Below are 220077 nucleotides of genomic sequence, written 5' to 3' on the forward strand. Positions count from 1 at the left end.
TGTACATAATTATGAACTAACGCTATGATATGATCAGTTAATGTTACATGTCGTTAATGATATCACAAAGAATTAACTTTATCGCATTGATTTAAAAACCACATCACATTCTGTACCCTTAGATAGAAAATGGTGTAAATTTTGAAATGAAAACTGTTGAACTTGTGATTCCTGCTAGTCAAGCTCCCTTTTCAGTATGTTTACAGAATGTTAATGTGTTGCAGTGAGCAACTGAATTTTGAAATAATAAATTGCATTCTGTGGCAGATTATATTGAAGCTACCACTGCACTCCATGGGTGGGATGCTATTACTAGAGGCTGTGATATGGCACAAAAGGTGTTTAGCTATTAGGAGAACTTTTTATGGGAACAGACTTAAGAATCCAAGGGTGGAATGTTATGCCAGTTATGCCCCAGCATATTACTGATAATTTTGTTTATGTATTCTCAAGTCTGCTGACCCAGCATATTACTGATAAGTTTGTTTACTAATATGTATTCTCAAATCTGCTGACCTGAACTCCTGACCCCCAAGACCAGATGGTCTCTACAATAACATTGCTTATTGTAGATCCTAACCTCTTTGATCTGACTTCTTTGATCACACCAAAAGGACAAACACCTTCTTGATAGCATCAAAGAGACAGTGCAACACCTATCCTGACTTCCTTTATTTGAATGACAACTGGATAGCATCAAAGAGACAAACTACAACACCTCCTTGCCGCTCAAATAACCTCAGTAAAGACAGATGGGAAACTACATCAAAAAGAAAGGGACAGTAAACATCCTAACCTCCTTGATCTTCAAAGGGACAGTGAAACCAGTCTCATGGGAAAACAATTTCTGCAAACACCTCCTTCTGACATCCTGACCTGGGTGTTGTCAAAACACAGAACCAAAGAGCAGGACTAATTGTAACAGCAGGACCAGCTGTTTATGCTTTTACTATGAACTCCGCAGTGTGCATCCTATATAAGACCGGGATTCTGACCCTGACAGTAGAATCCATGACGGTTGGCCACGTCTCACGGGACAGTCCTTTGGTCTTTCCATCCATCTATTGTAGGGGTTCACAATAGTGAGGATGGGGTCTGGGGTCAAGGTGAGGATAATTTATATTTAATTCTTATATGTGTATAATAAAGTGTTATTGTTTATGCTTTATATTGTCTGGGTGCTTTCCTGAGTGTTACTGATCATTCCACCTGTCAGAAATTAGTGGCATAACAGTCGCAAACTTCAAGCATTTCAAACACACACTTGTTCCAAACATACGCTGGCTTTTACAAAGCTGCGGAAGAGGTTTCTATGCGGGCCAGTGAGGTAAATGCTCCAACGCTCATAGAATTCTGATGAACATCGAAGCATTTACTTCATCGGCCCTCTGTCGAAACCTCTACCATGGCCTTAGTAAAAGGAGCCCTTAGTCTTTCTTAGCCAAAAATGTCTTTTGTCTGAATTCAACTATCTGACAATGGTGCAGAAACAGTGGCAGTCTTTTTAAAGTCTTCTTCCGGTGTCATCTGTCTAATTAACAAAGGTTTCTGTTTCAGTAGTCTCTCTTTGATCGAGTAGACTGCCATAATCTCGTGCTCACTGACACACTGTGCTCACATTGTTCCATGCCAACAATTAACCAATCACGCATTTTCACCATATAATTTATAGGGATTTTTGCTTCCGTGTTCATAAGGTCATGCATTTATTTAACACCATTTCAATAATCTCGCTATCACTGAAGGAATGCACAATGCACAACAGATGAATCTGTACCAATATTTGGCACTTCATTAATATCAGCTGCCTCTAACTTATTAACATTTTTAGATGATAAACTTCTGGCATAATCAATGAGACTTGATATCATCAGCATTTGATCACTGACTTAGAAACCTTCAAAGTCTTCCTTGACAGGTTCATTTTCATCAAACACTTTTGATGGCCAAAGTTTATGCCAAGCATTTTGTAATGCTGATAAAGTTACATCTTTCCAGGCATTGGCAAGTGCATATATGGCATCCTTAAGACTGAACTCCTTGAAAAAGTCTTGACTTTTTATGCCTCTGTTAATTGTATTAAGCATGCAATTTAGAAAACAGTCTTTATACTTGGTTTTCATAGAATTCCTTGGTTATAAGACTGTAGTAAGAATGTTACATTAGGTGGCATGTAAATAGCATAAACATTATTTTTCATGAGGTTCTTGAGATGGATGTGCAAAGCAGTTGTTTATAACCAGTAAATCTTCACAGTTCTCTTCCAGTTCAGCTTCTCTACAATGAGCTCCTCCTACATTTTTCACAGTTGGGTGAGCCAGCTAAGCCTGCCTTAAATAAACGTTTGCTGGTAAAATAAGCGTGATGAAGGACATGGAATTGGCATTCCCGCAACACTGCACTCACTGATAAGGTAGGAATGTGTTCAATAAGACAACCGATGTCTAAAACCTCCTGAGATATGCCAAGTTCCAGATCCCACTTGTCACACAACTTCTCCCAAGATGTCTCAGTCGAACGAGTATGCAGTTCTCTATAGATCCAAGATACAGAAAGACCCATCTTTTCTGATTGCTCAAAGAAAGAATATAGTTTCACTCCAGCCTGCAAACTAAGGGCTAGATTCACTAAGGCCACAGATCCGATCCGAACCATGAGGGATCTAATATGATCCGTGTCTGGGGGCTGATTCACGAAGCACCCTCATGCAAATGAGGGCAATTGGAATCAAGCCCCCAACCAACTGCACGGATCGCTCTCTAGGGGTCCTGATGCATGCATAGACCATCTTCTTTGCCTGTAGATGGTCTGCGCATGCACTGGCCCTCCATGCCCAGCAGAGCTGGAAACATTTTGTTAAAAAATGTTTTAATACTTCGAAAGCTCTTGGTTTTAACCCGCTTTAAATCCACGGGTTAAAACCAGCAGGCTCACACTGCGGGGAAGAGCAGGAGAGTCGGGGCTAGTCTCAGTTAGGGCACTGGTCTTTGACCTAAGGGCCACCATGGGAGCATACTGCTAGGCATGATGGACCACTGACTGACCAAGCAGTGGCAATTCTTATGTTCTTATTGAACCAGTTACTAAATGTTTCTCTGGTTATCCATGCTTTCTTATTAGCATAATAGTCCACAGGTAGATGTCATACACCCTTAAAACATCGTGGATGTTGGCTTTTTCCAATCACTGCCAACTTTAATTTGTGTGTGCCTGCAGCATTGGTGCATGCAAGAACAGTTACCCTGTCATTTGTGTCCTTAAAACCAGATGGTGCTCGTTCATCAGCTGTTGTCAGTGTTTTTCTAGGAACATAGATCCAGTAGAGAACTGTTTCATCAGCACTGTAAATTTATTCAGGAATAAGATTTCCAACAGATATCCTCTTAGCAAATTCATCAATGTAACTTTCAGCTGCATCATAATTAGCAGAAGCTTTATCACCACAGATTTTGAGATATTTAACACCACGGTACTTGTTAAAGTTCTGCAGCCAATCTTCTGAATATTCATACTCACCATCAATGTTCAGCTCTTGATGGGGTATTTTTTTGGCTTGCTTCATTACCATCAAACCAGTCAATGGCATGCATTCACACCCTCTTTGCTGAATCCACTCAATCAGCATATGATCTATATCTTTGTTTTTTGCCCTATGCAATATTTCCTGGTTTTCATTCATTTCTGGTCATCACTCTCACTGTAAAACTTCAACAACTTATCTTTCTGTTTTTTTAAGTCATGTATGTTTATTGGTCCTACACCATATTCTTCAGTCTGCCTTCATCAAGCTTCTTCAGTACTTCAATTGTCTGTGCTTTTATGTCTTAGGGCACAGAAGCAGAAACTGAGTAATTCTCTCCCGTGCTCTGAATACTCTATTACAAAAGGTCTTGTGCCACTTCTTTCAAAGACCCAGTTTCATGGTGTCCTATTGCAGATTATAGTGGGATCAGGGTGATATGATCCGTTATAACTTTCCGAGAGAGTCTGATATCTAAGAGGTTGAATAAAGTAGTGAAGTTTTTATGTCATTTCCTTTATGGACAACTAGGCTTGCAGGGGAGGTGGATACTTCTATATGGCTTTTTTCAACAATAAAGCCTTTTTGTATACTGTAAGGGGCTCTTATAAACATGTGACTGTATACATACATAAACATGTACCACTGTTTCCTTCTCCAGTGCCCCATCCCCTCTCAGAATGGGATGATTCAGCATGGCCGCGATGAATCGTTCCATTCTGTCTGCTTCTCACTGTCATCCTGGAATCTGCAGCTCTCCAGTCACTTTCAAGCCACTTTCCAGCCCCTGACCTAAATTGCACAGGCAAAGATTTCAAGAGGTATGGGGAGAGGGCATGAGTGTGGCGGGGGGCGGAGAGGAGAGTGCAGATGGGGGGGGCACTATCCTAGGCGCCTCCTACCCTTGTTACGCCATTGCATCACATAAGCTTCAGAAGGAAGCTCTCTTTGGCACAATGCAAGTACTATGCTGAGCATTTGCAGTAAGTTTGAAAGACAAATCATACTCCACATACCCTGGCTTGGGAGTAAGGTTTATTCCTGTCACGGTATGTGCAAAATTAACCCATTTGGAGAAATTCCTTGTTAACAAGGAAGAAGAAGAGAGGGGATAGAAGATCAACTCCCAAAAATTGCTTGCTCTCCTATAGTGTTGTAACTGTCCTCTGGGCAGTGGGCACTCATGTTGCTCTGTTTGCCACATTTTCCTTCGCCCTTTACTGCATGTAGTTGCTACCCTGTTCAGTCTGGAGCAGTGGTCTCAAGCTCATGCCCGGGGGCCCCGTTTGGCCCACCAGGTACTATTTTGAGGCCCTCGGTATGTATATCATAATCATAAAAGTAAAATAAAACAGTTTCTTAATCACATGGCTCTTTAACTCTAAATGACAATATTATTATTAAGACTTAGCCAAAAGGAAAGATTTATAAACTATAAAGAATTTTACCTCATGCAAAATTGTCACTTCTTTAATAAGACATTAGCTGTTTTTTTCCTGAGGCCCTCCAAGTACCTACAAATCCAAAATGTGGCTCTGCAAAGGATTTGAGTTTGAGACCACTGGTCAGGAGGAACCCTGAATCTGAGGTCAGAATGCATTACTTCTATGCCAGAGGTGGGCTGCCACCTCTTCTTTGCCATGCTGCAGATATGGATGGCATGGTGGCGTGAGCAAAAAGAGAGAAGGGCTGTGAAAATGGTTCAGAAGGTGAAAGCACTGCCCCCCTCCTCCCCCCCCACCCCCCCCCCCCCCCGATAATGGTCTCTGCCTTCCGCTCCCTAAACATCTCACCCTAGGAGTACATGAATTAATGAAAACCCTGCAATACTCTACTCCCTGCTCTGCTGTCCTTAATGGCTTCCAGATTAATTCCTATATACTCTTGTCTTAAGCACGCAATATGTTTTGCTTTCTGTGTCTGTACCATCTGCCTTCTGTGGCTGGGTGCAGCAGCAGCTGCTCTGGGGGAGGTGGAGGTGGGTATGGGGGAGGGGGAGGAATATGCAGATGAGGACAGAGCCCATATTTCAGGCACAATCCTTGATTGGAGACAGGGAAGGCAATGACTTCATGCCGCCTACTCGTTGCAGCTACTAGTTAATCAGAAAGATTTATTCTGCTATCTTCTCATCTTTACTGTTAGAAAGAAAGGTTTCTTGCTGCCAGGTGTCTACCCACATCTGAGGGGATGCTAAAATTAGCAATGCATTATAGACCAAATTTGCCACTGAGGTTTGTTGTGCATCTTTGCGGCTACAAAATCCTTTATTGTGGCTGTGGAAATAGATGGTGATGATAGTACATGAACTTCCAAGACCTTAATACAAGAGATTTTGTTGTGTTCATTTGTGACTGGACAATGGAGGTTGCGTTTTAGATTAAGCCTTTGCATTTTGCAGGTTTCTGTGTGAGTAGCTGTAAATTTAGGCTTCAGTAGGTATTCTCCTGTCTTCCCTTCTCATGGTGGTTGAAAGAATAAATCTGATTACTATGCAGAGGTTCCCAAGTTAGAGCAAAAAACTCCCCAATCTTCCCATTTGTCCTGTCTGTCTGTCCGAATTAGATTGTAAGCTCTTCTGAAAAGGGGCTGTCTATTACATTTACTTGTACAGTGCTGTGTATGCCTTTCAGCACTATGGAAATGATACACAATAGTAGAGCCTTTGGGCCATGTGGAGCTCAGTTTTTGGGACTGACCCAGTCATTCTTTTGGATTTAGTGGTAACCAGAGACGTGGTTCATGACTGGGATATAGTTATACCGGGCTAATCTGTTCAGGGTAGAAAGAAAAGGAAGGGAAGTGGCGTTATATGTTAAAGATCATATTAAAGCCGCACAATTACAGAATCTAATCTAATCTAAGGCTTGGCTTTATATACCGAGACATCAATCCAAGAAAGCTCGACTCGGTTTACAATAGTTAACTTAACAAATAAAAAACATAAAGCATAAGACTAAGATTCGGAAGATTAATTTTCAAAGTGTTTAGCAAATAAAGTGGTTTTTAAAGATTTATGAAAAAATTGAAATGAGCCAGAACTTCTTAAAAGAAATGGAAGATCATTCCAAAGTTGAGAGAACTTAAAAATCAAAGATTGACTAAAAACCTTGACTCCTTTAATCTCTTTTTTGGAAGGAAGAGATAATTTAAATTGTTGATTACCTCTTGCAAAGGAGAATCTGTAAAAGTTCCGAGATAAAGGAAGGAGAGGAGTAAAGATACCATATAAGATTTTAAAAACAACACAAGCACAGGGTAAGGATCTGCAGAGTAAGGAAGAGTCACTGTGGGTCAATCTGGAATGAGGGAATGGAAAATGTATTTACATTGGTGTGATATACAGGCCTCCTTATAGTGACTTTGGATGTTTTACCGTAAGCCGCCTAGGTTTTAGGCGGTTAATAAATATTTTAAATAAATAAATAAGTGGACAGAGATTTAGTAGTAGACATTCAGAGTATAGTTGTAAAAGGGAAAATTTTACTAACAGGTGATTTTAACATGCCAGATGTTAATTGGGGTAACACTATTGTGGGGTATTCTAGAAGTAGGGAGATCTTGGATTCTCTACAAGGAGAACTATTCCAGTAGTTGGTAATGAAACCCACACAGGATGCAGCCATACTGGCCTTAGTGCTTACAAATAGGGAACGTGTTTCAGATGTTACAGTTGGTTATCATTTGGCATCCAGTGATCACCGCATGTATGATTTAGTATTAAGACATGTGTAGAGAGGGCTCATTCACAAGAATAGGTTCTAGACTTGAGGGATTACGTCATGGAATTGTTGTCTGGATGGTAATATCTGGAAGAAGTAGGAAAGCAGTGGGCAAAACTGAAAGCTATTGTAAGGGCAAAATACTGGGGGGGGGTGTTAAAAGGAAAGTAAGTAAAAGTAAGAGGAAAAGAAGGCCGCTTTGGTTCTCAAAAGTAGTAGCTGAGAAGGTAAGGAAAAAGAGGTTAGCTTTCATATATTACAAAAGATTGCAGAAAGAGAAAGATAGGCAAAAATATCTGGAAAAGTTAAGAGAGGCAGGTCGAGTAGTCAGGAAAGCAAAGATGCAAATGGAAGAAAAATTAGCTGACATGGTAAAATGGGAGGACAAGACTTTTTTATATATATACTGTATATTAGTGATAGGAAGAAGTGCAAAAGTGGCATCGTAAGACTCAAAGGTGAAGGGGAGAAATATGTAGAAGCTGATAAAGATAAGGCTAACTTGCTTAACAAATATTTCTCTTCTGTGTTCAGAACTGAAGCACTGGGAGTGGGAGCGCAGAAGACAAATGCAAATAGGGATGGAGTTGTAGTAGACCCTGATCAATTTTCAGAGGATTGTGTTCGTGAGGAGCTAGCTAAACTAAAGCAATGTGGCTGGATGGTGTACATCAGAGGGTACTAAAGGAATTTAGGGAAGTTCTGGTGGCTCTGCTGGCTGACGTTTTCAATATTCAATGGACGGGACTGGAGTAAAATGGGATGGAGCTGCAGTGGAACAGGGCAGGGTGTCCCAGAGAAAAATATGGTAACCCTTAACATTCAGTTCTTGGGCCTGTTCTTTTTAAACTTTTTTTGCAAGCAATATTGCTGAAGAACTGTCAGGAAAGATTTACCTCTTTGCAGATGATACCAAAATCTGCAGTAGAATAGACACCCCTGATGATGTGAATAACATGAGGAAGGAACTAGGCAAAGCTTGAAGAATGGTCTGAAATTTGGCAGCTAAGATTTAATGCTAAGAAATGCAAAGTCGTGCATTTGGGCTGCAAAAACCTGAGGGAACAGTGAAGTTTAGGGGTGAAGAACTTTTGTGCAAGAAAGAGGAGCTGGATTTGGGTGTGATAGTATGTGATGATCTTAAGGTGGCGATGGCGAAAGCTAGATAATGATAATGCTATATAATGATAAATAATGCATTTCCATTGAACAATACATTTCAAGTGATGAAATGGTTTTAAAGAAGACGGACCATCAATATTTTAAAGATTCAAAGCTCCAGAGAAGTCTTTTGAGTATGGGCCCGTTTGGGATGTGCATTGTTTCTTATTCCAGTTCAGAACATATTACTCATAAGGAGAACATGTGCTAAATCGACTTTAAGTGCATAATGTCTCTATATTACTGGGCATAAAGGTGATTCATATGTAGTAAAAGTTTTTTTATATGCACTTACTAATCTTTGCTTACATTAATTTCTGAAACAAACTCCTAAAAGGATGCTAGGGTGCATAGGGAGACGTATGGCCAGTAGGATGCCCCTGTATAAGACTCTGGAGACTCTGGAGACTTCATTTAGAATATTGTGTACAATTCTGGAGACTACTCCTTCAAAATGATATAAACAGGATGGAGTCGGTCCAGAGGAAGGCTACTAACATGGTAGGTAGTCCCCAGCCCCTCTCTCTCCCTCCATACTGTTTCTCCAGCCTCCCTCCCTCTCTCCCTCCATGCTGTTTCTCCAGCCTCCCTCCCTCTCTCCCTCCATGCTGTTTCTCCAGCCTCCCTCCCTCTCTCCCTCCATGCTGTTTCTCCAGTATCTTACCCTCTCTCCTCCGACTTCCAGTACTGCTTCCCCTCACAATCTATCTCCCCATTCCCTCTCTTACCCAGGGCAGGATTAACCAATAAGCCAAGTAGGCATGTGCCCAGGGCCCGAAATGGTCAGGGGGGCCTGATGAAGAAGGGCATCAACATTATTTTTTCCAAACGGCAATGGGCCCCTCCAGCATCGATCAGCAATGCGGGCCCCCCCCCGATCGGCAACGCGGGCCCCACCCTGATCGGCAATGTGCCCCACCCCCCACCATCGATGGAAAGTAAGACAAGCAATCAACGTGGGTAAGAAAGGCAATGGGAACTGTAATTGTGCAAGCGGTACTGCTTGCCCAAAGTTTTCTTCTGACGCAGCTTCCTGTTTCAGCCTGGACGCATGGTGGGGTGGGGCGGGGTAGGGGGCCCAGTGTACTTGTGTGCCTAGGGGCCCTCGATGAATTAATCCTGCCCTGCTCTTACCTACTCCCTGGCTGGCTGCTGTAATTTAATCTTTGGACAATAGCAGCAACGAGGTGAGCCTGCTACCGCTGACCTGCCCCGGAAGTGCATCTCTGCAAGTCTTGCCTATGCGAGAACAGTAAGTCACTGCAAAGAGGTGGGTTCCAGGGCAGGCAAGCAGTAGCAGGCTCACATCGTTTCTGCTACCACTGACTGATCGAAGATTATATTACAGCAGCCGGGAAGGGAGGAGGTAGAAGAGGGAATCGGGAGACAAAGAGATCATGAGAAGAAGCATCAGAAGAGGGAGGGAGTGGGGGCTTTAGAAACAGGTTGGGGGAGTGTCAGGAGAGCTGGCTAAACCCAGACAAACTCCCCCATTTTTTCAAAAAACATCCAGGCACTTGGACAGTCCTCGAAGCCTACTATACACCCTTCTAGCAGTACTACCATACATTTCCAGGCCATTGGGAACAACCCACAAAAGCTTAGAGAGAAATTATCATTGGCTCAGTTTAGAAAATGTTTAAAAGCTCATTTTTTTCAGCAAACATTTGGAGTGTTCGTAGAAGGATAGGACAGCAGAGAAGGAATATTCTGTGGAGTACAGAAAATGTGTTAAAATCTGATTATTTTAATAATAATTGGGGTACTTTTACTGTTATGTTTCTGGGGGATGGCTTTTGAAGAGATATTTTTCTATTGATAATGGAGTTCTTTTCTCTCTTTTATGCTTTGATTGATTGTGCATGGCTGGCTTTGCCTTTTTATCAATAATAATAAAACCCTAAGCGTGCATGCGCACTCCTACCTCCGTGATCCCTGCCTCCATGATCCGTAGCTGCGGTGCAGAGTAGGCAGAAACATGATAGTAGTGGCGCGTGTGCATGCACAAGTGGCGGTTTTCAACTCGTGCGCGGTGCTAATAAAACCCTAGCTGCGCATGCGCACTTGAAACTCCATGCCTCTGCATGCGCAGTAGAATAGAACCGCCGAGCAGGGAGGAACCGCCGAGCAAGGGAAGCATCTCAACGCAGTGGCAGCAGGAACCGCCGAGCAGGGAAGCGTCTCAGCGCAGTGGAACTGCCAAGCAGCAAAGAACCGCTGAGTAGGGAAGCATTTCAGGGCAGTGGCAGCAGTCCTGACCTGCCAACCCCCCCATTCCTTACCCAAAGCAGCAGTGGCAGCGCTGTAAACAGGCTGTTCGCGGCAAGCCCTGGCAGGGCCTTTCCTCTGCCACATCACTTCTGATGTGGTAGAGGAAAGGCCCTGTCGGGGCTTGCCGCGAACAGCCTGTTTACAGTGCTGCCACTGAAGAAAGAAAGACTTACAGACAGACAGGGGGCAGGGAGACAGAAAGAAAGACGGGGCAGGGAGAGAGACAGAAAGAAAGAAATTCTACACATCTATTCAAGTTTCAAGTTTATTTAACATTTCTTATACCGCCCAATCAAACCTTTTAGGTGGTGTACAAAAACGCCAAAGCAATGTGCCAAATAAAATACATTTTAAATAGAAACAAACCAGGGATAATTCTAGCACCCATTAATGTAACGGGCTTAAATACTAGTTAAGTTTAATAAATCTGTAAGCCAAATAAATCTTACTGTTGCCTCTCAAAGATTTTAAAGGAGTAAGAGGATTTTGGATTTAGCTTACACCTTTTCAGTGGTAGCTCAAGGTGAGTTCATTCTCATACAGTAGTATTTTCCCATTCCCAGAGGGCTTACAATCTGAGTTTGTACGTGACATAAAGGAGTCTCAGTGGAATTTGAACTGGGCTTCCCTAGTTCTCATCTAGCTGCTTTTATCATTAGGTTCCACCTACACACTCAGTTGAGACACACAGTGATAATATCCTGTTGTCACAAAGGAACGGCATTACACAACGAATGCCAACGGCCTTGAACACTTCTGTGTAACTATATGCTGCTCTCTGGTGGCTAAAGGGTGTTATTACAGCCGCACTGAATACACTTCAGAGCTACAATATGAAAAAGGGTGTGGTGGTCGTGTTAGTCCACTCTTGAAGGTAATATGTAGAAATAAAACATAAAGGGAAAAAATAATACCTTTTTTACTGGACTAACTTAATGTAGTTTATGATTAGTTTTCAAAGTAAACCTCAAATCAGACGGGAACCGGCAGCTGGAGGTCAGGAACCAACAAACACCATGGGAGTGGGACCTAGCGTAGGGTCTGAAAATGCAGATGATGGTACCCAACAGGACCTGGCGGAAGGACCAGCGGAGATCCAGCAGAGCCCGGAGGACACGGACCTGAGACCAGAGAGACATCTGAGGAAGGGGAAATCTGCTGTTGTAGTAGGAGACTCAATCCTGCGAGAAGTGGACAGTCACATTGCCGGAGGAAGGGAGGACCGACTAGTGACATGTCTCCCGGGGGCAAGAACAACGGACGTCATCAGCAGAATTGATAGAATCCTGGAGGGAGCCGAGACAGAGGAGACGGCAGTTGTAATCCACATTGGAACCAACGACGTCAGCAGGAAAAATTTCAACCGGACTACACTGACTGAGCAGTTCAGGATCCTGGGGCAGAAACTGAAGCCGAGATCAAATAGGATAGCCTTCTCGGAGATCCTACCAGTACCGAGAGCAGACACAAGAAGACAGAGCGAACTACAAGTAATGAACGGATGGCTGAGGAGATGGTGCGAGGAGGAGGGATTCCACTTTGTTCGAAACTGGACGACCTTCTTGGGGAAGAACAAGCTCTACAAGAGAGATGGACTGCACCTGAGCACAGCTGGGACGAGGCAGCTGGCAAGAAACATCCAAAACGCCATAGACCTAGCTTTAAACTGAAGAGAAGGGGAAAGCCGGAAGTCGATCTGGCCTCGACACACCGGACATTGGTATCAAAAAATGATACCGAACAAGGACATTGCAAAAGAGAGCTTGGGACCGAGTGGGATCCTTTGGACAAAGGGACTGAGAGAAAATTCTTGGGCAAAGGGACTATGAGAGGCTTCTTGGATAAAGGGACTGAGGGGACACTTTTGGGCAAAGGGACCGAGTGGGAACTCTTGGACAAAGGGGCTGAGAGGGACTTTTTGTACAAAGGGACTGAGGAGACACTTTTGGGCAAAGGGACCGAGTGGGAACTCTTAGACAAAGGGGCTGAGAGGGACTTTTTGGACAAAGGGACTGGGAGGGAACTTTTAAACAAAAGGGTTGAGTGGAAATCTTCAGAAAAAAGGCCCACAGATGCAATGCAGGGGCCCAGTGCACAAACGAGCCTAACAGGCATGGTTGAAAGAGAACAATGGGAGCAAGAGGACCATCCAAAAAAGGAGATACTGGATGGGGGCAAAACGGACACGCCACGGGAGGTGGATGACCGAGTAAAGGCAAGCCAGGTGGGAGCGCCGAGCCATGGAAAGAAAACAGCAGGGCGGGCGACAAATCAGGACCTATATTGCCTCTACACAAATGCGAGGAGCCTCAGGGCCAAAATGGGAGAGCTGGAAATTATAGCCAGTCAAAAAGCCCTGGACATAATTGGAATCACAGAAACGTGGTGGGCTGATGATAATAAATGGGATGTGGTCATACCAGGGTACAAACTTTACAGGAGAGACAGGACACACAAGAAGGGCGGAGGAATAGCGCTATACATAAAAGACTCCATACCCTCAACCAAAATGGAAACAGCAGTAAGGTCGGAAGGCTTGGAATCAATATGGGTTAAGCTACCAGGAGGATCTGGAGCAGACATCAAATTGGGTCTATACTATCGTCCGCCTGGCCAATCGGAAGAAATCGACCGGGACCTGGAGACGGAACTGCGGCAGGTATGCAAGAATGGAAGTGTGGTGGTGATGGGAGACTTCAACTACCCTGGGATAGACTGGAGTATCGGGCACTCAAGTTGCGAGAGAGAGACCAAATTCCTGGAAGCCACGAGGGACTGCTTCCTGGAACAGCTGGTCATGGAACCTACACGAGGAGAAGCTACTCTTGATCTAATCTTCAGTGGACTGGGGGGACCTGCAAAGGAAGTAGCGGTATTAGACCCACTGGGAAACAGCGATCACAACATGATCCAGTGCAGACTAGAACTGGGATCATCCAGGGTGAAAAGAACCACAACAACAGCGCTCAACTTCAGAAAAGGGAATTATGATGCAATGAGGAAAATGGTGGGGAAGAAACTCAACGGCAGCACAAGGAAGGTAGAGTCCGTAGAAAGCGCCTGGACCCTGCTCAAGCGTACGGTGCACGAAGCACAGAACCTGTACGTCCCCAGGTTCAGAAAAGAGTGCAAGAAAAATCGAATAAAGAACCCAGCATGGATAACGGCAGTTGTAAAAAAGGCGATCAGTAACAAGAAAGCATCGTTCAAAAAATGGAAACAGGATCAAACGCAGGCCAACCAAAAGGAACACAAGGAAAGCCAGAAGGAGTGCCACCGAGTGGTTAGGAGAGCAAAGAGGGAATATGAAGAGAGACTAGCGGGAGAGGCAAAAAATTTCAAATCATTCTTCAGGTACGTAAAGGGGAAGCAACCAGCGAGGGAGGAAGTGGGGCCCTTGGATGATGGGGATAGAAAGGGAGTAGTGAGGGAGGAAAAAGAAATAGCTGACAAGTTAAATGACTTCTTTACGTCGGTCTTCACGAGGGAGGACACATCCAACATTCCGGAACCAGAGGAAATAGAAAATGGAGATCAAGATAACAAGCTGGTCAAATTAGAGGTGAGCCAGGAGGATGTCCTCAGGCAGATAGACAAGCTAAAGAGCGACAAGTCGCCAGGTCCGGATAGCATTCACCCAAGGGTGCTCAAGGAATTAAGGAATGAAATAGCAGAGACACTTCAGCAAATATGCAACCTATCCCTAAAAACTGGAGAGATCCCGGAGGACTGGAAAATAGCTAATGTCACGCCCATCTTCAAGAAGGGTTCGAGGGGCGACCCGGGAAACTATAGGCCGGTAAGCCTCACATCGGTCCCGGGAAAGATGATGGAGGCACTGATTAAGGACAGCATCTGTGACCATATCGAAAAAAAATGGACAGCTAAGGTCGAGCCAGCATGGGTTCTGCAAGGGTAGGTCGTGCCTCACAAACTTGTTGTACTTCTTTGAGGGGGTAAACAACCAGGTGGACAAAGGAGAACCCATAGACATAATTTACCTAGACTTCCAGAAAGCCTTCGATAAGGTACCACATGAGCGGTTGCTCAGGAAGCTATGGAACCATGGGGTGCACGGGGAGGTCCACCGATGGATCAAAAACTGGCTGGCAGACAGGAAGCAGAGGGTTGGTGTAAAGGGCCATTACTCGGACTGGCAAGGGGTCACGAGCGGGGTTCCTCAAGGATCGGTGCTGGGACCGCTCCTGTTTAACATATTCATTGACGACCTGGAGGCGGGAACAAAATGCGAGGTCATCAAATTTGCAGATGACACCAAACTATTCAGCAAGGTTGAAACCACGGTTGACTGCGAGAATCTCCAAAGGGATCTTACGACATTGGAAGAATGGGCGAAAAAGTGGCAAATGAGCTTCAATGTAGGGAAATGCAAGGTCATGCATATAGGGAGAAGGAACCCGATGTTCACTTACAAAATGGGGGGATCAATGCTAGGGGTCAGTAATCTGGAAAGAGACTTGGGAGTGATGGTAGACACGACATTGAAGGCGTCGGCACAATGCGCCACAGCCTCGAGGAAAGCAAACCAAATGTTAGGTATCATTAAGAAGGGTATCTCGACCAGAACGAAGGAAGTCATCCTGCCACTGTACCGGGCTATGGTGCGCCCGCATCTGGAATACTGTGTACAGTACTGGTCACCGTACCTCAAAAAGGACATGGCAATGCTTGAGGGAGTCCAGAGAAGAGCAACTAAACTGATTAAGGGTATGGAAAACCTTACATACACTGACAGACTGAAGAAGCTGGGGCTGTTCTCCCTGGAAAAGCGGAGACTCAGAGGAGATATGATAGAGACCTTCAAGATCCTGAGGGGCATCGAAAAGGTTGACAAAGACAGATTTTTCAATTTGAAAGAAACCACAAGAACAAGGGGTCACTCGATGAAATTGAAGGGGGACAGGTTTAAAACAAACGCAAGGAAGTACTTTTTCACACAGAGGGTGGTGGACACATGGAACACCCTTCCGGAGGCCGTGATAAGAAATAGCACAGTACAGGGTTTCAAGGATGACCTGGATAGGTTCCTGGAAGACAAAGGGATTGAGGGGTACAGATAAGAGCAGTGGAAGGTTTAGAGATAACTGTAGAGGTAGGCAATAAAATTAGTCAGGGACCGCTGACCAGGCAATATGCCTGATGGGCCGCCGCGTGAGCGGACCGCTGGGCTGGATGGACCTCTGGTCTGCCCCGGCGGAGGCGACTACTTATGTACTTATGTACTTATGTACATTAAAGCCCCCTTTTATCAAGCCCTGTAAGGATTTTTTATTGCCAGCCACTGTGATAAAAGCTCTGACACTCATAGAATTTCTGTGAGCATCAGAGCTTTTACTGCAGTGGCCGACAATAAAAAAAAAAAAACCCTAATGTGGCTTGATAAAAGGGGGCCTAAGTTAGTCCAAACATAATTATGCCCTCATTTATTTTACCAAACAAAAATAGTGATTGTCTCAATTATTTAACATCCAGGCTCAGAAAGTACTTGTATATAGATATATATCACATAGGTATACATAAGTATACTATTGTATGGACCTTCAGATCACAGGGTACAAACCCCAGGCTGTAATATTCTTCGTCAGTCCAACTTTATTTAATCATACTTTATTTATTTTTATTTTTATATATTTATATTTAGAGTCATATTAAAACCAACAAAACATCACTTAGCTCTAAGCTTATAGTGATGCTCTTCAATCTTCCCTCCTGACATGCATGTTTCACACGGAGAAACTTTCTTCAGGGTCGAGGGAGAAAAGACTTTTCTACGTCGTGAAGTAGCTCCTGTTATTTGTATCCCTCGACCCTGAAGAAAGTTTCTCCATGTGAAACATGCATGTCAGGAGGGAAGATTGAAGAGCATCACTATAAGCTAGAGCAGTGGTCTCAAACTCAAACCCTTTGCAGGGCCGCATTTTGGATTTGTAGGTACTTGGAGGGCCTCAGAAAAAAATAGTTAATGTCTTATTAAAGAAATGACAATTTTGCATGAGATAAAACTCTTTATAGTTTAGAAATCTTTCCTTTTGGCTAAGTCTTAATAATAATTTATAGCTAAAGAGACATATGATCAAGAAACTATTTTATTTTACTTTTCTGATTATGATAAACATACTGAGGGCCTCAAAGTGATGTTTCGTTGGTTTTTATATGACTTTAAATATAAATATATAAAAATAAAAATAAATAAAGTATGATTAAATAAAGTTGGACTGACGAAGAATATTACAGCCTTTTGGTTTGTACCCTGTTGGTGATCTGAAGGTCCATACAATAGTATACCTATGTGATTTATATCTATATACAAGTACTTTCTGAGCCTGGATGTTAAATAATTGAGATAATCACTATTTTTGTTTGATGACATTGAAGGTACAACTGAGGCACTATTTTTTGGACGTACTCATTTATTTTAAATATATATATATATGTTGAGGAATGCAGATAATAAAAACAATTTTATTAACATTTCTTTTTGAGCAATGACATAGGATCATTTGCAAATAATAAAAAGTTCCTTACACTTTATTAATGTCATTAGTGAAAAGTTGGTGTTAGATGTTTTATAATGTAGATTTTCACTTATTATTTCAGACTAATTGCTCAGGTTTACTCACACGTAGTGCATTCGCTGCTCAATAGATTTGATTCATTCAATATTTCATATTCTCTCACTTTCAAACTCACACATTTCATTAAATTGTTTAACACGCATTGGTTTCAATATATTCTTTAACACAGATTGGCTGCATATTCATCAATCAACTTCAATTTCAGTGTTTTAGATTTTATTATAACTAATTGAAATTCTGGATTTTTCACACTATCTTGTTTTACTTTTTATTTATATTTTCTTTTTTTTTTTTTTTGAAAATCGTTTTTATTGAGAAGGGAACAACAAGGTATCAAATACAACAAGTGCGCCTGAGGCGCAAACACCAAAAGTACCAAGGCAAAAGGCAAGTACAAAGAACAAGGCAAAAATCCAAAACTGCGGGGGTCTTCACCAAAATCATATTTGTCTTTTCCATCCAATTGTATCACAGTTCATTTACAAAGTGTGTATGGAGCACCCATCTCACCATTGTATGTCACATATATTTTCATTATATTACCTTACATTATTCGTGACTTCTATTCCACTTACACCTTGCAGTTCTAGGCGGATTACAGAAGAAGATAGCTGGACATTTCCAGGAAGGTTACAGGAAACGGTGCTAATTACATGGTTGATAGAGTGCTTGGAAAATTACAGGATTGGGACCAATAAGGAGAAGTTTTAGTTTTTCTTAATAAATTTTGTGAATAGCTGGGTTTTGATTTCCCTTTGAAATATTTTCTAGTCAGACGTAGTTGTCAGTATGTTTGAGAGGTGGTGGTCTATTTTCGCTGCTTGCGTTGCTAGTAGGCTGTCGTACATCTTCTTGCGCTGTGTTCCTTTGATTGGGGGATGAATAATCTAATCTAATCTAATCTAGTATTTGTGAGTCGTGCTTACCTAAACAAGTTCTAGGCGACTTGAGGGAAGGAAGGGGAACAGGTTAGAGGGAAGGAGTGGAGGGGGACAGGAAGCATAAAACTTAGGCAAATTTAAAGTTTCAAGTTTATTAGGATTTTATATACCGCCTATCAAGGTTATCTAAGCGGTTTTTACAATCAGGTACTCAAGCATTTTCCCTCTCGGTCCCGGTGGGCTCATAATCTATCTAACGTACCTGAAGGCCAGGTGCTTGGGATGGTCTTAGAAGAATTAACTGTCAGAGTGAAGTTTTCAGTTTCTTTCGGAATCGGGTATGGTTGGTTTTTGCTCTTATAGTCTCTGTGAGATCATTCCAAATTTTGACTCCAAGGAAGGTGAACATGGACTGGAAGATTCTTCTGTATTTGAAATTTTATGTCGAAGGGAGGTTCATTTGGATCCTGTTGAGAATTCTGTGTGAGCTGGACCATGCATCAGTTAAAAGTTGCCGTAGATGATTCGATGCATGATACTGGCTGTTTCAAATTTTATACGAACTGTGGTGGGTAGCCAGTGGAGTTGTTTGGGTTGAGATGGAGTCGTATTTTTTTCAGACCGAAGATGAGTCTCACTGCAGTGTTTTGAATAAGTTGCATTTTGTGGGTGAGGGTGGTATTGATTCCCAGATAGGTGGAGTTGTAGTAATCCATTTGGGATAGAATCATCATCTGGACAATGGTGGCAAAGTGCTGCTGGTGGAAGTATGGTCTGATGAGTCTTAGTTGCTTCATGGTGAAGAGGGTTTTCTTTCGAAGATGGGATACTTGAGGTTCCATGGATAATGTGGAGTCTAGTAAACAGCCTAGAATTTTAGAGGATTTTTCTACAGTGAGTATGCTACCCAATTGGAGTGTGATATTTGTTGGCGCTGTTTGTTGGGCATTGTGGAAATAGAGGACCTTGGTTTTGGCTGCGTTTAGTTTTGGATTTACTTGGTGGTGTTAGGTTGATTTACTTCCACTGGTATGAAGAGTAAGATGTCATCCGCGTATGACATTATGCTCTCGTCTTCAAGTTGGATGTCTCCGAGTGAACTCATGAACAGGTTGAAAAGAATAAGTGAGAGCGGTGATCCCTGCAAAACTCCACAGAAGGCCCTCCAGTTGTTGGAGTAAACGCTGCCTTTTTTGACGGTGTATTCTCTGTTCATGAGGAAATCTGTGAACCAGTGCAGTACCGTTTCTGTTGCACCTATCTCTGAGAGTTATGTGAGGAGTAATTGATGATCAACTGAGTCAAATGCAGCGGATATGTCGAATTGAAGGAATATGGCTTGATGGTCTGTACTTAGTAGTTGTTTGATTTTGGTCAGTAAGGTCAGTATGAGGAGTACCGTGCTGTGCTGTTGTCTGAAACCAAATTGTGGGTTTCAAGAAGTGTGGTGAGAATGAGAATGCCAGCGATGGGCCTGTAATTTGAGGGAGTGGTGAGATCAGTGTTAGATGATTTAGGAATAGGAGTTAAAGCTATTTTTCCCATTTCATCCTGAAGGCACCCTTGGTTTAGGGAATTGTTCAGGAGGGAGTTGATCCATATGATAATTTCCTTGGGCGCTGATGTGAGGAGTTGGGGGGGGCAGTTGTCTAAGGGGCTGCATCGGGTAAACAGTTTGCCTAATAGTTTTTGTGTGTCAGAGATGGACAGGGTAGTGAAGGTGGACCAGATGAGGTTTCTGAAAATTGTTCAGGAGCCAGTCTGGGATGTGTTTGTGCAGGTGGCTTGCTGGCTACTTCTGTTCTGAGTCTGAGTTCTCCTAGGACTGGTTGTTTTGTTTCAGGGTACGTCAAGGGCAGGAGGGCCTGGGATCCCTCCTGCCTGTATTTAGTGGGGAGAGGGATAGAGGGTTCATCTGGGCAGGAGGGGTTGTGCTCCCTCCTGCCCGATCTTGTAGGGGGTGGGATCGCGTGGCCAGGAGGGCTTGGGCTCCCTCCTGGCCTGATCGTTATTGGCGGGGGACGGGTTAGAGGATCACCGGGGCAAGAGGGCTTGGGCTCCCTCTTGCCATGATCGTAGTAGGCGGGGCCAGGAGGGCTTGGGCTCTCTCCTGGCCTGATCGGATTGGGGGGAGGGGTGGATCGCTGCAGGAGAGATGGGTCATTTCTCCTGCCGCTTTAGCGATCCCAAATGCTGCGTTTGGTGACACTTGGTAGTATCGCTATTGTGGCAGGGGAGATGAGGCATATCTCCTGCCCCGATGGTTGCGGTGGGGGGTGGGTAGGTTGCTGGGCCGCTGAGCTGATCGCGCCAGCCGCCTTCAGCTCAGCGGCCCCTTTTTCAGCACTTATACTTGTTTTGACTTGGTCTAAGTCAAAACATATAATTAGGCAACCTGTCAAAACGTTTGGTTATACCTGTTGTACACCTAGGTCTAGGTTGGCCCACCTCCCGCCTACTGCATGCCCTTTCCCCTCCTCTAAAAATGCCTCTTTTCGCTCTATGCATTTAGAGGCAAGGGAAAGGCCTAAGCTGGTTTTAGATACATCTAAAACCAGCTTTGATTATGGGTAGTTGGACGATCATGCTTTTTGATCGTCCAAGTACCAATTTAGGCCACTTTTTAGACTTTTTTTTTAATTATTATTAGCCCCTTAGTCGTACTGCATGTATAAACCGAACGTTTTACAACACAGCATAGACGAAACTTGGACATTGTGGCTTAGACCATTTACTTCGCTTAAAGTTCCTCAGAATGCCACACGATTTTAACATATGGTAGCTGTCCTCATAGGAACCTTTATATTATGCGGTTTTTCATTCAATATATTAATTTATAGTTTTCTTTTTAAGTTATAAAGTGCTTGTGCTTAATACTATAATAGTAGCGAATGTAGCTTTTACTTAGCTTTTCTTAATAAACTGGGTCTGGCTCAATCCCCACCGACGCGTTTCATTTTTTCATCAGGGTCGGGGAAGGAGAACGCTGTAAAGAGCAAAATATCGTATTAGCTTAAAGTTTAAGAACCCAGCAGTGTTAAAAATTTAAAAACGCCACAAAGCTTACCAGAGCCGTATACTATCTTAGCTGAATGCTAAATCCATAGTTTGTGAGCCGGATGTGAGAACACACCGGCAGAATGGGAGCTAATAATCTAAACTCCTGGATCATGTGACTCAAAACTGGCCAATACACATCGCACCCACAGCACTTTATAACTTAAAAAGAAAACTATAAATTAATATATTGAATGAAAAACCGCATAATATAAAGGTTCCTATGAGGACAGCTACCATACGTTAAAATCGTGTGGCATTCTGAGGAACTTTAAGCGAAGAAAATGGTGGCTAACCTAAGTTAAGTTTTGTTTCTTTGACACGATATTTTGTGCATTTTTTTGTTTAGACCATTTACAAAATGGTCTAAGTCACAAATCCCACCCATCCCTGCCTCTCCATCCCCACCCGTCCCCACCAGGATCCTCTCCATCCCCACCCGTCCCTGTCAGGATCCTCTCCGTCCCCACCCGTCCCCGCAAGGAATTACCTCCATTCCCACCTGTACCCATTAAAAGAAGCAATTACTTCTGACAGGATCATCAATTCCACAGTTTCTTTTGTGTTTGCGCTGCTGTTTTCCTTGTGGAATCTCTTTGGTGGAACCCTTTTTTTTGTTTTCTGTTCAGGTAATTAACTTATAAACCCCCTACTTTTACTAAGGCTGACGTGTCCATTATATTATATGGACATACCCTGCTTCCAAAGCTTTCCATTCCCGTGGGAGTCCCGTTGGCTAGAGGGGGGTCCCCGTGGGAGTCCCATGGGTTAGGGGGGATTCTCGTGAGACCCCCACGGGACCCGCGGGATTCCCGCGATCCCGTGCAGACCTCTAACCTAAAGTGACCAGATAAACACTGCAAACACATAGTACAGACCCCCACACACTAACCCAGTGATCATCGCCACCCCCCCTCCACCCCCATAAAAATCATAATCACAACTTTTAAATTCTGCCTCCAGAACATCAGCACCTGGCAGCCTGGCATAGGAAACCCTAGTCACACTACACAGAGGCGTCTTAAGTGGTCTTGGGGGTGGGTTAGGGACCCATGGAGAGGAGGACCCATGCCCATAAGCCACTGTAATGATGGTGAAACATGTGTACTCCTCTAAAAAAAAACAAAAACCCTTTTGTACTGCCCTATAAGTGGCTCATGCAGCCATAAGGGCTATTGGGGTGGTAGATAAGTGGGTCTAGGAGATTCTGGAGGTGGTTTGGGGGGCTCACCATTATCTAGAAAGGAGCTGTAGTTAGATGATTACGTGGCACCCTTTTTGTGAAGTTCACAGCAATGCCCTGTAAGGTAGCCCACTCTTTAGGTGCCCTGTGTGGGTGTCCTGTCCATCACTTTGCAGACCCATCCCACATCCAAAAGGTCTGTTTCTAGGTGTTTTGGACTTGGACGAAAAGTTGGACGAAAATGTGGTATAAAGATGGACGATTTAGCGATCTGGACGATCAGGCGACTGGACATATAGAAAGACGATTTTCAAAAGCAAATATTTTTTGGCCGCATTTTTTGAAAATGTGTCCTACTTTGGACGACTTGTGACTTAGACGAAAACAGACTTAGATGTTCCTTTCGATTAAGCCCCTCCACATGTTCTTTTGAGAACTGAGAGTTAGATGCACTAAACAGGGTCAGCAAGACTGCGTGGGTCTGCTGCGGTCCGAATTTGGCCGATTCCAAAAGAGCAATTGATGCTCAAACAAATTTACATACAAATTATTTGAGTGGAAGTTCCGCATAATCCTCATAATTCTGCATAGACTCTCACATATGCGCAGAGTCGACAGGGGAAGCCCAAACAGCTGAGCGGCAGGGGAAGCCCCAAAGCAGCCTCCTGTCATTCAGCTGTTCGGAACAAGAAACCTTTTTTTTTTTTTTTTATTTAATGTACACAGATATGTGTGTGTGTTACCCATGCACAATATCTGCCCCATAAAAAAAGTCATGCTGGCCCCCCTCCCAATCACAGCCATCGCACTCCCCCTGATGACATCCACTGGTCCCCAAACCCCCTGATGATGACCTGCCCTGCAACAGTGATGTACCCAGAGAAACAGGAGGAATACTCACTCCCTTCTGCATAAGCAACCCAGTTGTGCATCCGGACCGCCTAGATCACCCTTGAAACTCCCCCCAACTCTTCCCCAAGCACTCCCCCACACTCCTCCCAAACCCCCCCCCCCCAACCTACATGAATATCCTCCCTCTCACCACCCCATCAACCAGACCCCAAAAGACAGCCCTCGTGTTCTGGTGGTCTGGGTAGTTCAGCTCAGAACCTCTCCAGCTCAAGCAACCCCCCAAACCCTCCTCCATACCTCATTGTAGAAGCCGGCAAGAGAGATGCCCACTACCTCTTGCCAGCAGGCCTGCCTGTTCAAAATGGTTGAGTCTTTCCCTTCCTGGTGCATCCCGGGATGCACCAGGGAAGGGTCCAAGGCCATGATTGGCCTGGATACCTTAAGCCCCTTCTATAGATATCTGGGTCAATCAGGGCCTTGGGCATTTTGCTGACCTACATTGTACGTGTCTCCTGCTGGCCTAGAATCTGGGCCTCAGAGTCCAAAGTGCTAACACAAGAAAAGAAAGGAAGGGGAAAAGAATCTTTTGATTATAATACCCAAAATTGTTTTCCTAATACAGTCAAACCTTGGTTTGCGAATAACACGGTTTGCGAGTGTTTTGCAAGACGAGCAAAACACTCACGCAAATCATACCTCGCAAAATGAACGCTGTCCCGATAAATGAGCTCTCAGCTCCCGAATTAAGCCATCCGCTGTCCCGATAAAGGATCGCGTATGCATGCGTCATGTGTAAGAATGCACAACAGTGATGAGCGCTGTGCTTTGGATTAAGAGCTTGCTTCTGGAACAAATTATGCTCGTAAACCAAGGTACCACTGTATATTTTAATTTTTTTTTCCTATACTCCCTTTATGACTCAGCAAGAAACATATATTATTCTTAAGATTTTCTCACTATTCATTCCCAGTGTTGTTTTTCTGGCTTTTCACTTGGCTGTATCCTTATATCAGTTTTCTATATAAAATTTACCAGTTTCCCAGGGAAGCACTAAACTATCCACATGCTCTGTGCTCCCTATCTATCAAACTTATATTCTCACTAGTATACCGCTTAGGTCAGTAAAATGCTGGAGCGGTATATCAAATCTTAAATAAACATAAACATATATCCAGAGCAATAAGAAAACAGATGGCTGTATACAGAAAAATCTACATCCAACTGGGTTTCTTTTTATGCTTGCATATATCAAACAATTACCTCTTATACTGTCCAGCTTAGGAAGGTCTGCCACATCCTTATTTATTTGAGTCAGAGGGCCACATCCTCAGTAGGCATCAGCTCTGTTGGTGCTGTGAGTTCCCGAGCACCCCCAATAATTTTGGGACCTCATGTGACCAGGGCCAGCTTGCAGTCCGGGCATCTCTTCCCCTTCTATCCATCTCCTTCCCTTCCCCTCACCTTCCCGGAATCCTTTTAAAAATAATTCTTATTTTTCAAGGGGGTCCCGGCACGGTAACTATTCTCAAAGGCTGCTGGTGCTGCTTCAAAGATTTCCCTCTGCCGCGATCCACCTCCTTCTGATGTAACTTCCTGTTTCCGCTTGAGCAGAAGGAAACACAGATGGGAGTAGGGGTTGGGGAAGGAAGGAGAGAGAGATGCCAGACAATGGGAGAGGAGAGAGATACCAGACCATGGGAAGGGGGGGGGGAAGGGAAGGAGACAGATGTTGGACCATGGGAAGGGGTAGGGAAGGAGAGAGAGATGCCAGACCATGGAAGAGGAGAGAGTTGCCAGACTTTGGGAAGGAGAGGAGAGAGATACCAGACTTTGGGTAGGAGAGGAGAGAGATGCCAAACTGCAGGAAGGAGAGAAGAGAGATACCAGACCGTGAGAAGGGGGAAAGGAAGGAGACAGATGTTGGACCATGGGAAGGGGGGAGGGAAGGAAAGAGAGATGCCAGACCATGGAAGAGGAGAAAGATGCCAGACTTTAAGAAGGAGAGGAGAGAGATGTCAGACTCTGGGAAGGGAGGAAGAGGAGGAGAAAGATGTTGGGCCATGGGATGGAGGAGGGAACGAGAGAGATGACAGGCTGTGGGAAGGAGAAAGATGCCAGAACATAGGAGGGGGAGACAGATATCAAATCATGGGAGAGGGAGGGAGGAGATGGTGCACAGCAATGGAGGGGAAGTGTATAGAGAGGGAAGATATGGTGAATGTTTCTGTATTGATACGCTGTCGAATGTTGTGAAATATGGCTTATATGAAGGACCAGTTGTTATTTGTATAATATCTGTTGTATGTCTTTTATTTTATATAATTGTTTTTTGTAAAACTGCCTAGTTAAAGGCGGTTAAGAAATCTTTTAAATAAATAAATGGTGCACAGCAATGGAGGGAAAGAGGAGAGAGATGGAGAGGATGGTGCACAGCAATAGGTGTTCAGTGAAGAGAGATAGAAGAAATGCTTCTTATGGATAGATGGGAATAGGGAATAAGAAAGAGGGAGGAGAGATAGAAGAAATGCTTCTTATGGATAGATGGGAATGGAGGACAAGAAAGAGGGAGGAGATGGTACACATGGATAGATGGGAAAAGAAGGTAAGACATGACAAACTAGATAGATTTTGAGAAGAAAACAGAAAAATGAAAGAAAGTTGAATGTTAAAAGTTAAAGCCAAAGATGGATGTAGCCCATGCATCAAAGAGCCCTCAAAGACAAAAACAATCTTCACATATTGTTCAAGTGCATTCCTTAAATTTATATTGATTCTGGTGTGCTCATAAACTTATTGTTCACAATAGCAACCATGAAGTAAAGTCACCTTTACCAGTGGTGCAACTAGCAATTTAATCACATCACATAAGCTTTGCATGAAAAACTCTATTAGTGCAATATATTTGAATTGAATAAAATACTTCAAATACTTATCTTATTGCAGGTAAACTCTGGATGTTAATGAGGCCGTTTCCTATTCCCTTCCAAAGCTCAGAGAACAGCGCATAAAACAAAGCCGCCCTTTTTTGGCTTTGAAAGATGGATGTAGGGCAGAAAGTGAAGAAGGAGAGAAAAACAGCAAATGGATAAGAAGGCCCTGAAAACACAATTAAGAGTACAGTGCAGCCAGAGACTGGGAAAAGATGATTAGAAAAATAAAATCACCAGACAACAAAGGTAAGGAAAATGATTTTATTTTCAATTTAATGATTGAAATGTATACATTTTGAGAATTTATATCTGCTGTTTATATTTTGCACTGTTCAGGAAGAAATTGGTTTCTTTCTATCTCTCTTGTGTACTACGTGTAGAATCTGGTATCTTAGAGTTTCATTTGTATATATTAGTACTTTTAGTTTGTGGTCCTGTATTTGCATAGGGGCTATCCGTGTTCTGCATGTATGACCAAAGTCAGGTGTTCTAGTAGGAATGAATGTTAAGAAGCATACAGTGTAGTTTAATTTTGTGGTTAACCATTATGTATTGTTAATAAGATTATACTGGGTGTATATATGAAAAATGAATGGAAAAAGTGGCATTATAATCAGTATTATTATTACGGGGGGGTGGGGTCAGAGGTGGAGCATGGGTGGGGTCTGGGGCACCCCCAATCATTTTGAAAAGTTGGCTCCTATGACCGCAGCCTGCAGAAAGTAACTGGTTGTAGGGTCAGTTTAACCTCTGGCCAGGTGATGCTCTAGCCCAAGGCACCAACACTAAAGGACATCAAGCACCTGGGGCCATGAAGTCACCAGTTCATAAGTTAACCTACATACACTCATTAGGTGGTATAACAAATTTTTAAATGAACTTGAAACTTGAGTGGCATAGTAAGGAGGGGTGGGCACCATCTTGATAGGGATGCCGACACCCATCCTCCTCTCTTCCTCCCCTGCTCCTTCCACGCCGTTCTCTCCCCCCCCCCTCACTACTGCACAGGTGCACCTCTTCCCTTTCCCCATACTTCTTTGACATTTGGGGTGCGAGCAGCAACGCCAACCTGCTGCTCCCTCCAACATCAGCTCTTCCTCTGACATCACTTCCTGGACCTGCGCCTAGGAAGTGACATCAGAGGAAGAGCCGATGCTGGTGCGATCAGCGGGCTGAGATTGCTGCTCGTGCCCTGAAGAGGTACGGGAGAAGGGAATAGTTGGGGGGCCGTGTAGCAGGAGGTGGCAGGAAAGGAGTGAATGGGGGTGGGAGGATGGAGAAGAGGGCAAGGGAGGGATGACACCACCTGGGCGCCTCTCACCCTTGCTACGCCACTGCCTACACTTCCCCCTCCTCCCTCTTCAAAATATGCTGCCCAGACCCAGCAGGGAATCTATATAACCTATTTGCTCTATTCACTGCCAATAGGATAATAATGATGAAAAATAGCAGTGCTATAAGATTTTGTTATAAATTCACTCAATAATGTCTGTCTAATTTGATAGGTTTGTTTAAAGTCTTAAGATTATGCCGACCTCCAACCAGCCATATTGTTCATTGGTTGGAATGTATACCGCCGGCCCATTGATCCTCATCAGACTTGTTTGCTTCAAACCATTTCTATTTTGTTTGTTGTTTATCTAAAACGTGATTCTAAAGTGCTTTCCAAGACCGAGCAGGGTGCATCTTCATAGGTCAGCTGTTGTGAAGGGAGGAGGGCCAGCATCAACTTCAGAGGAGGGTAGTGCAGTACTTCCCTTCTCTGACATCAGTGCTGGCCCTCCCTCCTTGCAGCAAATGCCAGTAGCTAAAAGCCCACTTTTTTGAGGTTGCTTTTAACTCCTAACTCCCACTCACTTGGAAAGTACCTATGTTTGTTTCATCTTTCTCTCTCTGAGAAATTCCCTAACCTCTATTTGTCCTGTTTGTTTTACTTAGATTTTAAGCTCTATTGAGCAGGGACTGACTCATACATGTTTACTTTTCAGCACTGCGTACATCTAGCAGTGCTGTAGAAATGGTAGTAGTAGCAGAAGAGGGAGGAGTGAACTGGACGGGGAGTAGGGCATTGACTGGAGCACCATAATCTCTTGAGACAGCCCTACTGGGTTGCCTTCTGCAGGCTGAATATCAAGGCCAAATTTTCAAATGTTTGTTTTTCCCCTGAGAATCTTATATTTAAGCATAGAAAACAGGTGCCAGATATCTCTCACTATCAGCACTTAGGAGTTTGCACAGGCTTCCTTCTGTTTCCAAATTAAATAAAACCCAGCAGATTTTAAAGAACAGAATTGTGGGAAAACCTCTCTTCAATCAGCTTAATGCCAGCTATGGGCTGGCGTTAGGTATTCAAGGCCGCTAAAAGTGGCTTTGTTTTGTTTGCTGTTTTCTGAGCATTGGAAGGCAATAGGAAATGACCTCATTAATATCCGTTTGAATATATTTGCACGTTATGTGCTGCAATGTTTGGCATGCACATTGTCTCCCATACTAGAGCCCTCTGAGCATTCTGTGTTCACTAATACCAGCTAGTCCGGCGCTAATCACCTCTAGTGCTGGAGCTAGGTTTTGAGCATTAGCCCATTAGTATTCTTTTCATCTGTGCTGAATAGCTTAACCCTGGAAGGCCTAGAAATTTTTGCAACCATTGAGTCCCACTGGAGTCATTTTGACCCCACATGCTATGTACATACTTTATTAGCGGGTTTGTTATTAATATGACTTAAGAACATAAGAGCATAAGATTTGCTGCTGCTGTGTTAGACCAGTGGTCCATCAGTGCCCTATTTGAGTCTAGCCTTACTTGCGTATGTTCTGGTTCAGCAGGAACTTATCTAACCTTTGTTTGAATCCCCGAACGGTGCTTTCCCCTATAACAGCTTCCGGAAGAGCGTTCCAGATTTCTACCACTCTCTGGGTGAAGAAGAACTTCCTTACGTTTGCACGGAATCTTATCCCTTCTAACTTTAGCGAGTGCCCGCTCGTTCTCATCACCTTGGAGAGGGTGAACAATCTCTCTCTCTCTACTAAGTCGATTCTTGAATGTTTCAATCATGTCCCCTCTCAGTCCCCTCTTTTCAAGGGAGAAGAGGTCCAGTTTCTCTAGCCTCTCATTGTACGGCAACTCCTCCAGTCCCTTAACCATTTTTACCGCTCTTCTCTGGACCCTTTCGAGTAGCACTATGTCCTTTTTCATGTACAGTGACCAGTGTTAGACACAGTATTTCAGGTGGGGGCGTACCATGGCCCGGTACAGCGGCATGATAACTTTCTCAGATCTGTTTGTGATCCCTTTCTTAATCATTTCTAGCATTCTGTTTGCCATTTTCATCGCCGCGCATTGCACAGACGGTTTCATTGACTTGTCTACAAGTACTCCCAAGTCTCATTCCTGGGAGCTCTCTCCGAGTATAGCAGCGGATATTCTGTTTTCGTGCATATGATTATTTTTACCGACATGCATCACCTTGCACTTATCTACGTTGAACCTCATTTGCCATTTCGCAGCTCATTCCTTGAGTGTGTTTATTGTCTCGTTGTAAGTCTTCGCAATCCTGTGTCTTCACTACTCTGAATAACTTTGTATTATCCGCAAATTTAGGAAACACGAGTCAAAATTAATTTAAGCCCTGCTTTAATTTGATATAAGTAAGCAGAAATGCAAACATTATTTTAAAAAATTTGTTGATTTTCATTATCTGTAAGTGCTGTTATTAAATATGTTCAAGTATCGTAGTCATTCAAAGTCCCAAGAAACTGCGGAGCTCCTCTTCATCAATACCTTTCCAAGCATCTTTGTAAATACATTGTCCTTATTTATTTGTCCATTTCAAGGTCTCTGTGATAACAGAACTTCTGAAAAATAATTTGAATGCCGTCAACAGACTATCTACATTTCCCAGTGCATATCTGGTTGGCCCTCTCATGGTATGCATAATGTTCTTGACGTTTTTCCTACCAGATGCTGGCTTCACTGGTTGCTGTTGCCACAGTGTTCCATCTTTGCCTCTCCACGCCACAAGCAGTCGATCTGATGAAGGAATGAATGGTTAGACTTCTCGTTGATGAAGTTGAGTAAGGACCTAATGCAACCAGGGTTAAAAGTTTAAAAGTTACTTGAATTTGAAAAACAGGGTTTAAAGAAGATTTTGAAGGGTTTTTAAAGCAAAGAAAATCTGGAATGTAAGAACTGTGTTTTTTTCCTATTTTGAGAGGTTTGGTTAGTGTGTCTTTTGCAGGGCAGCCATCAGAAATTTCTGGCCCCTTACTGAGCAATCCTATTGGGCCCCCCACGCACCCCATCCCCCCTCCGACCCCCCCTTCTTCCATGGGCCGAATACACACATACTTTTCTCTGTCACCACACTCTTTGACCAAAAGATTTGTAAGCCTGCAACCACGTCAAGGTAGACTCTTTCAGCAGGGCCCTAACCTAACCTAAACTAAACTAATCTATACCTATCTATTCTAAACTAACATATGTCTAATACTGAACTAATAACAAACTAACAAACATCTGCATAATAAATAACTAATAAATAATAGTGCTAGTAGCTATAATTCACTTTTGAATGTAAAATCTCAGTTAAGGATTTCTTTTGACCTTTGTAGGCCAGAAGTAGATCACAATTGCACAATATTTTTTGTAACAAGTATTAAATGTGTTTTTATAAATACTGTAAGCTTAATAAATATATCAGAAAAAACTACACATCTGAGCGCATATCTGAACATACACAGCTGTATGGTCCCATCCTCCTCAGCTTGCCTATAGCTGCATCATGCATGTTAAAAATGTACGATATGTTGATATGTGCACCTTCCTTCCTTCCCATTCATCCTCCTCGGTGTCAGGTCAAAAGCGCACCGGGACAAAGACGCGAGCAGACAATTGAGCGCAGCGCAGAGGCACGCGCTGAAGAAAATTACTGTTTTTAGGGCTCCGATGGGGGGGCGTTGGGGGGAACCCCCCACTTTACTTAATACAAATCGCGCCACGTTGTTGGGGCGTTGTGGGTGGTTTGGGGGGTTGTAACCCCCAAAATTTTACTGAAAACTTCACTTTTTCCCTGTTTTTAGGGAAAAAGTTTACAGTAAAATGTGGGGGGTTACAACCCCCCACAACGCAGGCGCGATTTGTAGTAAGTAAACTGGGGGTGCTCCCCAACAAAACCCCCCCGTTGGAGCCCCTAAAACCAGCAATTTTCTTTGGCACGCACCTCCGTCTTGCGCTCAGTTGTCGGCGCACGCCTTTGTCTTCCGCGTTGTTGTCTATGAACCATCCTCCTCAGCCTGTCCTTACACATCCACAGCTGCATGTTAATGATGATGTATATGTTATGATGATAAATAAGTGCATATGAGCACATCATTAACATGCAGCTATGGATGAATATAAAAAAGAAACAATATTCTGTACAATTGTCAATTTATAAATCAGCGTCTTCTCCCCACTCTTTCTTCCCCATTTCCCTTCAGCGTCCTCAGCCCACTCTCTCTCCACTTTCCTTCAGCGCACGCACATAAAAACAAGCAAGTAATTTATATCATTTTCATTCTATTCATTCATAGAAATTAGAGTCTAAATAATGCCAGTCACATAACAAAACATGATTTTACAAAAATAATTCCCTGCACAGTCAAGCCTGCAAGGATTACTAGATGTCTTTCAGCAGCTCCCCTCCCTCCCCCTTACCTTTGTGGCCAAGTCAAAATGATCTACCAACAATAAAATTTTAAAAACACAAAGCATGCTGTACGCAGAGAAAATGTTAATTATCATTTATATTCCGAGGGTTTTCAAAGAGGTCAAGGCAGATGACTTTATGCAATGTCACCTCAGTAGCAACTATACAAAAATAGACAAATATTCCCCCTCCCTTTTTACTAAAATGCGATAGCGGTTTTTAGCGCAGGGAGCTGCGCTGAATGCCCCACACTGCTCTCATAGGTTCCTTGCGCTAAATAACGCTATTGCGGTTTAGTAAAAGGGGGCCGTAGTGCAAAATATAGACAGCATATATAAATTCTCAAAGCAGACACATTTTGATCACTAAATTGAAAATAAAATCATTTTTCCTACCTTTGGTAATTTCATCAGTCTCTGGTTGCACTTTATTCTTCTGACTGTGCATCCAATATTTCTTCCTTTCTTTCAGCCTCCTGTATGCTTCCTCTCCTCCAGACCTCATTCCCTCCCCAAACTTTTTCTTTGTTTCACCCTGACCCTTCTTTCTTTTTCTCTCTCTCCATACCCCCTTTCTTTCTGTATGTCTGTTTTTCTCTCTCTCTCTCTCTCACCCTGCCCCCTTCTTTCTTTCTCTCTCCACACCCTCTTTCATTCTGTATGTCTGTCTTTTTCTCTCTCTCCGTGTCCCATTTTTCTTTGTTTCACCCTGCCCCCTTTCTTTCTTTCTGGCTTCCTGTTCCCCCCTTTCTTTCTTTCTCCCTGCCCTCCCCTATGCTACCACCATTGGGAAAATGCTGCTACCACCACTGGGGAATAGGCTGCCACTGCCGCCATCAGGAACAGGAACAGGAACAGTTCGCCCTGCTTCTCTTCCCCGTGGGACCGACCAACTCTCGCCACCTGACGTCAATTCTAATGTCGGAAAGGACGTTCTAGGCCAGCCAGGCAGCGATTGGCTGGCCCAGAACGTCCTCTCCAACATCAGAATTGACGCAAGTGGCGAGAGTTGGTTGGCCTCACAGGGAAAAGCAGGGAGAACTTGGCGCCGGCCTGTTCCCAATGGCGGCGGTGGCACTCAAGTGGCTAAAGAGCCGCAGTTTGCCGGCCTAGGGAGAACACTGGAGGATGGCCAGCTGTGCACCCCCTTGGGATGTAAACCTGGGGCGGGGTGGGGCGGGGTGGGGTGGGGTGGGGCGGACCGCCCCCCCCTCCCCCACCTTGGTATGCCACTATCTGTACCTCACTCCCTCCCTATGACCAAAAATTTTCCTTTCTTTTATTCCCCGTGTACACAACCATCTCTTTCCCTCCCTTCCTCTCTCCCAAGTCCATGCATTCCCAAGTCCAAAAACACATTCCCTCCCTCCCTTCCTCTCTCCCAAGTCCATGCCTTCTGTGTCCAAAAACCCATTCCCTCCCCCACCTCAGCATCTCTTACCCTCCCTTCCTCTATCCCAAGTCCATGCCTTCTGTGTCCAAAATCCCATTCCCTCTCCCACCTCAGCATCTCTTTCCCTCCCTTCCTCTCTCCCAAGTCCATGCCTTCTGTGTCCAAAAACCCATTCCCTCCCCCACCTCAGCATCTCTTTCCCTCCCTTCCTCTCTCCCAAGTCCATGCCTTCTGTGTCCAAAAACCCATTCCCTCCCCCACCTCAGCATCTCTTTCCCTCCCTTCCTCTCTCTCAAGTCCATGCCTTCTGTGTCCAAAAACCCATTCCCTCCCCACCTCAGCATCTCTTTCCCTCCCTTCCTCTCTCCCAAGTCCATGCCTTCTGTGTCCAAAAACGCACTCCCTCCCCCTTTTGTGTTCCGCGTTTGCCTCCCAGCCCATCTTTGCAACTTTCTCAGCAAAATGGAGCTCGAGCCAAGAGGCTTGTCTCCTGTTTCCTGCCTGCCCTGCCAAGCACAAATAGCCGACCGTAAGTATTCTCCGACGTCAGCGCTGACGTTTGCTTAAGCCCTTCCTCCGAAGTCAGCGCTGACATCGGGGAATACTTCCGATCAGCTATATGTGAGCAGCAGAGCAGATAGGAGCTGAAGACGAGCCTCGTGGCTCGAGATGTATTTAACTCCACGGGTCCCCCGTCCAGCTCTCTCCTGTGCACCTGGGACGGATCTCCCCCCCCCCCCCCCCCCCCTAGGTACGCCACTTTGACCGGCACCGGTCCGCGGACCGGCGGTTGAAGAACTGTGGCCTAGGACCCTGGGGGAACCCGGGCCCCCTGTCAGCTCCGGGCCCCTGAATGCAGGACTGGTAGTACTGCCCTGATGGCGGCCCTGGTTTTTTGTATTGGTACAGTTTTAGTATTATGTTGCTGATTTCCTGCACAGGTTTGCTGTCCTAGTGCAGAGATCAGCATCAGCTGCTTGAACATTCTAACTGTCAGAATTGACAGTTGGGAGGGTGACTTTTGGTTCTGTATGGAGGTGTTTTGGCTTGGGAGACTTTTGAGAAGGTAATTATAGCTGATTTTATTGAATTTTGAATAGGAATTGGAGGTTTTGGTTGAAGTTGAAGTTGAAGTTGGATTTATAGATTCTGGTATTTATCCAAGGTAGAAAACATTTCTTTCTGGCTGATGTGAATAATTGTTTTATCTGTGAAACTATTTGATGCTAGAAATATCTGTGAGAATCTTCTGGGAAGTGTTTTGAGAGATTCTCTGAGTGACAAATCTGTGGTGCTGATTTTTGGAGAAGATTTTATGATAGGTCCTGTGTGAGATTCCTGTGTAATGTTGTGAGAGAAATATTGGTGAAGCAAAGTTGTGAAACTACTTTTGAAACCTGATTTCTGGAGAAATTTTCAATCTCTGTGTAATAAGTCTGTGGTGCTGATTTCTGGAGAAGTTAATGAGATGTTCTGTGACATGTTCTGAGAGACTATTAGTGAAGCAAAGTTGTGAAACTGCCTTGGAAACCTTTTTCTGGGAATATATGCTGTAAAGTTTATTGACAATTTGAAGTTTTTTGTGATTTGAGATATAGGAAATTCTGGGGACGGAAATAGTATAGGGAACATCAATTATCTGGTTTTTTTCTAGCTTAGAAAGTATGTTAGGTATCCGTGGGGTTTCTAGATGTAGGATAGGGTTTTCCTTATTGATTTGTTTTAGTTAGAGTAGTAGGTTGGTTTCAGGAAGAGAAAGTCTGCTAGCAACAGCGCACCAAAGTGGTACCCCTACACAGAAAGGCCTCAAATACCCTAATTTGGAAATAAAGAAGAACTGTACAGAGGGGAAGTAGAATTTCATTGTCTAGATTTGATATACAGCATTTGTTTATTAAATTTTATTTCTATTTCAAATTTTGAATCCTTAGTGCTTCTTTATATCTATTTTGTTTATGGTTTATTTAACATTTTTATTTCCAGGTTACATTACATTTTATTATTATATTATGTGACAGGGAAGCCCCTGTCACAAGTAAAAAGACTGTGGGTCCAGTCAGAAATACTGCCCTTAAGGCTGTAGGCTCTAAAATAAAGCCTATTTCTCCTGGTAAAAGCAGCAGGGTAGCACAACCAAATAACATGGCGGAAAAGCAGGAGTGGAGTCAGCCCAGGATTCTGGAAGGGAGGGCACTGAAACCACAGGCCAGTCCCTATTACTCCTTTCCCCAGGTTAGAGGAATCCAGGTAGAAGGGGGTGGAGCTGGTCACCGAGCCCTGCAACCAAGCAAACCTCAAATAGGCAGAAGGCAGAGTAATCAGGGAGGAGGAGGAGGAGGCTCACCTGTTCCTGATTGTAGGAGCCCAGCAGCAAACCAAGATAGCTGCTATCTCCCTTCTTCCACCAGCCAGCCAAGAAAGCTTTCAGGACACCAGCCCACCAGGGGAGAGAGATTATCTCCAGAGAAGTACCATAACTTTCCTAGCACGTTTTGGGGTGAGGAGCTAGAGGGTGTTCCTGAAGGGGAAAATGATTTGAGAGGCTGGTAGGTATTCAGAGAGGGGGATGGGAAGAACCAGCAGAAGTGCAGGACTTCATAGAGAGCCCTAATCCCCTGGAGCCAGCCTGGGAAATGCTCAGTGAGGAAGGCTCTGGAGAATACATGTTTGAGGAAGACATGGACATGGAGTCTTGAGCTAAAAAAGGCATGGCAGCAGTGCCTAATTAAGTAATGCCAAAATAATTCCTTGAACCTCAGTTCTCTTAAGTGCCCTTTGAATTAAAATTCTGGATGTTAGAGGCATGTTCGGGTGGGCGATTAAGACCTTTAGCATAAGGGAGGTTTGCCCGCACAACCTGGGTTCAGGTTGTGAACGTCCTTCAAAGGGAGGGACTAGGAGAGAAAGAGGAAAATAATAAAAGCCAAAAACGTTTTTTTTTCTACTGAAAGTATAGTGGAAAGCTTGCTGATACCTGTTGTGCTCAGCTGTAAAGTAACAAGCCAACTCTGGCTAGGAGAAGCCCTTAACCCTAAGAGGGGACAACTCAGAAGCAGTGAAGAAACTGCAGAAGCATTTTTGGTTTGTTTTTATGATACCAATGTGTTGACAAAGCTTGTCATTCTTGGGCAGAGGCACACCCAGCGTGCCCTGGACTTGTGTACAATATACGGCCAGATTAAGGACTAAGCCTGAGACAAGTATTCATTTCAGGGAAGTTTTGATTACTTTAATAAACCCGGTGAAGTTTGGTGAAAAGTCCAGTGTCCGGGTTTTCCTTTGACCAACCATATAAAAGGCGCTCCTAAAAATCTTACCTGTGATCCGAGCCGGGGTTTCCCACCTACTTGGGGTCTGGCCCGGCCACAATATTATTATTTTTTATGTAATTCACTCCTTCTCCTGGCGAAAGGTATCAATTTAACCCTCGGTGTTCACGACTACAAACAAACTTATTTCAAGAGGGATACTTTTTACCTCAGTCTGAGAAGGAGGGGGTTATACTAAACTTCCTCGAACTCTTGATCACCTAATCTTCCCTCGACCCCGACAGATAACAACACCATTTTCCACCAACACCATTTTCCAGAGAGGTAAGTCTGATCAGCTTCTTCTTCGCTAGTTGACAATTCAAACTGCCAACTGGACCTGGAAGAGTCACCAGTATGGCAAAAGAAATCACTAAATTTGTCACCTGAACAATTGTCTTCTTCCAATGCTGAACTACTTGAATCATCACCTTCAACTTCAACATCTTCCAAAAGAATCCTTCTTACTTCCTCAGCCGAATATTTTACAGTGTCTATAACTACTTACACGATATCCCAATCTATTACATAACAATATGTGAAACTATTGGAAGAGGGTGTGAAACCCTGAAACTGCCTACTATTGGTATTCCATGTTGCAAATAGTGATGTGTTATTGCACCCAGTGTGAATTTGTGTTGGGTATGTTTAAATGTTTGAAATCTTGGCTATTCTGTTATAATAGAAGGGAATCATGAGTAGATCGGAGAAAGTCATAATGCCACTTTATAGAGCGATGGTCAGACCACACTTGGAATACTGCGTCCAGCATTGGTCTCCATACCTAAAGAAGGATATCATACTGCTAGAGAGGGTGCAGAGATGAGCAACAAAGCTGGTGAAAGGTATGGAGAACCTGGATTATGAGGAAAGACTTAAGAGACTGGGGTTGTTCTCCCTTGAGAAAAGGAGACTACGAGGGGATATGATCAAGACATTCAAAATACTGAAAGGAATCGACAAAATAGAGCAGGAAAAAATGTTATTTATAATGTCCAATGTGGCACGGACAAGAGGACATGGGCTGAAGCTAAGGGGGGACAAGTTCAAGACAAATATCAGGAAGTTCTGCTTCACGCAACGAGTGGTGGACACCTAGAATGCTCTCCCAGAAGAGGTAATTGCGGAATCCACCATTCTAGGATTTAAGGGTAAGTTAGATGTACATCTCCTTATGAGTGGCATGAAGTGACATGGGTAGGGGTAGGCTAGATGCACTTCTCTTTATGAGAAGCGTGGAGCGATATGGGGACCAAAACTATGCCAGGGTACACCTGGCGGGGCCTCCACGTATGCGGATCGCCGGACTTGATGGACCTAGGGTCTGTTCCGGAGATGGCGCTTCTTATGTTAACAATGTTGCTTTTGTAAGTACTTATTAATAGTTATTGTATTGGGGTCAAATTGACCCCAATGGACCTCAGTGACAAACTTGCCACTCAGCTCCACCTGGTGATGATAGAGAAAAAACTTTTTGCAGTATTTAACTTGTAACAATAACACATGAAAAGTTGTAAAATATTAAAAGATAACTTTGAGCCATTGCTGCACAGCAGACTCAAAAATGAACGCTGGGGTCATTTTGATTCCATTGGGCATTCCAGCGTTAAAGCTGACTTACAAATGCATTTACCCTTTACCCCCCAACATCTCACTTCATTTATCTCTCCCTATACTCCCCCTCCCCCATGAACTCCATTCATCGGGTAAGTCCCTCTTATTTGTACCCTTCTCCTCCACTGCCAACTCCAGACTCTATCCCTTCTTTCTTGCCAGGCCATTTGCCTGGAACAGGCTGCCTGAATCAATACAACATGCTCCTTCTCTAACAGTATTCAAATCTAAGCTAAAAGCCCACTTTTTTTGAAACTGCGTTCAACTCTTAACTCCCATTCACTGCTGTCAGATACCTATACCCATTGTATCATTTCCTCTACCAGAATCTCCCCAACCCTGAGGTGTACCCCCATGGCTTCCAGTATCACCTCTATGCTGCCGACTTCCAGATCTACCTCTGTGTCAAATATTAGAGAATGACACGGGAAAAAAATCTGTCCCTGTCACTGCACCGTCCCCAGCCCTCTGTCCCCTTCACTGTCCCATCACTGCCATCCTATTCACCACCCCGTCACCGTCACCGCAGCATCCATACTAGCCTCAGTACTGCAATATTTAGCTTATTTCTTCCTTATAAATCAAAGTTCTGGCTGCTGAACTGGAGAAAGAGATGTTCAGCTGGCAGGGCTGTGTTTATAAATTTTTATCAATATAACTAATACTAAACTACACTAAACTAAACCTTAAGTTTATATACTGCATCCCAGGGCCGCCATCAGAAATTTCTGGGCCCCTTACTGAGCAATCCTATTGGGCCCCCCACGCACCCCTTCTGCCCCCCCCCCTTCTTCCATGGGCCGAATACACACATACTTTTCTCTGTCGCCACACTCTTTGACTAAAAGATTTGTAAGTCTGCAACCACGTCAAGGTAGACTCTTTCAGCAGCTCCCCTCCCTCCCCCTTATCTTTGTGGCCAAGTCAAAATGATCTAACAATAAAATTTTAAAACACAAAGCACGCTGTACGCAGAGAAAATGTTAATTATCATTAATATTCCGCGGGTTTTCAAAGAGGTCAAGGCAGATGACTTTATGCAATGTCACCTCAGTAACAACTATACAAAAATAGACAAATATTCCCCCTCCCTTTTTACTAAACCGCGATAGCGGTTTTTAGTGCAGGGACCTGCGCTGAATGCCCCACGCTGCTCTTGAAGCTCATAGGCTCCCTGCGCTAAAAAACGCTATTGCGGTTTAGTAAAAGGGGGCCATAGGGCAAAATATAGACAGCATATATAAATTCTCAAAACGGAGACATTTTGATCACTAAATTGAAAATAAAATCATTTTCCTACCTTTGATAATTTCATCAGTCTCTGGTTGCACTTTATTCTTCTGACTGTGCATCCAATATTTCTTCCCTTCTTTCAGCCTCCTGTATGCTTCCTCTCCTCCAGACCTCATTCCCTCCCCAAACTTTTTCTTTGTTTCACCCTGCCCCCTTCTTTCTTTTTCTCTCTCTCCATACCCCCTTTCATTCTGTATGTCTGTTTTTCTCTCTCTCTCTGTGCCCCATTTTTCTTTGTTTCACCATCCCCCTTTCTTTTCTGGCTCCCTGTCCCCCCCCCCCCTTTCTTTCTCCTTGCCCTCCCCTATGCCACCACCATTGGGAAAATGCTGCCACTGCCACTGGGGAATAGGCTGCCACTGCCGCTATCGGGAACAGGCCGGCGCCGAGTTCGCCCTTCTTCTCTTCCCTGTGGGGCCGACCAACTCTCGCCACTCGACGTCAATTCTAACATTGGAGAGGACGTCCTGGGCCAGCCAGGCAGCGATTGGCTGGCTCAGAACGTCCTCTCCGATGTCAGAATTGACGCAGGTGGCGAGAGTTGCTCGGCCCCACAGGGAAAAGCAGGGAGAACTTGGCACCGGCCTGTTCCCAATGGCGGTGGTGGCACTCAAGTGGCTAAAGAGACGCAGTTTGCCAGCCTAGGGAGAACACTGGAGGGTGGCCAGCTGTGCACCCCCTTGGGGCGTAAACCCGGGGCAGACCGCTCCCACCCCCACCTTGGTATGCCACTGTCTGTACCTCACTCCCTCCCTATGACCAAAAATTCTCCTTTCTTCTATTTCCCGTGTACACAACCATCTCTTTCCCTCCCTTCCTCTCTCCCAAGTCCTTGCCTTCTGTGTCCAAAAACACATTCCCTCCCCCACCTCAGCATCTTTCCCTCTCTTCCTCTCTCCCAAGTCCATGCCTTCTGTGTCCAAAAATACATTCCTTCCCCCACCTCAGCATCTCTTTCCCTCCCTTCCTCTCGCCCAAGTCCATGCCTTCTGTGTCTAAAAATGCATTCCCTCCCCCACCTCAGCATCTCTTTCCCTCCCTTCCTCTCTCCCAAGTTCATGCCTTGTGTCCAAAACGCACTCCCTCCCTCTTTTGTGTTCCCCGTTTGCCTCCCAGCCCATCTTAGTTTATAGTTTATAGTTTATTCAGTTTTTGATTAAACGCTTTTTCGAATCTACAAAGCGTTGTACAAAGTAAAAACATTAACATTAAAACAAAAATAACAATTGAACATACTTTCCTATAAAAATTACAGGTCTACCAACCGTACAAACTGGGTAAATATTGACCCATAGGTCTTAGATACATGTGGGAAGGGGGGGAGAAATACAATTGTAATAGAAAAAGTAAGAAACATTTAAGGGAAAAACACTTAGGAACAGGGGAACAGTATAAAATTAATAGCTAAAATATAATAGTTCAATTAAAAGCATCTTAGCAACTTTCTCAGCAAAATGTAGCTCGAGCCGCGAAGGCTTGTCTTCTATTTCCTGCCTATCCCGCCGCACGCACATAGCCGACCAGAAGTCTTCCTCGACTTCAGCGCTGACGTCGGAGGGCGGGCTTTGCTTAAGCTCTCCCTCCGACATCAGCGCTGACGTCGGGGAAGACTTCCGATCGGCTGTGTGAGCGGCAGGGCAGTCGGAGTAGAAGACGAGCCTCGCGGCTCGAGTTATATTTAACCCCGCGGGTCCCCCATCGTCCCCGTTCAGCTCTCTCTCCTGAATGCAGGACTGGTAGTACTGCCCTAATGGCAGCCCTGCTGCATCCTCTCCATGAATATAGAGGTCGGCACAGTTTACAAGAGCTTAATAAAGGAAAAGAATAACACATTGAGTTTGGTGGATTGAGTATAGGGAGGAAGGAAAGTGTTACGTTTTTGTGAAAAGACTAGTTCTCAGGTGCTTACGGAATAGTTGGAAGGAGACCTGATTCCGCAGAGAGGTAGTAAGGTTATTCCACAGCCCTGTGATTCTGAAAAAGAGAGATTTTCCTAATTTTCCTGCGTAGAGGATACCTTTTAATGAGGGGAAGAATAGTTTAAGTTTTTGGGTGGGACTGGGGGAGTTCCAAGATAGAGGGATTAGAGGAGGGATTTTAAAAGCTAGACAGGAACATTTTAAATGAACCCTGGCGATTATTGGGAGCCAGTAGAGTTTGGACAAAAGTGGGGAAACATGGTCAAATTTACGTTTTGCGAAGATCAACTTGGCCGCAGTGTTCTGAATTAGTTGAAGTCTATGAAGATTCTTTTTGGTTAGAATTAGGTAGATGGAATTATAGTAATCTAGTTTGAAAAGGATGATGGATTGAACAAGGATGGCAAAATGTTGTTGGCGGAAGCAGGATCTCACTTTCCTCAGCATGTGGAGGCTAAAAAAGCATGATTTTGCCAGGGAGTTGAGGTGGTCATTGAAGGAAAGAGAAGAGTCGATGATGATGCCTAGAACTTTGCTTGAGAACTCAAGTTGCAGCGTGGTGCCAAAGGGCAGTGCGAAGAGGGTGGGCAACTGTTCTAGTTTTGGATCGAGCCAGAGAAGTTTTGTTTTGGACTCGTTCAGTTTCATTTGAACAGAGAGGGACCAGGATTGGAGTTTCATTATGCAGGCTGTTATGTTCTCAGAGAGGTTGGTAAGGTTCGAGTCTGTCTCAAGAAGGAAAAGGATGTCGTCGGCATAAATATAGATTGTTTCAAGGGAAGATTGATGGAAGATTTTCAGGGAAGACATGTAGATATTGAAGAGGATAGGGGATAGGGGTGATCCCTGTGGGACTCCACAAGTCGGTTTCCAAGAAGCAGACATGGTGCCGTTTGTGTTGACAGTGTAGGAGCGGGAACGTAAGAAGTTCGAGAAACACTTTAAGACTGTAGAGTCGATACCTATCTCAGAAAGTTGATAAATTAGAATATCGTGGTGGACGTCAAAAGCTGCAAAGAGATTGAATTGTAATAGGACAGCAAACTTATTGCGAGAGTGTAGTTGTTGCACCTTTGAAATTAATGAGACCAGGAGGGATTCGGTGCTGAAGTTGGGTCTGAAGCCATATTGGTAAGGTAAGAGAATGGAGAATCTCTCTAGGTAGGATGAGAGCTGGGTGGAAATGATAACCTCTAGCATTTTAGTCAGGAGAGGGATGTTTGCTATGGGACGGTAGTTAGAAGGGGAGGAAGGGTCAAGATCAGCTTTTTTCAGTAATGGGGATAGGGAAATATGTCCCATTTCTGCGGAGAATAGGCCCGATGTTAAAGCAGAGTTTATAAGTCCAGTAAGGGATGAGATGGCCTGTGCTGGAATATTCTCGTACAAGTAGGAAGTGGATGGATCCAGGGTACATTTGCAGGATTTCAGTTTGAGGCAGAGATTGGTGATCTGGAGTTCAGATACGAGTTTGAAAGAAGTCCAGGATCTGTCTGCTGGGATAGGGTTAGAGTCGTTGGGGGCCAGAGAGTTGTAGGGGACTGATGGGGGGAAGGAGCTCCTTATGGTAGTGATCTTTTCGTTAAAGAATTTTGCTAGGTCGTTTGCTGATGGGGAGGAGGGGGGAATGGTGGAGTCATTTTTGGAAGTTAAGGAGCGCCAGATGTTAAACAGGTTGTTGGATCTGGAAATTTTATCATCCTAGTAGTTCTTCCTAGCTTTTTTTTAGTGCTGAGTTATAAAACTTGATATTTTCCCTCCAGGATTGTCTGTCTGAGGGGGATTTGGATTTTTTCCATTTGCGCTTCAGTTCTTGACATTTCTGCTTCAGTTCTCTGTGGTACGGAAGATACCAAGGGGCTTTACGGGAGTAGGAGATAGATTTGGTAGATAAAGGGGCAAGAGCGCAATAGGTAGTCTTGGAGAGGTTTATCCAGTTGCGCCAGTTGGATTCTGGGTCGTCAGGCTTAGAACGAGAGGAAAGATGATTGAGAAATTGGGACCAGAAGAGTTCGCTCGTGATTTTTTTGCGGAAGGTGATGGGATTTGTGGCACGGGGTGGAGATTCAAGATGGGACATGAAGATGGGAAGGCAGAAAGATCCTAGAAAGTGATCGGACCAAGGGACATGTTCCCAACAAGCATCTTCGGCAGAGGTTTTGTGTTCGGTCAGGTCGAGGAAGCTGATGTCTAGTGTGTGCCCCTTTTCAAAGGTTGAGGAGGATGCAGGAAAAGGGAAACCTAGAGAAGTGAGGAAATTGTTGAATTTGATTGCATCCTTGTTGGTGTTGTCATCTAGGTGGTGATTAATATCGCCAATGATCAAAAGTCTCTGAAATTTTAGGAAGGCGCTTGTTATGGTCTTGAGGACGAGTTCGGAGGATTTATTCCAGGGGGTTGGTGGCCGGTATAGTAACAGGATACCTAATGGGTAGGGGTGGAGTTCATCCTTAACTGAAGCAAGCATATATTCTAGTGAAGTGTGGCTGCCTTTTTTGAGGAGCTGAACGTCGAGAAATGATTTGTAGAGGAGTGCCAGGCCTCCTCCTTTCCGGTTTATTCTGGGAGAGAAGAGGCCATGGTAACCATAGGAGCAGAGTTCGTTTTGCGGGCAAAGATCGTCTTTTTCGATCCATGTTTCTGTGATGCACAGGAATCCAGGATCTGAGTCCACAAGTTGGTCCTTTAATATTTGGGTCTTGTTGCAAGCAGATACTACTTTATCCTGAAGAAAAAAAAAAAAAAAAAAAAATTTCTACCTTTGTTGTCTGGTTTCTGCTTTCCTCATCTTCTCATTCAATTTCTTCCATCCACTGTATCTCTTCTCTTTGCGTCTTCCATTTGCTCTGTTACTGTGCCTCTACCTTTGCCTCCCCTTCCAAATTGGTCTGGCACTCATCTTTTTCCCTCCACTCCCCCCATAGTCTGGCATCTCTGTCTTCTTCCCTGCCAGCATCTTCTCCCCACTCTCTTTTCCCCATTTCCCTTCAGTGTCTTCTCCAACTCTGTCTTCTCCATGTCCTTTCAGCATCCTTCTCTCCACTCTGTCTTCCCCGTGTGCTTTCAGCGTCCTTCTCCCCCCTCTGTCTTCCCCATGTGCTTTCAGCGTCCTTCTCCCCCCTCTGTCTTCCCCATGTGCTTTCAGCGTCCTTCCTCCCCCTCTGTCTTCCCCATGTCCTTTCAGCATCCTTCTTTCCCCCTCTGTCTTCCCCATGTCCTTTCAGCACCCTTCTCCCCATTCTGTCTTCCCCATCTCCTTTCAGCGTCCTTCTCCCTATTCTGTGTTCCCCATGTGCTTTCAGTGTCCTTCTCCCCAATCTGTTTTATCCATGTCCCTTCAGCGTCTTTTCCGCTCCACCCCACATTTCCTCCTCCCTGCCCCTTACCTTCATGGCGCTTTCACCGCCCCCTCCCCCCCCCCTCCGGACAACAGGCCCAGTCCAACAAACCTCCCTGCCCTTTACCTGTGGCAGGCGATGTCTAAACTGCCTTCTTACAGCAGCCGGAGCGTTGTAGTTGCATATGGCTGCCGTAAAGGTTGTCTCTGATGCTTCAACGCTTCGGCTGCTGTAAGAAGGCAATTTAGACTTCCGGCCACGAAGGTAAGGGGCAGGGAGGGAGAAAGGGAGCTGTTTCAACTCGGCAATGACAGTAAGGAGGGAGGGAGCGCGATAGGTGACAGCACACGTTCCCTCCCTTAACTGTGGGGACAAGGCCATTCACTGCTCCATGGGGCGGTGAATGGCCTTGTCCCCATAGCCATGATGAACACAGGTTTTTCCTCACCGTTTTAGTGGGTTACCCACGGCTAGCCACGGGTAACAGCCACCATGCCATTCTCTATCAAATATCTCTATTGAAACCTAGATCAGAGTCTCAAATTGCCTGTCCAACATTGCCAACTAGATGTCTCACTGCCATCTAAAATTGAATATGGCTAAAACAGAGCTACTCATCTTCCCGCCTAAACCCACTTCTCTGCTTCCCTCGTTCTCCGGCTCTGTGGACAACACTCTTATCCTTCCTGTTTTGTCTGCTTGTAATCTTGGGGTCATCTTTGACTCCTCTCTCTCCTTCACCGCCCAGATACAACATATTGCTAAAACCAGCAGCTTCTTCCTCTATAATATTATCAAAATCTGACCCTTCCTCTCTGAGCACATTAGCAAAACACTTATCCGTGCCCTCATCACCTTGTACTTATACTGCAACTTGCTACTCTTAGGCCTTACGCTTGTCATCTCGCTCCCCTCCAATCCATCCAGAATTCGGCTGTACAATTTATATTCTGGAAGAGCTGCTATACTCATGTTACCCCTCTCCTAAAGTCACTTCATTGGCTTCCCATCCATTTCCGAATACAATTAAAACTCTTACTGACCTATAAATACACTCACTCAGCTGCCCCTTACTATCTCTCTTTACTTATCTCCCCCTGTGATTTCCCCCCCCCGTGACTTCCAGTCAGCTGGTAAGTCCCTCCTATCTGTGCACTTCTCTTCAACTGCCAACTCCAGACTCCGTCTCTTCGGCCATGATGCACTATATTCTTGGAAAAAGCTGCCCAAATCCCTATGGCAGGCTCCGTCTCAGGCAGTGTTAAGAACATAAGAACATAAGAATAGCCTTACTGGGTCAGACCAATGATCCATGAAGCCAAGTAGCCCGTTCTCACAGTGGCCAATCCAGGCCCCTAGTACCTGGCCAAAATTCAAGGAGTAGCAACATTCCATGCTATCTACCAGGGCAAGTCAAACAAGATATACAGGGGCAACTCTTACAAGTTAAGGTAACTGTTGAGTGACTAAAGAAATTGATAGAACAAAATAAAGTCACCACACTCATCAATATGCTTAGTAAGCTTGTTTTCAGCTTAGAACTCTGCTCAGAGACATGAAGGCTGATTACTCGGCCTCACCTACCAATCATTGCAGTGTTCGGAAAAGTTTTTTGATTTTAAATTTTCATGCGCTAGCTTGAACGCTATGCTTAAGATATTAATGTTCTCATGAATTTTTATGAACTATACAAAATGACTTAACTTTGACGCAGCAACGAAACGTGCAAAGGAACCAGTCACTATTCAAAGTTAAGTCATTTTGTATAGTTCATAAAAATTCATGAGAACATTAATATCTTAAGCATAGCGTTCAAGCTAGCGCATGAAAATTTAAAATAAAAAAACTTTTCCGAACACTGCAATGATTGGTAGGTGAGGCCGAGTAATCAGCCTTCATGTCTCTGAGCAGAGTTCTAAGCTGAAAACAAGCTTACTAAGCATATTGATGAGTGTGGTGACTTTATTTTGTTCTATCTATCCAGGGCAAGCAGTGGCTTCCCGCATGTCTTTCTCAATAACAGACTATGAACCTTTCCTCCAGGAAATTGTCCAAACCTTTCTTAAAACCAGCTATGCTATTCGGTCTTACCACAACCTTTGGCAATGTTTTCCAGAGCTTAACTATTCTCTGAGTAAAAAAATTTATTCCTATTGATTTTAAAAGTATTTCCCTGATCAACTTATACCTGTTCTACTCCACTCAGGATTTTGTAGACTTCAATCATATCTCCCCTCAGCCATCTCTTTTCCAAGCTGAAGAGCCCTAACCTTTTTAGTCTTTCCTCATATGAGAGGAGTTCCATCTCCTTTTTTATTTTGTTGCTCTTCTTTGAACTTTTTCTAGTGCCGCTATAGCTTTCTTGAGATAAGGAGACCAGAATTGAACATAATACTCCAGATGAGGTCGCACAACGGAGCGATACAGAGGCATTATAACATTCTTAGTGCTCCTTTTACTAAGCCACTTTAGGGCATTAACGCGCGGAATAGTGCGCGCTAAATTGCCGTGCACGGTAGACGCTAACACCGGCATTGAGCTGGCGTTAGTTGTAGCCACATAGCGTGGGGTTAGTGCGCGCTAATCTGCTGCGTGCTCTAAAAACACTAATGCAGCTTAGTAAAAGGAGCCCTTAGTCTTGTTAACCATCCCTTTTTTAATAATTCCTAGCATCTTGTTTGCTTTTTTGGCCGCCACCACACATTGAGTGGAAGGTTTCATCATATTGTCTACAATGACACCCAGATTAGAGAATGACACGGTGGCGGTTTACCCGCGGCCACCGCATTTTAGCCGCGGGTCACCGCCGAAAACGGGGAAGAAAACTATCAGTCGCTGCGGCGACGGGGACAAGGCCATTCACCGCCCGCGGGGCGGTGAATGGGTCTTGTCCCCGCAGTGAGGCATGAAGGATCGCGCGGTCCCTGCAGCTCACACCCGCCTGCCCAATCGATTCTAGTGTTTAGCCAGCTCTCTCCCTTCTCCTCACCTTAGTTTGTAGATTTTCTTTTTCGGCGACCCGCACGCTATCAGAGAGCCGCGCACGCGCGGCTGCTCAGTGTTCAATCTTCTGCTCTGACGCAACCGGAAACAGGAAGTTGCAGCAGAGCAGAAGATTGAACACTGATCAGCCGCGCGTGCGCGGCTCTCTGATAGTGTGCGGGTCGCCGAAAAAGAAAACCTATAAACTAAGGTGAGGAGAAGGGAGAGAGCTGGCTAAACACTAGGATCGATTGGGCAGGCAGGTAGTGGCTGCGGGGACCGTGCGATCGCTAGTGTTCCCGGCTCAAATTGGAAGGAGGGAGTGAAAGGGAAAAGGATTCTGGGCCAAGGGGATGAAAACGGAAGAAAAATCCACAGCAGGAAAGAAAGGGAAGGACAGGCAGGTGAGCCAGATGCTAGAAGCAGGGGGGGGGGGAAGAAAGAGGGAAAAAAGCTAGATGGGGTTGAAAAGAAGAGACACACTGGTATGGAAGAGGAAGATAGGGGAAATCTGGACACAGGAAGGTAACAGAAAGAGGGGAAATTATGTGCATGGGGCATAGGGACAGAGACATAAAGGGGACATGCCATGGGAATGGTATATGGACGCGGGGGGGGGGGGACAATGGCAGATACATAGGGGAGATATTAGAAAAGTATATAAAATCGTACCCGTTTGAGGCTTTTATGTATGCAGCGGTGACGCTATCAGAGAGCCGCGCACCCGCTGCTGCTCAGTTTCGATCTTCTGCTCTGACGCAACCGGAAACAGGAAGTTGCAGCAGAGCAGAAGATTGAACACTGAGCAGCCGCGCGTGTGCGGCTCTTTGGGAAAGCGTGCAGGTCGCTGAAAAAGAAAGCCTGCAAATTAAGGTGAGGAGAAGGGAGAGAGCTGGCTAAACACTAGGATCGATTGGGCAGGCGGGTGGGGGCTGCGAGGACCGTGCGATCGCTAGTGTTCCCGGCTCAGACTGTAAGGATTCTGGGCCAAGGTGATGAAAACGGAAAGAAAAACCCACAGCAGGAAAGAAAGGGAAGGACAGGCAGGTGAGCCAGATGCTAGAAGCAGGGGGGGGAAGAAAGAGGGAAAAAAAGCTAGATGGGGTTGAAAAGAAGAGACACACTGGTATGGAAGAGGAAGATAGGGGAAATCTGGACACAGGAAGGTAACAGAAAGAGGGGAAATTATGTGCATGGGGCATAGGGACAGAGACAAAAAGGGGACATGCCATGGGGATGGAATATGGACACAGGGGGGGGCAATGGCAGATACATAGGGGAGATATTAGAAAAGTATATAAAATCGTACCCGTTTGAGGCTTTTATGTATGCAGCGGTGACGGTGACGGGGCGGTGAATGGGGTTGCAGTGGCGGTGACGGGGCGGTGAATGGGGTGGCAGTGGCGGTGACGGGGCGGTGAAGGGAATGGCGGTGACGGGGCGGTGCAGAGGATGGTGAGACGGGGACGGGGCGGTGACGGGGACCAATTTTTTCACCGTGTCATTCTCTAACCCAGATCCTTTTCCTGGGCGCTAACCCCCAAGGTGGACCCTAACATCTAGTAACTGTGATTTGGGTTATTCTTCCCAATGTGCATCACTTTGCACTTGTCCACATTAAATTTCATCTGCCACTTTGACGCCCAGTCTTTCAATTTCCTAAGGTCTGCCTGCAATTTTTCACAATCCGCAAGTGTTTTAACAACTTTGAACAGTTTAGTGTCATCTGCAGATTTAATCACCTCACTCGTCATTCCAATTTCCAGATAAATAAGTTAAATAACAATGGTCCCTTTACAGACCCCTGTGGCACTCCACTGTTTCCTCTCCTCCATTGAGAAAACTGACCATTTAACCCTACCCTCTGTTTTCTATCTGATAACCAATTCCTAATCCACAACTGAACTTTACCACCTATCCCATGACACTAATTTTCTCAGGAGCCTCTCATGAGGAACTTTATCAAAAGCTTTCTGAAAATCTAGATACATTACATGAATTGGCTCACCTTTATCCATGTGTTTATTCACACCTTCAAAAAAGTCAAGCAAATTGGTGAGGCAAGATCTCCATCGGCTGAACCTATGCTGATTCTGTCTCATTAAATCATGTTTGTCTATGAGTTCCACAATCTTATATTTTATAATTGTTTCCACCATTTTGACTAGGACTGAAGTCAGGCTTATCGGTCTGTAATTTCCCAGATCTCCCCTGGAACCCTTTTTAAAAATCGGCGTAACATTGGCCACTCTCCAATCTTCAGGTACTACAGACGATTTTAGCGACAGGCTACAGATCACTATTTCATTTTTGAGTTCTTGTAGTACCCTGGGATGTATACCATCCGGTCCAGGTGATTTATCACTTTTTAACTTATCAATTTGGCTTAGTACATCTTGCAGATTCACCGAGATTTCTTTCAGTTACTCCGCATCATCACCCTTGAAAACCATTTCAGGCTCAGGTAGATATCTTACATCTTCTTCCATAAAGACCGAAGCAAAGAATTCATTCAGTCTCTCCACAAGGCCAAGTTAAAAGCCCGCCTCTTTGAGAGTGCTTTTGACTCCTCTCACTTTGGGTTCTGCATCCACAACCTATATGTCATGTTTGTCTGTCCAAGTTAGACAGTGCTGCGTATGCCTTTCAGCGCTATAGAAATGATAAATAATAGTAGTAATAGTAATAATTCATACATGTCTTGATTATACTGTGAGAATGCAGGAGTAATGGAGAGACTGTGTTGCTGCCGCACAATGCTGTTGTACATAATTTGTTTATGCCCACAGAATTACATGCTAACATTAAGCTAACTGGTATGCAAAGACTAACATATTTTATTGCATCAGCCACAATGTTTTGTCTTTGCAACACTTGATGTGCTCGAATTTGATTGTAGATGAATTTTGACTTCCTTATAGGAAGGATTTGATAGTTTACCCTTAAACGAAGAATTCGTTTTTATCCAAGACTTATCATTTCTGGGAAAGAGCAGCTTTATAGAAAACCTCACTTACAATTAATTCTTAATCCCATTAATCCTTTTGTGAATTTAGTTGAAGGTAAATATCTGAGCCCCATAAAGCTTTCCTGTTCAGTGAAGCAGAGAAAGACGTGAAGAGAGATTGCACAAAATAAATAAAGTCTGAGGCTCAGGCAGGCGGGGGAGAGTTGACTTCATTTCTGAACAAGTTGGTTTTGTTTCAAAAGGACTTGGGAATTTTTCACAGGTGGTAATCATGCCATTCAATGACTTTGCGTCTTGTGTTTATATAAGACCTGCCTCTTCATAGTCAGGGGCCAGTCTGAAGAGACAGACGGACAGACTGCGGGATTGTTACTGCTGTATTTTTGTCTTGTAGATTTTGATTAGTCACCTTTGCAATTCAGGTTTTGTTCTGGTTCAGTATGAGGGTTATCCTTGTCTTAGTGATTTCGGTCATCACTGTCTCTCTCTGTCATGAGGAGAAAGGTAAGAGACACTATTCATTGGTACTAACTAAATTATGAGATCATTCAACCCTTCTTGTGCTGTGAGAGTCCCCTTTTACCTGAATGGTACAAGCCACCTCTATACCTGACTGTTGAGAATTCCCCATTCTTGCACTGTGTGAGACTTATGTATGTGAGATATAAAGGCCTACAAAATTTGAGTTGCCTAACCTTGAGCTCTGTGTTTTCTCTTATATGAGGTATGAGTTCTCCTCGATACTAAGCAGGAAGTCTCTACATTTGAATTGTAAAAATTCCAGTCATAACTGAATTGAGAGATCTTTTTATGATAAATCATGTGTTGTGTTGTATTATTCTAAATTATATTAGGAACCATGACAGATAGAAGTATTAAATGTATAATGATTAATCCATTGGGCATATTGAAGTGTCAAGATAAAAAGATGAAAGAAAAAATTCCACAGATAAAATTCAGGCAATAAGAAGCATAACTAACCAGAAAGAGGTGAGGGAAACACAACAGTTTATTTATGGGGCGACCCAACACAGTTGTGTGTTCACATGGTCTACATCAGAGATCCAGTATCTATTAAGAGTTTTTAAATGTAATTTTCTACTCCCTAATGTGACAAGGTCAGCTAGATTTCAATTGACTAATAGTGCCAGCAGCATATCCTACAGGCCATTTATGCCATAATGTGGCTGTGTTGGGTCACCCCATGAATATACTGCTATGGTTCTCTCACCTTTCTGGTTAGTTATGCTTTTTGTTTTCTAGATGTTGAAATATTGCCAATGATTCTTCTTGAATACACATTTTCAAGTTCTCCAAGGGGGGGATTCTTTGCTGTCATTCATTAACAGAAAAAATGTTGCTTCTCACAACAGATTCCCAAAGGCAGAAGCATCGGCTAGCAAGAAGGCCTTTAAAGGTCTCAAGCACACATGGGCAACTTGAAATTGGTGAGTTCATGAATGAATAGTCATTCTACTTCTTCTTCCTCTTCTGGTGTCCTTGTCACACTTGATGGCCTTGGTGACTGCTTCATTAATGTCCTCTTTTATATAGGCCTCCCTATACTTTTCTGCACTTGCTGTGCTCTGGCTAAGAGAGTGGTCCCATGACTATGTGAATCTTTCTCATTGTGAAAGTGAGAGAGCCAATGGCGTACCTAGCATATTTGATACTTGGGGTGATTATTTTTTAACATTCCCCCTATAAAAAAATATTATTTATAGTAATAATTGACAAGTCATACAACAAGGATGCACCTAGGAAAAGGCAGCATTTTAAACGCTGCAGTGAGCACTAGAACATCAATATATCCATACCCATTGTAAAATTAAATAAGCTAGATTAGTACAGATCAATCCCGCATAATCAATGCTAACAGAAAACCATGTTTTTTTCATACATATAGAACACAGATATACCCTCACCCAGTATGGAATAACTAATCACAAACTAAAATTAAGAAATATGTAGACAAAAGTTAAATTGAACCACCAAGAAGTCAGACTCTGCATACAGGGCAACACCACAGAAACAGAAATAGTGATGTATGTCCCCTAATACTATGCAGAATAATAATGTGGAAACGAAGTTCTTGGTGTAAAAATTTTATACAATTCTTCACAGGTGAAAACAAGGTAATGCAATAAAAACAGTACATAGTACACACAACAAAGATTGTGGTTTGGACCCAACATGGTCCGTGTTTCACTTTTGGTCACCTTCTTCTAGGGTCCAAATATCAGATGCCACAAGATTAAGTTATGCGAAAAGCATCCAGTAATGTGTATATGTGAATGTTGGGTATCATTAAGAAGGGTATCACGACCAGGACAAAGGAAGTCATCCTGCCACTGTATCGTGCTATGGTGCGCCCGCACCTGGAATACTGTGTTCAGTTCTGGTCGCCGTACCTCAAGAAGGACATGGAGGTACTTGAGAGGGTCCAGAGAAGAGCAACTAAGCTAATAAAGGGCATGGAGGACCTCTCATATACTGACAGACTGAAAAAGCTAGGGCTTTTCTCCCTGGAAAAGCGGAGACTTAGAGGAGACATGATAGAAACCTTCAAGATCATGAAGGGCATAGAAAAAATAGACAGGGACAGATTTTTCAAATTAAGGGGATCAATAAGTACAAGGGGGCACTCAGAGAAATTGAAAGGGGAGAGGTTTAGAACAAACGCCAGGAAGTTCTTTTTCACACAGAGAGTGGTGGATACATGGAACGCGCTACCAGAGGATGTGATAAACAGGAGCACGCTACAGGGGTTCAAAGAAGCTTTGGATAGGTACTTGGAAGACAAAGGGATTGAGGGGTACAGATAAGAGTAGAGGGATGGGATTAGAGGTAAGTTACAAAATTAATCAGGGACCACTGTTCAGGCACTAGGCCTGATGGGCCGCCGTGAGAGCGGACCGCTGAGCAAGATGGACCTCTGGTCTGACTCAGCGGGGGCAACTTCTTATGTTCTTATGTTCTTATAAAAATGCCAGAAACTGACTTGTGCTCACTGCACATAAATCCTCTTCTGGTATTCGATATTTGGACCCCAGAAGAAGGTGGCCAAAACCGAAACATGGACCGTGTTGGGTCCAAACCACAATCTTTGTTGTGTGTATTATGTACTGTTTTTATTGCATTGCCTTGTTTTCACATGTGAAGAATTGTTGTTATTACATTTTTACATCAAGAAATTTGTTTCCACAATACTGTTCTGTTTTGTTGTTGGTTTTCCCTTGTTGTTCTGTGGAATTTGTTGGAGTTCTTGTTCTGGTGGACCTTAATACTATGCAAAATATAAATATAAAGATAGCAGACACAAATTTGAAAAAAAAATGACAAATAATCACTACTTTACAAATTAACAAATAGAAATACAATAAAAGATTGAAAATAAGAAAATACCATTTTATTGGACTAATACATTTTTCAGTTAGCTATCAGAGACCAAAACCTCCTTCCTTAGGTTAGTACAGTGTACAGCTTTTATAGTATCCTGTCCTGACACGAGGAAGGGGATTTGGGTCTCCAAATGTTAGCAAGAAAATGTATTAAAATTAATCCAATAAAAAGATTACCTTTTTTTTCAATTTTCTATTTATAAACATTTAACAATACAGCTATAATACTACTTTATTCTAATGAAACAAAACATTTTTTTGACCTTTTGTCCTCTCTGATTTCTGCTTTCCTCATCTTCTACTCACTCTCTTCTTTCCATCCAGTGTCTGCCTTCTCTCTCCTTTTCATCCAGTATCTACCCTCTTTCTCTGCTCCTTCCATCCACAGTCCACCCTCTTTTTCTGCCCCTTCCATACATTGTCTACCCTTTTTCTGCTCCTTACATCGACGTCTGCCTTCTTTTTATACCCCTTCCATAAACTGTCTACTCTCTCCCCCTTCCATCCAACCTGTGCCACTTCTCTCCATTATATATGATTTATTTCAGCTTCACCCTCTCTCCATTTTTCTCTCTCCTCTTTGTCTCCACCCTTCCCCCATGCTCTGGCATCTCTCTCTTCTCCTTTCCTTCCTTCTACCCCACCTATCCCACCCCATGGTCTAGCATCTCTGTCTCCTTCTTTTTCCCCATGCCCTGGCATCTCTCCCTCTCCCTCCATGATCTGGTATCTCTGTCTCCTTCCCTTCCCTCCCCCCATGCCCTGGCATATCTCCTTCTTCCTTCATAGTCTGGCATCTACTTTATTTTCTTTCCTTTTCATCCCTCTCTCCATTCCTTCCTTCTGCCCTCCTTTCTGCATGGTCTGGTATCTCTCTCTCCTCTCCCTTTCCTGGTCTTCCTTTTCTCTCTCCCTCTCTCCTCCCTCCCACACCCAAAATCAGGTGCATCATTTCTCTTCTCCCTTCCTCCCTCCATCCTCCCAATGGGTATCTACTTCCCTCTCTCTCTGTTACCCCCTCTTGAAAACTTGCCTTTTATTATTGGCAGCGCAGCCTTCACAACTCACTACTCTGGCTGACTTCAGGCCATCATCTACCGCCTATTTCTTCTTCTGTGAAGGCAGGACCTAGCAGAGAGGAAGGCCCAGCGTCGGCCAGAGCTGCGAGTTGTGAAGGCTGCCGCTGCTGCTGCAAGAAGGGGAAAAAGTTCCCAGACAATGGGGGCCCCCTGGAGCTGTAGAGAACCCCCTTATGATCTGCATCCGGGAGTGGATTGCCCTCCCGCCCCCCTCACCACCTTGGTATGCCAGTGAAGGGATCAATGACTGGAGAGCTTGTGGGCAATGAAACACTATTGAACTCACTAATGGGTTTATCACACAGCAAGAATACAGAAGTGATATTGATAAAATGCACAGGGAATTAGAGGTTGGTGGATTCATGTGTGTGTATCAGTCTTCAGAGTATAGGAAGAAAACACACAGGCAACCTGACTGCAGAATGTCTGTACAGGCTTGTCGAACTGTGAGAGTGTAGGAGTGATAGGGAAAGAATTTTTTTAAAAAAAATCTTTATTGATTTTCCAAACTTCCCAATGTGCAAACAAACAAATTGAAGATACATAACAATACAAGAAAAGCACATTAAACTTATAGACAATAATGAACAAATATTTCCCCCCTCCCCCCACCCCCCACCAAATAATCAGAAAAAAGGATGCCTACAAGAAACTACCCATATGTTCCCTGAATTAAACGCCAGTGCAAACCCCTCCCCCTCCCACCCACCCACCCTGGATGTGTATGCTGAAAGGTTAACAAAATAAAATAAATTATCATTCCTTACAATACTTAGCCAATGGTTCCCAAACATAACAGGGAAAGAATTAGAATGAAGAATATGTATGTGGCTTGGACATATGGAATAAAAACAAAGAAATACTGTGGAAGGAGATGTTGGTGATTCAGGTATTTATTTGGTCAACAAATGATGCAGGCAACAGTTCCAAGCAAATTACCTTTTTTAAACCCAGATACAATAACCACTGTTACCACATCCTCTGGCAATGAGTTCCAGAGTTTAACTTCGTTTTGTGAAAAAAGCTTTCCTCCTATTTGTTTTAGAAGTAGTTCCATATAACTTCATTAAGTATCCCCTGGCCATTGTGGTTTTTGAAAGAGTAAAAAAAATCAATTCCTGGAAGTACAGGAATGATGAGAACAGCATGAACTGAAAATAAAAGAATGAGGAAGTTATGCTTGGTTTGGTCATATTATAAGCGTACAAGAGGGATAGGAGTGAGTTCCCCAAAAGTAACCTATAGTATAGGTGAATTCATGCATGGGTGTAATATGAAATTGCTGGAGATAAAATACACTAGACTTGGGGCTCCTTTTACGAAGGTACACTAGTGGAAAATCTATCACCTGCTCAAAAGGGAGTGGTAGCGGCTAGTGTGTGCGGCAATTCAGCACGCGCTATTCTGCGTGTTAAGGCCCTAGCACGCCTTTGTAAAAGGAGCCCTTGGAGAAAATCACTGGTTATTCATGGAAGTCAGTAGCATGGAATCTTGGTACTTTTGGGGATTCTGCTAGATATGACCTGGTTTGGTCACTGTTGGAAGCAAGATACCAGTGGGCTATATCAGTACTTCTCAGCCTTCTCCTGGAGGCACATCTAGCTGTCAAGTTGTCAGGATGGCCACAATGAATATGTATGAGGGTTCTTCAAAACATTTCTGCACTTTAATATTTTGACGGGAAATGGGCGGGGTGGGAGAAGTGGTAAGAGGACATGTTAGGACGCTGGAAAATGTATCGCAAAACAGGGTGATTATGTGAAGAAGTGATGTAATTTGCCTTTCAGAAATTTAATAGATAGCGTTTAAAAAAATTAAAGTGTGGAAACTTTTTGAAGATCCCTCGTATGAGTCAAATTTGCATATTGTAGAGACCTATTACAGTGGTACCTTGGTTTAAGAGCATAATTCGTTCCAGAAGCATGCTCTTAAACCAAAACACTCATATATCAAAGCAACTTTCCCCATAGAAGATAATGGAAACTTGAACAATTAGTTCCACCACCCATCTCCCCCCCCCGAGGCTACCGGCGCTGCTCCATCACCCCCTCCCCCCGCTCTAACCGGCATCGCACCCCCCTGAACCGGCATCGCAAACACCCCCCCCCCAGCGAATGCCCCCCCGCGTGACCCGCAAAGCACCCCATGCTGAAAGTGGCATCCGCCCGCCCTTCCTCCCAAGCACGGTCCTTACCCCTTCTGCTCGTTGTAAGGGTGAATGTGAGCTCCCGCCTCTTGCCTGGGCTGGGCCTTGAGCATCTGCGCATGCTCAAGGCCTTCTGGCTCTCGTTCTCTCGGAGATCTCGTTCTCTCCGCTAGAACGAGAGCCAAAAGGCCTTGAGCATGCGCAGATGCTCAAGGCCCAGCCCAAGCAAGAGGCGGGAGCTCACATTCACCCTTACAATGAGTAGAAGGGGTAAGGACCGTGCTTGGGAGGAAGGGCGGGCGGATGCCGCTTTCAGCACGGGGATGCTTTGCGGTTCTTGCAGGGGGGCATTCGCGCGGGGGGGGGTTGCGATGCCGGTTCAGGGGGGTGCGATGCCGGTTAGAGCGGAGGGGAGGTGCTCGTACACCAGAACATGCTCAGTTTGCGAGGCAAAAGTTTGCTGAGTGTTTTGCTCTTCTTGCAAAACACTCGCAAACCGGGTTACTCGCAAACCGAGGTTCCACTGTATATGCAAATCTATCTCATGCACATTCATTGAGGCGATCCTGAAAATCTGACTGGCAAGGTGCCTCTAGGAGAGGGTAGAAAATCACTAGACTAGATGAACCTTTGGTCTGATCCATTATAGTAGTTTTATGTCTTATCCCAGGGGTAGGCAATTCCGGTCCTCGAGAGCCGGACACAAATTTAGACCAGGTCGACGCTAAGCATGATTCTATACAGTGCGTCTAACATTTATAGAATCGCGTTTGGCCCTGTACTAGTCGGCGCTGATTTTCTAGGCACCATGCATAGAATCAGGGCCTAACTTCTTACCTGGATTGATAAGCAGAACTGGGAATAGCAGCTCAGAGCTCTGTTGGGCTCCCATTTGGAAAGATAACATAACATAAGAACATAAGAATTGCCGCTGCTGGGTCAGGCCAGTAGTCCATCGTGCCCAGCAGTCCGCTCATGTGGCAGCCTACAGGTCAAAGACCAGTGCTCTAAATGAGTCCAGTCTCACCTGTGTACGTTCCAGTTTAGCAGGAACTCGTCCAACTTTGTCTTGAATCCCTGGAGGTTGTTTCCCCTATGACAGACTCCGTAAGAGCGTTCCAGTTTCTACCACTCTCTGGGTGAAGAAGAACTTCCTTATGTTTGTATGGAATATGTCCCCTTTCAACTTTAGATAATGCTCTCTCGTTCTCCCTACCTTGGAGAGGGTGAACAACCTGTCTTTATCTACTAAGTCTATTCCCTTCAGTATTTTTAATGTTTCGATCATGTCCCCTCTCAGTCTCCTCTTTTCAAGGGAGAAGAGGCCCAGTTTCTCCAATCTCTCACTGTATGGCAACTCCTCCAGCCCCTTAACCATTTTAGTTGCTCTTCTCTGGACCCTTTCGAGAAGTACCATGTCCTTCTTCATGTATGGCGACCAGTGCTCCAGGTGAGGGCGCACCATGGCCCGGTACAGCGGCATAGTAACCTTCTCCGATCTGTTCGTGATCCCCTTCTTTATCATTCATAGCATTTTGCTCGCTCTTTTTGCCACCGCCGCACATTGCGCGGATGGCTTCATCGACTAGATCATAACTCTCAAGTCTCTTTCCTGGGAGGTCTCTCCAAGTACCACTTCTCCCGCCCCGACTATTTATTGGTAAGATCTTCCTCAACAGAAAAGAGAGAGTGTGGGCAGTGGCGTAGTGAAGGGTGAGAGGCACCCCTCCCCCACCCTCATCTCTGCCACCCCCATGCTCCTTCCCCATTCCCCCCGCCACACGCACCCCCTTCCATTCCCCCGTACCTCTAGTTGAAGTTGTTGCTCACAGCGGTCAACCACATTCTCCTCGCGAGCCCGTCAACTCTCCCTCTGATGTCACTTTCGATGCGCGGCACCCAGAAGTGGCGTCAGCGGGACAGCTGATGGGGACGCGAGGAGCACAATGTTGAACACTGCAAGCAACAACTTCAACTAGAGGTACAGGGAAGGGGGCATACGTGTGGCGAGGGGAGGAGTGGAAAGAGGCAGGGGTGGAGAGAAGGAGGGGTGCTGGTCAGTGGCGTATCAAGGGCGGGGTGGGGCGGGGTGGGGAGGGCAGATCGCCCTGGTTGCATGCCCTAGGGGGGTGCACAGCCGGCCCGGTCCGGAACCTCATGGGACCTGCACTTCAGCATGGCTGCCGGTCCACCCCCGCGGCAAAGAAAAAGGCTAAGAAGCTGGCGGGAGCAGCGAAAGCGTCCTTTAAGGAACATCCTCCCGATCTGGCTCTATCCCGCCTCCTTCGAGTCGCTTCTGGAGAATGTTCTCACGAAGGGGGCGGCATAGAGCCAGATCAGGAGGGTATTCCTTAATGGACGCTTTTGCTGCTCCCGCTGGCTTCTTAGGCTTTTTTGAACCATAGCAGTGGCATACCAAGGGTGAGAGTGTGTGTCAAAAAAATGATGGGCCAGGGGGTGTGTGTGTAAAAAATGATGGGTCCCGGGTATCACATACCCTAGGTACATCACTGGTGCTGGTGCACCCATTAGCATGGTGCCCGGGGCAGACCACCCCCTTCAGTGTCGTAGTAAGGGGGGGGGGCCCTTACTACGCCACTGAGTATGGGAGCTGTTGTAACTCCTGAGATGATCTGTCAGCAATTAGGTCTTTTTGCTCTTAGAATTATTTATTCTAGGGTTTGAGGAGAATCTGTTGGGTGCAGTGGAGGGGGGAAGCGTGCCCCTTTGAGGAGCTGAAGAGTCGCTGTGCCCAATGAACTTTTTAAATTCCTAGCTCTGCCATTTCTCCCTCTTTACAGCTCTGCATCTTCTGTAACAACCAGTGGCATGTGTCTTTTCAGATTCACTGGGAGCTGGGAACCAGATGAGAAATGAATTGAGTCACCAAAAGAGACAGAGAGGCATCCACTGCAACTGTCAGAAGATGACAAAACAGTCTAGAAGTAAGAAGCCATCCTGATGGAGCAACCCAAGGGGTGATCCTACCACTGTATAGCAGGGGAAACTCTAGTACTAGGGGAGAGAGCCCCTAGCCAGTGGTGTAATGACAGAGAGGGAGGGAGGGAACCATGACCCCAGGTCACCCTATGCAGAATCTGACCTTAAGTCCACTGTTTACACTTTTCAATGGAAGCTTGTCATTTTTTAGTGCCATCACCTCTTCAGGAGCCAATAGCATAGCGAAGGTGAGTGGCGCCCAAGATGGGGACCCCCCTCCCCTGCCCTATTCCCTGATTCCCCCCGCCGCACACGCCCCTGTCCAATACCTTTTTAACTTCAGAGCGAGCAGCTACCAACTTACTGCCTGCGTCAGCTTGGGCACTCTCTCTGACGTCACGTCCTAGTTGCGGGTCCTGAAAATGACATCAGAGAGAGTGCCGAAGCTGGCGTGGGCAGCAAGTTGGTGGCTGCTCGCCCTGAAGTTAAAAATGTACTGGGGGAAGGGACGTGCGTACACACACACACACACACACTCTTCCGGCAGTGGGAGAGATGTCCAATTTCTCCTGCTGCTAACAGACACACCTCACCAGCAGGAGGGGCCTTAAAAATCTGGGCCAATCAGCCTCAGACCCCTCTCCAGATGCATCTGGGGAGGGGCCTAAGGCTCTGATTGGCCCAGATGCATAAGGCCCCACCCATAAGAGGTCAGTCAGAGCCTCAGGCATCTCCCCGGTGCATCCCAAGATGAACTGGGGAGGGGAAGGCCTGCCATTTTGAAGAGGTGGATTTGCTGGTGGGAGAGAATAGGCATCCTTCTGGCCAGCCATCTGAAAATAAGGTAAAGGGGAGAGGGTGGGGTCATCGTAGGCATGGGGGAAGGGTGTTGCATGGTTGTGGGAGAGCATGGGCAACTCTCATGCTGCCAAGGGGGGGTTAGAAAAGAGTGTTGGTTGGCGGCAGGAGACATCGGGCATCTCTCCTGCTGCTGGGGAGGGTGTTGGTTGGCAGGAGGAAAGACTGGGCATCTCTCCCGTTGCCAAAGGTGGCTATAATACACGTGCTCAAGAAACATGCTTTTACTATTCTCACCAATAATAAAATAGATGACAATTTATGATTCTTCATGTAATTTATTTTTTTTTCATAAGCCACAGTCAAAACACACACCACAAGATGCACTTTTAGCAGTGCTGACACTATACCAGCATCCCCGGATCAGTCACTGATTTTTGTTGCCAGAAGCTGATGCCACTCTTGGAGAATGGCTCGGCAATTTTTAAGAATCCACCGGAGTGCTCATTTCAATACTGAAGAGCCCAGTTGCATGGCAGTGTCGGAGACTGCTAGAAAGCTCATTAAAGACCGAGATACGCCATTTTGATAATCCGCCACTAAAATGCATGCAGGCTAAACTGTCTGGAAACAGTTTAGTGACTGCATTAAAGTTTTGAGAATCTGGGTCAATAGGCGCATCTAGCCGAAATAGCTTAATTTTTTAATTGGTTCAATAGACCATGTTAATTGAACAGCGCTATTAAGAACCAATTTAAAAAAAATAATAATTTTGGGCTAGGCACCTAACATGGTAGGTGCCATGTAGATGTCCTATGGTGTAGCTAGGGTAGGAGGCTCCCAGGGTGGTGGTGCCCCTGAGCCCTCCTCTCTGCCCCCTGCTCCTTCCGTGTCTCCACCATCACACTCACACCCTCCATTCCCACCCCTAAAGTTCTTCAAATCTTCATCAGCACAAGCAACTTCTCTGGCCTGCTTCTTGTGCTGGCTTTCCCTCTGGTGTCACTTCCTGGCCCCACGATCCGGAAGTAATTTCAGAGGGAGCCAAATTGGCATGAGCTACAAGCTAGAGTAGTTGCTCATGCTAGTGAAGATTTTAAAGAGGTACCAGGGAGGGGCAGGGAAGGGAGGGTGCAAGCGTGGCCTGGGGGGACGGAGAGGTGCTGACATCCCCACCAAGACTGTGCCCAGGGTGGTCCACCCCCCGCCCTCTTAATATGCCACTGTAGGTATCTACACCAAGGCGCCTACAAGCATGGATTGTGTTAGGTACTGGTATTTTAGGTCATGAAAGCGTCTGTACCGTCTCTGATTCCTATTGGCACCTAATCTGAGTTAGGCACCGTTAGGCGCAATTCTATAAATAGCGGCTAATTTTGAATGACTTGCAGTAGGTGCCATTTCCTTAGGTGTCTATTGATTTAGGTGCTGTTTGTAGAAACAGGGCCTTAGCTCTTAACTTCTCTTCCCCACCCTACATCCATTCCTGGTTACTACCTACTTTTTATACTCTTAAATTTAGTTGAATTTTCAGTAAAAATGAATGCGCTCATTCCTAGCAAATATTCATATTTAGAGTTCTTTTCCTTACTGACTTATGTATTGATTGTAAAACGCTTTGATTTTTTCTTGTGAGCCTAAAGTAAGCATATGCATAAATTTGTTGAGTCCAATTTTTAAGCATAACTCTCAGACTTAGCATAAATCTTATCAGACCCATGGTATTTACTGCACTGTTTTTTTTAGCATACAGTAGCTGTTAGCACAGCTGTGCTATAATGGTTAACACTCACTAAAATCTATGCTATTTAGCACACTTTAGTAAAAAGGTTCCAAAGGTTCAGCTCTATCCATAAATCTAAACCCAGATCTACACCTAATTATATACACCAATCCAAGCCAAGGTCTGTCCATAAGCCCCATATTCCAGGCCTAGATCTGTCTATAGATCCCTAAACCTCACTCCCAGGTCTATCTAGATTGTCCAGGTCTATCCTTAAGGTGAAATCTAAAAATGAGGCTCCTCTGTTAGGGTCTGGAGAGATGAAGTACTGCCAGGGAAGAAGAATCTAACCCTTTTTTTTCTGTGTGTCTCAGGATCAAGGAGGCATGGAAGAGTAGCGCCGAAGTACAGGCATATGATGTGCATCAAGAGCTGCCAGGCACATTTGCCCAACAATTTGAACTGGAATGGTCCTATAATCCCCCTCTGAAAGGTCATTCTCATGATTCCCCTCTGAAAGGTCGATCTCCCTGTACTAAGAGGATTTTCTTGAAACTCTAGGATCCCCTTCTGCTTGGTGAATTTCCCACTGATCCTGCCAGTGGCGTAGTGAAGTTGAGAGGCGCCCAGGATGGTGGCACTCCTCCCCCACCCTCTTCTCTGCCCCCACCTCCACACGCTCCTTCCCTGCCCCTCCTGCCGCATGTGCCCTGCTTCCCTTCCCCCGTACCTCTGTAATGTTCCTGGCATGAGCAGCAACTCCCAACCTACTGTCACGCCAACAATAACTCTTCCTCTGACATCACATCCTAGGTGAGGGTCCAGGAAGATGAAGAACCAACACTGGCGTGACAACAGTTTTGGGTTGCTGCTTGTGCCAGTAATGTTACAAAGGTATGGGGGAAGGGAAGTGTTGCCTGCGTGGCAGTGGGGGAGGAGGGAGGAAGGAGTAGGGGGGGGCAGGGAGGTGGATGGGTGCCTGCGCCCTCACCAAGTCAGCGCACGGGGAGGACCGCCCTCCCTTTACTACGCTACTGGATCCTGCTGTCTACTATGTCAGTTATGAATCTATGTGCAGTACAATTTCAGCCTACAGTAAGCGCTGCTGAATTAGTATCTGTGCCTTTGTAATAAATGCCTAGGATCTATTGCTCTATAATGAGCAGAAAAATTCTGCTCCAAGGATCTGTGAGTGAGTTTAGCTGCAGAGAACCAAAGCATGCATGAGCTATGAGTAAGAGATATGTAATGAGAACGTGTACAGTTATGTGTTATCCACATAAGAACATAAGAACATAAGAAATGCCTTCACCGGATCAGACCGAAGTCCATCCTGTCCGGCGATCCGCGCACGCGGTGGCCCATTTAAGTACACCTTTTGGGAGACCCAGATTTCCCGTATCCCTCAATATGGTTTTCAAGAAGATGTGCATCCAACTTGCGCTTGAAACCCAGAACAGTAGTCTCCGCCACAACCTCCTCCGGGAGAGCATTCCAAGCTCCAACCACTCGCTGTGAGAAACAGAACTTCCTGACGTTTGTCCTGAACCTGCTGCCACTCAGTTTCAGGCTATGACCCCGTGTCCGTGTGACTTCCGAAAATGTTAACAATGCTTCTTCATGGTCTATTTTATCAAATCCTTTTAATATTTTAAAAGTCTCTATCAAATCCCCTCGCATAAGAACATAAGAAATAGCTTAACACATATGAAATGTATTTATATATCAAGGGCACTGGTAATACGTGAACAGCAAATATTTGATGTACAAATAAACATTAATGTTGTAATAAGGGCATTTATCATTCTGTCAGAGAAAGCCCTAGAGTTGACAGATTTGTGTCTCTGTACCAGTTTTCTAAGCTATCCAGCCCTAGAGTAAGATTGACAACTGTTTCCAGATTTGCTCTACAGTGTTGATCCAATTCTAGGTTTACCTCATTGCTTGCGGAGACTTGTAGTTCTGCTTTCCTTAGGGAATACAATGGGGAAATCAGAACTACAAGTCCCTTCATGCAATGGGGTAAACCCAAGCCTGGATCAACTCTATCAGGTGAATCTAGATCCAATTGACAATAGTATCCTACAGGTTACAGGTTGTATATCCCTATGCCATGCAATTCTAGAGGTGAAAGATTTTCAGTTTCCGTAACATTCTTTTGAGTCCTGCATCCTACATTCACTTCCCTAGCACCTCTCTTTCACCTGGGCTACTCTTACGCAATTTGTTCTTCATACCTAAATTTTTGCTACTGCCAATCACCTGATACCGTATGGGGAACTTCAAGTCATAAACAAAGAAAAGATTTTGAAAGAGGGGAACTTCCAGCCATTAAACAAGGAAAAGATTTTGAAAGAGAGTTACTGTGTCAAGATAGTCTCTGTTCCAGCTTTCAAACCTGAAAAAGGAAGAGAATAGAAAGTTCAGTCTTGGGTTAGGAGATGATGCAAGAAGACGGAAAAGCATGAAAATAATAGCAACATTATGTAAAGACCTATAGGGCTCTACAATGGTACTTTTTATACAAACATATCTGCATGTTTGAATAAGGAGCTTTCCAGGCATGTGATGTAAGAGAGGAAGGTGTTAAAGGTCCAAAAAACTGCATCAGGACTGCTAAGATATGAATCCCACCTACAGTAATAGATATAAGGGCATACATACAGTTAAAAATAAATACATTTAAAACTGAATTAATCATTTCATAAGTACTATTCTGGTCGATAGTCAAAATGATTCAACCGGCCAGAAACGGCTGCTGGCTGGTTAAATTACTTGTTTGGGGCTATCTGCTAATTTCTTAGCGCCAACAGCAGATAAATCCAGAGACTAGTGGGTTGTATCCATCTACCGGCAAGTGGAGATACAGAGTACTGAATTGCACTCTGTCCTATTGAATGGGATGTCTCCTGTAATTCAGTACGCTCTATCTCCAGCAGGCAGATGGACATATTCCTTGGGTTGCCATATTTTGAGTGGTAAACCAAGTTTCCAAGTTTATTAAGTATTTGATTAATCGCTTATTCCGCATTCTCTGGACACATGGCTGCCTCCAGTTCTGCCCCAGCCTTGCCCAGTTCTGCCTCCAGCCCCACCCCTACAAAGCCTCCTATCATCTTCCCTGCATCTGGAGAACCTGGAGCATGCGTGGATGTGTGTGACATCCTCCGCACATGCTCAGAGGCCCTCCACATGCAACTGGAGCTTGTCAGGGATTTCCAAAACCCAGACAAACTGTCCAGTTTTAGAAAGTCATCTAAAAAGATGACATGTCTGGGTTTTCCCAGACGTCTGGTAACCTTACATATTCCTACCAGCTCCTGATTTGTCAGTTTCATAGCTTCTGTTCTAGTTTTTTAATTCAGTAGAGCTGTGAGGTGTCCTAGCTGAGTGGTGCCAGTTTTGGGGCTACTCCTGGTCACACCAGGTCCCTGCCCCCCAAAAGTGCCTGGCTCTGTGTACTTCTCTCTTTTTCCACACCATAAAAAAAGGATTAGGGACAGATTGAAGCACAAGTACCTGAGACTGGGCTGGCAGTTCAGGTCAATTGCAGGAAGGAATCTTCTGTAAGACTCTACTGTAATTTGTCTTCATGCCAGCATTTGGTGAGTGGCTCCTTTAAATTCTTTAATTGAGTCAAGCCTCTTGTGGCATTCTGTTCTCACGGTGTGAATGACGGCAGAAACAATTAAACACTGCTCGCACTGTGGAAAGCTGTGAGTAGTGTCGGGAGTGTATGCACTGCAGCCTCACCAAAAATCATATACATGAATAAGAAAGAAACAATCAAATTCCAACTCCAATACCTTTCTCAAATTTGTTTAAGAACTCTTAAAGTTGACACAAACTCATTGAAAAACATCTTCCTGCTTTAAAGTACCTGGTGCAGGAAGATGCTTTTCAATGAGTTTCTGTCAACTTTAAGGGTTCTTAAACAAATTTGAGAAAGGTATTGGAGTTGGTGTGTGCAGCCTTCTCAGACACTTTCACGGCGGACAGCCAATGGGTTTTCCATGCAGGGGAGGATAGGCTGCAATCTCCTCACTCTCCTGTGGCCATCTTTGTGCAACATGAGGTGGCTTCTATGGCGGCTCCAGCAGGGTCCTCTTCTTCAGCTCCCTCTTTTTTGGGATCCTCTCAGCTAACACAGCAGGTCTCATCTACCCCTACAGGGGTTCAACATGATTCCCCCTCCCCCCTAGTTTATTTTATTGTTCCCCAGAGCTTACCTCTTATAAGGCTCTGGAGTTGCAGAGACCGCTGAGTCTCGACCCTGGGGTATCCTGGGACTTCTGCTGACCCACCTCCTCTCACTATGTCCCGGCAAATGGACATGGAGGTGAAACGGAGGCATGTGTCCTCAGTTTTGGGAATGGAATCCTTATCACCCCCATCCCCCACACTTTCACAGGCAGATGGGGTAGCATCTTCCTCGTATATCTTTCTGGAAGTCCTGGAGGAAGAGCTTAGGAGTAATGAAGAAGATGATCCCATAGCTGTGTGGGTTTTTCACCAGGAGGAGTTATCATCTTTCATTTGTAAAGCTTTACAAGCACTTAATATTTGGCACTGGAGTCCCTGAGCCCTTCTGCTTCTAATCCTAAGATGGCAAGTGCCAAAAAGCCATCAAAGGTGTTTCCCGTGCATGAGATGATTCAGGAATTAATTATGAGCTCAGTGGTCTACCCCAGATACCAGTTTAAGAGTGACTAAGGCCATGTCATACCTTTATCCTATAGTTTGGGAGGAGTGGGATAAATTAAATTAAAGCTCCCTAGAGTGGATTTATTAGTGGTGGTGGTAATGAAGAAAACTACTCTACCGGTGGAAAGTGTGGTGGCTTTAAAGACATTCAGGACAGGAAGCTAAAATCATCCTTGAAAATGTCATAAGAAATTTCTGCACTCACATTTCAGGTGGCTATCTGCAGTTCCAATGTTGCCCGAGCTTGCCTTTCCTGAATCCAGCAAGTAGAGGACTCCTTAGTGGAATCGGACACAGCTCTGGCCCTGGAGTTTCCGGACATGGAGACGGGCCCAGCTTATGTGATGGACACTTTGTTTGACCCAGAGGCGTACCTAGGGTATGTGACACCCGGGGCCCATTGTTTTTTTACACCCCCTGCCATCATTTTTAACACCCCTCCCCAATGTAAAAAAATATTTTTAGTAATGTTTCCCCCAGGTGCCAGCCATGAGGGGGTGTTCCCGACCTAGGCTCCCCTTCCTGCTTTCCGTGTCTGCCTCTGCAATCCACCTGGGCGGAAACAGGAAGTTGCATCATTGGCAGACACGGAAAGCAGGAAGGGGAGCCGCGGGCAACGTAACTGAATCACTGCCGAGGCCGGCAGTTTTTCAGCTTCACGGAAGGTAAAGGGAGAGAAAGCTGGGAACATGCTGGGCCACGGGGACTATCCAGAGCCTTGGCACAGGCTGTGAGAAGGGAAGTTCCTGGACCATGACTCCCAGGCCGGGAACACCCTCCTCATGGCTGGCACACTGGGCAGGTTTCCCCCCCCCCCTTTGGTACACCACTGGTATGACCTCATCAGGGTGTCAGCAAAGCAAATGTCTTTGGCAGTGATAGTGCGGTGCTTTCTTTGGTTCCGGCATTGGGCACCTGATGCCACTTCTAAGCAGCATCTAGTCAAGCTGTCTTTTAAGGGTAAGCTTTTGTTTGGTGAGGATCTGGAGAAATTAGTCAAAGACTTTGGGGACTCTAAAACCTAGAGGTTGCCTCAGGACAAGCCTAAGGCATCCTTTAAAACATCTCAAGTCCACTTGTGTTTCTGTGATAGCAAATACTATAGGCCAGGGAAGGCCCCATTTGCTCCTAAGCCTAGATTTTCTCAGAAGCAGCTCTTGACAAATGTTCTCTTGCTCAGCTCCCAAGGCTTGCAGCCACTTGTCCTTTTCAATGTTGGGCTCTCAGTTCACTCTGCCAGTGACATTGGGGGATGGTTTTACACAGAGTGAGCCAAAATTACATCAGACCAGAGGTATTGGACAGTATTTGAGATGGTTAGAAACTAGAGTTCTGTTTTCCCATCACATATTTTTCTTGGAGTCCCCATACATAGCTTGTTCCATTGATGGAAGTAAAACCTGTATGTCTCAATCCGTACTCCTTTTCTGGAGCCCTATGGTAACCCTATTGATACTCCATTAATTTTGTTGTTGCAAAGAAGTGAGGATCTTTCTGACTGGTTCTCAATCTCAAGAAGGTCAACAAGTTTCTCAGGGAACGCTGTTTTCATAAGGAGACTGTTTGTTCAGTCATTGCTGCGTTCCAGCCAGGAGAAATTCTAATGGCATTGGATTTGTTCTCCTCATCCGCAATTTCTTCGCTTTGCAGTTCTGGGGCACAACTGTGTCAAAGGCTTGTTTTATTTATTAAAATGTATTCATTACCTTTTTGAAAGAATCCACTCAAGGCGATGTACAGTAGGAATAAGTCAAACATAAGCAATAGACAATTACAGCAGTAGAAATATTCAAATTACAAAGTCCGACGTAGATTTGCGAAAAATCTATCTTTGTACATCACATGTAACACTCTCCCTTGATCCATCTCTTTGGTTACCCAGTCAAAGAAGTTGATCAGATATGTCTGACATGATCTGCCTCTAGTGAAACAATGCTGCTTTGGGTCCTGCAATCCATTGGATTCCAGTGACCTCAGTATTCTTGGGGGTTTTTTTTTAGAAGTATTTCCATTAATTTCCATAGCATAGAAATCAGACTAACCAGCCTGTAGTCCTTAATCTCCTCCATAACACAGTAGATAATAGCATACTACATCTGCCGTTCTCTACTCCTCTGGTAAGAATGATCTGATGATGGGCATAATATACGGCTTCAAAAATTGGAAAATAAGACACTTATCTTAAAGTTTGCTGGGGTGGAGGCAATTCAGTGACTATGTGATTGTGAATTCCATTCGAGCCGGCCCCATGATGGTCCCGACTGTGACCCTTTCTGTGTTTTATTACACTTGCACTGGGTTTAGGGGTGGCAAGTCAAATGTGCGTGGACAATTGCGCACAGACAAGTGAGCGCAAGACAATTCAGCGCACAAGTAGGCGGAGCAGGCCACAAATATTAACAACACAATCACACGCACGTTCACGTAAAGATGTCATCATCATACATGACGGTGTTTTGCAAGTGCATTTTTATCAGTATGGTTACCTGATGTCTTGCGCTCACTTGTCTTCGCGCATTTGACTATGAACCGGGTTTGGGTCTGAGCATTCGCATATCACATTTTAAATATTTTGTGCATTTGGTTATGAACATTTGACCTGTGATTAGTTGGATATTCGAATTAAGTCTCACAGATTTATATTTGTTGCTCATTATTTATAGTGTGCATAATATAGAGCTGACACTGTATGGGACTTCCCTTTATCTGACCCAGAGTTGTTATCTCCTTCTGCACTGACAGTGTATATGATCGCCTGTCTCGCTAGGTGGCAGCAAAATCCCTACAATGCTCCTCATCATACACAATAATGATACTCAGTCCAGGAAATTCTACAAGGACCCAACAGTGGAAGTGCTAGAGCTGGCTATTGGCAGATAATCTGAGAGGCACTATTCTCTCTCATTTTCTCTTCCTCCCACTCCATCTCGATCTCCAACTGGCACTCCTTTCTCTCCTTCTTCCGTGTTTGTGCCCTCCCTCCCTGGATTCCTGCTCTTTTCCTCCAAAATTCCTTGCTGTCAGTTTTCAGTTTTTCTTTTTCCTTCTTTGGTCTTAATTTTTGGCAATGTCACTCCTTCTTTCTATGTACACGAGCTGCTATTGCCCTTGACACTATTGCTGCCTGATAGAACACATCCTGAGCCTTCAGATTAGGGTTGCCTAGGGTAACCAGGTGTCTGGATTTCCCCGGACATATCTGGGGATCCAGACAGCTTTTCAAAACTTGGCACTTTGTCTATGTTTTGAAAAACTTCCTGACAAAATTGCTTTGGGATGAGGCATCCGCGCATGTGTGGACACAACGTGGTGACATGACGTACACGTGGGTGTGACATCATTGCATCACGTCCACGCATGCGCAGATGCCATCTGGGGGCTGGGCTGGGGGTGGAATGGGGCATGACACAGGCAGAACAGGGCGGAACTGGGCAGGTCTAGTGGCGTGACCATGGGTCTAGATTTTCCTTCAGGAAAATCTGGTATCCCTAAGGTCACCAGATGTATGGATTTACCCGATCATGTCTTATTTTTAGAGGACTGTCCAGATGTCCAGATGGTTTCCTGGACTGGAAGGAATTTGTTTGGGTTTTGGACTCACTCTTTCCAGTCCAGCCCCCTCCCTGGAGTTGGGAGTCTCCCCTGTCCCCAGTGCCTCCTCTGACAATGCAATTCCACAAAACTTTGGGCAGCTGGCAGCAGTAGGATCCTGCTGCTGTCAGCCTGCTCTGGAAGTCTTCACTCTGCAGCATCCTGTCTATGCGGGAACAGGAAGTGTTGCAGAGCGAAGGCTTCTGGAGCAGGCCGATGACCAGGATCCTGTTGCTAACACTGCTAGCTGCTTGAAATTTTGAAATTGCAGCACTGGAGAAGGTACTTGGGACAGGAGAGACTCAGACAGTCATACCTAAGGTGACCATACGTCCCGTTTTGAACGGGACAGTCCCGTTTTCGGATCCCCTGTCCCATTGTCCCCACACACAGCTTCGGGACGCCAAAATGTCCCGTTTTCAGGGACAGTGTCTGGAAGCTGTGCGTGGGGACAACGGGACAGGCGATCGCTTCCTGTCCCTTCCCTGTCACACCAAAAAAAAAAGCCTCCCTCCAGGCCCGATTTAAACTTCTCTCCTGGTCCACTGCCGCTGCTCCTCTGCTGCCACTACTTGCACCCGGAAGCCTTCTTCCCGACTTCAATTCTGACGTCAGGGAGGACGTTCTGGGCCAGCCAATCGCTGCCTGGCTGGCCCAGAACGTCCTCTCTGATGTCAGAATTGACGTCGGGAAGAAGGCTTCCGGGTGCGAGTAGTGGTAGCAGATGAGCAGCGGCGGTGGACCGGGGAGGAAGTTTAAATCAGGCCTGGAGGGAGGCTTTTGTTTTCCGGGAGGGGGGGGAAAGGAGGTAGGCGGGCAGGCAGGCTGGCTGGCTCTGGGGGAGGGAGGTAGGTAGGCAGGCTTTGGGGGAGGCAGGCAGGCAAGCTCTGGGGGAGGTAGGCAGGCAAGCAGGCTGCCTGGCTGGCTCTGGGGGAGGTAGGCAGGCAGACTGGCTGACTTTGGGGGAGGCAGGCAGGCAGGCTCTGGGGGAGGTAGGTAGGTAAATTTTATGGTTACCATTATGAAATAATAAGATATTGTGTGTACATGAAAAATGAATGGAAGAAATTGGGGCGGGGCTAGGGCAGGATTGGGGTGGGGCTAGAGCGGTATTGGGGGCGGGACTGAATATTAATAGATGTCCCGTTTTGATGAAAAAAATAAATGGTCATGTTAGCCATATCTGACTTCAGGGTGACCCGGGTGGGGGGAGGGTACTGGAGAGAGCGAGAGGCTGAGCTGGGGGGTGGGGCAATTTAGGAGTGAGATTAATGGGAAGCAGGAGACAGGAGCAGGATAGGGCACTATGGATGGGGGTGGGGTCAGGTCTATTTTTTTTATTTAACAAATGCGGTAACCTTACTCCAGATAAAGAGTGCTATGCAACCAGAGAATTGTGCAAAGCCATGAGTCAGGAATCACATAGGAGGAAAGCATGCAAAGCTTCACCTTCTCATCTCACTCTGCAGGAAGAATGGAAAGGCGAGAACTTTGGGACACCTTTCCATTAGTTAGACAAACCAGTTTTTGCAGATTCAGGAGAGGCTAATGAATCTTCGAGATATTTGTTATAATGTCTGCCAGTATAAGTGGACCTGCGCACATCTAACACAAATTAAAAAGGACATGAATTAGAAAGTGGACTTCAAGTTATATAGGACTTAGGTTGAATAAACATAAATGATTGCAAACAGCAAATAGATCTGTCAGATTGGTGGATCATTGGTTGGACAAAGATTGGAGTATTACAACGGAGGATTCCTGGCAACATATGAGAAGACTCTCCTTGAAACAATTTCCACCATCGTTAGAATTATAGAGAACAGCTCTAGATCTGTAGGCTGAATTCTCTACAACCTAATGGTTTGAATTCTCAACTTAAATAGTTGTCCCTGGTCTTATTGATGTATTTGAAACCAGATGATGAGATTTTTTTTTTTTTTTTGCTACTGGTGATTATAGGTCATATGACTTGTTGTGTAAGATGTTGCCACTGTATTTACAGAAAAATAACAGAGAAGTTCAGAATTTTGAGTTCCCCAATTCATGTTCACTGAAACACAATATCATGTTGAAACTTGGATTCCGATTATGGACACAAGATAAATGAATACGATTTTATGTTGAAATACTTTTTTAAAAAAATTTATTTATTTATAATTTCAAATAATTACATACACAATTGTACAAGAAATACTGAATACATCTTTTTCAATTCATCATAAAACAAATGAATATGAAACCAAAGATAAAGAAGAAAATCTCTTAATGTAGTCCACCTGTTGAGGGAGAAAAAAAGCTTTAAGGATTGTGGGAATCAAGGATTTAAACTAAATATAATAATAAAGAGGAAAAATAACTCGAGCATAAATCATTCCTAACATTCCATGACCACATTATACTGTTTCAGTCTGGACTACGGTACAAAAAGAAACCCAATTGGGCCGGTTCAAAAAAAATATACTTATTCCCTTGACAGGAAACAAAACACTTACAAGGAAATCTTAATTGAAAGCTTGCCCCTAAAGAAATCACTCTTGTACGGTATGTAAGAAATTCTTTCCTGCGAGATTGAGTCCATTTAGATACATCTGGAAATATATTCACCTTTTTGCCTAAATAGGAGACCTGTTTCATTTTAAAGTATAACTTCAGTAACATTTCTTTATCTTGTAGAAACACAAGCGTAACTACCAATGTAGCCCGACCTTGCACCTCTATCTCAGATGTTTCCAAAAGTACAGAGACATCTAACTCAGTCTTTTCCCCTTGAGTGTCCTCTGTAATCTCTGTAATCTTTTTTAAGTAGTAAATTTTTTGTACAGGGGGTAAGTTAGAGTCTGGAACTTTCAACACCGTTACCAAAATTTTTTTAAACAGTTCTAGAGGAGTCAGATATTTAACAATAGGAAAATTTAAAAGTCTTAAGTTTAAATTTCTTTGCTGGTTTTCCAAATTTTCAATTTTCCTCATTAATAGTATTTTATCAGTCGATTGTTTAACAAGCATAGTCTTCGTTTCCTTTGTTGTTTTCTCCAGTTTAGATAACTCTTCCTTCTGAAGTTGAGCAGAAGTCTCCAAATGGGTTATCTTAGCAGATAAATTTAAAGTGTTTATGATAAAGTTAGTACATACCGCATGTAGGTTTTCTATCGCGGTCCAAATTGAATCCAGAGTCACCGCTGACGGCTTCACGAGTGGCTTGAGGGGGGAAAAGATCAGCCTGTTGGACTATGGCTCCTTCCGTACGGCTTAGCCCACGGGTTCCCTCACTCTCACCACCACTCGTTCTCAGCGGGAAAAAACTCCCAACCTGCATCGGCTCCAAGACGTGAGTCGATGACAACGTGCTGACATCCGGGTTAGCTGGACGTTCTAAATGCTCCTCACCAGACTGTGAGTCCTCCAAACCCGTCTGTCCCATCTCAGTATCTCCGGGCATTGGGGGAGTATGTGGCCCATGCGGGCTCAGAGAAAGATCGCTGCCTAAGCTATGCACTTCCACTGGCATAGCAGCAGGAGCACCCGCAGAGGTTTGATGGACTGTGAACGCTGTAATCACAGTCTGTCGCAGCGTTGAGGTTTCCGGAGCAGTTGGAGGATTGCCCCTCAGTCTTCCCCGTCTTTTGGGCATTCCGCAGGTAATTAAAACCTATAAGACAGCCGGACTAATCCAGTTAGAAGAAAACTTTCCAAAACGACGGGAGCTCTCTCAACTCGCGTCCTGCTCAAGCGCCATCTTGCTTTTATGTTGAAATACTTTTTATTAAAGGACCAACAGTAAAAACATCACCAAGCCAGTCAGTAGAAAACAGGATCAGACATCTGTCCAGTACATGAAAATTAGAATACAAAATCAAATCTAGCACATGAAAAACACTTGGTGGTGAGTCCACTACAGAACAATATAATTTATTTTGAACTTCCCTTTCCCCATCCCTTCCCACAGTAGTACAATACATTTGCTAAGCAGAGACAAAACAGAGCATATCATAACATAGCATAGGAGCCAAGTTTTCAAAATGATTGGGGGTGCTCAACTTGGCACAAATGACCAAGACCATATAAAGGAAATTAAAGCATGGTGGGTTGTGAACACAACTGGTGGTGCACATTCAGTATAGGTAGGACTTGTTTGGTGAGGATCTGGAGAAATTAGTCTAAGACTTTGGGGACTCCAAAACCTAAAGGTTGCCTGAGGACAAGCCTAAGGCATCCTTTAAAACATCTCAAGCGCACTTGCATTTCTGTGATAGCAAATGTAGCACTGTAAGTCCCATCACCAGAGTTCACCATCCTTCTTCCAGCCCATCTACACCACATTCACAGGACTACAACAAGGTCTCTATACAGCACTGCATGTTCACAGAATGCCACATCTTGTTACTCATTTGTTGAGTGTTTGTGTTTTGAGTGTGTGATCAAGGGACCTCAGTTCAATAATAAAAACATTAAAGGCAAAAAAACTGAACAGGAAACCTTAAAATGTCAGACTCTACATGTACAACAATATTAGAGAAATAGAGACTGAAATACAAAATATCAGAAATAGAATATTTCAGCTTTTGGAAATGCATAACTATTAAATTCAAAATAAAAATTTTTTTCTACCTTTGTTGTATGAACATTTTATTTCTCTATTCTCTTTGGTCCTAGTGTCTTTTCTGTTCTGTTTTTTCGTGTCTTTTGCAGGGTCTCCTATTTGACATTTCTTCTCTCTCTCTGTCCACCATCCATCTTTTCTCTTTGTCCATATCAATCCAGTACAGCGTGTCCCCTCTGTGTCCCTTTCCCTATCATCCCTGCCCTGTATTTTCACCCTGTGTCAGCATTACCCTGTGGGTCTCTGTCCTGTCAACACCCAGCATGGCCCCCCATGTATCCCTATCCACATTCCCATGTTCCCTCTCTACCCAAAATCTGTCTCCTTGTCCCTCCCATCTCTCTCTCTCTTTTCTTCCTCCCTCGCTTGCACCCACATTGAGGTCAATATCTCTCCCTTTCTCTTCCCACCTTGCATCACAGTTTATTATCTCCCCTACCCCTTTCCCCTTTCTCAGTCCAGTTTCTCTTTCCTTCTCCTTCCCCACTGGTCCAGCATCTATCCCTCTTCCTTTCCCTCCAAGATGGTTACCAAGAAAAAACATAAATAATAATAAAAACAATCAAAATAATATTTTCTCTATCCATTTCCTCTATCTCAGTGTCTCCTTAGTCTCTGTCAATGCCTTTCTTAATTTTCCTTATTTACTAATAATTAACTGTTTTGGCAGTGTCTCTATGAGACCTATAAACAATAAGGGACAATTATGATCAAGCTCACAGAGTCAACTATTAGAAGACCTAAGCCCTGAATTAGTACATGCTTTGCATTGACTTAGTGTGTCACCATGTCTGATGGTCTTGCATGGGACAGACTATCAGAGATGATTAATGCTGGAATTTGACAATTTTGGATGTGTCACTGTCATTGATCTTTAGAGAATTTGTAACTCAGTTTCACCAGGACAGTTTTTATGATAGTTTTTCTCAGTATTTCCTTATTGCAAAAACTCATTTCTGATGCAGTGTGTCTTCTCTTGGATATTCCCTTCCTGTGTGCGTGAGAAGCCAGTTGTGACCCATAAATGAGATAAGGGACAGGAATCTTTTTTTACAGCCACTGTTATCTCTGCAACCTTTGTCTGGGATTTATTAAGAGCATGTGAATTCCTACTTCTCCTCTTTGGTTTCCATAGTTACTGTGCAAGTACCAGTAATAAATTAAAGGATCTATATTGACTCTTTTTCTACTGAGATGCTATGAGATGGTGCAAACAGAATATGTATGTAACATGCCCTATGTGACATAGTCAAGAGATCTTCAGTGGTTCATCAATAACAAAATCAAAATGAAGGAAAAAAGGAACATTTAAAAAAAACCCTCCTTCATTTTACTATTGTTAACAAAATTGTAAGTATTTGGTGAGGCATTGATAAAGATGGCTGAATGAAAGGGAAGCTCCCAATAAGGCTTATAAGAATCAATAACTCCCAGAACAATAGGCTCAGCAGCATCAATATTTACTATCAGGTTCCTTATACTAAGCTGCATTAGGCATGCATAGTGCCTAATGCAGCAAAAATGGCTGAACAGAACGCATTAGAAATGGTTCCACATTAGGTTTGCCATCTGCATGTGTTATGGGAGTGGTATTTTTTGGGGCGGCGCTGTGTCGAAGGTGGAGAACGGGCATGGATGCGCAAATCAGCTAATATGCCGATATTATCACTGCCCTAATTGGGTAGCATGTCCCAGCCCTTAGCACTTCCTAAACAGAAAGTGGTAAACCCTTTTTGACGGCAGCACTAAAAATAGGCCTAGTGTACATGAAAGTCCTGCTTAGAGCAGCTTAACTAAAGAGCCCCTAAGTCAGGGCTGCCCAAGTCCGGTCCTCAAGATCTACTGGCAGGCCAGGTTTTCAGGATATCCAGAATGAATATGCATGAGAGAGATTTTCCTGCACTGCCTTTTTGGTATGCAAATCTCTCTCATGCAGGTTCATTGTGGATATCCTGAAAACCTGGCCTGCCAGTAGCTCTTGAGGACCGGACTTGGGCAGCCCTGCCCTAAGTCTTCAAAATCTCAAACCAGAAGAACAAAGCTCCGCAAAGCACATCAATAAACAGAACAACAGTGGAGATGACAACAAGCCAATGAATGAATGGTACTTTGAATTCTTTATTGGGATCTTCTCTGACTTGACACAGGCCGTGTTTCAGCTACAGTGCCTGCATCAAGAGTTTGATGGTGTACCGTCCGGATAATCTGGAAGTAACATATAATCACCATCTGCCAAGGAAAACAATCCTACATAAGCAACCTACACTCCACAATCTACAGTACTAGAACATATACTGCTGTTATAAACTAGGCAATCCTACACAATGAGCAACCATTCTCCACTTCACAAAAACAATTGTTCTCCACTTCAGGACAAAAAAATAAAATAAAATTGAAGATCCTGATGAATTGCAGAAATATCTGGACTCTGTGGTTAATTTGTGTGGCCCGAAGAATGGCTTGGACTAAGGATAGGACCTAATTTGAGCTAAGTAGTTGCCGTTTGAGAGCTCATATTTCATTGAGTGACTTAGTAGTGGATGGCTGTGTGATTAAAGCTGATTTGTGAAATCCTGAAGTTTGTGAGTTGAGTGGGTTATGAAGAGGTGTGTTGTAGGAGTTAAATGTGGGATTTGATTATAATGGGTTTCTGTAATATGGGCTAAAGCACTATTTATAGGGTTACGCAAGATCCCGCCCCATTCCACCCAACCCCGGCCCCAAACTAACCTCAGTTCTTCAGGGCCATGTCCGGAAGGCATCTGCACATGCGCGGAAGCGACACGATGAACTCACATGCATGCGTGCATATATGTGATGTCATGCCACATCCATGCATGTGCAGATGCCCTCCAGATTATATAATGACAAATTTTTCCCCATCCCTGCAGGAACTCAATTTCCCCATCCCATCCCTGCAAGTTTTGCCGCTGTCCTTGTAATGTAATGTAATGTAATTTATTTCTTATATACCGCTACATCCGTTAGGTTCTAAGCGGTTTGAAGAAACCCCTGCCCCATTCCGGTAAGCTCTGCCTTAAGTGCACAAGCCTCGAACACTTATGATTTTAAAGTGCTTGAGGCTTGTGCAGATGAGGATGGAGCTTGCAGAAATTGGGCAGGGACAGTAAAAAAAACCTCACAGGGAAGGGACAGGAAAATGAATTCCAGCAGGGACAGGGAAAAATTTGTCCCTGTGCCATTCTCTACTCCAGATGCAGCCCCAAATTCAATGCTTTTCAAAACAGACAAACTGCCGAGTTTTGAAAAGCTGTCCAGACACCTGGACAGTCCTCTAAAAAGAGGACCTATCTGGGTAAAATCCAGACATCTAGTAACCCTAATTTTGGAGCCTTTTTACTAAATCTTAGTGCATGCTAACAAACATTACCTGTGCTAAATGCAACATGGCCAATAGGTACAAAATACTGTAGATACACAGTATTTAGCATGTGCTAATGCTCATTAGCACACACTAAGTTTTAGTAACAGGGCCTAGAGCCCCTATGCATCATTAATGCAGAATTGCTTACCTGAAAAGGAGGTTTATCGTAAATAGTAATGAAATATAGCTACAATGGATAATTATGTCATCCTGAAGACTCCATGATACTGAAGCTCTCCCCCAGCTCAAAAGAAGCTTTTTGAATTCTCCTGAGCAAGTAGGCATTCCTGCACTTGGTCAGGTCTCTCCTTCCACTGGTGAACATCTTAGTTGCTGTAAGGTGCAGGAGCATAGCTACCATTGAGCCAGCCTGACAAAAAGCCTAGGGCCATCCACTGGTAGGGGCTGCCTGCTGCTATGCCTATAAAGTCACCTCTTCCCTTCTTCTCTCCCTGGTACTGCTCCCCCCATTAAGTGCCCTCACACCCATGATTTGGCATCTCCTTTTTCTCTCAAGCTTCAAATTTGTCTTTATGCTGAATGTTGCTGGCAGCTGACGGGTTTCACACTTGCTGCCTGTGGTCTGCCCCTGAGTGTTCCTTCTGATGCAGCTTCCTGTTTCCATGGGGTGGGACTTGTTAAGGTAAAGACTCCAAGGCAGGCTGCAGGCAGAAGGCATAAAGCCCTGCTACTGCCAGAAACCTTCAGTGTAAAGACAAATTTGAAGGTAGACATATGGGGGAATGAGGGAGTTGAGTGAAAGGAAGAAATGTTGAATCACAAGCAGGGTAGCGGTGAGTGGAGGAAGAGATGCCATTTCATGGGCAGTGTGGAGTGATGGGATTTAAGAGAAAGGGAGAAATGCTAGACTTTAGGTATGTGTGGTGAGGGAGAGTGAAGGGAGAGATTCTGGACTTTGGGCAAGGGGGAGAGAAGGGAGAAATGCCACACCCAGGAACAGAGAGGAGGAGGAGAAGCAGGACAAGGGAAGGAGGGAAAAGAGACAGAAAGAGGAAGAAGTGTTGGACCCAGAGGTGGACAGAAGGGAATGGGAAGGAAGAGAGAGGGAAATATGCTTGACCACTTGTGGAGGGAATAGGGGGCAGAGGAAAGGGAAAAGGAGGAGAGAGAAATGCTGCACAATGGAAGGGACAGGGAGAAGGGAGTTGCAATATTGTTTCCTTCTATGACCAATAGGCCCCTCCCGGTATATCTCCAGGCTGGACTACACTGGACAAGGTGCCACCATTTTTCAACATAGTGTCACAGGAGATAGAAGCAAATGGGCATTGCTCCTGCCTCTCTTGTTGAACATGATAGGTAGGTTCAGGTGGACTGGGGGAGGGGTTAGGGGTAGGAGGATGCCACTAGACACCAGGGATTTAATTTTTTTGTATTTGAGGAAAAGGTCTCTAGACTGCCAGTGAGATGCAAGTGGGTGTGAGTGGGTGGTATATCTAGCTCTCCTATTGCCAAAGCGTTGGTATTTTTTAACCTGTTTTTTTGTTCTCATAATGAGAAAAAGAAAAATGTAAGTTTGTACACTTCTGTCAGAATGTTAATTAGTCTCAAAGCCTTCCATTTGTTTTTTTTTAATGGTGCTGTGAACGGACAACGAGGGAATGTAGCTGCAGCCAGAAGCAGAAGTTTCTCACAAATCTCTCCCTTCCAATGGTTGGGAGTGAAGCAGCACACAGGGGAATGTAATAGCATACAAATCCTTCTTATAAATATTCATTGTGAATATCCTGAAAATCTGACTGGCTGGGAGTTCTTCCAGGACAGGTTTGGGAACTACAGATGCAAATGGTATCTGGATCTTGGAGATTTTCCCTTATTGATGTCTTTTAGTGATTCCATTTACTGAGGACTTGATAGAGAACATTTGTATTTATAACCACCCATTATTCTCATTCCAATGAAGCTATCTTCTTCTACTTCCCTATTGTGTAAGGATCTTTGTTTTTATAATTCTTCTCAACTCCACCCAAGACTAACCATGTGAGGACAGTCCTGCTATAGCTCTTCTGGTAGGAGCCTCCAACAAACCAGAATCAGGGCAGGATTAACCAATAGGCCAAGTAGGCACGTGCCTAGGACCCGAAATGGTCAGGGGGGTCCGATGAAGGAGGGCATCAACATTGGTTTTTCCAAATGGCGATGGGCCACTCCAGCATCGATTGGCAATGCAGGCCCCCCCGATCGGCAATGCGGGCCCCCCCCCCCCCATCGACGGAAAGTAAGACAAGCAAGCAACGCAGGTAAGAAAGGCAACGGGAACTGTAATTGTGCAAGCGGTGCTGCTTGCCCAAAGCTTCCCTCTGACGCAGCTTCCTGTTTCTGCCTGGGCGCATGGTGGAGTGGGGCAGGGCAGGGGGCCCAGTGTACTTGTGTGCCTAGGGGCCCTCGACGAATTAATCCTGCCCTGACCAGAAAAAGAAAATATTCACCTCCTTTTATACAATTCCCCTATCACTCCTAAAAACACGTCTTTTATAGTTTAAACTTGTGTCTTTCCCTTCCCCCTTCTAAATTTTGTGATCATTCATTGTGTAAGTTTCCCTTTTATCAAGGCGCATTAGGGAGGAAAAAAGAATGTGACATACTGACTTAAAGGAGATTATCAAATAATTGAGGAATTATTGCTCTTCTAGGGGCAGAGGTTGAGTTGATTGACCCTGGTACAAACACAGGATCTAGGCACACAGAAGGTCAGATACAACTTTGCATAGTTGGCCTTCTCCTTAAAACAGAGAAGATTGATCTAGTTAGCTGGTTAGTTCATAAATTAATTATATTCCCTTTGATTATTGTGAGAGAATGAGAAAAGATCTCCTCAAAGCAAAGACTGCACAGGAGTGAATTATTGTACCTACCTGCCCTTATTTCTCTATAGAGGGGTTTTCTGTAAATGAAAAATATTTTATTAAATTAGATAATTCCTCCATTAACATTCACAGGAGAAGTTTGCCACTTTCTCACTGGCGCTAATGTTTTCTTTACTCAAAATTTATAGTTATGGTTTCAGCCAATATCAGATAAACTGTTCATTTCTCCATTGCTATGATCAGAATCATCACCAGTGCTAGCACAATCAATAACAATGCCTTTCTTACTATTAATGTATTTGCCATATCATTATCATTAATAGCTTCATCATCACAATTGGTCACCCTAATCACCATCACAAGCATCATCTCCAGAATAACCATCAATAACTACAGTAAATCATCATAATTAATGTCACCCCAATCACATAAATAATGTCATTATCATGACAGGCCTTTTAATCAATAGCCATCAATATACAGTAGTAACATGTTGTGTTATGGTATGGTATGTTAATCAGGTTTTCTATTCCGCCTTATTCTGTTCAAGTTCGGATTACATTACAAGAGGCTAGGTAGGAAGTTACAATAGACTGTTTGACATGGACGTTCCATAAAGTTGCTAGTACAGATAGATCAGTACAGTTAATAATACAGTTAGGTCATAGTTACAGTTAGGTTAGCAAATACATAGTTACAAGTTCAAGAAGGTCATTGTTGGCTCATTGTTATGTCCCAATAATTGTTGGCTCATTGTTATGTCCCAATAATTGCAGTAGACAGTTTAGAAATGGGCTTTTAGAATTACCATTTCAGTTACTTCAGGCTTGGCTCCCTGTCTTGGTGTAGAAATGCTTTTAAGGGTTTTCTGAACCTCAGATTGTGGTCACAAGATTGTAGTGTAAGTGGTAGCTGATTCCAGCATTTTGCTAATTGATATTGGATGGATAAGTAATTTGCCTGGTATACTTTATATTGTTGCATGCTGGAAATTTTAAGTGGAAAAGATTTCTGGTGGAATATCTGTTGGAGGTGCCCTGGAGTAGGATGGCCAACTCTGTTAGGTAGTTGAGGCGTAGCATGTCAGAATGTGTGAGTATAGAAGGCCTGGACCTTTAATATACAACCAGATAATAGTTCAGAGGCAAACAAAAAACGATTAATTCATTTTCGTCAAAGGTCATAGTGAGAGGCAGTTAAAAGGACAGTGAATGAAGCACAGCAGGAAGGAGCACAATGAGCCTCAAGAATCAGTATGAAGGAGCAACATTTATTGAAAAACCCAACACGGGCCATGTTTTGGCAATATGCCTATGTCAGGAGTCAGTATTCCAACACTAGTGAAATCACTCCACCCAAGAAGGGACAGATGGATTGTTCCAACATACGGATAAGACGCCAGAATTCAAAATCCTCTTAAGAGATGGTCGATTGTACACACCCAGACATTTAGTGCTGGTGTCTGGACATGACCCGGCCTTGAATTTTGGAGCATAAAGCTGATGGTGTTTAAAAATATGCATTTGGGCACACAAAGGGCAATTCTGTATCTAGGTGCCTGCATTTACACATCACTTGTGTGCATACATTACAGAATTCCAGCCCTTTCGCAGAAAAGGGTACATTTATGCACAAAATTGGCACGCGCTATTCCAGTTTTCTTCAATGCAATCTCTGGGGCAATCTCCATTGTTTTTCGGGGGGGGGGGGGGAGGTATGCTATTCTACCTATCCCGGCTCAGTAAAGAAAAGGGAATGTGGATGGGGGGGGGAAGAGAGCTGCATGTTTGAAGGACATGGCATTTCTCAATAGACAAAACAAATGCTCACAACTTTGAAGAAACCCCTAATGAAGTTTGAAAGTACGCTGGTGGGGATGAATGTCATTGACACACACTGGTCAGCAGTGGTGTGGCCCCACATGGGAAGATATTTGGTGGCTCTCCTTCAGCTCATTAGAATCCAAAGGCCCCAGTTCAAAAATTAATGAAGAGCCACTGCACTATTCTGTAAGGGCACACAAAAAAAAATGCAATAGCACATTAATGCAAGGGGGGGGGGGGTTATTCATAGGGGTGGAATATGAACAGGACATAGGCATATCTTCCACTTATAAGCCTAACTTCAGAATACTGTAAGTTACCTGTGACCTTGCAACATTTTGGTGTCAGCAGTTATATCAGATATATGGGAAGGATTTTTTTTTTTGGGGGGGGGGGTTAATGCATTTTCACACTACTTTGATTGCTTTAGAGCAGCGTCTCGCAAACTTTACGAAGCCGTGGCACACTAAATGTGGTGCCCATAGCTCGAGGGCATCTGGAACTGCACAGACGTCGAAGCAATGGCATCGCGCACATGCCTCATGCCATCACATCGACGTCCGTGCATGTGCAAAGGCCTTCTAGACGGGGCCCTAAGAAGCCAGTACGGGTGCTGGCAGGGAAGAGGCATGGAGAGAAGGAGAAGCGCTGGCACCAGCTGACCGCATGAGGCATGTCCTGTAGGCAGTCAGCTGGCACCGGCGCCTCTCCTCCACACCAGGAAACTCGGGCGGCAAACAGTTTGTGATACACTGCTTTAAAGGCTTACAGGAGGTATAAAAGAATTTTATATAACTAAGACCTAACGCATATCATTACAGTTCCTTTGTTAGTCCCACCCCCTTGCCCCGTAAGAAGTGACAGAGCTCTCATGGGGATAATGAATGTGTATCATGGCTTAGCATTCCATACTGGGTATGGCTAACAGTTCTGTTTCAAAATGTTGCTCCTGCATTCCTCTAGCAGAAGCCAATCAGCTAGGAGACGGGGAACTGTAGCACAGTTTATGAGTTTGAAGGTGATATTCCTCACATTTGATCTAATTCAGCAGTCTCCAATGCGTGGCCTCCACAGTTCTCCATTGCAGCCCTCAAACAGTCAGCTGAAATGCTCTTCACAGCATGTAAATATGTTCATTTCAATCATGTCCACTTAATATAGCAACTGCAAACAATCTTTTTAAGTGTGTTACTCAAGTGTTTCATTTATGGGATTTGCTAGTTGACAATCCAAAATAAAGCGAGTTTTTAAAATATATCCTTGAAGTGTTGTGGAATCAATATTAGAATTAATTTTTAATGCTTAACGCCCAGTCTGAACAAGAAGGTGGCAGTTTACAAAATTAGTAGCAGGTGTAAGCTGGAATCTTTTGGTGACCCTCAGAGCTATCTCATATTTGCACTGCTGCACTTTACATGAAAAAGGTTGGAGACCACTGATCTAATTCCTTCCAGTGGTGTAGTAAGGGTGGGGGACAGGGGGATGGGCCACCCCGGGCACCGCCTTGGTGAGGGCACAGTCACCCATCCTCCTCTCTATTCCCCTGCTCTTTCCCCATCCCCACTGCTGTGCGTGCACACCGCTTCCCTTCCCCGTACCTCTGTTAACGTTCCTGGCACGAACAGCAACCCCTACCTTGCTGTAACGCCAGCTTCAGCTTGTCCTCTGATGTCACTTCCTGGACCCGCATCTAGGAAGTGACATCAGAGGAAGAGCAGATGCTTGTAGACAGCAGGTTTTGAGGTTGCTGCTCATGCCAGGAACATTACAGAGGTACGGGGGAAGGGAAGCAATGCGTGCATGGCAGGAGGGGGCAGGGAAGGAGCGTGTGGAGGTGGGGGGGTGTGGAGAAAAGGATGGGGGAGGGGCACCACTGCACCAGGCGCCTCTTATCGTTACACCACCAATTCCTTCTATACCATAAATCACCATTTCCTAGATTATCATGTCACCTTCCACACCACAGATTAGCTATTGGAAGTAAAGTATTAATTTATACCTGGCTGGTGATTTGCAGCTTGTGACCTGAAAGTTTTGAACAATGATAGTTAGGAACTATAATAGCAAGAGCAGCACCTGAGCCTCTGTTCCCTTGCTGATCTCAGCGAGTGAGCAGGACTATATAGAATAGTTAAGGAAGAAAATAAAACCAGTAGACCTGAATAATAAGCTTGGTGTGAAGGTATAAAAAGTTTAAATTGATTCTATACCAAATTGGAAGCCAAATCTATCTTTGGCTCTTTGCCTCCCAGGCCAGTGACCTGCATGTCAGGGGAGAGTCCATCCAGCCCAAAGGCCCAAGCCATTTGTCCAGGCAGGGCAGTCTGTAAGGAGAATCCTAGGAGCACTTAAGTTTTGCACTGTGACTGGGTTAGAGGAAATGGGGAACTTACTGCACCTACTGCTGGGACCAAGGAGAAAGTGTTATGCATCTCCAACAGGGTGACCCACATCACCTATCAGCTACACTGGTTCTTGGAGGAGTTCCAGAGGCTCAAAAATAAGAACCACTTACAGCAGGGGTCTCCAAAGTCCCTCCTTGAGGGCCGAATCCAGTCGTGTTTTCAGGATTTCCCCAATGAATATGCATGAGATCTATGTGCATGCACTGCTTTCAATGCATATTCATTGGGGAAATCCTGAAAACCCGACTGGATTCGGCCCTCAAGGAGGGACTTTGGAGACCCTTGACTTACAGTATAGATTCCCTGGGAACCATCACATATTTAACCAGGACCAAGTTACCTAAAGCACTGCTTAGGGGTTTCAGAATCCATTACCTTCAGCATCTCTAACAATTAAGACTGTAAGCCAATGGTTCCCAAACCTGTCCTGGGGGACCCCCAGCCAGTCAGGTTTTCAAGATATCCCTAATGAATATGCATGAGAGAGATTTGCATATAATGCAAATCTCTCTCATGCATATTCATTAGGGATATCCTGAAAACCTGACTGGCTGGGGGTCCCCCAGGACAGGTTTGGGAACTACTGCTGTAAGCGATAATCTCCTTTGACACTAAGTAAGCTGTTATTAAGGAAGGCTTTAGAGCAGGGGTAGGCAATTCCGGTCCTCGAGAGCCACAGGCAGGTCAGATTTTCAGGATATTCACAATGAATATGTATGATTTGGATTTGCATGCACTGCCTCCTTGAGATGCAAATCTATCTCATGCATATTTATTGTGGATATGCTGAAAACCTGAGGCTCTCGAGGACTGGAATTGCCTACCCCTGCTATAGAGCATTGGCACAGCCAGACCCCAGAGTTTGGGTGGGCACAATGCCCTTTCAGCCCTGAACTCCCTCCAGTGAAACTCTGCAACTGATGGCAGCTGTGGTCAGCCACCTGCTGCTGACACCTGGGAAATGCGCAGTTTTTACACATACATGAAAATTGAGTATGCACTGGGTACTGACTTCAGAGGTTGCTTACTAAAGCTGCTGCCAGCTGAGTTGTGCTGGAAGGAGTTGAGTATACCTTCACATACATCTTCAGTTGGTGGGTGAGCCTGCTAGCTGGGCCTGAACCCAAAGTGGATGAGCTACAGTCTACCTGAGCCCACCTGTAGCTCTAAGGAGACAATATTCACATATTCAAACGAACAGAAGGGCTAAAAAGGAGAATAAGAGACTTTTTAAATACGTTTACATTCTGTCTCTGCCATAGTCACTGCCTGTGCAACTTTGTTCTGATTTGCTGAAGAAACTTTAAATATAGCCGTTGATTTAGAACACCAGTTCTAGAGTTGTCTACCTCATTAATTGTGTGCAGAGAGCAACATATGTTGCGAAGCTATCTACAAGACTCCTGGCATTTGTCAGATCAGGCTCTAGTCTCTTCTTACCATATCTAGGCACACAGTAAGGGACATCCTTATATACAGAAGCCTGTTACAATGCTCTAAATAGCCAGCTGGATTGAAGCCTGCTATTTATACAGGTTCAGCTCTATTTTTAGCTGGCTACCAATGAAAATATGTATTACAGCTAAATCTCCGTTGATCAAGCCTTACACTGGGAAGTGGAGCATTCTTCAATGCAAAACTTGAGGGTTTGTGGCTGTGCCCATTCATACTCTGATAATTCTTCCCTCTCTCCTTAAAGAATGACATGGGGATGGGGACAAACTCTGACACTGTGTCTAGGGTGAACACAGGTGGCAACACAGCTATTCTACAGAAGAAATTTCAGATGATTAGATCTAGCTACGTATTGAATTTAGTAAAAAAAAAAAAAAAGAAAAAAGAACCTTTTTAAATATTTACCCCTTTATTCTATTACTTTGCAACGTGTGCAAATTGTCAATCCAATAAAGTTTCTTGAAACTGAATATTTAAATCCCTACTTCACATAGAATGTCAAGGAAAAATTACTACTACTACTAATCATTTCTATAGCACTATTAGACATACACTGCTATATACTGTACATTATATGCATGTACCTGTTCCTAGTGGACTCACAATCTAAGTTTTGTACTTGGGACAATGGAGGGTTAAGTGCCGAAGTGCCGAAGGTGACAAGAAGCTGCAGTATGAATCAAAATATATCAGAATCAAAGCCCACTGCACTAATCATTAGGGTACACGTCTACTCGAAAGGTCTGCTCAATGCATAGCCTCTTGTAAACTACATACAAGGCATGCAGGTATGCACATGTTTTTGCTGGCATGTGAAGTAGAAGCAGCTGTTTTAACCAGAAAACAGAAAAAAGAGCATCACAAGCTCTTACATTAGCATTGCTGCACCAAGAACATTGCAAGTTCCTGCCTTTAGCAATGAGATAGTGGATCCCAGGTCAAGCAGGCTATCTGTGAAAAGGACTAGCGGTGTGAGGGATTGGTGTCAAGTTAACCTTTTGGAATCCCCCAACTCTCTCTTCCCACCCTTTCTTTGGAACCCCTGACATCAAGAACCCCCTACATGTTGGGCATTCTCTACAATTATAAGATACACAGCATACCTGACTGAGTTTGCCCCATTACCTGCAAAAATAAGAAAAATTATATTAGAATTCACACTTCTCATTCAAGATTTAATTCTGATAGATGTTGGCCAAGTTTCTCTGTAGGGAATCCTATGTCATGCTAATAAAGAAACAAGAGACTGACACTGACTGATAGTGGAGAGATTTATGTTGCTATTGCTAAAATGACATGAGAATCAGAATATTTTTAAATAGTGACTTCCATGGAGATATGTCTTATTTCTGATCTCCATCAGGTTGGGCAGACTGGATGGACCATTCAGGTCTTTATCTGCCGTCATCTACTATGTTACTATGTTACTATGTTGTTGAAGGGAGGTTGGAGTTTTGCGGATGCAGAGCATGTTTACATTTAATTCAAAAGAGCTGCTATGCTATCAGATAAAATGTCCATGAGAGTCATATACAGTGTGACCCAACTGAAAAACAGTGTGAACAACTGCCCTAGAGCCTCATCAATATTTAAGAATGCAAATCAACATGCAGACCTATCCAAATTTATACCTTAGATCATCACTTCTCTACTCTTCACTTCTCTGATGGCATATCCAAGCAGTCAGATTTTCAGGATATTGTGGTAAGGCCTGGGTTTCACCCCTCAAAAGGTTGGAGAAGAAGAACCATAGGGCTTCACCTGGATCAGTCACCAGTCCCAGTTAGATGAAGGTTTCAAGATATTGATCAGATCAACAGCCTCCCAGGCAGTCTCAGAGTATAACAAGCCTGCCTGTATGCCAAGACTACCCTTGCCTTTAAAAGAAAAGCTCAGATAAACCTTAGACCCTCTACAGCCATGGTAGAGGTTTCTATCACAGCCTGGGGTGCTAAATGCTCCAAAACTCATAGAATTTCTAGGAACATCAGAGCATTTAGCACTCTGGGCTATGGTGCCCTCTATTGTGGCTTAATAAAAGGGGGGGGGGGGGGGGGAGGTTAGTTAGCAATGAAATTCCTGCCAGTAGTCTCTATTCCCGATACTACAAGCTCAGGGTGAAATTATGAACATTCACTCTTTCTGTCACAAATTCATTTCGGCTTCTTGGAGGCTTTCCAATAAACCAGCAATTCATTGAGTCCCTTAATTTCCCTTTCAACTGAAGATCAGGGTTAAAAGGACAGTCCTGTTAGACTTTACAATATGCAAATGAGCTTACTGACATCATTTTCAGGCTCCTGCAATCTTGGCTCTAACAGGGACTAGGGGTGTTTCCTTTTAATTATAGCAGTCTCTACTAGAGAGTTGCGCAGGGACAGAAATCACACTCGTCCCCACCCATCCCCGCGAGGAATCCCTCCATCCCGGCCTGTCCCCGCGAGGAATCCCTCCATCCCCATCCATCCCCGCGAGGAATCCCCTCCATCCCCACCCGTTCCCTTGAGGAATCCCCTATGTCCACACCTATCCTCGCCCATCGCCCCATAAAAGTTACCTGTCCCCATAAAAAGCAGCAATTACTTCAGAAAGACTTCAACCTGCCGGATGCGGACTGGAATGTTCCGTCTGCGGAATCGGAAAGAAGTAGGGGGATTGTGGATGCCTTTCAAGAGGCTCTGCTCAGACAAATGGTGATGGAACCCACAAGGGAAAAAGCGATATTGGATCTGGTCCTCACAAATGGAGAGAGTATCTCTAATGTTCGAGTGGGTGCTCACCTGGGTAGTAGCGATCATCAAACGGTTTGGTTTGATATAATGGCTAAAGTGGAGAGCGGCCGCACGATACTTAAAGTCCTAGATTTCAAACGTACGGACTTTAATGCAATAGGAAAGTACCTGAAGAAAGAGCTGTTAGGATGGGAGGACATAAGAGAAGTGGAAAGACAGTGGTCTAAGCTGAAAGGAGCGATAAAAATGGCTACGGACCTTTATGTGAAGAAAATAAATAAAAACAAGAGAAAAAGGAAGCCGATATGGTTCTCCAACCTAGTGGCTGAGAAAATAAAGGCGAAAGAGTTGGCGTTCATGAAATATTAAAAAACCCAAGAAGAGGAGAGCAGAAAGGACTACAGGGTGAAACTGAAAGAAGCCAAGAGAGAGATACGTTTGGCGAAGGCACAGGCGGAAGAACAAATGGCTAAAAATGTAAAAAAGGGAGATAAAAAATTTTTCAGATATATTAGTGAAAGGAGGAAGATAAAAAATGGAATTGCTAGGCTAAAAGATGCTGGGAACAAATATGTGGAGAGTGATGAGGAGAAAGCAAAAGTGCTAAACAAATACTTCTGTTCTGTGTTCACAGAAGAAAATCCTGGAGAAGGACCGAGATTGTCTGGCAAAGTTACACGAGAAAATGGAGTAGATTCTGCGCCGTTCACGGAGGAGGGTGTTTATGAGCAACTTTTTTATTTATTTATTTATTCAATTTTCTATACTGTTCTCCCAGGGGAGCTCAGAACGGTTTACATGCATTTATTCAGGTACTCAAGCAGTTTTTCCCTCTCTGTCCCGGCGGGTTCACAATCTATCTAACGTACCTGGGGCAATGAGGGGATTAAATGACTTGCCCTGGGTCACAGGGAGCAGCGTGGGTTTGAACCCACAACCTCAGGATACCGAGGCTGTAGCTTTAACCACTGCGCCACACTCTCCCCTTGAAAAACTGAAGGTGGACAAAGCGATGGGACCAGACGGGATCCATCCCAGGATACTAAGGGAGCTCAGAGAGGTTTTGGCGAGTCCTATTAAAGACTTGTTCAACAAATCTCTGGAGACGGGAGTGATTCCTGGGGATTGGAGGAGAGCGGATGTGGTCCTTATTCATAAAAGTGGTCACAGGGATGAAGCAGGAAACTACAGGCCGGTGAGCCTCACTTCAGTTGTTGGAAAAATAATGGAAGTGTTGCTGAAAGAAAGGATAGTGTACTTCCTTGAATCTAATGGGTTACAGAATCCGAGGCAACATGGCTTTACAAAAGGTAAATCGTGCCAAACGAACCTGATTGAATTTTTTGATTGGGTGACCAGAGAGCTGGATCGAGGACATATGCTAGATGTAATTTACTTGGATTTCAGCAAAGCCTTTGATACAGTTCCTCATAGGAGGCTGTTGAACAAACTTGAAGGGCTGAAGTTAGGACCCAAAGTGGTGAATTGGGTCAGAAACTAGCTGTCGGACAGACACCAGAGGGTGGTGGTTAATGGAAGTCGCTCGAAGGAAGGAAAGGTGACTAGTGGAGTCCCTCAGGGTTCGGTGCTGGGGCCAATCCTGTTCAATATGTATGTGAGTGACATTGCTGAAGGGTTAGTAGGAAAAGTGTGCCTTTTTGCAGATGATACCAAGATTTGTAACAGAGTAGACACCGAAGAGGGAGTGGAAAATATGAAAAAGGATCTGCAAAAGTTAGAGGAATGGTCTAATGCCTGGCAACTAAAATTCAATGCAAAGAAATGCAGAGTAATGCATTTGGGGATTAATAATAGGAAGGAACCGTATATGCTGGGAGGAGATAAGCTGATATGCACGGACGGGAGAGGGACCTTGGGGTGATAGTGTCCGAAGATCTAAAGGCGAAAAAACAGTGTGACAAGGCAGTGGCTGCTGCCAGAAGGATGCTGGGCTGTATAAAGAGAGGCGTAGTCAGTAGAAGGAAGAAGGTGTTGATGCCCCTGTACAGGTCATTGGTGAGTCCCCACTTGGAGTATTGTGTTCAGTTTTGGAGACCGTATCTGGCGAAAGACGTAAGAAGACTTGGGGCGGTCCAGAGGAGGGCGACGAAAATGATAGGAGGCTTGCGCCAGAAGACATATGAGGAGAGACTGGAAGCCCTGAATATGTATACCCTAGAGGAAAGGAGAGACAGGGGAGATATGATTCAGACGTTCAAATACTTGAAGGGTATTAACGTAGAACAAAATCTTTTCCAGAGAAAGGAAAATGGTAAAACCAGAGGACATAATTTGAGGTTGAGGGGTGGTAGATTCAGGGGCAATGTTAGGAAATTCTACTTTACGGAGAGGGTAGTGGATGCCTGGAATGCGCTCCCGAGAGAGGTGGTGGAGAGTAAAACTGTGACTGAGTTCAAAGAAGCGTGGGATGAACACAGAAGATTTAGAATCAGAAAATAATATTAAATATTGAACTAGGCCAGTTACTGGGCAGACTTGCACAGTCTGTGTCTGTGTATGGCCATTTGGTGGAGGATGGGCTGGGGAGGGCTTCAATGGCCGGGAGAGTGTAGATGGGCTGGAGTAAGTCTTAACAGAGATTTCGGCAGTTGGAACCCAAGCACAGTACCGGGTAAAGCTTTGGATTCTTTCCCAGAAATAGCTAAGAAGAAAAATTAAAAAAAATTAAATTAAAAAAAAAAAAAAATTTAAATTGAATCAGGTTGGGCAGACTGGATGGACCCTTCGGGTCTTTATCTGCCGTCATCTACTATGTTACTATGAAAGTTTTGATTTTTTTAAAGCCTTAGTTTATTTAAACCAACAATAAAATACAATCATTTTTTTTAACACCCCCTCCTTTTTTTAATACCCCCTCCTCTCTATAAAAATATATTTTTAGTAATAATCCATGAGTCACAAAGTAAGGGTGCACCTAGGAAAAGGGAGCATCATAAACACTGCAGTGAGCATTAGAACATTAAAATACCCATTGTTAAACTGAAGCCAGATTAATACAGATCTATCCTACACAGTCAACGCTATAAGAAAACATTCCTTATCATACAAACAGAACACAACCTCCCTACCTCTCACACTGGCCCACTTGCTTCCTTGTCACCATCACCACACTCTCCCTACCCCTGATCCTGTCACCATCATTTCTGTACTCCCTTATACCTGTTCCTGTCACCAGATTCTCTCCCTTCCCCTTCACCTCATCCAGCCTGCCACATCCCTCTCCCTACCTCTCTCTCTGCCTAAGGTGGAAAGCTATCACCTTGGCTGGCCTGTCTGCCACCTTATTCTCTAGCCATCTGTAATCCCATGCTCCGTGTCACCATTGCCTCATTCTCTCTACCCCTCATGATGGTCGTCACCTTTTGCTAGTTCTATTAGCTATACTGTCTGCTTACTTGTCTCTGCTATCTTGTGTGTCCCCCCCCTCCTCTCCCTGTCACCTCACTCTCTCCCTTCATGCTAGCTCTCACTCTTTCTTCTCCTTACCCTGGCCTGCCTGTCACTTCCCTCTCCCTTCCCCTAGCTGTCCCCCCACAATCCCAAGCCCACCCCTGCCTAACCTGTGGGCCAAATTGACTCTCCTCCTCCCCCACCTGTCACATGCAGGCCAAGTCCCAGCACCCACCATGCCTTTCCCCCTCCCCCACTAACCCCCCACTAACCTGACCTCAGCAGCACCAGCCAGCCCCTGCCAAGTGGTTTGCCAATGGGAGTAGGCCCTCTCCCAGCCAGCCACCCCAGTGCCCAGGAGCTGCAGCCACCTTCACTACGGCAGCGGGGAGCCATGGAGGGGGAGGTGCAGGATTCTGGCCTGATCACCCTCCCCCTCCCCCCCCCCGAGGTCCTTCCCTTCTCCAGACCCAGTGCCCACACTTTCCCCGTGCAACTTTGGCCAACTCAGGTGGGGGCAGGGCAGAACACAGCTGGGAGCCAGAGATCCATCCTGCTCATCGCTCAGGCGGCCGCACAAAGGCAACGAAAAGTGAAATACTGCAGCTCCCCAGAAGCACCAACTCGGCCACCGGCTCTCCCTCTTCTGGAGCTCATCATGTAGGCAGTAAGCTCAACACAGGCACACATTGGTTCAGCTGCAGCACAATGGGCCAATCAGAAACAACTTTAGAACTTTGAGGTTGTTTGTGATTGGCCCATTGTGCTGCAGCTGAACCAATGTGTGCCTGTGCTGAGCTTACTGTCTACGTGATGGGCTCCATGCCTATGTGACATGCTGCTGATTCGTTGGGAGCTCAGCCCAGCACCAGACCAGAAATAAGGTAGGCCTCGAGTCGAGATAGATAGGAACCCCAGTTCCATCCCCGTGGGAGTCTCGTCAGCTTTGGAGGGGTCCCCGTGGAAGTCCTGTGGGCCTGGGAGGGGTCCCCCTGGGAGTCCCGTTGACCTAGGGGAGAACCACGGGACTCCCGTGATCCCCGTTCCCGTTCAGACTCTAGTCTCAACTCTCTGGATGACACCAGCACTCACATGACTATTTTCCATGTCATTCTCCATCCCCAGCTGATTAAACAGAAACACTTAACTATGCTGTTAGTAATCACCTCAGCGTTACTGCATTGCTCATGCCAACAGGTAACTGAAGTCTCTGCAGTATCTGGTCTTGACAAGACTCACAGACAGCTTGCCAGACCTTTTCAGGCAAGTCCAGCTGACTTTTCCCATTTCTCAGCTTTTACTTTTCTACTGCCCTCTTTTTTCCCACTTAAAAGATCCAAAAATAAGGCATACACTAGTCTAAGAGTGCTGAGAGTGCTAAGTGCAAAAAAGACACACCTGAGTTAAATAACCAAGGTAAATAAACAATAATAATATAAGTGATAGAGACCACCTCATTGTGAGGGTCAGCGAAGGGAGAAAAACTCCAGCGCTTCATGCAAAAAGGAAAACAGTACAATACCTTTGCCTGCACACCATCACTGGTGGCCTCACGTGTGCATAAATCAAATCAATAGTGATACACCACAATCAGGTAATAATAATACTCAGTGTGAAAAAAGCACTCAAAGAACCCTCCCCAGCCAACTCCCACAGACAAAAATAACAAAGGCAACAGCCAACTTATCTTCAAACAATGATGGAGATGTTGATAATAGCTGAGTGCCAGATGGCGGGTTCAACCAAGCCCGGTTTCGGGAGATTAACGTCCCTTCCTCAGGAACCCTCAGATGGAAACAAGCAATGATGAGCCATGGAGCCAGGTGGGGGGAAAGGAACTTACGGAGGATTGCGCAGCCGCACTAAAAAGCCAAGCAGCAGCAGCAACGTCATGACTGAAGAAACCGATCAAAACAGAAAGGGGAGGAGTCACATTCTAAATGATCGTATTCCACTCAATACAATCATTGAGTCCTTCAGGATGTACAGCATGCAAATGGAAAATCCAAAACTGTTCTCGAAGCTTGATATGAGCCATTTTGTCACCCTTAAAAGACCCAGTTAGTTGCTCCAACACAAACCATGTGAGCTCATAAAAATTATGGCCTTCTCCAAATAATGGGGAACGAGCGGGGCAGATGTCACAGCCAAATTAATTCTGCTCTTGTGCTCAGTTAATCGGGTCTTGATTTTCCTGATGGTGCGTCCCACATAAATTAAATTGCAAGGACAAGTGATTATGTAGATGACCCACTGAGATTCGCATGTGGTCTGACTCCTAAGTTGGTATTCACGGTGGGTCTGGGGATGCTGCCAACACGACAAGGATAAAATATTGCGGCACATATTCACTACCCATAGGGACATAGCTCGTTTCATCAGGAGTTTACAAATGAAATTTTTTTTTTCAGATAAAGATAACATCAAGGATGAATCATTATTTTATGCGAAGTCCTGGTGGGTTCCTCCTGGTGCTCTTGATTTCCATATTAAGGTATTCTATGATTTGGTTCTGAGAGATGTTGACTCCCTGCAGACCTCTCGGGCCATCATAGATTCAACAATCTTACTCGTGCTCAATATGAGGCCCTTCAGTTGTTAAAATCCAATCCTGAATTGGCTAAAAAGCCTGCAGATAAGGGAGGGGCTGTTATAGTCCAGTCTAAAGTACAGTACTTGTCTCAAATTCAGGCTCATGTGTCCAACACGTCTTGGTATACCAAACTTGACTCAGATCCTTCTCCAACCCTCCAAGCGGATATTAGCAAGGTGGTGCAATCTGCACTTGCTGACAACTTGATTACTAAAACTGAGGCAAAATTTTTGACCCAGACCCCCAGCCATACTCCCTATTTGTATACTGTACCAAAAATACACAAAACCTTAGACAATCCCCCAGGTAGACCCATCGTATCCTTACGGGGGACCATTCTGGAAAACTTGTCCAAAATGGTTGACCATTTTCTTAAATCTTTAGTTGCCAAGGCAAAGTCTTTTCTTTTGGATACAACCCATTTTTTAACCAAGATCAGATCTATAGAGGCACAACGTACGGATTTGTTGGTGGTCATGGATTTGAAGGCTTTATATAGCAACATCCCTCAAATGGAAGCCTTGAATACAGTACATCAAAATTTGATCTCTTTACCTATTGACAATCGCATACCTTCTTCATTCCTGATGACTTTGGCTGCATTTGTATTGCAAAAAACTTTTTTGAAACGCATGGACAATTTTATCTCCACACCCACGGCATTGCCACGGGCACGGCGGTGGCACCTGGTGTCGCCAATTTGTATGTCACCAATTTTGAAGAATCATCACTATATCCTTCCTCATGGATGTCATCTATACGTATATGGCTTCGTTATATAGATGTTCTTGATTTGGACTGATTCTGTGGAAAAATTTCATTAATTTTTATCTTGGCTTAATGCTCTCGATACCAACTTGAAATTCTCTGCGGTCACTAATCAAATTTCGGTTACTTACCTTGATACTGTGGTTACCAAAACATCTGGTAAATTGACCACCTCTGTGTTCAGGAAGCCTACAGATCGCAACAAATATTTACACTATTCTAGTTGTTACCTGCCCTGGCTTAAACAATCTCTGCCAGTGAGCCAGTTCTTGAGGATTCGCCGTATATGTTCTACCATGGCTGAATTTAAAGCTCGAGCTAAACTGTTGTCTCAACGTTTTAAAGCCCGGGGCTATCCTGACTGGACAATAAGACGTGCTTATTTGAGGGCGCGCTATGCCAATCCTGAACTTCTTCTTAAACCTGTCCAGAGAGTTGTCTTGGACTGACAAGTTTGTGTGATCTCGTATTCTGAACATGCTCAGCAGGTGGCCAAGATTATTAGAAAACATTGGCATGTATTGGGTTTTTATACTGTCTTTCAGGATTTTCCCCCTATGGCATATTCTCGCCCTAAGAACTTAAAAAATTTATTGACATCTAACAAGATGGGTAATGCCAGTATCACAGGTTATCACCAGGCATGTGGACATTGCAACATGTGCCGCAATACGTTATCGTTGTCCTGTTTGCAGCATCCCCAGACCCACCGTGAATACCAACTTAGGAGTCAGACCTCATGTGAATCTCAATGGGTCATCTACATAATCACTTGTCCTTGCAATTTAATTTATGTAGGACACACCAGTAGGAAAATCAAGACCCAATTAACTGAGCACAAGAGCAGAATTAATTTGGCTGTGACATCTGCCCTGCTCGTTCCCAATTGTTTGGAGAAGTGCCATGATTTTTATGAGCTCACAAGGGTTGAGTTGGAACTTCCTGGGTCTTTTAAGTGTGACAAAATGGCTCATATCCAGCTTCGAGAACAGTTTTGGATTTTCCATTTGCATGCTGTACATCCTGAAGGACTCAATGATTGTATTGAGTGGAATACGATCATTTAGAATGTGACTCCTCCCCTTTCTGTTTTGATTGGTTTCTTCAGTCATGATGTTGCTGCTGCTTGGCTTTTTAGCGCGGCTGCGCAATCCTCCGTAGGTTCCTTTCCCCCCGGCTGGCTCCATGGCTCATCATTGTTTGTTTCCATCTGAGGGTTCCTGAGGAAGGATGTTAATCTCCCGAAACCAGGCTTGGTTGAACTCAGCTATTATCAACATCTCCATCATTGTTTGAAGATAAGTTGGCTGTGGCCTTTGTTATTTTTGTCTGTGGGAGTTGGCTGGGGAGGGTTCTTAGAGTGCTTTTTGTTTTTTTCACACTGAGTATTATTATTACCTGATTGTGGTGTATCACTATTGATTTGATTTATGCACACGTGAGGCCACCAGTGATGGTGTGCAGGCAAAGGTATTGTACTTTTGTCCATTTTGCATGAAGCGCTGGAGTTTTTCTCCCTTCGCTGACCCTCACAATTAGGTGGTCTCTATCACTTATATTATTATTGTTTATTTACCTTGGTTATTTAACTCAGGTGTGTCTTTTTTGCACTTAGCACTCTCAGAACCCTTAGACTAGTGTTTGCCTTATTTTTGGATCTTTTAAGTATCTTTGGCAAAGTTTGTTGAGGAGTTATTCTCTTTATTTTCCCACAGCATCTACCTATTTCCCTCTATAAATAGTCACTTTGTACCTCTTTTCCAGAGTTCTGTCCTGCTATGAACATAAGTCTAATTCACTGCTTGCAGAACTTTCTGTCTCAAGGACCTCTTCAACATGCTTCCAGCAGGCTTCACCTCCTTCAACTAGCATGATCCACAGACCAGGGTTGAGAACAAACAATGATCCACCAGAAAGTTCCACAGCAAGAACAGGAGAGCAAAACCAAAGAAAGCAACTGTGGAGCTGATGATCTTGATGAAGTCTTTATTAGTCAATTGTAGTATACATGGTACAAACCATAGTCAACACAATGAAGGGGTTGTGGTATGGACCCAACACGGTCCGTGTTTTGGTCAAAAAAGACTTCTTCCAGGGTCTGTAGTTGCTGTAAAATCACAATAAAAAGATTGCTGATAAGCAAAACAGTGAAATCATGTGCTTGATCAGGGCGATAGCTGTACAAACGATAACGCCGGTCAGCAAAGTTCAGCTACCATCCCGATCAAGCACATGCTTTCACTGTTTTGCTTATCAGCAATCTTTTTATTGTGGTTTTACAGCAACTACAGACCCCGGAAGAAGGCCTTTTTTGACCAAAACACAGACCGTGTTGGGTCCATACCACAACCCCTTCAATGTGTTGACTATGGTTTGTACAATTGACTAATAAAGACTTCATCAAGATCATCAGCTCCACAGTTGCTTTCTTTGGTTTTGCCCCATACTTCCAGATTTACCCAGGCATGTCCTCTTTTTCTAAAACCTGGCAATTTGACCAGGTTTTGGACTTTCTCTGAATCCAGCCTAAATTTTTTGTTTTACCTTTGCAGAGGCCCGGGAGGAATGAGAAAGAATTGGGGGGTCATCTGCAGGCGGGAGCTGCTTCAATTGCAATCCCACCATGGGTACAGGCTGTCCAGGGGCAAGAGTTCCTGTTGTGTGCCATTGGAGTCTCATTTGGTATTAGCTGAAGATGGCAGGAGAGGGTCCGGCTTTGCCTGAGTTTGGGGCCACGTCTGGAGGGCATCCATGCAAACACATGATGTCATCGTGTATGCACGGCAATGGCATCATGGGAAACATATGATTGGAGGCCCAGGAAGATGGCACAGAACTATGCTGGGGCCTTTCCTGCCACCTACAGCCAGTGCCAAATGAGCCTCCAGGAGCTTCTGCCGTTGGACCACCAGTATCCACAGCAGGACCATGATTGTCGTGGCTCCCACCCACAGGTGACCCTTGCTGCTATCAGAGAAGTAACAGAACCAAAAGAAGGGAGGTCCAACCTTGTCTGCAGTAAAAAAAACAGCCAGGAACAAACAAACCAAAACTGCAGATATGTACAACGATGTAGGCGAATTTTATTGTGACAAGCAAACTATATATTAAAACCTTTTTACCAAACGGGGGACCCAACACGGTCCGTGTTTCGGACAACCTTTATCAGGGGTCCATGGTAGATAAAGGAAAAAACATATGTCACAACAAATATTGAAAAAGATAATATAAAACCAAACAGATGATGTGTCACGCCGAGAGTCTCTGCAAATAGTAAAAATCGCTAGCGTGACACATCATCCGTTTGGTTTTATATTATCTTTTTCAATATTTGTTGTGACATATGTTTTTTCCTTTATCTACCATGGACCCCTGATGAAGGTTGTCCGAAACACGGACCGTGTTGGGTCCCCCGTTTGGTAAAAAGGTTTTAATATATAGTTTGCTTGTCACAATAAAATTCGCCTACATCGTTGTACATATCTGCAGTTTTGGTTTGTTTGTTGCTATCAGAGAAGTACCCATCCTGCGGGGGGGGGGGGGGAGGGAGGGAAGGAGAGGAGATGAGGCTGTTTATGGCTCAGTTTGTGGGGGGATTGGGATGGGGCACAGGGCTGGAGGTGAGGCAGGTACATGTGTCCTCCCTTTTGTCTTCACAAATAAGGTAATTCTACCACAGACAGTTCCAACAATACACTTTCCTCTCCTTCCCTCTGCTTAAAAGACCAGCTTTTATAGGATGATTGGGAAGGTTCTGGAACTGACCCACCCTGGAACATACCTATGGCTTACACAGCATTCGTTCCTGCAGGTATTCCCATTTGCTGAGGGCTAATTGAACTCCTTGTCACTCCCCTCCACATGGGAATTTAGCCCAAGTATTTCATCCAGCTTACCATAGCCCTGGAAGAAACTAGCCTGGTGCTAAGCCTATTGGGAGTTGAAATTCCACTCCTGAATGGCAAACAGCCTAGTGCAGGGGTCAGCAACCTTTTTAAAGCAAAGAACCATTTTATCCTAAATGTTTGACCCAAGATTTACAAAGAGCCGCACTGGGTAGAGAAAGGGGTTGGAGAAATGATTTTTAAAATGCATTTAATACAAAAACAAAATTCATATACTTACTGAAAATAAAGAAAAACAATTCATTGAGACTTATGGCACTGTATTTCCACACAGAGTTGTTTCATGTCCATTTCTCCCTCTCTCCCCATGCACCATCTCTCCCTCCCCTCCACCCCTATATCCATATCTCCCTCTCCCCAGTTCACCATTTCTCCTTCCCCTCCACCCTTATGTCCATTTCTCCCTTTCTCACCAATCTCATTCCTCCTGCAACACATTTCCTTCCCTCTCCAACCTCAATCCCACTCATAAATATTATGTTCTTTCTTGCTTCAACGGGTCTGCAGGGGTTCCTACAGCTCCCTGCCGCTAACCCAGAAGCCTCTCCTCTGTCACATCCTGCCCAGGCAGAAACAGGAAGTCATGACAGAGTGTGACGTGGCAGAGGAGGGGCTTCCAGGTTAACAGCAAGCAGCTGAAGGAAATTGCTGCCTCTAACTCGTTGAAGCAAGAGAAGAGCAGCAGCCACGTGGTGAAAGACCTACATCTGGTTCATGAGCCACAGGTTGCCGCCCCTAGCCTAGTGTCTCAAGGTCCTAAATGTAATTAGAGACCCCAAGATCCCCCATGTGGCCTCTGTAAACATGACAGGCCCTGTGCCTCTCACAATATTCACAATGCATATCGGTAAAATGGATTTATATACCAAGGAGGCATGCATGCAGATCTCATGATTTTGAATATCCTGAAAACCTAAGTGGCTAAGTGGCTGAGGACTCCCTATGCTGGTGAATTTCACTCTTTGGGATAAGCCAATTTTGGCATCTCTGTAAATCATTTCTACAGAGAATACATTGGCGTAAATTCTGTGAGTAATGAATTTTATTTGTTTATTTATTTCATTATTTAATTTATTTAATTACGCTTTTTAAAATTCTACGCACGTTAGGAAATTTCTGGATGGAAAGATATTACCACTATCTGTGAAGGTAGCAGTTTAGACATAGTTGTATCTAGTGTGGTTTCATTAGGTTCTAAGTTAATATAAATGAAAACTGGATCTCAGCAATTTTCCTTTATTGATATCTCATAATGATTCCATTTATTGAGGGTCTGACAGAAAACCTTAACACATATCCTCTTCCTTTCTTTCTTTAAATTGAGACATGTAGTTGGTCTTGTATCCCTGCCCATTTTATTTGTAAGTATGTGCCTACAACTTATTTGTAAAACTTCATACATAAAGAATTATGAACAACCTCATTCTCAAGGAGACAGATTAAATCTGATGGTGACAGCTTCTTTCCTGTCATGGCATCTTTGTATGTAACTTGTAAGGCACAGAGATTCTCATCCTATGTATAAAGAGTAAAGACCCCCCAGTAGCCCCTGTACCCAACAGTGTGTATTTTACCATCCTCCAGTCTTGCAGATCCTTTGATGTCACATGACCATGGATTTAAATGCTATTTAATAATTAATGCACCACTTCAATTATAAACAAAATTATGGATTTTGGGAGGGAAAATAAAGACTGTGACTGATACTGACTGACTTAAAGGAAATGATCAAATAACTGAGGAATTATTGTTCTTCTAGGAGTAGACGTTGAGACGGGTGACAACGTAAAAGTACAATACCTACGCACATAGAAATTCAGACACAGCTTTGTAAACTACAAGTAGGATAACATAACAGAGGTAGAAACCATTCAGCAAAGATTTAGTAACAGCCCATTTGTCTCTGCCTATCAATGCTTCTATAGAAATAAAAGTTTTGGTGGGAGTGAATAAATATGTTTTGATGACTTCAATGTTGAAACAACTCCATTGGCTAACAGTAGGATGGAGGGTTCAGTATAATGCAATGCTATTGGTTCATCGAGTTTTGTATGGTCTAACACCACCATATTTACAACAAGCACTGAATATTTATTTACCTAATAGGAAACTGAGATCAGAAACTGTTATGAGCTTAAGGATTGATATTGTATGATACATGGCAATAGGCCGGTCAGATTTTCAGTGGCTGCAGAGAGAATGTGGATTAAGCTAACAGAAACTTTGAGATTATGTTAAGGTAATAACCAGTTTCTTAAATTGCTTAAAACACATTTTTTTGTGCAAGCTTTTTATGATTAAGACATGTAGGTTTTTAAAGATATTGTAAGATTTAATTTAAGTTTTGTAAGATATTGCAGGCTGCCGATAATTGAATATGTTGTTTTGCATTGTCAATATTTTTATGATGTAAATGGATTTTAGGTGTGTTATTTGTAACTCGCCCGGGTACCAGTCGGGAGATAAATTTTAAAATAAATAAATACAATAAAAATAAGGGCTTACTCTAGTCTGATTAACTCCTTCCCTCATATCCCTGTAACACTGTGACAAGGACTGTGCAAGCAGTGTAGCTGAACAGGGCCCAAATATGGAAAACTGTTCCCAGCTCACCATCTCTTCTCATTGGTGATGGCAAAGCAGACAGGTTACCAATGGACAATTCACACAGGGTGCAACAATAACTTGGTACATCCTGTAAGGCATTAATAAGTACCGGTACTGGCCAGTTTGTGGTGACTGATATTTTTCCAGTTTATTGTGATTTGTTGTACCGCCATCTAAGCATTTTGCATTGCTGTAATATCTTAGGGCTCCTTTTACAAAACTACAGTAGAGGTTTCTACTGTGAGCCAGCGAGATAAATGCTCCGACGCTCACAGAATTCCTATAAACATTGGAGCATTTACCTTGCCAGCCCGCCATAGAAACCTCTACCATGGCTTTGTAAAAGGAGCCCATAGTTAATTTACAATAATTATAAAATAAATGTAAAATAATTGTTATTGTATTGATGTTGGCTGCTTTACCAATAACAATTATTATTAAAAAAAAGAAAGAAAGAAAGCAAAATTAAAAAAGCAGAGAAATAGAACAGACTGCTGTTATCACTAGGCCCCAAGACTCCAAATGGCCTCATCCAATTCTATACCTTAAGATTTATGGAGAATAAGATTGTGAAAAAAATAAGTTTTAAGCTTACTTTTACATTTCAATAAAGAAGATTCCTTCCTTGTTCCATAGAGTTGGTTTCCTAACACTGCTTGTAAAGAAAAAAACATCTGATAGTGTCTAATCTCATGTGGCAAAAAGAGGGAATATTTAAATTTGTTTGTGATGACCTGAGTATTCTACAACTTTGTAGAGAAAGAGGGAGAGACTAGAATGAATTATTTTATACAGTGGGATAATAATTTTAAAGTCAACTCATGTGGAAAAATTGGCAATTGGTGGTCCTCTGTCAAGAGCGAGATGACACAATCATTTTTGTGGGTTCCTGTGATGCGTTTCACTGCAATATTTTGGATAAGCTGCACATGTTTAATGACTGCCAGCCTGATGCCAAGGAATAAAACATTGCAATAGTCTAAGTCAGTGTTTTTCAACCTTTTTACACCTATAGACCGGCAGAAATAAAATAATTATTCTGTGGACCGGCATCGGTCCGTGGACCGGCGGTTGAAGAACACTGGGCTAAGTCATGGGCCAGACCCCGCCCATCTCTACCCAATCTCCACCCAGACCCCGCCCCCATAATAGTACTAATTGTAACACTATTTTTTCCATTAATTTTTCACAGATACACAATATACTCTTATTAACAACACATAATGGTTAACCACAAAATTAAACTACACAAAGCACACTGACAACAGATGTAAATTCTCAAAATTTACATAATTCAATAACTACATTCAAAAATAAAATCATTCCCCCCTACCTTTGTTGTCTCCCTCCCTCCATGCTATGCCTTACCTTCTGGCCTGCTCTGCCTGGCCATTTTATGCCGCCCCGGTATTATCTTCAGGCCGGCTCCCTCTTCCTCACTGATGCAGTGCACACAGCTGTGGGTAGCGGCTCCTTGCATGTCTCGTGCCTCATCTGGAAGCCTTCCCTCTGATGTTGCAAAGTCAGAGAGAAGGCATCTGGTTTAGGCACAGGACGTGCGTAGGAGCCACTGCCCTTGGCTTTGTGCACTAAATCAGTGAGGAAGAGGGAGCTGGCTGGAAGATAACACCGCATCGATCGCACCGTGGACCGGTGGTTGAAGAACAGTGTTTTGGGCCTAATGCACATGCTGGCCCTGTGGACCGACAGGAAATTTCTGTGGACCAGCACCAATCCACGGACCGGTGGTTGAAGAACACTGGTCTAAGTTACAAAGGATTTAGATTTATTATTTATAATCCACCTTTTCCCAAGTTGGTGACCAATACAGACATTTTGAAAAAGCTTTTCTTTGCCAAGCAAGAAATGTAAGATTGAAATGTGAGTTTGACATCCAATATGACCTCTAAAACCTTGATCGTATCAACTAATAGGATGATATAACCAGCTAAGGGGGGAATTCATCAAAGGGCGCTAAGCACATTAGTGCATGCAAATGTTTTTGCTAACCGCTAAAGATGCTCATTATATTCAGGTGTCTTTAGCAGTTAGCACATGTTAATGTGTTTGTACACACAAACATGATTGCACGCATTAACTTGCTTAGTACCCTTGATGAATTCCCACCTAAGTAGATAGGTGACAAATAACAAAGGGCCCAATGAGCTGCAGTGGCAGTCAGCAATTTATAAGGCCCAGGGCAGAATTTGACTGGGAATTTCAGTGCTAGGATATCCAGGTCTTGCCTGGCCACTGCAAGTTATCCAATTGACGGACAACATTCAGCACCGGTACCCAGATAACTTTCCAGGAACTGGGACTGAATATTAGCTGTGGCCAAATAACTTCCAGTTTCTGCCCCAGCTCTGCTCCTGGACCAAGCACTCTCTGCTTAACTGCCACTGAGTATCTGCTCTATGGCTGATCTGCACAATTTAACCAGCCATAAGCTCTCTCCTGACTAAATTCTTTTCAATTTCAACTCTTTTAATATCACATCCATCTGCTATGAAAGAAACTGTTCCAGGTCTGGTGACCCCCCAAATTGTCATTTGTATTGGATTCAAGTTTTTATGAAGTTCCTTTATCTCCTTGAGGCTTGGGATGCAACAGTCTGTGCCCCTAGGAGCGTTTTATCTCTGAATATGTTGTTTCTGGGATGCTGGCATAGACAACTGGCTGTGTGTGGGCCTGGTTAGTAAATTTCAGTTCAGCATAGTTAAGGTCTCCCTGAAACAGAGAATATTAATCTAGTTAACTGGTTAGTTCATAAATTAATCATATTGCCCATGACTGTTGTAAGAGAATGTCTCCTTAAAGTAGAGACTGCATACGAGTGAGTTATTACTACCTGTCCTTGTTTGTCTAGATGCATTGAGTTGGAGCCTTCTGTAAATGAAAAACATTTTCATTAAATTAGATAATTCTACAACTATGATTCACAGGAAATGCTCATCACTTTCTTATTGGCACTGCTGGGTTTTGGGGGGGGTTTAACTTAAATTTTATAGTTATGGTTTCAGCCAATATCAAATAACAATGGTGATGTCTACAGTATATGATCAAAATTATTATCATTGTTACCAAAATCACCAACGGTGCCTTCCTTGCTATCAATTTCATCGGCATCACTCAATGCCACCATGATCACCATTAATAGAATCATCATCAGAATCACTTCATTATCATAATGTTTCTCCTTATCGATCATCATCCAATAGGTTTGTTAATAACACCAGCACCATTAATGTCATCAATGCCACCATTATCATCAATCATCCCATCTACGGTATATATACCTTCAGCAGCAGCCTATTACCCTTATTTCTATAATTAATTTCTTCATCATCACTACCAAGACCATCGTCCATATCTTTATCATTGTTGGTATGGCTCCCTTATGCAATCTATATTCACAGTCTTAGTACACCAAAGCTGAGATGCCTTTTCGTCTGCATTATGTAGTCATTAATCTTACCAGCAGATCAGAGCACTGTCTTTAAATAGATCAGAATTACTTATATATAGATATTATTATTTGTAAACAATTATATGCCTTTTCTCTTATTAGAATTACACATGGAGATGAGAAAAGGATACCTCGCCTTGGTTGTTACACTTTCTATTTACTTGGGCATACACTGTATCAGCTGCAATGCAATTTGAAATAATTTAGTTGTTGAAGTCTATAGGGTCTGAGCACAACTCAGTGCTCACACATTTATTCAATAAAAACTTTCATGATCAGCTTTCGCTGAACCCTCAGCTTCTTTTCCACTGATCTTTTTCATTTGACTCATCTGACCTTTTCCCATAAATCATTCAGTCTCCTTTCTTCAGTCAGCCAGTTTCCGTTTACCAAACCACCTCTTCTGACCTCAAGAATTAAACCAAAACTCAGTTTACACATACTATTTTCCAGTTCTTTCTTCCCCTTCACTCATCTCTTTCCCTCCTGCCCCAGCTTATTGTCGTCCCCCCTCCCTCCCACACACACACACAGCAAAAGTCTGAAAGATTGTTAGCCAAGCTGAACTGAGTGAAGGTCTGTAAGGTGTCCTGGAGGGAGAGGTTCATGCTTTGCATAATAGTTTTAGGCAAGATAGGAGATCTGATGAACGTTTGGGTAGGGATGAGGGGATAGTGTGAGTAGGAACTGTAGGACAGATTGTTAGATCATATTCCCCACCCACCTTAAATCATCTTGTATAAGACTTTTGAGGTTTTTACCCAAAAATGTCAGCTTGATCTCTGTTTATCAGGGATTTGGGAGTTACGCTCTGAGGAGATTTTGGAGCTTATTGGACCAATAGTGTGCCAATCCATATCAGAAAGAAAAGTCTGAAGTTACAATGTTCTGTCATGATTCCACTGTTGAAGAAGCCAGGATTGGGTCCTTGTGTATGGAAGAACTATAGACCAAAAATTAATTTGCTATTTCTGGCTAAGGACTTGGAATGTAGGGTTGGTTGGTTTGTTTGTTTGTTTTTAGAACTGCTGGAATTTTGAAGGAAATGGATGGATTCAATCAGGATTTCAATAGAAACATAGCAGAGAGTTAGTATCTTGATAAAAATGAATGTGGAGTACTCACTCTAAAAGACTTGGCATTGGCCTTTTAGTCAATCATCATCTGTTGTTCTGTTGCTGTATGGAGATATCCATAGTGCATGAGTGTTAGACACAAGTGGTGGTCAATGGTCTTGGATGTGGTTGGGTGACTTTTCCTTGTGGAGGTCTACAAAGATCCTGTTGGTCTCCCCTGCTATTTAATAATTTTGATAGATCCCTTCTGAGATTTAATAATTTTTTTTAGATCCGTTCTGAGATTGGGTATGCAGGGATTTCTCTATTCTGTTGACATTCAATTATTTGTAAGATCATTTAACAAAAAACCCCACATACTGTATAATTAGTGTATTGAGATATCAAAACCACTGATATTTACAATAAGTATGACTTATGAGTGGAGAAAACCCCCCTCAATAATTAAGTTCCAAAAGCACAAGGCAATCTTATGGTGCTATCTTTCATCACAGGTCTATAAAAAAAATTACTTCAATCAACCTCAAATTCAATTCTTAACTTAGGCCCCCTTTTACAAAGCTGTGCAGCCGAGTGCTGTGCGGCAAATGCTCTGACACCCATTCAGTTCCCATGAGCGTCAGAGCATTTATCGTGCCGGCCCATACTGCTGGCTTTTGTAAAAGAGGGGATTAGTTCAGTTCATGTTTTCATCTCAAAAACTATTAAATCTCTTAAGAAATATAGCAGTTGTTCCCAAATTTTCACTTATAACTTGACTATAATGTGTGTGGCCATAATTTGTGTGTGGTTGTCCATCAATCATTAGGGGAAATAAATCATCAGCAATATGTGAATTCAAACTGCAGCCCTTGTTACTTATCTTGACAAACTCAGTTCATATGTTCAATTTCAATGGGCCATCATCTCGCCGAAAGTGGTGATATAAGAGTGATATAAGAAGATTTTTGCTGAGATGGTGACTTTGCCAAAATTCAAATCTGAGGCCAACAGACTTTCCTGCCACATTTCAAATTTGTGACCAATGAACTTTCCCACCAAAAATTCAAATTCATGACTAGTGATCCTCCCTGTTTTCAATCAGGTCAGTGGACCCATTATATATATAAAGACAAACTGCAGGCCTCAAAGCATACCCTGAAGAAAGCCACAGAATGGTGCCTGAAACATTGGTTCTACCTACATAGACACAGTGAGACCCAGAAAACAGCAACAATCATGATTATTGAGGTCTTTTTTTCTCTACTCATAAGTCATACTTATTGTAAATATCAGTGATTTTGATATCTCAGTACACTAATTAAAACAATGGTTTTTGTTAAATGATCTTCTGAATTTCTGTTAGTGTGTTCAGGTCATTAAGTTGTGACAAGGATGCTTTTCTGGTTAGACTGAATGAGAGGCCAAGAGCCAATATGGAGTGGTTGTTTGAGAATCATCTGGTCTTACATATCCAGAAGACTGAAATCTTGTTAGTAAGGGGGCAATTGCACCACATTTTGAGAGTTTGAAAGTGATATTCCTGAGGGCTGATCTAATTCCTTCTGCACCATAAATCACTATTTCCTGAATTATCTTGTCACCTTCCTCAACATCTCTCTGCCTCTTCTGCGTTTATAATACAGATTAGCTCTTGGAAGTAAAATTCTGACTTATACCTGGTTGGTGACTTGCAGCTTGTGACCTGGAAATGTTGAACAAAGATAGTTAGGAACTGTAACAGCAAGAGCAGCGCCTAAGCCTCTGTTCCCATCCTCTTCCCTCTCCCTACTTCACTTATCATTTAGACAAATAGGAGGTAATTCTATAAAGGCTGCCCAAAATTAAGTGGTTAAATTACAAACGCCACTCATAACTGTATATTCTATAACAGCAATTATGTGGGGAATTGCAATTATAAAATGCTATCATAGATTTGCAGTTACGTATATAAATTTAGGCATGATCACGTTACACCATAACGGTGGCTGCAAATACTCACATTAATGCCATCAGTTACATGTGTAGCTGACAATATTGCATAAGGTTTGTAAGTAATTGCTAAACACACTCATGGCCCTCTGCTATCACTATCCCCATGCATTTATGTGTGAGATTGCATAAGTGCAAAACTATAGACTAGAGTCTAAGTGCACTTATGCTTGTAACAGCTGTTTTCCACTGTTTAACCACATAAATGCTGTTTTGGCGCCATAAGTTACATGCCTAATCAGCACCTAATTTATGGCGTTCTACTGTATAGAATTTGAAGGATATTTCTTGTATGTCATGGTAAGATAGGTTAAAGTCCCAAATTACTTTAAAAACAAAGATACAGCCACCTTAGAGGTGAGTGTCAGCAGTGGCGTAGCGAGGGTGGGAGGCGTCCAGGGCAGTGGCGCTCCCCTCACACTCTTTCCCACCCCCCTTCTGCTATATGCGCTCCACTTCCCTTACTCCAGCGTGAGCAGCGTCTCTAACTTGCTGCCTGCCCAGCGTTGACTCTCCCTCTGATGTCACTTCCTTGTCACGGAAATAACATCAGAGGGGTGCGCCAAGGCCGGTTGGAGCTGCTGTTTCCGCAGGCAAGAGCTAGAGGTACAGTGGCAGGGAATTGAAGGTGTGCGGCGGAGGAGAGGGGAAGAGAGGAGGAGAGGCGCTGGCGCCCCAACCAAGAGGGTGACAAGGATGCTCCTTACCCCCTGCCCCCCCCCCCCCTTACTATGCCAATGAGTTGCAGTGACTCTGGTTTGTACTTTTTATGACAGTGTCAGGATGGGTCAATGAGAAAAACACACACACATTATGATTGCATTATTGTACAATGAAATCCCAGAATGCGCAACACAAAGGGTCATGGGTTTGATATACTGCTTTTCTCTGGGCACAATCAAAGTGGTTTACAATAATGGATACCATATGCAGGTACTTTTTCTGCCCCTAGTGGGCTCATATTTCTAAGTTAGGTACCTGGGGCAATGGAGGGTTTAGTGACTCTCCCAGGGTCACAAAGAGCTGCAGTGGGAATCAAACCCGGTTTCCCAGGTTCTCAGCCCACTGCACTGTTAGGCTACTCCTCCATAATGAGGAAAAGAACCCACGAGGTCTTGATTCTCAGCTCTCTGATCTAATTAGTAGACCACAATTTCTCAACTTTGTCAGTACAATTTATAAAAAATATTTAACAAGTGAAACTTTAGTTAACACTACAGAGAATCCATATGTTAGACATACATATGTTAGATATAACACAGGATGGAAAATATCTTTTTTCTATGTGAAGTCCTAGGCTCCAGAGTATCTGAGCAGGTAAGACCTGGCACTCCATCCCCATTAACCTTGGGGCCATGCCAGAGTGGGAGTGGGTAATGAGGAAAGACAATGTTCAAGACCCTACCTATGTGGAAGCTCCTTCTCTATACTTATCTCACCCAGGGAAGCTCAAAAAGGAAACTGTCCATTATGAATCTCTGTTCAAAATAAAGGTAAATTTTATTGAGCAACTTCTTCAATAAGAGGTACAGAAGCAACCTGAGGTGTTCAAGAAATGACAATCTGAAATCAATCTAGACGTGAGAAAAAGTAAGAGTTGATCCTCAGATGTTTCACTGCAGATGCTTCACACCTCACAAAAGGTTTCCATCTTCACATTATTCTTCTCACTTCCATACAGGAAATGACTCCTCCTCAGCTACTCTGGATTTCCAGGCAGGTAACTAGACTTCCACTCCAGCCTCCCCTCCTCTATTTAGACTTCAGACACTCTAAGCAGAAGAGCACCTCTCATTCCTTTTTCTCTGCTGTCTTCTAGCTAGAGCCAGACCTCAGACTTTGACATCCTTACTTTGGTACTTTTCAGTTTCTCTTCACTCTTCAACTCTCCTGTAGATACGCTCAGTTCTTATGGCCCTTCCTCGAGCCCTTTTCTAGGACCTAACACAGTAACACTTCTTCATGATTAGGCACTGGCATCGCAACTAGGGCAGCTGGCAGTTCATTACCTATCTATACATCACTCTGTCTACCATGCTTCAATCTCTCATGCCATGTCTGCCACATTTGATGTTTGATGTTCCATGTCTACTATGCTATGTTTCGTCACACACGCTTGCCTTTTAATTTTTCCAAGTCACGTCATACTATGTTACCCATGCTTTGTAATACTATGTATTATCAAAAGGATGTGAAGAGAATGGAGTCAATCCAGAGAATGGCCACTAGGATGGTCTCAGGACTAAAAGACATCCCTTATGGAGAACGTCTGACCAGACTGCGCTTCTATTCTCTCGAAGAGCACAGAGAAAGGGGGGACATGATAGAAACATTCAAATACATCACGAGTCGCATTAAAGTGGAGGAAGAAATCTTCTTTCTAAAAGGTCCCATGGCGACAAGAGGTTATCTGCTGAAACTTAAGGGAGGAAGATTTCATGGTGACACCAGGAAACACTTCTTCACCGAATGGGTTATTGATCGATGGAATGATCTTCCACACCAGGTGGTCGAGGCCAGTAGCGTTCTCGACTTCAAGAGTCGATGGGACAAACAAGTGGGGGCATCACAGAGCTATGCCCAAAAGATGGATACCCCAGGGAAGAGGGTTCGTATTGATTAAGTGGGCAGACTTGCGGGAGGGAAGGTTCTGGAGTGGGCAGACTTGTTGGGCCGCCGGCCCTTTTCTGCCGTCATACTCTATGTTTCTCAATGCTCACCATACTATTTTTCACCATATTATGTTTTTACCATGCTTTAACTATGGCCTCCTTTTACAAAACTGTGATAGCAGTTTCTAGAGTAGGGAGCCGTGCTGAATGGCCCGTGCTGCTCCCAACGCTCATTGAGTTCCTATGAACGTTGGGAGCAGCATGGGCCATTCAGCGCGGCTCCCCACACTAGAAACTGCTATCGCAGTTTCGTAAAAGAGGGGGTATGTTTCGCCATACCTGTCAGGCAATGTTTGCCATGTTACCTCCTACCATACTATGTCTGAGAATGTGGAACAGGGGTTGGAGCTGCGACCTCGGTACCCTAAGGTTGTGGGTTCTGCCACACTCTGCTCCCTGGGTGGGTCACTTGGTCCCCCAATGCCACAGGTATATTAGATAGATTGTGAGCCCACTGGGACAGACAGGGAAAAATGTTTGTATATCTGAATAAATTCATGTAAACCATTCTGAGCTCCCCTGGGAGAATGGTATAGAAAATGGAATGAAGAAATAAATAAATATATGATACCACAACACTATGCCAAACTCCGAAGAGAGGTTTTATTATGACCTCTGCATATTCACATTCATTATCAATACAGGATTAAACCAATAATTCAACCATATTGCTAACTAGCATTTTATTCATTACAGTATTTAATTTTTATTTTATTTAAAAATTTCTTATATACCACACATCTACAAATCTGGGTGGTTTACAAAATACATACATAATATAAAACAGACATCCAAGAAGTAAAATCAAATTACAGCATAATAACAATTTGATATCAACTGAAAGAAATGCTTACAAAAATAATTGTGCATTAATTTCAAGCTTAGGATGTCTTCCCCTCCCCTATAGTGATACATAGCACTCACACTTAAGAATATAATATAAATATGATATAAAACACACATACCTAATCCTGACCTGTTTTTGCCATTTTTGGGTCACTGAATAGAAGTCTGCCTGACACTGGCTTAACTTCCCAGCTAATAGATTTGTCGGCTAAGCACCCCTCTTGCCTGTCATAACATATCAACAAAACCAAAAAGAAATCCTCGCTAACTGGATTGGGAAGTGGCCAACAACAAAATAAAAATATAATTGTGAAAATGTAAGGGGAAGTGAAGTCAGTTATAAGGTCTCCACCAGTCAGAGATAATGAATTTCCAATGGTGTTGCAGGTGGCAAATTAGAATCAATAAATGCCATCAAACCACCTTTTACATCATTTAACACAATACCCTTACATTAATAAGTTAACACCCCCCCCCCTGCTTGAGTGTCGGAGCTGTTACCACTGCAGCCGGTGCTAAAAACCACACTATGGTTTTATAAAAGGGGAGGGGGTAAATAAACTGTGGTCTAATCAGCATAATTGTGTAGCCACTTCCGAAGCTCTATAAACTAATTAATCCACATGTAGCCACAAATATATGATAAGTATTCAGATGAAAAATTCAATGAAATTTCAAATTCATTGGTGCCAAGAGCCCATAATTGCTCTATTTAGAATCCTCTGTATTTTTCCCGTGCATTTTTGAACTCGGTCACTGTTTATGTCTCCACCACTTCCATCATTAGGGTATTCAACCATCCTCTCTGTGAGAAAATATTTTCTGATGTTACTTCTAAGTTTACCACCCTGCAACTTTCATTCATGACCTCATCTCTTGAAAAGATTTATTTGTATAATAGTACCTTTCAAATATTTAAATGTCTATATTATATCTCCCCTAGCCCTCCTTTTCTCTAGCATCTCCAAGGAAAATTGGATAAGGGAAAACAAAAAACCCCTCCCACACACAAGGTTCAATACCTGTAGGAGGGTTAGGGTTGTCCAGAAAAACCTAAAGTTAGAAAAACTATGCAAATTTGAATTTAATGGTGTTTGATAGAAAATAATTTTTTAAGGGGTCTTTTTAATAAGGTGCGCTAACTGATTTAGTGCGCACTAAATGCTAAGGCACCCATAGAATATAATGGATGCCTTAGCATTTAGCATGCGCTAAATCAGTTAGCATACCTTAATAAAAGGACCCCTAAATTTCTTAAAGCCCATCCTGGGGTCGCTCAAAGTCACTGATTACATAAAACACCATTTTTCTTTAAATTTGCTATTATTTTTACTTAATGGAACAAATTTCTTGATATTATAGCTATAACTTTTATGTTTTCACACTCAGCAATGATACATTGATAAAAGGCATTTTAATGCCAATTCTGTAAGAAGGCATCTAACAAGAAATCACGCCCCCGCCTATGTGGCATTGCGCCTGTTTCTTTAAAAGGCGCCCATAAATTTACAGGCGTCTTTTTATAAAATCGGCATTTCTTGATAGGCACCTATCTTCCAATTGTTGCTAGCTAATATGGCTAATTGCTCTAATTATTCAATTTTGATAGGCACCTATCTTGTTAGCCACCCCCATAATCGGTGCCTATCCTTAGGTGCCTTATAGAGAATGCCCCTGTTTATGCAAAAGTTCTAGCAGTATTTTATTAAATGAACCTTCAATATCTGCACTTTATTGTGGAAAATAACCAAAATTTTACATACTTCACTAATAACTAAACACATACACTTTGGTATAGTTGTCTACCAATGGCATTCCAAACACTCAAGCATTCAGGGCTGATTCTGCAAACGGTGTGCACCATTCACATGTCAATCAGCCAACGGTGCCATTTGCAGAATCATGGCAACGTCATAAGTAGGTGCCGGAAATGTAAGCCAGGGTTTTACAGGCCTACATTTGCAGTGCCTGTGACGAGAATCAGGTCTACAGAGGCACCTATAAGTACCTATGTCCACTTTTGGAGCATACAATGCCTACTTTTGACAAAGGCACTGGTAGGTGCCTCTATAGATGTGACTTGAATGGCGCTCTTTGTATTTGGTTTTAAAAGACGCAGTCAATTACCACATTGTTTATCACCAATTAAACCAATTATGACTCTCTTTTATCAAACTGCAGTAGAGCATTTTAGCAGAGGCAGGCGAGGTAAATGCTCCGATGCTCATAAGAATTGAATGAGCGCTGGAGCATTTACCTCATCTGCCCACACTAAAACGCTCTACCACAGCTTGATAAAAGGGGGCCTACGTTAGGTGGCGATAGGGCCCTCGTTGTCTTCTTGAGATATTCAGGATAAAAAGTCTGTGAGTGTCTAGTTTTTTTTTATCCCGATGGAAAAATAGGTTTGTCAGATTTTAAAAAATATTTGTTTAACTGTTTTATATCGAACTTTTCAAACCGCCCTCATATATTGCATCATTAATCACTTCATCTAAGACAGTCTCTCATAAACTTTTTCGAGCCAGGATACACTAAACCTAGTGTCCCTGACTCGAGACACCCGGAAGTGTGCTGGTGTCGGCGTGATGACATCACATGCATGCATGACATCAACGTGCCAACGTCAGCGCATGCGCAAAGGCCCTTCAAACAGGCCTTGCACCGAGAGGAGAGAAGGGCCGGCAGAGAGAAGGAGAGAAAAGCCGGCGAGAAGAGGGAAGAGCTGGAAAGAAGGGCAGGCAGAGAGAAGAGGTGCCGGTGTTGGGAAATTGCTTACAGGATGTGCTTCTCTTCGGGAGAGGCACGTCCTGTAGACAGTCAGCTGGCGCCGGCATCTCTCCTCTTCCCCAGTGTACCGCGGCACACCTGAAATGTCAGAAGGCACACTGGTATGCCGCGGCACACAGTTTGCAATACACTGATCTAAGAGTAGGCTATTTCCATAATCATGCCAGTGTTACCAGAGACTGAGTAAGTGCTGAAGCTTCTCTTATAAACTATCAGTATGGCCTGTGATAACACCAAGATACCCTTTTAAAATGGGCCTTAAGGGACTCTATCATTTGTATCCGGAAAGAATATGTCAGCGAAAAATATTATACATCCACTGAAAAAGTAATGCTAGTAGAATTAACTCAGAAAGGATTATCTGTATGAGAAAATATTGAAACCTCAATAAGCCCTACTGTGCATGCAATGTCAACACTGGAAAAACAGAAATACACTTCATCCTGTATTGTGCGAAAACAGTTATTATTGTCTTTATTGTTCTTTCTGAACTTTGTAATTTTATTATATTGTAATTAGTGTTATATATTGTTCTCTTTTTAAACTAGACAAAAAAAGAGCATCCCGAGCACTTTCATTAGCATTGCTGCAGCCAACAAAATCGCAGGCTCCTGCCTGCAGCAACAAGATAGTGAAAGGGACTCTTGGAAGGATCAAATTATCTTCTTAGACTCTCCTAACTCTCCTTTCCTTCCTCCTTCAGATCCCCCTGACATTAGACCCCTCTACTAGCTGGACCTCGGCCCTCAACACCAATCATAACCCCCTGCCCTTCCTCTGTCCCTCCCCCCCACCTCTTTATAAGCTACATAGCATACCTGACTGTGTTTGCCCCGTTACCTGCAAAATAAGAAAAAAAAAAGTGTTAGAATTCACACTTCTCACTGAGGAGTTAAATCTGACAGTTCTTGGGATCATCCTTATTTGCAGGGTATATAACTCAGCCTCATTGTAATCCTAAGTCTGGTTATTCATGTAAACCATTCTGAGCTCCCCTGGCAGAACGGTATAGTAAATTAAATAAATAATAGAGAAAGTAACATTGTAGATGACAGTAGATAAAGACCCGAATGGTCCATCCAGTCTGCCCATCCTTACCCACTCTTTAAATTACTGATTTAATTTTAAATTTTCCTTCTTCTTAACTATTGCTGGGCCAAAACCCAAAGCTCTGCCTGGTACTGTGCTTAGATTCCATCTACTGAAGTCTCCATCAAAGCTCACTCCAGCCCATCTAAACCATTCAGCCATCGAAGCCCTCCCCAGCCCATCCTCAACCAAATGGCCATATATGGACATAGATCATGCAAGTCTGCCCGGTACTGGCCTTAATTTTTTCTGATTCAAGATACTCTGTATTCATCCCATGCTTTTTTGAACTCTGTCACTGTTTTCCACCACCTCCCTTGGAAACGCATTCCAGGCATCCATCACCCTAAGCCTCTCTGTATTCTATGTCTGATTAATAGAGAAAATGAAAGAACGAGGGATCTGAGCCTCATTGTAATCCTATGTTTGGTTCATGGCTGCCGAGTGGCAGTCGGGGGAAGGTAACTTTTTCCCTAGGGTCTGGCCTCTTAGGGGGGCTTAGTGGTGGTGACAGCGGCAACTTACTATCATCTCCTGCTGTGCTATTAATTTATTAATTTGGTTCTGCTGCCAGCCACCATTAATCTTCTCCTTCCTGCCACATCCCTTCCTGCCTCCTGTGTGAAGTACTTCCAGTCCAGAAACAGAAAGTATTTCACACAGGAGGCAGGAGGGGGATATGACAGAAAGAAGAAGGAGGACTCGTGGCTGGAAGCAGAACAAAGTTAATGCGCTAGCCCAGCAGTGCACAGGAGAAGATGAAGAGAGTAGAGTGTAGAATATAGAGAAGGCTGAGGAGTGAGTGGAAAAAGGAACGAAGTAAATGAGTATGTGGGGTAATAAAGGGGAGACATCTTGGGGAATTTGTTGAATAAAAGGAGGGTGTGGTTTCGCGTGAGTCCCCTGGGTTTTGGCACTGGCGGGCTGATGTACATCAGTTGGCCTGCTGGGAGGCAAGGGATGCCAAGGGTTCTTGGAAAAGGGGACAGCGATTTTTGCAAATTTGGGATACATACATATGGCAATTACATCCTAAGGGATGTAGCCTTCTTTTGAATGTCCTGTAGGTGTTGTGATATTGGAGGACGGGCTTGGGAAGATGGTAATTTAGGTACTGGATGGGTCGGGACAGTTGGGGGGGGGGGGTGGAAGCTATTCAGTGGAGGGTCTTTTCTTTAGTTTTGTTATTTTGAAATGTTACGCTTTTGGGGGATGGGATATGGTTTGACTAGTGGTGGTTTTGAGTGGGGGAAGGGTGGGCTGCTACTGTTGTTTTCAATATGGTGGGGGCTGGGGCATATAACTTTGCCCTGTTTCAAGGGATAGGGGTTCGGGGATTATAAGAATGTAGATTCCCGTACTTTTTGTTTGGATGGGGTATGTTGTTGTTGGGTTGAGTTGCATTTCCTGGCTGTGCGGTAGTGGGGGTGCGGAGGGAGGGAGGGTGAGAGGGAATGTTGATTACTGTGATGCTTTGTTGGTTGATTATATTTATGAATGTTCTTTTGCTTTGTTGGAAATGCTTAATAAAATGTTTCAACACTCTAAGGAGAGTATGGTGTGTAGGGGTCCTTAAGACTGTTTGGTTTGAGCCCGGCTATATCTCTTGGCAGCTCTGGTCTGGAGAGATGGAAGAATAATGGGATTTTAAGCCTCACTCTAATCCTATGTCTGGTTAATGAAGAGATGAGAGAATGATAGGATTCTATCTTACTTGTCTTTTTCTTCTCCCTCAGGATAAGGTACACAGCGAGGCCAATGAGTGCCAAACCCACCAGGACTCCGATAACAATTCCAGCAACGGCACCTGAAGAGAGACCACCAGGATTCTCTATGGAGGGGCCAATACCTATATTAAAGAACAGAATTAGAAGTGAAATACCTCTAAGTAAAGGAACTGCTCAGTATACAGGGACCATATTCTCTCTCTAACACATTAATGCACAAAGAAGATGAAGGAGCATATATTCTTTGTAAGTTTTTCTATTCTTGCTTATGTAAAAGGAACTGCTGAAACAGTTAACATTTTGCCAAGGAAAAAAACCACAAGGCCTTTTCTTTTTGTGTTCTGAGCTCTGTGTCTCCATTGTGTTCTGTAGTTCTTGTTTTGATAAGAAACATTTGTTACAAGAAACATTGCTAGACCTTAGACAGGACAGTATTATATGCCATAATGGAAGCTTCCCACTATTTCCCCCTCCCCTTATGTTTGCTACCTTTTTCTAGTTGCTTTTATGTATCCTGTTACCATATATGGTCTTTCCTACAGTCATATGCTAAAAAAACTGACCCATGTGAAATGCTATAAAAAGTGTATGCAGTACTCTGAATAAAGAAGGAGAGAGAGAGAGATATTTTTTTGCCTATTTGCATGTATGTTTGTGTGTGTGTGTACTTTTCTTTCTAAAGAGGTGTCCCCAGATGCATCTGTAGTCAGGACAGCAGAACGAGGCTAATACAAATTGGGACCTGGTCGTTTCATCTCCCGGGAGTGGAGATGGTGCCGGGACTCTAAGTGGGTATCTGTTTTCTAGTGCTCACTTGTCTCTGCCCTCTTCCACGCCCTTATTTGGTTATTGAGGCTTTTGGCAAGTCTGTTGAGGCTTTTGGTGAGTCTCTCGGAGTTTTGGCAACTCCTGGAGTTTGGGGAACTCCTGGAGTACTTTTGAGTAGCCACACGTTCTTTTGGGAAGAACAAATTGGGACTTTCTCTAGAACACACAGATGGGACATTATCTATAATAGAGATAAGAACCCAGCTGTAACCTAGTAATAAACACCAGGTAGAGAAAGTGCAGACAGTTTTTTATGGTATTGAGGTATAAGATTTTTGTTTTGGTGTGTTATGTATTTTACTTTATTATGTATGTTAACTTGTACCCTGCCAAGAATTGTATTTATTTATTTAAAATAGTACATTAATACACAAGGATGATCCCTCTTCATATAATCATTAATACACTGAGGTAAGAATCCTGCTACAATATATTAATAAACATACTGTACGAGGGGGGTGCTGATAAGTTCTCAGCCCAACCAAGAAGAGAATGACATGGATATGGTTCAATCAATGATCTGAAACAATGTCAAAACATAGAATTTTGTTTCTGTAATTTGCACTTAACAAAATAAGATAACTCTTTTCAGCTACAGTAGCAAAATAACACTCAGAATTTAGGAAGTTGGTTGGGCTGAGAACTTTTCAGCACCCCTCATAGACAGTCTCAATGCTATAAGACAGTGGTTCTTAAATATGTCCTGGGGGATCCCCTGCCAGTTGGGTTTTCAAGATATCCCTAATGAATATGCATGTGAGAAATTTGCATGCCTACTACCTACTTTATACACAAATCTTGCTCATGCATATTCATTAGGGGGTCCCCTAGGACAGGTTTAAGACCCACTGTTATAAGATATTAATAAATTTGAGATAGAGACTCTCAATACACAAGGTCAATAGCCCTCCATACAATACATTAATTCACTGACATAAGAACCCTGCTAAAATATACTAATAAACATACTTTAGAGAGTCTCAGCAACACTTTAAGCAAGCTAAAGAGAATTATCTCTTTAAAGTCAGGTGCTGAGATGATACACACTGAGCACCACATCTAGAACAGCAATTCTGTACGCAATTACCTCTACAGAATGTTAACGTACATCTACATCAGTGGTCTCAAACTCGCGGCCTTCCAGGTACTATTTTGAGGCCCTCGGTATGTTTATCATAATCACAAAAGTAAAATAAAACAGTTTCTTGATCACATGTCTCTTTAGCTATAAATTACAATATTATTATTAAGACTTAGCCAAAAGGAAAGATTTATAAACTATAAAGAGTTTTACGTCATGCAAAATTGTCATTTTTTAAATAAGACATTAACTATTTTTTTCTGAGGCCCTCCAAGTACCTACAAATCCAAAACGTGGCCCTGCAAAGGGTTTGAGTTTGAGACCACTGATCTATATGTAGGTGTGAGCACTTATGCCAACTCAATGGCTGGTGTAAATGCTCATGCCCAAATGTAGGCAGTAACTTTAATTTTTCTGCTGTGATCAGGCAGAATTGTGCTAAGGCATAAAACCCAATTCTTATTACTTTAAAAACTGCAAAGTCATAAAGTAGAATTAACACTGGCCAAGGCCTAACTATGGGAAAAAGCCAAGGAGAGAATACAGGATGTTTAATAAAACCCTTGGAACCTCTGCCGTAAAACTTGTGGACAGGCATGCCTATCCTTGAAATGTAATGCCTAACTTTGAAGTCTAATTCTACTGTATATAGCATCACTATTCTTGCCATCTTCCTAATTCAATCAACCCTTTCAAATAGAACATCTTCCACTTAAAGGATATCCCTAGCATTTTGGTTCCCTTCCCTACCTCGGAGCTCTCCCTACTGTCTTGGGAGGGTATGCAAAAAGAGTCAATCACAGCAGTGTAATAAACAACTATCAAGAGCCTGGTTGTTTGTAGGATTGCTGACTCCAGATAGAGGTGGAACAAAGGAGATTGGAGAAGGAAAGGAATGTGAACTGGTTTGATCTGACTTACAATAAGGTTATCTGAAGGGTTTAGGATGATTCAGCACAACTGTTTCAGCACAGGACAGTTCAGCATGGCCAATTTAGCATGGCTGTTTCAGCCAGCCCCGTTCTGCATGGCCATTAATCACAGTTATTTCATTATGGCTATTGTAATGGTGAGCGCTTACCTTGCTGAAGCTGCGAGGTTTGAAAGGTAGCTACTATTTCTGTGAGTCTATCCCTCCCCTCACCCCCCACTAATGCTTCTTTCCTTTCCCTTCACCCACCCGTGATCTTCTTCTCCTGTCGCCACATCATCTAGTGACTTCAAGATTTGAAAGAGGGGGGCCTAGCTCGCTCTCCCCCACTGGTGCTTCTTTCCTTTCCCTTTACCCACTTGTGGTCTTCTCCTGCCTCGGCATCATCTGGTGACTTCAAGGTTTAAAGAGGGGGGAGGTGGCATCATCATAGATCAATCAGGTGCATTGTAAGGTTTCCCTTTATATTGAAACAGAAAATTGTCCAGAGGGAAGACTTCCGGGATAAAAAGTTGACTTTAAGAGGCTGTATTAATATTAAGAGATGTAACAGCCCGCTTTCAAAGGGCCTTGCTGAACTGGTCGAACTGAATTGTCCCATTCCCTTTTAAAAATATGCATTGGCCCTAAGTTGAGCACAGCAGAAAAACAGATAAAAGCTACAGCCCCTGTATGGATGGGAGGGGGGGGAACACCTTACTCCTTCTGGTCCAGAGCAATTTGTTATGGAGAGAAATGCCTCCTGTCTGTTCTGCCTGTGTCACATAACATTGTGTTCTGTTAGTACATATCTTGCCATGTGTGTATTTATCATGTACATTTACCTCAATAGTAGCTGTGATTGCTGTGTATTCCTTCACCTCTTGATGAATAACTTTCTCTTTCTTTTGATATTGTATATGAGAGCACTAACAGAATAAAATGGAATTATTGGCTGTGATATCATAGTGTGTGTGTATGTTTGGTAGCGCATATAGGGGAAGGCGGGCCCCGCCCTTGGGTACACAAAAACCCTTATAAGTGTCTTATACAAAGGAGCATTACCTGTCTCTGTAATGTTGACGATGAAGGAGAAGATTGTTTTCCCCACCAGATTTGTCACCTCACAGACATATTCTCCTTGATCCCCCTGAATGACCTGGGAAATCTGCAGCCTGGAGGAATAATTGTCTGAGTTAATCTCGAACCTTCCATTGGGCTGGATGATGGATTGTGTCTGATTGATCCAGGTGAATTTGGCTGGAAGGATCATAGCCGAAAGGCTTTTGGTTGCATTTGAAGAGCTGATGCCAAGAATCACTTTCAGAACCACATTCTCACCCTCCTTGACTGAGGTCATGCTGCCATTGAGCAAGGTCGGAGCCTGAGGGACAACTGAAGAAAATAAAAGGACACAACATGAATCTTTGGGAGGTGGAATGATACCAATTTGCTTACAGAATCATTCATATTTGGATCTACAGAAGATGGAAAATATTAAAGGGATGGTTATCATACTTTCTTACAAAACTCCCACCTTAGGATCTTTGGGGAGAAAGGTCAGCACGGAGAAATTCCTGGGAGAGGGCAGTGGAGAAATGTGTGGTTGAGGAAATATTTTAAAGGGAGTCAAGGAAAGACATTGGCTATCAAGAAGTAATCCACTTTGTCTAATATAGTTTTACCTGCACTGAATGCTGAGAATGACAGCTGCTTTTATCTTTTCCATGGAGCACTAAAATGTCCTTCCCTTTACAGACCATCCTAAGAGGAGGCACCTAAAGGGTCAAGCCTCCTGCTACATGTTGTACCTCACATAAACTCCTCAGCTTTAGGTGGTTAAAAGACCAGTCATTTATGACTCCAGGAGTTAGACTTCTTGTTAATGAGTGCTGTTATTTCCAGGGTCAGCCCAAGAGTATCTGGTGCCCTAGACAAACCATCAACCATTTGCCTCCCACTTGTAGTCCAGCATCTCCTCTTTCATTCATTATTCCCCTCCTAGGTCTCTAGTGCTCCCCCTCCCTTCCTTATCCTACCAGCTCTCCAGCAACTCCCCTTTCCTACCCCTCATGTTCCAATATCTCCCCTTTGTTACCCTCCAGGTCCTAGCATCTTTCTCCATTCTTTCCCTCTGCTCCTCATGTCCAGCAATCCAGCATCTGTCACTTTCCCTTTCCTCCTCCCCCTCACCCTACAAAGTGTCTAACATCTATCTCTTTCCTTTGCTTCCCTCCATGACAAGTATCTTGCTTCTTCCCTCCTCCCCCCTCAAGGTATCCAACATCTTTCTTCTTCCTTTCTCCCCCCTCCCCCTTCCCAGGTGTCTAGGATTAATCTGTTCTCTACATCTCCCCCAATGTGTCCAGTATCTCCCCCTTCCACTAGGCACCACTGGTGCTGAATCATTGCTGGAATGGAGCTTGTATGGAACAGAAAGAAAACTATTGCAATTGGCCTCTAAGCATCTGTGTGTTCAACCACTCGAATCAACTAAGTTTATTACAAGGAAAATATCATTTATAAATCCTGACTAATTTTTCTCCCCTTTTGCTTTTATCATCATCCATCAACTCAGTCCTTTGAAAGCAGGTTAATTCCATCCTCTTTCATTGGTGAAAGCTGACTTCCCTCTTCTCTGGCTCTTTTCTGTGGAAGTAGGCAATTTCCTTCCTCCCTAGCTGCTCTCTTTTGATGGTAGGTGATTTCTCCCTCACTGGCTACACTTTCCTGTGATGGTAGGTGCCTCCACTCCTTTCTGGTTCCCTTTTGCTGTTGTGGTAGGTGACTTCCCTCCTGCCAGGCTCCTTTTTCCTGTTGTGGTAGGTGACTTCTCTTCTCTCTGGCAGGTGATTTTGCTCCTCTCTCCGCTGGTTGCAGCCTATAAGTGATTTTGCTCAGGTTTCTCTTTCTTTCAGCGGATGCAATGGCAATAATGAAAGCAGCTAGCTCAGACTTCTCTCTCTCTCTTTCTAGCAGATGGACAGGTTTTAGAAGAAAATGTCTCAGCTTCTCTATCCAGCAGAGAGTGGGAGATATTGAAAAAATAAAATAAAATGACAGACCCAGTTTCTCACTCTTTGGTAGGCAGCTGGAGGAAGATGCTCTGCTGAATCCTGCTCCTTTCTTCTTTAGCAGGTGAGTACAGGACCAGATTAAAGGGTGGAGTTAATAACGCCACGGTTGGCAATAAAAAAGCCTAACGCAGCTTTATAAAAAAAGGGGGGGGGGCTAGATTGTGAGCCTTCCAGGGACAGGGAAATACCTAGTGTATCTGAATATAACTCACCTTGAGCTACAACTAAAAAATGGTATGAATTAAATCTAAATCCCTTCCCCTCTATTATTCCCTTTTTATTCTTTAGGCATTGTTTTCTTTGTAGTAAAACCTGTTTAAACTTTTAAGCCTCTCCTGTCAGTGGAGGCTTATATCTTCTTTAAGGAACTGCTCCCGGATACTTTGTTGAGGGTCTGGAACCTGATTTGGTGATCCTAAATCACTATGGATAAATCCCATGGAAGATTTAAAAAAAAACAAAAAACCTTCAAGCTCTCACCAAAATCAAAATAACACTTGTCCATTTTGTCGATTTGGGAGCCATGGCAGGTAAGTCGATCTCCAACAGTAACTTTGTCTTTAGACACATTCCTCGTCACTTCATTCTGTTGGGTGCCATTAATACTTTGGAACTGTAGTTGAACATCAGCTGCTGGGGACCCTCCAGGCCAGGAACACTGTAACCTGACTTCCTCCTCTAGGAGATCCACTCCACACTGGATCCTTCCATCGGGTCTCCCTGTTGAGGAAATACAGATCAGAGCTTTAAATAAAACACTTGGCACTGTGCACTGAGATTCAGAGAGCTCCACTACTGACAAAGAAGAGAAGACCCATAATTCATAGGAATCAGAACAAGGGCGGGACCAGCAGGGCCTTCATTGGTGCATAGGCTCAAAGGCACGCCCTCTGCTTAACACAAGTGGCTATCTGGATTACTGCTGCAAGCCCAGAGACGAAAGAGAAAACAGATCTCTCCTAAGAATGTGTATAGCAACAGCAAAACAAGAGAAACACTAATATTAAAGTAATTAAATTGATATGATAATAATAACAGGAGGATGGGCCCTCAGTAAACACAACTCGCAACAGAGGAATTCAAGAAACCCCTTTTAGAAAGTTGTCACAAATAAAACCCAAAAGGGTAAAATGTGTTACAACCCCGGGCCCTAACCATCCAAGTGATAGTGCACAATTATCCAAAATAATCAGGACCAAATTCTTTAACTAGCACCTAAAATTAGGCACCTATTTCGGAGGCGCCCATTTAGACGGGCGCCTATCTAAATTGAATAGCAAGCTTAGTTAAGCTTTTTAATCAGCACTGATTAAAACCTAGGCGCCTATCAAGAAAGCACGATTCTGTAACAAGGCACCTCTAAAAATTTAGGCAGCCTTCAAAAAAATAGGCACTATGCACTTTAGGCGTGGGCTGGCTATGTGTTAGGCGCCTTCTTACAGAATCACTGCTCTTAAGCGTGCTTATGCGCTCAGCTAGGCGCCTAACTTTTAGTTGTGCCTAGGGCTGGCCTATTTCATGGGCGCCTCCAAAATAGGTTCCACTCAGCATGATTCATGAAACAGCACCCAATTTTACTTGAATTGCGCTGAACAGTGCCTAATTAGGCGCCTAACTTTTGGGCACTTCTTATAGAATTTGCCCTTAAGTGCCTAAATAATATCAGTGATGTACTATAGTGTTTCAAGCCCAGAGATGGCATGTGGTAGAGAAAGGGAGGGAGGATCAGCCCAGGCCTTCTGGTCTGTTTTTTCTCCTACTGCTCCTTTCAAGTTTCAAGTTTATTCAATCTTTTGATGGATCGCCTATTACAATTTCTAAGCGATGTACATAATATAATAAAAAGAAATAAGAAACTTAACATAATAGTTATATTAACATAACATAAAAACAATTAAAACTTACTTGAGGGGTAAGAGAAAAGTAAAAGTTACAATTTCGGGTTTCGTAAGAATAAAGGGAAAGAACAAAAGGTAGGGTAAAAGAGGTAGCACAAGGTAGCATGAGCACACTTCTTAAGCATTAATACCAAAACGTAAGAAATTTAAATGAACTGTTAAAAGTCGAAAGCATCTTTAAATAAATATGTTTTTAAAAGTTTTTTAAATGTTGTAATATTTTGTTCTATTCTAATAAATTGAGGGAGTTTATTCCACCTTTGTGGACCAGCAACAGTAAATATATCTGCTCTTCTAGTACCTATAACTTTTAGAGATGGAACAGCTAATAAAAATTGATCAGTAGAGCGAAGAGATCGCTGTGTTTTGTATGGGATTAGAGATTTGGAGATGAATTGCGGCTCATTGGATGTTAGAGTTTTGAAAATTAGGAGCATTAGTTTAAAAAAGATCCTATGATTTACTGGTAACCAGTGCGCATCTATCAGTAGTGGAGACACATGGTCAAATTTTTTAGAATTATAAATTAATTTTATTGCCGTATTTTGAATTATTTGTATCCTTCTTATTTCTTTTTGTGTGATGTTTAAGAATAGGGCATTACAGTAATCAATTTTCGCTATTATAAATGAATGGATTAATATGTTTAGAGAAGAAGGACTGAGAAATTTGGCAATAGATCTTATCTGCCGTAATTTAAAAAAACAATTTTTAACCATATAAGATATATGTTCATGGTAGGATAGTTTGTCATCTATGTAAACACCAAGAATTTTTGTCGAAGATACCATGTTAATGGGGGTGTTATTGAGGAGAAAAGGTTTAGAAAGAGAAATATCTTTTTTCCAATTGAATAGGATGGATTGAGTCTTATTAATATTTAATGCCAATTTATTTGTGTTTAACCAATTTTGCACATGCTCTAGCTTTTGATTTATTGAGGAGATATCTGTAGTGTTTTCTGGGTCTAAAGGGTGTATGAGTTGGATGTCATCTGCATATGAATAGGGGATGAAGCCTATGGCCTGACAAAGTTCTAATAGTGGTGCAAGGAAGATATTAAATAATAGAGGAGACAAAATAGATCCTTGTGGAATTCCAAAGGTTGAAGTGTAAGGGGCGGATTCCTCATTATTAAATCTAACGATAGAAGTTCGGTTGGTGAGGTAAGATTTAAACCAGTCTAAAACTTTCTCGTTAATTCCTTTTTCTTCGAGTCTTTTTAAGAGTAGGTCGTGATCAATAGTATCGAAGGCGGCGGAAATGTCTAAGGAAAAAAGTATTACTGATTTGTGATGGTCGAGATAGTAATGGATGTTAGAGGTTAGACCTATTAAGGAGTACTCGGTATTATGGAATTTTCTGAATCCTGTTTGGTTCGGGTGTAATGCATTAGTTTTTTCAATGAAATCGGAAAGTTGATTGAATATCAGTTTTTCTGCTAATTTTGCGAGAAATGGAATGTTAGCTATCGGACGATAGTTAGTTAAATCGTTAATACTGGTTTTGTAATTTTTCACAATAGGAATAATGTAGGCGGATTTCCATTGTGGTGGTACTATAGAGGTAGTAAAGCTACATTGAATAAGAGATAATATAAAAGGGCCTTTAGCCTTTAGCCTGGAGTAACAGGTAAGAAGAGTCTTGGTAATTTTTGGCACCCCCAGACCTCAGCATCCCCTGCCATGCCTACTGTGCTTACTAGATTGCTCCTGTCCAGCATCCACTTTGGAAGCAACTCTATAAAACTAGAGGCAATTCTATAAACAGGATGCCTCCAGTCATAAGTAGCAGAGTGCTCTTTGGTTTAGGGAAGCCCAGGAGCTCCGCCCTGGCCCCAGTGGAATCCTGCAGCACAATTCGGCTTCTCATCAGCTCCCAACACCCCGACCCACCTCCTCCCAGTGCTGTATTTTTAAATCTTCAATCAGCCGCCAAGCAGCATCAACAAGCAGGCCTGCCCCCGGAAGTAGAATGAAGGGTATCAGGGCAGGCCTGCTCATTAACGCTGCACAGCGGCTGCCAAAAGATTTTAAAGTATAACACCGAGAAGTGGGTGGGAGGGTGGGCATCAACCGAGACCTCCAATTTGGGGGGAGGCCATGACCCTTGTGGCCTCCCTCATTCCGATAGAAGTATATTCTATAATGACACCTGGGTACCCAGATGACATTATAAAATACTAGTGTTACCAGATTTTAACACACCTAACATTTACAGTGTGGTTAAAACTTTTAATAAACATAATAATAATAAGTTACTCATGTAACTGGGAGCCCCACCTATGCTCTACCCATGTTGCCATTACATGCACCCTTAAAGAATAGCAGGTATGTGACTTACCATGAAACTACCTGAGCTTGTCCACCATGCCCTTTCTCTTACCTTGCTTACCGTATTTTTCGGTCTATAAGAAGCACCTGACCATAAAACGCACCTATGTGTAGAGAAGGAAAACCCCCCAAAAAAATTTGGTTCAGAATTTTTTTTTCTTCGTTTTTCCTCATCTACATGTCTGGTAATCTGATGCGTCTGGTGCTGGGAAGCCTGAAGCCCGCAACTTCCCAGTGCCTTTTTTAAACTAGCATTGGTCCAGCGCGGTATCCTGCTGGACGGCTGCCTTTCTCGCTGCATAGCGGCGCATAAGGCAGGAGTGCGACCTTTGTGCTTCCTGCCTGGTCCGCAGCCCCCCCGTCCCTTTTTTTAACTGGTGGTGGTCCAGCATGGTCTCCTGCTGGACGGCTGCCTTTCTTGCTGCCAAACAACGCATAAGGCAGGAGCGTGACCTTTGCGCTCCTGCCTGGTCCCATACCACTCCATGATTGGCTGCCATCAGTTCTCGCGATTTACGAGAACTGACGGCAGCCAATCACGGAGTGGCGCGGGACCAGGCAGGAAGTGCAAAGGTCGCGTTCCTGCCTTATGTGCCGCTCTGCAGCGAGAAAAGCTGCCGTCTAGCAGGAGACCTTGCTGGACCACTGCCAGTTAAAAAAAGGTACCGTGGGGAGGTGTATTCGCTCCATAAGATACACCCACTTTTCCACCCCCTTTTTGGCCACTGTGAGGATAGATGGGCTACTGGGCTAGAAGGACCATTGGTCTGAGCCAGTAAGGCTATTCTTATGTTCTTATGATCAGGTACTTACAGGAGATGGTGAGGTTGATGGGGGTGCTATTCTCCTGGCTCACGCTGTTGTTGGCTGTACAGGTAAAGGCAGCAACATCACTCCGAGTCAAAGGGCTGATAGTCAGGGACTCGTTGCTTATAGAGAGGTGATAACGTGGATCTGGGGATAGGGATGTCCCATTGTAGCTCCAGGAGAATTTGGGCTCATCTCCTTGGGCTATGCACATCAGGTTGATGGAATCCTCACTTGCCCACAGGTATGCAGAGGTTACATTACTGCTGATGGTCACATTCGAGATTTTAACTGTCAAGAAAATATATACTTAAATAAAAGAATCATGTTATAGAAAGTTCCAGATACCAGACTTCTGAATGTGAAATCGGTTTGAGTAATATTGGCACTTTGGTGTCTGTGGATGGGAATTTTAAATTCCTTAAGTTTTCTCTGGCAGATGTTGGAGTTGATAACACATTCCTGACTCATGACTCATTTCCTGAAACCACTTGACTCATTTCCTGAAGCTTGTCAGCATCTAATCTCTCAGGGCTAGATTCTCAAAAGCTTTAATGCTGTCGCTAAACTGTTTTCCGGCGGTTTAGCCTGTACGCAGTTTAGCGGTGGATTATCAAAACAAATTATCTCCATCTTTAGCGAGGTTTCTAGCAGTCTCCAACACTGACATGCAAATGGGCTCCTCAACACCGAAATGGACTCTCCAGTGGCTTTTTAAAAATTGCCGAACCATTTTATAAAAGCAGCGTCGGTCAGTGTCAGAGACTGCTAGAAAGTAAAAAAATCCTGTTGTGATTCCACCCCCCTCCCCCCTGCATCAGTAAAGATGCCCACTCTCTCCTGCCTGCAGCACTTTTAAATTTTAAAAAATCCTGCCACGAAACACCCCCCCCCCCCGCATCAGGAGTGATGCCCACTCTCTCCTTCAGCAAATAAAAAAAATCCTGCCGCAACCTCACCCGACCGTGACCTCCCCTGGCAGCGGGAGAGATGCCCACTCTCTTCTGTTGCAGTAAACTACCTTCCACAACTGCAACCCCCCTCCCCGTCTCTGCTGCTCCCCTCCTCCTTACCTCAAGAGATAAACCAGTGGGACATGGGCATCATCTTCCCAGCTGCTGTTGCGTCATCTAAAATGGTAATTCCCCTCCCAGGTGCATCTTGGGATACACTAGGGATGGGCTTGCTCTGATTGGCCCAGGGTGCAGCATCGGGAAGGGTCCTATGGCTATGATTGGCCCGGCTGCCTAAGGCCCTGCCTATGGGGTGTCCAGGCCTAAGCAGAGCCTTAGGACCCTTCCCAATGCATCCCCTTCCCCGGTGTATCCCAAGATGCATCGAGGAGGGGAATTACCATTTTAGATGATGCAGCAGCAGATGGGAATGTAATGTCCACATTCCTCCGGTTCATCTCTTGAGGTAAGAGGGAGGGGGTCCTATTGCGGAGAGGGGGGAGGGGGTCTTGTTGCAGCGGGTAGTTTACTGCAGCAGGAGAGAGTGGGCATCTCTCCCGCTGCCAGGGGAGGTCAAAGTCGGGTGGGGTCAGAGTAGCGGGAGGATTTTTTTTATTTGCTGAAGGAGAGAGTGGACATCACTCCTGATGGGGGTGGAGGGGTGGGGAGGTCCCAGCTGGGATTTTAGGGAAGGGGTGTTGTGATGCAGCGGAGAGAACGGGCATCTCTCCTGCTGCATCACAACACAGGGGCAGTGGGAGAGTGTAGGCATCTCTCCCGCTGTTGATGTGTTCTGGTTTCTGTTGGGGTTTTTTTTTATGGCATTGACAGCGTGTTTTTTTTCTATGTATGTGCCCATCAGCGATGGTCACATGCAAATTTAGGAAATCTTCACTGCTGTCCACTGACCTTATTTGCATGCGAGATTTTTAAAGAATATCTCAGATTTTTAGATTTGCTATCAGAACGTCTGTGTTAGCAGACCGTCGCTTTATAACGCGGGTTTTTGAGAATCTTCCTCTGTCTTATGTACGAAAGTCCTGGGCCCTCCTTCAGTGTGTGAGCAGGGTTTTGTGTGCATATGTTGGGTGGGTGGCATCTCTTGCTGTGTGAATGGCAGATGAATAGGAGTTAAAGTCCTCCTTTAAGGAAATGGAGAAAAGAGCTCAGTGACTTGTATAAAAAAGAGGTACTCAGCCTTCTCAGCAAAAGGCACCATCATTGGACAGGAAAACTGTGTTTCTAATTAACATTCTCCAAAATGGTGATGAATAATGCAAGATTTTTGAAAAATATATAGCAATTACAGATAAACTCAGGATAAACTCACTGAATGATATGAAGTATTTTATAAATCCCAAAAATTCTAACACAAAATGAAGTGTTTAATTTAATTAAGCAGAGTAATGTGCAGGAGGAGTTTTTAATAATTGTAGGACTGGAAAAGTTTTATGAATGAGGAGCTCCCGAAAAGGACTCCTATTTTGCTGAAGCTGCATCAGGGGAGTTCTGCTGTAAACAGATGAGAAGATAAAAATAAATGTAATCAAAAACCAGTACAGAAAATACTCATACAATCTCAAAACAATTGGTGCTTACTAGAAGCCACTTTTACAAAGCTCACTGCCTCTTTTACAAAGCTGCGCTAGTGGCTGCCGCGCGGCAACAGCCCCGACGCCCTTTAAATCTCTATGGGCTTCGGGGCCGTTAGCGCAGGGCAGCCGCTAGAGCGGCTTTGTAAAAGAGGCCATCAGTTTCATCCTACCTTCCAAGATGGCGTATAAATACAACCTTTGTTTGAAAAGAACCAATCGTGGTTCTCTATGAGATTATATGAGTATTTCTATATGGGTTTTTGATTAAATTTTCTCATCTTCTCATCTATTTAGGGAGAATTCCCCTGACGCAGCCTCAGTGAATGAGTTGTCCTTGTCAGGAGCTGTTCATTCATAAGGCTCTTCCAGCTGCAACAACTGTTCAAGACTCCTGCTGCATATTGCTCTCTGCATTATTAAACTAAGTACTCTAATCTGTTTTATAATTTGGGGGATTTATAAGACATTCTATATAATTCAGTGAGTTTATCCTGAATTTATATTTAATTGTGTATTTTTCAAGGATTTTGCATTATTCATCACCATTTTGGAGAATCTTTATTAGAAATTGAGTTTTTCTGACCAATGATTGTGATTTTTGCTATAGAGACTCTTTTTTGTATAGGTTACTGAAGTCTTTTCTCCATTTCATTTAATTCATTCATAATTTCTTTTAATTCAGTCATGATTTATAGATTGTGTGTTCTTGTGTACTATTGGGGGTTTTTTTCTTCTGTACCCTAAAGTAGTTTGTTTGGGGTTTTTTTAGCTTTACACATGTGAGTAGGAGTTATATTTCCCTATTCTGCAGTACAGATATCACAGTATATTATCCTGCTATAGTTTATATCTGTGTAATAAAGGTCCTTACCTAGTACCCTCAGCTCCTGAGGCCTGCTGGTGCTGTTGCTGATGAGATTCACTATAGTGCAGCTGTAATTCCCACTGTCTGATTTCCTGATGGAATGGAAGTTTAGAAAAGGACTGGAATCACTGCAGGAGATGTTTGTCTGATTTGTCTGAGCACAGGATATGTTCTCAGCATCTTTAATGAATATGTAAGTGTCCACATTCTGCGATCCCACCTGGCACTCGAGTTGCATGTCGATTCCTTCTGCTATAAACTCTAATGGAATTTTTAGGGTTGGAGGGGTAAGGACATCTAAAGACAAAAAGGGATGAAATTCAGTCCGAGATCCAAAAAGTGAAATTTCCAAAGATACCAGTGATATATACTATGAGTCACATCATAACCCTGTAGTGTGATTGTAGACAGTTTGTAGAGTAGAGCAAAAAACAATCCACAGAAAATACCGTAAATAGGGGAGGCACCCCAAAGTACAATTCCCAAAATAACTGGGCATTTCTCTTGTTCGGGGGAGGGGGAGGCTCCAGCAGGAGGGACTGGGCATCCCTCCTGCCGGTGATGTTCAGGAAGGGTGGGTGGGGGTTCCAGCAGGAGGGACTGGATATCCCTCCTTCTGGTAGTCTTCGCAGTTGGGGGGGGATGGGTTTCCGCTAAAGTTATCGCGGCAGGGATATCCTTTGCTGCAATAAGCTCAGTGGCAACCCGATTCTCTAACTAGTGCCTGTGACATGGACGCCGGTTAGAGAATCATGGTATTAAGCAGGCCACGGACAGACGCGATTCTATATAGGATGCCCGTGTGTGATTCTCAAAATCCACTTAGGCGGCTTCTGAGACTGGGTGTCCTATACAGAATCTGGCCTTAAATGCATAAGTGTAGAATACACAAACAGCAGGTCTAATTTTATATCTATAAGCTGTACGTATATAGTTATAAGTGGATTTTCAGTGATGGCACTTACACATTTACCACTGCTGGGAAGCCACATTATTTCCAGTAGGGGTAAATGTGGAAGTGCCATTAATTATATATATATATATATATATATATATATATATATATATATATATATATATGTATATAAAATTATATATATGTATATATTAATTATATACATATGCACACACACACACAGTATATATATATATATATATATATATATATATATATATATATATATATTATATTGTGACCGGGCCGGTTCCTAGGTAGGTGGGAAACCGGGCTCGAACCACAGGTAGATTTATTATTGCGCCTTTTATATAGCTGGATGAACGAAAACCCGGAAGACGGATTTCCTAGGAACTGGAACCAGGTTTATTAAAGTTTAAAAAAAAAACATGTTGGAACATATAGTACATTCTTCACACTTTCCTCCACCAAGCATAACATGGGCTTCAGTCCTTGTGCCCTGCCTGGAGCTTCCAGGTCCATAAAACAAAGCACGTTAACACCCCAAACCTCCCAACAGAAACAAAGCAAAGGTTTGGCTTCCAAATTCTCCTACACAGAATGTGTCCAGGGTTACTGAACGTAGCCAAGCCCAACCTGGGCTAACTTTCAGGAGCTTCTTACCTCTCCAAGTCCTCCAGAGGTAAGGTAACTAAACAGTTCTGATAATTACTTCTCAATTGGCCAGGATTGCCCTGACCCTGCTTCAAACACTGCTAGTGTCCAGGGCTTCAATTAGCCTGGACTGGATTGTTGAGAGAATGGGCAAGACCTCTCATATCTCACTCTCCCCTAAGTACATGTCTTCCCCGGGCTCACTCTCCCCAGGAATGCTGTTCATCTCCCAGTCCATAGACCCATAACCCTGGCTGTTTCTCCACCCAGTGTCCTCGGGCTGCTTCTCCCAAACCCCGTCTTGCCTGGGTGTTAGCTCCTTGCCAACCGGTCCTTTCCACGGCCAATCTCTTGGTGCACCCTCCTAGGGTTTGTACGGCCAGGCAAGGTCGCGTCCAGGGCCTTCACTTTCCCTCCAGATGGGCTGACTCCTGAATAGCGTACGGGGCTGGGGCACAGGAACTCTGTGGTAGCTGCAATCCTTCCTGGTTGCTGGCTGATTGGGATTAGTCCCACCTTAGTTCCCCAACTGACTTCCCCTTGTTTGTATTTGAGGCTTTCTGACCTGCACACCCCGAGTGTTAACCCCACCCCCTCCTGAGTTGGGTTTAGGTTTCAGAGAAGGAGGAAAGGAGTAATAGGGGAAGAATTAGGTTCAAGTGCCCTGCCCCTCTGGCTCTTAGGCTGGGTTATGGCCTGGTTTTCCTCTTCCCTTCTTGGCTGTGCCGGCTCCATGCCAGGTTTTCCCGGGCCCAGGGCAGGGTGCATGCTAGGTTTCGTCACTATATATATATATATATATATATATATATATATATATATATATATATATATATATATATATGGCTTTCCAGCAGTGGTAAATATGTAAGTGCCATCACTGAAAATCCACTTTTCACTATATATTTTATTTTATTTTTATTTCTTCCATTTGTGTATCACACATTCCTATACAAGCTCTAGATGACACTATAGAGGAAGAGATTAGAAGAGAGTAGGGATATAAAATTAGACCTGCTGTTTGTATATTCTACACTTATGCATTTAAATTTTATGAAGGGGAGCTGAATTTCTCTGCTCTCTCTGTAATTTGTTTCCTCCTCCATTGTCTTGCCTCAAGTCACACACAAATTCTGGCTGTAATTTCAACCTTAGATTTATTGCAATTCACTTTACCAGGGCATCTCCTCACAAAGAGATCAGGAGATTACAAGTCATTCAAAACACTGCTGTAAAAATCATCTTTAATGCTAAGAAATTCAAACATGTTACCCCTCTCCTCAGAAAAGCTCACTAGTTACCCATTTCACATAGGATTACTTTTAAAATATTACTTCTTGCTTTCAAAGTCCAATCTGATCATATTCCATCATTCAAAGACAGATTGCTGATCCCTTATGATTCGCATAGGACAATACGTTCTTCTCAACAATATCTTTTAGCAGTTCCCTCAGTTCGTCAGTTATTTTATGACACAACACGTAAAGCAATCTTTTCAGTAACTGCACCCACACTGTGGAATGCCCTAGCACTGACCCTGAGAGAAGAAAAGAACCTTAACAATTTTTAATCTAATCCAGTGGTGTACGTAGGGTATGTGGCACCCGGGGCCCATCATTTTTTGACCCCCCCCCCACACCCCTCAAGTAAAAAAATATTTTTTGTAATAACCATGAAACGGAATAAATGGTCAGAATAGAAACAGGCAGTGAAAATTTTCTTTTATTAAACCTCATATTATGTAACCATTATTCCAAACATAACATAACATAAATTATCTCTGAATTGTCATGACATCAGCAGTGGTGCAGCGAGGGTGAGAGGCGCCTTGGGTGGAGGCACCCCTCCTCTGTCCTCGTCTTCATCCACGCCTCCCCTCCCCCCGCTCATTCCCCAAAACCCCCTGCTGCGCGTGCACCCCCTTCCATTCCCCTGTACCTCTAGTTCACTGCCGCAAGTAACAACTTCAACTTGCTCCTCACGACCCTGGCAGCTCTCCTTCTGATACACTTCTTATGTGCAGCACCTGGAAGTGACATCAGAGGTGATACAGTCACAAGGAACACATTGAAGTTGTTGCTTACGGCGGTAAACAATTAGAGGTACGGGGGAAGGGAAGTGGGGCATGGACCGCCTCCCTCGCCCCCCCTCCCACCCCCAATGCCACTGCCCCCAATATTTTGGACAAACTCCTGTTCAAGGAGAGGTAGTATCCACTGGGTTTAGCACCCTCAATAATTTGGAAAGGTTGGCTCCTATGCCTTCTGCTGACCACAGAAGTGCTTTTGAATATCAACTCAACTGTATCCGGTTATAGTAGGTATTCATGTGGACAGAATATTCACCAGAATCTGGTCCCATATTCGCCTCAAAGAACCTTATGCTCCTCGCAACAGCAGTTATTAGTCATTCCCTCATTTAGATAACTTTTTCTGAATTTCCATAGGAATTCTTCATTCTCTGTTATGGCTCCCACTCTCTGGAATTCTTTGCCTTTTTACCTTCGTTCAGAGAAATCATTTGTAACCTTCAAGGCACAATTAAAGGCATACTACTTCTCTTTGGCCTTTAGCTCTTAACTTCCTCCTGATGGCTATTTTTCTTCTCTGTGGGTAGATTTAAATTCTTTGTTCCCTCCCTTACCACATTGTTCATCCCTTTCCCCAACCTTTTTATTTTTATTGTAATCCCTGATAATAAGAACATAAGAACTGCCATCTCCAGAAGACCTTCGGTCCATCAAGTCCGTCGATCTGCACATGCGGAGGCCCAGCCAGGTGTACACCTGGCGTAATTTTAGTTTGAGAATCTATGGTAGACACGATTAAAACCATGATTTGATGCTGTATTGTTGGCCCTGACACAGAGGAAAAAGTTTAAATTCCGCGAAACGCTGGCCTGCGTCAGCATAGATATGGCAGAGAGATTATCACTGAGAAGTAACAGCTACTTAAGAAATGAGTTCTAAGATAAGTAAAACTATCAATTTTCTCAAAGATAGAGAGAAGTGCATTTCAAATTGTGTTTAAATGTTGCTGAAGAGTAACTATTGCAAAAATAATGAAAGTAAATATAATAATGTGGCTAGCATTTTAAATATAAGTCAAGATAGAAGCTAAATAAGAAAAAATAATAAAAGTATTAGAGTCACACTCATGAAAGTATTGTATATAAAATTAAAAATAAATTCAGATTTTTGGGACCTATGACTGGAGCTTGGAGCATCTTAAAACTACGCAGAACATCCCGGTCTATGATAAGACTGTGCATAGGCTCCTTTTCCGAGGCCTTTCCTGAATTAAAATAAAATAAAAGAGATAAAAAGTCTTTAAAAAGTGGTTGTAGGGATATGCACTGATCCTATTAAGTGAGTTTAATATTTTGTTGTTATATCTTGTATACTAAGTCACTTGGGTTTAGTTTTTTGTAATTTTAGTCACCCATATCCCTCTATGCCTCTCGTAAGGAGATGTGCATCTAGTTTGCTTTTAAATCCTAGAACGGTGGATTCCGCAATAACCTCCTCTGGTAGAGCATTCTAGGTGTCCACTACTCGTTGCGTGAAGCAGAACTTCCTGATATTTGTCCTGGACTTGTCCCCCCTTAGCTTCAATCCATGTCCTCTTGTCCGTGTCACATTGGACATTGTAAATAATTTTTTTTCCTGCTCTATTTGGTCGATTCCTTTCAGCATTTTGAAAGTCTTGATCATATCCTCTCGCAGTCTCCTTTTCTCAAGGGAGAACAATCCCAGTCTCTTAAGTCGTTCCTTGTATTCCAAGTTCTCCATACCTTTTATTAGCTTCGTTGCTCATCTCTGCACCCTCTCCAGCAGATTTATATCCTTATTTAAGTTGGGAGACCAATGTTGGACACAGTATTCCAAGTGTGGTCAGACCATTGCCATATAAAGCGGCATTATAACTTTCTCCGATCTACTCATGATTCCTTTCTTTATCGTGCCTAACATTCTATTTGCTTTCTTTGCCACTGCCGCGCATTGTGCCGACGGTTTCAGGGTCCTATCTATCAGTACACCCAGGTCCATTTCTTGTTCGCTCTTACCCAGAGTTGCACCTGACATTCTATACTCGTGTTCCTTGTTCTTTCTACCTAAATGCATTACTTTGCACTTTTCCACATTAAACTTCATCTGCCATTTCTCCGCCCATTTCTCTAACTGACACAAGTCACTGGAGTTCCTCGCTATCCTTCTGTGATCTGATTGCCCGGCATAGCTTTGTGTCGTCTGCAAACTTGATGATCTCACTGGATGTTCCTTCTTCTAGGTCATTGATGAAAATATTAAATAAGATGGGCCCAAGTACCGAGCCCTGGGGCACACCGCTAGTCACTTTCTCCCAGTCTGAGAACTTCCCATTTATGCCCACTCTCTGCTTTCTGTTCTCCAGCCAATTGCCTATCCATCTTAGTATATCTCCCTCTATTCCATGGCTTTGTAGTTTCCTGAGAAGTCTTTCATGTGGAACCTTGTCGAACGCTTTCTGGAAGTCCAAGTATATTATGTCCACCAGTTCTCCACTATCAATTTGTTTGTTCACGGTCTCAAAAAACTGAAGTAAATTCGTCAAACATGATTTCCCTTTCCTGAAGCCATGTTGACTGGCTCTCATCAGGTCGTATGTAGCCATGTGCCAGACTATGCTATCTTTAATCAGTGCTTCAATCATCTGTCCAGGGACAGATGTAAGACTCACAGGTCTGTAGTTGCCCGGTTCTCCTCTTGATCCTTTTTTGAAAATTGGTGTGACATTAACTATCTTCCAATCGTCCGGTATCTGTCCAGTTCTAATTGACAGGTTGGCAAATTTTTGCAAAAGCTCTCCAATTTCAACCTTCAGTTCTTTTAAGACTCTCGGGTAAATTCCATCAGGTCCAGGGGATTTGTCGCTTTTAAGATTGTCAATCTGGTAGTATATCTGGTCCAAGTCCACTTCTACTGTGGTGAGGCTGTCCTCTATTATTCCTTTGAACACTTTCACTGCTTCTGGTATTGTTGCGGTGTCCTCCTTTGTAAAGACAGACGCAAAGAAGGAATTTAGTCTGTCTGCAATTTGTTTGTCTTCCTTGATGTACCCTTTTCTGCCCTGGTCGTCCAGCGGTCCCACCGCCTCTTTTGCGGGTTTTTTCCCTTTTACGTATCTAAAGAAGGGCTTGAAATTTTTGGCCTCTTGCGCTATTTTCTCCTCATAGTCCTTTTTGGCATCCCTCACCGCCTTGTGGCATTTCTTCTGATCATCTTTGTGTTTGTTCCAAGCTTCGGTTGTTTTCATGTATTTCCATTTTTTAAAGGAGTCCTTCTTTTCTTTTAGGGCTTCCTTCACCTCTCTAGAAAGCCATGCCGGTTCTCTTTTGCCTTTAGTATTCCTTTCTTTGGAAATCCACGGAATGTAGAGATTTTGTGCTTCCGTGATAGTATTTTTCAGTAGGGACCATGCCTGATCTACCGTTTTAACTTTGTCCATCTTTATCTTGAGCCGTTGTTTCACCATGGCTCTCATGCTATCGTATCTTCCCTTTTTAAAGTTTAAGGTCGTGGTTAAGGTTTTGGTACGTTTCCCTTTCCCGATGTCAAGTTTAAAATTGATCATGTTGTGATCGCTCGTCCCCAGTGGGACTGTGACTTCTATTTCTTTTGTCAGTCCCGTAATGCCAATTAGGACCAAGTCCAAGGTGGCGTTTCCTCTCGTCGGCTCTCCCACCATTTGTTCCAGGAAGCAGTCCCCTAGCGCTTCCAGGAACTTGGCCTCCTTGCCGCAGTTCGAGGTTCCCAGGTTCCAGTCTATCCCCGGGAAATTGAAGTCTCCCATGATTATTACATTACCTGTCTTACATTCTTGTTTAATTTCCTCTATCATTTCTGAGTTTGTCTCCTCCGTCTGTCCAGGGGGTCGATAGAAAAGGCAAATTTTTGTGTCTGCACCATTGTGTCTAGGAATCATGATCCAGAGGGACTCCAGCTTCTCTGTCCTTTCCGTCGTAGCCTCTCTAACAGTTTCTACTCCATCCTGAACATATAGGGCAATACCTCCACCTTTCTGTCCTTCTCTATTTCTTCTGTATAGTTTGTATCCTTGTAGTACTGTGTCCCATTTGTTTTCATCATTCTACCATGTTTCTGTTATGCCAATGATTTCCAGTTCATCGTGTCTTGCTATTGTCTCTAATTCTCCCATTTTGTTTCTCAGACTTCTAGCATTCGTATACATACATTTGAGTTCCCTTTGTGTTGCCTTCTTGGACTTTCTAAGCTTAGCAGTCTCTACTGTTTCTTTCACGGTATCCTTTTCTGCTCCTGCATTGTCTCCCTTATTTGCATTGTGGTCGTCCCCTCTCGTGTCTGAGTAGTTGTCCGTAGTTCCTTCTTTGGGGCATCCTGTCTCCCGGGCCATCGACTGGTGGTTGAATGTCGGCTTTCCCCTGTCCTTTAGTTTAAAGCCTTCTTGATGGCCCTCTTCATGTTCTCAATTGTTTTCATTTACGTTTTGACTTCTTTCTGTTCTTACCTTATCTAATTTGGGGTTTGTTGTTTTTAAAAAAATTGTAAACCGCTTAGATTTGTCTTCTGGTTTTATATTTGTGGTATATTAAATAAATTGAACTTGAACTTTATCAAAAGAATCGCTTATATTAAATGCTGGTAGTCATTTTATACTCTAAGACAGACCATAAGGAGAGGTGCTATCTTGTTCTGATGCATTACAGTAGCATAGCCAAACCTGTTATGTTGGGTGGGCCTTCCCAATCTACCCTGCTGCCACAGAATTTTTCTGCATTTTGTCCCCCTCTCCTTCTGCCCCTGGATCTGGAATTTGCCATCTGGTGTATTCCAGTTCAAATAATATTCCCAGGCTGTGTACCTGGTCTTTGGCTATCAGAGTGGTAGATCCCCAGGAAAGGGAAAGGTGAGTATAGGTGCAATTTTCTCTACATATCCAGAGGAGTTCAGTTTTTGTAGCATTCCACTGTAGTTTGTTTGAGGTCATCCAGCAAAGGCTCCTACACTAATAGCCACGCACTAATGGCAAAACTTGTAATGCATGGCCATAACAGAGAAACTGGGCAATACGGCCTTTTTACAGCCACGTTAAAAGTAACCTCAGCATGCAGGAAAGTGCCCTGCAAGTGATAGTGCAGGCCACTTTTTGCACAGCTTAGTATGAGGGCCTCTTGGAGTAGGTTTTGAAGTTCTGGATCTTTCTCCCTTGCTGCGGGCAGGAGCGCAACCCTGACTTTGGTAACGACACATCACAAGAAAAATAATAAACTAAAATATTAAAGTGGCTTTTTTGTAGGTGTTTGAACATTGAACTCACACACAGATTCAGCCTTCCTACAAGAATTGAGAGAGTTTAGTCTTCATGTCCATTGGTCAGAGCAGAAAAAAGCAAAGCTGAAATACTGAGACTCACCACCATGCATGCTCAGAATTTTACATTAGGTCCACTTTTACTAAGCTGCGGTAGAGGATTCTACCACAGCCCGGGGCGCTTAAAGCTCCAGTGCTCATAGGAATTCTATGAGCATTGGAGCATTTACTGCCCTAGGGCACAGTAGAGACCTCTACCATTGCTTAGTAAAAGAGGAGGTCAGTTCTGAGCAGCTCTGGGAGAGCAATTCCATCCTAGTCATATACTGTATCTTGACAATACATAACTTGTGCACCTGACTTAATCCAACATCTCCACAAAATCTATGACTATTTGTGACCTGTTTTATACTCAAGTAAAAGACGTGACTTCCACTGAGTTTCACATGATTCAATTATAACCTTTTTCTCTCTGATTTCTGTGGCTGAGGATGAATTAAGTCCTCTTTCAAGAAATCTGACTTTACCCAGGAGGAACTTTCCCAGATGTCAATAGTAATGTTTATCCGATGAATGAGAAGCAGAATGAAAGTAAGGCAGCAAGAGACCCACCAGTGATAGAGGTTACAGATAGTGGAGGGGGAGAAGGAAATACAAGAAAAATATAAACTCACTGTAGACTATTATAGTTACATTGGCTTTGAGTATCTGTTGTCCAATTGCTTGAATTTCCACAATGTAAAGGCCACTGTCATTTGTATTAAGTTCTAAAATCTCCATGGAGCCATTTGGAAATCCTCTCAACCGGCCCTTATAGGGAGGAAAAATGTTCTCAGGAGGATTAGCAGTTGGGACATAAGTTATCATCAGATTTTTATCTCTATACCAGCTGAATGTGAAGATATTCACAGTGTCACTATAGACGGATAGCAGAACATTCTCTCCAACCACTGGGGTCTTTGGTATTGGGTTGATTGATATGTTTGCAGAAATCTGCCGGCTCCATAAACCCAAAAGCACTGAAAGAGAAGAAGAGAAAAGATGTAACCAAGGGCTGATGTTTAATTTCTGAGGTCATTGAGGCCATTAGGGAACGGAAAAATTACAGCAAGTCTCAATCCCTCATCTCTCCATATCCCTATGCCAATCTGTCTCCCAACTTCCCTCTCCAACCCAGATGCCCTTTTTACCTGCCACCTCCTCTATCTATTGTATCCCTCTCCACTCTGTATCTCCCAGCCAGCCTTCCTCCATCTTCTCATTCCATCTCAATTTCTCAGTCACTGCAGGGTCAGTGGCTGACCACATGGTTTCTACCATGAAATTACCAAGACAATATACTGCAGTGATACAGGAAGCTAATCATCTGCAAATTTTAAGCACTCACAACTTGCATCATTTGTGATTGGCTAGTGTCTGTTTGTGTTGCATAACTTTGGGGTGCCGTTTATGTACACGTTAATGTACCAATTTATGCGCCAGTGAAAAGGTTTCAAATGTAAAATAGGGATGCAGAACAGACTGATCTTTCTGCACACTTTTCCATCTAAGTCAGGGGTGTCAAAGTCCCTCCTCGAGGGCCACAATCCAGTCGGGTTTTCAGGATTTCCCCAATGAATATGAATGAGATCTATTAGCATACAATGAAAGCAGTGCATGCAAATAGATCTCATGCATATTCATTGGGGAAATCCTGAAAACCCAACTGGATTGCGGCCCTCGAGGAAGGACTTTGACACCCCTGATCTAAGTCAAGCAAACTGAAAGTAAGAGCAGCCCTCAGTGCATGTGCTGTAATGTTGTAAGCATATTCTTCCTTGTACTGTATATTATAATGGCTCTTGTATTCCGCTAGCTCCCCAGTATCAGCTTCAAAGTGGATAACAAAATAATAGTAATATACATAGACAATTAATTATAAAAATATTAAACCAATAAATGTTTTAAGGTTTGCAAAATAAATAAGAAGGAATAATCTTCAATTCAGTTGAAAGAGAACACCAAGCCAAAACATTTTAGTAAGGAAAAGAGGTAATCATTGATTTTTTAAATAAATATTAACAAAAGATGGAAAATGCAGTAAACGAGAATCATAAGCATGGGAAGAACATGGAGAATGAGGTAATGAAAATAAATAAATCAAATACTCTGGGCAAGTACGAGCAAACATCTTATGGATCCAGCATAACAATTTAAAGGTAAAGCGGGCCTTGATCAGACGCCAATGAAGTCTCATTAAGGCAGATATTGCATGATCTGATATTTTTCAGTCCAAAAATAATCTTAGTGGCCGTAGTTTGAGCAATTTGCAATCTAGAAATCTGATTGGTGGAAACAAGATAATAAAGACTATTACGATAATCTAATTTAGAAAGAGCTACAGCTTGAAGAAGTATTATAAAATGTTTTTCTTTGAAGAATGAACGTAGTTTCCTTAAACAATGTAATTTAAAGAAAATTGCTTGAACCAGTGAATCTATATGAGATTTTAAAGATAAAGTGGTATCCATAGACAAATGGCAGCAGATAAAAGCCAAATGGTTCATCCAGTCTTCCCATCTGCAGCACCCACTATCTCCGCCTTTCCCTATGAAATCCCACGTGCCTGTCCCACGCTTTCTTGAATTCAGGCACAGTCTTTGTCTCCACCACCTCTACTATTCCATGCATCTACCACCTTTTCTGTAAAAAAGTATTTCCTTAGATTATTCCTTAGCCTATCACCTATTAACTTCATCCCATGCCCTCTCACTCTGGAGTTTCTTTTCAACTTGGACTTGCCTCATGTTTATTTATGCTACATAGGTATTTAAACATCTCTATGATATCTCCCCTCTCCCGCCTTTCCTCCAAAGTATGACATAGATCACTGCCCATTATAATAAGCTTCCTCTGAACTCAATCCGCTTTATAATATGCTTCCTCTGGACTCCATCCTGTTTACAGTATATCTTTTTAAAGGTGCAGTCTCCAGAATTGTACACAATATTCTAAATGAGGTCTCACCAGAGTCTTATACACAAGCATCAAAACCTCCTTTTTCCTACTGGCCATTCCTCTTCCTATGCACCCAAGCATCTTTCTAGCTTTCGCCGTCACCTTTTCAACCTGTTTGCCCACCTTACTATCAAACCCAAGTCCCGCTCCACTTTTGTGCACAAAAGTTCTTCACCCCCTAAACTGTAGAGTTCCCTCAGGTTTTTGCAGCCCAAATGCATGACCTTGCATTTATCTCAGCTGCCAAATTTCAGACCATTCCTCAAGCTTCACTAGGTCCTTCCCATGCTATCCACACCATCAGAGGCGTCTGCTCTATTGCAGATTTTGGTATCATCCACAAAAAGGCAAATCTTACCTGACAGCCCTTCAGCAATATCGTTTACAAAAATATTAACAAGAACAGGCCCAAGAACCAAACCTTGAAGCACACCACTGGTAACATCCCTTTCCTCAGAGCCATCTCAATTGACCAGTACCCTCTGTTGCCTTCCACTCAACCAGGTCCTGACCTGGTCCATCACTTTGGGGCCCATACTGAGGGCACTCAGTTTATTTATTAGACACTAGTATGGAACACTAGCAAAGGCTTTGCTAAAAATACACCGCACCTAGCGCACTCCCTCTATCTAGTTCTCTTGTCACCCAGTCAAAGACCTTGTCCACCCGGTCCACTTTCAGTGTGAAACTATCTGGTAGACATATTTCTAACAGAATATTATGTACTGAATAGGCTTGTGCTAGCTGAACCTGCCATCTGACATCACTTCCTGGATGTCAGAGGGAAGGCTGAGGCCAGTGCGAGCAGCAGGGAGGAGGCACTGCCTGCTATCAGTAACAATTAGAAGAAGTAAAGGGGGAGGGGGAGAATTTCTTTAAGAGGCCCACTGGGGGGGAGAGAGATGCCAGCACCAGTGGTGCTCTGCCCCTTTCCCCCTTACTATGCCAGTAACATCTTATCATGGTTTATGTGCTCTTTTAGCATTACGTTATTGATTATCCTTTGTAACCTAGCCACCCATCTTTTATTATCCTCTTTTTCTTTGCTGATTTAATTGATTTCATAATTGTAATCGCTTAGCTGTAATTTATTTGCAATGTATCAAATAAAAGTGAATTGTGATATGCAGTAGACCAGGGGTGCCCACACTTTATGGGCTTGCCAGCTACTTTTATAATGACTAAGTCTAAATGATCTACCAACAATAAAATTAAAAAAAAACACAAAGCACAATGAAAGGCAGAGAAAATGTTAATTATTCATATTCCGGGTTTTTTCAAAGAGGTCACAGCAGATGACTCTATGCAATGTCACCTCAGTAACAAAATACAAAAATAGACAAATACACCCCCTCCCTTTTTACTAAACCACAATAGTAGGTTTTAGCACAGGGAGTTACGCTGAATGCCTCGCGCTGCTCTCAATGCTCATAGGCTCCCTGCGCTAAAAAACGATATTGTGGTTTAGTAAAAGGGAGCCATAGTGCAAAATATAGACAGCAGATATAAATTCTCAAAATAGACACATTTTGATCACTAAATTGAAAATAAAATCATTTTTCCTACCTTTGCTGTTTGGTGATTTCATGAGTCTCTGGTTGCACTTTCTTCTTCTGACTGTGCATCCAATCTTTCTTCCTTTCTTTCAGCCTCCTGCATGTTTCCTCTCCTCCAGACCTCATTCTCTCCCCCAACTTTTTCTTTCTGTCTCCCTGTTCCCCCTTCTTTCTGTCTCCCTGTCTGCCCCCTTTCTTTCTTTCTCCGTGCCCTCCCCGAAGCCACTCGGTTTGCTGCCACCGCCATCGGGGAATAGCCCCCAAGCCACTGCCGTCCCAAGCTTTCCCTGCAGAAGCGTCGCGCTGACCAGCATTCCGCTCCCTGACGTCAATTCTGACGTAGGAGAGGAAGTTCCGGGCCAACAAGGCATTTCTCCTCATTCCATCCAGCCTGAGCCCCATCTCTCCTTGATCCAGCATTTCCCTTCTGTGTTTGTCAGAATTACCATTCCACCTATTTTCCAGCATCACCCTTCTTTGTGTCCATCTCACCTATATCCCTATCTCACCACTTTTTCAGAATCTTCATTTGTCTCTGTCCTTGTCTTTACCCCATGTTCACCATTTGCCCTTTCAATGTCTTTATCTCCCCCCCCACACACACACTTTTTCAGCATTACTTCTATGTCTCTATTTCACCTCCTCTTCATGTCCCCTCTGTATCTCTATCCTTATTCAGTAGGTCCTGCTTACCCTTTCTCTTCTTTGTGTCACTATCTCCATTTTCAGCTTTCCCCCCTTTTCCTTTGTTACTGCACCCGGTAGCCAGAATCTTTCCACCCTCCCTCCACTCCGGCCCAGCCCAGTATGAAATATTTCCTTTTGTTTCCCTCCCCTCTCTCTTTCTCTCTCTCTCTCTCTTCTCCTCCCTCACCCACGAGTCCTGCATCTGGCCCTCTCCCTTCTACCTGCACCTGGCAACACCCCCCTGCTCCGCGGCTCTCTTCAGCAACTCATCAGCAGCGATGATCAAGACAAGCTGCTGACATTGAGGCCTTCCCTCTACGAGTCCCGCCTTTGTGGAAAAAGGAAGTTGAAACAAGCGGGACTCGCAGAGGGTAGGCCCCGACGTCAGAAGCTTGTGTCGATCGCTGCTGCTGAGTTGCCGAAGAGAGCCGCGGAGCAGGGGGTGTGGCCGGAAGCAGGTAGAAGGGAGAGGGAGATAGGAAGGCTGTAGAAGCTCCGGAGCATGACACCGACCCCGGCCAGGATGATTTCTTTTTCAGGCTGCTGCTGCTGCCGCTGCCACCCCCCACCCGAAATGACAAAAACAGCCTAATGCCCGCGTCGGCGTCTTTGACGTCGGGGAGAGGAAGGCTGATAGGCCCGGTAGATCGGGACGGCAACACGAGTCTATCACGGAGCCCGGGATGGGCTCTGCGATCGACTCACGTTGCCTTCCTGAGCTACCGGTCGATCGCGATCGACGTGTTGGGCACCCCTGCAGTAGACTTTAGTGATGGAGATGCTTCTTTTTGATGTCTGCACCAAAGTAAACTTGGTCAATAAAAGTTATGTTAATCAGGTTTTCTATTCCACCTTTAGCTATTTAGTTCAAGGTCGGATTACAAGAGATTGGGTCAGTTACCCAGGAAGTTGCAATGGATAGTTTAGTTTGACACGGACATTCAATAGAGTTGCTGGTACAGGTAGATCAGTACAGTAGACTCTGTTAACCAGAACTGAAGCAACCACAACTCTCAAGCAACCAGCAAAAAAAAAATAAATATATATATATATCAAAAGAAAAACTGTAATTCTTTAAATAAAAATGAAAATATAATCAGTTTCTGGCGGAAATTTAAGTGTAAACTTAGCACGCAACACCTGAGTACGCCCACGCTTTGCCTACCACATGTCTGATAGTTTGTTTGGAGCAGTTTATGGTATGGCATAGAATGGGGATTAGTATCAGTTTGGCCTATTTTTAATAGTAACTCTCAAGCAACCAGAAACTACATTTATCCGACATTTATCAATCCCCATGGGTGCTGGTTAACTGAGAGTCTTGTTGACTCTGATTTTTCTTTTCTTGTTCCTCCCATGTAACAGTCTCTGATTTGGAACTGTTGGTGTTTTCCTTTGATTTTATATTATACTTTTTTACAAATTGTTTCCATGCAACGTATGGCCTTTTCTTTATGAATGAATCTCTTTCTTCAGAAGGCCATTATTCAACAAGGAAATACATCTATTAGAGTGGAAGGGGGAATTAAGCCCCCCCCCCCTTGACAGAGTGGTGTACTTTGCTTCATACATTAATAGAAAAGATTACTGTTAGCACCAATCAGATGAGATACTGGGAGATTTGGGAGTCACTACTTGTTTTTTATTTATTTATATCAGTTTGTGCATGGGCCACTTAGAAGAAGCATACTCTGGAACGCAACAAATCATTTCAGTTTCTAGATGGGGCTGGCTGGGATGGGATGGGAGGAGAGGTGAGTAGATTAAGGGGACATTTGCTCAATTGAAAATTAAAAGATTTACAAAAGCACACATGTACTTTTCCCTTTGAACATTCTCAGACAGTATACTCTCCCTTAGAGTAGTGGTTTTCAACCCAGTCCTCAGTAGGGTTACCAAATGTCCGGGAAAACTTGGACATGTCCTCTTTTTAGAGGACTGTCCAGGTGCCCAGAGGGATTTCCAATACCCAGCAGTTTGTCCTGGTTTTGGACGTCACTTAACTCGGGGCCATATTTGAGGCCCTCTGCACATGTGTGAACATTGACGTGATGATGTTATATGGACATGTGCATTTTATTTATTTATTCAATTTTCTATACCGTTCTCCCACGGGAGTTCAGAACGGTTTACATGAATTTATTCAGGTACTCAAGCATTTTTCTGTCTATCCCAGCAGGCTCACAATCTAGCTAATGTACCTGAAGCAATGGAGAGATTAAGTGACTTGCCCAGGGTCACAAGGAGCAGTGTGGGTTTAAACCCATAACCCCAGGGTGCTGAGGCTGTAGCTTTAACCACTGCACCACACACTCCCCATGCGCATGATGTCATTGTGTTGATGTCCGTGCATGTGCAGGGGCCCTCCAGACTTGGCTCCAAGCTCAGGGAAGGAAATTGGAAGTGTATTTGTGGGAGGAACTGGAGGCAGAATGTGGTGGGGCTGGGGGGCAGAACAGAGCGGGGCCAGGGGCCAGGATTTAAAGAGGAAATCTGGCAACCAAAGACCTCAGGAACCACCTGGCCAGTTGGATTTTCAGGATATCCATAATGAAAATGCACAAGATATATTAGCATGCGTTTGCCCCACTGCATGCAAATATCTCTCATGCATATTGTGATGAGGCCACCTCAGAGAACAAAGGGATGGCCCCTTTGGGGGGTTGCCAAGACAAGGTTCCTGGGGGGTCCTTGAGAAAAGCTTTGGGATGAAGAAAAACATGGAGTGAAAGCCTCATCACGTGGAATTCACTCCGGACCTCCAACCCTGGGGAGTTTCCCCTGACCGCCAACAGAGAGAGCAAGTGAGCAATGAAGCACAATTTCCTTGGCTTAGAAACCAGTAAATTTGGCCCTGCAGGAGACTTAAGGGGGAAGGGCAGGAGCTAGGAAACTTCTCAGCAGTCCCTGGAGGATTAGTATAAAAGCCTACACACTGGAGTGGGGGGGGGGGGGGGGGGGGGTCAGCTTCAACCTAGTTGTGAAGGCATGGAGTGGATCGAGGCTGAGCTCCAGCCAATGCAGAAACTAGAGGAGATGGACTGGAACCTAAATCAAAAGGCCTAAGAGATAACAGAAAGGTAAAAAGCAGCCTGTGGGAGGTTACAGTTAACAAAGGTCAACTGTGAGTGGGAGGTGGCTGACTCAACTCCTCTGAAAAGATTAAAGAGGGTTGACAGCTGAAAATCTGAGATGAAAACATTAACAGGGTAATAATTTCCAGGAGACAAGTATCCCGAAGGTCCTGGAGAGAGAGCTTCTATATGAACTAGCACAATTTGTTTAAACTACAATTTCTCTAGGCTTGCAAGGGCTTTTACTCACAGGGGTTGAGATAAAAGCAGAAATCCTGGACTGGCTCAATTTGCAGCCCTGGAAGGGAATACTTTTGCTTTCTCGTGGATTACAATGCTTTTACTTTCTTGAAGATTAAAGTCCTTTCTTCTTGAATTAGGTTGTTTGGAGGACTCTAAAAGTGAGCTCAGAATAATAGGGGGAAATGCCCCAACCCTAAAGGATATACCAGACAGCGCAGCTATGCTTCCCGGAGGCCCCAGCTGGGAGCATCCCAGCGGAGACTTTCCCCAATATCTTACAATATCCACTGTGAGTTATCTGAAAACCCGGTTATCAAGATGGTTCCTGAGGAATGGGTTGAATGTCACTGCCTTAGAACATTCTTAGACAGCATGCTCATTAAAACTTAAATTTCAACATTATATAAAATATTTTCCTCCGTTTATTGTTTTTCATATTTTGTTTTATTGTATATTTTTGAGTTTGATAGTTTGCTCATACAATATATTTTTTCAGGGTACGTTTTTGTTATTTTAAGATAGAATTTTTTGTAAATGGTTGCAGTGATATAGAATTTCTTATGTTATTCCACTATCCAAGTTAAAATTGCCTGCACATGTTCTGCCTGATCTTTTGCGCAGGCCACCAAGAGAGATAAAACAGCATGTATATCGCCTCCTTTTTAATATAACACTTAATTTTTGTTCTGCAAAACCGTCTAGTTCTATGCAAATAACAAAATAAAAATAAAAAAACTGCATAAAGACACTGAGCTACAAAATCATAATCAATATAACAAGGCATATCAACCAACCATCATTACTTCCCAAGAAATTTTTGAAACAGTTAAGTCTTCAGGAACTTTCTAAAAAAAAAAATAAAAAAATACGAAACAGAGGTAAGTATTAATGGGCGAAACTCAGATTCCCAGCTAGCGGCCTGATAAGAAAGTAGTCACCCATGATGTGTTTGTAAACACAGGGCTCCTTTTACTAAGGTGCGCTAGTGTTTTTAGTGTGCACTACACGGAAAATACTAACGCAAGCTGTATGGAGGCATTAGCGTGTATCACGTGTGGCAATGTAGCGCATGCTAAAACCGCTAGCGTACTTTAGTAAAAGGAGCCCACAGTAAAAAAGACTAAAATATGCTGTGAATGTACAGGTGGATAAAAATAATAAAAAAAAGATATATTAGATAATTTGAGAGCAAACACTTTGTAGCAAAAACAACCAAATTAAAAAATAACCTGCGCTTCCACTGAGAGCCAGTTTAGTTCTCAAAGGTAAGGCTTTACGTGTTCAGTTCTGCCCAAATTAAAACATTAAGCGAGCAGCTGTGGTCTGAATCAAAGTGAGCCTTCTGAAATGTTTATAGCAACCTGCAAGGTAGACTATATTACAACAGTCAAGTGCGGACAGTACAAAACACTGCACCAAAAGTTTTAAAGCTGATCTTCATTTCCCAAGGAAAAGTTCAGCACCTACCACAAAAACGAGGGAAATGTCTTCGTTCAAAGTGCCCCTTTACAATTTTTTGACTCTTTCCAATCCATGCACTTATTTCCTTACTGACTTCGAAAGGGAATTATTTCAATATCATCTACCGTGGTTGCTCTAAAGATTCCATAAAAAAGCTACAATCATTTGAAAACACAGCCATTAAGATTCTGTCATGTGAATAAGTTTGATGGAGCCACACCTCTTCTTAAATCATCATTGGCTACCGATCTCTTTTAGGATAAAGTACAAAATTCTCCTAGTGCCCTGGATTGGCCACCATGAGAACAGGCTACAGGCTATTCTTATGTTCTTTTGCTTGCCATATAGGTCTCCTGCAATATTTTTCACCTCTTACCATTTCGTAAACGATCACCAAATGGTCCTACATGGACCTAGGCAACCCCAATATGAACAGACCAGTCACCAGACATAGCGCTTTTTACTTCACAGCCCCAGATGCCTGGAATAATCTCCTGCTAGAAATATGCAGTGATTTATTTCTTACCAAGTTTAAGAGTTTATTAAAAACTTGGCTAGTTACACAAGCTTTCTGCAGCTAGCTGGGTCTCTGGGTCATCTTGAGCACTGTATGCCATTTTCTCTTTTCACCGCTTTGTTATCCTTTCCTCTCTTTGGTTTCAATTGAGCTATCTGCCCTGTCATATTGATTGTAGTTATTTTCCAGTTTCTTATTAATTTAAATTAATTTGTAAACCGTTTAGTTCTATTTGACCAGTATTAGTGATATAGCAGGCACAATAAAATAAAATATTTTTAAAATATCATGTATGTAGGGGGAGTGTGTGGTGCAGTGGTTAAAGCTACAGCCTCAGCACCCAGAGGTTGTGGGTTCAAACCCATGCTGCTTCTTGTGAGCATGGGCAAGTCAACTAATTCCCCTCCCCCCTCAATTGCCCAAGGTACATTAAATAGATTGTGAGCTCAACAAGACAGACAGAGAAAAATGCTCAAGTACCTGAATAAATTTATTCAAACTGTCCTGAGCTCCCTTAGGCACACAGTCTAGAAAATCGAATAAATGTAATGCTTTACCCTTCTGATGTAAGCAGGTGCAAAAGAATCCTGCGTGCATCAATCTAATTCTCATTATCTACAAATTAATGTGTGTGTAATATATCTTCACACATTAAAAAAAAACCCAAAACCTAATTCACATTTGAAATGAACTAAAAATATGCCCCAAAATCTGAAAAAGGACTTTTTAACCCTTTCAGGACCATAAGGATCGTAGGCCAATTTTTGTGGTTTTGACGACATTTTTATGGTAAAAAGGGCTTGCAGATGCCAAAAAATTGATTTTTTTTGTGAAATATTATTTTTTTAAAAAAAAATCAAACTTCTGGCTTATGGACAGTGTGGCAAGTGAATCTTCTCGTCAATCTGGCAACGACGCTAATGAATGAATGTCGGAACCAGTTTGTTTACATAAAGGCAGTATCATATGGAATCCGTACATATCAAATTTAGAACTGTAGACTAATCCCAATCAAAATTTATAGGATTTTAAAGTTATGGGACAAATATGTCCCTTGGTCCTGAAAGGGTTAACTGTAGTTGAGGAAGTGCAATTTTCAACTAGACTAAATTTCCTTCTAGATAAGCCGCTTGGAAAATCACCCTCTCCATGGAAGAATAAATATGTATGTAGATCCCCACTATAGAGGGATGCAGAGTGAATGCACTTACCCTGCAAAGGTATTAGAGACTCTAACATGCACAAACAAGACTCGCAGGAAACACTAACCTATGGCTGATAGCAGGAGAGTCCGGGCGGAAAGACCCCGAGAGATGCCCATTCCGCATGCAGGAGCTACAGCGAGGTTCTTTCTAGGAGGAGAAAAGAGGAAGTTCCTGAGTGTTCTTTATCTTGTACTGTATAATCTCTCAGGAGATTTTCATTGTTTTGCCTTCTGCTTCAGGCAATGACTCTTGCTGCATAATATAATAAATATTAATGTTTAACCACACCAGGAGCTATAAATTCTACCATATGACATATCTGCTTTATTATTCTAATCTAATCTAGTCTTCAATTTATATACCGAGTCATCTCCCAATGGAGCTTGACTCGGTTCACATGTAATTAAAACTAGAGTACATAAGAAAGAGAGCAAAAAAGAAAAAAAAAAAAGCTGGATTATCATCATTTCTTTGATACTATAGCTAAGCCATTTAAATGTTGTGTAAACAGCAGAGTTTTCAGGGCTTTACAAAATTGTTGTAGCTGGCGTATCAGTCTAATGGAGTCAGGAAGTCCATTCCACATCTCTACCAGCTTGAAGGCAAAAGATTGACTAAGGGATCCTTTTATCAAAGCGTGGTAGGGGTTTAACGCGCGGAATACCACGCGTTAAACTGCCTGCCGCACTAGTTGCTAACACCTCCATTGACCAGGTGTTAGTTTTTTTGCCTATGCGGGGGTTAGCGCGCGATTAAATGTCCAACGCGCTAACCCCGCTAGCACGGCTTGATAAAAGGACCCCTAAGCTTTCCTACAGATTTAATACCCTTAAAAGAAGGGAAAGATAATTTATATCTCTGTGTATTCCTCAAATGACAAGATCTGAAGGGGTTCCAATGTAAAGGAACTAAAGGATCAAATATTCCATACAGAAGCTTAAAGATAATGCATGCACATTTAAATTGAATCCTAAAGCGGACTGGAAGCCAGTGAAGCTTTCTCAACAATGGAGAAACATAATCGTACTTTCGCTTTCCGAATATAAGCTTAGCTGCCGTATTTTGTATCAGCTGAAGTCGTTTTAGACTGCCCTGCTTAATGCCTAAATAGACTGAATTACAATAGTCTAGCTGGGCAAGCATTGTAGCTTGTACCAATACTGAAAAATGTTCTTGATGGAACAATGATCTAACTTTCCTCAAAATATGTAGACTGAAAAAACACATCTTTGTCAAAGAATTTATCTGGTCATGAAATGAAAGTGATGAATCAAGGATAATACCCAATATTCTAGAGGAAAAATCTATGTGCAATGAGATACCTGTATTCAGTATAACAGAAGTAGGAAGTTTTTCTAATCTTGGTCCAACCCAAAGCAATTTGGTTTTAGCAGCGTTCAATTTCTGATGTGTCTATCTGCAAAGTCCATACATTAAAGAGAGAGCTCTGGAAGAAAATATGTTGAAAAGATGTTATTAAGTGCTGTGCAAAATTCCCTGTGCAAATATTTTAAAAGTTGCTCTCACTCTGCTGTTTTATATAAAGGACTCAGTTAGTGCAGTCTGGGATGGGACATTGTTTGATGCCAGCATCCTCTGCTGTCTAACTGTAGTACTATATGCTCTTAGGGCCAAATTCTATAAACAGCATCCTGATTGTAGGCGGCCAACTGCTGCCTAACTAGCCAATCAGGACACACGTTTAAAAAAAAAAAAAATCCCGAGGTAGGCCACCTATATTGTAGGTACCTCCGGGAGCCTAGGAAGGTGCATAGGCCCACCTAAGCTCATCTAAGGCTAGGCAGCCCTATGTGCCTCCCTAGGCCCTCGGTAGGCGCCTACAATGTAGGCCAGCAAAAAGCTGGCCTATATTTCAAGCAGACGCAGCCCCTGAGCATATCACAGCAAGGGATCTCCCTGTTGCAATAAGTTAAGTGGTCTCAGCCGCAGCAACTCATCCGCCCCACCGCGAAAACTGCAGGCAGGAGTTCACCTACCAGAACTCCACCCCCCATCCCCCCTGAATACCTTATAATGATGTACCGGAAAAGGGCAGGCCAGCCATTCGTACGAAGGCGGGCCAGCTGGCTGGATGCAGGAAGGATGCCTCCGGCCGGCCATCATAAGGTGGGGGGTTACGGGAAGCTGGGGAGGATGGGTGGAGGAGAGGAAGTCCAGGGGTGTGGACTGGGGGGTCCGGCATGGGGTGACTTTACAGGGTGGGGAGATGCCGGCAATGTTCAGGGGGGTTTCGGCAGGAGGGACTGGGCATCCTTCCTGCCAGTGATGTTCGGGATGGTGGGGGAGGGGCAGGGCAGGATTAATTCTTTGAGAGCCCCTAGGCACACAAGTACACTGGGCCCCTATTTCCTGCCCCACCCAAATCTGAACTGGAAACCCCAAAACAAATTCAGCAAGTACTTCATTTTGTACTAAACACAATTGGTGGCTTAACCATGAGAGGGGGTTGGCCCTCTCACTTTGAGCTTAGGCCTCCTCAAAATGAACATCTCCCTTTCTGTAGCTGGTGGGAATCCCCAAGCCTTACCAGCTGATGACCAGCTCCTCAGGTTCAGAGACCAGAACTTTCCAAGTTATGCAGCTTGCGACAATATTTCAGAGCTACTGCTGCCTCCTCACCCGCTAAGCTTTCATGCATGCATGAAAGCAGTGGCAACTTGAAGATACAGCCACTCGCTGCAAAGCTTGACGATTTCTGGTTGCTAGACTGGAGGAGATCTTTAGTTGGTAGGGCTTGGGGATCCCCACCAGCTCAAGTATTTATATTTTGCATTCAGGTGGGGAGAAAATTTGGTGCCCATCCACCCATTTTGGGATCCAGCCCCCTTCCCCCAATTAGTTGTTGGCTATGCCACTGAATAGAAAACAAGTATATCTGTGATGCCCATGTCTCAAAGCCAACATATGCCAGTTAATAAATTTTAAAAAAATCCTTTTTTCTACCTTGTCTGGAAATTTTGCTTTTCCATCATCTTGGTCCCAGTTTCTCATTCTGTTTTGTCTATCTTCTACTAATTCTCTTTCCAGTGTCTGCTATCCATTTTTTTCTCCACTCCCCTCTTGCTCCATTCCCTCACTATGCCTGTCTCTAACATATTGATTTTGCCCTTTCAGCTTTCCTCCCTTTTATCTTTACTGCCTTTCTCACCTTAAAATTTTCAGCTACTTATCAATTTTCTACCTCCTCTCATTATGTAGCTCTCCAATTTCTCATTTCACTCAGTGACTTAACAGAGCTTCTTTACATCATACAGTATTTCACATTATTCTATGAAGCATAAAGTCAATATTCAGCAAAGACTTTAACGCTACCTAACAATCCAGAAGTAATATGACAACCAAACTGCACCATAGAACAAAACCGATTTATCTGCACAAGTGCAGCTTATTAAGGTCAAGGCAACTAATGGGACTTTCAATGCCCGTTATGTAAGATAAAGAATAGAAAAGTTTAGGAAATAAACCCTAAAAGCTGTTCTTTCATTTAATAAGAATGCTTTACAGGGAATTAAATCCATAAAAAGATATCCAGTGAGATTTCTATCCTTCTCGGCCAGACAGCATGGCAAAAGACACAAGGAAAGACAACAATCTGGCACACTTCCTGCTTCCCAAGCAATGAAGAATAAACCACAGAACGCCCCTCAGCTCATAACAAGTCTGAAGAGTAAAGCATGCGAACCACGAACAGCCGCCATAACCTGCGGCCGTTGTTGACTCTCACACAAATCCCCAAATGCCATGCAGGTTGCTAAACAAAGGTGATCACTTCCTACTTTGCTCGCCATTACTTCATGCGAGTGCCCCCAAAATCACAGCATGCGTAGCTGCCTCCGGTCACGCCACCAGCTAAGTTAGCATCATGGCACACCTCGGCATGCACCCGCCTCCCCCGTGCACAACTTTCTTGAAGTCTCTACCAGCTCGGATAAGCAGATCAAGCTGGTTGGTGGGCCCTCGTGCAGCGACATCGCCATGTTTATCCCGCACCTTCTGCTTCACAATGGCCCAGGGCAGCTGATCTGTTTGCCCTCCCCTAAAAACGTCTCTAAAGCACCACACCGGCAGGCCCCCTTCACATTTTTGGGCCCGAGGCACGTGCCTACTGGGCCTACCCTTTAATCCGGCCCTGGTGAGGGCATTCTGGCAGGAGGGACTGGGCATCCCTTCTGCCGGCAATGTTTGGGAGGGGTGGAGGGTTCCGACAAGGAGGGACTGGGCACCTGTCGGAAGTCTTCGTGGGGGGATAGGTTTCCGCTAAAGTTAGTGTGGCAGGGAGATCCCTTGCCACGATAAGCTCAGCGGCAACCTGATTCTCTAACCGGCACCTGTGACATGTACGCCAGTTAGAGAATCATGGTACTAGGCGGGCTTAGGCATCTGTCCATGAAGACAGATGCAATTCTATATAGGACACCCGTGTGCAATTCTCAAAAGCCGCTTAGGCGACTTCTGATACATGGCATTCTATACAGAATCCAGCTCTTATTGTCAATAATAGGATCCACATAATTTATCACTTAAAAAAGATTTTCATGCACAATTAGAGCTGTACCTAGGACCGAATTAACATATTTGGCTAAATATATATACTTTTGTAGGTTGCTACTTCCATTCATTCCTTTACTCCTACATCCTTGCAGAAGTGTCTCACAAAAGAGTTTATCAAAAGTCTTCTAAAAATCCAGATAGATTTATAAGTAATTTGCTAATTTATGTGTTGACCAGCCTGATGATGCAGGGATGAGGAATTTAGATTTGTTAGGAAATGGGCATCCTTCTGAGAAAGGGGAAGCCTATTCCAAAAAGATAGACTCCACCTTACCTGAGATGGAACCAGGCTGGTGACACTAAAATTTAAAAAGGAGATAGATCAGCTTTTAAACTAAAATGGGGGATGAGGTGGAAGCTGACAGTCTTCCAGGAGAGGATGGTTTAGTGTGAAATATCCTTGAAGGATACTCTTGAAACAGGACATTTAGGGAATCCCAATAGAGAGGTTCCAATGATGATGAAAGAAAGCCAGGAGTGTTTAAAAGGAAAGCAGAGTAAAGGATGTAAATTATCCCTGGCAACATCTAAGCAGCCTGAAAATGCAAAGAAAAACACAATTTGAAGTATCTCCATGCCAATGCTAGAAGCCTTAAAAAAATAAGATGAAAACGTAGATATAATAGGAATCTCAGAGACCTGATGGAAGGAAGACAATCAATGGGGCACTTGTACCAGGGTAAAAATTATATTGGGCACTTGTAGCAGGGTAAAAATTATAAAAATGATAAAATTAGAAGGGGTTGGGGATTGTGTTATATGTTAATGAGGGAATTGAATCAAGTAAAACAAACATTCTGTATGACATAGATATCAGTCGTGGGATCCATATAGATATAAATTCATTGTGTGAAGGGAAGGAATATACAGGTAGGGATGCACTACTGTCCTCCAGGACAGAATGATCAGACACAAGAAAAAATGTTTACAGAGATTAGGAAAGCTGGCAAATTGGGCAACAGTATAATAATGGGTGATTTCAATTACCAAAGTCCAAAAGGAGTAGTAGATATAATAAAGCAAACACAATAAAATATAATATCCACTAATAAGAACCCAAGATTACATAGCTAAAGGAATTCATATTTCTCTACAGCTGGACCACTGATGTGGAATGCATTGTCCGGAACGTTACAGCTCTGTAGAAATCTACTGCAATTCAGGAAGTTGCTTAAAACCCACATGTTTGTCCAGGCTTATTTTTAAACAAACATTACAGCTCTCTGATTATTATATCTTTTTAAATGAGAAGGTTTTCTTATTTTGTGTACAGAAAGATATAATGAGTTGAGCTGCTATTAAAATCCTTTTATTAGAATAATATGTAGTGTCGGTAAGGTTGAGATAATATGCTATGGTATTAATATTTCCATGTCTGATGTATGTTACTCTTTTTAAACTTTTATTTTTTATTATGTGTTTAAAATTGTGAGCCACTTTGGATAAAGACGGATTAAAAATGTTTTAAATAAATAAATAAACAAAGGTGGAGAAAAAAGCTTCAGTCTCAAATGAGCCCAGCCCAGTACAAAACACAGGCATGCTCTTAATCATTCATTGACATTAAAAAAAACTTCCACTACCCATAGCTAAACAGAGAGTACTCTTTAGAACAGCAATCGTTCTTTACTTCAGAAACAAAATAGTCCCAATAAAACCTCCCAAAAAACAGTGCAGCATAGTTCAAATATGGCACAGGAGCCATGGCCTCCCCATAGATTGCCTGTCCTGTAGGTCAGGGGGTACACAGGCTGACCGCCACTGCTCACCACCATAACTAAGGGAAGGGCCAGGCGTGTGCAGCCAATGCATGCCGCCAGCCCACAAGCTTCCCCCCGACATCAATTCTAATGTCGTAGAGAAGGTCCGGGCCAGTGAGCTTTGTGTTTTTTTAATTTTGTGGTTACCATTTTGTATTAATAAGATTATATTGTGTGTATATGAAAAATTGATAGAAGAAATTGCATTTCAATTAGTATTATTATTATGGGGTGGAGTCAGGGTCGGAGTTTGGGTGGGTCTGGAGCAGAGCTTTCCCCCCCCCCTTCAACCAAAAAAGCATTCTACTGCCTATGATTCCCACACAGTAAGGCCATTTTTACTGCAGTGGTAAAAAAAATTCCTCTTTTCTATTTATTTCATTTATGGCTGGGTGTTAATGTTAGCATTAGTGTGGCCATTAAATAACCACGGCAACACTTATTGCCATCTATTTAGGAGGCGGTAAGGGCTAACCAGGTAATGCACTGTAATGTAGCTCTCCACCCCTAAAATGCTCCCTAAAAGAATTCCCCCCAAATATATAGCCTGCATTTAGCAGCAAGCAGAGATGACAAAGTTACTACAGAATGCTTTAGTAATCATTTTTTCCATGTTGACATTCTAAAAGATTCTGACTTTATTGATATCTCCAGGTCAGAAGTACAATGATGTTTCAGCAGAAGGCTTAACTTCACACATATTGAGGAAATTCTGAGAAGTTATATGTATCTAAGGCAAAAGTATCAAGTGATTCATAATCTAGTCATATCTCAGATTACAGAAGAATCAGAAAAACCTAAAACCTGTTGGGAGCAGATATAGATGAAGACACTGATTACAAGTCTTGGCCAGAACTAAATATGAAACAACTAAATTAGTCTTGAAAACTATCAGATTTGAGACCACTCACGCTGCTGGTGGCCTGAAAAGTGAAAGAGTGGCTACTGGGAAAGAGAAGGGTGAGCAAAGGGGGGGGGGAAATCACTGGTGGGGTTGTGGGGGGAATGCAGGGGGATCATGGGGAGGGTTACTAGAGAGATGCTGTACTACAGGAATGGAAAAAAATAGATGCCAGATCTCTGTGGAAGGAAAGGCAAGGGGAGGACAAAGATGCCAGATAATGGTAGGGAGGTGGATGAGGGAAGGGAAGGAGAGGAGAGATACCAGACCACAGAAGGGGGAAAGGGAAGGAGAAAGATATCAGACTACTGGAGGGGGGAAGGAAGGAGAGAGAGAGATGCCAAACCAGGGAAGGCAGAAGGAAGGAAGGGAAGGAGAGGAGAGGGGGAGATACCAGGCTACAGGAAGGGGGGGAAGGTAAAGAGAGAGATGTCATACTAGAGAGGGAAGGCGAGGAGGAGAGAGAGATTCCAGACTAAGGTAGGGAAAGGGAAGGAAAAAAGATGCCAGATCAGAGAAGCAAAGATGAGGGAAGAGAAGGAGAAGAAAGAAATACCATACCGCAGGAAGTAGAAAAGGTAAGGAAAAAGATGTTGGATTACTTGAGGGACCATGGGAAGGAGAGAAACGTCAGATGACTAAAGGGGGAGGGAAGGAGGAACATGATATTCCAGCATAAGGAAGAAGGGAGGGAAGGACAGAGAGATGTCAAACCATGGTATGGAGGAGGGAAGGAAAGGAGAGGAGAGAGATACCAGGCCACAGGAAGGGGGAAAGAGAAGGAGAGAGATGTCAGATTACTGGAGGGAGGGAAGGAGAGAGAGATGCCAGACCAGGGAAGGGAAGGAGGAGAGAGAGAGAGATTCCAGACTGCAAAGGGGGGGAGGGAAGGAAAGGAAAGGAGAGAGATGCCAAACTGTGAGAAAGAGAGGAGAAAGATGTCAGACCACCAGACGGGGAGAGAGATCCTTATCACAAGGATGGAGAGGAAGGGGAGGGAGAAGGAGGAGATGGTGAATAGGGATGGTAGGGGTGAGGGAGGGGGAGAGTTGATAGAAATGCTGTTTAAGAAAAGATGGGAATAGGGAAGAAGAAAAAGGGAGGAGATGGTATACATAGATGGAGGGGAGGGGAGGAGCAGAGAGAGGAAGGTGCACATGAATAGATGGGAAGGGAAGACATGGAAAAGTAGGTAGGTTTGAGAAGGAAGCAGAAAAATTGAAGAAAGTTGAATGTGAAAAGTTAATGCTAAACACTGATGGAGGGCAGAAAGAGGAGGAAAAAAAAACAGCAAATGGACAAATGGATAAGGCCCTAGAACAGACATGTCAAACTCTGGTCCATGGGCAAAATCTGGCCCGCGGTGTACTACAATTTGGCCCACCAGACAATTTCCAATTTGCATTTAAACTGGCCCGCCTTTGTGACAGAGGGGCATCATTGTCTCTTTAAGAGGTAAGTCAGAGCAAGAGGGTGGTTGTGTGTTGTGGGGGGAAGGCGGGGAAGTATTACTGGAAGAGCCAGAAAGGGGGAGGAGTGAGAAGACAATGGGGCCGCTGCTGGGAGTTGCAGTCGCACACTATTGGGTGTGAGTTGACGCTGGAGTGAGTATGCGAAATGGAAGGGAAGAAGAAAGAAAGAGATCCTTGCAAGCTTTCAGAGCGTCTGGTCAGACGGGATTATGGTGAACCTCCGTGCAAATCATTTGCATGGAAACTTGTTAGCACATTGATCGTTGTTCCAAAATTGGCCAAAAAATCAGCCAACAGCAACTTGCACGGTCTTAGCAACTGTGTTTAGTTCATCCAGCCACCAGTTTGCAGTTCTGTATTTGCGTTTAGGGTTTATCTGTGTTCTGCATATGTGACCAAGGCTCAGATATATCATAAAATCACACAATTATAAAATACCTGCATAAATAGAAAAGTTTTCACTAATTTTTTTAACTGAGCCACCCTGCTATACTGTATAAATGTCCTGGAAGTTTGTTCCAACACAACAGGCCTGCAACAGAAAAAGCTGCAGCTCAAGTTTCAGCATAATCCATCTGTCATCTTCTCCATTGCCAGCTGCATCCCTGTCTCAGGCCTCATATTTTGGTTTGGAAATTATAACGAATCCATCTGAATAAGATACCTAGGAACTTTTGCATACAACAACTGATGAAGAATGCTAAAACATTCTAGTAAATCTGGACTGCTACCGCAAGCCAATGCAGCTGTTTCAACAACAGCCTGATACGCACAAACTTAGACCCTCCCACAATCAACCAAGTGACCACATTCTGAATAACCTTAAGGCCTTCATCCAAGACGACTGAATACCCATATACAAAGCATTACAATCATCTTTTTTTTTTTTTAATATAAAACCATGCTCTGTAACACAAGCTGAAAATACAGACTAGACAAAAGAAGACTAAATCACCATTGTAACCTGCTCTTACATGCTAAGTCTAACATCCAACATCACTCCCAACTATTTTGCCTTTCTCCGTACAAGTAAAACTTTAGTATAATGGATCCTCTTGCATACACACCTCCATTCTCCTGAAACTCAAAACTAATCTGTGTTCACTCATCCAGTCAGCCATTTTCCTCAAACATTCATTCTGGTAGAACTCACTCTGCAAATCAGCAGCAGCATAAAATCTGATATTCACAGATAAATCCTTACAATCTTGCCCCATAGATTTACATGCCTGCCACCTCTATTATATACAAATGTTCTTCATGCATATTAATTAGGGATATGGAAACCCGACTGGCTGGGTTTAAGAACCACTGGTATAACGGATGGGAGCAAACTGAGCAGGAAAAAAGGCAAGGGGAGAAGTCGAGCAGGAGCCACAGAAGAAGAAAAATGGAGAAAGGGAGATAATGAAAAGAAATGGAGAATAAGAGAAGACAAACATGAAAGGAGAAATGAGAGGAAGAACAGAGAAGAGAAAGAAAGAATGGAGGATCCAGGACTGGTTTAGACATGATGGAGCCCAGGGCAGAAACCATGGAAGAGGCCTCAAAGCCTGCCTGCTTGAGGCCTCTATGACACAAGGGCTCAGGACGACTGCCCTATTGCCCACCCCTAACATCAGCCCTGGAAGGATCCCGAGCTGCAGCTGAATCCGTTTTTTTTTTCAGCTATAAAACCTTTCAGAAGTGTGCTCAGATTACATCTCAGAGCACCTAAAACCACAAAACTTCCAGATATCAACATGGACCAAAAGTCCCTGGCTTTTTCCATTTCTTCTTTCCCCTTTGTATTTACAGATCCCCCCCCCCTTCTCTCTCCCAGACATACAGTACCTGGTGCTGGGCCCAGTTACTTCCATTCCCCGAACTGCAGCTCTTGTGTTCTGAGCTTCTGCTCATCACCCAGTGTGGCAACGTCCTGCTGCATCTGTAGATTTCATAATTTTTAGCAGATAACCACAAAGACTCCAGAGAGAAACTCTACTACCCTGACGTTCAACTACAGATTATTAGTTTGAGTAACTCCCATATACTGACAGCTCTAGACAAAACTACTCAAGGGCTAAAAGAAGAGCAAATTAAAAGTGTGCATAAAGGCAAGTCAATATGACTGCTATTTCTCCTCATACCTTGTCTGCCAAGTTTACAAAGATTTCCCAAAACATCTTATACCAGGTAAAATACAGTTCAAAAATACAATACAAATCCAGTATGTAATACTTTAAAATAGCCCTTAATTTGGCTGCTTTGATTATCCCCCTCCTGTCCATGCTCTTAGAAATATAGAAAGACAGAAAAATGTTGGCAGATAAAGGCCAAATGGTCCATCCAGTCTGCCCATCCGCAGCATCCACCGTCTCCTCCTCTTCCTGATAGATCCCACGTACCTTTCCCACACTTTCATGAGCCAACTTGATGCTTATAGACTTGTTCTTCCAAAAGCAAGACAGGCTCATTACAAATCAAGATGAGCATCAGATTTTTATTTTATTGCTCCAAAATTATAGAATGATCTGCCTTCATTTTCCAAATTTAAAACTCTGTTGAAATCTTATTTTTTTCATGAGGCTTTTAAAATTGACAGTTTACGGTGAGCTTGCCAGGTATATACCTCAGGAGAAATGGAGATACACAAAGGCCCTGATTTTATAAAAGACACCAAAAGTTAGGTTCCTTGATTGGCATGTCTAGCCAATCTAGGCTCTGAACTTAAATTTTTAATTGACTTAAACAGTGCTGATAATTTGTCTACTATTAAAAATCAATTTTAAAAATGATTTAAAAAATGTAATTAGCCTGTAAGAGCCTAACTCAGTAGGCACCTACCACTTGGAAGTAGGCCTCTACTCTGAGGTTCTTACCAGCAAGTAGGCCTAGTTGGGGCAGATTTGGGGCTGAATTTGGACATGGATTGTGGTAGGCACCAACTGTACATTATGCACATTCATTTAGGCCAATGGCAATGCACCTAAGAATTTAACACCTACTGGTGTCTAACAATGCTTAGGCACAGTTCTATAAATGGCATTTAGCGGATGATTGGCAATCATGCCTAATGGCAGCTATGATTTAGGTACCATTTATAGAATCAGGGCCAAATTTTTTTATTCTTTGTTTTAAATGAGTATTTAACTTATTTATTTATTCAATTTTTTATACTGATCTCCCAGGAGAGCTCAGAATGGTTTACATGAATGTATTCGGGTATTCAAGCATTTTTCCCTGTCTGTCCTGGCGGACTCACAACCTATCTAATATACCTGTAGCAATGGGGGGGCCAAGTGACTTGCCCAGGGTCACAAGGAACAGTGTGGGTTTGAACCCCCAGCCTCAAGGTGCTGAGGCTGTAGCTCTAGACCCTGTGCCACACTCTCAGACATAGTATGGTAGAAGATAGCATGGCACACATTGTCTGGAAGATGGCAAAACATAGTTAACAAAGCATGGTAAAACATACCACGATAAAACATGGTATGGTGAAACATAGCATGATGAGCATAATACAGCAAAACATAGCACAGCAAACATAGTATTACAAAGCATGATTAACATAGTATGACAAAATTTGGCAATCGTGGTAAGGCATTACCAAAATTGGTAATTTCTTCTTTCTTTTAAAAAATATTTTTATTGTAAACAGCATTGATCCATATGCTAGAAAATTTGGTATATCATAGAACCTTAGAAATATGATGATAAAGGCCAAATGGCCCATCCAGTATGCCCATACGCAGTAACCATTATCTTAAATGGCCCATCCAGTATGCCCATACGCAGTAACCATTATCTTTTCCTCTCTCTAAGAGATCCCACATGCCTATCCCAGGCTTTCTTGAATTCAGACAATCACTGTCTCCACCACCTCTTTCGGGAGACTGTTCCACGCATCTAACACCCTTTCTGTAAAAAAGAATTTCCTTAGACTACTCCTGAGTCTATCACCTCTTAACTTCATCCTATGCCCTCTCATTGCAGAGTTTCCTTTCAAATGAAAGAGACTCGCCTCGTGCAGTTACATCACATAGATATTTAAACATCTCTATCATATCTCCCCTCTCCTGCCTTTCCTTCAAAGTATACAGATTGAGATCTTTAAGTTTGTCCCCACATACCTTATGACGAAGACCACACACCATTTTAGTAGCCTTCTTCTGGACCGACTCCATCCTTTTTATATCTTTTTGAAGGTGTGGCCTCTAGAATTGTACACAATATTCTAAATGAGGTCTCACCAAAGTCTTATACAGGGGCATCAATGCCTCCTTTTTCCTACTGGCCATACCCTCCCTATGCACCCTAGCATCCTTCTAACTTTCGTCATCATCTTTTCAACCTGTTTTGCCACCTTAAGATCATCACATACAATCACACCCAAGTCCCGCTCTTCTGTTGTGCACATAAGTTCTTCACCCCCCTAAACTGTACCGTTCCGTCAGGTTTTTGCAGCCCAAATGCATAGCCTTGCATTTCTTAGCATTAAATTTTAGCTGCCAAATTTCAGACCATTCTTCAAGCTTCTTCTTTCTTCATGCTATTCACACCATCCTGGGTGTCTACTCTATTGCAAATTTTGGTATCATCCGCAAAGAGGCAAATCTTACCTGAGAGACCTTCAGCAATATCATTTATAAAAATGTTAAAAAGAACAAGCATATAGGTAGAATGGAGGGGGGCCACAGGGGCCATGGCCTTCCCACAAATTGCCGTCCTGTGAGGGATCCTGTGGGGAGCACTTCTTGGGAGGCTGGGAGCAGCACTTTGCTACCAGCCAGCGTGCCTGGCTGGTCAGCAGTCTTTGCCATGCCCCTTCGTCAGCATCCACTCCTCTCGCCTGATGCATGTCTAGCTTAAATTTTTTAGAAAAGCGCTGTGGTCCCGGTATCTGCTCTCCACTGTGGCCAGCCCTAGCAGAAACAGGAAGTTGTCAGAGAGGGCGGGCTGCAGTGGAGACTGTCGGCTATGGCAGCAACTCTAAAACGGAGTCTGCGGCCTCCCTTCGCGCTTTCCTTCTGCCACGTTCAGCCCACTAATGATGCTACTTCTGTTTTCAACTTAGGCGAAGCGCAGCACAAGGAAAGTACGAAGGGAGGCCGCAGGCTGTGTTTTAGATTTGCTGCCGAGCCGACATTCCCCTGCCATAAAAACGGATATGAGTGGAAGTGAAGGGGGAAGATGTGCTGGACCAGGAAGCCTCCTGGACTGTTTTTTTTTAAAGGCAGAATGGGGGATGGGTTTCCAAAATGTGTTAGAATGGGGGTGGAGAGTGAAGGGGAAGAACTTGCTGCGGCCAGGAAGAGAGGGTACCAGAGAGAGAGAGATGGTGGGCAATGTTGTGGAGGGAGAGAAAAGTAGAGTAGTTGGGCATGGGGTGCTGTGAAGGAACGGGGAATAAGATACTTGAAGGGAAGACTGTTGGAAAGAGGCAGAGATGGTGGACCTGGGGGTGGTGTAGAGGGAGGGAGATATATAGAATAGGATAGTTGGAAAGGGAGATATATGGCATGGAAGGGCATTTGGGAAGAGAAAGGGACTTGGGGATAGAAGGAGTGGAAGGAGGGAGGGATGGAAGGAGAAATGTTAGATCTGGGGTGGAAGGGAAAGAGATGGTATACATGGAGAAAGGAAGAAAGGAGAATTATTGGACATGGTAATAGGAGAGAAGTGAGGTAAAGAGAGATAAGAGGGAGAAATGTTGGATGTGGTGGTGGAAAGGAAACAGTGGGACAGATGGAAATGGATGCAAGAGGGAGGAATGTTGGACATGGTGTAGAGGGAATGGAGGAAGAGATGTGGCATGGAGCTGGAGAGGGGTGATAGAAGCAGAAATGTTGGACATGGGGCTGTTGGGCAGGGGCAAAAGATGCTGCACACAGTCCAGGAGATAAGACAGGGAAAAATATTGGATGTGGCAGTAAAGGGAGTGGGAGAAAGGCACCCTAGATCCCTCTCTCTCTCTTTCCCCACTCCCTTTGCAGCAAGGGAGGGAATGAGAGAGAGGGGAAGACATTGCACATAGGGGTGGAGGAGAGAAGAAGAAATGCTGTGCAGTGGTGGGGAGGGGAAAAAGAGTGCGCTTTGTGTAGTTTAATTTTGTGGTTACCATTGTGTATTATTAATAAGATTATATTGTGTGGATATGAAAAATTAATGAAAGAAATGGCATTTACAATTAGTACTATTATTATGGGGCAGGGTCTGGGTGGAGCTTGGGCAGGTCTGGGGGTGGAGTCTTGGGTGGAGTTTTGGGACCCCCCCACAAAAAAGCGTTCCGCTGCCTATGTTGAGGCATACCACTGGTAACATCCCTTTCCTCAATGCAATATCCATTGATCACTACCCTCTATCGCCTTCCACTCAACCAGTTCTTGACCCATCCCGTCACTTTGGGACCCATCCCAATGACACTCAGTCTATTTATTAGATGTCTGTGTGGAACACTGCAAAGGATTTACTAAAATCTAAATACACCACATCTAGCGCACTCCCTCTATCCAATTCTCTGGTCACCCAGTCAAAAAAATTGATAAGATTTGTCTGACAAGACTTACCTCTAGTGAATCCATGTTGCCTCCAGTCCTGTAATCCACAGAATTCCAGAAACTTCACCATTTTCTGTTTTAAAAGCGTTTCCATTATTTTGCTTACCACAGAAGTCAGACTTACTGGCCTGTAATTCCCTACTTCTTGCTTACTTTCACTTTTGTGGAGAGGGAACACATCCGCCCTTCTCCAGTCCTCCGGTACCACTCCCGACTCTAGAAACTCATTGAAAAGGTCAGTCAACGAAGCCACCAGAGCTTCCCTAAGTTCCTTTAGTACCCCTGGATGCACACCATCCGGCCCCATCGCTTTGTCTAATTTTATTTTAGCTAGCTCCTCACAAACACAACCCTCTGAAAATCGATCAGGGTCTACCACTCCTCCATCCCTATTCACTTTTGTCTTTTGCGGTCCCACTCCCAGCACTTCAGCCGTGAACACAGAACAGAAATATTTGTTAAGCAATTCAGCCTTTTCTTTATCAGCTTCTACATATTTCTCCACTTCACCTTTGAGTCTCAAAATGCCACTTTTGCACTTCTTCCTATCACTAATATATCTATGTTTAAATATATTTATTGATTTTCAAATCATATAATCAAGAATACCTTGTACAGAAAGCAAATTAGCATTTCTACATAAAGCAAGAAACATTCCAATAACATTAAATCATATATTAACTAAAATGCTCAAGTCCTCAAATTCGATCCAAGATTTCTTATAATATAAACCAAAACTGAAGAATTGAACTTAATGTACATTCTTTCATAAAGTTAGCTGGAAGGCTGATTGCTGGGATTAACCAATAGTCATAGAGCTTATGATTTCTCTACCTCCAATCGGGAGAGCGCTAAAAAAGAAGTCAACTGATTAGGCTCAAAGAAAACATATTTAACTGATCGGTGATGCACTATACATTTACAAGGATGTCGCAAATAAAAGGTAGCACCCAAAGATATAACACCTGGCTTCAACAAAAGAAATTCACGACGACGCCTTTGCGTCTCTCGTGATAAATCAGGAAATACCTGGACTTTACAACCCATAAATTCTTTCTGTCTATTTTTAAAGAACAGTTTTAACAACCATACTTTATCAATAGAGAGAGCTACTGTTATAATCAAAGTACTTGATTCTACGACCTCTTTATCTGATTTTTCCAATAACTCTGATACATCCAATAGTCCTTGATCCAACGGCTTTTTTGGTAATTTAGCCTTATTAGGTAAATAATAGACTCGTGATAAAGGAGGTAATGAATCTTCTGAAGCCCCCAAAACTTCAAGAAAATATCTTTTAAACATTTCCCTAGGAGGTATCAGTGGAAGCTTAGGAAAATTAATGATTCTTAAGTTATTGTATCTAGAGTTATTTTCTAAGTTCTCCATTTTTCTTCTAAGATTGAATCACTAATATATCTAAAAAATGTCTTGTATTTCCATTTTACCATGTCAGCTATTTTTTCTTCCATTTGCATCTTTGCTTTCCTGACTACACAACCAGCCTCTTTTAACTTTTCCAAATATTTTTGCCTGTCTTCCTCTTTCTGTGATCTTTTGTAGTTTATGAAAGCTAACCTCTTATTCCTTACCTTCTTAGCTACTACTTTTGAGAACCAAAGTGGCCTTCTTTTCCTTTTCCTTACATGCCTCACAAAAAGATTTATCGCTCTTACAATTATTGCTATCAGTTTTGCCCACCGCATTTCCACTCCTTCCAGATGTTCCCATCCAGACAACAATTCCTTGACGTAAACCCCCATCCAAACGTTTGTTTTTTTAAAGTCTAGAACCTTTGCTTTTGAATGAGCCCTCTCCATTCATCTTAATATGAAACCGTGCCATGCAGTGATCACTGGATGCCAGATGATACCCACTGTAACATCAGAAACACTTTTCTACGTTTGTAAGCACTAAGCCCAGTGCTTGCAAACAGACACCATCCCGTATGGGTTCCATTACCAACTGCTGGAAAAGTTCTCCTTGTAGACAATCCAGGATCTCCCTACTTCTAGAAGACCCTGCAATAGGGATACCCCAATTAAAATGTTAAAATCACCTATTAGTAAAACTTCCCCTTTTTTAGATATATTCTGAATGTCTAGTATTAAATCTCTGTCCACTTCTTCCTTCTGTGAAGGAGGCCTGTTTATCACACCAATGTAAATATATTTACCATTCCCTCTTTTCAAATTGATCCACAGTGCCTCTTCCTTGCTTTGCAGATCCTGAATTGTGTGGCTTTATATGATCTTTAACATATAATACCACTCCCACTCCTTTTCTTTCTACCCTGTCTTTCCTGAACAGATTATAGCCCAGTATAACTAATGTGACCATTAATTTTTTCCCTCAAAATGGGACAGCCCCCCCCTTCCCCGGAACCTGTTAAATATAGTGCAAAAAATAGACAGCAGATATAAATTCTCAAAACTGACAAATTTTGATCACTAAATTGAAAATAAAATCATTTTTCCTACCTTTGTTGTCTGGTGATTTCATGAGTCTCTGGTTCCTTCTGACTGTGCATTCTTTCTTTCTCTCTCCCTGCCCCCTTTCTTTCTTTTTTTATCCCTTCCTGCCCCCCCAAGCCGCCACCACCGCTGACACAGCAACAGGCCCGGTGCATGCAACTACTGCACAAGCCTACGTGCTCCCCCCCTTCCCCCAACATCAATTCTGACATCAGAGAGGAAGTTCTGGGCCAGCCAGGCAGCCTGGCCTATTGCTGCGTCAGTGGGGCTCCACGATCGCCTGTCCTGTTGTCCCCATGTACAGCTTCGGGGACACTCTTTCTGAAAATGGGACATTTTGGCGTCCCGAATCTGTGCGTGGGGACAACGGGACAAGCAATCTAAAAATGGGACAGTCCCGTTCAAAACGGGACATATGGTCACTTTAGGTATAACTATATCCCAGTCATGGTTCTCCGTGAACCATGTCTCTGTGATCGCCACTATATCCAACTCATCTTCTTCCATCACAGCTTCTAGATCCAGAATTTTGTTTCCCATCCTTCGAGCACAGATAAATCAATAAGCCAATATTAATTATGAATACCTGGAGGCATTTTACAAATTAGGGGGGGAAGGCAATTTTAAAAAGCCATTTCTGGCATTATTAGGTGCTTATAAAATTCTGTGTGAACTTACACATGTATAGCTTCTACACTAAGGAGCCTGTTCTCTCAAGGACTAGCTGGCATTCAGAGAGACATCTGCTCTTGCTGTTCCTTAACTGCTCTTTAGCACCTGCAGTTCCAGTATCATACACTGTCCAAACCGGGCAAAAAGTCCTCACCCCAAAGAACATTGGGCCACTGGAAAGAAAGATATGCTGGTGGGAATAGGAATAACTATCTTAGAAAGTCCTGAACTGGGGCATGGAGGGGCGAGTTGAGACAGAGAATGACACCAAGAGGCAGAGAGTGTCCTTCAGATCTGGCTTTTGCTTCTCCTATGTGACCTTAATGAAGATCGTGATTGCTGTTTATCTGAGACTTCTGCTGCAGATTGAGGATCATAAAAATTTTCACTGGTCCTTATTGGGAAACATTACTGGTAACTCTTTCATATCATCATTTCCTCCTCAGTCTGATGGAAATACATTATGTTCTAGGGATGGGCCATCTGAGACCTTCAAAAACTTTCAGTGGCTTCAGATATATATTTCTGGGGAGAGCAGAGGAACAATCTAATGGCTAGAGAATTGGGGTGAGAAATATGAGAGCCTGATTCAAATCACCCCATGGCTTCTTGTGATGTCGGGCAAGTCATTTAACCTTTCATTGCCTCAGCTAGAAACCTACAGGTCCGTTAACAAAGCTGCGCTGTCGAGCAGCGAATGTTAAATGCTGAGCCGCCCGTTCTCTTCCTATGGGCTGCTTTGCATTTAGCGTGCACTGCTCAGTAGCGCAGCTTTGTAAAAGCCCACCTTAGATTGTGAGCCCACTAGCTATAGGAAAAGTATTTATTTTTATTTTAAAAATTTAATATACCGCTTAACTTTTATCAAGCAAAGTAGTTTACAATAAATATACTGTACATACAATAAAAACATAAAGAACTCCTTTTATTTAATAGAAAGGTTTAAAAACACTCACTCAAGAGCCAAGCCATATCGAAATAAATGTTTCACTTTTCATTATGACTGTGAGGTGCAGAAGTGCAAATGTACTATTATCATCCTCTAAATCAATATCAAAAGCTTGTATAAAAAATAAGATCTTCAATAGTATCTTAAATTTATTTCTGCACTAATGTGCCCCACCCCCCTCCACTTTTACTAGGCTGCGGAAGAGATTTCTACTGTGGCCTGGAGCATGAAATGCACTGATGCTGCTCTGACACTTATAGAATTCCTATGACCGTCAGAGCAGCAGACGGAAAACCCACCTTTTTGATACAGCCTTCAATCCATAACCCTGCCCACCAACCCAGCCAGCAGATGAACCGTTCCCCTTAATTAAATCCATGACATCCTGTTTGTCTGTCTTGTCTGTTGGTATTGTAAGCTCTTTCAAGCAGGAACTGTGTGACTCTGTACAGCGCCAGTAGGGTCACCAGACGTCTAGATTTACCTGGACATGTCTGGGGTCCGGATGGCTTTTCAAAACCTGGTACTTTGACTGGGATTTGAAAAGCTTCCTTGAAATCACGTCGGACAGGAAGGTATCCGGGCCTGCGCAGACGTCCATCTGCCCGACAAGAGCAGGCAGCAGGGGGGGGGGCTAGGGTGGGATTGGGGGGGACTGGGGGGGGGTGGAACTGGATAGGCCTGGGGGTGGGTCTAGGAGTCCGGATTTTACTAAAGTAAAATCTGGTAACCCTGCCTGGAGTGCTATAGAAATAATTTATAGTAGTAGTAGCAGCGTCAGAGCACTTTGTGCTCCGAGCCACGGTAGAAACCTCTACTGTGGTTTAGTAAAAGAGTCATAATGAGGAAGGTCATTCCACAAAGAGGGAACCTAGTTAGCTCTTTTTAAGTGTGGTATAAGCATCCTATGGTCCTCTAAAGAACTCAGGACTCTGTAACTTAACCTCAGAAGATGCATACATATAACCAGAGGTTTGTAAAATTGTGAATTGTATAGAATAGATAAATAAATAAGGAATACTCTTTCACAACAGTACCAAGAGTAGGGCATACATGAAATCAGTCAATTTAAAACAAACTTTTAAAAAAATATTTTCTTTCACTCTATGTGCAATCACGCTGAAGAAGTTGTCAAAGGAGGTGGCCAAGTCATTAAGCATAGCTGGGGACAAAAGGAAATGTCCATAAACAAATTATTAATCAAGAAGACTTGGAAAAGTCACTGCTTAACCCAGGGAGTGAGCAGCAAGATATGGATGTACTCTTTGGGATCTGCCAGCATTTTCCTAGAGACCTGGATTGGATTTAGTTCAGACTCAATAAACCTGTCCCAACGGCAGTGGCAAGCCACCAACTTTTACACTAAAGAAGCAACGCAAGGAGGAGGGGAGCAGTTTGGGAACTGGCTCGTAGGGCTTTGGTATCCCCGCTGCTGTTTAAAGGGTTGCTAGAATTCTGGACAGGGCCTGAGCCCAAAGTGAGGATGGGGCCCAGGCTCCCCTCCATGACTACACCACTAGCACAGGTGTCAAAGTCGGTCCTCAAGGGCCACAATCCAGTCGGGTTTTCAGGATTTCCCCAATGAATATGTATTGAAAGCAGTGCATGCAAATAGATCTCAGGCATATTCATTGGGGAAATCCTGAAAACCCGACTGGATTCCAGCCCTCGAGGAGGGACTTTGACACCCGGACTGTGTTTAAAAGAAAGTGAGAGATGGTGATCAGCAGTGCACCAATAGGTCATATCCTAGCTATGAGGATTCAGGTGTGAATCCCATCCTACCAATTACAATTTGTAGGAGAGAGAAAAATGAGAAGAGTGTTAGGTTAGAGAGCTGAAAGATGTTGAGAAAGCTACAAAGTGAAAACTGAACATATGAATTGCCATACTGGGACAGACCGAAGTCCATCAAGCCCAGTATCCTGTTTCCAACAATGGCCAACCCAGGTCCTAAGTACCTAGCTATATCCCGAGTAGTAAAACAGATTTTATGCTGCTTATCCTAAGAATAAGCAGTGGATTTCCCCAAGATGGCAATGAAGGGAAGAGAGATATTAGCTGAGGTGAGAAATGAGAAGGGAGAGCACAGAGCTCTGGCAATCATATGCAGAATGGAGGACAACAGATGAAGGACTCATGATGGAGGAAAGAGGGGAGAGAAAGAAGATTGGAGATGGTACGAAAGGACAGCAAACACGGAGTGAGGATAGAGCGAGTGGTATGAGGTGAGGAGAGATCCTATATTTGGAGACTGGAGGGGTAGGAGCAATCCAGGGAAATGATTGAAGTAAAGAAATGAAAACTGAAGGATTGAGTTTAGGAGAAGGATGTAAAAAGAACAGCTTGCAGGAAGAGACAAGATAAGCAGAAGAAAGCAAAAAGAGAGATGAAAGAGAAAGTATTAAAATATTCAGTCTGAAAAAAAGACAATGAAGAAAGAGAGAAAACTGACACCAACAACAAACAAGAAAGCAGAGATGAGGTCAAGAGAAGATAGAGGACAAATAGAGATATGAGGATATAAATCAAACTGCCAACATGCAGGTTGGAAAGTTACTTTCATTTCAGCTGTTTCCTTGTGTGTGTTTACTACCTGTCTTTATAGGGTCTACTGCTGATCAGAAAATGCAAAATAGGACACAAATTACAGTTCTTTACCTAGTTAAACATTAATGTTTATGAGCCTATTCCTATGGCAGAGGAAAACAGAGAGATTATGCTCCAGAGAGCAATGAGAGCCCACCACACATTCAGGAGCTGCATACTGAGAACCAGTGAAAGTTATAACACCCTGGGATTCATCATCTCTTTCTCTCTTTCAAGACCTGCTTCTCCTCAGAGGGAACCTTACTGTATCTCCTGCATGAGGAATGTGTATCTCTCAGGGTTTTCCTACCGGGATCCTCCAGCTCTCAACCTTAGGTCAGTGTGTCTTGGAGTCTCAACTGTGCTGTGAAGTTTCTGAACTTTTCAGACTCTTTAACATCTCTGCTTTCCAAGATCTATGTATCTGCTATCCACTAAGTGTGAATGTTAAGGAGTTCTTCAATCAGTATGAGTCTTTACCATATTCCTCTTATCAGCCTTTAATGCATCAATCTAATCTAATCTTCATTTTATATACCGATTCTACTCCCTAAGGAGCTCTACTCAGTTTACAGTTCGTTAAAAAATGAAACATAACAAGTAAAAACTGTGGGATAAAAACAGAAATTGGTTAGATTAGATGGATGGAAAAAGTTAGAAAAAAGTATGTTGAATTGCTTAAAATTACTATATGACAGCTAAAATCAAATTAACTATTGTGAAAACAACCAGGTTTTTAAACTTTTCTGAAATTGAAATAATTGATCTACCAGTCTTAGAGAATCTGGAAGTCTATTCCAAATTCTCACCAATTTAAAAGTAAAAGATTTACTAAGCTTCCCAGTGCATTTAATACCTTTCAGAGAAGGAAATGCTAATTTGTGAATTGTTGTAATTCTTGAATAGCAGGATCTAAAGGAATTCCCACTAAGGGGAATCAAAGAGTCAAATTTTCCATAAAGGAGTTTGAAAACCACACATGCACACTTGAACTGTATCCTTACATGCTCAACCTTACATGTCCTTCAAATATGCAGACCTCAAAAAAGTTAATATTATGCTAGAATAGAGAATAAATCTGAGAATGTCACAGTATTTTTGGACAAATCTATGATGTGACCATATTTTTGAGTACTGTGTGGAATTCTGTAGGAGAAATGAAAAAGAGATGAAGAAGGGCAACAAAAATGATAAAGAGGATGAAACCCCCTCCTCTATGAAGAGAGGCTAAACAAAGTAGGGCTCTTCATCTGGGAGAAGAGGTGGGGATAGGGCTTGAATACTGCCTTTTTATGGTTACACATTCACAGTAGTGGGCAATGGAAGATTAAGTGACTTGCACTGGGTCACAAGGAGCAGTGCTGGGATTTGATCCCACAGCCTCTAGGTGCAGTTGTTCTACCACTAGGCCACTCCTCACCTTGAAAGAGAGGTCTGTAAGATCATAAGTGGGGTGGAACAGGTAAATAGGAAGCAATAAATGTGTCTATTATATAAGGCTAGGACTAGAGGACACTCCATGAAACTAACTAGGAGCAAATTTAAAACAAAATTTAAGAAAATGTTGTTGATTTTTTTCACACAAATAAGCTATGGAATATTTAAGGCTAGTTGTATAACTGGGTTTGAAAAAGGTTTAAACAAGCTTCCTGGTAGATTCACACTTTCTACAAGGGTAGTAGTTAGAGGATATGGGCCTGGGTTCCCTCCTCTACAGTCTACTACACTTACCACCAGGTTACTCCAGAGATTCGCTTGCTGCTCTACTAGGACTGGCCATAACATCTGAAGCTGAAATACAGGCAGGTATGTACTGTTTCATTCACATCTTTGGTGGTTGGAAAGGGATAAGTGACCGACCAGTGGGGGACTGTGTGTGGTGTACAGTAGGTTTTTGGTGGGTTTTGGAGGGCTCACCATACAATATAAGGGGGTTATGGTAAGATATGAATCTTTTATGTGAAGTTCACAGTGGTCATCTGGTCAGTTTGGGCATCTTTTTTGACACGTATTCATTGTTAAAACAGATCTAACCCAAAACATCCAAATTGTGCCCCGGATGTATTCTAAAATGTTTGATTATGACAGAAAAACATCATTCCATATACATATTATGTTTTCCATCCATAACGATTACTTGTGCTATAAACTGTTTGTCACTCATTTCATTACATTTAAATTAGTTTTATTTTTTCTATTCATGACGACCACTTGAGTTATAAACTGTCTGCCATTTATCTTATTACATTGAAAATAGTTTTATTCACTCTTTTATGTTTGTGTTCACTAACCCATCGGTCATTTATAATATTTCCATCATATATTTTTTTGCATTGATCATTTATCAGTGAATAATTTATGAGTATTAGTTTTAATATGTTTCTTCTCAATCTTTATGTATTTATGCATTATTATTGCAGAGTGTTATGGTCAAAAGCGTTTTATAACTCATGCAGACATAGTAGATTTTTGTTTTAAATAAATGCCGTATTTTATATATTTTTTTGTATTTTTTATATTTTATTTGCTTTTATTCTTTGCTGTTTTTTAACATCATTTTTTCATATATGTTTTTATATTTTTAATATTTGCTGTTCATGTTCTAATGTATAATTATGTTTATTTACTTATGATTGTTTATATGTATGTAATTCGTAGACTCCTGATGCAGGCCGGGTAGCCGAAATATGATCATATCAAGTCGTTGAGTTGCTTTGGATGTATGAGCTATTTTGGATTAATAAAGACCATTGGATTTATCAAATGAGTTGAAAGACACTTTTTTGTGCACCAATCTGATTGGACATTTCCACTTTGCTCTTGCCTGCCAGAAAAACATCCAACTTTTCATGGCCCTCAGAGATGTCACCCAGGGATCAACACGATCATATCCCTCGGCTTTACACACCCAATCGTCATCGGGTCAACTCTAATGTGCAAATAATGTATAAATTTTAACGTTTCTTTTTCTTTTTATCTTTTTTTCTTCTTTCCTTATATGTGTTAAACTCTTATTACTAATCTTAAAACAATAAATATAACTGTGAGTTTAAAGTGGATACTTAGCTTCACCGGGATGGTAAGTTGGTAAGGGATACATATGCCAACATGTTTCACCCCTAAAAAGGGGGTTTCTTCAGGGCTATTATCCCTTTTATGCTAGTTATACACGGCTGGCCACCCGATCTTGAAAAAAACTTAGATCGGGTGGCCAGCCGTGTATAACTAGCATAAAAGGGATAATAGCCCTGAAGAAACCCCCTTTTTAGGGGTGAAACATGTTGGCATATGTATCCCTTACCAACTTACCATCCCGGTGAAGCTAAGTATCCACTTTAAACTCACAGTTATATTTATTGTTTTAAGATTAGTAATAAGAGTTTAACACATATAAGGAAAGAAGAAAAAAAGATAAAAAGAAAAAGAAACGTTAAAATTTATACATTATTTGCACATTAGAGTTGACCCGATGACGATTGGGTGTGTAAAGCCGAGGGATATGATCGTGTTGATCCCTGGGTGACATCTCTGAGGGCCATGAAAAGTTGATTGATACACCTTAGTTACAAGGTATTAAGGGTGATCCACAACATCACCTTAGGAGAATAATCAATAGCACCTTGTAAGAATATACAGTGTAAGCCTATTGTCCTAATAAATAAGAAAAACATCCAAGTCATAAGCCTGCCCTAGTCCCGCCCACACCATGCCTCTTACATACACCCTTGAGAATTAAACGAACTGTACATTACATTACATTATATTGTACTTATTAACCGCATTACCAAAAAGTTCTACGTGATTTACAAAAGATTATTAATGATAAACATGATCCATGAAATAGAATGAATTAAGTAGTCTTTAGTGAAAAGATAGGTCTTTAGCTGTTTTCTGAAATGTTTATGAGAATCAGCTGTGAGCAGCAATGAGTGAAAGTCTTTTTCGTGAGAGGCTGCCTGAGATGCTAAAGAGTGATTAAGGAATTTCTTACTTTTACACTTTACAGAAGGGCATAGAGAGAGTAGAGAGGGACAGATTCTTCAAACTTTCAAAAAATAAAAGAACAAGAGGGCATTCGGAAAAGTTGAAAGGGGACAGATTCAAAACGAATGCTAGGAAGTTCTTCTTTACCCAACGTGTGGTGGACACCTGGAATGTGCTTCCAGAGGACGTAATAGGGCAGAGTACGGTACTGGGATTTAAGAAAGGATTGGACAATTTCCTGCTGGAAAAGGGGATAGAGGGGTATAGATAGAGGATTACTGCATAGGTCCTGAACCTGTTGGGCCGCTGCGTGAGCGGTCTGCTGGGCACGATGGACTTCAGGTCTGACCCAGTGGAGGCATTGCTTATGTTCTTATGAAAATCAAACAAGGCATGAGCTTTTTTGCTATATTTATATATAGCTTTCACATTTAAACACACGCACTTGGTGTTGGCTCTTGATAGGCATAAGTGCACATGCCTAAATATTATGCACATTGATTCTAGATTATGCTAGTGTGCTAAAACAGAACCTAGGTGCCTTTATGGAGATGCCTTTATGGAGATGCCCCTTGTCATTTTTCCACTATACTCTTCATTGTCATAGTGATGTCAGATCAGCTAATGCTGGGAGCAGAATCTCACTTACAGCTTCGTTTTGTTCCTTCTCTTTCAGTATTTCTGGGTTTGTGGAGCCCCCAGATTTCTGCACAAATATCAATTGTCCCAGTTCCAAAGACCCCACTGGTTGGAGAGAATGTCCTGCTGTCTGTCTATGGTGTCACTGGAGATATCCAGACATTTGACTGGTACAGAGGAGGGACCACAGATAAAAATCAGATGCTGAATTATATCCCAACTGCTATTTCTCCAGAGAAAATTTATTCTCCCTATGAGGGCCGGCTGAGTGGCTTTCCAAACGGCTCCATGGAGATCTCAGGACTTAATACAAATGACAGTGGCCATTACACCGTGCAGATTCAAGCAAATGGAATACAAGAAGCCATAATAATAGTAGTAAAAGTCTACGGTGAGTTTACATTTGTTATATCTCCCACTTATAACCTGTCACAGGTGGATGTCTCTCCATTATTTTCATTCTACTCATATGTCTCTTGTGCTATGAAAAGAATTATATGTCTCTTGTGCTATGAAAAGAATTATGTTTACATAGGAGAAAGATTACCTTATTGCAGTCACTATTTTCTTGAGAGAAAGACAGGCCAGAAAAATGATACATTTCAAGGTCCAGAAAAACTGATATATTACAAGGAAAAATAATATATTGCAAGGTATAGTGAAATGCACATTTAGCATACTTAGGGCGTCAGAGGAGGGGCGGGACCAAGGCTGAGAAGGCAGCTTGAGGACCCGATGGCAGCTTGCAAAGATCGCTAACACTAGTGATCTTATGCAGGCTGATGAACTGAGGTAAATTGAGGCCAGGGGGAACACGCAGGCCTTCCGGGAGGGGGGGGGGGTTGTACAAGCCTTCAGTGGGGACAGGCAGGCCTTGGATGCAGGCCTTCAGGGGGGGACAGGCAGGCCTTGGAAGCATGCCTTCAGTGGGGACAGGCAGGCCTTGGAAGCAGGCCTTCAGTGGGGACAAGCAGGTCTTGGATACAGGCCTTCAGGGGGGACAGGCAGGCCTTGGGTGCAGGACTTCAGGGGTGGGGTGCAGGCCTTCAGGGGGGATAGGCAAGCCTTGGGTGCAGGCCTTTGGGGGGGCAGGCAGGCCTTCAGGGGGGAGACAGACCTTCAGGGGGGACAGACCTTTAGGGGAATGGCCCTGGTATAGAAGTACACAGATGGAGGGAAGGGGGGGGGGTTCAAAGAGACGTGCATATGCTGGACTTGGGGGGGAATAAATAATGGGTCTAAAAATAGAGGAGAGGGAGAGAGATGATGGGCAATGGGATTTAGGGAGGGACGGAACAGAAAGGGAGAGAAGTTGGACACAAGGGATGGTGTGGAGGGGGGATAGAGATACTGGATAGGAGGGTAGTTGGGAAAAGAAAGGGAGAGATGGTGGACCCAGGGGTGGTAGGGAAGGAGGGAGAGATGCTGGATGAAAGGGTAGTTGAAAAAAGGTGGATCTGTAGATGGAGATGAAAAAAAGGAAAGATGCCAGACCTCCGGGGGAGGGAAGGGAAACAGAAGGGGAGGACAGAGATAGAAGATGGATAGTTAGCACAAAGAAAGAAGGAGATCCTGGCAAGCAAGTTATCAAAAGACAACCAGAGCCTGGGACCAACAAAATTTGAATAAGGACCAGATAACAAAAGGTAGAAAAAATCATTTTATTTTCTGTTTTGTGATTACAATATGTCAGATTTGAAACGTATATCCTGCCAGACATGGTGTTAGACCGCAAATGTGAGCTAGGATTTAACAGAGAGAGGTAAAGTCTTTTTTGTTTGTTTACACCAAAATGCCAGTGTGGTTAGGAGAAGGCAAAGGGGATGAAGAGGCTATAAAAAGGGTGAAGAGGTTATAAAATAAACCCACCAGGATGTTTTAAAAAAAACACCCAATTGGGCAGGAAAACTGAATCGAAAAATCAAATCGAATCGAAATTTTTTTTCCTGAATCGGGCAGCACTAGTAAGTGACGTCAGAGGGGGATGGACCGGCAGACGCAGTCATTGTGGGATCTTCTTCAAGCTTCATTGGCTGCATTGCCATCGGTCGATGCTGGGGGGAGGGCCGGCGTTGTCATCGGGTGGGGGCCCGTTGCTGTGGGGAGGGCGGCGTTGTTGTTGTCGTTGGGTAGGGGCCCATTGCTATGGAGGGAAGAGGAGGGCCCGTTGCCGTTGCTGTGTGGAAAGGGTGGTAGAGGGAGAGAAAGTGGGCATCCTGAATATGAAAGAAGGGGTATCAGGCTTTATGAGAGTTTCAGATACTATGGACCCAAGAAACTCAGGTTCAAATCCCACTTTAGCTCTTTCTTTTTAAATTGGGAGCCCTCCTTGGACAGAAAAAGACTTAGGGCCAGATTCTGCAACCAGTGTCCAAGTCGGCACCCAAGTCGGCGGCCTACATTTCAGCCGCCTATCTTGACTGAATAGGCCTATTCAGTCAAGATAGATGGCTGAAATGTAGACCCGGAATACCCTAGCCTACATTTCAGCCGCTTATCTTTGCCGCTAGACTGCAGCAGCTGATTGTATCAGGGGGATTCTCTCCCCCCCTTCCTCCCCAAAGCCGTGATTATGTAACCGGCAGCCAAGTTGGATTTTCTGTCAATCATTCAAGGGCACTGGTTACAGAATCACGGCTTTGGGGAGTCCCTACCGCTCAGCTGATGGAGGAGGGGGAATTCCCCTGCCATGATCAGCTGAGCCAGCTGCTGCAGAGACTCCCTTCCCAACTGACAGGAGGGATGCCCACTCTCTCCTGCCAGAACCCCTGAAACCACTCCTGACAGGAGGGATGCCCATTCCTTCCTGCCGTCACCCCCTCAAACACCCCCCCCAAAAACATACTGGACCCCCGCCTCATGTACCTTTATCTGCAAGTCCAGCCAGAGGGATACCTACTCCCTGTGGCCAACAAGATCGCCTCTTCAGAATGGCGGGCCTTCCCCTTCCTGGTGCATCCTGGGATACACTGGGGAGAGCCTAAGGCCCTCATTGGCCCAGGCACCTAAGGCCTCCTTCCCAGTGCATTCTGGGATGCAATGGGAGTGGCCTCCCATTGGCGAGAGCCCTAAGGCCCTGGAAGTGGCATCCCCACCAAGAAGGCACCCTCATAAGATTAAGAACGGGATCACGAGTAGATCGGAAGAAGTCATAATGCCACTTTATAGAGCAATGGTCAGACCACACTTGGAATACTGTGTCCAACACTGGTCTCCTTACCTCAAGAAGGACATAACTCTGTTGGAGAAGGTGCAAAGGCGAGCCACGAAACTAGTCAAAGGAATGAAAAATTTGAGCTACGAAGAACGCCTCAGGAAACTGGGACTGTTTACACTCGAGAGGAGAAGACTGAGAGGCGATTTGATAGAGACTTTTAAAATATTAAAAGGATTTGATAAAATAGACCAAGAAGCAGGATTACTAACATTTTCAGATGTGACACGGACAAGAGGTCACAGCTTGAAACTGTGTGGCAGCAGGTTCAGGATAAATGTCAGGAAGTTTTGTTTCACACAACGAGTGGTGGGCGCTTGGAATTCTCTTCCGGAGGATGTTGTGACGGAGACTACTCTTCTGGGTTTCAAGCGCAAGTTGGATATACACCTTCTTGCAAATCATATTGAGGGATACGGTAATTTCAGGTCTTCAAAATAGAGAACCTAAATGGGCCGCCGCGTGAGCGGATCGCCGGACTTGATGGACCTCGGTCTGATCCGGTGAAGGCATTTCTTATGTTCTTATAAGGGATTTTTATTGAGCTTTGATGTTTTTGGCTAATTGTGAAGGATTGAAACCTATTTGGTTCTTGCAATAATTGAAGTTTTTTTAAAAAAAAATCATTTTATTGTTTTCAGTATTTTTGTAGCCCGCTAAGAACATTAGATTATGTGGGATATAAATACATTAAAAGGCAGGGGAGGCAGGAGAAGGCAGCTGGAGAGGCAGGAGAGGGCAGCTGGAGCGCCGGCAGATCAAGAAATTCACTCGCAGTCTTCTCCGACCGCCTCTTCCTGTAGTGAAGTTGGGCTACACCAATCAGTAGCTGCTTTGACATGCAGTGTGAGATGGCAACTGAATATTAGCGCTTAGCGGCTAGCCTAGTCACTAGTTATGTCATGTGACATAGCTGGTTAGCACCAGTGCTCATTGGCTGGTCAGCTAAGTTTAGCAGCTAGATAAACCCACATAAATAGCAGGTCTCTCTTTGCCCACTATGACTTAACTGGCTATTGTTTCTAGCAGCCCAAAAAAGCCATAAATTCAATGTTGATTGCCATATACAGCCTGCCATTGAATTTCTGGGTTTGCAGATGACCTGAATATTGTACCTCTACTATATCTGCATTTATAAGACACCTGAAGCCTGAAGGCTATTGAAGTTGTGTGCATTCATGCACAATAGGTATTTTTCTGTTCCTGGAGGGCTCACAAAATTGTTTTTTAACATTACAAACAGCTGAAGTGGAATTTAACCTGGGTTCCCTGAATCTCAACTGAGTGCTCTAAAAATGAGGCTACCCCTCTGCTCTATATGGATGCCTGTGTGACAAATGAATTAAAATCATATTAAAAAAAACATAAATAACTACAACAATTAAAATCACTTAAAAGCATAAAAAAAGTGAATTATAACCATTTACAAACATAAATAACCCCATCCTTTACGTAGCTGTCCTAGCGTTTTTAGCATTGGCTGCGATAGTAACAGCTCGGATGCTCATAGGAATTCTATGAACATCGGAGCTGTTACTGCCGCTGCCAGCGCTAAAAACGCTAGTGCTGTTTTTTAAAAGGGGTGGGGGTAAATGAATAATTAATCAGCAAGACATTCCTAGGAACAGTGAGAAGGTATGAAAAAAGCCATATATATTGTCTTTTAAAAAAAGACATGCATAATGTTTCATAAGAATCCCCCCTCTCCATTACATTAGTTACTAATGGCACTGCTCTTACTCCTACTGTAGGTGTCTGAAGATTCACATACAGTATTAACGCAAGTGAAGAAAGAAACCTAAGATATGACATGTGTATTACAGTGTTCCCCCGCAAATTTGCAGTTCACGGACTCACTCACTCGTGGTTTTCTCCGACCACCTCTTCCTGTAGTAAGGTCGGGCTACACCAATCAGGAGCTGCTTGTCAAAGCAGCTGCTGATTGGTGTAGCCCGACTTCACTACAGGAAGAGGTGGTCAGAGCAGACCACGAGTGATTTTCTTCATCTGCCGGCGCTCCAGCTGCCCTCTCCAGCTGCCTTCTCCTGCTTCCCCTGCTTTTTGAAAGGCAAAAAAAAACCACATTTGTGGTTTTTTGAAATTCGGGGGGGTTTCTGGAACGGAACCCCCGTGAATTTTGGGGTAGTACTGTATATCCAGACAGCATTATAATTGGTGTAGTTTCAGTCCATTATAATTGGTGTAGTTTCAGCATTATAATTGGTGTATCAACAACTCCAACATCTGCCAGAATAGATAAAGACAGGTTGTTCACCCTCTCCATGGTAGGGAGTATGAGAGGGCACTCTCTAAAGTTAAAAGGGGACAGATTCCGTACAAACATAAGGAAGTTCTTCTTCACCCACAGAGTGGTGGAAAACTGGAACGCTCTTCCGGAGGCTATTATAGGGGAAAACACCCTCCAGGGATTCAAGACAAAGTTAGACAAGTTCCTGCTGAACTGGAACGTACGCAGGTAGGGCTGGTCTCAGGGCACTGATCTTTGACCTGGGGGCCGCTACAGGAGCGGACTGCTGGGCACGATGGACCACTGGTCTGACCCAGCAGCGGTAACTTCTTATGTTCTTAATATTATTATTTTAAAAATGCAAATCTAAGTTTAAAATCCACACGGATACCAAGGTAGCTATATCAGTCAACAAGATGTCACAGAAGTCTGGTATCTGGAACATGCTATATTACATGATCCATATTTTTGACTTTTTTGGCAGACAGAATCTCAAATGTGACCATCAGCAGTAACATCACATCTGCATATTTATGGGCAGGTGAGGACTCTGTCCACCTAACATGCACAGCCCTGGGGAATGAGCCCAGATTCTTCTGGAGCTATAATGGGACCTCCCTACCCTCAGATCCACGTTATCACCTCTCTGCAAGCAATGAGTCCCTGACTATCAGCCCTCTAGCTCGGAGTGATGCCCTTGCCTTTACCTGTATAGCTACCAACAGTGTGAGCCAAGAGAACAACTCACTGACCCTCAACATTTCCTGTAAGTATGTAAGCTACTGCCATTGTGATGTGATTAGGGTGATGTGATTAGGGCATTTCCCACACAGGAAAACTTGGAACGTCCCTCCTCTTCAGGATCACCGAACTGTGGAACAGCTTTACTGCCCATCTTCGGAGTTCGACCTCCCTACAACACTTCAGAAAACATCTGAAAACCTGGCTTTTCTCCAAAATGTAACTTCCCCCTCCCCCCTCCCCCCTCCCCTTCCTGTTTACCAAGCCCTCCTTCCTTCCATTGGAGCTCCTTTCTTTGTTTTTAATTCCTGTAAACCGTGTCGAGCTCCACTTCTGTGGAGATGACGCGGTATATAAACTTAAGGTTTAGTTTAGTTTTAGTTTAGTGATTAGGAAAATCTCTGATTAGATAAGGGACTGCTGTATGCACATCAGCAATATAGTAAGGCTGCTGTATGCACATCAGCAATTTAGTATTCTCCTCTCCCACTGCACCCCCTACTCCTTCCCCCTTTCTTTATTCATTGTTTGGCTGAGGTTTTTGCATTGTAATCTTGAAAACTTTATATAGAAACATAGAAGATGACGGCAGAAAAGGGCTACAGCCCATCAAGTCTGCCCACTCTGCTTACCCACCCCCTGTCTATGCCCTAATGACCCAATTTCCTTATCTTGACCCCCGTAGGGATCCCACATGGGTATCCCATTTATTCTTAAAGTCTGGCACGCTGTCTGCCTCGATCACCTGCACTGGAAGCTTGTTCCAATGATCAACCACTCTCTCTGTGAAGAAATACTTTCTGGTGTCGCCATGAAATTTTCTGCCCCTGAGTTTGAGCGGGTGCCCTCTTGTGGCCGAGGGTCCCTTGAGAAAGAAAATATCATCTTCCACTTCGACACGTCCCGTGAGGTACTTAAATGTTTCGATCATGTCTCCCCTCTCCCTACGTTCCTCAAGAGTGTAGAGCTGCAATTTGTTCAGTCTCTCTTCGTACGAGAGACCCTTGAGCCCCGAGATCATCCTGGTGGCCGTCCGTTGAACCGATTCAATTCTGCGCACATCTTTACTATAATGTGGCCTCCAGAATTGCACACAGTACTCCAGATGAGGTCTCACCATGGCCCTGTACAACGGCATTATGACTTCAGGCTTTCGGCTGACGAAACTTCTATTGATACAACCCAATATCTGCCTTGCCTTAGATGAAGCCTTCTCCACTTGATTGGCAGTTTTCATGTCTGCACTGATGATTACTCCTAAATCTCGTTCTGCTGAAGTCCTAGTTAAAGTTTCTCCGTTCAAGAAGTACGTCCTGCATGGATTTCTGCTTCCGAGGTGCATGACCTTACATTTCTTAGCATTGAAGCCTAGCTGCCAGGTTGAGGACCAACTTTCCAATGTAAGCAGATTCTGCGCCATATAATTCTGTAAACTACATTCACTTACTATATTACATAGTTTGGCGTCATCGGCGAATAGTGTTATTTTACCTTGAAGCCCTTGAGTCAGATCCCCTATGAATATGTTGAAAAGGAGTGGACCCAGGACCGAGCCCTGCGGCACTCCACTGGTCACCTCCGATGTTTTAGAGAGGGTACCATTAACCACCACCCTCTGAAGTCTGCCACTCAACCAATCATTGACCCATGCAGTTAGTATCTCTCCTAACCATGCAGTTAGTGTCTTCTCCCTCCCTATTCGCGTGGGTTAGGGGCACAGCCGGGGCAGGAGCGATCTTCATACATTTGTGCTCCATGCAGAACCGTGTTGTGAGTTCCCGTGGTCTCACGAGACTACAACAGGAACTCCCATTATAGTCTCATGAGACCACAGGAACTCACAGCATGGCTCTGCATGGGACAGGAATGTAGGAAGATCACTCCTGCCCCACGTCACCGCTAGAGTACCAGGTAAGGTCCGTGCTCCTGGGGCGGCTGCTTGCCTCCTCCTCCGATCGCCTCCTCCTCCTCCAATCGCCCCCCTTCCGCCTCTGACCACTTCCCTCCTCCTCCGATTGCCTCCATTCTCGCCCCGATCCAAGTCCAGGGGCCGTATTTTTCCGATGCAGGCTGCCAATGAACAATTCTTGGGGGGGGGGGGGGCCTGTGGAAAAAAATCGTGAATAATCAACAAGAGGACAATCCAGATACGAAAGACTTCAAAAACTTTTTATTCTTGCTTAATTATAATCTCCCTTTACCCACACAAACACATGAAAAAGGCCATCATTTAGATGTGGTAGCTATGTCCACAAATGTGATTTTAGACCCTTCCATCTCTCTATCTGATGGTACTTGGTACCATGATATCTAGTCTGATCATTTTACTTATTATTTCAATTTAATCTGGATTCACTTAAAATCTAAAACACATCCATGGGTAAAAAGAGAATACCTCACAAGGGGTCATATCAATCCAGAGGAATATTGGTCACAATATGAATTACAAGCGGAGACAGGAGAAGGGGTTGATTTCTATGATCACTGGATGAAAACTAGCACATCCATTTTAAATAAAATTGCCCCTTAATGGAAAAGTTAAAGCTGCTCAAATAAATACAACAAATGGTTCGACACCGAACTCCTAAAAATGAAACAATCAGTAAGACGATTGGAAAGAATCTGGAAAAAAACGGGAAAACTGTCAGACCGGAACAATTGGAGATCCAACATAAAACTCTACAAATAGCTGATAAAAGAAAAACGTAAAGCTTTTTACTCATCCAAAATTAACTCATCTAATACTAGCTCAAAAGGAATCAATACAAAAGAATTGTTTAACCTGGTTACTAATTTATTTGACACCACACGTTACACTCATCTCATGCATAATATTAAACCACCTTCAGCAAATGATTTAGCATAGCATTTCGATTCAAAAATTAAAAACCTAAGAAATAACTGTTCGACAATTGACATATACGAACATCAACTAACTAACATACAAGGAAATGAAACACCAGCGGACATGATTTGGAGATCCTTTCAAGACTTATGGAATATTATATCAAATTATATAACAAGTATTCTAAATCATACTGTGTTCTGGACTCATGTCCCCCAGAAATTATGAAAGCAGCTCCATTAAAATTCAAACTATCTTTGCTGAATTATTTAACCAATAACTTAAAAAATGGAAAATTCCTCACTAATAATGGTCATATTATAATAACCCCAATTCCAAAAAATCGTAAAGAATTACCAGCATCAGTAACCAACTATAGACCAGTAGCATCCATTCCATTTATTGTAAAAATTATGGAAGGATTGGTACATACCCAATTGATGGAATATCTTGACCAGTTCTCTCTTCTGCATGCAACTCAATCCGTTTTTAGGCCTTTGTGTAGCACTGAGACGGTAATGGCGGCTATCTTGGATAATTTGCGTTTCTTGTTCAGTAAAGGCCTTAACGCCCTGATCATGCAATTTGACATGAGTTCTGCCTTCGACTTGGAAGACCATGGGAAACTGTTACAATGCTTAGACGCAATTGGAATCACAGGAGAGGTGTTAAACTGGTTTCGAGGTTTCCTTATATCCCGCACCTATCAAGTACGTTTTAATCACAATCTCTCTGATACATGGAGCAATCCATCTGGCATGCCTCAGGGGTCGCCACTATCCCCATTGCTTTTCAATGTCTACATGTCTTCATTAGGTGCGCAATTGTCCCAACTGGTGATAAAATTATTTAGCTACACAGATGACTTTACGATCATTATCCCATTCACTACCTCTTTCTCGGACGCTACCCCTAAAGCAACAGAAGTACTAAATTTGATGGAGCAATGGATGATTGAATTCAGACTAAAGCTTAATCCAGAAAAACCAAATTTTTTTGTAGCTTAGCCACACTCGCTTAACACTAAAACATCAATGTGCATCAGTAATCTTAGCTATCCTATTCAATCTACTATGAAGGTATTGGGAGTAACATTGGACCAGAGCCTGACCATGAAAGACCAGGTGGATTCCTTAATTAGAAAGAGTTTTCACACCCTCTGGAAGCTTCGGTCCATTAGAGCATACTTTGATGTTTCAACATTTAGAATTCTGGTTCAATCCCTTATGCTGAGCCAACTTGATTACTGTAACATCGCCTATTTGGCAATTCACCAGAAGAATATGCGGCGATTGCAACTGGTACAAAATGCTGTGGTCAGGCTACTTTGTGGGTTGAAGAAGTTCGATCATCTTACACCTTCCTACCGACTTCTATGGAGGCGCATGTGAAGTTCAAGTTTGGTGTCAGAGGCAGGATAGCGGCAGAGGGAAGACAGTTCCTGCAGCCTATGGCAACCTGCAAGGATTGCTAAAGTACTGGCAATCCTCTCTGCAGGTTGCTCCCTGCTAAAATTAGGTAAAGGGATGCGCGGGAGGCCAGGGAGGAACACGCAGGCCTTCCGGGGGGAGTAGTCCTGGTGTAGAAGGGAGGGAGGGAGAGAAGGGGGTTCAAAGAGACGTGCATATGCCGGACTTTTGGGGGAAGAAATAATGGGTCTAAAAACAGAGGAGTGGGAGAGAGATGGTGGACAATGGGATTTAGGAAGAGAAGGAACAGAAAGGGAGACAAGTTGGACACAAGGGATGGTGTGGAGGGGGGATAGAGATACTGGATAGGAGGGTAGTTGGGAAAAGAAAGGGAGAGATGGTGGACCCTGGGGTGGTGGGGAAAGAGAGAGAGATGCTAGATGAAAGGATAATTGAGAAAATGTGGATCTGTGGATGGAGACGAAAAAAAGGAAAGATGCCAGACTTCCAGGGGAGGGAAGGGAAACGGAAGGGGAAGACAGAGATAGAAGATGGATGGTTAGCACGGAGAAAGAAGAAAAAAGGAGACCCTGGCAAGCAAGTTATCAGAAGACAACTAGAGCCGGGGACCAACAAGATTTGAATAATGACCAGATAACAAAGGTAGGAAAAATGATTTTATTTTCAATTTTGTGATCAAAATGTGGCCATTTTGAGAATTTATATCTGCTGTCTATATTTTACATTATGGGCCCCTTTTACTAAACCGCAATAATGGTTTTTAGCACAGGGAGCATATGAGCATCGAGAGCACAGCTCCCTGCGCTAAAAAACGCTATCGCGGTTTAGTAAAAAGGGAGGGGGTATATTTGTCTATTTTTGTATACTTGTTACTGAAGTGACATTGCATAAAATCATCTGCCTTGATCTCTTTGGAAGAATATAAATGATAATTAACATTTTCTCTGCGTACAGTGTGCTTTGTGTTTTTTAAAATTTTATTGTGGGTAGATCATTTTGACTTCGTCATTTTAAAAGTAGCTCGCAAGCCCAAAAAGTGTGATGTACACCATCTGGCCCCATTGCTTCTCAGGGGTAGTCTCCCAGCTTTGGAACATTCTTCCCATCCCTGTCAGAAAAGAAAACAGATCGTTTTAAAGCTCTTCTTAAAACACACCATTTTAAAGGTGCCTTTAGTACTTAATTCCTCCCCTGGGATATTCCTGCTCCCTTTCCAATAGACTCTCACTCTACTTCTAAGAGAATCAGATCCTTGTACCTCCATTCCCTTTGTTTTGCTCCTTTTTTTGTTTCCCATCCTTTATAGATTGTATTTCTACCCCCATATCAGTTCTGTTATTTATCTTTTTCTGTAATGCCATTGAAGTTGTATTTTTTTAAACTGTACTTCCTCAGAGAACCCACTTGAGCTGGATACAGAGCAGGAAAAGTAACTTCATCCTAACAACACTCTCTTGATTTTCCATCTTCCGGTTTGAATGACTTATAAACCCTAGACCTGGGCCAGGGACCCCAGTATGTTCAGTACAAAAAGAAGTTCATATTTGGTTTTATTTCTCCACTGTTGGAAGTACTTGTTGTGTTTAATTTTGGGGGGTTTCCAGTTCAGTTTCTATTTCTATTTGTGACCCCTTGTTCTGTATTTGGTAAAATCTATCTGTGTTTTGTGTATGAAGAAGTCATTTAAAGTAATTTTATGTGTGGTAGTAATGGCAGCTGGGGAGATTGGGAGAGGGAACAGGGAGAAGAGGGGATAAGAGGCCCCCTTCTTAATTTCTGCCTTGGGCCCCAGCAAGTCTAAAACCTTGGTCTATCTTTGGCCACTAAAACGTAGTCAGCCAGTGCTTAATATTGCCTTGACTGGCTAAGTTTCTAGCTGCTAAAAATAGATCAGATATTCAATCCTGTTCACTGAAAACAAGCCTAACACTGAATATCTGGGCTTAATACCAACCACAGGTACCAATCAGCATCACTAACTTGTGCAATCAGAATATTGAGCCCTAAGTCTCTAATTCAACCTAGCCTCCCCCCCCCCCATACTTAATAAGAAAGGTAGGAAAAGGCTGTATAACATAGATAAAAACAAACACTCCCAATCAAAATGATAACATTTCCTATATTGTAGAGGGCAATTATCATATACTATAAGATTTAAAAATGTAAATTGTCATGGGATTGGGATTGGGGGCAGGGAGGAATTGGGAATTAGTGGGGGGAGGGGGGAAGGAAGGAGGGTGAGATTGGGGATGTGCTTATAATTTGTTCCTTACAATATAATGGTTCCTGCAGGCCTTGTTCCTTTGGCTCTGATAGTTTCTTTTTGTTATCTTGGTGCCGTTTAGCCTCTCTTTGTTGCCGCTTTCTTTTGAAACTGAATAAAGATGATTTTTAAAAAAAAGTAAGTTGTAAATTATCTGTGCTAATAGTTCTGATAATTCTACTTTGAATGTCATGGCTCTGGTTTGTATATTTACCGTATATTCACAGTCTCCACTGACAGGAAAAGCTTAAAAGGGATTTACCTTGATGTGGGAGGGGAGGGGTCATCCCTGTTCTGCTTCTTATGAATGATGCCTCTGCTTTTCCTAGTTAGCAGTGAAGATCTCTATATCTCAAGCACTTTGCTGAGTGTTTTATCTAATGTTGTGACCCATATCTCCTTAACAGGGAGACCCGATGAGAGAATCCAGTGTGGAGCGGATCTCCTAGAGGAGAAGGTTATATTACGATGTTCCTGGCTTGGAGGGTCCCCAGCTGCTGATGTTCATCTACAGTTCCAAAGTATTAATGACACTGAACAGAACGAGGTGAAGCGGGATGTATCCAAGGACAGTGTTGCTGCCGGAGATCAACTTACCTGCCATGGCTCTCAAATTGACAAAGAGGACATGTGCTATCTTGATTTTGGTGAGAGCTTGGAGGTTTTTCATCTTCCATGAGATTTTTCCAGATCACCAAACCAGGTCCCAGGCCCACAACAAGGTGACTGGGAGCAGTTCCCTAAGATGGTATGCTGTGCGACTCCACTGACAGGAAAAGCTTAAAAGGGATTTATATTGAAAAATAAATATCTAAATAATTTTAAAAAAAGGGATAACATAGTTTAAAAAAAAAACCAACTCTACTGCACATAGGCTGGTAGAACCTCACTGCTGAAGGCCAAGATGCTCTTTTTTTCCCAGTAAAACAGGTTCAAGGGGTTGTAATTTAAATGTCCCTTTCTCTAAAGTTTTTTATACAGTCCAGCTTTTATCTGTCACTTAGTGGCTTCTGTTTAAGGCACAGTCATCCCTACAGATTAGCTTTGGAAAACTAATGTCAGGTTGAGGAGGGATGGGGTAGACTGAGCTAAATTCTATGCACAGTACAGGGACCTGATGTAAAAGCCAATAACTACACTCCAAGGAATAAGATTGACCTTCAACTTTTCAAAAAGGAGTTGATGAGAACATGAAAGTGTTTTCAGCAAAGTGAAGGCTACCTAGCTCCATACTATAGAACCTAGACACTACAAGTGTTAACCCACAGGGATACTCCATCTTCAAACCTGCTTTATCAGACCTGTCTACCTGATTCCAGATACTCTCCTGACCTGCACTTAGACTTGCTCCAAAAACAGAGGCTGAGTATTAATAACCTGCTATTTAGCAGAGATCTGTACTCTGTATCTACATGCCAAGATAAGCTCAAGTTGGGAACCTGGTAACCATAAACCTTTCTTCTATCAGAGGGTGTAAATTAGTGGGGGTTTTTCTTTGGAGCACAAAGTCCAGCAAAGACATCACATGGGAAGGGAGCAAGAGAGAGCACCAGCACCTCCTTAGTGCCTCCCCTTCAAAAAGAAGTCCAAGATACAACTTGCGTACCTGTCTTCACCCCCAGCTTATTCACTGCAGAGAGAAGCCACAGTTGTTCACCCTCTTCCTCACTGGGGAGAAAACAAGAATCACATTCATCAGCTTGTTGAAGAAGAGAGTAGCTGGGATCATGTATAGTTGTCTTCATCTACCTCCCATTTCCAGCTCCCTTACCCCCATGCCCTCATGTTATAAATAGAAACTATGACCATTTGCCTCTACTCTTCCATTTGCTAAAAACAAGAGAAACCAGAGCTCTTCCTCCGCATGCCTGTTGGAGGAGAAAGAAATTGGAGCCTTCTTCAGCATTTTTTTATTCCTCCCTCCCCCTCCTCCTCCCCCTCCCCCAACGGAAAAAAAAGGAGTGGTGTCTAATGGGGCCACCTTTCTTCACCTCTCCTCACTAAAGAAAGGATTATCTGTTTCTATCTAGAACTGTATTGAGCTATAGTTGCACTCTTTGTGACTCATCACAGGCACCTCATCCCACCCTATCCATGTTGCCATCATCAATGAGAGAAGATGATGGGCTGGGAGCAATTTTGTACCCTTAAATATGTGTGTCCTATGTAGCTGCACCACTCACACAGACCTTGGAATGGGGCTACCTGCATGCATGCACTAATCTGCTAAAGAAGAATAGCAGGGCTAAGAAGAGCCAAGAAGCAAGAAGCTGGAACCTAGTTTGATCATTGCCTTCTATCATCTCCCACACCCTGCTGAAACCTGGCCAGAGAGAGAAACCTGAGCTACCAGCCTTCATTGCCTCCATCCTATCTGCTGAAAGAAAGAGAAACTGAAAGAGAGAAATCACCTGTCAGGCTGCTACCAAAGGAGAGAGAATTCAGAGAGGAAAAGGAAGTCACTTGCCACCAAAGAAGAGATGGGCCAGAGAGAAGAAAGTAACCTGCCACCAATGGAGAGAGGACCCAGACGAGGAGACAGTCACATGTGTAGCATCTAAACACTGAAGCCGAAGCTCACATTAGTGAAGATTTATAGCTGAAGCACCAACATTAAAAGAATTTGACTCTACAATTGATGACATGACTGATAATGGTGCTGCCACAATGCAATAAGGTGATAAAGCTTAATGTCAAATAATTAAGTATTGACTTCAAAATATTAAATCTTAGGAAAAATTATATATAAAAATAAAAAAGAATAATTACTGTATATCAGAGTGAATTACCAATTACTACTATAAAAATACTTCTGGAACTAGGAAGTCATTTGAGAAGGAGAGCCGAGGCCAGCACAAACAGCAGGGAGTTAAGCAGTGGCATAGGAAGGGGGGCGGAGGGGTGGACTGCCCCGGGCACTGTCATGGTGGGGGCGTCGGCACATCTCTGCCTTCCTACACCACGCTCATACCTTCCCTCCCTCCCTTCCCCCCAGTACCTCTTTAAATCTTTGCCAGAGTGAGCAACTTCTTCGGCCTGCTGCTCGGGCCAGCCTGGCTCCCCTCTGAAATCACTTCCTGGTCGAGGGACCAGGAAGTGATGTGAGAATGAAAGCCAACAATGGTGTGAGTAGCAGGATGGAGAAGCTGCTCGCGCTAGCGAAGATTTGAAAAGGGTCAGGGGGGAAGGGCAGGTGCAATTGGGGTGTGGGGATACGGAAGGAGCGGGGGAGGCACCACATTAGCCTCACTAGGCCAGTGGAAGGAGGTGATGCTTGCAGCCAGAGAAGAATTCAAGAGGTGGGTGAGTAGAGAAGTTGAGAGCTGCCGGTGCAAGCGCCTCCATCCAGACGGTGCCCGGGTGATCTGCCCCTACCTTTTTACTGCGCCACTGCACATGCATGCTCCTATTGGGAGAAGAGTGTACTCTTTTTCTACATAGTGCTCACTATTCCCAAAGAGTGTGCACTAGTTAAAAAAAACTGGCAAAATGTCAAAATAGTTAGAAAAGCGTGAATACAGTGAAAATCCCCATAAATGACATGGGAAAAGAAAGGGAACAGAAATTTTCTGGTTGCCCATTGCTAATACATGAATGTCCTTTTCTTTGTGCATTGTGGAAGAGGTTTTCATCCTTGTGTTACAGAGAAAGTATAGTCGCTGTATACTGAGCAGTTCCTTTTCTGAGAGAAATTTCACTTTCATATCTAATTCTGATCTTTAATGCAAGTATTGACCCTTCCCCAGGGGATCCTAGTGGTCTATCTGCAGGCGCCATCGCTGGAATTGTTGTTGGAGTCCTAGCGGGATTGGCACTCATCGGCCTCACTGTGTATCTTATCCTGAGGAAGAAGAAAAAGACAAGTAAGACAGAGACCTATCATTCTGTCTCTTTAATAATCAGATATAGGATTATAATGAGCCTCAGAATCCTGTTATTTTTCCCACAGCTAATAATATTTATTATTTCTACAATGCTATTAGAGACATGCAGCAATGTAAAAATTGTGGATGTGTTCTTGTTAGTTGCATTTGGATAGCTTGTGAGCTTGCTGAGGGATTGGGATCCTTGGTGATGTTATAGGAGCTGAACATGGGAAGTATTTACTGCTCAGCTCTCTCCTGAAGAATCACACTGAACTCAAGACAAAAGCCCTCTAGTGGTTGTAATAGATAACTATACAAAAGGATCCATCTATAGCAGGGGTGTCAAAGTCGGTCCTTGAGGGCTGCAATCCAGTCAGGTTTTCAGGATTTCCCCAATGAATATGCATGAGATCTATTTGCATGCACTGCTTTCATTGTATGCTAATAGATCTCATGCATAATCATTGGGGAAATCCTGAAAACCCGACTGGATTGTGGCCCTTGAGGACCGACTTTGACACCTGTGATCTATAGGAATGTGCAGTTTACTACTACTACTACTACTACTATTAATTATTTCTATAGCACTACTAGATGCATGCAGCGCTGCACAGAGTCACAAAGAAGAAGAAACAGTCCCTGTTTGAAAGAGCTTACAATATAAACAGCCAAGACAGGCAAACAGGATGTCATGGATACAGTTAAGGGGAACGGTTAATCAGTTGGCTGGAATGGAGGGCAGAGGAGTAGGGTTAAGGATTGAAGGCTATATCAGAAAGGTGGGTTTTCAGTCTGCTTTTAAACTCAGGTACCGGTAATTTATTTCAGGCATAGGGGGCAGCTAGATGAAAGGAACGAAGTTGAAGTCAGGAAATGGCAGTGGAGGAGAAGGATGACGCTAGGATGACTTATCTGAGGAACGGAGTTCTCTGGGAGGTGTATAAGGAGAGAGAAGTGAGGAGAGATATTGGTGGAGAAGGCATATTGAAGGTGATGCAAGGGGGAGGAATTCTGTACATAGTGATGGAGTGAGAAATGTGGCATTGTGCTGGAGAGGGGTGATAGAAGGAGAAATGGGCATGGGGCTGGTGGGCAGTGGTGAAAAATGCTGCACATGATCCAGGGGATGAGAGTGGGAGAAATGTTGGATGTGGAGGTAGAGGGGGTGGGAAAGATGCTTGGATCTCTCAAGACAGATGGACAGTGAGAGAAAGAGAAGGAGACATATTGCCAATAGGGGTGGAGTTGGACTCATAGAGGGACAGAGAGAGAGAGAGATGTTAGTTGGGGAAGGGAATGGGGTCCGGAGGAGAGGAAGCGTGCAGAAGGCAGAAAGAAATATTGGATGCACAGTCAGAAGGAAATGCAACCAGAGATTCATAAAATCACCAGACAACAAAGGTAGGAAAAATCATTTTATTTTCAATTTAGTGATCAAAATGTGTCAGTTTTGTGAATTTATACCTGCTGTCTATATTTTGCTCTATATTTGTCCATTTTTCTATAGTTGTTACTGATTGCATATTTTAAAGTCATCTGCCTTGAACTCTTTGAAAAAAAGCCCGAATATAAATGATAATTAGCATTTTCTCTGCGTACAGTATGCTTTGTGTTTTTTTAATTTTGTGGTTACCATGATGTATTAATAAGATTATATTGTATGGATATGAAAAATGGATGAAAGAAATTGTGTTACAATTAGTACTATTATTATGAGGGTTGGGTTAGGGACGGAGCTTGGGCAGGTCTGGGGCGGAGCTTGGGCCGGGATACTCGGTTGGTATTTGTCTTAGAGTGTCTTATGGGCCTGGCTTCGCCTCTTTATGGTTCATTAACCCAGTCAATAGGTTACTTAAGACACCTACCATATATACTACTCTAGTAGACTGGTGGTGCTATTCTAGAGACAGGTATGTAATTTTTCATTCAGACTTTTGTGGGGTGGAAGGGATTTTATGACCACTGGGGAGGATGGAGGGGGTATCATTATTTAGTCCCTCTAGTGGTCATCTGATCTGTTTGGGTAACTTTTGGGCATTTAGTCGCTTCTAAAACAAGTCTAGGTCAAAATGTCCAAGTTCTGTCCAGGATGTCTTAGGAATGTTCGATAATTATTACTGCAAAATGTTCAAATCTAGGTCTGCCCAAAGCACACCCATTTATACGCATCCAACACACCCCTTGATTCTTGGACGCACAGCAGGCAAAATGTCCTTCTAGACATCCAGAAAACCGGTTATGAACATTGGCACTTGGATGTTTTGTCGATCAAAACGTCGAAGTGCCAACTTAGCCATTTTTTGGGATGTTTTTCTCTTTTGATTATGTCCCTACTTATATGATTCAGCTTATATGCATGGTTTGGTCATGATATCAGATAAAAATAGATTGAGAACAACTAGAAATTTTTTAGACCTGTCATACCCAAGTTTGAGAGGTGTGGTTTATAAATCATTGCATTCAGTTACATTCCAATATTTTGCTGCTAAATGGTGGTCTTACATACCAGTAGAACTTAGGATGATATAGAACAATGGTCGGTTTAGAAAGAATCTTAAGACTTTTCTATTTTTAAGTTTGTATCCTATGGAAATTAACTGCTCTTATTAAGTACAAATCTCTAATTCCTGGGGATACCCAGTCCGTTCTCGATATAAGCCACATAGAACTCCTTGGGGTATTTGTGGAGTAGACGATTGGATTGTGATTATGATTGTGAACAAGGAGTTTGTCTTAAACTAATTTTCCAGGTCAACAAATGAAATGACTCAGTGTTATTATTAACTGTATTACTCAAAATTATATAGCATATTGTATATTAAATTGCTGGTTGATTATTAATAATAATGGTGAAAAGTGTTAAGTATCAAAGTGCTTCCTCCAGTTGTGAACCGATAGGGAAAACAAATTGGGACCATCATCACACTTTTCTTCCAAGTCCTATAATAGTGATATTATACTTTATAAGTTTACTGATCTTCACTACTGAATGTATGCACTAATATAACTGCAATGGAGATGTATAAACAGTTATAAAAATATCACTTATCTTCTGAGTGATGATGGAAGTTTAATCGCTATTCAGCCCAATCGGTCCACTCGGGATGTTCTATTTTTTCAATTTTTATTTTCTTTGCATGGTGTATGCTATGTTATAAAGTGCTCTGTGAGATTAAAACATCATATCACTCCCTACCCAGACCTGAATTTTGCTGAAATGGCTTCCTTAGAAGGAGTGTATGTTGATATTTGTGCAGGGGCGATCCGAATAATGGCGCCGATGGCGTTCTCAGGGCCACCAATTAATTGTATAACAGTAAGAAAAACCTGCCTTCTCTATCATGTTTTACTTTTCTGTTGGGGCTGTTACAAAATGCTGCATGGTGCTGATTGAGTCCAATGACTCTCTTCTGTAAGCCAGTGATTACATAGGCCCCCCAAAAAAAGAAAAGGTTTTTTTGCTGTCTTGGATTTTTGACCTGTTCCTAGGGTTATTTCGGTTGCTGATTCTGAAAATTGCATTGTATAGACTGCATCAGCTCTAATTTCTTAGATATGGTATCCTTACTTTCTATGCCTTTGGGATAGGAGAGTCAAACATGAACATTGGACAAAAAAGATGCCTCCAAATGAATTTATGGTGGTTGGAGAACAAAATGTAATCAATGAACCTTTGGTAACAGGAGATAGAATCATATTGCCACCACTACATAAAAAAATAAAAATCAGAAAAAATCACTCCAAGACTGCAATGGTGAAACAGCAGCACTTTGAGGTCAAAACATGCTCAGAGACACAGAGGCAAAAACAAGGAGCTGAAGCCCCAAGAATATCACTTCACCACCCAATCATCACATATTATGAAGTCAAGTGAAAAAAATCGAAGTAGATCGCTTCAGTCTAGCACAAAAAATATGTTTTCTTATACTTTAAACTATTTCAAGCGTAACATAAGAACATAAGAACTGCCATCTCCGGATCAGACCCATGGTCCATCGAGTCCGGCGATCCGCACACGCGGAGGCCCAGTCAGGTATACACCTGATGTAGTTTTAATCACCCATATCCCTCTATGCCTCTCATAAGGAGATGTGCATCTAATTTGCCTTTGAATCCTAGCACAGTGGATTCCTTAATAACCTCCTTTGGAAGAGAATTCCAGGCGTCCACCACTCGCTGCGTGAAGCAGAACTTCCTGACATTTGTCCTGGACTTGTCCCCCTTAGCTTCAAACCATGTCCTCTTGTCCGTGTCACGTTGGACAATGTAAATAATTTGTTTTTCTGCTCTATTTTATCGATGTCTTTCAGTATTTTGAACGTCTCTATCATGTCCCCTCGCAGCCTCCTCTTCTCAAGGGAGAACAGTCCCGGTTTCTTGAGTCGTTCCTCATATTCCAAGTTCTCCATACCTCTTATTAGCTTCGTTGCTCATCTCTGCATCCTCTCCAGCAGTTTTATATCCTTCTTTAGGTTGGGAGACCAATGTTGGACACAGTATTCCAAGTGTGGTCTGACCATTGCTCTATAAAGCGGCATTATGACTTTCTTCGATCTACTCATGATTCCTTTCTTTATCATGCCTAACATTCTGTTTGCTTTCTTTGCTGCTGCTGCGCATTGTGCCGATGGCTTCAGGGTCCTATCTATCAGTACACCCAGGTCCTTTTCTTGTTCGCTCTTACCCAGAGTTGCGCCTGACATTCTATACTCGTGTTCCTTATTCTTACTACCTAAATGCATTACTTTGCATTTTTCCACGTTGAACTTCATCTGCCATTGCTCTGCCCATTTCTCTAACTGATACAAGTCGCTCTGGAGTTCCTCGCTATCCTCCTGCGATCTGATTGCCCGGCATAGCTTTGTGTCGTCTGCAAACTTAATGATCTCACTGGATATTCCGTCTTCCAGGTCATTGATATAAATATTAAATAGGATCGGCCCAAGTACCGAGCCCTGGGGCACACCACTAGTTACTTTCTCCCAGTCTGAGAACTTCCCATTTATGCCCACTCTCTGCTTTCTGTTTTCCAGCCATTTGCCTATCCACCTTTGTATATCTCCCTCTATTCCATGGCTTTGTAGTTTCCTGAGAAGTCTTTCATGGGGAACTTTGTCGAATGCTTTCTGGAAGTCCAAATATATTATGTCCACCGGCATTCCACTATCAATTTGCTTGTTCACAGTCTCAAAAAATTGAAGTAAATTCGTTAAACATGATTTCCCTTAGCTTGATCGAAGGTTCCAATATTTCTGGATTGTTTTTTGATACCATATTCTCCAGCTAGGACACTTAGATCAATGGAACAGCATTTGCTGACTATCCCTTCTCTAAAAATAATAGGTACCAGAAGATTTACAATTTTCTCAGTCATAGCACCCCAGCTTTGGAACAATTTACCAATTTATCTACGTGGTGAAACCTCATTAGAAAAATTTAAAAGTATATTAAAATGCCACCTGTACAGAGACGCATTTGAGACATAGATAGGATAATTCATCTATCATTAATCCCAGGCTCAAATACTTAATTTTAACCAGACCTTATGTAAAGCTCACAATCTCCCCTATCCTCTCTTTTAGGCTTAGCCATATTTTTAAAAACATTCTTCATCACTCTCCTGATGTTGTTTTTTCCCTTAATGTATTCTTACTTTCTTTAAAGATTGTAGTTCACCCTCTTTCCTTTTGTATTGCTAATTACTTGTGTATATACATTGTTTGTTTATTTGTATAAATTGTTTTATTTTTGCCTCCTTATTTTAAATTGTCATACGCATTTAGGTATTTGATATTGCGTGTCCAACAAACTTTTAATAAATTTGAAACTTGTTCCGATGGGGCCCATTTCGATCCTGTGTCAGGGAACCGAATGGAGCATTCAGTAAAACCTTAAAGGTGGTGGTGTCTCTAAAAGCATAAATTAAAGCGCTTTTAATATTGTTAGAAAGAATCATGCATCTTAAAAATAACCATACTTTACACTATTTCCTGACAGAATAGAGGGTACCCACCAAAAATTTAAGTGAAATTCCAACACACGAGCCTCCTTCACTGATTTCTCAACAGCCGTGAAGCGACCGTGATACTGATTTTAAAGACAGCTGACTCGCTGATGTCAAGACGCTGTAGACGTCAAACACATAAAAAATGTAACAGCTAGTATTAACGCACCCCTTTACTACTAAGAGACACCTTCGGCACGTCTTCCTATTGATAACATCAAAAAACATAACCAGCATAATGACATCACTGCTGACAAAAGTTACAACCAATAAGAACCCACTCACAAGATGTATAGAAAAATGAATAACTAAAAATAAAAATGAAAAAATGTGAAAAAAACGAATAATGCTAAAAATCTGAAAAAAACGGAGAATGTAAAATGAAAACTCAGTGGAAGAGGCTCGTGTGTTGGAATTTCACTTTAACTTTTGGTGGGTACCCTCTATTCTGTCAGGAAATAGTGTAAAGTATGGTTATTTTTAAGATGCATGATTCTTTCTAACAATATTAAAAGCGCTTTAATTTATGCTTTTAGAGACACCACCACCTTTAAGGTTTTACTGAATGCTCCATTCGGTTCCCTGACGCAGGATCGAAACGGGTCTCATCTGAACCTTTGATCAAGCTAAGTGTTACACTTGAAATAGTTTAAAGTATAAGAAAACATATTTTTTGTGCTAGACTGAAGTGATCTACTTCAATTTTTTCACTTGACTTCATAATATGTGATGATTGAGTGGTGAGGTGATATTCTTGGAGCTTCAGCGCCTTGTTTTTGCCTCTGTGTCTCTGAGCATATTTTTGACCTCAAAGTGCTGCTGTTTCACCATTGCAGTCTGTTAATATATCTCTTGGAGTGATTTTTTCTGATTTTCATATGCTTCCCTTCAATCACTCTTCTTAGTAGAGTACCAAGCTTATTCGTTTTTTCCTCTATATATAATTGGACCACTACATATAAAGCTAGGCTTGATGAAACAATTTGTAAAGGCTTTGAATAAAGACAGTTCGTGCATTAAATGCATAGCACATACTGTATGTTACCTGGACTTACCATGGAAAAATTGAAGGCAGAAATTTTCGATGGTCCAAAGATCAGAAAACTTATAAATGACCCACATTTCATAGCATCAATGATGAAATTGAATCATGTGCCTGGTCTTCATTGTTCTTGGCAACAAGAAGACAGACAACTATACACAATTAGTAGAGGATATGCTCTTTCATTTCAACAGGCTTGGCTGTAACATGAGAGTTAAAGTCCATTATCTGCACAGTCACTTAGATCACTTTCCAGAGAACCTTGATGACTTACGCAAAGAGCAAGGTGAAAGATTTACCAAGACATAAAAACAATGGAAGCCAGATACCAAGGAAGATGGAATGCACACATTATAGCAGACTATTGTTTGAATCTTATGCGAGATTGTCCTGGCAGATCTCATTCTCGAAAGTCTTACACAAGGAGCTTCTTGTGTGTTGAATGACTGGAAAGTTTGTATCATAAACTTGTGCTTTTGGTATGAAATAAGTAGATTTTCACGTTGTACACTTTGCCATTAATTTTTAATATGTTTCCTTCATGCTCAAAAGATATTTATTTAAGCATTACATTAAAATATCCTGATTTTTTTAATGGGCAAGCAGAGTGAAGAGTGGTATATGGCACATGTTCTGTATTTCAAAAACTAGAACTGATAGGAGAAAACTGGTGCCATTTTTGGACTCAGCAGGTCAAATATACCCAGAAACAGCCGAACATTTGAGGCATCAAAATGAGTGTTGGCCAGTGATTTGCCTGTTGGTCATCAACACTCTCTCTCTTTCTCTCTTTCTGTTTCCAGGTAATTCAGAACCGACAACTTCCTCTGTTCATACCTATGCAAATGTGGCTATTGAACGGGGAAACAGCTATGTAAATATGACTGACTGTTCTACCTATGAAAAAGTGGTTAACAGTGGGGGAAACAACTATGTAAATGCGACCAATTTTCCTGAAAATGAATACGTGAATGTCTCCGGGCATAGCCCGGTCAGACAGCCTGTAAGTAATATTTGCTTGTACAGATGTGGGAGAGTGGGATGAGACTGGGATCACGTTAAGGGAGAGATGTGCACTCAGAGGTCGATGCATAGAGCTATTGTGGGCAGAACCATGTAGTAAATAAGACACCATTGACCACATTACCAGGTGCATAATGCAGAAATGGTATAGCTAATAAATTTACTCATGCAGTACACATTGGCACATAGCATATTAAATTGAATAATAATTAGGCTATTAGCTATTCCACCCTGATGCAGAGAAGTACAGAGAAGATTTTAAGGTAAGCACAATATGAGAAATTTATTATCAGGTTTGAGGCAGTGTAAGAGGCTAATAGCCCCCCCCACCCCAGTTACCCCATACCACCAATACCACCCCTCTAAGATGACCTATCCCCAATATGCTGACTTCCTGATCCCTCTCAAACCCCTCCCACTCAAAAAGAAAAATAGCCCTAGTGTCCAGGGGAACTCCAACAGTAATCCTCATCTGACCCCCCCCCCCACACACAAAAATATTCTTTTTGTCTGATGGCACCCCCTTCTGAAATTCCCAGAACCTCAAAATAAATATCCCTGGTGTCTAGTGACACTCCTGACAACCCCCCCCCCCCCCCACGATGTTCCTTCACAAAAACAGGAGTGTTGCCCACTCACTCTTGCCTTCATGCCATCATCTTGGAAAATGGTGGTGCCTGACTCCACATGGTACATTCTGAGATACACTGCATGGGGTCAGGCTGCCAAATATGGGAATTTTCCCTTACCGCTTTTAGTAGTCTGGGTGAAGACATAGAGATGACTTCCAAAGGGAGAATAGGGGGTTCTACTAGTTGCCAGTGCTATTTTTTCTGTTTTCAGATTGGGACTCATCTAAGGAGGGTTCAAGTTTAAAGAGATTTTGATTAATCGCTAAATCTTAATTCTAAGCGATGAATACAATAGTAAAATTACAAAATTTGAGGAACAATACGATGCATAACAAAAGCTATGTCCTACAGGACTATTGACAGACTTGACAAAACTAAAAACACAAGGAAAGGAAGGGAAAAGAACTACAAGTTATTTGAAAGAAAACAAGACATTCAAGGAGAGTACATGAGGGAAGGAGAATTTAAAATACTTCAATAAGATTATACAGGGAGGTTAAAATTGGCTAGGAAACTAGCTAGCTAATTATCAAAGGCGTCTTTAAAAAGAAAGCTCTTTAATTTACTCTTGAATCTTTCCAAGTTGTGTTCTTCCCTCAAGTAGATAGGAAGCAAATTCCATGTTTGGGGGGCTGTGATAGAAAAAATAAATTGCCGTCTTGTATTGATAATTTTAAGAGAGGGGATCGTCAGCAAGTGCTGTTCATTAGATCTCAACGTCCTATTAGAAGTGTAAGGAATTAATAATTTATAAATGAAAGCAGGAGTTTTATAGAGAAGAGATTTGAATGTGAGCAAACATAATTTATATGTTACCCGGTGAGCTACTGGAAGCCAATGTGCTTTCTTAAGAAGAGGTGTTACATGGTCAAACTTCTTGGCTTTAGATATGAGCTTGATGGAAGCATTCTGAATAATCTGTATACGCTTGATTTCATTTTGAGCAATTCCCTTAAATAGGGTGTTGCAATAGTCAATTTTAGAAATCACCAGAGAATGAATGAGAATGTTAAGAGATTTTGAACAAAGAAATTGTGAAACAGAACAAATTTGGCGGAGTCTGAAAAAGGTAGATTTAATAATGCTACTAATGTGATCATGGAAAGTTAATTTGTAATCAAAGATAATTCCTAGAATCTTGATGTTGCTTACTGTTTGTAAGGGAGAACCCTTAATAGAAATAGGGAAAATGAATTTTGAACTGTCTTTCCAAGGAAAGAGCATCACATTTGATTTGTTGACATTAAGCGCTAGTCTATTAGTGTCCAGCCATTGGTGTATTTGTTCAAGCTTTTTAGTAATTGTTAATGTATCCAGAGGATTGGTAGTATCTAATGGATGTAGGAGCTGAATGTCGTCAGCATAGGCAAATACATTGAAACCGATGGATTGGCACAGGGGGGAGTTGTTCCTTTATTTGGTAGACTGACACCGAGCAGGTTCAGATACCAATATGATGGTGTGAAGGAAAGAGTGAGTGGACATCACTCTGCCTTTTCTTGAATGTACAGCATGGGTGGGATCTGGGGTGGTTGAGGGATACCTGTGGGGTCTGGGGTACCACTAGATACCAAGGATATTTGTTTGTGATGTCAGGGTTGCCACCAGACAAATTTGCTTTGGAGAGGTGGGAAAGATGTAGGGCAGGGCTGCCCAAGTCCGGTCCTCATGATCTACTGGCAGGCCAGATTTTCAGGATATCCACAATGAATATGCATGAGAGAGAGATTTGCATATCAAGAAGGCAGTGCAGGCAAATCTCTCTCATGCATATTCATTGTGGATATCCTGAAAACCTGGCCTGCCAGTAGATCTCGAGGACTGGACTTGGGCAGCCCTGATGTAGGGGGAGGGGTCAAATGATGGGGGATCGGATTGGACAATAGGGGGTTAATTTGGGGGGAATAGAAAGGTGATCCCTCGTATGATAGCAGATTATTTTAAATATCTCTATTCTTGTCAGTGCCTGAGTTACATTCAAGTACTGACAGGAAAGAAACATTTTAACAGTGAGCTGCAGATTGCTGTCATGATGCACACTGGGGTTTTTTTCTGACAGCGCACACTTTTTAATGTAACAGCAATTTGTATGCTCACTTATTAAGATATGTGGTCAGTGGCACTAACACAGTACTTTCTTTAGGGCTCCTTTTACAAAACTGCAGAAGCAATGGTGCTACGGTAAATGCACTGAGGCTCATTCAATTCTTCTGGGCTTTGGTGCACTTACCACAGCAGCATCACTACCACAACTTTGTAAAAGGGGACCTTAGTCTGCTCTTTAAAAAAAAATATATATACAGGAAATAAGAGAGAAGGGATCTAATTCTATTTAAAAAAATACCTCCGTTTTATGTTTCTTTTCTGTGTGTATTATTCTTTTGGAAGAGATGGCTCTAAAAGCTCTTCTCCCACTATTGTGTCTCAAATGTATTGATTATTCAAAAGGGGAAGGGAAAGGGGGTCAATAAGGTATCTTCCCTTTCCAGTGTGGTTGTTCAGTTAACATACTTCACAATGCACGGGGATCTGAAGCCCCTTCCCCATTTGGATAATCAACAATACATTGGGAATGCTGACTACAGATCAGGTATAAGTAGTTGCTGTGTTTTCTGGGTCATAACTTATGGGTATAGAGCCCTGGGCAATATTACAAGCATCTACCTGAGTATGTAAAACTTGTTCTATACGCCGAAGTCATATAAAATTTCCCCCAAATGTAATTTATTACCTGACAGTGTTCATTGCTATAAAGGAGTTTGGTGTAGGGGCACCTGCTGCATTGCAGGGTGAAGTCACACTCCTTAGGGCAGGGGTAGGGAACTCCGGTCCTCGAGAGCCGTATTCCAGTCGGGTTTTCAGGATTTCCCCAATGAATATGCATTGAAAGCAGTGCATGCAAATAGATCTCATGCATATTCATTGGGGAAATCCTGAAAACCCGACTGGAATACGGCTCTCAAGGACCGGAGTTCCCTACCCCTGCCTTAGGGTCTCCTTTATGGTGACTCCAATGCCTGCTGCTGTGCCAATTTCCTCTCTCTCATTGAGGTATCAGTGCAAGTAGAAGGAAAATCAGAGGGACCAATGCAAAAAAATTTATGCACGCCTATCTGCATGGTTACCACAGGGTGCATGCTCATATTTGCTGGAGAATGCAAAGAGGAGCTGGGCACATGAGTTAACTCATGCAGAAGATATGATCACACACTGTATTAAAATGTATGTTAATGCGCTCGTTTAAGTATTCTATACAACACAGAGGGTATTCTCAGAGCTTTTGATGCAGGGATAACACAATAATTTTTTACTATGTCCAGGGCAGAATAAAAAGGTTTGTGGAGAGGATTTCATGCCAATTTTTGAAATTTTATCACCAGGTTTGTTTTTTTTCCTACCAGAAGAAAGCATCTGCAAGTTTCCTTTTTTTTTTTTTTTTTACCAATTCTTTATTTGTTTTAAAAACCATCATAAAGTGCAACAAATTCACAATTTATTTTTTTTTTAATTTTAGCTTTTTATTGGTTTTTCAAACAGAATAAACAAAGCAAATAGCACAATGAGTACACCTTCCATGCCAAGACAAATACTAATGATGACAGAAATTTGCATAGGCATACAACCACATAGACAGAAACCATACATCAGGATCATAGAGTCTCCAATGTTCTAAATATGCAATTTCTGAGTAATAACAGTCCAGGTGTGTAGGGATTGCAAGTAATATCCCCTGCGTTTGGCCACATATATTTCCATTTTCTCCATCAAAGCTAATTTCACGTTCCATTCGCTCAGAGGGGAACCAGAGACTGTTTCCAGTAAGCAGCAATAAGACATTTGATCGCCGCCAAACCCATACGCAAAATTCGGGTTTGCCATTTAGTTTCACAAAGATTATTCATCCCCAGCAAACAACAAATTCACAATTAATTAGTACAATAAACAGCACACAGTACAATCAAACAACAAGAAAAGGACATATCACCTCCCTTCTCACCCCCCCTCACTTCCTGGATGTGTAAAACATACATTCAGAAATCAAAGGGTAATATTAATAATCAGTCTTAGACTTAGGATGGTAGACTCGCCAATTTGAATCTTGGGGCTCCTTTTACAAAGCCGCGCTAGCGGTTTTAGCGCACGCACCAGATTAGCGCGTGCTATAGTGCGCGCTAGCTGAAAATCTACCACCTGCTCTCATAATTATTATTCCGCGTGTTAAGGCCATAGCGCAGCTTTGTAAAAGAAGCCCTTGGAGTTCAACCATAAGGACTGACACATGGATTGATGAATTGGAATAGGTATTAGGTTATTAATAAATTTTAATGTTTGCCATATGGAAAATAAAATTCTATTGTCCTTATAAATTCTAGGTAACTTGATATTTAAAACATGACACAATCGCAATGGGGACAGGAGTTGACATTCTAATATTAGCCAATCCGGAAGATGCTCCATGAGTTCAGGAAGGATCCAATACATACCCTGCCGCATAATAAAAGCTTGATGGTACCGACAGAAATTTGGAAAATTTACCCCACCCGCTAAGCACCTGCAAGTTTCAAAGGCAGGTGCCTTTGTGCTGGCCCTTCTGTTTTCTTTTGGACAGCACAATAAAACCTGTGCTTACCATAAAACCTTTGTGTGCATGTGTGTGGCACATTCCTCCCCCCCCCCTCTTCATTAGTCACAAGTTTTCTGTGCCTAAAATTGAATACATTTAACTTTCTGCATGGTATGATATTAAGCTCATAGTAGAAGCCACTCACGGCTCCACTGCAAACCTTTCTGCATCAGCCTCGGAACAGGTCATCTCACTTCTTCTCTCTCTTACAGAAAAGCACACATTGCACACATAAGACATAGGTAACATAAGAATGATGCTTAAGCTGGTGCCAGTTTGGCTGTCATTGAGTGAAAAACTGATAAGGAAGACAAAGAAAACACAAAAGAAACTTGCCTTGGAAGCAAAACATTTATATAAATTGATACAAGAGCCAGTAAAAGAATCAGTTGGATCACTAGATGATTGAGGAGTAAAGGGGGCACCCATGGGAGGACAAGGCAACGGCAGAAAGACTAAATAAATTCTTTGTTTCGGCCTTCACTGAAGAAGATGTGGGAGAGTGTCAAAAATGGCATTTAATGATGATATATTGAAGGAACTGAAACAAATTTTTGTAAGCCTGGAAGTTGTAATGGGGCAATCTGACAAACTAAAGCTGGGGTAGGGAACTCCAGTCCTCGAGAGCTGTATTCCAGTCGGGGTTTCAGGATTTCCCCAATGAATATGCATTGAAAGCAGTGCATGCAAATAGAACTCATGCATATTCATTGGGGAATTCCAGCCGACTGGAATACGGCTCTCGAGGACCGGAGTTCCCTACCCCTGAACTAAAGTGTAGCAAATCACCTGGACCATATGGCATACATCTCAGTAGAGTGGAGATATAGAGTGTGTCTTAATTCAAGAAAGTGTGGGACAGGCACCTGAAATCTCATAGCAAGAGAAGGAGATAGTGGTTGCTGCAAATGGGCAGATTGGATGGGCCATTTGACCTTTAGCTGCCATTGTGTTTTATGTTTTTTTGTTTCTTATCAACTTTCTCCTCTCCCTTCCAGACTAACACAAGCTCCACAGTGGCAAATCCCCATTACACGGTAAGAATGTTTGTTTCTCCCTTATATAGACATTGCATTATCTCTTCTCCAAAGATTGAATTTCCTAGTCTGAAAGTTTAAATTCATGCATTAGCACCGCCAAGGTCTGCGAGTTGTTCCCTATACACAGTCATTCCCCCCCCCCCCTCTAAACATGTTGGGATCCTTATTCAAAAACGTACTGGAGAGGCAGTTCTATAAAACAGGTGCTAATATTTTATGTATGAGTTACACAATAGTCACATAAAATTACCCAAAATTTTCACCTAAGTGCTAGTCTATAAATATATGTGTATCTTGCATTGTATGAATATACAAGGGCAGCGTCCAGTGAATGGAGCCTGGACGGGACTCACAAGTACATACTTTGTACAGTAAAGTGTGTATATATTTTTTGGCATTTAGGCACCCATAGTTATACCAGCTTTATGGCTGCCTAAGTGCTCACACCTAAATGTTGCACACATATATTACCTGCTAGGCAAGTATTCCATAAAAGGAAAATAGGTACCTTTTTTCCCTATATAGACTAGACTCCTACCAGGCAACCTCCAGGCACCTATTTGTAAGGCATCTTTCAAGTGGATAACTATGTCAGGATAACTTTACTCAAATATTCAGAGTAACATAAGTGTACTACAGAATATGACTGAATAAAGTACAGAAAATACAGGGTAAATCAAAAGGTAAAGGCAAAATATATTTAACAGCTTTAAATGAAGCAACTGTGACCAACTGAACATATCACTTTTCCACATAGTCCCCATGCAAGATGATACATTTGTTGTATTGTTCAACTAGCTTCTGCATTCCTGCAGAGAAGTTTTTCGGCTATTTCCAAAGCCAGGTGAGCACCGCTTCCTTTACTTCATCATGCTATGTTTTATTCTCTCCGAGTTATGGTGATGCCCCTTTATCTCATTGCTGGTGACAATTCTCTCCAGAATACTCGGATGTTCTTCATACCTTCTCAGGAACTGGGTCGCAACCTCCACACGCTGTTGCTTGTGCAGATCAGTAAGCTGTTTGGGAAACCATCGTGTGAAGACTTTCCTGTTTCCCAAATCATCATGCAATATGGCAAATGCAAATCGATAGCTGATATCCAAATTTGCAGCCAGTTCAGACACCGTTATCCGGTAGTCTTCTCTAATCAAAGTAACCACCCTGTCAATATGCTTTTGTGCATGTTAATAGGCGATCAGAACGATCTTCATTGGTTATACCAGTTCTTCCTGCTTTAAACCTTTTTACCCACTGATCAACCTTTCGTTGATTCATGGTGCTACGCCCATACTGAGTCAATATCTGATCGTGAATTTCCACAGGTTTCACTCCCTCTGCCCAAAGAAAGCGCACTACCGCACATTGTTCTTCGATGATGCAATCTTGTAATGGAGCACCCATGTTTCTGACCTTATAGCTGTCACACGACTAAAGGCCGAGCACTGTACTGTGCATGGACGAACTATCCAACAGGCAATGTACAAGTACATATGTTGCATTTTGTAAGCTCTGTTCCAGTTATTATGCAATTTAACAATTGCCTTTAATTTTTGATTCACCCTCAAATTATCTGAATAACTTTAGGACCACTATTTGTCCAACTAGAGCTATCTATCTAATTAAGGATAACTAGCACTGAATATAATAACTGACCTGCTAAAGTTAAACCATGTCCAAGGATGCTTTTAGTCTTGTCTTTTTTTACCTGGATAATTTTTGTGCCGCAACAATTTGCACAAACAAAATTGTGATTGTTGAATAGGAAAAGGAGCAGAATTTTAAATCTTAAGGTTTGACCAGCTAGCTCCCATAGTTAACTGGACAAACCTTTTGTACATGGACTTCGGAGTGCTTTGTCACCAAACACCAGAGAAGATTCTTTTCTGAATTTCTGTCAGTCATGTCCTAACGTGGTGCAAGTTTTGATCTGTACTCGTAAAGCTTGCTTCAGGGGAACAAAACATGTCAAAAATACCACTTAACTTACCTAGAAATGAGGAAAGCTTTTCTAAAATTGTTTTTTCTCCAATATAAGATGTACCAATTCGTTCCTCTCACAATTCAGTGGAGAAAAAAAAAAATTCATCTTATGTACTCCAGTGAAGCAATCTGGGAATGATTGACACAATTTCATGCATGAAGCTGAGTGGTCATCTAGTTACTGTGAGGCTACAAAAGACAGCACGGAGAGGATTTATTTTCAACCCACAGTGGGCAGCATTTTTAAAGCACTGACCATCGTAGGCTGAATTAAACCTAGATATTCAGTGCCAGGCCTAATCCAGGTATGGCACTTTTGCCACTGCCATGCTCAGCGGTCCAGCTGATGTTTAGTGCCAGTACCTGTATAACTAGCCAGGCATAGTTAGGATTGCTTTTTATGAGGTCCTACCTACTTAGTTAGTCAAGTGCCCTGATAACTGGCAAATCTGCCGAACTCTATCCCTGGACCACCCAGCACTATCAGAATATCTGCTCCTGACCTACTCAACACTTTTTAACTAGGCATGACAGAGCATGCTAATTTGTGTGTTGACTACATTCTGTGTTGGGGGCAGGAACTGCTGAGTTGTGAGCAGACACTATAGTTAGCTCATGGTACTTACTGTATGCTATTACTTGTGTGATTAGCTGGCATTATGAGGGAGCAAACTGGGCCCCCCCAGCTTCAGGAGATCCCGATGGGCTGAAATGTCTTTCCCTTCTCCCTACCCCATTCTGAAGCCCACTCACCTTTTAAAATGGCAGAAAGTCACAAGCATGGCAGCAATTCTTTAGTACTGCTCACGGCTTCGTTGGTGCAGCTCCTCTTGCAGTTTGCCCCCCTCTGAGGTAACTTCCTGTTTCCACTTGGACAGACCACAGAAGAGGAACTGCATCGAGGAAGCCGTGAGATGCGCTAAAGAAACTCTGCCATACTCACAACCCCTTTGCATTTAAAAGAATGGGGTGGGAGAAGAGAGAAGATAAGGACATCCCGACCCATGGAGAATCCCTGGAGCAACTGATTTTTAAATGAAATAGGGATGCTGGATGGGAGTCAAACTGCATCAAACAATAAGTAAAAAAAAAAAAAAAAAAAGTAAAGTTCTTGAGCTAGGAATTCTCCCAACCCCCTGAAGGCCCTGACAGTACTGATCTGAATTTTATTGGCTGGGCCGCTTCTGCCTGTTACCTGCTCAGCCAATCAAATCCAGAGCAGTGCTCTCAGGGCCTTTAAGGGGTGGGGTGAATCCCCTTAAGGCCCGGACCACACTCCACTGTATGCGTGTAACTTTTTGGAATGACCTTGACATGCCCATGCCCATGCCCCTCCAAAGGCCATGTCCCCTTTTGAGATATGCATTATGAGAGTTAGGTGCTCTGCCTTATAGAACAATGCATAGTCAGATACATGTACAAATTTTAATGAGTGCCAATTAACATCATAATTGGTGTTGGCACTCAGTTAATGATGGTTGAGCTCATCAGCCAATTAATTTGCACGCACATCTTGGCAGTGTGCCCAGCCATATATAGAATCTTCCATGCTTTATTAAAAAGGACTCCTGAATGACAAGATGTTGTTGATGGTACCATGATTATAAATTAGTGACTTGGCTGGGTAAAAAGTTAAAGATGAGCTCCCATCTTCTCTTTTTCTCTAATTCACCACAGTAATGAGCATTGATTACTTTATTGTTCAGTTTTCATATAATAATGATATGTATTAAATCCACACACACTGGAGATGGCACAATTTAAATCTATTTCTTTAATGGTTGGGAATCATATGACCCAAATCTCTAATATTTTATCCAACCTCCAAAGTATCTAACATTCTTATCTGTAGGGTTATAAATTATTCAACACTAGTGTTTAAGCCCGTTACATTAACGGGTGCTAGAAAGTAGCCCCCTTTCCCTCTCCCCCTCCAGTTCCTCCCTAACTGTCTCTCTGTGGCCCCCTTCTGTCTCCCCCTCCCCCAAGCAAAGCTGTCTGCCTCCCAGCACACCCCTCCCCAAAGCAGCCCCCTTTCCCTCTCCCCCTCCTTCGAGAATTTTTACCTGCATGGGACACCTGCAGCACTGGCACGATACCTTCCAGCCGTTTCTCTGAGCTCAAACTCCAGCGAAACTGCCACCACCTGCTAAAACTCCTTCACGCACCGCCCGCCTACACACTGTTGAAGCTACTGCGCGCCGTCCCCGCGGTCTGGCCGGCTCCCTTAGTCCCTTTCCACCCCCCCCTTCCTTTCCCGCAGTCCCGACAAACCTCCTGACTCTAGCAGCAGCCGCAGCACTCTAAACAAGCTGCTTGGCGGCCTTCTACTGCCCTGATTTGCTCTGCCGTGTCCCTGATGACATCATCAGAGAAGGGCAGAGCAAATCAGGGCTGTAGAGGGTCGCAAAGCAGCATGGATAAGAACGTTGGATACTTTGGAGGTTGGGTAAAGTATTGGAAATTTGGATGTATTAAATCCAGACATTATTTATTATTTTTATTTTTGAAACCTTTTGCTTCTTTCTTTTATATACAGTATAATCTGTGTGTCTCTATATACATAGCATGTGGAATGATAGAACTGCCTATCGACAGTGTTCTTGTGTCTTATTCCCAGGATTTAAAGGTCACAGATGTGTCTCCGTACAGGACTCTAAAATGAAGCTGTCCTCTGAAGACCCATACACTGACTTCCTCCAGTCAAAACAACACTAACCTCCTCCACTGCTAGTTATACCACTTCCAGTACCATCAAACATTGATTGATTGCCTAGATGACATAGGTATCTCCGAAAGGGTGCTTCAGTGGGTTAACGGATTCCTCTGCTGCTCTCAGACTTATCAAGTCTGTTTTGAAGATGCTATATCAGTAACTTGGACTAACTCTTGCGGAGTTCCCCAGAGCTCTCCTCTATCTCCTTCACTCTTTAATATCTACTTAGCATAGCTGGGGGGAAAAACTAAGTAATCATGGAATAAAATTATATAACTACACAAATGATATAGCTATTGTAATTCCTTTTTATTATCAGATTTTGAATGTTTTACACCAAATATCATGTATAATTGCAATGGTTGAGGAGTGGATGATGGATTTTAAACTAAAGCTAAATACAGACAAGACCAAATTTTTTTGGGCAACCCCCATCAAAATTTGATGAGGACAAAATGATTTTAAATGGAATTACCTTCCCTATTGCATCAACAATTAGGATATTAGGCATCCATTTGAATAAAAACTTATCAATGATCTCTAATGTTAATGCTCAGGTTTGGAAATGTTATTTTACATTATAGAAGCTTCATACAATCAGACTTTATTTTAACAATAATGCATTTTGATTATTAGTTCAGACACTCATATTATGGATACTGGATTATTGCAATATTGTATATTTGGGAGGTCTCCAAAATAATTTTTATCGACTTAGACTGATACAAAACACTGCAGTTCATCTAATATTTATTCTATGAAAGACAGACAATATAACAATAATATATAGAGAGCTACACAAGCTACCTTTTGAGGCAAGGGTGCAGTTTAAGTTTGGATGTTTATGTTATAAGGCAGTGTATAGAAGAAAATCCTGCAATCTGAAAGGCTACGGAAAACCAAAATTATTTCAGAAAAAAAGAAGAAATATGATCTCTTAGTTTAACTAAATGTCCCGTCTTTGTTAAATGCCTCATCATTGCCATGTATGTAACCTCGTTGTAAATGTACAGTCTCTTCATCTGTTAACCGCATTGAACTTCCATGGTATTGCGGTATACAAGAATAAAGTTATTATTAGTAGTAGTATTATTATTAATATTCATTAATTCACTAACAGGAGTTCCTGGGCAGAGTTGTTAAGGCAAGTTGTTGGTTCTCATTTACCCAAACAGGCAATAAGTTCTAAAACATCCCAGGACCCTTCAATATATGAGTGTGTGCGTATTAAGTGCAAAGTCAAACACAAAATCAAAATTCAAAAAGTGAGTTTTCCGTAGACTCTAATAACATCTAATTGATGTATGTTAGAAAAGTTCAATTCAAAAGAATATTCAGTTCAGAGATGAAAAAGTTCAGACAGCACAGACACAATAAAGTTGCTGATATCATAGTTGAAAAATACCATATACTTAGCTCAAATGTTCAAGAGTGCCCTATAATGTTTGCTCAACAGAGCTCCGTTTCGGAAGGAGCGCTCCTTCATCGGGAGCAGGTACACTGACCGCAAAGCTGACTGAAGAATTTTTGAAAAGATGGCGATGACGCCAAATCTTAACCAGAAATTCAAATCCAGTCACTAGATAAGTAGTGAGGGAATGGAACAAGATGAGGAGAGGTGAGAAAGATACATGGACAGCAGCCACTGGAAAGAGGATTAGTAGAAAACAGGCAGAAAAAAGAAATTAGGACCAACATTATTGAACAACATAATGTCCAAACAACATAGGCAGAACAAAGGGTTGTTTAAATTTTTAATTTGTTAATTAGAATATGTTAACTTTGGGAAATAAATCTTTAAACTACTAAAGAAATACGTCCTCGGAGTGTCTGCCAAACACAGCTCCGTGTCAAGTCTTGATCTGATTAAACTAAAAGACTTGGAGATCCAAGATGGCCGCGGATGCAAGCCGCTGAAGCAGGTCGCCGAACAGACGCTACTGTTTAAGATTCTGAGCTCTTTGAGCTGTTTTGTTTAGTTTTTCTTTCCCTCAAAATGCCGAAAAGAAGGGGAAAGAGCTCTGGTGGGGCCTCCCAGCGCTCCGGAACACCTACCTCCGGCAACATAGAAGCGCTGTTTCGGCGATTCCAGGGCACCATGATGACGTCGGGACTGCAGTTAGAGACACCCCGTGGGAACGGAACGGAGGTGTCTCACCGAAGTCTTGAGACCACTCTGAGCCCCGACGTAAGACCTCCTCCTCTGCACCCCCGTGCAACCAGCTCCCCAGGGGTTGAGAGCTCACCGGAAGTCGGGATGAGCTCTCCCCTAGAGGCTGCGCGGAGCTGTGTTGAGGGAGCCGATTCAGGCACACAGGTTCTGCAGGAGAGCCTGAATATGGTTGGGAGTGCTGTAACAGCTGAAACTGGACCTACTCAAGCAGAGGGAAGTGGAGGAGAGCGGTCGAATGGTGAGCACAAACTTTTGAATACTCATTTACAAATTCCTACCATAGTTAAGCCCCAAGAAGTTACCTTAGATGCCTTGTGGGACCTGGTGGCAAATATGGCGAAAACAATTAATGTCCAACAAGTGCAAGTGGAGGGGAAAATGAAAGACCAAGAAAAAGAAATTTCCTTAATAAAACAAGATATTGCTGACTCAAATACATCTTTGGACAGTATCAAAAATGAATTAAAATCCTCCAAACAGCTTCAAGAGACTTTAATTAAGGACAATGTAAACTTAAGAAGGAAGATTGAAACATTTGAAAATTTTTCAAGAGTCAACAATATCAGACTGATCAATTTTCCACGAATTACAACAATTACTCCGCGAGAGATGTTAAAACGATACCTGACGGAAATATTAGAAGTTCCTGAGGGTTCATTACCTCCATTTACACAGGTGTACTACCTTCCCAGGAAAAATCAAATTCAGCAACAGGAAGATAGCCATGGACCAATAGATGTATCGGCATTACTGGAATTATCAGAAAAAGAAATGGCTACTCCTGCAACATTAGTGGCAACTTTAGCTTTAACAATGGATAAGAATTGGATTTTGAGACTTTTCTTTAAAAATAAAGCAAAAGAATTTATGGGACTCAAAATACAAATGTTCCCAGATTTAGCCAGGGACACACAACGGCGAAGAAAAGAGTTTCTTATGTCAAAACCGGGAATTATAGCTCTTGGAGCAACTTTTTTCCTGCGATATCCATGTAAATGCGTTATACAATATAATTCCCAAAAATATGTTTTCTTTGAGCCTTACCAATTGACAACTTTCCTTTCTCTTTCTCGGCTAGAGAGGGAAAAGAATGGAGGTGTATAGAATATTTAAGATGTCCTTACCAGCTGACTTGCATTGTTTTCTTTAATAATATTTCTTTGCTTTTCTCCGTTTATAAATTACATTTTGGATCTTTTGTGGACTTGAGCTGATTTAAGTTAATTGGTATCCCCGAATTTATAATGTTGTGGTTTTTATTTTCTTGACTTAAAGCTTTCTGTACAAGTAAATCTTGATTTGTATTTTGAAAATTGAATAAATAAATAATTAAAAAAAAAAAAAAAAAAAAAAAAAAAAAAAGAAATACGTCCTCCAGAAAAAAAATCATGTGAACAGAAGTCTATATGCTGTATACTACAGAGGAAAAGCCTCAGATACCACAATATGCATTACCGTACTTCATTCTTGGGTGTCATATAATC

General features: G+C 43.0%; 2 protein-coding genes across 5 annotated transcripts; one reads left to right on the forward strand and one right to left on the reverse strand.

Annotated features, from left to right (window-relative positions):
• Nucleotides 1–77767: 77767 nt before the first annotated feature.
• On the reverse strand, nucleotides 77768–164831 carry LOC117368798 (carcinoembryonic antigen-related cell adhesion molecule 5-like). 3 transcript variants are annotated; one of them, XM_033962500.1, is made up of 16 exons: nucleotides 164737–164831; nucleotides 155521–155645; nucleotides 154263–154345; nucleotides 143133–143477; nucleotides 133565–133855; nucleotides 130152–130436; nucleotides 125588–125827; nucleotides 123096–123425; nucleotides 119199–119333; nucleotides 117214–117235; nucleotides 109775–109800; nucleotides 106423–106460; nucleotides 88659–88680; nucleotides 85695–85720; nucleotides 81921–81949; nucleotides 77768–77888 (listed from the first exon to the last, which is right to left on the reverse strand). In XM_033962500.1, exons 3-15 carry the CDS (start codon nucleotides 154312–154314, stop codon nucleotides 81935–81937), a joined length of 1827 nt encoding a protein of 608 aa, XP_033818391.1. In that variant the 5' UTR covers nucleotides 154315–154345; nucleotides 155521–155645; nucleotides 164737–164831; the 3' UTR covers nucleotides 77768–77888; nucleotides 81921–81934. The 3 variants fall into 3 exon arrangements, with proteins under 3 accessions (XP_033818391.1, XP_033818392.1, XP_033818390.1); XM_033962501.1 differs by lacking the exon at nucleotides 85695–85720; XM_033962499.1 differs by lacking the exons at nucleotides 77768–77888; nucleotides 81921–81949; nucleotides 85695–85720; nucleotides 88659–88680 and adding an exon at nucleotides 105326–106301.
• Nucleotides 164832–176289: 11458 nt separating this feature from the next.
• LOC117368799 (carcinoembryonic antigen-related cell adhesion molecule 8-like) lies at nucleotides 176290–217657 on the forward strand. 2 transcript variants are annotated; one of them, XM_033962502.1, is made up of 8 exons: nucleotides 176290–176462; nucleotides 180787–181140; nucleotides 186696–186977; nucleotides 193898–194137; nucleotides 197237–197353; nucleotides 205206–205405; nucleotides 211680–211718; nucleotides 216325–217657. In XM_033962502.1, the coding sequence occupies exons 1-8, from the start codon at nucleotides 176411–176413 to the stop codon at nucleotides 216367–216369; spliced, it is 1329 nt and encodes a 442-aa protein (XP_033818393.1). In that variant the 5' UTR covers nucleotides 176290–176410; the 3' UTR covers nucleotides 216370–217657. The 2 variants fall into 2 exon arrangements, with proteins under 2 accessions (XP_033818393.1, XP_033818394.1); XM_033962503.1 differs by lacking the exon at nucleotides 186696–186977.
• The last annotated feature ends 2420 nt before the right edge of the window (nucleotides 217658–220077 follow it).

This window comes from Geotrypetes seraphini, chromosome 11 (genome assembly GCF_902459505.1).
Source record: "Geotrypetes seraphini chromosome 11, aGeoSer1.1, whole genome shotgun sequence".
Lineage (NCBI taxonomy): Eukaryota > Metazoa > Chordata > Amphibia > Gymnophiona > Dermophiidae > Geotrypetes > Geotrypetes seraphini.

What these genes read in the sequence shown, in the direction of transcription:
- LOC117368799 (XM_033962502.1), top strand. Translation starts at nt 176,411, where the DNA reads ATGTGTATCTCTCAGGGTTTTCCTACCGGGATCCTCCAGCTCTCAACC. An exon ending in AATAGTAGTAAAAGTCTACG is followed by an intron (nt 181,141 to 186,695) that starts GTGAGTTTACAT and finishes CTTTTTTGGCAG; the next exon opens with ACAGAATCTCAAATGTGACC. An exon ending in ATAGCCCGGTCAGACAGCCT is followed by an intron (nt 205,406 to 211,679) that starts GTAAGTAATATT and finishes TCTCCCTTCCAG; the next exon opens with ACTAACACAAGCTCCACAGT.
- LOC117368798 (XM_033962499.1), bottom strand. Translation starts at nt 154,314, where the DNA reads ATGGGCATCTCTCGGGGTCTTTCCGCCCGGACTCTCCTGCTATCAGCC. An exon ending in TCAGGAGCTGAGGGTACTAG is followed by an intron (nt 130,437 to 133,564) that starts GTAAGGACCTTT and finishes TTTTCTTGACAG; the next exon opens with TTAAAATCTCGAATGTGACC. An exon ending in CAAGTGTTATTTTGATTTTG is followed by an intron (nt 123,426 to 125,587) that starts GTGAGAGCTTGA and finishes TATTTTCTTCAG; the next exon opens with TTGTCCCTCAGGCTCCGACC.